The following is a 226,239-nucleotide window of genomic DNA, read 5'->3' as shown; positions in this document are numbered from 1 at the left end:
CTTTGGGAGTCTGTGTGGACAGTGCCGTATTGGCCCCAAGGGTGCCACCACTGTATGTGGTTGTTGAGCGCTGCCAGCTTCGCGCTTCAGCCACCCCCCCTGCACAGACTGATATGCCCTAGGCCCTGCAAACCCCTAGGGTTGGCTCTGTTTCTAGGTATGGAGTGTAGCAGTGGAATTTGGCAGGCAGGGTATATTCAGCAGCCACACAAGTAACATGAAGTCCCTGGGTTGTGGAGCTAGGCCAAAACAGCAGGGTTAAACTTCACCTTGGCAGTGGTCAGGTATTCATGGCAATGAGCCCCAGGGACTGAGTCTGGCCTATAGAGATTGGTGGTCAATTTAGCAAAAAGCCTGGCAGCTGGATAACTGAATTCCACTATGGGTCACTATGAATTCCACTAGGGTCACTATGGAATTTAGATACACGCCAACTTTATGGAAAAGGGGGACTCCTCCCTAGATTGCTCCTGCAGCTGTTGTCTGGGGGGGGGCATCTGAACCCCAAGCCTCTGTGCTTGGGCCTGCATGTAGGATGCCTGCTCATGGATTTGGAAGTATCTGAAGCCCCATGCTGAAAAGTCTGGGGTGGAGGATACTCGCCAGTTGCAGTGTCACATATGGTGTTTGAATAATTGAGTTTTGGTCAATCAAAAGGATTCGGAGTTCATCTGGCTAGTTTGGCTTGGAACACGAAAAATTTTCAAAAACAAAACAATACAAAACCAAACCCAAACGTTAGTTAAGGCTCTCTGAGAGTGAAACTCATCATAGGTTTTGAGCAGACAAGGTTCTTTTTGAGCAGACAAGGTTCTTTGGGTAAATCCATTAATTTGTATTAGACCAACTAAAATGGTTGGAAAACATTTTCTTTGCAAGCTTTCGGGTACAAACACCCTTTGTCAACTGAAAACTTGCAAAGAAGCATTTTCCCAACTATTTGAGTTGGTCTAATACAGGGGTCAGCAACCCCTGGCACGCATGCCGAGCATGGCACGCAAAGCCATTTTGCTCGGCACTCGACCTCCAGCCTGGGCTCTAGGAAGCTGCTGCCAGCCAGGTGGCTGGGAGGCTGCAAGCCCTGCAGCAAGCAGCCCAGGCACCATGGCTGGCAGCAGCTACCTCAGGGCTGGCTGTGGTTGGGAGGCTGCAAACAGCTGTTGTCTCCCTGCCCTGGCCAATGGGCGCAGTGCCAGCACCTACTGCCTTCCTGGAGCCGAGGGCGAGAGACAGCCGGGGCCAGGGTAGGGAGGCAGAAGCTGTTTGTAGCCTCCTGGCTGCAGCCTGCCCAGGTTCTAGATAGCTGCTGATAGCCATGGGGCCTGGGTTGTTCCCAACAGGCAGCTGGGAGGATACAAGCCCTGCTGCAAGCAGCCCAGGATACATGGCTGGCAGCAGCTACCCGGAACCTGGGCCAGCTGCAGTCGGGAGGCTGCAAACAGCTGCTGTCTCCCCGGCCCTGGCCCCTGCCCAGGGCAGGCAGCAGGTGCTGGCGATGCTCCCCACCATACCTCTGCAGAGCAGTGTGTGGAACCTGGCGTGACAGGACACTGGGGAGGCACATGAAAGCTGCCTGTTGCTCTGGCTACACTTCCCCTGCAGGTGTGGGCAGCAGCAAGGGGCACAACCTGCATGCTGCCCATGCTGCCTCCGTGCACACGGGAAGTGTGACCAGGGCAGTGTGGAGCATGCAATGGCAGGCAGCTTCCCTGTACAGCCCTTCTGTGTGCTGCTGCTCCAGGTCACACATGCTGTGCTCCAGAGGGCCCAGGGGAGGGCAGCAGAGCCAGGAGTGCAGCCTGTGTGACCTGGAGTGGCAGCACACTGAAGTTTTATTTACTGTCACCAGGTTTACAATTTTTTGAAAATCTGGTATTTACCAAGAAAAGGCAACATTTATGATTATTAATTATACTAATATGTTGTGCATCCTGCCATGTACCCCCTGCCCTCATTTTGTTTTTCTGGCATGCCAGCATTCCAGCACCTTCCAAGGTAGACATTGTGGTTTTTTCAGCACTCCGGCCAAAAAACGTTGCTTACCCCATGTCTAATAAAAGATAGGCAGATGAGGTTTTTTGGGTAAATCCGCTATGTCCTTAGATCAACACGGCTACAACCAGCACCCTTCAATCCTGGCTTTTGAGCTCTTTTACTCTCATGGGAAGAGTCCTGCACCATGCAACAGGGCATCCATCCCTTGCCATGAGCTTCTACATCATCAAAGTTCTTCACTAGATTCAGCAAAGGGCTGCAGTGTTGCCACATGTACAATAATTATTGCATTTATACGATTTCAACCCTTGTATTTTAATTATCTTATTTATATGATTTCAGCCCTTGTACAATAATTATTGCAGTTATACAATCATTTCAACCCTTGTACGATAATTATTTTCCATCACCCCTGAATCCTGGCTTTTGAGCCCTTTTCCTCTCTTGTACGATAATTATCGTACACCGGGCAACACCGCAGCCCTTGCTGGAGCTGGTGAAGGCCACCGACGACGTCGGACCTGACGTCAGGGGGGCCCTGACCTTGCCGCAGCCGGTTCGCGGGCCGTGGGGAGGGCGGAACCTTTCTCTCGCTTCCAGTGTCCGCAACGGAAGGGCGGGGCCTTTTCACTGAAGTGCAGCGCGGGTTCTACGTGCGGGCGCCTAGTCCCGGCGATTGCCGCAGCAGTGTGGGTCCGCCTAGGTCTCGGTACCGCCATGTGCAGCTGGGTGGCGGCGGCGGGATGGCGACGGGCTAGCTGCAGCGCGCTGCGGTCCGGCGGGGGGCGGCCGCCGCCGGGCAGCCTGAGCGACTTGCTGCAGAGCTCGGTGACGGGCGAAGACACGGGCACGGAGGCGGCGGCGCGGCGGGGGCGGCGCCTGGACGCCTCCTCGGTGCTGCTGTTCCCGGGCCAGGGCAGCCAGCGGGCGGGGATGGGCCGGGGCCTGCTGAGCTTCCCCGGTGCGAGGGACCTGTTCGTCGCGGCCCGCGACGTGTTAGGCTACGACCTGCTATCGCTCTGCCTGCACGGGCCGCAGACGGAGCTGGATCGCACAGTGCACTGCCAGCCCGCTGTCTTCGTGTCCTCCCTGGCCGCCGTGGAGAAGCTCAGCCACCAGCGGCCTGATGTGCGTGGGGGCGGGGGGGGGGGCTGGGCGTTGGGGGCATCTTCTGCCCCCTGGTCCAGAGTTGAGGGAAGGGGGCTGATTTAGTCTGGAGACCAAAAGACTGGAAGGATTTAATAGCAGCCTTCAACTACCTAAAGGGGGGGTTGGAAAGAGGATAGAGCTGGACTGATTTCCGTGGTGGCAGATGACAGATTGAGAAGCAATGGCTTCAAGTCGCAGCAAGGGAGGTTTAGGTTAGATATTAGGAAGGATTTTCTCACTAGGAGGGTAGTAAAACACTGGAACAGGTTATCCAGAGAGGTTGTGGACTCTACATTTTGAGGTTTTTTTACGACCCAGCTAGACAGCCTTGGCTGGGATGATCTAGTTGGGGATGGCCCTGCTTTGAGCAGGGGGTTGGACTAAATGTGACCTGGGTTCCCACATTTTCTATGATCTCGTGTCCCCAGTCATTCCTTCCCTCTGGCTCTGGGTGAAGTCACCCACCTCAGAAATCAGGCCTGAAACGTTTCAGTGGCACCCTCCAAGATAAAGGGGCTTCCAGAAATTCAGGCTGTAGATCCTACCCCCACCCATCTGTGTGTGCACCTCAGTGTTGCTCTAACAGGCTGCTTTGTGCTTGCTTTGTTTCCACAGGTGATAGAGAACTGTGTTGCAGCCGCCGGGTTCAGCGTGGGCGAGTTTGCTGCCCTGGTGTTTGCTGGAGCCTTAGACTTTGAAGCAGGTGCGAGGAGTATTTTTCTCACCTCATGGGAATGGGATTTAGAGCGGTTTCCTTTATTTCCACATGTGAGTGCACACACTGTAGTTTGCAAGCCATTCCTTTGGTGACAGCATTTTTCCCTGCTGCTTTTTGTCCTTGCCTTTGAAATATATTTTGCTAAATCTGTTTTCTGTACAATTTGCTTAATGCAGAAAGTATTGTCTAGTATTTAAACAGATGGTTAAATTTGAATAAATTGCAGGGTAACTATTTTGTAAGGAACTCTTGAAAATAATTACTAGCGAAAATTAAGTTTTTGTGCTTATAATGTTTGATCTGTTTGTTATTTTTTCCTCACATTTATTTTTGGCACTTTAAGGATTCCAGACTACCAGATTTTAGGAGAATATATGACCACTGAATCAAATATAAAAGATCTAAAGTGTTTTAACTTAAATAGCATCAAGCATTCAGCATTGGATTTCTATAAAAGGAAGATGAGGATATATATTATGGTATAATAATTTATGTTTCCTTAATATCCTTCCTTCCTTAATATCCTTAAGGATTTCCTTAATATCCTTTCAAGTATATTTGAAAGGTTTTCTACAATTTTCCTTATTTAAGGTTGTTTTGTGTAAAAGGTGCTAATAACTTGGGTAATAAATATAGTTCCCTGTGTCTGAACATACTTCTTTGAGACTTAAGCTACAGTAAGAATTTATGTTCTCTCTCTAGCCTTGTATGCAGTGAAAGTGCGTGCTGAAGCAATGCAACAGGCATCGGAAGCAGTCCCAAGTGGGATGTTATCAATTATTGGGCAACCCAAGTCAGATTTCAAGGTTGCCTGCATAGAAGCTCGTGAACACTGTAGATCATTGGGTGTAGAAGATCCTGTTTGTGAAGTTGCAAATTACCTGTTTCCAGATAGCAGAGTTGTTGCAGGTCATTTACAGGTATTTTTTTTAAGTAAATGTCTAAATGTACATTTAATAATGAGTAACTACTCAGTAGTTCTGTGGAGGGGGAAAAACAACATTTTCCCCAGTAGGGCCAGACGGAATATTGTATTTGGTTTTTTGTGGTTCATGGCTAATTGTGAAATACTGTGAGGTAAGTGCTCTCTTCTAAGTATCTTAAGTCAAACCTCATGGGAAGGATGAGCGGGGGTTTAGTGCATCTGTCAGATCTAAGCATAAACTTTCTTTTCTCTCTAAATGGTGAGAGCCAAATGAACACAGCTATTTTTCTTACAGGCCTTGAAGTTTTTAGAGGAGAACTCCCGAAAATATTATTTTGCACGTACAAAAATGCTGCCAGTCAGTGGAGCTTTTCACACAAGACTTATGGAATCAGCCATAGAGCCCTTGGCAAAAGTACTCAAATCAGTTGAGATTCGGAAACCACTCATAAATGTCTATTCAAACGTCGATGGCAAAAAATACATGCATTCAAAACATATTCAACATTTGTTAGTAAAGCAGCTTGTTTCACCTGTAAAATGGGAACAGACTATGCATGAAGTATATGAAAGAACAAAGAGAACGAAGTTTCCTTTTACATATGAAGTGGGACCTGGGAAACAACTAGGAGCAATGCTCAGAAACTGCAATTTAAAGGCTTGGAGAGTCTATAAACATATTGAAGTATCAGAAGATGAGGAAGTAGAGGAGGCATGACAATATTTTGAAAAATCCATATAATTGTTGCTTTTTCAGCTTAATTTTAAACGATTTGGTTGCCCCTGAAAGAGAGCTCCTGGAGATTAGAGGCATCTCTGTTTTATCCCCAGAAGAGTACAGCTCTGAGTTTAATACAAAATGATTTTCCCTGATATTGCTTCTTTAATGCACCTCACACTTTACAGAGAAGAACTGCTGCAAAGGTGCAGCTGTTCAGCCTGTTGTCAGTGTGAGGATGCTATCAAAGATGCTGTTTGCTCTTAGATTTTTGTCCATTCCTGCTAGCAGCCCCTTTTGCCCGTGTGGAGTTGTTAAAGTCTGTTCCCTTCTGTGTATGCACAAAGGTCTTTTTACACGGAAGACCTTGCAGGGTGAAAGCCTTTGACTGTTTCTTTCATGTGGACCTCTGTTTACCATGATCAGGAATTCTTTTAGATAAGTCACTCAATTGTAATGACTTTTAGTCACTACTCTCTCCTGTCTTAAAAAGATGACTAATCCGTGGAATAGGTATCCGCAGACTTTTTCTTAATGTTGCTTTTGTACTCAAAACTTACTACTGGGGTTGCATAAAGTAGAAAATGTTATTACAAATACACTTTTAAGGTTGCATTATAAATATAAATAAATGATTTATAAAGCTCTATTCCTGAATAATTTTAATGCTACAGGTACAGTAATTTGTCTGGGATGGGGGGTGGGGGTGGGGTGCTAAAAACAGCCCTTGGCCCCTGGGGATGGAGAGAACCCCTTTTCATTCCCCCAAGCCCTCCTATGGACCCCATGAGCCTCTCCTGATCCTGCCAAACCCTCCTCAGTTGGTCATTTTTAACTCAATCTAAGCCCCCCACCAACCTCCCTGAATATCTGTACATACCTCTAAATTATTCTGTGTATTTTAATGGAAGTGTTACCAGCTTGCTTTATGTTGGTTAGTCTATAAGGTGCAAATCTACCCTGCCTTCAGTTAGACTCTGAAAGCCATATACAAAATGTACAGAGAATGAATTCTTGACTTATTTATGCAACAGGTACAAGATGAACGTTAAAGTTGTAGGAAATTGTATAAGGCATTTTATTTATTGGGGAAGTAGCATATCATGTAATAAGGGGCATATAATATGCATATTCAAGAGATGGAGCTGAAGATTTTGTGTGCAGTCCTTACTTTTGATTCCTTGATACACTTCTATTTGCAGTATATGCAAATATGGATATATTTCAAATGCTTAGAACATATTTATCAAAAAAATAAAATGCTGATACAAATCTATCAAAGAAGCTAAATGAAGACTAAATTCCAATGGTACGTGCTTACAGTTACCACTTATGAAAAGTAATATGAATAAGAGGTGGTTGACCCACAGTGATTAATTATTGGAATAAATTGCTATTAACAGTTTTTTATATTGCTTGAAACTGCTGAATCTGCCAGAACCTCTCAGTTCAAATTCCACTTTTGGCATATGTAAACATTCACTATAATAAAGCACAAAGCAAGGCTCCATCTGTTTTATCTTTGGCTATTGTAGACTTGTCAGTTTAATGTTTAAATTACTGTTCAGATACTTGTGGTTTCATTAAGGAGGGTGTATTAAAAATAGGATGCGTAGTTATCCAGGAACATGCAAAGGTTGGACTTGAATGAGATGCTAGGTAAGTTTCTGAGATTTTAAATGTAATGTTACAGTCTTACAATTTAGCAAAAGAGGAGTCTTAACTGGTTCTTTCCAACCAGCGGCTCAGATTCCTAGAAGTATGGTAATGTGCATACATGAGAGAGAGAGAGAGAGAAGAATAGTGCTGCGGTCTCGGTTTAGAAGTACAAGAATCCTTTTTTGCATCCTGTTATTTAGAACTTTTTTCATAGTCAGTAGTTACATATATTTTTGCATTTGTTGAGTCATATTTTGTTACCGTTTAACATAAGGAGCATGTATGCAGTGTATTTTTTTTTAACTTACTGGAGGCTTAAGCTTGAACATAACTCTGCTTTGGGAGGAAGCATGTTGGAAGTCTTCATTGGTAAATATAGAATTAAGTGGCAAATAGAGAATACAGGTAACTTTGCAACCTGTTCCAAGGCACAGTAGTGAAACACTCCTCATTTTGAAGGCACTGCACTCTTACCGTTCCTGCTTATTCAAGGAGGGGTAAGAATTAGAGCAAATGTGCAGAGTTTTAGCTAATATTTTGCTTCTCTGAAGTGTTTGGTTTAAGCATATGTTGCAGTTACCTCAAGACAAATGTATCAATTCTTTGAGCAGTGTGTTTTTCACAAATGCAACGTAAGCATCAGTGCACTGAATTTCTACCTCCTATGCTGACATAAATTATTTTTAAAAATGTATTTTGCATTTGGCAGGCTGTAAGATGTGCACTAGCAGTCACTGATTTCACATCACACTTGTGGAATTCTAAGCATGAGGACAAGTATCTTTTCTGTGTGTTAGTATTAGCATGTGGCAAACAAGAAGGCAGCAATAATGGATTCATTAGGATTCTTAGATCTTTGCCTAATTCACACTTCCAGATGTATGTAGGTACTTAGAGCTAAATTCTTCCAAATTCACAAACACCAAAAGACCAAATGGCATTGACACCAGCATACATTTCTTTGCATGGGATTGAGGGGAAGCAGGATGTGAAAAAGTACCCTCCAGGAAATTGGGTTACACAAGGAAATGTGCAGCAGAGCAGAGAACTGAATGCTGGTTCCATGAGCCACTTGCTTGTGACTTGGCTTCCAAGGTTATCACTCTTCCCTCTAACTCAGGTGGGCAAAATATGGCCTGTGGGCCAGATCTGGCTCACGAACTGACTGGATCCAGCCTCTGGCTGCCCCCCAACACTGGCCAGGGAGGTCTGTTCTGCTCCCCTTGTCTCCAGCAGCTACAACTACTGCCATGTGGCTCCAAGTAGGGGGGAGCTTCAGCTGGGTGACTCCTGCCCCAGTGTGCAGGGCTCTGGCTCCAGCTCCCAGCTGCCTTTCATCTGCTCTGCTTGCCCAGCATGATGAGCAACCACCTGTGGGCTGGAGAGGGAGCAGGTGGAAGGAAGCCTGGAGCTGCAGCTCCATGGGCTGGATGGAGGAGCCACTCAGCTGAAGTTCCCCCTAGCCCAGAGTGGCTCTGCAGGGGTATGAGAAGGAACGGCCACTGGAAGTGAGAGGAGCAGAACAGTTCTGTCGGCCTGGGCCCTGGCCACTGAGCAGCTCCCAGCAGGGCTGTTTCCAATGCAGCTGCAGCCAGCTGGGTGCTGCTCTGCTCCCCTCACCTCCAGCCCCTGCTCCAAGGCTCTCTCTGCTCCTATCCCTCTCCAAGGCTCCTGGCAGATAAAACATGGTGGGGTGGGGGGTGGGAAGCTTCAGCCCAGTGGCTTCTGCAGGAGGCGAGGGCAACGCAGCAGCATCCAGCCAGCTGCAGCCACACTGGGGACAGCCCTGCCAGAAACTGCATGCTGGCAAGGGCTAGGCTGGCAGGCATGAAGCAGCATAGTGTAGACTGCCCCAAGTGGGGTTGGGTCCCATGTACAACACTGTGGGGGCAGCCACAGACTGGGTGGGCTCTGTTGCATGTGCCCCCTGCCTCCCCCTTCCTCCCCTCACCCCTGGCTAGCTCCTGGGAAAAAGTGCCCAGGCAGCCCACCCCTCCATATGTATACTACCTCCCCTACCACAGGGCTGAGTGTGCAGGAGCAAATTGTGCCCATCCCACTCTTGAACACTACTCCCCGCCTGCCCAAAACCCCATAAGGAGTTTTAGGGAGTTGTTGGGGAGGTGGGAGGTTCTGACTTGCCCCACTACAGTACATCAAAACTCCATACGTGGCCCTCGGGCCCAAATGACCATCCCTGGATTGTTTAAGTGTACATTTGTGTTTTATCTCCAGGTTACACTGTAGTGAAAGGAATCTAGATTGTGCTACACTGTGTTGGGTGAGCATGGATGTGTCTTGATTAAGGTTTACAGTGGCATTGGGTGTATTCATTCACAAGTAAGAGGTCAAATTATTTGAGCATATAATCCAATGAAGAGCGTGATGATAATTTTGGTTTTTTAAAACTTCCATTTTCTTATTTGGGTGGGTTGTTTTGTTTTTTGGATCTCATTTAGATCACATGCTTGTGACCTTAATTCATATCTATTCTTGTTTTTGTGAATTTCTGTTGTTAAATAAATTCTATTCATATTGCATCACTAGCTCTTTTAATAAGATTTTGTTTCTACATGCTTCCTTCTACTATATGTTTTTAGTTTTTCTAGATGTAGTCATTCTAAATGTGGTTTTCAGGCAGGATGGGCACCATGATGTTTTCCTCTCTAAACATCCTTTTCTGTTTGTAAGGGCTAGTCATGTGAGCTTCGCTAACTTAATGGGAAGTAATGAATTTTCTTTTTTGATTGAAATTTATCCAACAAAGCAGTGTCAGATCCTAAACTGAGATTATTTAAGTGCTTATAAAAGTGAGCTAACAGCATAAAGATATTGTCTTCAGAATTTTGCAATATGGATTTTCAGCCTCCACCAACTGGTAAGGCAGTATCTTCACTTGATTTATAGCATACTCTACTTACTGTAGATATGAATATAGTAAATGGTTCCTTGATACATTTCTTTCATTTATAGGGCAAGGGTTTGAGAATGAGAAATAAGAACTTTTGTCTCAGACAGTTCATGGCGTTAGAAAGAGTTGGCTTCCTTAGAACCTGAGACAGAGTTGAATTTAATTATTAATTTGGTCTGCAGACCAAATTAAAAAAAACAAATATAGATGTTTTTATTATTATTTGATACAAAACCTTTTTAAAAAAATAGTTTAAAAGCTGGTGCTGCTGTCCCTGTTCTCTTCCCATGGATTATATCACGTATTTGGATTGTGGGAGACCTGTGTTTAAAACACCCTTTTGGCCCGATTGGATCAAGAGCTTGCCCCTGATGCTCCCGTCTTGCAGTAGAGTATTTGAACCAGCAAACCCCTGAATCTTGTCTCCTCTTTTAGAACTGTTCCACTTCATCTAAGTGATAAAACATTCATTGGAGCAGGACTAGACACCAGCTGTTTCTTAAGAGAATGTTCAGATCACTTAGCTATAGGGGCTAATGAATATATAATTATTACTACAAAATGGAACAGCTTTTCCAGGAAAGACTGGAAGAGGCTAAGCCCAAAACACTGAGTTGTCTGGTAGGGCACTTTCCGGTGAGAGGAGAAACTAGAGTGTCCTAACCACTGAGTTAGAAAATGCAAGAGAGCGGTGCCCAAACTTCCTTGCAAATCTAATTAAAAAAATAAAAAACATGGCCCAAACTATTTCCAATATTGTTTTAATTAAAGTTGTTCCCCAAATTCACAGATTTGTTTGCCCCCTGAAACTGTGGGTCTAAGTGGCTTGCTGTAAAAAATAAATAGCCCACTTCTGCTGCTCTGTTAGTATTTACATTTAGGCCTACTGGAAATGAAATAGGCTAGACTTGACAAGGTAGAGGTGGAGTTCAGGCCACCCTCATTACTGTCATTAAGGTGCTATAGCTCTTGAAGCTGGGCTGCCCAACTTCTGGGCACACCAGATTTCCCCCACCACATGCAGCACGCTTCCATCCCTGGAGGAGGGAGGGGAAGTCTGATGGCTCCAGTCACCTAAACTGACAAGAGTGGTGGGGGCAGTGGCAGCTTGAAAAGAGGCTGGGGGCTGTGTAGGGGTTAGATAGCCCTGTCCAAAGGGTTTATTTTCCCATGAATTGTCATTCTACTTGCTAATTTTAACTAAGACCTCATTTCACATTTCTGTTATTAAGCAATACAAGAAAGGCCTTGTACTACTTAAAATGTAGGGAACTTTGGATACTAAGTTTTACAAAAGAGGAGACCAGAGAAATATTTTAGCAACAATTTTTAATTTTGAAAAATATTAAGATTTTAATACTTGCTATAAGTTTTACAATGCAGAAGTTAAAGGATGACCAGCATCCCTTCTGTCCTCCCAAAATCACTATTTGTTTTAAACTTGTTTTTATGAAGTAGTCATTTTCTGTTGCATTAAAAAACAAACAATACATTCTTATCACCTGGACTTTTGTATTTCAAAGCTAGCAGTTTAGGCAGTTATCCAGCAACAACCCCATTAAACATTTTTCTTTTTTTAAAAAAAGTATGAAACAGCAGTGACCCAGCACTAGCTTAGGCTTTAAATATACAAGACTTCATTAACAGCAATTAAAAAAAACCCAACCTAACCAAATACCACCACCTGGGTGTTAAGTATCTTGGTCAGAGTCCAGCAATGACCACCTATGACAATTCTTTGTATTAGTTTTGTAATGCATGGTTTATGGTCCACCAAAACAAAACAACAACCAGAGCTCCTAGCATCAACTTCTGGCACAGGCATTTAAAAGGAAGTGTAGAAATCTGTTCATGGAGAGAAAAAAGAAGTTAGTTTAAAAAAAAAAGGCAAAGCAGCAGATCATAAAAGATAATGTGTTTATACACAAATAAATGTTTTAAGGTGAAGGTATTGCCCAACCTTTAAAGCAAAGAAGCCGAAAATCTTGAGTCCTGGGTTCTAGTTCTAACTAAGTGTATTGCTGAGGTACCAGTGATAGTTGGATTTCAATGGCAAATGGACTTAATCTTTGTAAAGTACTTGATACTTATTTTGAATATAAAGTACAAGAGAAAATAGCAGCCTCACTTATTTTATCTAGAATAGACTCATGCTTCATTTTATACTGACATTTCCCTTGTTTCATATAAAACAATTCTGGACAGACAGTTTTGTATGCATGTAAAAACACTCCTATTCAACTCCTGGCAGGTTTTGTGTGGATGAATCCAGTAGGATTTAGCTGATGTCCTCAAGATATTGCAAATATTTTTTTTACCAGATGAAAGGGAATTCCACATAAACAGCTGAGTAGAAAACACAGACTAAAGGAATAAAGTCCAAACTTGGAGTCAGATTACATGCTTAACTTATGGAATTACATACAGCTAAGTATGTAAGGGAAGCAAGAAAGTACAAACTTCAGTTGCTGCTTTTGCTACTACAAATTTTTCCCAAAGTTGTGGGGGCAGGGACAAGGAGAGGAGGGAATTCTTACCCAGCTTCCACAGCCAATGATCCTCTTAGTCAAGCGATAGTTCAAAAGATTTCCAAAAAACATTTTAATACCTTTAAAAATACTGATAGCTGTCCTGTTTAATCAAAAGAGAAAGGTTGGGGGGGGAGAGGAAGAATAGGAAAGGAGAGTTAATTCATAAATTGAGAATTAATTTACAAATATCAGGGGACTGGAGAAGCAAAGGACCCTCAAAGGAATCCTTTCTTAATATCACCCAGAAGTTTTAAAAGACTAAAACTGTTAAAACAGAATATAATATTTAAAGCTAATCTTCCATTAAACTGACCAGATTTACGTAAAATTATCTCCAAATGTAAATTTAAAACCCAGTTAAACTCTTTCAAGAGCTGTAGTAATTAATTTCCCCACTAAGGAGTGAGAAGAGGGAAGTAGGTATCAGAGGCATAATGCCTTCCAAAATTGGGGAAGTTTATAGACTTCTTGCCTAGCCTAGTTCTGGAAACAAACTTGAATTAAACAGTTTATAATAAATTTAAAAATAAAGAAAGCAAAAAAAGCTGAACAATCTAGGACAACTTGGATGCATCTACACAAGCCTTTTACTGTGCATTTGACTAATTAGCTGTGCAGTAAATGTCATGATGTCTACATATGTGCTCCTATTAGGCTGGAGTAAACTAATTTACTCCACAACAGGACAGTACTTGTAAATACAAGTACTATCCTGCTGCAGAGTGAAAATACAGCAACGCATATGCAGATACTGCCCCGGCTGGCTGGAGCACAAGGGTGCTTCAGTGAGGGAGCTGCCTGCTGGGCAGCCCCACAATGAAGCACCCTCATGCCCCAGCCAACACCACCACAGCACGTTGTGCCAGGGGCGGCAGCCCCGGGCTGGCAGGCTGACCCTCGGGGCCCCCTGCCAGCTCCAGCCTGGATCAACTGCTGCAATCCCAGGTGCACATGAAGATGTGCCACCTGGAAGCAATAATTTATTCATGTGCCTGAACTGTACGTGTAGATGCACCCACTGATTTTGTTTTTCTTTTCTAATCCTACTATGCAAGACAAATCTATTTAATGAAGTAAAAAAAACCCCTGATGATTATCAAATATATCTGAACACTGAAAATATTCAATAATGTGTTTTACCCCTTTGCAAGATTAAACAGTGTGTCTTCCAGCTTCCTATTGTAAGCTTGGTTGAATTCATCTCCAATGACTGCCAGCTGATGGCCAATTTGGGTAGCAGAACTGTAAGAGATCAGTACAATGCAAGCAGATTTGTCAAAAGACAACAAATTACCATAAAAAAAATTATTGTTACTAAAGCAGTTCAGCAACGTTAAGCCCTACCTAAAAATCCTGTTTATAAAGTCGTGGTGTTAATTCCACTATTTGTTTAAGCTTAGATGCTTAAAAATTTAACATCAAGTTTTTTTTTTTTAAAAAAAAAATTAGCTCTTAAAGCTGTATTTAGGTACCCAGTTATGTCTTCACTCTAACCTGCTAGGTATTTTGCACTTTTGAAAATTAGGATGTTTATTTAGGTGCCTGAATATTGAAGGCAAGTGAAAATTAGAATTTCTGTTTGTGGAAGAAGTGATATATTTCAACGTTTCCTGAATAAGGACAAAGTCAAAATATTGAAATATTGGCAAAAAAAATTAAACTTGACATGTCATAATGTTTCAGATAAAGAAAATACTGATTTCTGCATCAGAGTTGCTGATGTGACTTGCATAAGTTACCTGCTGATGTGACTTGAGAGCTACTCTTTGGCCAGGGTAGAGGACCCAGAGGAGAACTGGTCCATAAACCTTGAACTTTGAGGCACTGTGCCTGTTTAGTTTTTAAAAAACAGTTTTTAGATTATTCCTAATACAAAATTTCAAATCCCTTCCCACCAAAACCTACATTCTGGGAGCATCTACACGATACTACGTCACCGACAGGTAAAAACCGTGACGCCACAGCTACGCCACTGTAGCACCATGGTTCCTCATTATAGCACATTGCTACGGTGACGTAGCAGCTAAAAATAACCGTGTACAGCCAACACAGCACAGTACAGTCTATTAAAAGGAAGTACTAAATGACGGCACAGTAACAACGGTGCTGTACAGTCACGTGTTTTTGGGTATTTTACTATTTTTACTGAATAAGGATCTTACTTAAGGCACTTAAGAAGAAGCTGGTATAAGTGCTTTTACATATTTTTTTAACCAAATAAACCATTCTATCCATGTACACCTACTCAGTCTTGAATGTGTATCTTGTCAATAAGTAAAGCATCTTCAGAGCCTTTTTATGAAAGGTGTAATCTAAGTGCAAAGCATTATGTCCTATGACCAGTCTGGTAAACGAAGATGATTGATGGGTTTGTTATAAACTCCTGGAGGGGGTAATCTTGTAGGCTGTAGTATGGTTCTCTGTTGGAGGTTGAATGATACTCTTATGCTGCAAAAGCATGTGGGAAAATATTGAGTTATATAAAGGACAGTATGCGACTTGGGCAGTGTGGAGTCAGAGGAGACTTGGCTAAAGATTTTATATGCAATTAATTGGTCTGCTTAAACATCTGTAAACATTTTAAACCAGCTATGAAAGTTATTTCATTGGAAAAATTATGAGAAGTATCCTAAGAAAAATGCTTCAGGAAAAAATACTTTCTAGCTTCTTGGAATCTCAGTCCAACAAGGAAGAATCATGCAATGACAGGAAATCAAGTGGACTAGATGGAGGCTGGAGAACTGCATTAGTAGCAAACAATTTGCTTTTTAGAAGAGGTGTTGTTTTGTATGTTGCTGGTTCTAATAAAGCACAGGGAGATAGTCTAACAGCCTGTTATGGGTGGTGTCTAGAGAATTCTGTAAAAATGGCTTCCTCAGCTGCTTGTTTTAACAGCTGGGCTTCTGATGAATAGTCATGTCTCCAACCTCATGCAGCATAGAAAGTCAGTCTTTTAATGTAGAATAACCCTGTGTGAGATCAGTGTTAGATGCTACAGGTAGGCTACAATTATAGTTATTCTGTGCTTGTGAGTTTTCACTGCAATTACTTGGCTAAGTAAATATCCTTTGTTAAGCAAGGGGGAGGGGATGGGGTACGTGGGTGCTGGAGGGCAAGGCAGGAGGAGAATGAGTCCAGTGTGATACCTGATATTAAACTCCATTTGCTCTGTGGTGTCTGGAATTGTTAAGAGGCTATTGTAACTTTCCTCATTCGGGACTCCTGCTCCATTCTGGTAGCTGGAGAAAACAAACTGCCTGGGGATTCGTCTTGCTTGAGACATCTTGCTCTGCAGAAGAAAATCCTTAATGATCTCTTCACACTTACTATAGTTATTTACAACATTTTCATTTTAGCTAGAAATTGTTTTAAATACCCAGCCCTCCTTACTTTTGCAGTCGGAACATGATTACTCCCACATACCTATGCCAGAAGAAAAAGGACTTTTAAACCTTCTTCAGAAAATTTCCACTGTAAATTCAGTAGCTTATATTTCAAAATAATGCTTTTAACTATGATGCTCATTGCTGTCAACTCACAGAGCCAAAATATTCCAGAAATGGGAAACTAGCATTATGATATAAATAGAACTTCTCAGCATTTCACCTATCTCAAGATACCTTTTGCAGTGTTTACAGTGCTACTGCTGGGACTTGGCTGAATGTACAAATTGCTCTAACTGACTATGGTCCCAATTTTAGGAAGGTCCCTAGGACTTCCTTTAATGGGGCTACTTATGCTTAAAGTTAGAAATGTACTTAATTACTTTTCTCAGCTGAGGTCTTTGGGCTCCAATTCTGCAAGCCACAAGGAGCATATTGTGAAGTCAGAATTTAGGTTCAATCCTGCAAAGATGTAAATAAATGTAAATGTGAGTGATTTCTTTGACTTCTCAAGTGCTCAAAGTTAGTTGCATGCTGAAGTTTTTTGCAAGCTCTGGGTCTGCTCTCATTGAAGTAAATGACAACTTCACAGGTTCCAGTGCAAATGGCAATTAATTCCTTGGTATTTTCAACAGCTTTCCATACATCGGGGCTGTTCAACCAGCAGCCCGTGGGCCATATGTGCCCTGCAAGGAGTTACCATGCAGCCCATGGGCTCTTATGTGGCCACCATGCAGCTATGGCAGTTGGGGACTCTGGTCTCCCCTCTTTTCTGGCTTCTGCTTCCTGCACTGCCCCAGGGGCAGAGCAGCATGGTGGAAGGCAGGGGTCAAGGAGGGGTCTGTGCTGTCCATGTTCTGTGTGCAGCTGGGGTAGCAATACCAGGTGTGGTGCCCCCCCGCCCCCTCCCCCCCATCCAGAAGTTGGACAGCCCTGCCCTAGATTACCCAAAGCGCTAAAGAGTTTGGCTATTAACCAACAGCCAGTGCACAGATAGTACAGGATATAATGTTTCTATGGTATTCTTTGTGTTTTGCTAGACTTTAATTACCAAGAAAAGTGATATCAAAGCTGTGCAATGATGCTGTGTAAGAAAGAGTATTCCTTGTGTTGCTGCTGTTCAGTTGTAGTATGCTAGAGGTACTGATCTTTGTTCCTCAGGGCCCATGTCTGCTGAACTCACAGGGTCTCGTTTGAGCAGGCGTGTCTGTCTGTCTTGCATATTTTTGGCTTACTTTTGGCTTTTAAATCAGTTTGCATCACTTTATATTAGTTTGAGAACTAATCCCTTTTGTTAGTAGACAAATTGGTCTTGAAAGAGAGGGAATACTCCCCAATGAATACACAGGAATAAGGCTGGGTTCCTGTGTTCTGTGCACCAAGTAAGTGTAACTAAGAAAGCATTCTCAGTAAGAGAGTGAAACTAAGCGAAAATAATATATTACAATACTGCTCATGGGGAAACTTGCTTTTAACTTTCACCTACTGTTAATACAAAGCAGTGGGAAATGTGACTTTCACCACTTGTATGAGATTGCATTTATATTTACAACAGTCTAATTACTTATGCATGAAATCATGCATAAGTACTTAATTTTATGTTTGTGATTAATGATGTAGTTGTGGGTATGGAGGAAATGCAGGCTCTTTCACAGGATGCATGGAAGAATATACAGACCTTGTTCTAGAACAAAGTGACAGATAATGCTATATTTGGCTCTACAAAACTAAATAACCTCCTCCTCATAAATACCAGCAGGAAATGTTGTAGAAAATCAATCATCTTAAATGCTTAGTAAGGAACCTTGTCTGCCTAGTAACTATTAGTACATTAGCAATTGTTTTCATGTGCTAAAGTAGGGCAACCTATAGCTCACAGGCTGGATCTGCCCATGGATACAGAGCTTTAGCAAGAGGGGGCACTTGCAGGTACTCCCTTGCTACACAGATGAACACCTGCCTGCCCACCTCGGATCTAGGGTGGATCATTCCAACCCACAGCCAGAAAAGATTGAGAATCACTACTTGAAAGACTTGAGTGCTGTAATACAAAATGCTGAAACACCTTAATTTATAAGCATCCAGCCCTGACAGCCATGAATTAGGTTAGATTCATGACTAGAGAGGCTCATTAAATAATGCATAGGGAGAGTCCAGTACCTCAGGATGGGATTCATAGAAGCCAGCAAATTTACAAATTAGCATATCTGCCTGCTAAGAATTGCTGAGGACTGAGATGTGACCTATGCACCACCCCTTAAAGTTATGCTAGTGATGTTGCAGCTGTTGTGCATTTGAAAGCTTATCTATCCCAATGAAAGATATCACCCTAAGAAATCCTTGCCACGCCTTAAAGACAGTTAAGCACCTAATCCCGCAGTGGAAGAAGTTGCCTGTGTCCATTTAGGATTCTCATTCACAAAGTCTCTCCTGGAGTTATATGCCTAAATTGGATCAGCTGGGGATGGGGGCAGGAGAGAGACAGACTGAGCACGTCTACACGTGCACTTTAATGTACAGTAGCCTATTTTACTGTGCATTAAAGCATCACATAAAAAATCATGCAGTAACACTAATGCACAGTAAAATAGTCTACTGCGTATTAAGTGTCACTTTAAAAACATGCATTTTTGGTAGCGTGCATTCAGGCAGCCTAATGCACATTTAAATTTAATACCTCCAATGTGTGAGGTACTAAATGTGCATTAGGAAAAGTGCATTAATGCACATATAGACGCATCCACTGATCCCCGTTGTAGAAAGTTACTCAAGGCAAGTGATTTGAAAACAAAGTAGGAGATATTTTCCAAATCCCCCTTCTTTTCCACCCCCACCTCTGTCTTAGATCAGGGATGTGAACCTGGGCACCCACATCCCAGGAAAAAAAGTTTCTACTGGGTATTATGTGCATCTCCCTCTCTCTTAGTAAAGCTGTTCCACTTCATGTACATAAAAATTCATTAAAGTTGGGTCTGAACCTAACTGCCATTTTACAGGTGAGTGCTGCCATCACTCAATAAAATGGAGAACAGGCTGACAGGCACATGCACATGCCCCAGCTGTCTTTTGTACAAAACCTGATCTAATCAGCATGCTCTGAAATACCTTTCAAATTAGGCCTTACAAGTGGAGTTAGGCTGGGCAGTGCCTGTTTGAAAACCTGACTAGGGTTTATTCATGAACTAGGAGTTGTCAGATCAGGACTATGGCAATTTGCTATGTGCCCACTGGTAGAAATATAGGCTCCTACAGGGTTAGGCAGCAGCTGAGCAGGTTGATGAGGATATCTAGTAGCAATGTGTTGGACTTTAGGCATCTGAAGTGGCAGTTAGGCACTTACGGTTCTTTTGCAACTTTAGTTCAAACTGCCTGTCTTGGGAAAAGAGTGAAATCAAGAAATTCTGTGTAAAAATGCTATCAAGTAAAGTAACTTTTTTTTTTGCTCTTGACAGTGGTGCTAGCTTTTTTTTCAGTTTGAAGTGTGTTTCCCTTTTAAATTGATAGTGACATTTTATTTTTAAAACACTCGAAGATTTTGTTAAAGATGCTGAGATGTGAAAGAGTATTGCTTGGGGTGCAATATAAATATGCAAAACACTTATAGGTTTAAACTGTATACCATTGTTTTTTATAGTAGCCATCCCTGGACTCTGAAATAGTGCACTGAGGAAACTTCTCTAAAAATGATTTCAGGGTGTTTTTTTTTTTCTATATCTAGAATAGAGAAGGCATTAGTTTCAGATTCATTGAGCAAGGGAGTGGAAATGTCTATATCTATAGCTGGGTTCTGAATATGACCTATAATAAGACCATGCACCACAGCAATCAGACATGTAAACAAACCATACAATACCATGACAAAAGACTAAAGCACAACATATGCTACCTCACACCTGTTATGATAATACCTTCCTCCCACAGGCTAAAAAAGAAACTGTCACAGCTATTAGGTCATGCTGCTCAGAATCAGCTGCAGCATGGTATGCTGTTTTTCCCCAATCCATTTGTTTTTGCTCTAACATTCATACAATTTAGCAAAGAGGGTATTATTCTATTCTATTGAGTTGGGAGAGTAGTATCAAAAGCAGCTTTACAATCAATCCTAGAATCATAGAAAAATAGGGCTGGAAGAGACCTTTAGAAGTCATGTACAGACAGTCCTCGGACTTGTGACACAATTGGTTCCTGAAAACTGTGTCTTAAGTCGAAATGTTGTAAGTCAGAAACTATTTTCCCATACGAAATGATGTTATAAATGGGGGATTGGTTCTTGAACCAAGGCCTGATACCCTATTTTCACCAAAAATAACCCAGAATTTTGTACTCAATTATAGATGAGTAATATAGCTACATTAATGTATTTATATTGTAAATAGTAATCATATTGATTTGGGTAAGATTTCTTTGAGGTCACTTTGCTTGACTTTTTGTGAAGGGCTCTTGGTTGGATTTTTTGAAGGGTTCTTGGCTGAAATCTTCTCGGGTGTCTTGGCTGCAGGTTTTTCTGGCGTCTCGTCTGCTTTCTTAAAGTGTCCAAGGAAGTTTGGACAGGTGTTCTTTAGGGAGATGGGCAACGCAGTGACTTGTTCACTGGTGCTGTGTCATGTCAGATCAAGTGTTGTAAAGTTGAAACTGATGTCAGAAAGTTGAAACAGGGTGTCAATTTGTAAATGTTGTAAGTGAGAAACATTGTAACTCAAAATATAAGCTGAGGACTGCCTGTAGTCCAGCTTCCCTGCCAGAGGCAGAATCATCCCCATCCAAATCATCCTATACAAATCCATTGTTTAACCTATTAATAAAATTACACCATCAACCTTGACACAACCACAGGGTATGACATCCTAACCTGCCACAGGTAAAGCAGGGACACAATGCTGGCCAATGTGCTGTTGCTGTGAGGGTTGTTAAAATACACTGGGAAGAGCCAAGGCAGAGGGCTATGCCCCCTACTATAAATGCAGACAGCCTTCCCCCCTACCTCCCAGTCTGTACCAGTTTGACCATGGTGTTAAATTCCTTGCTGTTCCCAAATATTGAAGACACACAAAACAAATGTCTCATTTTAATTTCAAAGTCAAAGCTTAATTCACAGGTGTCAAAGATATGGCCTGTAGGCTGGATGTAGCTTGCAGAGATAGCTAATGGTGAGCTACTAGAAACTAGGGGCAGAGCCAGCTGCATAATTCAGGATCTCCAGGGCTCCATGGATATGGTGACTGGGGAAAAGCAGGAGCTGGGGAGATACAGCCCTCACTTGCCCTGTGCCCATTGGGTCCCTTGCCACTGAACTCAGACCCCACTCCCATCATACCCCTTACCACTGCCCTCAGGCCTACCATAGCTGCTGCTGACCCCATGAATCTGGCCCATGGTAAGACTGATACCCCTGGCTTAGCATGTGATTGTGTCTCTGCAAATGTACAGTCAAATACTGGCACTATATTTGTTTTTTGGGGGAGGAGGGGTTAACTGTGGAAATAAATGTATATTAATGTCACAAAAGTGGCATTAACATGGACCCATTTCCTGTCCCTGCTACACTCTTACTCAGCGAGGCAAAGGAATATCTACACTGTCTGGAAAACCTGCATCTTAACTTGAGCTATTGGAAGCCCAAAGTAAGGTACATCTATAATATTTCACTTGTCTCTTCTCTCCAACCTTCCCTCATATGCATTTTGAAGAAGCACAGTGAATTTGGGTTGTAAGATTCAGCAGGCTGTAACTGAATGCAAGTAGCTTATCATTTATAGAGCATTTAAATATTGTTTGACTCTTGTGACACTGCCAGGAGGGAGGGAGGATAGAATCCCTAAAAAGTCAATAATTCTAAAACTAGCATTTATGCAAAAGGGTCATTATTTTGAGCAAGGCCTTGATGTTCAGCAAAGCACGTGCTTCATTTTAATGGGAGAATTTATCTTCAGTGAGCCTAATCATGTGTTTGTTAAGTCCATACTTAGGGTTGAACTGGAGCCTAAATCTAAAACTAAAAAATCCTAAATACCTAATTTATACAGTAATGACTCTGAATGGTTAGATAATAAAGCACATTTAGCGAGACAGCATGTTAATTCTCCTGAACATTACCAGGACCTGAGTTTTTAGCTTTGTGGTTGTTTTTTTGGGGGGCGGGGGGGTTTGAGAGAGAGAAAAGCTCTGTATACCATCGTCACAGGTAACACCTAAGAAATTACAAGGTAAGATGGACAATACTCTTTCCTTTGTAGATCTGTTTTTGATTAATTTTATCTTTGCAGGTTTTTTTCTACAAAAGGAAACATAAGTTTTAAAAAGAAAATGTGACTAAAATCATATACTGACAAAGGGACTCGGGTATCAGACATAAGATTTGAAATCAGTTTTCTCAGTTGCTGCATTTGACCAAATTTTATGTTGGTAATATTGTTGAAGAAGGTAGTCAGAATGATCTGTCAAGCCAAGTAGCTTAAACATTGTATTTAAACTAGCTCTTTCATGTAAAGCAAAGTAAAGCTATTCAGAATTACAGTATCAGCTATACAATATCAACATGTATTTCTTTTAGAGAGCTGAACAGAGAAGGCATGCACAGGCACAGAAAATAATAAACGACTGCTAACAGATTCAATTCCAGTCTGGGGGCTCAAACCTGAAGTTCTGAACAGTCCCGGTCATTCTCAGGCCCCTACTAATATAAAGATTGTAGGACAGGACACTTACGCCTTTATACCTTAAGGTATAAAGGCATATCTCAAACTCTCTTAGATTCTACCAGCTGCCTATGCAAACTGAAATTTAACTAGAAAACAAATAGAGGCTTGGTTGTTTGCATACAGGTCTCCAATACATGTCCTACTACTTCAAAACATGACATCAGCCTCAACTTTGCAAATACAAATCCTAGTTCATTCCACAAGGACTGTCCTATAGGATGGTAGATGAATAAGTAATTGCACGAGTGAAATACTTTTCTCTTTAAATGTTCTGTGTAAGAAAGTACTCTTAAATTTTAAGTTATTGCACTATTGAATGTTTTGGGTTTCCAGATAGTATTGGTGCTTAAAATTCAAGAGGTAAATAAGCAAGCATTCATTTATTTCTGTTTGGACTTCCAGTTTAACACTCAAACCCCTAACAACTTGAAAGCAATCGTCTGTTCATCCTTCGTCTCCTACCATTTTCTCTAACAACTTCAGTGACCTTGGATACTGTTTACATTTAAACAGTTCTCAGCATGGCCTTACACATTTTTTAAGGTGTGCTGCTTTCCTGGATCTAATACATACGGTGCATTTTTCTCCATTTTATTTAAATTACATTTTGCTACTAAATTAGCTGTTGGAGGATTTTTACATCTAAATTTAATGTTAAATCCTTTATCTTTTAACTTAATTATGAATCGCTACATTGCACAGTTTAATACAAATGGGGTTACAGCACCAAGTGGTTTTGAAGCACTACTAAGTAGAATCATGAGGATCACCAAAATATTAGAAGAGCTGAGGCGGCACAGAAAGTGGACTTGTGAACCACCCAGAATTGGGGTCACTGACCTCAAAACACTGGAACATCCAGCATACTGGAAAAAAAATTCCACAGTGCAGACTTTAACTAGAAGAGGCCTTTTTAAGAAGTGGGGATTGAATACATCAATTGTATCCACTGAATTCTGTGTAAGAAGCAAAAAGTGAAAAGCTGGTCCATTGAGAAGCAGTGGCAAAACTTGAAATTAAGCTGGGATTCAACTGTTGTATTCTTTTGCACTTTATTATTGTACTGTGTAAGGACCCTAGCAATGGACCAACACCTCATTGGGCTGAGTCTCATACAAACACATGGCTAAGAAATAATCCCTGCCCAAATGTTAGATGTTACAGTCAAGTAGTCAAGAAATCTTAACCAAAATCTTGCAGGTCATTTGTCTACTTCGGTGGTTTTCAATCTTTTTATGTTTGCAGACACCTAAAATATTTTGATTGAGGATGTGGACCCCTTTGGAAACTTAGAATGGAGGTGCAGAACCCTTTGAATTATACCTGTGGGTATTCACATACTTTTGATTGATCATAATCATCTTTTGCAGACCCCTCAGACATAGCCTGCATTTCACAGACTACAGATTTGAAAATCACTGATCTAATGGTTCTGCCATTTCTGTATTTCAATTATTTCTAAACAGTTTTGCAAAACAGCTTTTTTCCTGGTCTTTTTACAAAAAAGAAATAATCTCTTAACTACTTCTGGTGATGAACTAAGCACCCTGTAGAATGCTAGAAATGAACCATCTACATAATCAACAAGCTGCATGAAAAATGATCAGTATCCTGCTGACTCAAATTTTCATTTGCTTTGTAACAACTCCATACATTGCAAAAATTCAGATTTTGTCGTATTTATTTTGCTCTTGCTGTTCTGAAATAATTGAGATATACATGAAACGGGAGATTTGCTTTAGCATGTATTTTTTTACATTTCAAATGGTCATTTTTCCTTTTGCTTTCCCCCACAAAAGGTGGGGGGAAATGGTCATTTTTCCTTTTGCTTTCCCCCACAAAAGGTGAATGTTCTTTTAAACCCAAGATTCTGTGAAAATGCCTACTTAAATAGATTGACCAAAATGTTGGAAGGTAGTTCTGAAAACATCTATATTTCTGTAATACATGGGTAAACCACAAAGCAGTGGAAAATATCTCCTTGCAGTTTACCAATTCCTTCTAAAATAGAGTGTTATTTTTATTGTTGTAGTGTGGGTTTGGGTTTTTTTTAGTTTGGGGCTACTAAAAATACAAAGATGACATTAATGAAAAAACAAATTTGGCTGGCAACAAGACACCAATGGATATTATTTTCCATTTTCATTAAGGTAATAAAGCCAGGGTGCTAAAATATAACATCTTTTTTATTATTCCAAGTTACTAAAGGATCTGATACTGTTGTTCATTTAGGTAACTGGCTTCAATTAGTTCCTTTGCTGGCACTAGCACAAAAGTTCACTCTTACTGACTGGGTCACAGAATTCAAGCTTTACTGGTATTAGATTTGACAGGATGGTGAGCACAGTGGTCACAATTGAACAAAGCTCTTAAACAAGTGCATGAGCTGCAAGTAACTTAAGACATCTCAATGATTTAAATGGGTCTAGTTACTTAAAATTAGTGATAAATCTGCTAGATTGAAGCTAGTGTGCTACTGTCTCATGGGATTGAACCCCTTGGTAGTTTCTCCTATAAGACTCACTGGGATCCCACTTACTGCTGTCAGACTCTAAAAGTTGACAAAATTGTTATAAATATCAGATAAATTTAAATTAAATTCTTATGCTGTTCATTTAGTCTGGGCAGAACAGTTTTTAAACCATAAAAATTGGGAAATGTTCTTAATTTTACTTGGGCCTTGCATACTATACAATTCTTGAGTATTGCTATTACAAACTTTATGCTGTCACATTGTATAAAAACATTCCTATTTTTTTTTTTTTAATTTCTGTACTTGTTAAGCTATAGTTTGAATGCGCCTTTTCATGTTAAATGATTTCTTTAAAAAATTTACCAGGAAAAAATATAAGTGCAACAAAAATCTTGTAATTTCCAGCAGATTTTGGGGGGGCTATATGCTTCTATTATTCAAAACATTTTAAAGTGTACCTTTAATAAGGCATTACAGATAGATAATATCTGGAGATATTGTTCTTAAATAAAAAATTGACAATTACTAATCGAGATCGCTTAGCTGAAGTAACTATGTAGGTTGAGTGTCCAAAAAGGAGGATAAATTGGGAAATTTATTACAATGTTCCCTCACTTTTAATATATTTTAATATACCATTCAGTTTCTTACCAGATACTAGTATTAATCATCAGATGCATTGTATTGGTTGCTTTGTCCATTTATATACTTCAGCAAACTTGTCATTTTACTCCTCTGAAGGCACCTCAGGTAAGCACATGCTAAACTTCCATCCTGAACAGAAATGTTTTCTTTTGAATCAGGACTTAATTCTTTGTAATGTTGGTAATGTTGAGCCCCCCCCCCTTATGCATTAAAGACTGAAAGTACAAAAGTCAACTTATAACCCAACTCGGAGATGTCAAACTGATCTGGCCCTGCTGGCCAAATAACTAGAATGAGACTGGTCCACAGGCCAGATGAACAGAATGGACTGGGCCCACAGTCCCCCCTGCACACTGGATCCAGCACCCATGGCACTTGTTCTGGCTGATCCGGAACTGTGAATACATGCAACATGGGGCCTTGACCAGCCAGCACAGACACCACATCCAGCAGCCAGATCCAGTGCCCTTTCTGGATAATCCAGGACAGTGCTGCATGCAATCCCCTTTCCAAGACTCATGCTGCACCCAACTTGCATCCCAGACTGGCCAGAGCAGGCACCATGTGTAGCTCACATCCTGAACTGGCCCCATGTAGGGTCAGTACTAGGGGCTGGATGGCATGACTCTGGGCTGAATCTGACCTGTGAGCTGTGTCTTTGATACCCCTGGCATAACTGAATAAGTCTTAAGGTTTATCTCTATCCTTCCCTCTGCCTGACTTCAGTCTAATACACTAACTGCTTAAGTCAGCTTAAGTAGCAGTAAACATGGACAGAGGGGGGAAAAAGTATTATATTTGTTTTGCAACCCAGTTCTCTAAGACAGATCATATTAGAGGCTCGCATATTTATTATCTCTACACCCAACTGACTAAACACTGATCATATAACCATGTGAAATCATTACTCCTCAATTGTTGCATATAGTACAACTGAGGCAACAGTAATATGATGTTTTAATTCAATGGACCAAATGCATTAGAAATGTAATTTGAAGGGCAAGTACCTCGTCTGACAATTGAGTTCAGGAACGATTTTTGTGCAACTTTAAAACTTTGGTGTGTTACTTTAATTACTTTGGTATGTTTGTCAAAATGAATGTGACATTTCTGGTCTATCAAACAGATTTCTGTAGTTTGTTTCCCCATTTAAAAAATAGAAACAATGTAGTTGAGCTGCACATTATTGTAATTGTGTGTTCATACCCACTGGGTCAATCCACATAGCTTGTTACTGCAGTCCTTAGTCATTAGAGTTAACCCTTGTGGCTGTAGATCTGTGTTTCCTACCCTTCCTGTTATTGGGTCCATTTATGCGCCACCAAACAGTGGGATTTTTATCACAGACTTGAAAGAGAGCAGCCCTTGTTAGTGTCTTTGTCCCACAAATCACATAGGCTTAGCAGGACTGAAGCCAGGATCAGCCCTTATTATGGCTTTGAAGTCAAAGTGTAAAAAGCATTAAAGGGTGGCCCTGGGGGAAACATACTGAGTGGGTGCAGTGGGCTGCTGTCTTAAATGGTTGCTTTCTGTTGACCACATTTAGGTGGCTTTTAATATCAACAGCAGTGAACAGCCTGATGCTCTTTCTAATCATCTGGTTAAAAAGGTGCGGTCACACAAGGGCCCTGGAGGGCTGACAGCAGCTCCACTCCTGCTGCTCTCAGTCTTCCCACAAAGTCTCTCCAAAGGAGAAAAGCCCCCTAAACTAAAGGCAGTCTGGCATCAAAGTTGATAAGTATAAGGGTGGGGGGGGAGTGTGTGTTCATATGCGTGTGGGTGTAGAATGTATTTTTTTAATATTTCTAATAATTCTTTTCTTGAAATATTTTTTCATTAAAATGGGTATTAGAAAGGTGGGGGTGTCTGTCTGTCTTCCTTTCTTTCTTCCTTTCTTTCTTCCTCTCTTTTTTTTTCTAATACCTATCAACTTTGATGCCAGATTCCCCAAAGTGCCTCTGCAGAGAGCTATCAGTGGGGAAGGTCAACCAGGCTCCTTTTGGTTTGGGGTCGTTTTTTTCCTTTGGAAAGAGCGGTTGTGCGAGAAAAGCGAGAGCCGCAGGAGGGAGCCGCCGCCCGCGCCCCAGTACTCCCGCTCCGTCCCAGAGGATGGAGACGGGCGGTCCCCAGCAGCACCCCCTGTGCCCGGCGCGGCGGGAAGGCGGGGACGGGCTTTGCTGCTGGGCAGGAACAGGGGCGAATCCTCCCGCAGCCCAGGCCTGGCTGCCGCTCCTACCTGTCCCTCAACGTGGCTGCAGGGGCTCAAGGGGCTGCTGGCTTGAGTGCCTGCGGCCGCTTCGCCCACCGCTGGCAGCTGGTGTCCTGCCCGGCCCTGCCCCGAGCCCACGCGCGGGTTCCCCGGCCAGCGCCTGCCTCAGAGGCTGCTCCCGCGGCCAAGACAGCAGCAGGAGCCCAGGCGGGTGTAGGGATCGGGGCAGCTCCCGCCTGCACTTGCCGGGGGTTCCCGCTGCGCCGCGCCGCGCTTCACCTCCGCTCTCGCGGGGCTGCCAGTGCCGCGCTGCAGCGCCCGGACACAGTACTCATCGCCGCCACCCGCCCGGCAGCGCCCGCTACTCACCGCAGCGTCGCTCGGATCTGACCTCAGGGCCCGCCCCGCCGGCTGGAAGCTCCCTGCTTCCTCCCCGCGGAGCAACGGAGGCGGAGGCAGCGAGCTAAGCTGGAAGCGCCCGGGGCAGCAGGCACGGAAGCGGAGACTGAGGCGACTGGCTCGTCTGTGGGGGCTGCCACCGCCCCTCCCCCAAACCACCTCAGAGCCCAGCTGGCAAGGGACTGGGCTGAGGACACAGGCAGGCAAGGCTCTTTGTGTTCATGTGATCGCTTTTGTCAGAACAACTCAATAGTTGGGGAAAAATGTTCTTTGCAGGCTTTCCGGCACCCACACCTTTCATCAGGCATAGGGAGAGTCTACTGGTGTTACGTGTGCTCCAAGGTAAAAAAGAAGCTTCTTCTTTCCTATGACAAAAACGGGGTCCATATCTTTATCTGTGCACTTTGGCATTTTTGTGACTGGGGAGGGATCAGTATGTGGAAAGTGGCTCTCGTGAATCCCAGATAAAAGAAGCTAAAGCTTGCAAAGAATTTTTTTCCAACTATTGAGTTAATCTAATAAAAGAGATCACATCTACCCAAAGAACCTTGCTTGTCTATGTGTGTAGACCCACACTGCTACAAGAACAACCTGAGGACCCAGCACCTGCCTTGTCCAGGCTCTGTCCCAGCACAACCTGGTGCCCTGCCAAGGGGGCTGGTCATCTCTGCAGGCCCCTGCCCAGGGCTCCACAGTGATGCTTTCTCCCTGAGGCTGTCGGGGAGCCTGCCTCTTGTGGGGTCTGGCCCTGCTGCAGCCTCCTTTGCTTTGCCTAAGGGATGAGCCTCAAGCCCCCCCTCCCGTGCAAAACTTTTGAAGCCAGGCTTGATTTTTACTATGTGGCAGATTCTTGCTGATTTCAGAGAGACATTGAGGAGAAGGGCTGGGAGGGACTGGCAGGGGTCTAGTCCGGTGGTTCTCAACCTTTTTTGTACCAAGACCTGTTTGTAAACATTGATGGCCAGTCCTGACCCAGTCAATAGTTTAAATAGAAAGCAGCTCCCTGGCCCTGCCAGTGCCCCTCACTCCCAACTCACTTCCCCCCAGGCTCCAGCCCCCCAGTGCGTGGGGTGGGGAGAGGCATGGGGGGCGGGCACCAAACAGCCTCTTGCGGGCTGGAACTCTGCCAGCCTGCAAGGGAAAAGCCACAGTGTCCTGTGTTCTTTTCCTTTAAAGGACAATCCATTTTTAAAGTTTGTATATTTTTTCATATATACCTTTCATATATACCCTTTCATATATTTTCATATAACGCTTTCATATATTTCCCACAAGTTGAGAAACACTGATCTAGTCCAGCCCCCCTGCCTGAGGCAGGATCATGCCTATCCAAACCATCCTGTAGAAAGCCATTGTCTAACCTCTTGGTAAAAGCTGTCAACATAGCCCTGAGGCGTATTGCCCTTCTGTGACACTGTGCACATCTACACATGTGCTTTAATGTGCATCCACCTATTTTAATGCACATTAAAGCATCACAAAAAGGTTATGCTCTTTTGCTAATTCGTATTAAAATAAGCTAATGAGTATTTTTCTAGTACCTCACAGTGGAGGTACTAGATTGAATGTGCATTACCTAAAGTGCATTAATTGAATGTATAGATGAACCTGTGTTTATAACCGAATGTATATTCCCAATTTCAGAACTCTCTACTTCTAGGTAGAGGGTTTCTATTTCTACTCTACTTCTATTTAAGTTCAGTGGTACTTGAGGAAGTTTGCCACAGTTCTCCTTCTAACCTTATTGGGAGTCCTACTGCCCAATTCTTTTACAAACTGGCTCTGTAAGCTTTAGGGATGCCATTGTAATGTATATTGAAAATTACATGTAGTGACTGCTTTTGTTCTATGGATCTTTTGGCAGTTGTTTAGAGTGTTGGTTCTCAACCAGGGTTCCAGGGCACTCTGGGGTACAGCCATATCCTTTGAAGGGTTCAGGAAGTTGTGAAGAAATAAACAGATAAACTAATCAGATAAGTAAAGGCTCAGGCTTATCCCTGCCTGGATGATTCCCTACCTGCACTGCCCAGCCCCTTTTCAAGGAACTAAGCACTGTAATAGACAAATTAGTTTTTGAATTTGGGTGCTACTCAACCCACAGAAGTTATGCAGGGGTGCTTCGACTCTAAAAAGATTGAAAGCCACTAGTTTAGAGAAATAATTTGAGGCACATTTTGGTCTCTGATTCCCTAAAGGAGGGGATAAATGGAGTCATAAATACAGGCAAACACAATCACTTTCATCAGTTCTTCTGAACAGCTTAGCATATGGAGAAGTGAGACTCAAAGGGCACGTCCACACATGCAAACATATGCGCTTGCAGCAGCTCAAATAGAAGTGGTGCAAATTTGAGCTGGGGCTTTTTGCCTCAGCGCATGTGCCCAGACATGCACTTTGGTGTGGGGCAAATTGTGCCACTTAGGGCAAAATAACCCTGCCTGCCTCCTTCCAGATATGCAGCCAGGGGAGATAGAGCCTGGGGCTAGCACCTGTGCTGGCCCCAGCAATATAAAAAGCTGCCCTGGCAAGTAGCTCAGGGCTACTTGCTCTCAGCAGCTTCTGCGGTGAGCTTCACAGACACCCGTCTCCTGCCCCTTCTGCGGGTAGAGGAAGACCCTGGTACACATGACCCTTGAGTGCACCAGGCTGCAGCCCCTCCATCACTACCTCCAGAACCTTCTCCTGAGGTTCGGGTTGAATTTCACCCTTCACCTTTTTGTTTTTGGTCACCCCATCCATGGCCCCACCAAATCCCAGGACCTCCTTGTCAACCTCCTCCTGGCCCTGGCCAAGTGGGCCCTGGACTTGACCAAGAAGAAGGCTCTGGCCAGAAAGGTGCCCGGAGACTGCAGGGCTGCTTTTCTCTCACTTGTCTGTGCATGTTTCCAGGCAGAGCTCCAGGGGGCGGTGTCCACCGGCTCCTTGGATACCTTTGAGGTTTGGTGGGTGCGGCCCAGGGGACTCTGCTCGGTGTCCGCCTCAGGTGCACTCATTTTTATGTTTTGACCCTTTGACCCTCTCATCACTCCTGTCCTGTTTTTTGCCTTTGTTGTCCTGAGTATTTTGTTATAGCATTCACCCATTAACCCCCATACAATACGGGCAACTAGTTAGCCAGGTGGGCCATAGGGCCCACAGTATTTGAATGTTACAAATAGACAGGAGCTTCTGGGACTGGCCAATTGGTATCTGGGGACACTAGTCCTTGTGCCAGCTGGACTGCTGAAGCAGCCCTGAGATTTCCCTGTCTAGCAGAAAGCCCCTTTTCCTCTTGCTTGCAGTTGCTCTCCCCTCCTTGAATATGTTTTTCCTCTTCTACCTTTTCTTCCTTCCTCTTTCTTTCACTTTAAGATGAGGAATTGTGTTTTGAAATTTGTGTGTGGGCATTTTGTATCTCCCCTTGTATTTTGGTATTTTTATCTATTTGTGTGCCATGGCATTACTTTTGTAGCTTATATTTTATACTCCTCACCTTTCAACTTTCAACTAAATGTGTTTAATTTCATAAGTAAGTTATACATTGTAACAATGTTAACAAGGGCAGGAATCAAACTGCCCTTCCCTGTATCAGACTGGCCCCTGAAAGAGCGAGTGAATAAGTGATTGAATGTGTAACATGGTAGCAGGCAGCTATTAACACCTAAGGAAACTGCAGATCAACCAACAGAAGAACTCGATAGAAGACAATGTAACAACCGGGAAATCTCTAAACGTCACTGATCAGGGGCTAGAAGCCCTGGCCTGAGTTAATCAAGGCCGGGGACCAACTTTTGGGCTGAATATCTCCAGATCAATGGCTCCCAGAGCCCTATTCAAAATTCATGAACGGACTCCCAAAGCTGCACGTACATGCGGATGACCCCTGGGGCTGACAGATGCCATCCAGTAGCCACCGAGGGTGGAAGTCCCACAAGGGTCAATGACCCCTGGATTAGGCAAACCTGAAAACTGGGGAGTCACCAAAGTCTGCCAAGGACAGATAAAAAGCAGTGAAAAGTGACCCTCAGTGGCACCCTCTTGATCTCCAAATTGACCAGCACCCGACCTGTCCAGCCAGAAGGACCAGCTGGCGACCCACTTCTGGAAGATAACACCACACTGAAAGAAGCCTCGACGACAGACTCCAGCACCTGTGGGATAGGTATACCTGACTCTTGTAGCTTGCTACTGTGTGTGTGCATGTGTGTGTGGGGGGGGGACCAGCCCCAAGGTTTATGATTTAACTTCATTACAGTGCTTCAATCTGCCTAATAAACCAGAATTTTTAAGGATCCCGAGTTGGACATTTGTAACCAACACCTGCACCCTGTACCCACTGTAGCAGTCTGGCAGTGGGGGCTGCTGCCTGGCTGTGACCTGAGGCCATCTGCAACAGCATGTGGCCCCAGGGCTGCATACCTGCCAGACCCAGATGGCGACTGCACAGCTAGTAGGGGTACCTGCCCCTCTGGGCCAGCTGCCAGTGAGCTGTGGCTGCACAGTTGCTTTTGTGTGGCACTAGTGCCATGTGTGCCCCTGCCTGGCTGTCTGGACAGCTATCACCTGGAAGACGTTCCGGGTGTGGTGGCCTGCTTTGAACCATCAAAGAATGTGGCCAGGAGGTCAGCCACCTCCAGCTGGGTCCCAGGTGCCAGCCCTGAGCAGGCTCTTCTGCTTGGGTCCTGCCACTTGCTTCACTAGCAGGAATTATGGTGTTCCCTATTTAAAACCTGCAAAATCTCTGGAAAAAAATCCCAAAATCACTCTTTAAAATACCCCAAAATCCATGTTCCTCCACAGTTAAAACACAAGACCAAGAGAGACAGAGATCAATTGAGCAATGTTTTATTGATATATTTACAATTGTAAAGCAACTTGGAAGCCTACTAGTGCCTCCTTCATCATCATCATCATCATCATGCCCCCTGCTTATCTCTCTGCTCAGCTCCAGCCCCCCTGCCCGGCTCCAGCTCCCTCCATGTGCCCCTTGCCTGGCTGCAGCCCTCCCCCCCACCCCCCCTGCCTAGTTGCAGCATCCTTGCTTGCCCCCCCGCCTGGCTCCAACTCCCTCCCTACCTGCCCCCACAGCTTACCAGCAACAGCAGTCGCGCTCTTGGCCTCATGGCACAGCCCCCCTGCATGGTAGAGGGCAGCACGGCTTGGCACCAGCCGCCAGGTATCCGCGTGGCTTCTGCCACACACAGTGTGCTGCTGCGGCTTGCCTTGGTGCGGTGTGGAATGGGGCCATGTACTTTTGGGCAGCTCTGGGCTGCAGCTGGCCCCTGCTCTGGGTAGCTGCAAGCCCTGCTGGAAGCTCCGTTGCCAGCAGCAGCTACCCAGAGCCAGGGCTGGCCATGGTGTGCTGAGCAAAATGGCCTCGTGTAAGCAAAAGAAAATCAGGACTCGTGGCAGAGGTCATATCTTTTATTAGACCACCTAGATTTTTGCAATGAAAAATTTTGCAAAAATATAGTTGGTCTAATAGAAGATATCACCTCTACCATGAGTCCTGATTTCCCTAAGTAAGAAAGGGATATTAGAGTAACATGAGAAAATATATGCTTTAATCTTTGGCTAAAATTGTCATACAGATTAAAATCTTTGAAATTTGCTGTGGTAATAAAGATAATGAAGAAAGTTACCTAACACTTATGCTGACCACTAATTGTTGTCAGGGTAGAGAACAACAACTCAGGGTTGTTCATCAGATCAGGACTGGCTTTAGGATTCCAGATAAACATTTCCTATATTGTCAGAATGGGAGTATGGAGATGGATGCAATTACATTGCCAGAAAGTACAGCCTAGTTGTGACTTCTAGCTTTTCTGGGCTCTACTGGTCAATTTCTTGCCCTTCCAGGTTTAGCAGGGAAATGACAACCTCATAAATTCGAGGCTCCAAAGACACAGGGCATTTCTTCTTTTTTATATATTACACATTCTAAAAATGTGAAAGTGTTTCATTTATTTGAAGACGGGTATAAGAAAAATAGGACCTGCTTGCTATGCCCCACATAACCACTCTGCTCACCATTTCTCACTGCAGTTAGTAATAGGGGCAGAGTTCATATAAGGATGATATTAAAAAAGCAAAACAGAAGTATGGCTCCATACTTTATTGTCCTGTCATATAGAGAGACTGGACTGGATGCTTGTAAAAGGACTTTGCTATTTATTTATAGTCTGATGTCATCTCTGTGGCAAAGTAAACACCATGAAAAAGCAAAACAGTGGAAGATATACAGAAACCTGAACACAACTGTAGTGTTCACAGAGACAGGCAGTTAATTTGTAAATGTAAAAGAAAAGAGAAAATAGTGTGTTATATTAGTGTGTTAACATTAAATAGTGTGTTAATATTATAGACTTGTTTTCACACCACATAAGAGTGGCCCCCACAAAGACCCCTGTCAGATGGAAGTCTTTCTGTTGCTTTTCAGGGTCTCTAACATCTTTGTGTCCAACTTTATATATCTCTACTGTTAGTATAGCATTTACCTTCAGTCTCACTTTGATGTGTCATGATGCTTAACTATGTTATGCTGATAAAGTACAATAAGATAGATTACAAGTGCTATAAAAGTGAAAATTGCTTGTAAGTGTTATAAAAGTGGATCTAATCACAATATTATAACTTCTTTAAGGTTCTGCTGCAGGCAAATATTTTTTGTGTTAGTAAGGGCCTATTCTCATTTATGCTTATCTTTAAGTATGTAAATAGTCCCATTTAAGACAATGGGACAATGCACTTAAAATATGCATAAGGGATTGCAAGATTGCTCTCTAAGATGCTAAGAAAATGTGCTGATACTGCTACTGAGTTTTCTGACAATGTAACAAAAGAATATTTGTTGACATACAGTACTTGTAACAAAAAAAGTATGTTCTTAATTACACAGTAGTCTCAGGATTTAAAAATCTTACAATATAAAATAAATACTGTTTTTTTCCATAAAAATAAAATTATTTTTCCTTATTTAATTCCCTCATGCTCCCAAAATTTGTTTGATGCCACTAGCAAAACACACTGATGTTAACACACCAGGTCCTGTTTAACTTTTTTCTCACCTTTGTCTATAGATAATTTTTTTCCTTAAAGGAGTTTCTGGGCAGTCCTCATTACTTACCTGTGCTGTAATATAAATTCCAATGAATGTGAACTAGGCAAGATAACCGGGTGTTCCAAGGCTTATGTTTTGTGGATTCAAACAATCTACAGTAAAAGCTGTGTTATCTGGCAACCATGGGGAATGGGGCGTTCCAGTTGATCAAATAAGCTGTTTATCTGAGAGGCGTCATTGCCTGTTCAGGCCGCTGCTCCTCCTGCCGTGTCTGGTGCACCAGGGCTTTCACTCCCTGGCGTCAGTGTGCTGGGGGACAGGGAGGGGGGCTGCTTTATCCCAGGCCGTGGTCCAAAGTTGGAGAAGTGGGACTTGGTGAAACCAGAAGTGCCGTGGACTTTCAGTTTTGTTTTTATCACGTTGATCAGCATGCCAGTTAATAGAGCATACCGGTTAATAAAGTGCCAGATAACTCAGCTTTTACTGTATTTTCTTCCAGCAATTCATGTTACTGAAATTCAACTATTTCTGCTTAACTAGACCTCGGAACTGACCTTATCGCATGCACACAATGCATTCATATTATATTCTGATTAATTTTAAGGATATAGGATCTATTATCTATCTAGTAATGTCATTATTTCATTCCTTTTTCTGTACCAGGAAGCTGCAAACATTTACCTTATTTCAATGGTAGTCAGGTTATTCTATTTTTAAACATGATCAGCTGTCTGAATATATTACTATCAATCATTTTTTTTTCTTTTTACCTTATTTCCACTTTGCTGTCAAACAGCTGCATTCTGTAATTAAACATTCTTGGTGTTTTCTATTGAAGTTATCAACACAGGTCATACCCTTTATTATTCCTATGACATTCTGCAGCCTTTAAACACATGGTCTCTAATCTTGAGGTAACTGTTTCTTTCCATGCATCTGTCTTCTCTTTGTTGACACCAACACCACTAATTGATTAGCTGTATTATGCACCCCCACAATCCACTGACATTTCTATCCAGGTCCTCACAATGTGTGACAGAAGGCCACCTCTGTTTCTCTCCAAAAACTCTGCTCTATGACAATTTGGTTAAGATGGGCCCTGCAGAGGGTACATGCCTTACCCTATCTCTTTAGGTAACCTGAGCTGGATACATTCCTGAGGGAGGGGGGAAACCTGCTCCCTCTACCTACGTGACTGCCATCACATGCCTGGGTGAGGGGCTTGGACTCCCTGGGGAGCTAGGAACTGCCAGTCTGCCCAGCAACTAGTGATGCATTTCAAATTGGTTGGCTGACAGCCAACAGGTGCTGGCCTCCACTGGACCAGGTAAATGAGGTCACAAGGGCTATATAAGTTAAGGACTGCCCAGGAGGAGGAGGCAGCAGCCATGAGGAAGACTCAGAGAGATAGAAGAGCTGGACCATCTGAAACTTGCTCTCTCTCTCTCTCTCTCTCAAAACTCAAGGAACTGTCTGCCTCCAGAGGGAATCTCCACCTCCCTCTGGATGATACTTGTGAGTAAGCTACCTGAGATCTAACTAGATATATAGCTTGCAGTAACTCAGATGCATGATCAAAGGCTACCCAGCCATGCCAGTTTGCTTTATGGGATTTCTCTGATATTGCTCTACCCTGTACCCTATTGCAACCCTACCCCTTGTAACCAATAAAGTTCTCCTTTGTACCTTACGTGGGAGACTCATTGGGTGTGGGTCTAGATTGTGCCTTGGGGTCCCCATGGTATGGCTGACTAAGGGAGACCACTACTTGTGCTTCCGACTGAGAGAAGCACCCTGAAGTGCTTGAAGTGAGTCAAGTACCCTCAAGGGCTACTAGGCCTGTGTTTCCCAGGGTGCACAGAGCCAGGATAAAGCCCAGCCCTGGATGATGGCAGTTTTTACCCCAGGCTAGTGGGTGTGCTCCAGGAAGGGGGTCAGCCAGACATGAGGTGCCCCCAGGGAGGCACTCAGAGCCTGGAAGGTGGTCGGGCGCAGTGAAGTGGGTGGCTCAACGCAGGAGCACCCCCTATTGGCCTGCCACACAACATACCTAACTATTCATACCAGTATATGAGTGCACTGTTCTTGAAATTATACTTGAGGGTGCCTTTTGCTAGCACTGGGCCAAGTATTGCTTCCACTGAAATCAACAAGAGTTTGTACAGAGGATTATTTTGGAGTAGATCTGGGAAGTTTTGGAACCTCTTGCTTTCTAAACATCAATGCTATTATTTCCAGAATTAACAAAAAAGAGAGAGAACGGTGCTTGTAAATGGAAAATATGTGAAAGGGTGTTCACAGAGAAGGGCAGTGGGGCAAAATTCTATGCCAAATAACCCAGTGATACAAATTAATCAATGTGCATAAGACAAAACAAATGTCAAAAGCAAAATATTCCAGAGTGGATAAGAGTGTAATATCTTGTGCATTATATAGCATAGATGCTACAGTTAGGCCCTAATTAAAACTGCCCAGGACTTTCCAGTATAAGACCATGTGTTCATCTGCACATGATTTTGCCAAACTTTCACTGTTCGGACTGACCTTTTTTCCACTCCCATGTATCTACCTGTGGCAGGGCACTGCTGGTGCATGCCACAGGGCTCAGATCCCTGAGAGTGTGGGAGGGGTTGGAGCCCCAAGAGTGTGGGCATGGGACCTGGTGTATGTTCCTTTGTGTGTACTGAGTAAACCCAGTGTCAGGGTGCTGGGACCAGGAGCTCTGGTGGGGAGTGAGAGTCCCGGTAAGGCTCTGGAGCAAGGGTTCCAGTGCTAGCTAGCTGGAGGGAACACCTGCAAGGCTTGGGCTGCAGCGTAGGGGAAGAACGGAGCTGCAGATAGTGCCCTCTGGCATCGGGGTAGGAAAATGGGCAACCTCCTGCCTAATTAACACCATATAATTATGTATCAACAAGGCATGACAGGTGAGAGAGGTGGGCAGTTAGCCCAGAAACAGGTGGGCGGGCCAATGTCTGACTGGTCCTGGGAAGGCCCACTTGTTACACTACCTAATGCTTTTTTCCCTCCTATTTCAGTAAAAATAGTTCAGCACTTTATCTGAACTAGGTTGGGGGTGGGGAAAAGATACATTGTTAAAAATGTTCTTACAGCTGTTTTGGTACAAACAAGGATGTGCTTTTACCTAATCCCCATTAAAGACAGATTCACATTTGGTCAAGGACTGAGTTTCTGAAAATCCTTTGCTCACAATCAGTTGAGACTTGTTAGAATTTGGCCACAAAATTATTCAAAGGCACTGTCTGTACTGAGTGGGTTGCAATGTAAGACTGCAGGAAACTCTTGTGCTTACAGTGTCACACTTGCTGGCACCAAAGGAGTGATGGGGAGTTCAGATGTACAGGTTATGGAGCTGGTGCAGGGAAGGGATGGTGAGAGGGGACACTGACTGGCTTAGTGAGACTGGGAGTTGAATGAAGTTGGGATGAAGGTAGAATAGATGCGTGGTTAGAGCAGAAAGGTCTGTTGGTACAAGAATCCCCTCAAAACCCGAAATCCATCTCTCACCATTCCTTTGGTGTCATTTGTGAAGCCTACTTGCATCATCTGTCTTGTCCTTCTCTTGCTCTAGCCTGTCTAGAACAGTGTTTCTTAACCTGTGGGTCGCAACCCAAATGTGTGTTGCAAGAATAAATGAAAGGGTCGTGAACCAACTTTAAAAATGGATTCTCTTTTAAAGGAGAAAAATATGGGAAACTGAGGGTTTCCCCTGCAGGCTGGCAGACTTCCAGCTTGAAAGGGGCTGCTTGGGGGGGGCCCCCCACCTTGCCTGCACACTGGCAGGCTGGGGCCTGGGGGCAGCGGGTTGGGAGTGAGGGGCACTGGCAGGGCCAGGGGGGATGTTTTCTACTTAAACTATTTACTGAGTCCAGATTGGCTGACATCCGTGTTTACAAATGGGTCCTGGTACAAAAAAAGCTTGAGAACCACTGATCTAGAAGATGCCCACCTATTATTGCTGTCAGTTACTCTGACGGTTTATATGGCAAAGGTCAGTGCTGTGGATCTGAAGGTTTCAGTCCTGCTGCTGAGCTGGGTGAGTGATGTTACAGTTTCACATAATGGAATGTTTTACTGGTTATGTCAACTCCCACCCCCAAGAATTACAGTATATTAAAAGAGAGGCAAAAATTATTGTGGATGATAGCTTTTATAGGACCAACTGTACAGTTGATAGAGACCTAGGCAAGCTTTTGGGTACCATTACAGGTTGGTCCTATAAAAGATATCATCCACAAGAATTCTTGCCTTTAGTGTTTTCTGTAATTAAACATTGTTTATGTTATCGATACAGGTTGTATCCATTACTTATTCCTATAATGTTCTGCAGCCTTTGCGCACGTGATCTGCAATCCTGAGAACTATTCTTCTTTCCTGAAGAAGCCTGGACCATCATGGCACAAACATCACTTAAACACTGGCAGTCAATTTCTGAGGCTGCTTGAATCAAGCTTTGAAAAGTTAAGAAATGCCAGAACCTGCAGTTAAGAAATGCCAGAATCTGCGTGTGTTGGAGTGTGCATGAACGCATGGATCTCCAGTGGTCAGGGTGCCTGGGAGGGGTGGGGAATGCAGGCAGCAGGCTTGTCATAGTTTCAAACAGGCATTCTTAGGCTGTCTTAGAGAAGGAGTTTCCATTTTTTCCTTTGAAACTCCCCCCTTAGAAATACCCTTTGCCTTGATGCCTGTGAAAACACAGCTATCATTAAATAGCCAGTTGTCCCTTACTTGTGCTGTGCTCCCTAGTGCTGCTTCATCCCTTCCTTGGGTTTGTTTTCCTGTTTCTGAGCACCTGTTGTTTCTTATTTTTAGACTAAGGCAGGCCCTCTTGTGCTTCATGCTCCCTCGTGGTGGCCTGGGGGGTTCATTTGGGCTGCTGCAGTGAGGGGAATGAGGCTGTTGTGGCAGCTAAACGACTCCTGGCACGTCTACGTGAGGCACTTACTCTGCAGTAGCCTAATAACACTGTGCAGCAGCGTGCCGGTCAACAACTGCTAATACGCTATTGCACAGTGTTATTAGGCTACTGCGCAGTAAACATTCCCCAAAATAATTGCACGGCACTACTTACTGTGCAGTAACTAAGGTTCATTAATGAAGGTGGGGACGCGGCCCCAGTAGGTTCTGTGGCCATGCCCAGGCCTCTGCGCACTCCGCAGGCAGAACGTGCCCCAAAGGGAGCTGGGAGACTGGCGCACTGGGCACCTGTCTAGTGACGTAACTAGAACACGGGGGCGGGGCTTCTCCCGCCGCCGGCCTTCAGCTCTTACCGGAAGTCCCCCGCGCTGCCGGGGTCGCGGCGTCTGCGATCCGGAAGCACTGGCAGCAGAGTATGGGGCGGGGCGCATGAGACGGGGCCGGGGCTGCCAGCGGGCAGGTGAGCGCGGTGGGCGGGCTCCGCTGTCACCTGGCCCCGTCCTGCTTAGCCCAGCATGCTCTGTCCGTGGGGTTCTGAGCCGTCTCCAAGACCCCGCCCGGGGCCCCCGGCGGTGGCGGTGGGACAGGCGGGCCGGGGCCAGCAGCAGCCCGGGGCTGGATAGGATCGACTGCCCCCGCGGCGCGCCCCCCGAGCCAGGTCATCCCGCACCCTCCGCTCCCCAGGCCGCAACAGCTCGCCCGGACTCCCTCACTGCCCCTTCAGCCCAAATAATTGCCCACCCTTGGTGAAAAGGTTCCGGTCCTCGCTGTACTAAATGTAGTGTGTGCACACATGAAAGCCTGGGCTGTAGACTCCTACATGTGCTTAAGTTAAAAATGGGCAAGTTGACCCTTTGAGGGCAAGGCCCATGATGATAGTGAGGTGAAGATCCATGACAATAGTACCATATTTACTTAATTTTAAGACAAGGTTTATTTCCCCATTTAACAAAGGGAGAAAAGCTCTTCATCTTTCAATCAAGTCTGAGAACTTCCCTCTGTTGGGTCATAGCTGCAGCTGCTGCCTGCCCCCTGCCTCTGCACCTTGCCATCTCCCTTCTGCAGCCTCTGTTCCCCCACCTGCCTCTCTCCTTCCCTCCCTTTGCTTTGCATTGGCAGTCTCCTGATTAGGGCCCCAGTATGGCCCCATAGCAGCAACAGGCAGCCCCCAGCTACAGGGGCTGGGCTGGGCTGGGGCTGTGGTCCCTGTGTCAGGCTGGACTAACCATTGGTAGAACTGTGGTAGTGACCTGTCAGTGCAGAGTGAGTTTATGAGGCAGAGAGAGGGGAGCAGAGTCTGGGAAGGAGGGGGAAATCAAGGCTGGGGGAGGGGTCAAGCTGCTTGACCACCCCATACCACCTGACTCCCTATTGCCTGCCCTCCTGTGGCAGTGGGGTGGGGGGATGAATTAAAGATAGCCCTCCAGTAATTAGATTCTGGACATGGACAGTTGTAACACATTTATACATTTTCCATGTATAGAATCCAATTATTAGGGGGGAGTGTTAAATTCAGAATTGTATTAGATTCAAGTAAATATGGTAAACTGCTGCACTAAAGAATTGCCAGTCTAAATAAACAACAGGCTAACTTGGAGATGGGAGAGAGACCTAGGGCTGTCTGTGAGGAGTTACACCTCAGAAACATTACAAGTTGCTTTTGGTTACATAAGAAATCTGTAGCAGACTGGAACTGAAGACTTGTTTTGAACTAGAAGTCAGTGTCTTACTCATGAGGACCTTCCCTCCCGCTTTCTCTTTTTTGCAACCTGCCTTTTAATAACTCAGGGTTTTGTATATCAGTAAAGCAGGAAGATGTAATTTAGGGTCTATTGGGAAATGTAATATATTTTAATTTCAAACATCTGGAAATTAGAGTATAATCATTCTATTAAGTTATTCTTTTTTGGCACGAGTGTTTTTTACATCAAAATTGATATAGCACAGGCACAGCAGTAGATGGTGTAAGACATCCATGTAACTTACTACTTTTGCTCTTTCCCCTCTTCACCTTGGTGTCTGCCATAGATTGTCCCTTGTTGTTCCAGGAAGGAGTGTATGTTAGAAAACTCTTGTCTCCTTCAATCAGAGTATATAGTAGTGTTTGCTCAGAATGACATACAAAAAACTAGAGCTCTTGGTTCCAAAATGATACCTTTTATTAGACAAACTGGAAAACGGCAAGAAAATTGTCCTTTTCTGCAAGCTTTTGGCATCAAAGTCCCTTTGTCAGGCTCTGGGAAAAGTATAGATGGTAAAAAGTCCCCATAGGTAGGAAATAAACTTCATTTTTGCACAGAAAGAGCTGAAGATGGAAGGCTGTCCCTCTGGGTCCATGAGAGCGTCTTTGTGAGCTGTGTTGAGTAGCTTTTTGATGTGCTGATCAGATAGAATTCCTTCCTTTTGCTCAGAATAACATTTATGGGTGGGTTAACCCACTGAGTCAGCAGTTTTCCATTTTCTTCATTGACTTTTTTTGCTCAAAGATGAAAAAACGAACTTGGCTGGAACATCCAGAAAACACTTTTAAACCACAAGTTATTTTTTAAAGTAGAAAAAGACTGCATAACTATATGGAGGCTTTGTATGGCATAACTTTGCCTGCCCTTGTGTTTAACTGTTATCTCTGGCTGTGTTAATGAATTGCACAGTGTTTTTTTATTAGCTTCCTTATTGGTTCTATTGAGACTATCAGGACTTGGTCCTTCAATTGGATTTATTTTGGCAGGTTTCAGGTTCTATGCAGTCACCAAGATTCTGAATCGGGACTGGCTCAGTGCTGGTGTCCACCCTTGTAGGCTTAATTGCAGGACTGTAGCAGTCATATCTGTATAGGTATATACAGACTGTTTAAAGGATGATAGCATGTTTCTGTTAACTTTTTTCTCTGACTATATGGAAGAGTGTTCATATATGAGAGATGTGATGTAGGAAGTGAGCACTTTAGCGGTATGAGGGCTGTTGTAAAACAGTAGCCTTGAGAATCTTCCCTGTTACATCACTCTGGCAAAAGCAGCTGGCCAAATGGCAGTTGTATGAATAGGGACCTGCTCAAATCAGGATTTTTGTGAAATCAAACAATTGCTGCAAAACCCATTGGGGCAGGAGGGAGCTTACTGAAAAATAAAATACTGGCTCCCCAGTAGGAACCAGCAGTTGTCCTGGTCACCCAGCACAGCACGAAGAGGGCTGCTGCCCCCACCCCTTGCTGTTGATTGGTCGAGAGGGCTGCCTGTTGTGCAGCCCCATCCTTCAACAATCAGTCATAAGAGGAGCGGGGCTGCATGACAGCTCTCTCCACCAATTGGCAGTGTGTGTGGAGTTGGGGGACAGGGACTGGGGCCTTTCCACCAATCAGAGGCATGGTGGGGGAGTGCGCCCCCACAATAAACCTGCAAAAATGGTGACTGACCCACTGATATGACCAGGAAATCAGCTGGCCACCTCTTTGAGTTAAGTAGATCCCTATGCATGAAGCAGCAGAATAACAAGAAGGAGGATGTGGAAAAGTTAGAGAGGGCCCAGAGGTGGGTGACAAAAATGATAAAGGGCAAGTCAGACAAGGAGAGGCTGAAGGAAATAGTTCAGCTTGTGGAAAAGGTGCTAAAGAGGGTATATGGTAGTTGCTTTCACATACCTGAAGGTCTGCCATAAAGAAAAGGGAAAACACCTTTTTTCTCTTGCTGCAGATATTGGACATGGACCAGTGGTGGAATGACCTATGCTGCTGAAGTCGCAGCAAATAGGCTTAGGTTGGATATCAGGAAAAATGTCTTTGCTGACAGAACAGTGAGGCTGCAGAATAGACTGCCTAGGGAAGTTGTGGACTCTCCATCACCGGAGGTGTTCAGGAGGAGGTTGGACAGGCATTGGTCAAGGATGATCTAGGGATAACTGTGCCTATATTCTGCTTTGGGTATTTCCCATGTTTTTAGGCTTTGCTTGCTACTGAGTTTTACCCCATGGTCAGATTCATATGGCCTGTAGGAGATTTTGACTTCCTCTGTAGCGGGGATGTGGCCCTCTTCCTGGGATCTCTTCAGTGTATTTTTAACAACCTTTGCAGCAGCAGAATGTTGTTTTCTGTGGTCCCCTGCTTTACCTGTGGCAAGTTAGGATGTTGCGTCTTGTGTTGCATCAGGGTTGACTGTGTAATTTGGCTAAGAGGTTAGGCAGTGGATTTGTACCAGATGGTTTGGATAGGGATGATCCGGCCTCAAGCAGGGGGTTGGACTCGATGACCTCTCAAGGTTCCTTCTGGCCCTACTTTTCTATGTTTCTATGATTGATCGGTAGAATTTTGTGTTTTTATATAGAAAATCATCGCTGTGTAGTAGAACATTCCAAACAAGTAGCTTTCAAAGTCTTCTGTTGTTCCCAGGCTCACTGAGTGAGGTGACCCATGGGATCTGCTGTGAACACATTTGCTCTTTACTTATTGTTATAAATGATAATATTTCCAATGTCCTAGGCTTTATTTTGTAAAAGTTATCTAAGGGCAAATGTCAAATCTGACTTCAGTGGACAAATATTTTACCAGCACTAGAGATGGTAAACAGCTTGTTAGCAATGTTAGAAACAGACAGAGACTTGAACTGCCTTCTTTGTCCTCAGATTTCTCATATGTGTAGTTTGCAGAACATAAATGGAAGTGGGGGAAAGAGTTTTGCAGCAAATGGTGCCTATATTCTATTTGGTTTATAGATATTGATTTGTGTTCTTAGTCTCCCCTCTTCCTAAATTAAAGGCAAAGCACTTGACACATGCCAGATAAGTTCTGTGGAGGGAATTAAAAAGTATCTGCCAAGAAAGGGGAAAAAAAGGGAGGATGTCTTAAAACCATGACACGCTCACAAGTTGTTTTCCATTTAGGATAATGGCAGGAAAAGTGAAATGGGTAACCGACATAGAGAAGTCTGTGCTGATAAATAACTTTGAAAAGAGAGGATGGATTCAGGCAGCAGAAAATGAAGATTGGAATTTTTATTGGTAAGTACATAATACCCAATTACCGGTGGGGGCACATTTCTCACAGGAGGGCCACACTCTCTCCAATCTCTCAGTCCTGATCCTCAAGGGAAATTTACACAACACTTCCCAGAGATGAGTCTATGAGCTCCATTTCATCAACCTCCTGGATACTAGAGACCATGGACTAAATATAGACATTGGATTTTTGTTACATTATAATCTGCCTGGTAACTGACTCCTCAGCCCAGCCCCTGGCTTGTTTACTTTTCATTCCATCCGGGAGGAGGACACACAAACTGCTGAAACTGAAGGGTTTTTGAACCCGAAAGCTTGCTTAATAACTCTTCTCCATCTATTTGGGTTGGTCTAATAAAAGATAATCAAATTCACCCAAGGAACCTTGTCTGCCTATGTCCTTAGACCAAAACGGCTACAACCTAAACCCCTAATAACACCTGGGTATTTTTCAGCTTGTGACACACATTGCAAAGGTACTTTTCAATAAGTCAAGCAAGTGTAAAAATATATTAACATTATCAAAAGAACTAAGGTGCTGTGCAACTTAAATCTAGAATTAATTTGATGTAATACTTGTAAGGAAGTATGCCACTTAAATTGCCAGTGTTACACTTTGCAGGATTCCAGGGCCTTGATCCTTTGTTCAGACAGGTAGGAAAGTCTATTCAGTGTAGAGTCTGTGAAGACCCCATTGAAATCATTAAGACTTCCTAGGGCACAGAGCTACAGCTGTATGATTCTAGTTGTACAACATCAATCTTGGAGGTGGGCTTTTTGGATTATGGGTCTTTTGGGAAACCTGCCACCTCAGCATTTAGGTAATTTTTCTCCACTAGCAGTAAAACTGCCTTACAGTGGTATGGCTTTACTGTATAGTTTTTTGGGAAGGCAGTACATGAGTCTACTCAAATTACATTATATGCCACAGACTTACAAAAAAAATTAGATTCACTTTTTACTTCCTTTGGAGAAAGTATCAGTGTGAGGTCAATTTTGGCCTTTTTTTTTGTCCTGTTCAGAGACTTTGACCATTGATGTTGCGGTAAAACTAGACATAATCTGGTAACACGAAATAATTTAGTCTCAAATGTTCTTCCTTGCACTTCTCTTCTTACTGTATGGTATGGGATTATACAGAAGTAGAAAGAAGCCACATTCCAAGGACGAGAATGAATGGTGGACCAAAACTGGTTAATAAAGTGGAAGGAAGATATTCTTTGACTTTGCATGTGGCATTGGTTTACTGAGAGAGAGTGAAATGCTGTCTTAAATCCACTTGTGAAATAGTTACAAAATCTGGCTTAAGCAACAGTTCTGGATCACGTCTTTTTTGATATGTAAATGAAGCACCATCCATTTGAATAAATTCTGGAACTTTATTACACTTACACTGCTTTCCTATTGCTTTTTATGCTGTCAGAATTGTTAATCTTTTTATTTAAATCAGTTACTAAAATTGGTTTGACTTGACTTGGCTTGGTAATGGACACCTTGGCAATGCTTTTTGAGTATGATTTGAGTTTTACATGAGCTGCTCATGAAAACAGCTGTGGGATTTGTATTTACAGTATGTCATTCTCCTAAAATTAAAATTGAACAACTGTAATGTAAATAATGGTAAATTCCAAATGCCACTGATCTGTGCCACCAAAATGAGATGCATCAGACCCTCCCTCTGGTTTTACAGGAGAAATCAAATAGTTAGAAATGATGATGTTTAATTTTCATTTCTGAACCTCTGAGTTAACAACTTGCTTGATATTCTCTTGTATATGTCTGCTTCAGTTCTGCTCAGTTCAAATTTTGGAAGTTTTCTTTAAAAAACGTTACAGTTACAGACTTTTATTTTTATAATAGAAATGCTGAGGTTCTGAAGAGTAAGTTAGATTCAGAGAGAGATGGTTACAACATTTGATCATGTATTGGTCATTTCCAAGTCCTGCTGAAGACTGACTTGACTTCTGACAGCATCAGGCTCATAAGGGAACAAGTTCTCTCTACTCTAGCCTTCATTAGGCTTCAGAAACAGTGGGGGAATCCATTAGGCCTTAAATCTCGTTTAGTTGCATTTCACCTGTACCCACTGACAGAGATTCAGGTATGTTGGACTTGTTGTAACAACCTAAACTAAAAATACTTCCTAAAGACAAAAATAAATATAGAGGGAGTAACGATTCCCTTCAGATACTTAATTTAAAACATAAAACATTTTAGTCAAAACTAAGTAAAGAAGATGGAAACTTGGTCGCCTTCTTCCTGAATTCTGTTTCTTTGGGGGAAATCACATAGTATTTTTTTTTGGCTTTCAGGATGAGCATACAAACCATCCGAAATGTTTTTAGCGTGGAAACTGGTTATCGTCTTTCCGATGACCAAATTGTCAACCATTTCCCAAATCACTATGAGCTGACCAGGAAGGACTTAATGGTGAAGAATATCAAAAGATATAGGAAAGAACTAGAAAAAGAAGGGAGCCCTCTTGCAGAGAAGGATGAAAATGGAAAATACATTTATTTGGGTATGTATTTTTGACTGTTGGCACAAGTCTTGTTATTGATCACACATGGATTATGCATGAAAATATTATTTTGTGTCCTACGCTAGGATAGAACCACAGATTAATGCACGTTAAACACAAGCAGAGTAGATGTTGAATTTGCTTTGGGACACTTGTGTAAGCTAGCTACGTTTTCAGGTTACATCTCTATTGTGGTAAGTTCTGTAAGAAAATATTAGTTTTGTGAAAGATATCAGAAGGGTTTGAAGAATGGAATCTGTTGGGTTTGTTTTTGTGTGTGTTTGTTTTTGTTTTTTTTTCTACAGGATTGGTATGGTATGAATACTGGAAATTCGGGCATCACCCAATCTTCTGCCAACACGCTCAACACTCTTTGAACAAACAGCATCCATAAAAATAGCCTTTATTTTTTTTTTTTTATATTCTGCCCTTGGCATCTTTGCCCAGGATCCTAACAAATATAGCATGAACTGTAGTAGTTCAGTATTAGTTTTTAGGACTAAAGCTAATACTGAAGTCACACATCATAAAATGTGCTACTATCTGATGTGAAAAGCAAGAATGACTGTCTTGCTTGATGGATATTAAACCTAGTCTAGTGTCTTGGTCAAGGATTCCATCACCCATATCATTACTTTATCCTTTTAATCCTCTCCTTTCCCATGTCATTTCTTTGCTGGTATTTCATTTTAGTATCTGTGTTTGTATTTTATAGTTGACAGTTTGAGTTTGGGGTGCATCTCTAGTGCTTATAGGAATCTGTATGAAGCTTAATTTTCGGTGAATCGCCAGATAGAGGTGACTGAGTTCGAGCACTGCATTTGTGTAGGATCAGGAATGGGTTCAAACTGGCTGATTATTCTGGGGTGAGAAGGGAAGTAGTGGGACACTAAATATTTTTAATATTTGTAAAATGGAAAAGAAAACATGTAAACTGTCTTCACATACCTTTTGCTGTTTTTGTAAGTCCATTAAACCCACTAAAATATTTCATGAACCTCTAAAACAAGGCAATCCAAAAAAGGAAATATGTGATCAAGGAGTGCAAAATAAAATTGGCACGTGAGACTTCCATGGTAGCATGTGGTGATAGTGCTGCTATCTTCTGTGTGAGCCAGAGTGTAAATAAATGTTCAGGGTCTTAGGTAACACACTATATACTATTATTTGTATTCCTTTTGCTGGTACTTTCTCAAAGCCCTTCACAAACAATACCCCAAGAAGCAAGTGAATAAATATTTTACCAATATAGAAGCAAAGAGGCTGCCATTATTTCAAGTCCACACTTGGAATGAGTTAGTAACAGAGCTAGAGTCAAAGCTTTATGTGTTCCCAGTCTAATGATGAGAACTTGAAACCATGCTGAAAATCACATAAGGGAAGAGGACAGTCCAGTTTGCAGGCATGAAAACCCATGTGGATCAATGCTGTTTTAAACTAGGATTTGGTGAGACATAAGCATCTTATAGAAGAGCTGGTTACAAAAAATAAGCTTGGCTGAAATTGTCCTGAGTTGATTCAATCTAAATGGAAGAATAAGCAAAAAATAGATCTCTAAATATAGCTTTATGTTTTCAAAGGGCAAACTTTGAGAAAGTAAGGGAATTGGGTAGAGAAATCAATAGAACTGATGAGCTCGGGGCCTCACTGTAGAATAATCTTAGTCTTTCCACATTTGACTTAAAGCAGCAGTGGTCAACCCTCTGGCCTCATGGGCCAGATGTTGGCCTGCAGGCTGGATTCAGTTCGGGGTCAGTGCATGGGGCTGGTCCGTGACTGCAGTCCCTCATGCCAGATACAGCCACTAAGCAACCCATCAACCTGGCTCCATGTACTGGTCCAACCCTGTGTGTTGGATCCAGCCATGGAGTGGCTGGCCCACAGGGCTGTGTCACCCAGCCCACAGGGCTTCCCAAATGTCTGGAAATTTGGCAGCAATAGCAGAATTAACTGCCATGACTTCCAGAGCCATAGCAATTAATGCTGCCACCACCATTCCACTTCTGTCAAATTTCCAGACCTGTAGGGAGCCCCACGCTCTGGCGGTTGATCACTGACTTAGAACAGTTTGATCTGAAATTTGCTCTGACCCTTGTTTGGGATGCAGTTGTAGAGAGGGTCTCCAGGTCTAACAGAATGAATAAATATCATGTCAAGGAAGTGGAGAGATTTCAGAGAATGGGAAAAGGAACTAATAAGCAAAGAAAGGTTGTGACTAGCACATTACAAAATGGAGAGAAAGTGAGAATTGCAAAGGAAACTGAAATGAGTGGGAAAAGGTTCTTTAGCTATGTATATAAAATGGAGAATAAGGAAAGTATAAATGAGGTACTGTGCTGTGAGAATGGGATTGAGGCCAAAGACCATCAAAATATGGTCCAAAATCCAGTTGAACTGTGTGCCTCGGTTTTCAACAGAGGTGAAGATTCATAGAAGTAGGGTCAGAGGGGACCTGAGCAGATCATCTTGTCCGACCCCCTGCCTTGGGCAGGAATGAGTACAGGGTTCATATGACCCCCTACTAAGCTTAAGCTCAAATGACCCCAACTAGGTAGTTATCAAGCCTCCTTTTAAAGACCCCTAATGTAGGAGCCAGCACCACTTCCCTTGGAAGCTGGTTCCAGATCCTGGCCGCTCTAACTGCGAAGTAGTGCCTCCTGATGTCTACCCTGAACCTACTCTCAATCAACTTGTGGCTGTTTGTTCCTTGTTACTCCAGGGGGTGCTCGGGAGAACAGGGTCTCAACCAATCCCCTCTGGTCCCCCTGGTAAGTTTATAGACAGCCACTAGATCCCCCTCAGCCTTCTCTTGTGAAGGCTGAACAGGTTCAAGTCCCTTAACCTCTCCTTGTAGGCCCTGCCCTGCTGCCCCCGATCATGTGAGTGGCCCTCCTCTGGACCCTCTCGATGCTGGCCTAATCCCTCCTGAAGCGCGGCGCCCAGAACTGGACCAACTGTGGCCTGACCAGTGTTGCAAAGACGGGAGAATCGCCTCCTTGGACCTGCTCATGACGCATCTGTGGATACATGACAAGGTGCAGTTAGCCTTGCTGACCGCGTCCTCACATTGGCAGCCCATATTCATTTTGGGATCGATCATGACTCCAAGATCTCTTTCTGCCACTGTGCTTTCAAGAAGGGAGTCCCCCAGCCTATAGGTATGCTGCTGGTGCAGTACCCTGCACTTGTCAGTATTGAATCCCATCCTATTCTCATTTGCCCACCCCTGTAACCTGTCCAGGTCCAGTTGTATCCTGTCCCTCCCTTCTAGCATACCTACCTCGCCCCAAATCTTGGTGTTGTCAGCAAATTTAAACAGGGTGCTTTTTACCCCCTCGTCCAAGTTGCTGATAAAGAAATTGAACAATACGGGCCTGAGGACCGAGCCCTGGGGGACTCCACTGCCCACCTCCCTCCAGGTTGAACATGACCCATCCACCACCACTCTCTGGGTGTGGCCCCCTAGCCAATTTGCGACCCATCTGACTGTGTAGGCATCAATACCACAGTCACCTAGCTTTTTAATGAGAATGGGGTGGGAAACGGTGTCGAAGGCCTTCCTGAATGCCAGAAAGACTACATCCACTCCATCCAATGATTTTGTGACCTGATCGTAGACGGCTATCAGGTTGGTCTGACAGGACCTACCCTTAATGAACCCATGCTGGTTGCCCTTGAGCAACCTCCCCCTTGCTGGTCCCTCCCAGATGTGCTCCAGGATAATTTTTCAAAGAGCTTCCCCAGGACCAAAGTAAGACTAATGGGCCTATAGTTGCCTGGGTCCTCCCTCTTCCCTTTTTTGAAGATGGGGACCACATTGGCCTTCTTTCAGTCTTCTGGCATGTGGCCATAGCACCACGAGTCCTCATAAAGCCGTGCCAGGGGCCTCGTGATGACCCCTGCCAATTCCCTCAGCACCCTGGGGTGGAGCACGTCTGGACCTGCTGATTTGAACATGTCCAGCCCTTCCAAAAGTTCCCTAACTTGGTCCTCCCTGACCCTAGGCCTGGCAGAGTCTCTTTTGAGTCCGTCCTGTACCCTGGTGGGGGAGAAGTCACGGCCCCTGCTCAGAAAAATGGAGGCAAAGAATTTGTTAACCACCAGATTGCCAAGTGTATCCTGCAGGGGCCCCATGTTGCCTGGTGTCTTTTTTTTGCGCCCTATGTATTTAAAAAAAGGACTTTTTGTTGTCCTTGATCCTTGTTGCTAGCCCTAGTTCCGTCTCTGCCTTAGCCTTCCTAACAGCCTCCCTACATACTCTTGTTATGGAGGTATAATCCTCTTTGATGATAGCCCCCCCTTCCACTGGATGTACGCCTCCTTTTTGGCTTTCAGATGTTTCTGAATGCCCTTAGTGAGCCAAGGGGGCTTTTGAGCACTCTTGCCCCCTTTGACTTGCGTTAGAACTGTCACCCCTTGGGCTTGGAAGATCGTCTCCTTAAGGAACAACCACTCGTCTTGGACACCTAGTTCCCCTACTTTCCAGAACTGCAGTGCCTCTCCTACTAATCTCACCTCATTGAAGTTGGCCCTCCTGAAGTCAAGGTCTACTGCCTTGCTGCAGGCCCTTGACACCCTGTGCTGGATGGTGAATTCCAGTAGGCGATGATCGCTATTGCCCAAGTGGTCGAGGACCTAGAGTCCCCTCACCAGCTCGTGGCCAGGACCAGGTCCAGCAGGGCATTCTCCCTGGTGGGACTGTGCACCTCCTGGGTTAGGTGGAGGTCTTGTATCCCAGCAAGGAACCTACGCGAGTGGTCAGACCTGGCTGACTGTTCCTCCCAGCAAATGTCCGGGTAGTTTAGACCACCCATGACGACCGCATCCCTTGATTTAACTGCCTCCACGAGTTGACCTGAGAATTCGTAGTCCAACTCTTCCCCCTGGTTGGGTGGTCTGTAGTAGACACCCACTGTTAAGTCCCTTTCCCTGCGACCCCCTTGTATTCTGACCCAGAGCACTTCAGCCTGCCCCTCCTCTGACCCCATCCTGTTAAATGAGGACGTGTATGTTCTTTGATGTAGAGCGCCACTTCCCTCCCCCTCCCCCCCCTGGTTCTGTCCCACCTGTATAGTCTGTAGCCCCTAATGTTTTACCACCCAGTCGTGGGTTGAATCCCACCAGGTTTCAGTGAGCCCTACTATGTCTGGGTTTGTACTAGCTATCTGGAGGGCAAGTTCCTTCTGCTTATTTCCCATACTTTGAGCATTAGCGTAAAGGCATTTAAGGCCTCCTGTTGGTGCATGCACCCCGCCCAGATTCCTAGGACTATCTGGACCCTTGTCGCTTACCTAGGTACCTCTTGTGCTCATCGCCCGTCTCGGTTGGGAGGTGTCCTCATGTCTTGCTGTGGCCCCATCCCCCAGCGAAACTAGTTCAAATGATGCTGTATGCGATCAGCCAACCTGGAAGAGAAGACACGCTTGCCTTTAGGGGAGAGGTGAAACCCATCCCACCCGAGCATGCCCTCTGAGCAAAAATGCGGGTCGTTTTCCAGGAACCCAAGGCCTGCCTGGTGGTAGCAACCCCGAAGCCTCCAATTGACCTCATTGATGCAGGCCTCGTGACGCTGTCCACGTCTACTTACTGGGAGAATAGAGGAGAATACCACCTGTGCCCCCGTCTCCTTGAGCTTGGCCCCCAAGGCCTCGTAGTCCTTCATGATGCGGTCTGGGTTGCCCCTGGCCTTGTCATTTGTTCCCACATGGATTAGGACCATGCGATACTGGTCCAAGGGTCGAATGAAGGCCAGGATCCTCTCTGACATTCTGAATCCAAGCCCCAGGCAGGTAGCAACCTCCCGTCCCATGGGGTCGGGTCAGCAGATGGGACCCTCCAATCCCCTCAGGATGGAATCTCCGATGATGAGATAGAGGCTAGCTTGCTAATGGAAGCAGGATATGGAGCTGTGGACTGGAAACAACACATGTCTGAGGGTGGAAGGAAATGTCAGTTTAACATGCACAGCCTGGGGATGATCAGAAGGAACTGGCTTATGATATTGAGATCCAAATCTTTCAAATGGAAAGTGGTGTCATGTGACTGGAGAATAGCAAAAGGCAGTGCAGGGTGACACCTTAGAGCAGGGGTGGGCAAAATGGCAGTCGGGTAGCCAGACTCCATTTCCCAGCAGCCCTTCCATGGAGACCCCACGTGTGGCATGGGTGGGGCATGCAGCTAGATGAAGAGCTGCACTGGGGCTGGGGCCTTGCATTGGTGATAGCACATGGCCAGAGCTGGGGCAGAGCCATGATCCTCTGCTTGCATGCCCCTGTCTGTGCAACCTGCACTCATCGTAGGGGTGTGCAGGCAACAGATCACAGCTGTGCCATGGCTCACCCTCTCCCACAAGATCCCAGCGTCTCCCCAGCCCTACTTACCCATCTTGCTTCCAGCTGTGGCCCCATCCCAGCCACCCACCCGCATCTCCTGCCTGCGTGGGTCCTGCCCCTGGTGGTGGGTGCCCAGGAAGCCAGAAGAAGCTGTTGCCATAGGGGCTGCTGGCAAAGAAAGTCCACTATGGGCCCAATCTGACCCATGGGCCAGACTTTGCCCACCCCTGCCTTAGAGACTGAGTGCTTCAGAAGGACATAAGTTTTTGCGGGCAACGTGGCATCTGATGAAGTAGGTTCCACCTACAGAAGCTCCTGGTCTCTAAGGTGCCACTCAGCTCTGACTTCAAACTGACATGGTTAACTACCTCTTTCTATTCACGGATAATAATAAAGGCAGTAACTATATGTAAGAAAAGGAGGGGAAATGATTCAGGCAGCCACACACCCATTTGGTTGATCTCAGTACCATGTAGGATTGCAAAACAAATTGACTAACATGGAGGTAAAGAGAAAATGGAATAAAATGCAACACAGGTTTATCACAGGTGGGTTATACTGAACTAACTTAATACTTTACTTGGATAAGGTAACTGGTTTTTCAGACAGGAAATGTTTTTTAGATTGAACCTGGACTTCAGAAAAGTATTTGATATGGACAAATTTTCAAACTGGAGAAGATGGGATATTAATGCAAGGTTGGTGAGGAATTATCTGAAGGGTAGATGGTAATGGGCGATGGTAGAAAGAAAGTTTCAGGATAAAGCACAGGTGGGCCAAGTATGGCGCACAGGCCAGATCTGGCTTGCCAGCTGACTGGATCTGGCCTACAGTACTTCACATGGGGCCAGTCCCACCCTCTCCCACTAGGACAGCCCACACTGTGCTCCCACCAGCTCAGGCCCTGGCTAGCATGCACACTTTCCAGCAGAGCTGTTCTTGGCACTGCTCTGCTCTTGGCTTCAGCAGGAGCTGCCTGGCTGAAGCTTCCTGCTGCCTGCTTGCTTGCCCGGAGCTGCACAGCAAGGGCAGGAGCGGGAGGAGGCGGCATTGTTGGAGGCAAGGAGAGCAGAGCAGCACCCAGCTGGTTGCAATTGCACCAGGAACAGCCCCACCAGAAGCTGCATGTGCTGGCCAGGGCCCAGGCCAGTGGGGCTGTTCTGCTCCCCTCACCTCCAGCAATGTCAACTCCTCCTGCTATTGTTCATGCTGCACCACTCTGGGCTGGTGTGGGGAAGCTTCAGCCAGGCAGCTCCTGCCCCAGCCTGCAGGACTGTGGCATTAGTTCCCAACTGCCTTCTACCTGGTCCTGCGGGCAGGCAGGTGGAGCAGGTGGAAGGCAGCTTGGAGCTGGAGCCTCACGTGCTGGGGCAAGAGCCACCTAGCTGAAGCTCTCCTCCTGCCCATCCACCTGCCCAGAGCAGCACAGCAGGGGCAGGAACAGGAGTCGCAGCTGGAGGTAAGGGGAGCAGAACAGCCCAGGCCCCAGCCAGTGTATGCAGCTTCTGGTGGGGTTGTTCCCAGTGTGGTTGCTGTCAGCCAAGTGCTACTCTGCCCCCTTTACCTCCAGCGGTGGCTCCTCCCACTCCTCTCCCTACTGCATTGCTTCAGCTGAGTGGCTCCAACTGGAGGCAAGGGGAGCAGCACCTGGCTATCTGCATTTGCACCAGGAACAGCCCTGCCAGAAGCTGCGCGCTGACTGTAGCTGGCAGGTGCAGATGGGACTGCGGCTCAGGCTATCTTGGGTAGGGATTGGCCCCATGCAAGCGCTGTGGGGGCAGCTGTGAACTGGGTGAGCTCTGCTGCGTACGCCTCATCCTCCCTCCCCTCACCACCGGTTCTCTCCCAGGCAGTTCCCCCACCTCCCTCCATGCACATTCCCCATACACATCCCAACCCCCTCCAGGCAGGGCATGCAGAGAGCAGATCACACCCATCCCTCTCCCAAACACTGCTCCCTGCCCACCCAAAGCCCCATACGATTTGTGGTGACTTGTTGCGTGTGGTGGGGGAATGCTGACCCAGTTCACAACAGCTCAGCAAAACTCACTATGTAGCCCTCGGGCCCAAATAATTGTCCACCTTTGGGCTAGAGGGTGTTCCTGAACAATTAGTATTGTGACCAGCCTTATTTGTATGTTAATGTTAGGTTCCATTTTATCTTAGTTCAGAAGTGTGTAATAGAAAAAAATGGAAAGCTAGTGAAGATGTATTCACTGGTGCATCACTGTCATTGTCAGATGTAGTATTCCAAGTCTTTTTTTTTTTTTTTAACTACTTTAGATTTTGTGCCTGTCACCTTTATGCTTCCTGCTGATTACAATCTCTTTGTTGAAGAATTCAGAAAAAATCCTTCCAGCACCTGGATTATGAAACCTTGTGGAAAAGCTCAAGGAAAGGGGATATTTCTTATTAATAAACTCTCTCAAATTAAGAAATGGTCTAGAGACAGCAAAACATCTTCGTAAGTTTAAAACAGGTTTACAGTCTTTTGTCATAACCTACTAGCCAATTGCCTGTCAAGAATGACAGGTGGGGGGGGTAGAGGAGGGGCATCACGGATGGAGTGCTACCACCTAAAGCCCTATGCTGCCACTGTTCTGCCACTTACAGGGTGGGGGAGTCGAGGCCAGCCCTGCTGGCCTGGGCTCCCCAACCCTCTGTCTCGTCATTGGCATGGCTTCGGAATCATGGTGGCACTCCCCCATGCTTGGAGCACTCTGATTGGCTGTTTCCACCAGAGTGTGAATGAAGCATTATGGACAGACGGACGGACTTACTTAGCCTTTTATATTATTAGAATTACTGTTAGGCATGTTTTATAAAATAGAGATCTTTCTCTGTGCAAAAAGCCATTAAGCATTAATTTGGTTGAGCTATCATTTTTCTCTCTCTCTTTAATGTCACTTAAAACCTGTTGACCTTCTGATTCTGTTTAGTGCAAATTATTCCATTTGGTGCTGCGTGACAAGCAGTCATTTAGCAAACTGTGGAAATATGCTTTCAGTGTAGATCTGGGGTTTGTATGTCTAGATAGGCAAGGGAGGAAAATGTCATGGGCAGGCTGGAATAACTATTTTGCTGCTTGATTTTGAAGACCTGGGAGTTAAAGGAGAATCTTTCATTAAGTGATTTAATTTTCAGCTTTGGAAAGGTCATGTGACCACTGCATACCTCCCTAGTCAAATGAATCATGAAAACCAGGCACTGTTCTGAGAAGAAAAGACTGGCCTGTCTGAACTCTCTCCCCATGAGGCCTGGAGAGAGGAGCTATCAGCTGTGGCTCATTACTGCAGTTCAGTGCAGAGAAAACAGCTGGGCCCTGTGAATAGGAAGCACAGACAAACTAGGGCATTCATTGGGAAGAAGGAAGAGAGAAAAAGAAAGAACATGGGGGGGGGGGAAGGGTCTCTTGTTGGTATTGTAACCCATCTAATATGGCTCTTCTACTAAAAGGGAAATCTTTATTGCTTAGTTTTTGACAATCCCCTTCTAATAAAGACTAACTACAGGCAATTGTTTTCACAATGGGGGAAGAAAAAAAAACCACCTGAAGAATAATTTTATGGTTTCTCCTTAAGTTGCTTTTTCTACCCTGGCTTGAAAGGGTTGGTGATTGCCCTCCAGATTAATAGCAAGGCAACACTAGCCTAACTGTGTTAGAATACATATGAATAAGGGTTGTTGAAGTGGAAACTCAATATTGACATTAAATTGGTTTGATAGTTTTTAAACCATAAGTGTAACTTCTTGATGAAATGTAGTCTCCAAGGCCTCAGTGCCTTTGTTTATGGGTCTTTTGGATAAAAGTAGCTTGCTGAATCTGAGTCTAATATGCATGCTACCCTACAATGCTTAAGGCTTATCTTGTTCATTTGTTTTAACTGCTTTGCATACATGATGCAAACTTGTCCTGCACACATTAACTAGGGTAATGTTAAATGTTAATGGTACTATAGGATTTCTGTCAGAATGCTTCTGAGGAAGGAAAAATATTTTTGTATAATAATCACATTCGAAATGTAGAAGATTAGGTTTTGTTTTGGTTTTGTTTTATAGGTTTGTTTCTCAATCTTCTAAAGAAGCCTATGTGATTTCTCTCTATATCAACAATCCTTTACTGATTGGAGGGAAGAAATTTGATCTCCGCTTGTATGTTTTAGTGTCTACGTATCGTCCACTCCGATGTTACATGTAAGATTATATAGATTTGTCCCTTAAAAAAGAAATACGTTTGTTCTCGTTGGCTAGAGAAGTTTTTAATATTTGTTTTCCTCAACTTCAGTTGCATTTAATATATATTTTAATACATTTTTTTTCTAGGTATAAACTTGGATTTTGCCGGTTTTGCACTGTAAAATATACTCCAAGTACAAGTGAGCTAGATAATATGTTTGTACATCTTACAAACGTTGCCATTCAGAAACATGGGGTAAGTGTTATGAGTTTTTTTTAAATGTTCATTTGCAGTCTAATATTAGGCATGGCCAAGCAAACTGTTGAAATGACTATTAAGAACAAAGGGGAAGGCTGGTTCTTCAGGAATATGCTTACATTTTCTAATGTGTATTTGTGGGAGTGTGTAAAACACAAACATGACAGCAAGCTGTGCTGTTTTCAGTTTTTGTTTGGCAATTTCCTGAGGGCCTTGAGGCAGATATGAGTGATACAACATGCTCCAGTTGTGGTCGAGGTCTTTGTTAACTACTCCTGATTGTGTAGTCATCTGTCCAGTCTCATCCATTCAGCCTGTCAGGACAAGTGCTTTGTCATCAGAGTAGATTCGAAGAGGATGAAGCTTTTAGTCTGTATCTGCTAGCTGAACTCTGGGATCCTAAGGCATTTTTCATGGAGGAAGTATTGAGAACAGCATGTTTCAGATGCTGGCTTTTGTACACATTTTCAGACACGTCCGTCCGTTCCCCCCCCTCCCCCCCCCCCCCCCCCCCCAAAAAAAAAGCTGTAAATACATGCAGAAGCTTCTTGGGCCTTGTACTCATGAGTGAACTGTCTTCCTCTATAGGTTGTCTTCATTTTTGCTTCTAGGTATGTTGTAGCTATGATATAACAACCTTTCATAACAAGTAGTTTTGACAGCTCTCAAAGAAGAGCCTTTTAGTATTCTAAAAATTATGTTTTGGCATACTGAGGAGCTTCATTAGTGTGCATGTACTTTTAGCTAGCTCAAAACTACCCTGTTTTTTTTTTTTCTCTGCCATTCTAACCCAATATATTTCAAGGCTCCTCAAGTAAGCCTCCTGGTCACAGCTGCAGTATAGACTGTAATGTAGTAGTGCAGCCAAATGGGGTTTTTTTAAATATTAAAATTATTAATTATATTTCCAATAAGATGCTGCAAAAATGTATAATTTCAGTATCTTCATGACGTATTGGTATTTGGTGTCTCTCTCTGCATGCTGGTTTAAATATTAATTTATTTTCTGGCTTGGAAAATGTCTAATAAACCACACTTGTAATGAATAGACCATTAAACATAAATGAAAGATATTTAAATATAAGTGCTAAATTAGCAGTATATTAACAGCAGTACAGTTACTGTTAAATATATCAGTCTTCCTCAAATAAAACCCAAGCTGTTTCCTTTCTGTTTGGGAAATCAGATTGCCTAGTAGTCACCTCCGCTTCCTCTGTCCTCTGCTTGGTCATTAAATAGACAAAACGTGGTTTTTGTCAGTTTGTTTTTGGTACTTCTGTACTTGAAATTCCCACAAAGCAAGTTTTAATACCCATTTCTGCATTTTAAAAAATGTAACTTGATATAGAAGTGATAAGAATGTATTCCATGTTTATATAATAACAGTAGAAGTTGAGCTTGACCTTTATAAACCATCTTGTAGCAAAACAAACTGAAAAACCCAGCAACTTTCTGCTTAAAAACAAATTTTAAGTTTTCTGTGCATGAGAACAAAACTTCTAAATAATAGCAAATTCCTTGAGACTGAATTAATGTCTTAATTCTCTAGGATGACTATAATCACATTCATGGAGGCAAATGGACAGTGAGTAACTTGCATCTGTATCTAGAGAGCACTCGTGGAAAGGAGGTCACTAATAAGCTGTTCAATGAAATCCATTGGATAATTGTACAGTCACTGAAGGCCGTTTCAGTAAGTAATGTTAATGAAATAGTGGCAGTGATAGCTTTGTGGCTGCAACCTCTGAGTTCCCCTGAAAATAACCGTGAAGAAATTTACCTCCTGCTAATACAGGGGTGGGCAAGATGTGCCCCACCAAGCCATTCTATGTGGCCCACAGGGCCCCTAAAAAATTTAGAAAATTAATATTAATCTGCCTTGGACTGCCTGTCATGCAGCACTCGATGACTTGCCAAAACTCAGTAAGCGGCCCTCTGCCCAAAATAATTGCCCGACCCTGTGCTAATATGAATGGTGTGAATGTTGAGGATACTTTTCTTTTTTGCATCCTAAAACTGCTGTCTCTTGGCTCCCCTATTGACTGGGGAGGGGAGGAAGCTTAATTGGCTGGGCAGTATATTCAGTGAGTGAATTGACATGACTCCCAAACCTCTTATTCTCTTTTAAAACACTAAAATTGTGGATACTTCTGAGCTCTGCCTGTGCCCAAGATACTGTTTTGGTCATACCAAGTTTCATAGTTGTTAGGGGTTGGAAGGGACCTTACAGATCATCGTGTGCTGTCCGCCTGCACTTGGGCAGGAAAGACTACTGGGATCAGACAACCCCAGCAAGATGGGCATCAAGACACCTCTTGAAGATTGCCAGAGTGGGTGACTGTACCATCTCTGGGGGGGAGCCTGTTCCAAACCCTCAGCACTTGCCTTGTAAAGAACTTTATCAAAGAGAAACTAAATCTGAAAGACATTGTCACAGAAGGTTGGGAATGTTACAGATTAGTAAGCTTGTGTGATTTTTTTGCAGTTCTGTTAAACTTGAGAAATGGTGTTATCCAAAACCCATGTAAAAATAACTCATTAATGGCTTGACAGGGCTTTAAAATGCGTGAGTACCTTCACTGAGTAACTTTATGCATTTGCAGAAGACAGGCTTCCCGAAGTGCTGAATCAGAGACAAGAAGAAAAGGTAGCCTGTCTCAGTATTAACAGAGCTGTTAAAGAGAGTAAAACTGTTGGGGAGGGAAGGAAAACAAATACAGGGAGGGAATGTGTTGATACTTTTGTCTCCTTTGTGCTTTTGGAGCATGAAAAAAATACTTCTCCAATAAAGTTTCCTTCCTTCGAAAACCACTCTAAATAAAGCACCACAGCATCTCGTGTCTTCAGTGTCCAGCACTTCAAAATGGCAGTGGGGGTGCTTTAATTAAAGCTCATTCAACAAGCTTCCGTTAAAGTGCCCTCACTGCCATTCTGATGTGCATGGATGCTGAATGTGTGAGATGCGGAGGCTGCTGGAGCATGCTAATTAGCTCGCACTAGCAGACTCAGTTGAGTCTGCTCCCTGCTGTAATTACAGCCTTTATAAAGTGTAGCTACAGTGTGTCAGAGCGGCATCCTCACACGCATACAGGCACCCATTGCTGCTTGTGCCATCCCTTAAGGGCCACAGAAAATGGCCTATTTCTATCTTCATTATAATAGCCCTTAAGATATTTGAAGACTGATCAAATCCCCCTTAGTCTTCTCTTCCCCAGACTAAATAAACCTGACTTTCTATTGCAAAAAGATATTTAATGCTTTTGTTTTCATGTGATGTATTTAAAATGGTATTTAATATTATCCATTAATATAATTACTATCATAATAGTCAGAGCTGGAGAAGATGACATTTACCTTGAAAAAATAAAGGTAATCCTAAATACATTAGTAAAATGTTATCTTTAAGAGTAGAAAATGTTTTATGAGAACTGGCATGTAAAACTAGTGCCCTGTATATGTACCACATGGCAAAATAAGTCCATAATCTTTGAAGCTGCTTAGCAAGTTTTTATCCTTTAATGCACATATGCTTCTTTTCAATTTGTTTCAGCCTGTAATGAATAACGATAAACACTGCTTTGAGTGCTATGGATATGATATTATCATTGATGACAAGCTTAAACCATGGCTTATTGAGGTAAAGTGTTGGAGGACGTATAAACAAACATCCTCATTGTTTCCTTTCACACAACAGCTGAGAAGAGTTCATCTGCTGTTTTGAAGCCTGAGACTTCCCTTTTTTCAGATCAGTGTAGATTGGGAAGGCTGTTGCAAAGTAGGGCAACAGAATAGCTTTTGGGACTTGCAGCATGTCCAAATTCAAGAGTAAACTTGTGGCCTTCTGCTCAACAGACTGGTAAAATCCAGGTGCATTCACAATATACTTGGACTCCTGCGGTTTTATGAATGCCAACATCTTTAATGCACCAGTAGCTGTAAAATTGGTATGCACTCAGTCACATGTAAATCTAAACCAGCTAAAGCTCAGCTGTTGTCCACAGCACAGCTCAAACGTAGCAAAGCTAGAAGAAAGGATACACGTAACAGGAAGGCAAATTTAAGATGACACATGGTTATATAATTTTCTCTGGTTCACTAATTTCTACTTTACTTTACCCAAATCTTATTAGTAAGCTTACATTTTAAAAGCTAGCAGTTCTTTGTTTGGTTGCCAGCTTACATTTATAATTATCTAGCAAATTTGTTTGTATTTATTAATTGGGCATAAACTAAATAGAGAGTCCCAATAGCAAAAGGCTTCTTACACATTTTACTAGCCAAGAAGACTGTGACAATGAGGAGTTCAGAGAAGGCTTACAAATCAGAGCAGTTTGTTCAGAATAAATAGGTCTGTGAGGCCCATATGTAACAACTGCCCAGCTGAGGTAAATGAGAAATGTTAACTTTTTGTTGTTGTTGATGTTATCTCAACTTATAAACCCAAAAGTGCTGCTGAATTTAGTTTGACCAGAAAAACCCTTCAGTCAGATCCTGAACGGAATTTACTGATAGTGACAGAAAATATGAAATGGACAGCTCAGTTTCTTTTTTTTTTATGGTTTTCTGTTGAGATGTGGACTAATTTCCAGGCTAAAACATGGTAGTGTTGTTAAGTTCTGTATAAGAAACTATGTGTAAATGTAAATACTGAATAGGAAATATTTGTTTCTTTTGTAGGTCAATGCATCCCCTTCTCTTACCTCCAGCACAGCCAACGATCGCATCCTCAAATACAATCTTATTAATGACACACTTAACATTGCGGTGCCTAATGGGGAAATTCCAGATTGTAAATGGAATAAATCTCCACCAAAAGAAGCTCTTGGAAGTTATGAAGTCTTGTAAGTTTTACCAGTGTCCTATGTTAATGTGAATAGCTTTGTCCCTTGAATGAGGAAGAACTTTTATGACAGGCCAAATAGATTAAATGAATTTCTTTGTGGTGTGAAAGACGGACAGAAAGGGCTCTGTGCACATCAGCAGTATGTTTGGAGCTGGAATAATACTGGCATTGATATTGAGCAACCTATGCTTTCATGTAAAAAGTTGAGTTGTGGGCTGTCCATTGTTGAAGCAGTTATCACTCTTTAAAATGCATAGTAATCTACATTGCATTGAGTATAATATATAAGTAACAGTTATACATGAATGTGTATCAAGAAAATAAATACGTTGTTAATTCATGTAAATGTTGTCACTCAGCTCTTGCAATTCATAGAAGTGATGTTAAAACAATGGAATTCCAAGATTTTTCTAGTTGACTGTAATGTGTGAATTAAACTCATGATATACCTTCAGCTCTAATATTTCCCTTTAATTTGGGATGTATTTAGAGGGATGCTGAAGAAAATACCCCAATGCAGTTGGAACTACCTAAATATTTTGAACCTATTTAAGATCTAATACTACTGTAGTAGTGTTAACTGCCCAACTTCTGGACAGCGTGGGGGAGGGGGCTGTGTGCTGTAGTGGTTGCAGATGGGTCTTCCTTGCTGTGCCAGCACAGCTACCTCCTGTTTACTGTGCAGCAGAACCTGTGTAGCTTCTTTCCCAGCTGCATGCTCAAAGTGGCAACTCAGCCTCTCTTGCCATGTGGGCAGCCCAGCTTTCCTACTAGTGCCCACACAGCAGCTTCCCTCTGCACTACTTCCAGGATCAGGGGCAGGAGCAGGAGCCAGAAGCAGGAGGAGGGAATGGGAACCTGGAGACCCCTACTGTCACAGCAGACAGAACTATGGAGGAAGTGAGCCTGGGCCAGAGCCCAGGGGCTGCACCTTAACCCTTCATAGGGCACTTGCAACCTTCAGTCTGCCAGTTGGACAGCCTTGTACTAGTTTATGCCATCTTTTTAACACCCTGGTCCTTCAAACACTTACAAACATGAATAAATGTACTGTTATAGGATCATAGGAAAATAGGCCTGGAAGAGACCTCATGAACTCATCTATCTAAACCCCTGCTCAAGGCCGAATCATTCCTGACTACAGCTACCCTAGCCCCAAGTGTCTGTTTAACCTGCTCTTTCAAATTTACAGGAATGGAGATGCCACAACTAGGTAGCCTGCTCCTATTGCTTAACCACCCTCATAGTCAGAAAGTTTTTTTCCTAGACTCCAATCTAAATTCCCTCTGCTACAGTTTGAGGGAATTGCTACTAGGCTTAGACTTTTCTCTGTGGGTGCAAGGGACATCTTCACCCTTTTCTCTAATTACCCTTCAGGTACTGGAAGACTGTGGGGGGATTTGATAAGTTTTCTCTTCCCCAGACTGTTCTTTCATCCTGTCCTCATAAGTCATGCTTCTCAAGCCTATAATCATTTTTATCACTCTCTGCTGTACTTTCCAATCTCTCCACATCTTTCTAGAAGTGTGGGGCCCAAAATGTTACACGTTCATAAATGTTTGCAACATTTGGAGCTAATTGTTTTATCTGGTAGCTATATTTCATATTGGTTAATGGGCCAGAGATGAACATTATTTCTTCAGAAAGTGTTATACTAATATCACTTTTATTTGTTGCTTGCTATGGTATTTCTTAATTTTGAGCCAAATTATGCCCTTGGATACACCCAGTAACTGAAATTAATGGAAAGCAGGAATATCTGATGCCATTGTGGGTTTATACATTTAAAGAGACACTTGCTGCATTACATCGATTGTCAAGAAACTACATTCTGTTTAAATACCATCTACTTTCTAATTTGCCAATTCTTATGTGAATGATTTACTGGTGTCACAATTCAGTCAGTCATTCTGGAATTCCAGTGGCTCCTATATGTGTGCTGGATGGTGATGTTACTAAATAAGTAGTCTTATCTTCTTACTTACCTGTGAATCTACAGGAACAGTGGGAAGAAATACATGAATGATAATTAGCTTCACAGATTTCTGTAGCTAATTTTCTATGTTACTGATCAAAAAACCCTTATCATAAGTTTGCCAATTTAAATATTTATTGAAGTATAACGGCAAGTGCTCGCTTTTCTAGCCATATAAACTTTTAGCCGCATAACTCAGTTTGAACAGTGACATATTAGACTACCATGTAAGTCAGGGGCAGGCAATTATTTCAGGTGGAGGGCTGCTTACCCAGTTTTGGCAGGCCGTCGAGGGCCCCTTGACAGGCGCCCCGCCCCCTAGTCACCATCTTGGGACCAGTGTCCCAATGTGTTGGGACCAATGTCCCAGGGCCAGCACTGATGGGGCCCAGAGCGGGGCACAGGCTGGCAGGGGTCTTTGGAGCCGGGCTGGGCTGCACCAGCCGGGAGAGAGGGAGTTGGTCCGGCTCCATAGAGGCCCTGCCGGCCGGGACCCCACGCTCCTGCCACCCTACTCTGGGCCCTGCCAGCACTGGCCCTGGGGCATCAGTATAGGCCCTGTGCTCCTGCTGGCTCCTGTGCCTGCTTACTCCCAGTGCCTCCCAACCCCACGGTATAGGCAGGGGGCAGCACACAGCCCCGATCCCTTGCTTGCTGGCAGGGTAGAAGCTGGTGTTGAGCATGGGGAAAAGCGGCCCCTTGCCTGCCCCATGGCTGGCGCTTCCTGCTGCAGGCCCTCGAGGTCCATGTGGGGCTGTCTGGAGCAGGCACAGACAGCCCCACGTGGGCTGCAAGCCGCTACAGCGTGGGTTGTCGGCCACGGGGAGAGTGAGGCGCCGCTTTTCCACGCTTTCAGCACCAGCTTGTAACCCGGCCCCCCTGCCAGCCTGGGCTCCAAGCTGGCTCTGGGCTCATCCGTCAGCAGCAGCAGCTGCTGCTCCCTCGCTTGCTGTATCAGGCAGTGTTGGCTGCTGCTGGCTGCCCAGAGCTCGCACGCAGTGGCAAATACTGCCCGGAGCAGAAAGTGGGGGGGGCCACAGCTGCTGTCACCACACACAGCCCCGACAGGCGTGGCTGGAGCTGGTGCAGGGCCCAGGTTGGCAGTGGGGGCCGGATTACAAGGTGGTGCTGAGTGCAGCAGGGGGAAAGCAGCCCCTCTCCTGCCCCGTGCTTGGCACCCCATGCTGCAGGCGCTCGCAGTCTGCGTGGGGCTGTCTGGAGCAGGCGCAGGCAGCCCCACATAGGTTGCGAGTGCCTGCAGCATGGGGCGCCGGGCACGGAGTGCAGGAGGGGCCACTTTTCCCTGCTCTGAGAAGGAGCCTGAGGAAAAGCTGAGTGCAGGGTTGGGAGGGGGGACCAGCCGCAGCGTGAGGCATCGGCCATGGGGTGGGAGAGGGACCACTTTCCTCTGTGCCGGAAAAGAGCCCAGGGAAAAGCTGAGTGCGGGGGGTGGGGAAAGTGGTTGGCGCTCCCTGCCGTAGGTGCTTGCAGCCCATGTGGGGCTGTCTGGAGCAGGAACAGGCAGTCCCACGTGGGCTTCGAGTGACTGCAATGCGGGGCGCTGACCACGGAGCAGGGGAGGGGCCGCTTCCCCCCTCCCCCGCATTCAGCTTTTCCCTGGGCCACTTTTCCCCGGGCTCCTTCCCTGCCCGGGGTCCTCCCCTGCCCTCCACCCCCCTTTCTTCTTTACCTGAGATTTCGGACAGGGCAGCCATGTGGTCCCGGGACAAAAGCCCCTACTGGGGCTTCCTGCTGGGGGGGGGGGGCGGGTGTGCCCTGCTGTTGTGGGAGCTGACCGGACTTCCCCTGTGTCCTACAGCCCTTGCTTCCTGTCATTTTTTACAGGAACCAAGGGCAGGTAAATATTAATTTTCTAAATTTTTATGGGCCCCGTGGGCCAGATAGAATGGCCGCATCCGGCCTGCGGGCTGTATTTTGCCCACCCCTGATGTAAGTTAGTAATTAAGCAGTAACAAAGAAAGGAAGGGTTATTGTTATGCCTTTTGCTGTCTTTTGAACGGAAGCATTAAGATGCACTGAAGAAGTTATTTCATTTTAGGTATGATGAAGAGATGGCACAAAGTGGTGGGCCAGACCGTGATTTGAGAAGCCGGTCGGGGCAGTCCATTGGAATAAAAGGAAATCGAGCAAGAGATTCAGGAAAGCCTGTGCTCACTACATGGAAGTAATGACAAAAATCAATACTGAAGGCTGACTTTTAATTAAGTTTGGAGCTGTGCTCTACTCTCGATAGGATATTATTTTGAACTGAGCACTATGTTTTTGGACAAATTCTTTCTGTTTGCATAATGGTTGCATATGGGATATAGCAGTGCTCAAAGGGAACAAATGCATTTCTTCGTACAACTCGGAGAGATCTGTACAGAACAGGCTTTGTACAAATGGTGTGTGTAATCAGCTATTTTAAGAGTAAACTCAGTTTACTATAACTATTATGCTGCATGTGGTTATGTCTAAATTAATTACAGCAATTTTGCTACACACACACTCAAAGAATTAATATGTGAATGGCATTAAACTCTTAAAAGCATAACCACACAGACTTCTGAGAAGCATTAATATTTTTTTTTCCAAAATATGGCTGCTTTGGCTTAGTCTTCTTTTAAAGAGCCACCTTTTGAGGAATGAAAACTCAAAACAGGCATTCTTAAACTATTTATTCCTGTGTAAGATGTGATTTTTGTTTTCTATAAAAGAATATCTGTTGTAAGTAATCTGTCTCTACACTTTTTTAATTTTAATGCATTTTTTTTCTCCTTTCCAATGAGTTAAGTATGCACAATAAACTTTGGATTTTATGTGGTCAAGATTTTACTGCAGGTTCTTAAAAAAATAAAATAAAAAAAGAAGAGTAGTGGTCACTTGTGTCTAGATCTTGTTTCACTGTCTTCAAAGGTTGCTCTTGAAAATGGAACCCTGTAAAGGGGTGGAGGTGATAGGCATTATAACTAGTATACAGTGGCATGATGACAGTAAACTTCTTGAGGCTACAAAAAAGCAGTTTCCTGGCAAAATTTACGGTGCAAGGAGTTGCAAATGTCCATCAGAATTTTCTTAATCATTTGTAATTGGTGTGAAGTTTAAAAAAAAATCCAGATCTATTAAGTTCTTTGAAACATCTAACTCCTTAAGAATTAAAACCGCATTAACTGAGGAAATTTCTCAAACATCAAGTTAGTATGTTTTCACAATTGGCATTTATTTTTACTCATCAGGTGATACTGGATGGATCTTCATATTCTTCTTCCTACCTGTTTTTCTACTTGGATATACTATAATAAATACCAGCCTTGCTGTCACTGATTTCTGTAAATCTTCCTTGCATTTGTAACACCTGTTATATATCTGTGTGTGTATAGATATATTAGTTCTATATGGTTTGTGGCAAAGTGTTGCATCCAATAAGCCATTTCTATAGCTGTGATATCAAAGTTTACAATTTCATGGGTGATTCTAGCTTTTTTAACCTATAGAACAGTGTAAACTTGAATTTGTCATTTTTGTGATTGGTTGTAACTTTTGATGTCTCAATTCCACCACTCATCAGGAAATTATTCATCGCTTATTTTAACATAAGAGGTTCTGTCTGTGTTTGGGTGGAGGGAATAATCAGATTAACAACTCCGCAGAATTACTGATGGACATTCGATATGCAGATCTCCTATTTGATGTGGTAAATTCATTAAAATATAGGCTCTTTCCATCAAATCTCTGGCCTTCAGTATTATTGGAATTCAGCCCTTTCCCTAGGAAGGCCAACATGGGCCATCAAGAAAGAAGTTGTCTATTGAGCTGAGGTTAAGAAATTATTTTTACAAATAGTTAACAAATTAAGTCTGCATACTCTCCAGTTTGATCGTGCATTGTCCCACCTTGCTGAGTCTGATTTGTCCATTAGAGCTTTGGTGGGGTGAGAGCCATTGCTTAGTATATTTGTGATTAGATACTGAATGCTATTATAACGTCATGTTAAATGGCAGATGCTTCCTCCTCCACCTCCAAACTGCCAGTTGCTAGGAAATGTGTAATAGTATAGGCATTAGGAAATATGCTGTTGTAAACAAGAGAGTTTTATAGCACAGCGGATTGCTTAACTAATGCAAGAATTAGAGATGACAGTTTGGGTGCTCTAAAATTAAAAGAATCCAGACTCAGTCAGTTTGGATAGTTACTCAATAATATTTGGCTCTGGTCTATCTCATGGTATCAGTAGCGTGACCTCTAATGTTGTTGTGCATGTATAATGACCACTACCTTTTCTATATGTGGAGCATGTGGTGGTGAGACTCTGGGAAGATGGTATATGGAAGAATTCAGGTTCTAATTAAAAAGACAGATATGCAATGGAGGGCAAATTATTTTCCTTTATATAAAATGAAGCTGCATAAAGCCTGCATTCTAAGGCATAGCCAATGTTGGAGAAGTAGAAATAGGCTAAAGATAGAGTGGCCAATTGCTCTTATGAGCCAGAGATTTTCTGCAGAACACACCTATGATATTCAGTGGTAACATCCAAACAATATTTTAAGAGTATATTTTCTTCAACAGGGACTTTTTTATTTTACTGCATGTATGTACCATGACTTAAAATGGGACCCAAATTTGATTGGGACTCTAGATATACCTGCAATATAAATGGTAGAAGATTATATTCAATGCATTCATATATAGACCCTTCTCCATGCTGTTAGTTCTGGCATCATAGGTATTCCGTGATTAGTTACTTCCTTAATGTTTTTTATATGTAAGAAATGTATGCTATCAACTTGTCTGTGTACCTCCTTTACATTTATAATGTGTCCTTCTTAAAGAGATCATTAATAGAAACACTGCAGGAGATAATCAAGTACTATGATAAATGTTAAAGGGGTAAAAGATATACATTAGGATAAATGTCCTTGAACTCCCATGTAGACATAATTTGGCTGGGATACCATAATCTTCCATGTAATATCTCTGGTCTCCATCAAGGAGTAACAAGTAATTAGCATGAGTAAGGAGGCTCAACTTTAGGAAGGGACTATTCAGTTCCACAGTGTGTTGTCTCTGTAGATGTTTGAGGGATATTTGTTGTAACCGTGTTGGTCTAGTGGCATAGGCAGATACACTTTTTTTGCAACCTCTAGACCAACACGACTACAACACATATCCCTGAAACGGAGCATATCATAATTAGCCTTTTTGAAGTAAACTCACAGAGCAGTTTTTTACAAATGAACTTTACCACCCAGGAGAACCATACCACCTTTTTTAGTTCTCATGTGCAACATGAACAACTTAAGGAAGCAAAATTCAGCAACTTGCATGCCAGTGGAGAACCTGAGGTTAACAAACTACTACAGCCTTTGTTTGAGCCTAATTTGCTTACTTGCAGAAGTCTCGTTACAAATGAACTTCCTTACCCAGGAGAACTTTATCAGCTTTTAGTTCTTCTGTGCAATATGAAGTTTTGTTTCTACCAGGGAGAAATTTTACAATCTTTGAATTCTTCTTTGCCTAATGAAGGGTGTTTGGCCCCGAAAGCTTGCAAATAAAAAAAAAAAAAATTTTTTTTTTTTTTTTTTTTTTGCAAAAAAAAATTCTATCTAGTTGATTTAATAAAAGATATCGCCTCTACCACAAGAGTTTCTGTCTTGACTATTGTCTCTGTAGAATAATTTACACAGACAACACACTGTAAACCAGTTCTGTTTGGTTTTACATCTTTACTGACTGGCTTTCTTGCATGCATACCAGCCTCTGGCTTCCTTACTATTCATTCCATCCAGGAAGAGCCCACACCAACTGCAGATGCTTCCTCAAGCCTGATGAAGGGTATTTATACTGAAAAGCTTGCAAAGAAGAATTTTTCCAACTATTTGCGTTGGTCTAATAAAAGATATCAGATTTACCCAAAGAACCTTATCTGTCTATGTCCTTAGACCAGCACAGCTACAACCTATACCTTCTGTTTGGTTTAGCTTTCATCAAATTAGTTTTAACGCGTTTTATACTTGACAAATAGAAATATGCAAAGGGTGGTAGTAGTTCTTTAACCACACACAAGTTGAGTATTGTTTTGTATTTAAGGGTATGGACAAATGATCATATTTAAAGATCGTTAGCGGGGGGCAATGACTAGCGCAGGACAACCAATGTGGTTTAACTGTGTGTTCACACATACCCTGCAGTAAGTGAAAGCTAAAGTGCATCATGTTACTTTTGGAAAAACTCTCAAAGGTGTGGAGCTGGGTTAATAAGATATTTTAGTAACCTAGTTATCTAAGGCAGGTTCTCTTTGGGGCACTTTTTTGTTTTGCAAAACGCCTAATATATTTTTAACCCAATTATGTTAATTATGTTAATTTTAACCCAATTATGTCCATCTTTACAAGAGGATATGATTTCAGGTCAGAACCACTCAAAATTAATATAAATATTCATGCACCAAAACCTGCATGTGGTAAAAGGAAATCCTGATTGAGATCAGGAACCTGAAGTTAAGGCCACGACTTAGGCCTCTTTTGCCTATTAAGCAATGTGTGCAGTTGTGCATACTGTTGAATTTTGCCTTGCAGATGCATAAGTGTATGTTAAGCAAGGAATGTGTTGCTTCTTTTTAGAGGAAAACTTATGTAGTTTTACTGCTATTAGAATGACCTCTGTCTTCCTGTTGTGCAAACAATAGGTCACTGCTTCGACAGGTTAAGCTACTACTTCCTTTTAAATTGTTTTTGAGTACAGATTTCCCTTGATTTATGCAGGTTCAATTTATGCAAATTTGCTCTTGTGCGCTGACCCTTTTGTACCAGAAATTCGTTATTTGCAAGGTAAATTTGCATATATGCGATCGGCATAGGCATGCTCTGCCCTTCCCCAAGCAGGTAAGTCTGAGTTTGGGAGGGGAGGGGAAAGGGCTATGAGTGGAGGACCGGTGAGGAGAGGGGAAGAGGGCCTGTCCCCCAGCCACTGAAGAGCCTGGTGCTGCTGCCGGTCCAAGTCTGCAGTGGCTGCTGGCCCAGCCTGCTCTTGTCTGGCTGTAAGTGGCTGCCCACCCCTGCTGCAGCTGTGCTGGGCCATGCCCCAAACCCCCTGGGGCTCTGCTTCTCCTGGGGAATTGTGCCCCAAACCTCCTGGCATGGTTCAGCCCAGCAGCTTCAAGCAGGTGGCATCCACCCCTCCCAGGATTCCAGTAGGGGTGGGCAGCCACCTGCAGCTGGACAAGAGCAGGCTGGGGCCAGTGGCCACTGCAGACCCGGGCCAGCGGCAGCACCAAGCTCTTCCTGGTGCTCAGGGTGGGCCACAGCGATGGGAGGGGGGCTGCTGCCACCCCAAAATTCACCGTAGTGCCCTGCAACCTGTCCTTCCAGCACCACTGCAGAGTGCTGGGAAGAGCCTGATGTCGCCACCGGCCTGAGCCTGCAGTGGCCACCGGCCCCAGCCTGCTCTTGTCCGGCTGCAGGAGTCTGCCTGCCCCTGCTGCAGCCCTGGGAGTGGCAGACGCTGCCTGCTTGCAGCTGCTGAGCTATGGGGTTCAGGGCAAGGAGCCCTGGGGGCTTTGGGCTACAGTGCAGCCTAGCAGCTGCAAGCAGGCAACATCTGTTACTCCCAGGGCTGCAGCAGGGGTGGGTAGCCACCTGCAGTGGGACGAGAGCAGGCTGGGGCTGCTGGCGGCACCAGGCTGTTCCCGGTGCTTGGCAGTGGTGTTGGGAGGGCAGGTTGCGGGGGCATACAGCAAAATTTGGGGTAGCAGCACCCCCCCCCTCCTCCAATCACTGCAGCCCACCCCGAGTGCTGGGAAGAGCCTGGTGCTGCCACCAGCCAGAGCCTGCAGCGGATGCACTGCGCTGGTGGACTGCACCGCGCTGGGGGGTTCAGGGCATGGTTCAGCCCAGTGGCTGCAGGCAACTGGCATCGGCTGCTCCCAGGGCTGTTGCAGCAGGGCCTGCAGTGAGTGGGGAGAAGTGGGGTGAGTAGGGCTGCTGCCCACCCCGAGCGCCACAAAGAGCCTCGTGCTGCTCCTGCTGCAGCCCCAGGAATGGCAGACACTGCCTGCTTTCAGCCACTGGGGTGTGCTGCACCCCTTTCCCCTCCTCAGCCTTTCCTCATAAGGCCTTCCCTGAAGACATCCAACCATAAGAGTGTCCCTCTTCTGGACCGTCAAGGTTGCCCACATCCTTCTTGAATTGTGGCGCCCAGAATTGGGCACAGTACTCTAGCTGCAGCCTGACCAGTGCAGCATAGAGGGGCAGCATCACCTCCCTGGACCTGTTCATGATGCACCTACTAATGCATGGCAAAGTGCGGTTAGCTCTGCTAATTGTTTCGTCACATTGACGACTCGTATTCATTGTGGAGTCGACAATGGCTCCCAGATCTCTTTCTGCTGCTGTGCTGCTGAGAAGGTCATCCCCCAACCTATAGTTGTGCTGATGATTCCCTCTCCCTAGGTGCAGCATCTTGCACTCATCCTTGTTGAAGGACTTGGTTCTAATATAGATTAAAAAAATTAACTGTGCCAACTGGGGATTATGAAACAAGAATGAAGTTTTATAAGAGATGATTAACCATTGTCCTTGTTTTTAATACTGTATAAAACAAACAGGAAGACTTTTCCTCCCTTGAAGAATATGGAGTCGGAGGGAGACCAGATAAAATTCAATGAGCAGGAAGGAACCAATATTGTTAAAATGGCTAAAAGAAGGGGCTTGTAAGAGGGAAGAGATAAAGGTGTGGCTACGTGAGAGATTGTTCTGTACTCTAGACAATGTGGTCCAATGCTCATAAACACGGGACAAAGAAGGAAACAAAGGGGATATTGATTCTAACAGTATTGTCAGGGGGAAGGGAGATGCAATAATTGACATAGAGTTGGGGTGGGAGGAGGGACAGTGCGGAGATTATTGTCTATGGCAGGGATGGGCAAAATACGGCCAGCAGTACTGTCCAGCCTGTGGTGCATCCTGCTGCCCCCTAGGTACACAGAAGGGCAGGGGAAGTTCCATAGCCGGGCTGCCTTTCTAGGCAGCCCAGTTGGTGGCAGCTCCTCTCGGTTGCTGCCACCACTGGTCCCAGCCCCATGGTATGGGCATGGACCCATGTGCACGGCTCTGACCTGGCCTGCCGCACACCTGCTCCGGACCTGGCCTGGTGGAATGGACCAGCTGGAACCCACGTGCACAGCCCCGCCTGCCCCATGCCTGTTCAGGACTCACCTGTCCATTCTGAGCAGCAACAGTGACAGTGGCTGGGAGAAGCTGCTGCTTGGCATGGGGGAAAGCAGCCCCTCCCCCTCACTGCTTCCAAGCCCATCTTGCAAGCCTATGCCTGAGATGCCCTGTGGCTCGGCAGCAGCGAGGGGGAGAGGCAGGGCGCTTTCTCCTTGTACCAAGCAGCAGCTTCTGCTGGGTTGCTGCTCAGTATGGGCGGGTGGTCTGGAGCAGGTGTGGGTCAGGCTCAGGGCGGTACACATGCGTGCCAGCCAGTCCGCTCCACCGAGGGCAAATCTGGAGCGGCTGTGGGGCAGGCTGGGGCTGTGCACTGTTGACAGTGGCAGGGAGGAGTCACAGGGCACATGGGCTCTGGCCTTTGCAGGGAATCTGGGGGGGTGCTGACTGGCCTGCAGCAGCTCCCCAGAATTGCTAATGTGACCCATGGGCCCAAATAATTGCACACCTCTGGACTATGGTCTTGAAAAGTTAAATTTAGAAATTGGGAGGGATGGAAAACCTCCTTTATACATAGGACTAAAAACCATTTAAAAAAAATTCATTCATATTAGATTTTAGTCAAGAAATAGTATGAAGACAAAATAACGCTGCTGATTCTTCACTCAGGAAGTCTCTTTCTGAATTAAAAGAAGCTCAAGGCTTACTCTGTTATCAGTTAAAGTAAGATGCTGTGGGAGAATAATGGATATGTAAGCCCCATAGGGAGTTAAAAGGAATTAACTGGAGGTGTGGAGTTGATATAAGTAAATCAAAGTGCATTAAGTCTCTGTATGGATGCTCTTATTCAGAAGTAAGGTTGACTTAATTTGTTGCAGTTCAGTTCTCTGGAGGATGAAAGGCCTCTGTAGTTCTGAATGTGAGAGCACCTACAGGAGGGAATATTGCACTTTGATTTATATGCATTAGTTTATATACCTCTTTAGTCAGTTTGGCTTGATTTTCCAGCAAAGCAGAATGTGCCCAAGCTTGAGGCTACTGTATAGTGGCAGAACCTCTTATTTTGCCTGGTGGGTGTGGCCTCCACCTTTCCAAGTGAAAGAAAGCTTCTACTGCTAGCCAGCAGTAACCATGTACAACACTCCCATGTCTTCTGCGAGCTGTCCTAGTCTCTCTAGCTACTTGTACCTTCCCAATGTATACTTTGCCCATAGGCAGTGGAAGGCTGGGGCTAACAGGGCTTGGCCCCCCAAATGCATGGCAGTGCAGAGCATTGTAGGGGAGCCCGGACGTGGGCTCCTGGCAGCTGCAGCAGGGGTGGAGGGGCACGCACAGGCATGTAGCCACATCCTGCAGGCAGCCAGGAATGCAGCCTGGCTATGTGCAGAGCAGCACCCAGCAGGTATGCGTGTGGGGGGAGAAGGGGTGTGGGGGGGAGGGATGGGGGGACAGATTGAGGCCCCCATCGTGAGGGAAGGAGTAGGGCAGGAGCAGGGGCTGAGGTGAATGGGACCCCGGGGCAGGCCATGGGACAGTCACAGCTGTGAACAGCTCATCCAGGGGCGTAGGGGGACTCCTGCCACTATGCACACCCCAGGGAAGGAATGGGGGGCACATGCTCCCCCAGATTTGTGCATGGGGTGTCACAGAGGCGAGCTGGGCTCTTTGCCCTGCTGCCATTGCCCTGGGAGCTGTGCGCAACGCCATGTGCCTTGTGTGCGCTGGCTGCCCAGCAGTGGGGGGAGGCACATGGTTGTGTGCATGGCTCCCGAGGCTCCAGCAGTAGTATGCAGAGCCCAACTCGCAGCCCTCCCTTGCCCCGTGCACAAATCCAGGGGACATGTTTCCCACATGCCTCTCTTGGGGTTTATGCAGTGGCGGGAGCCCCCCCTCCCCCCCGCACCCCTGGAAAGGCTCAGGCCACCCTGGGAAGGGCCTGGGTGGTGGGAGAGGCCATGTCCTTCTGTTGGGGAGGATGGGAAAGGCCAGCTCAAGTGGAGAGAACCTCCAGGGAGCAGCAGGGTTAGAGGGGCTGTGGGGGGCCATGTGCTTGGCCCTGCCAGGTTGCTGGTCTGGCGAGGTCAGGGCTGAGCCTGGGTCCCAGCTCCCGGCTCCTGGGTGCAGCAGCACTGCCAAGGGGCTACCAAGAGCTCTCATGGTGGATGTTGGTCAATTGTCCCATAACCCACCCCAGGGTCCCATTCAACCCAGCCCCTGCCTCAGTCCCTCCACCACCATGGAGGCCTTGATCTGCCCCACTGCCCTTTGCCTCCTCCACACTCCTTCCCGCCCAACACACTTACCCACTGGACTGTGTCTGTGTAGCACCACAGTAGCAGTGTCTTCTAAGTTTTACTTGGTGTTTCCCGCCCCCCACAATAATATTTTCTCCCTCTGCCTATGACTTTGCCTTGGCCAGCAGAACTTCTCTAGTGGAATCACACAGATGTCACCATGCTCTGGTGCTTCCCTGTTGTGGCTGCTCTTGCTGCCAGAGGTTATGGCAGCCAAAGCAGTCTAGTGTAGTAGAGGCCAACCTCTCAACATTGTGGAGTGTCTATTTGTAGACCAGCCCTCAATCGCTTGTTAACTAATCTGAGCCCTGAACCACAAAGTCTTAAACTGAGGACTGTTGTGAAAGGGAATTGGGAGAGTTTTTATAAAAGTGGTATGAGAGCAAAAGACATTGCAAAGAGCATTCTGCAAGATACTCTGATTTCAGTTAATATAACACCTTGTCAGGTACAGCTAAAATGGCCAAGAACCTTATTCCAACAATTCTGCTTTTTATGTTTAAAATGATTATTGACTTAGCAGGTAATCAATCAATCAATCAATCAATTGGCATTGTCACTCTTTACATAGCATGGTGTATGCGCTTGCGCTGGTGAGTTCTTTGGCTGCTGAGTCCAATGTGTGAGTGACAGTCCTGCTCACAGGTAGGGCACATGTGCATACTAGCAATGCTCTGAATCAGAGCAGTAGATTCTTTCCTCCTCTGATGCTGGTCATCACAAAACTTGATCCAGTCTGGCTTGCTCCATCTGCAAGCTGACTCCACCAACCAGAGCAAGATTCTGCTCTCCTGTCCCAGTCATCCACAGGGGATGCTAAATCAGACAACAGAATGTGAATATTTACTGTATTTACCTGATTCCAAGATGAGATTCTCGTCCCCCAAAATTCAGCATGCGGGGGAAGCAACAAAGCAGTGCAGGATCTGGTGGGGTATGGCATGCAGCAATGGGGTGGGGCAGCAAGGGACAGGCAGGGCAGGCACTGGTGTGGGCTAAATGGGGGGGACGGAGGGGTGAGTCCCCCTGCCTCATCCCTACTTTCCCCACCTTGCTACTGCTTTCCCTACTACAGCAATTGGTGGGGGGGGGGGGGGAGGGAAACAAATTTAAGATGGTCCTCCAATAATTAAATTCTATATGTGGAAAAATTATAACAAATTTATACATTTCTATGTATAGAATCTAATTATTGGAGGTGGTCTTAAATGTGGTGTCATGCCATCTGCTGATTAGAGATATAGTTGGTGTTTGCAGTTAATTGTACGGTAGAATTGGCTTTCTCCAAAAAGCAAAATCACTGCACTTTTGCCAAACCAAAATGTATACAATCAAAACAAACTGACATTAGCATTGGGTTTTTTTCCCCCAGAAAAGGTTGAATATTAATGGAAAACAACTGAAAACATAGATAATTATTTACTTGTAAAATTTAAAGAGTTTTCTATTCACTGCTTTGGGCACTTTGATATTTTTGTGACTATACAACAAAAAAATGCACTAAATCCGTTAAGAAAATGACCATCCAACAAAATTCCATCCCCAAAGTTACTTATTTAGATAAGACTTTCCCAGGTGTTACAATGATATAACGCACAGCTTTGTAATTGATCCAAGATTCACTGCTGCCTCCATTTATTCTGAAATGTTTTTACTATTTTCTGTCTCTATTAAAGATTATAAATTGCTGTCTGACACCCTTCCATCAAATTCCCCATTAGAAAAGTAGGCACAGTACATGATAACTGAAAATTTGATCTTTTAAATTATGGAATTAAATTGAGTCCCCTTCCCAGTTTGCTGTGTGGATATATGTGCACACTAAGGGAACTAAATCAACCTTGAAGAAAAAAACAGCACAAGTTTGCAAATGAGAAGAAATCTTACACCATTATAAACACTCTGAAGAGAATATGCTCAAGTTCTATTTCTCTTTGTAGTGGTGTGAATGCAAGAACAAGATTCAGAAAACAGCTATAAAGCATGCAACAACTGAAGGATTTAGTCAGAATTTTTTCATGGAGAAAAATGAGTACATAGGTGAGCATGCTGAAGCACAGAAGCATTGGTAGGCAAAAGGAGTATATTTAAGGATTTCTTCATGCAGTGCTATGGGCTACTCATGAAGGAACTGAGGGAAGACAGGTGTAATATTTTGGCAAATCTTGTTCCTGCCACCAAATACAAACAAAAAATGTCCACCAGGGGGCCTATTTAAACTGTTAGTGTTTGCATGTACTATTTAAAAACTGAAATATGTACCAGGCTGAATTTGCGACCATTTAGTATTAAATAAATCCATTTAATGTTAATTATTCAAGGTCTACTACTAACATGCATGTAATACAATATTTATTATTGTGGATGTTATTTTTACCATGAATATTTCTAAATCCTAGTATGTATCAGAGAATAATTGTATGTGAACATTTATAAGAATTTTTTAATTGCTGAGTTTAAAGTGATTAATACAACTTCAGCATCTTTTGGCAAATCATCCATGGCATTCTGGTGGTGACATTGTGCTTGAAGGGTGTGACAGGATGCACTTAACCTGGTAGTAACAAGAATTAAAATGGCCTAACTCTCAAGTTTTACTTCATTAAGTAAAAGCAGACATTTTATTTATGTACGCAGTGTGCTAAAAGTCTTAATTGATCTCAGATTTAACATTATGCTTATGACCATGCTTATTTTTATGCTCATGAGTAAGCCTGTTGAAATCAGGTAAAGTACCAGCATAAGTGTTTGCAGGTATTGGGGCTTTCATTATATAAATACTGTACATACAGTACAATACTGTAAATCACAGGTAAGCCAATTAAGTTTGTCCAATTTATCTCCTGGATTGTTCTAACAGTGTTAGCTTGTCATTATTTCCAACCACCCCCAAGGGAAACCTTATGTAATTACATTTATATTACAGTATTGTCTCCCAAGTTGTCTGAGGCACTTGCTGTTACCTTACAGTCTAAGGCAGAGGAGGCAGAAAAAGGTGTTAGTTTCATGAAAAGTTTTAGTAGTAATTCTTAGCCTGGTGCTTAAGGGAATCATTCAATATGAAATTAATACAATTATGTGAATCATCTTTAGGTTATTCCTTCAATTTCACTTTATTTTCCTTTATTATTTTTACCTTATTAATTTTGTGAAGCTTACAAAGGCGCAGCATTAGGAAATGAGAAAATGCTGACAGTGTAACTTTTTATCAATCATTATATACATCATTCAAATCTTCCTCCAGTTGTTAGGAGAAAATCTATGTAAAAATATTCACCTCAGCTCATCCTTCTCTTCCATTAAGCATATTCAGTTAGAGTTCTTGACCCTTACAAGGCACCTTCAGGGTAATATGGGCTTTGAACTGTTACATATTCAACCAGCTTCTGGCTTCACTGGAGAAGATCCATAGAAGTCCTTCACATACATAAAACTTACTATGAATTCTGTTAGTTCCATGTGTAGAGGGCTTGTTGCCTCCATCTGCTGCCTTTGTATCAAGACACAGGGGGTGTGTCCACACGAGCGTACATGTGCCTCTTGCCCCACTTCAAACTCCTTTGAGGCGGGGCGACAGGCATGTGCGTGAATGAAAAAAGGATATGCAGGGGCCTAAAAAAATCGAAGCTTAAAAAAGCAGCTCAGGCAACATGAGGCAACCGGAGACTGGGTCCTCCATGGAGATGCTCTGGCTGCCAGAACATCTCTATGGTTGGCCCCTCACCCTGGTGCTGAAACATGCAGCGAGCCAGGCTGCATGTTTCAGCACCAGGGCTCCAGTGCTGGTGAGTAAGGGGATGGGGGGAGGGGACTATGGGGGGACCCCCACCCCCCTGACCCCTCCCCCCACCAGCCCCCCTGACCCTTGCCCTGGCCGGGCCCATCCCTCCACCCCATACGTTAAAAAACAAACAAACAAACAACCCCCCCCACCCGGAACTTACCGGCAGTTGGAGCTGCCGTGTGGCTGACTGCCCCCCCCCCGCACAGTGCAGGGCAGGGTGATGGCCCCAGCCCCCTCTGCTGTCCTGTGCTGCCCGGGAGGGGGGGAGGCTCTGCCAGGAGACCCTGGAGCCCAGCCCCCCCCCCCCCCCCCATCTTCTAAGGTAAGCAGAGGCTTTTTTTCCCTATTTTTTTTCTGTACTTTTTCCTGGGTTTTTTGTTTTTTTAAGTGATGGTGCCTGGGGTTGTGGGGGTAGCCTTGGGGGCCTGGGAGTGCAAGTTGGGGGGTGAGGCTGGGTGGGGCACCCATGGGGGAGGATCTGGGGGAGTGGGGGGTGGGGCTGGGTGGGGCAGCCATTGGGGGGGCTGCAGCAGCTGGTGGGGGATGGGGCCAGGTGGGGCAGCAATCAGGGGGGCTGGGGTGGGGCATATGGGCATTGCAAGGGGGGTGGTAGCCCCTACGGGGGCCATTTGGCTCCCTTGGGGGGGCTGAACCCTTTGTGTGGGGGACGAACCCTCTGTTGGGGGTCTGAACCCCTTGTGTGGGGGCTGAACTCCCTTTTGGGGGGCCAAAACCTTTGTGTGGGGGACAAAACCCCTTGTGTGGGGGCCATTGCCCTGTGGGAGGGCAGCAAAATATGTATTCTTGAATTCATGAAACCTGTATTTAGAGTTCACTTTATTATTATGACTTACTTTAACACTATAGATATATCAATAAAACATTGTCCAACTGATTGCTGTCTCTGTCTCTCTCTTTATAGTGGTCTTTTGTTTTACTTGTGGAGGAGCATGGATTTGGGAGTATTTTAGAGTGTGACTTTGGGATTTTTTTTATCAGGGATTTTTCAGTTTTCCAATAGGGAACACTAGAATTCCTGCTAGGGAGGCCATTAGTAGGACCTTGCTTGCTCAGAGCTGGCACCTTGGACCCATCTGGCTGTGGCTGACCTCCTGGCCAAATGGGGTCAGGAGGATATGCTTTGCCAGTTCAAAGCAAGCCACCACACCTGAAACATCTTCTGGGTAATAGCTGCCCAGATGGCCGGGCAGGGGGCATAAACGGCAGTAGTGCCGCACAAAGGCCAACCCTGCAACCGCAGTCCACTGGCAGCTGGCCCAGAGGGGCAGATGCCTCTACTGGCTGTGGAGTCCCCATCCAAGTCTGGCAGGTGCACAGCAGGTCACAGCCAGTCAGCAGCCCCCACTGCCAAACTGTTGCAGAGGGTAAAGGGTGCAGGCAACTCTCAGGGCTGCTTCAGCAGTCCAGCTGGCACAAGGGGTAGTGTCCTCACGTACCAATTGGCTGGGCCCCAGAAGTTCCTGAGAGCTAGTAGCCGTGAGCTACTTTCCAGGGCGGCTTTTTATACTGCTGGGGCCAGGACAGGGCAGCACAGGTGCTGGCCCCAGGCTCTAGTGCCCCCTGGCTGCAGATCTGGGAGGAGCCAGGCAGGGTTATTTTGCCCCAAGTGGCACAATTTGCTCCACAACAAAGTGCATGTCCGAGTACGTGTGCTGAAGCAAAAAGCCCTGGCTCAAATTTGCACCGCTTCTATTTGAGCTGCTGCAAGCGCACGTGCTTGCATATGTGGATGCTCCCAGGAGTGCCAAATTTAAGGTATTCAGTGAAAGCATATGAAAGAAGAGATGCATGATAAAGTAAGTATGTGCACAATGATATAGATTTAGATGTTTTCTTTACTTGTAAAAATACCACTGTTTTTGCATGGGATCCCAGGGCCTGAATTTACACAGACTTGCACTGCCATATGCAATATTGTAGGAGGTATAAAATGAAAATGTCACAGACTTGCACAAGTGGTGGCATTTTGCACCCTACAGATATATAAAGGACAAAGTACCAGGCAGTGATTAATCATTTCTAAGGAAAAAGATTTCCTCCTGAATTTGCCACTTCAACCCATAGTCCTACTTAAGTAGAACTCTTGGTTCAGTGGGATTCAGTTTTGCCTGGGTAAGAACTTCTACAGTGGATCTGTGAGTACAGTTGTTTCTAATTGACTCTGTTTCCTAAATCAAGCAAATTTCAGCACATTTTGGGTGCTGTTTCCAGCTGTAGGAACGGGCAAATGTATACTAGAGGTTGAGGATGAGGATTTGGTAGAGGCCTTGTAACATGCCTCTTGCTAAACTGCTGTTTATAGGGTGCTTCTGCTACATTAGGATAGTTTCCCTTGGAGTTAATTTTATATTAATAAATGAATAAAAGAGTACAATAATACATAGTCCTGTATCAAAAATATCTAATAAGAACAAGAGGCTGCTGGTGGACTTCTATCTTCAAACCAAACTATATTGTGGCAATGTTGTGGGCAGATTGACAACGAGAGGAGGGAGTGTGTGGGGGGAGAATTTTTTTAAATGATGACAGGCAGAGAATGAGGGAGAAAGAAATAGGTTAGTAGTGGTAGGAACATGATAGAAGAACGTTACCTTTGAGAAATATGATTGCATTACTGAATAACTTGGCTTTAGAGGATTAGCTAAACCAGCAATGTTATTTTAAACATGACTTGTCGAAGGACAGCTGTAGCTAACAGACAAGAACATTAAATCCCATGCACTTCTTTTGTACTGCAGTATAGGCTTAACTTGGCAGACAGGAGCCAAAGGAAAAATGTAATAAATGCAGCACTAGCATCGCTGCATTGTGGTGTTGGAGATGTTGGGCTGCTGAAAGAGGCTTCCTTAGAATCAGAAATCCAGATCTTGACCGCTTTTAGAGGGTCACAACTGTTGGTCAGATTCCAGTTCTGGGAATTATAGTAAAACAGTTAAGTATTTCCCATGAAATTTAAACCAGCCATAAGATTTTTCTTGGTTTGTTTTGTGTTTTATTTCATAACCTAACCTGTTGTGTGACATTAGTTGCTTTCAGATTCAGAGAGCTGGTGGGTTGTATTTTGATGATAAGCAAGTGATTTTTTTCCCTTCCTACCTCATGTATTTCTTAGGATGCTTAACACACAGGTAGGCAACCTGCAGCCCGAGTGCTGCAAGTGGTGCCGGTTACCTCTGTGTGCAATAGGGCAGCACAATGGCAGGCAGAGCAGGAATCAGAGGAGGGGGTTGGGTGGGGAAAAGGAACTGGATTGGCACTTGGTGTGCGTCCAACTTGTGGCACACCTGCCAAAACAGTTGGCCCCTGCTACTTTAAGAGATATACCCTGCTATTATTAAAAGATCATGGTTATAGAAGAAGTTTCCCTGTGCATTCTAATAGAAAGCTCAGAGGGCTACCAGTAAAGGACACGCCCACGCCCCTTTACTATCTGTGGCAGTCAGTGCGCCTAATTGCGGAGCTATGTGATGGCCTCCTCAGTGTCCATGTACAGTTCCTGTAGAAAAAACTATCTGTGACATTAGGAATGGACTCAGCTGCCCCTGGGCACGGACGCTGCTAGATAACCCCGTTGCTCCTCCCCTAGAGATCCTTGAACTCAACATTTTAACTATGGGCAGTTGATCCTTGCAGCGAAGGAGCACTGTTTGTGTAAGTGTTTATTTAGTGAATGCAAAACAAAGCAGTAGCCTCACACACACTGTGCAGTGGGGGTACAATGGATCAGTTTTTGCTACCTAGGTCCTCCTGCGGTAACAAATGGTCTTACTAGCAGACTGCTCATGTAATGAGGGTGTGTGTGTCCACGTGTTCTTGCAGTGGAGGAGCACTGTTTATGTATTTGGGGGAGAGGGAAGAGAGAGGAAGAGTGTGTAAGGTGTTTACTCTCAGTGGTCTCTGGGTGTCTAACTAGTGAAACCCAAAAACAGCACAGAGCCCTGGGTGGTAGCCAGGGGCACCCTGTTACGCCATAAGAGCCTTTCAGGGGTTTTGCAACTGGAAACAAGAGTCACCAGCTAACCGCAGAGTTTACAGCCAGGGCTCCGCGATGTCCAGTGCGGGGCAGCCAGTTCTGCTGTTTTTTGCTCCGCAGGTTTCCTCACACTGGCTGGGACACGAACGACTAGTGCTCTGTGACCGCTGCACGGGGCCGCGCAGACGTGGCGTCAGGAACGCAAATGCGCGTCCCTGTTGCATTGTGACAGCTCACGTGGGGTCGGCTCCTGTGTACGTTGGATTCAACATGTAAAATGCATTTAAAGGAGCACCCTAGTATCTCTCTCGGTGCTTTAGCAGCCTCCTGGAGCTGTATGCATCTCTCCAGGCAGGGCCATGTCGGAGAGGCGCACCCCTGTGTCCCAGCCCCCTGCCCTGCCTGGGCTTAGCCGAAGCGGGAGTGCAAGCCCGGAGCTGGCGTTGCTGAGGGGCGACGAGCCCAGCGGGCACCCTGGAGCCAGCGGGAGGGAGGACCCAGGACCCAGGGCGGGGATTCGAACCCGTTGTCCGTGAGCCGCCCCGCCTCAACTAGCCCACTAGGAAGCCGTTTTGACTGACAGCGCAACGGGGCCAATGGGAGCCTCAGCTCCTCGGAGGCGGGCTCCTTCTCTGTCACTCCTGCCCAATGGGTGCGGCTCGGGGCGGCAGCCAATCGGCGCGGACTCTAGGGCGGCGGCGGTGGCTGGCTTTTGCAGTCGGAACTCGTAGACGAGCGCGAGTGGGCGCGGGCTGAGTCCAGGTGAGTGCGGGGCGGTGGGGGGTGGCTCTGAGCTCCTGACTTCGGGCTCTGTCCTGGGACTGCGGCCCCGGCCAGGCTGGTCGTCCCCGCCCCGCCCCGCGCGGCTGGATACATACAAGGGACGTCCCCATCCGGGACGGATCCGCTGGGAGGGACACGCGCACACACATAGGGGGTGAACACATACTGGGGACACATGCACATAATGGGGGGCACGCACACACTGGACGCGTGCACGCATACACTGGGAGGACACACTAGGGACACACTGAGCGTGCACTGAGAGGACACTGGACAGATGAACACACACACACTGGGGCGCACACACACACACACACTGAGGCAGGGGTAGTGCGTGGCTGCTTCTGCTTTGTTGAGACAGATCTGCTGCTGCTGAAGGCCCCATGTAAGAGCCTGAGCTGTGCAGGCCCATGGTCCCTCTGGGCCTCATTTCACTGGTTTCCTGAAAGCTCAGAGGTGGTGGAATATCCATCCTAGGAGGTTTTTAAGCCTAGGCCAGACAAAGCCCAGCTGGGTTGATCTTGTTGGAGCTGGTCCTGCTTTGAGCAGTGGGTTGGGCTAGATATGGCCTCCTGAGGTCCCTTCCAGCCCTTGTTTCCTATGATTCTTTGATTCTGTGTGGATCTCAGTTCATTAGTCTGTGAGGTGCACAGCTACCCTGTCTTTTGCCTGGCTTGGGACTAGCGTGGCCAACTCCCTCTCTTCCGCAGTGTAGTCTAGGAAGAGTTGTGTACAAGCACTTAGGCTTCTTCCATGCATAGCTGTAAAATGAAGCCTCGTATGGTTTGAAGTCATAAAGCTGTCAGGTGTTTTGTCTGTTCAACAGGCAGAGTCTGAATTATGACTTTGAAATATTTAAGTTTGATACTTGGATTTAAACCTCTAACCAGTGTTTCAGTGCACCCTTAGAATTGGACTTCACTCAGTCTGGTGACAGTTGATTATTTTCTGAGGCATGCACTACCATTGGATGGACGTGCACACACTGGGGACACACTACTGGACACGCATTTGCTCACATATGTGCATGCATATTCTCAGAGGCAAAAACATATGCTCTGTCACTCATGCTTGATCAGATGAGATGGTAATATGTAGTGGCACACAAGTAACAGAAAGATTGCTTTGTGGTGAAACTCCACCCCACGGGTCAAACAGCAATCCTTTGTATCCCTCCTGTGTAGTTGGTAATGAAATAGCTCCGGGGTTGTCAACATGTACCCCTGGGGGTGCTTGGGAAGACCCTAGGGGGTACATGCAGGTGGGCGGGGATGGAGCACTGCCACCCACCACGCTGCGCCACTGTTTCCCAGGAGCAGGGCTGGGGGGAGGGGAAAGGGGCAAGGGCAGTGGGACCCCTCTGAAGGCTGCATAGGCACTACCCAGCTGGCTGGACATGGGGGGAGGGAGGAAAACTTGTACACAGTGGTTGCCACTGTCACCCACCACCCTGCACTGCTGCTGGTCCGTATCCGGCTGCACCACCCGGGCCGTGTGTGGGGGTACACTTATTAAAAAAGGTTGAAAACCGCTGAAATAGCTTATTAAGGAATGATAGGCACATAGGTCAGTTCTGAGATAGTTTTTGGTAGATGTTTTCTTTGCCCCTGCATCAGGTACATATGGTCCAAATAGGCACATCATACTGCTAGCTAGCAAATGAGATTGTATGGGGTTGGGCAAGTGTCTGCAAGGGCTCAAAAGGATTTTGTTTAATGACCAGAAATGTTTGGGAGGACCTGTATAAGTAATGAGTTGCTTCTTATTTGGGGAGACAACAAAAACTTCATAGTTATCCATAGCATTGTACAACTCATTTTATTATTTTTTCTTTTCTTTGTTTTTCTTCATATTTTTGAAGAACAATTATATTAATAATGACTTTCAGTTTATATGAAGAAAGTATGATGTTATAATCATCAAGGCTAAGGCACAAACTGCTTTTCAGTTAGCACAGGACACAGAAGGCACCAAAATGGTTTTATAAATATGTTGAAAATAAGAGAAAAACCAGGGGAAGAGAGTATTCATTAATAAATGGGAAAGGAGAGCAAGACTTGGAGAAGGCTGAAGTATTCAGTGTCTTTGCTTTGGTCTTTGCATAAACAGTAAATTATGAGCAGTAAACCTAATTTCTACCTTTCAAAAGGTTTGGAACAATTGGTTTGCAAATACCTAAAATACAATAAGGTGATAAAAATGAGGAACACTGGGTCACTGTGATCTCTTTTTGACAAACCTATCTGATTTCTTCCTTTGGCAGAATAACCAGCCTAATAGGGATATAACTTCAGTAAGACTTTTGAAACTGTATCATGTGGCCATAGTTCCTCAGATCACTTGTATGAAAATGTCTGTATACGTGTGAGTGGGTAGAAAATGGGAAAGTTACGGAACTAGGTATCAGGGTTTTAAATCATGATTTAAATTGGTGGTCAGGAAGCCTCAATTTAATCATTGTTTTCTACAAAAAGTGTGTTTTTGTTGTTTAATATCCTTTATTCATTTAATTTCTTGAAGCTTTGCACTGTTAGAGAAAGGTAAGGGCTTGACCTAATGTACACAAACTTTCAGAGAGACAACAATGCTGGTGGGTGGGTAATTAAGTTGGTTCTCTCTCATCTCCATATACAGTAAAATCTCCACTATCTGGCATTTAAATAGCCGGAATACTTTACTAACTGGAATTTCTGGCCAGCTGGCTGGATGCGAGGAGGGGGTGGGGGAAAGCTCGTACATGGCAACCACTGCCACCACCGACCACCGTGTGTGGCCACCGCTACCCCCCACTCCATCGGCTGGGAGGGCGGGGGAAGCTTGAACACGGCAGCTTGTGCTGTCGCTTCTCCATGTATGCTGCCCTGCACCAATCCATGCTGCACCCTGCAGCTGTCGTCACTGTATGCGGCTGCTACCACTGCATGTGTGTCGTGTTGTGTCTGTCCGTCGTGTCCCCCCCCCAGCTCTGCATTATCTGAAAACCCTGCTGGTTATAGGGATAACCCTGCTGGATAACAGTGATTTTACTGTACTGCTGTTAACAAGGATGCTATCTATGGAGACAACAAACTCTTCCTATGCCTGAAGAAGGGTGTTAATGCTTGCAAAGAACAATTTTTTCAATTATTTAGTTGGCCTAATAAAAGATATCACATCTACCCAAATAACCTTGTCTTCTTATGCTCTCTGGAGACACAAATCTGCAGTTTGAGAACTGAAAGTGAGCATCACAGAGATGCTTAAGGGGATATTCTGTACTGGGCACTGAGTCCCATTGGGTGGCGTGGTTTTCTTTAATTTTTATTAATCTATAGAGGAGTCTCTGGGAACCCCATAAGATTGGGACCCTTATATAGTCCATGGCTTGTTTTGACCTATTTATATAACTTTTCTAAAAAGTTTACATGAATATATTGTCTCAACTAGTATATAATTAGAAGTTATAATCCCTATTCCATGATAATATATTTGAGCTTTGACATATCTTAAATTAAAACTATCTTTATATGTTTATTTTATTTAACAAATCTTAATAAAATATAAAAATATGATTTAAATTTATAAAAATCTTTTTTTGTTGTTTTTTTAAAATCGTTAATTTTTATCCACCCTGCTGGGCATCATCTATGGCAAAGGCTGGCAACATATGTCCTGTGAAGTTGGAGGGTTCTGCCTGTGCTGCAGCTGCTTCTTCCCACTCCTTTCCCTTGCTGTATGCTGGTTCAACTTCTAGCTGGTAGGGGGCTGCACCGGGGTTGGGGAGCTATAAATTGTGTTCATGCTCTCTCTCTTCCCCCCCCACCCCTGCTTCCCAGCTACAGGGTGGGCACAACTTGAAGCTAGAAGAGCCAGATACAACTCCCTGTGGACTGAAAGCTGCAGCCAGTGAAGGTGGGGGGATGGCAGGGAGAAGGGGCAGTGGTGTGGGCACAGTTGGAAGCAGCATGGCTCTGCCACAGCTCCCATTCTCATCTCCTTGCTGACAGTAAAACAAAGGTACCTGGTTCCTGTTTGACTGGAGTCATCCTGCAGGTAGCCTGTGGTTCCCTGTCTAACAGGGAAGGCATCTCAGATGGGTCTCCTAGTGGTCTGACCTGGGCCCAGTCCTCATCAATATTTTATTTAGTTACTTAAGTGATGGCATTTGAGAGTGTGCTTTATAAACTTTAAATATAAGCATGACACCAAGTTGGGAGGGAGGAGGAAATTGAAAGCTTGGTGGAGGACTGGATCAGAAGTCAAAATGATCCTCCAGATGAAAGAGTCTGAAATCAGTAAGATAAAATTCTGAAGGAACGAGTACAAACTACTACTGTACTTTGGAAAGAGAAGCCAACTGCACAACTAGAAAATGGGAAGCAATTGTCTAAGCAGTAGTGCTGTAGAAAAGGTACCGAAGGTCAGAGTGTCTCACAAACTAATTGTGGTTCACTAAATGTGATGCAATTGAAGAAAGGCAAATCTCATTCTGGGATATGTTAATAAGAGCATTATTTGTAAGACATAATTGATCTACCCTGTGGTGTTGGTGAGGCTTTAACTGGAATACCATGTCAAGTTTTGATCATAAGGTTTTAAGAAAGATGCAGGCAAACTGGAGAGAATCTAGGGAAGAGCATCAAAGCTAAGAGGTTTGGGTGCTCTTTGGGATTTCTGGTGTCTCTTTTTATAATTCTTTTAAATTGAATAATGTGTTCATGGGGGGCAGGGAGGGAGAGGATGAGTGGATCTTGGGGACAGTTGTGGCAGGGAGGTGTGGGATTGGGAGGGTCATATGTGAGGAGTGGGAGGGGAAATATGGGAAGCAAATATGTGTCTTTAATGGAGGAAGTGAAAAAAGGGTTAGAAAGCAAGGCTGCACTGAGGGAGGGAGGGGAGCAGGAGTGGCTGAGTGGAATTTTTAAATGTTGGGTATTGTTTGGATAGTTCGTTTAGTTACATATTACCCTATTTAATATTTTATTCATTTTTAAGTTAACTTTATTTTATTGTAAGCTGTCCTGAGCCTTTTTTGGGGAGGGCAGTGGGGTGGGTTGTTACAAGTCATGCCATACATAAAAGGTTGTTATGAAGTGGCTGGTGGTCAGCTGCTCCTTCCCCCAGTTACTGGGGGAAGGAACAGAAGAAACCAGTTTCATTTGCTGCAGAGAAGATTCAGGTTGCGTATTAGTAAAGGCTTTCTAACAGCTGGGGTGGAGAAACACTGAAGCAGGCTCTCTTGAGGAGGTTACAGAACCACTGAGTCTTGAAGGTCTGTAAGAACACATTTAGGTACAACTCTGTTGTGGTGGCTTGGGTGTACTTGATCTTTGTCAATGCAGGAAGTTAGACCAAATCATCTCTTGAGGTCCTTATCAAACCTATGTTTCTATTATATGGGATGGTAAGAATTTATGCAGTGGTTTTCCTGACTCTGTCCCTCCCCCCAAAAGTCCTGAGAATGTCTTTAAGTAAATCCTTCACAGAATACCTGAATTCCTTTCTGAAGATAAATATGTTTTCCTTTATATCAGTGGTGTTAGCAATAAAAACCTAGGATTCCGGACTAGCCCAGGGATTGACACGATACCTCGTTCGATGAGTGACAGAAAGAAAAGCTTTATTTACTACAGGTATTTAAAATCAAGTCAAGTGAGCCCAAACCAATCAAAGTCCAGTAATTAGCTATAAGGTGATGATTTCTCACCAAACAGGCAACAAAGAGGTGGTTTGTTTCTCTTCAACTTTTCAAGTAAGTCGGGTGCATCAGCAACTGGTGTCGGAAAGATTTCTCACTCTTGAAGCGCGCGCGCTGTTTGCTGTTTTACTGCCTTTTTATACCCTTAGTTTAGCATTTTCAAAGCATTCTTTTAGTTGTGTAAATCAAGAGAGCGTTCCAAGCAGTAATTGACAGGAAAAACCTGCTGGTTATCAGAAATTTTTTATTTGAATGAGTTACCTTCTTTGGTAACAAGAGGTTATCCAGTTCGAAACATATTAAGAAACTGATTAACAGCCAGGAAAAACATACTAAATCAGGAGCAGAGACATCTATTACATATGGAGAATGTCTCTTCCTGCACATAAACACGAGTTAGTCGCAAAAGAAATTTTACCATACTAATAAATCAAGGATAGACATTTCATATGGTTACACACCAGACAACTAAGAGTCTGCTTGAAATTGTTCTGAATATAGCAAGATAAGCTGGAAGAGATACTTCATTATTCCTTCTTAGATGGCCTAGCCATAAACTTGCAACCTCTTACAATATGCAGGTAGCATTATTATTCTGTATTTGAACTTTTGTGAGTAGGCCCAAGTTTCAGGCATGAGTTTCAGAGTCACCAGTGGTTCTCAGCTTTTGTTCTGTCTTGGTGACTCTCCTTTTACAGAAAGAAACATTTTTTGATAATCAAATGTTTGACATTGGGGAAACCGGTTGGTTCCTGAAAAAGACGCTTTCATGCTTAATTTTACAGAATGAAAATGGAAAATACGGAATATAGATTCATAGATGTTAGGGACAGAAGGGACCTCAATAGATTCATATATTCATAGATTCATAGATGTTAGGGTCGGAAGGGACCTCAATAGATCATCGAGTCCGACCCCCTGCACAAGCAGGAAAGAGCGCTGGGTCTAGATGACCCCAGCTAGATGCTCATCCAACCTCCTCTTGAAGACCCTCAGGGTAGGGGAGAGCACCACCTCCCTTGGGAGCCCGTTCCAGACCCTGGCCACTCGAACTGTGAAGAAGTTCTTCCTAATGTCCAATCTAAATCTGCTCTCTGCTAGCTTGTGGCCATTATTTCTTGTAACCCCCGGGGGCGCCTTGGTGAATAAAACCTTACCAACTCCCTTCTGTGCCCCCGTGATGAACTTATAGGCAGCCACAAGGTCGCCTCTCAACCTTCTCTTGCGGAGGCTGAAAAGGTCCAGTTTCTCTAGTCTCTCCTTGTAGGGCTTGGTCTGCAGGCCTTTAACCATATGAGTGGCCCTTCTCTGGACCCTCTCCAGGTTATCCGCATCCCTCTTGAAGTGCGGCGCCCAGAATTGCACGCAGTACTCCAACTGCGGTCTGACCAGCGCCCGATAGAGGGGAAGTGTCACATCTTTGGATCTATTCGTCATGCATCTGCTGATGCATGATAAAGTGCTATTGGCTTTTCTGATGGCTTCGTCACACTGCCGACTCATGTTCATCTTGGAGTCAACTAGGACTCCAAGATCCCTTTCTACTTCCGTGCCACCCAGCAGGTCATTCCCTAGGCTGTAGGTGTGCTGGACATTTTTCCTCCCTAGGTGTAGCACTTTGCATTTCTCCTTGTTGAACTGCATTCTGTTTTCTGCCCGCTTGCTCAACCTGTCCAGGTCTGCTTGCAGCTGTTCCCTGCCCTCCGGCGTGTCCACTTCTCCCCATAGCTTTGTGTCATCTGCAAACTTGGACAGAGTACATTTGACTCCCTCGTCTAAGTCACTGATGAAGACATTAAAGAGTATCGGTCCAAGGACCGAGCCCTGCGGGACCCCACTGCTCACACCCTTCGAGGTCGAAACCGACCCATCCACGACGACTCTCTGGGTGCGACCCTCCAGCCAATTCTCCACCCACCGGACTGTGTAGTCATCCAAGTCGCAGCCTCTTAATTTGTTCACCAGTATGGGGTGGGATACCGTATCGAAGGCCTTCCTGAAGTCTAAGTATACGACATCCACCCCTCCTCCTGTGTCCAGGTGTTTTGTAACCTGGTCATAAAAAGAGACCAGATTAGTCAGGCACGATCTGCCTGCTACGAACTCGTGCTGGTTTCCCCTCAGCATAATTTGTCCTGCTGGGCTCTCGCAAATGTGAACCTTGATAATTTTTTCAAAGATTTTTGCCAAGGATGGAGGTGAGACTGACTGGCCTATAGTTGCCTGGGTCCTCCTTCCTCCCCTTCTTGAAGATGGGGACCACATTGGCCCTTTTCCAGTCCTCCGGGACTTTGCCCGTGTGCCACGAGCGTTCAAATATTCCTGCCAGTGGCTCTGCAATGATGTCGGCCAGTGCCTTCAGCACCCTCGGATGGAGCTCATCTGGGCCTGCCGACTTAAACGCATCCAGTTCTTCCAAGTGACTCTGCACCATCTCAGGGTCTACGCATGGTAGTCTGGTGCCTTGCTGCTGCCTCTCTACAACCCCAGTGAGAGACTTGTCATGTCCCTCGCTTAGGAACACTGAGGCAAAGAACTCTTTGAGGAGTTCAGCCTTGTCCCCCCTGTCCGTCACCAATTGTTTCTGCCCATTTAGCAGGGGTCCTATTCCTCCCTGGTCCTTCCTTTTACTCCCTATATATCTAAAAAACAATTTCTTGTTGTCCTTTACTTGGGATGCCATCCTCAGCTCCATGGTAGCTTTGGCCCGTCTAACTGCCTCCCTACAAGCGCGAGTAGAGGAGGTATATTCATCTTTGGTGATCTCTCCCTGTTTCCACTTTTTATGTGCTCCCCTTTTGGCCCTTAGGCTGCCCTGGATTTCTCTGGTCAGCCAAGGAAGCCTCCTGGCCCCTTTCCCTCTTTTTCCTCGCATCGGGATCATCTCGCTTTGTGCCCGAAGGATCGTTTCCTTAAGGCACAGCCACCCATATTGGGCTCCCATTACTTCAAAACTCCTACTCTGCAGTGCGTCCTTGACTAATCGCCTGAGTTCATTGAAATCAGCTTTCCTAAAGTCTAGCACTTTCACCTTACTAGTTACCTTACCCACTCGACATCTTATGGTGAATTCTATTATTAGGTGATCACTGTCCCCCAGATAGCCACCGATCTGTAGGTCTTCTTCCTAATGTCCAGTCTAAATCTGCTCTCTGCTAGCTTGTGGCCATTATTTCTTGTAACCCCCGGGGGCGCCTTGGTGAATAAAACCTCACCAATTCCCTTCTGTGCCCCTGCGATGAACTTATAGGCAGCCACAAGGTCACCTCTCAACCTTCTCTTGCGGAGGCTGAAAAGGTCCAGTTTCTCTAGTCTCTCCTCATAGGGCTTGGTCTGCAAGCCCTTAACCATACGAGTGGCCCTTCTCTGGACCCTCTCCAGGTTATCCGCATCCCTCTTGAAGTGTGAGACCAGAATTGCACGCAGTACTCCAACTGCGGTCTGACCAGCGCCCGATAGAGGGGAAGTATCGCCTCTTTGGATCTATTCGCCATGCATCTGGTGATGCACAATAAAGTGCCATTAGGTTTTCTGATGGCTTCGTCACACTGCCGACTCATGTTCATCTTGGAGTCCACTAGGACTCCAAGATCCCTTTCCACTTCCGTGCCACCCAGCAGGTCATTTCCTAGGCAGTAGGTGTGCTGGACATTTTTCCTCCCTAGGTGCAGCACTTTGCATTTCTCTTTGTTGAACTGCATTCTGTTGTTTTCTGCCCACTTGTCCAACCTATCCAGGTCTGCTTGCAGCTGTTCCCTGCCCTCCGGCGTGTCCATTTCTCCCCATAGCTTTGTGTCATCTGCAAACTTGGACAGAGTACACTTCACTCCCTCGTCCAAGTCGCTGATGAAGACATTAAAGAGTATCGGTCCAAGGACCGAGCCCTGCGGGACCCCGCTGCCCGCACCCTTCCAGGTCGAAACCGACCCATCCACGACGACTCTCTGGGTGCGACCCTCTAGCCAATTTGCCACCCACAGGAATAGTCCTGTACTGTACAAAACGCCGTCTTTGTTAATGTAGAAGGAGGGCAGCTAAAGGTTAGTGTTCTGGTTTTGGTGAGCAGTCAAATCTTTCTTTAATGTAAGAGATGGGCCAGGTCATGAACTAAGCTGTTTTATCCCTTCAAGCTATCAGTCCTTATAATGGAGAACACGTGTTTAAAACCAAACTTTTTCTGCAAATAAAGTTATTAACCTAGTTTGTTACTACAGTCTGAAGGATACTGAAGATTCTGGGGATATGTAATTCATTTAGCTTATTTTTTTGAGATTTGTAAAAAAAATATGATTCTGACTGCATAAACTGCATGTACATAAAGGACAGTTTTAGAGTAGATGAACTGAAAGATATTTCACAACTTCAGAATTGCAGATGCAGTAAGAAATGAGCTCATCTTTCCTGTTACACAGAAGTTAAGTTTAGCTCAAGAAGTATTACAACTAACAGTTACTGCTTTGGCTTATTTAATAAACTTGAACTGAAACAATGACAGTTGTAAGTTGGAACTTGATTTAAAGACTTGAGGAATTTGATCTAGGTACACGGAAGGGAATAAAAACAGGATGTAACGATAGTAATGTAACTGAGTACTAACATACACAATTACATGAATGATGAATCTGCGGTTGGGTGGCATGGTATGTTTTGTAGTGGTGTTCAAGTTGCTTGGATAATTAGGTCATTAGGACTGGAGAGAAAATGCTGACTAAAATTGATTTTGGGAAGGTGAACAGACTGATATGCACCCTAAACAAAACAAAACTAAACCAGTTAATTTGGGATCTATATTTTTATTTATGCAAATGTTATTGTTATTTGCATCTCATTGTTACTTCATGTGATATCCCCCAGAGTACCATTGTTGTTCAAACAAAGCTTGGTATTGCAGCATTTCTTTGATCTTGTAAGCTCAGAACCTTTGTTAGTGTGAGCTTAGAGCAGTGATTCTCAGCAGACACCCTCTGGGGTGTCTTGAGATCCTTTCAAGTGTGCTATGAGGTGCCACACAGTATTAGCACTGTTCGATTTATGAGCATGATTCACAAAATAGACCCAGGGATTTCAAATAGAAGTCCATATTTGTGGCCATTCTGAGTTCTTTGTAATGGAAAAAACTGCTGCATTCTTTTTCTGTAGGCAAAAAAGAGTGAAAACTTGAATCTCTAGAAAGGTTGAGAACAACTGGCTTAGAGGAATTTAAAGGTCTTTGTTCGAGCTGCTGTCAGCTGTTGCATGTTGGCATAGTATGAATTTGAGTGGCTAGGATGTGTCAATATTTAAGCAAGTACCCAGCCTAATTAGTAAATAGGTTTAGGACTAAGTATGAATAATACTGTACAGTACTGAGAAAAACGTGAAACACCTCACTGATTTTGAGTGATACAGTTGGTTCAGCTGCTTAAATCATGGAAATGTTTAAGAAAATAGTCCTGACTCTCGTACCTCATTTATGATCATGGTATAAATATTTTGACTTGTTTGTATTCTGTATTTTGTAGTTTTAGTTTCACCTGAGTGCAGAATAATAACCCTTTGGGGCAATTACAGGGGAATAGAAAATTCAAAGCCTTTAAAGCCAAAAAATCCTAATTAGGTCCTTTTTTTTTTCTACCCAACAGTAAAGGGGAAAGAATAGCATTATAATCTAATTTATTTATTTTTTTAGGACTAGAGCAGAACAGAGCAAGATGGAAAGCTGTTTTAAAATCCCATTTTTTCACTTAGCATATCTGTATAGTAACAATTTTTTCTTCAAGCACACTTTTTGGAACAGTTGTACAGATTTCCTAGGAGTATTTGCAGAGTTTGTAAGTAATGAGTGATGTTGTAAGTTCCTCCGGGGAAAACAAATTCTAAAAATCCTTTGACAGCTGCTGCAATCTAGACATCTGTAAACTGTTTTTTCTTCTAATTGCAAAGTAATAAGGTATCTTCTAATCTTGAAGTTAGATGAATGTGTTACAGTAATCATTTCTAGAAAATAAGTTGTCATTGTGTTCTGTATTATCATACCTTTTTACAGAAGTGATACAAACCTGACATAAGAATTTAATTACCCCCTTTTTTTTTTTTGAGGTATTAAGTTAAATGTAGCAATCCTGCATAGCAATCTGCTGCATCATTGCCAACTACAAATATGTATTTGCTAAGATCCCAAAGGATTGACAACATTAATTAGTAACTGATGTTATAGCATCTGCTTTCTAAGGTTCCATGGTGGGAGTATACTTTTGTGTAGGAGTTGGAAATCCATTTAAAAAGGTATAGGAAAAGTTGTTATAATTTATGTGGTTTAAGATCACTGTTAATGGGAATCATCTACGTAAAACAAACTGTACCAGCATTCTACCTTTCTCAATCCTTGGACCATCTTTGATAGTGTCTGTCCTTTGAAGTATTATGGCATAAAAATAGGATTTGGGTGGCTTAAACAAATTTTAAAAGGCTCTTTATTTTTTTTGCTGTGTTTAAATGAACCAATCCTATTCTAAATTATATAACATTTTATTTAACCTGAGGCAGCCCTGGAATGGCAAGTGAAATATCTTAAGTAATTTCTAAGGTAAACTTCAAACTTCAGCTTTCCAAGGTGAATTGGATAGAATTCTCCTTCATTACACAAGGTGAATAACTGAGTTTATATACCTTTTGCTTTACACAAATCTAATTTGCATACTTTTTTGCTATTAGGAAGAACTTGGAAAACAACTTGAACTTTTTAGCATTCAGGCCTGGGTACCCTTACAAATGGGTAAAAGTAGCAAAACCTCCATTGCCAACAGTTGAAGATATTTCGGCCCCTTTGGCCCAAGCAGTTAGCTTTATTTGGAACCTCCTGACTTATTTCCATTAGGGTATGAGTTGAGTATATCTTTGCAAGACACATGTGTATTAATTGTTTAAAAGCAAAAATTAGGTTTCCTTCAATATAAAGAAATGGATGTTTCTTGCTTAACATTTCCATATCACCCACTCCAGCTATTTCTGCGCTCTGAGGAGCATGGTTATTCTGTTCCCTCGTAAGGTATTTATAACTGCTGTTCCTGCTCTCTCTCTCTACCACTTCCCCATAGCCACTGCATGTGCAATTAGGGAATCCCCTCAGCCAGCTCAGTTTAGCTCTGATCATGCCTTGTCATGTGGATGTACAACTTGGCAGTGCCTTCTGCAGGTTTCCTGCATAACATTTGGCTTAACTGCTCCTTTCAAGTCCATCATTTTTAACCTGGTCTGTATTTGTGTACAGATCAAAGAACTTCTTGATGACAATTATTAACACCTTCCCATGTAGCAGTATATTAAAGAGGTGTGTTTTTATCAGTTGTATAAGTATGGACATCTCTTGCAGAAGCTGTGGCATCCATCTTGTCATCTAGAAATTAATTTGACCTAGATCTGGATTTAAAATTTATACCTCAAAGGGAAAAGAAAAACAAAAAACAGTTTTCAAACTGATAACAGCAGTAGGTATATTATGATTTGTAGAGCTGTTCAGTCTAAAAATACTCGCTCTTGCCAAGCCTAAAAAGATTGCATTCTGGGAGTATGTTATTATCAGAGAAATATTAGTAAGGTTCTACTTTCCTTAGGAATTCCATTTCTCCAGTAGTAACAGTCATAGCTTTCATTTGGAAATGTCCCAGAGGATGGAACTACTACTGAAGATGGATAGAGATGCCTTTCTTTAGCTGAGCAATACTATAATCACTGTTGTGGGTTAAGTTGCAAAGTCCAAAATTCTAAAGAATTCTCCTGGCAACCCACCCTTTCAGAACCACCAAAAACAAAAACTGAAATAAAATCTTGGAGTTGGTTGGTTTTCTGTCAACCTGACTGTGGTTGAATGAGGTTTTCCCTTTTCTTTATAACAGAATTAACCCAGGAAATCCTCTTTCCTTCTGTCATATGATTACTAGAAGTATAGTAGTGTGGAAGAAACAAGCTTCACTCTGTTGTTTAGTCACGAAGTTGTCAGAGACCCTTTATTTACGAGCAGCTGGGGGGTGGACGGGGGGACCCGAGCCTCTCCACCACAGACAGTCAAAGCAAACCTTTTATATGTTTCAATTTAGGTCACATGACTAGCTATAACAAGTTAAACAGAGAACTAGTTGGAACCAGAAAGCTGCAAGGGCGGGAAACTGCAAAGGTGGGAAAACTATGGTTTGACCTATTGACCTTATAGGTCTGTTCAGTGTTTATGGAAAATTTCACCATTAACTTCTTAAACAGAAATTAAGGCCTGGGGTTTTCTTCTTCTACAGTAGGTGATGGTTACATAGGCTAATCGTGCATTGGGCACTTCCAAAGGATTTTCCTGTTTCCTGTTTATATTGTTTCCAACATAACATGAAATATCCTCAAGGATATGACTGTTGCCTAATATCTCCTTTTATAACATTGTAGACAATGCATTGATAGATTCTGCAGACATATCAATCAGCACATGACTTAGTCTTTGTCTCTCTTTACTTTTATATAAATTTAAAAGCATCAGCTTGAGTAATCTAATTTTACAATTTACAGAAAAAAACTATACTTTTGGCATTTATTCTGTGTGGAGGTAGTAATTGGAAGGTACCCTTGTGATCATCTACACTGCCAATAAAAGACTAAGACTTCCCTGATTTAAATTATTGCTAGAACTAGAGCTATCTATTGGAAAAGATTCATTTTTGCTTTAAAAAATTTGCAGTGACATGAGAAATTCCTGTGGAAAGTTGTAATGATGAATTATATGCACTACCTAAAGCAGTGATGCCCATCTAGCCAGGGGGCCAGGTAAGTGGTTTGGGGCCATTCTCTGGGCTGGATAGGGGGTCTGTTTGTGGGGTGGCATACAGAGTTGGGTGTGGAACCCAGTGCGGTGTCAGGTGCGGCCCTATGCTCTGTGTCATGTCATCCTCCCTGTGGGGCTCCCCCTGGGTCTGGAAATTTGTCTGTTGGGGAAAGGTGGCAGCCAGAGCTGTGGCAGTTAATGCTGCGACACTCCCCCACCACAAAATTTCCAGACCTATGTGGAGAATCATGGACCAAATGATTTCATAGATTTCAAAGACATTAGGGCTGGAAGGGACCTCGGAAGATCATAGAGTCCAGCCCCCTGCCCAAAGGGCAGGAAGTCAGCCGGGGTCATAGGATCCCAGCAAGATAAGCATCCAGTTTGCTCTTGAAGGTGTTCAATGTAGGCACTTGAACCACCTCCGGTGGCAGGCTGTTTCAGACCTTGGGGGCTCGGACAGTAAAGAAATTCTTCCTTATGTCCAGCCTGTAGCTCCATGGGCTGGGTCTGGCCCATAGGTTATAGTTAGGTCTAAAACAAGAAAATGCATACTTTTTTAAACTGATTTCTCTAGCTTCAGCCTTTAGCTATTGGTTCTTGGAATATTTTTGTTTACTAGACGGAAAAGTCATTAACAACATTTTTGTTGCCTGTATTGTTACTAAGACTTATCCAGTCACGCTTGATGATTTTCTTGTTGATAAGATGAACAGAACTCCAGAGGTCTTTTCAGGATAAGGCTTGTTTCTGGTGGTTCTCAACCTCATTAAACTTAAGGGACCCCCTTGGAAAATGGCAGGTTTTACCTTTCACTCATTTTTTGAGTATGGAAAACTAATTAAGCAGTTCGTCTGTTATAAAGAACTCAAAAACAGGTCAGTACGTTTTTGACACACTGGCTTCCTATTTGAAATCACGGTTTATCTTGTGAATCATGTGTTGGGGTTTGCATAGCTAACAGTTTTGATATTCAGCTGTAAAAGGATCTTGTAGTACCCTTGTTGAGAATTGCTAGTGCAATAATTTTCATGGTTCTTCCTCTAATTTCTCTCTGAATTTTCAACATCCTTTTTGAACTACGTATACCAGAATTGGACAGTTGCCAACAAGAGTTGTATCAGTGTTAGATACTGAAGTAATTTAACCTCCCTGTACCTACCCAGTGTCCTTTTGTTTATACAGCCAAAGATCATTTTAGTCCTAATGGCCGTGGTAATATACTGGGAGCTCTTTACGTAGAAAAGATTACTTGACTGACTTCAGATTAGTTAAGGAGAGGTAGTTTGTTATATTAAATTGTTATTTTGAAATGATTCCTCTAGCATGGATTGTTTGAGGACTATGTATCCCTCAGAGTCCTGACCACACTAAGGTGGGAAACAGGTTTAATCCAAGTGTACAGTAGAGATGCTGCTCAGTACTGAGAGAGATTATCTCAACTAGTTGAGAATTTAAAGTAAAAGATCCCCTTAGGGCATTTTGGTGAAAGTCAAAACAATTTGGTTGGCACGCAGAGCTCTTCTGGGGCTAACAAATGCGTATGGACAATATGGCAGCAATGCATTACATCAGCAGACCAGATGAAGTTGAGTCCTCTCAGGAATTCATCTGATTGTGGGACTGTCTTTTATTGTCCTACTGATGGGCCTTAACTCTCCCAGCATGAGTAATAATCTAGTGGACAGGCTCATCAGAGGTTTATCTGATAGTAATGAGTCATCTGAACTTCAATTTTCCACAGCTTTTGCTAATAAGGTTCACATGAGTAGACCCTGCAACACACTTTAGGTGACAGATACCAGAAGGTGATTCTCCAGAGGAGCTCACAAGCTCTTGCTTCCCCTCTCTCTGAGGGTTCCAGATCTGGCATATCCGTTCTCTTTTATATCTGTGATACATAGGGTATTATGCAAGACATCATTTGCATCATTGTGTCCAAGAGCACTAATGTTCTTATGAACAGATCAGTAGTTTAGGAGACCAGTCACTTTGCCTCTCTTGCCTGAACTAATCTTGTAGAACCACAGTACCTGGATCTGATGACATTGCACCCAATGGTGTGGATGCTGCCTGAATAATGAGACACAGAGAGAAACTATCTGCCACAGTTCAGGATATCTTGTAACAGAAAGAGAAACCTTAAACCAGACTGACATCTAAGGCCAGATGGTAGAGATTTCCTATTATGGTTGTTCAAAAAACAAATCTTGATCACTAACGACCTTGATGTCTAAGATACTGGACTACCTGCTTTCCCTGAAAGACCTGGAAATGTCCTTCAGTTTCAAAACAGTGGGCTGGGTGCCAATCTCTGATAGCTACCTTGCAGTTCAAGGCTATGTGGTCACCTTGCATTAAGCAGTTCTGATATTTTTAAAGATATTCATTCATGTTTTGTCAGTTATGTTTTCTTAGATCCTTTCTTCTTAGGATCGTAGCTTAGTTTTCATTGGACTGATGGGTTCAGTCCTATATTTTTTACCTATCCTCTTTACCCCCGCCTATGATAAATCACACCCACCATTCTTTCCACACACCAATTCCCCTTCACCCCCATCAACCACAGAGCCTATTACGTTTTATCATAGAAGGAAATCAAGTTGGTCAGGCACAACTTGCACTTTAATTGCATTGTACTCTGGATAAATTGAAACTCTAGTTGCTGGATGTTGAGAGCTTTTGTTTTTTATTTAGTTAGAACCAAGCCATTTAGGTACAGTCTAAACCAGGGGTCGGCAAGTTTTTGAGCAGAGTGCCAAAAAGACCTGTAACGTTGATTTGTAAGATGTTGGCATGCCGGGGCAGACGATGGGGGCCTGGGTGCAGGCAGCTGTACAGGGGTGTATGAAACCCCAGACCAGCTTTTGTTGCCAATGGTGGGTGCATGCATGCCTCAAGGTGGACGGCAGGAAAGAGGCCGGGGCTGCACTTCCACAACAAAGATTGGGCCCTCACAGCTCCCCTGCTGTCCACGCCGTGGTGTGTGCGCCATGCAAAATGCATTTGTGTGCAGTGGTCTGGTACACATGCCAGGGGTTGCCTACCCCTGATCTAAACACTTCACGGTATTTAAGAGGGCTGAGGGATATTCCATCCACTTCCACAGTCTGTCTAAGCAGATCCTGGTCTGTGTTAAGACTAGTTATGTCAGTGATTAAACTAAGAGGTTCCCTTGGACAAACGGTGCTTCAAGCAGCTTTACTCTAATTTGCCTGGGTAGTGATCCCATATTGGAAAAATGCAGGTCATTAATATCGGTCTCTAGCTACTCATGTGTTTCTATGATTAAGCATCCAGGTCAGACACTGTTTTGAGGAGGATTATCCTGCAACCTCTGTACATGCCCTATAAATAGGGACCTACCTAAATCATGATGAGACAAAAGGTTTTTTTGTGGCTCGCTCACGGTGCACAGAGCTGATTTCTGCCAGCACTTTGTGATGTCTTTGCCTCTTGGCGTTGATTGGCAGAGAGGCCTGAGGGGAAGGGAGGGAGCCACCATCTTCATTGATGAGTGTCCTCTGTGCTGTCCCAACCCTTGATATTGATTGGCAGAGAGGCCTCAGCAGAAGGACGAAGGGGCAGCCGTCATCTTGTCTGCCATGCTTCATGCTGCCCCGCCAGCTGGCACCTTCCTCTTCTGGCAGTGAGGACCACTGGCTCCCACTGGGGACTCAGCATTTTATTTTTATTAAGTTTTGGTTGTTGTTGATTTTGCAGACAATCCCAGATTTCACACTTAATAACCTACACAAATGAAGTAGGTTACTCCCTATAAATGTTCAACTGCCTGCTGATTGTCAAAAGTAGAATCTGTGTGAGCAGTCCTTTAAAACAGTGATGCTCAACCTTTTGGCCTTGCGGGCCAAAAGAGTGGTCTGGGGCAGTCTGCAGTCCAGATCCCACCACATTGCTTGGATCTCACTTATACTGCCCAGGCCTGGCAAACAGAGCCGTGCCCCCAGGGTTCCCCACAGGTTTGGAAATTTGGCAGCAGGGGAGCAGCAATTAACAGCTCTCCTGCTGCCAAATTTTCAGACTTTTGGTGTGTTCTGCAGGTCAGATGACATGGCTCTGTGGGCTGGATCTGGCCTGTGGGTTGGGGGTTGAGCACCCCTGTTTTAAAAGAATGGACACATGTCAGTTATGATGGTTCTGGGAGGTACTTGTGGCATATGGAGATACTTGGGGCACATGGACTTCTTGATATTTCTGTGGAAGTATTTTTGGCTAAGGAGCTAATTGGAAAATCTGGCTATCCTACTCGTGGGCTCAGCAGCCAGAAACGGGTTCATGGCCAGGACTTGGATGTGGTCCCAACAACCCTTGCTGTTAGAAAGAATCCAGTCTCGCATGTGAATTGCAAGAGCACCAGAAGCAGAGTATGTGTGGATACCATATCTCTAAGAATTACAATTGCTGTAAGGTAGATAACAATTATTTTGTTTGCCTAAATCCATTTCAATATCATGGTACTATTAACACTAGATTTATTTTAGGATTGAATTAGAAATTTAGCAAGTATAGCTGATATCTAGTTTTGAGAAAAACCACAACATATAATGCAATAATCTTGATTTCTTTAAGGAATCACTTACCAGCTTTATTCTTTTTTCATTGGGATTGAAAATGCAGCGATTGTATACTGAAGCATGGATTTTTAAATAATTAAATACATTTCTTTTAGAGACTCAAGTCCTCAGGCCTCTTTGTTTCTATCAACGTTAAGTATGTTCATGTACTACCCCTACCTACTCTTGCTTATATGAGGAAAATGTGACTAAACTTAACATGTTTAAGTTTCTTAAGACACTTTTAGGCTCCTAACTCAGGAGAGGAGGGGCATTATTATTTCTGCCATGATAATTTTACTGGATTTTTCTATATCTCTTTTCCAGGTAAAAAGAGTCAAAGGCTTCACTGTGTGCCAAAGTGGCACTAAAGCCATCAAGAAGCTATTTATACTTTTGGCTGGGATACACTGCATTTATTTTATACACCTTAATAAGGAATGATCTATTAAGTTTCTTGATTAACCTTTAAAGGCTTGCATGTTGCTAAAGCTTTATTAAAACATTTGCCCCATTGAACAGTTCATCTGCATAGAGGTATTTTACTGAATTTTAGAGTACCTTTTAAATACCTTGTTTTGCTGGATGACATTTTAGAAGAAAGTGCAGCTCCTAAAAAAAGTAGTGTGAAAAGATGATCTATGACTCAACTGATTGAAGCAGAAATTCTTTTGAGCAATTTCCTCCATAAATGTATTTTGAATGTGTCAGGAGAGACAGATCATAAAAATCTGGCATATTCACCAGAAGATCCAGAATTGGTGCAAACAGAGTTCAGTTTTGTTGATTCAGAAATTACTTGGATTTCCAGAATATTCTTCATATTCTCAGTACATTAGATATTGATGTGAATGTTCTCTCCTATGCCTGCCAAATGGTAAGTCAGGCAAGCCTATAGGGTGACTCTTGACTATTGTAATGTCTTTCCCAAGTTTCTCCTGCAGTTATAGGAGTGGTGCTTCTAAGGGGTTTTCAAAGAAATGTGAATGGGATGTTTGTTGGTTGGCTTGTTCATGGTCAGTCAGTAATAATGTTAGGATCTTTTACCTACTGTCAGTCTGGAAATGCTGATTAAAAATTGCTTGTTTCTCACCTCTTCAAAACTAGGGAAATTTCATAAGACAGCATCATCAATACATAGTCAAAGTTCATGAGCAGTTTTTTTTTAATTCTTTAAGGCAAATAATATTCACTTCTTCCCTGCTATCCACCTGAAGTGTAAAAGAGTTTGAAACCCAATATTTCACTTAGTTTTCATGAACACTTTCATCTATTTTTTCTTGGTTTAGTTCCTGGATCAAGAGGCAGTTCTTAATGCATCATTGATCTTCCATTCGATATTGGTGTTCAGAGAGAGAAATGTAGCATAGGGTCATAGATCAGGTTGGCCAAGACTACCTGATTAACAGTCCACTTAATTCTGTTTAGCAAGGAGACCATCATGGGCACTTTTACATGTGCTTGGGGGGCAGGGTGGGCAGTGCTTTAATTTATTAGAGTGGCTCTTGGAGCCATGCTAAAGCTCTGCCCTGTCTCGTGCATCAGTGCACACTTAAAAATGGCAGTGGGGGCGCTTGAACTAAAGCTCATTTGACAAGCTTTAGTTCAAGCACCTCTGCTGCCATTTTTAAGTGTGGGGACACTGATGCACGAGACTCAGAAGGCTGCTGGAGCACAGTAATTGCCACGCTCCAGCAGACTCAATTAATCAGGTTTTGGAATTCCAGCATGTCAGAACAGCCTCCACATTCATGTATAGGTATCTCATGTTTTTTTTTTCCCCAAATGCATCTGGCTTTCCCTTAAGAACCTGAGAGAGGTGTCCTTCCCCAACCCCCATGACTAGCTCATATGCCCTTTCCATCCAAATTTTCTTTAATATACAAACTTATCCTCTTTGTTACTGCTACTACTATACTGTGGGAAATTTGCCTCCACTCAGGGTTTAGATTGGCACCTGCCATCTGTCAGTTCAGTGGAAAGAGAACACTTACCAGTTGTGAAGCAGGGAAAATATTGCCAATACTTGGAATCTGCATCTTGGTAGAATAGTTTGTCATAACTCTTTCATTAGATTCTAATGCCAAAACATTTAAAGTCTTTTCTATCTGAATTTAATGTGACTGTATCTTGAATAGAAGACTAATTGGCATGACATTGCATCCTTTTAATAGCTGAACTCCTTACCATTAAAGTTTTTGTTCCTTCTTTGCAGAATGTGCAGTCAGAACAATTTTGAGTTAATATCCTTTCTTTAGGAATTTGTGGAGTTAAAATCTTTAGTTCCATCAGTCCAGTTCTTTATTGTGCTTCCCAGCCAGCAGCTGCTGCACACCTCTTGATTCCATCCGTAAAACAAGAAAACCTGCATCTCTCTGAATTCTCTTTAGATTAAAAAAGTGCTGTTTGAAAGAGTAGGGAGATCGATTGGCTGTCTCCACCTAAGTAGGCACTTGATTTGGAATTAAGTGCTGTCCTGTGCTAACACAACTGTGAGTATTGGCTTCTACAGGCAGTACCAATAGGATTCATAGATTCATAGACGTTAGGGTCGGAAGGGACCTCAATAGATCATCGAGTCCGACCCCCTGCATAAGCAGGAAAGAGTGCTGGGTCTAGATGACCCCAGCTAGATGCCTATCTAACCTCCTCTTGAAGACCCCCAGGGTAGGGGAGAGCACCACCTCCCTTGGGAGCCCATTCCAGACCTTGGCCACTCGAACTGTGAAGAAGTTCTTCCTAATGTCCAGTCTAAATCTGCTCTCTGCTAGCTTGTGGCCATTATTTCTTGTAACCCCCGGGGGCGCCTTGGTGAGTAAAGCCTCACCAATTCCCTTCTGTGCCCCCGTGATGAACTTATAGGCAGCCACAAGGATATGCCATTAAATTTACGTTTTCATTTAGGTTTTCTAAAGAGGTCATCAGGTTTGAAAGATTGCCTTGGAAAGCTCAACCAGGTTACCATATCTGTTATAAAAGAGAAAAGGATGTGGGGTATGGTTTTATGTATTTCAATGTCATCCAAAATGAAGGACTCCTACTCAGCCAAAATAAATAGAAGTACTGAAAAGGAACACTAAATTTAGTCATGTCAGTTTAAAAAAGGTATATCTTTTTAGATCTGGTATTCAGGTTGTACCTGTATTAGTCTAGAGGAAAAAGCAATCAGGACTTGTGGTAGAGATGTGATATCTTTTAGTAGACCAATAAATAAAGGTAGTCTAATAAAATTATAAAAAGATGGTCTAATAAGTAATACAAGGTGGTCTAAAAGATATCACCTCTACCATGAGTCTTTTTAGATTCTTTTAAGCATTATTTCTGCTACTTATTTATCTTTTTTTTGTTTCTTTTTTGGAAAAAAGTATTTTTCCTTTTGTTGGGCAGAAACCTTGCACAGAGTTGGGGTTTGACATGCTAATATCAAATGCAGAAAATATAACTGGAAAAAATATATTTTCCTCTGATGTTAACTACCATGAACTTATCTGTGTTACCTTCAGTAAATATGGTATAATGACTTGAACTTTTTAATTCTGTAGTTTTTATTTTTTCTCAGTGGCAGGAAATACTTATTTGGATGTTTTCTGTTATTGAAATCTACTAGCTGAGGCCTATATAAAGATACATTTGTAAGTTTGGTGGTTTCAGGAGTTAATATTTAGTCCATGCTGTGCCATCATCTATCTGGGTGCAAGAGGAATGTTAGAGAGAGTATCCTGTTAAATCCTTAGCTGATATACTGGTGATAGTTGGTTTTAGATGGATCCTTTCTTATCTGTTGAAAGAGGAGGTATCTCTTTGTGCTTTGTACTTCAGACTATCTTATGTACATGGTAGCAGGGAATTCTGCTCCTTTACCTTTCCCGTATCATACTTAAGAGAACCAGCTCATGCTAAATGTGGCTTTTCCAAATAGTGATGGTGACGTGTGTGTGTGTGTGTGTGTGTGTGATGCATTGGTTTGGTTTGGCTTGTCATAGATCCTATTTCAAACTTTTGATGGAGTGAAAGGTTAGTGAAGCTGGTGGTTTACCAGTTTCATTACGTTAGGACTTGAGTAAATTGAGCAGCAGATAAGTTGCCAAAAGTGTGTTTTTGAGCCTTTGGGGAGAGAATTGGTTTACATTAAAAGGATGTCTTTTGTATTTAAGAGGTACAGAAAAAGCAAGCTTATGCTTAAATTCAAAAGTTTAAGAGGTACAGAAATGATAATTCACCCTTCCTCAATTCATCACCAGTAAAAGGAAGAGGGAGGCGCTCTGCATCCAGTGTGCTGTGTTGCTTTTTTATTTAGGTAAGTGTGCCATGGGGTGAAAAAGGTTGGGAAATGCTGTTCTATATGTACAGCAATTCTTAGTCCCTTTAAGCTGAACTGCATGACAGCAGCCCTTTGCAGGTGGAATTTCACGTGATACTACACTTTCTTATTTAAGTCTATATAAATCAAAACGTTTTCATATCTGTCTCTAGTGGGTTATGGAATAGAGAAAATCCCACACAATTTACTGATTCATTTTGATGCACTGGCTGGGGGAGTAGTTAACTGATTGCACGATTTCACAATGATTACACACTTAATTTATACAACACAATTTTATTTTAAAACTCTTTGCTACGTATATAACACTGCTTAGCTTTAAGAAACAGCACAAACATTAAAAACACAATAATTACATATATCAGAAACAATGCTCCGAATGCACTTCCTTCCCAAACAATACTATAAGAATTAGTGTTACAAAAACAACTACAATTACAACTAAAAGTTAAATTTGAATCAATACTATTATTTTTCATAATATACTTACAATCCTAGAATTCCAAGAAGCCAAATACCAAAATATGGTTTCATTCCTCAGTAGTACGATTCAATGGGTTGGCCTCAGTAGTACGGTTCAATGAAATGGGCTCATCAGTACAATTCAATAGGCTGGCCTCAGCACTGATAGGACTAAGTCCCCTTCCTTCAGTCCTTTTCAGGTGCTCCGCGGCTTCAGCGTGAACTAAGAGATTCGTGTTCACGGAGAGGGTGGTTTCAGGTGATCAGTCTGAACCGGGCTATACTTGCGATTTTTCCTTCGTTGTTCTACAAATATAGTTACCTCCAAATTGGGACAGCAAGTTACCGTTTTTATTGAGCAAGTTGCCGTCAGCGGGCTCCTCCTACTCAATATATGGTTGCTCCCAAATTTGGGCTCGGATCTTACTCATCAGATTCTTTTACCTTTGCTGAGGATTTTAAATTACCTTTGGAACTTCCATATCACTGCAAATGCCCTTTTCTTACCAACCTGGTCAAAAGGCCTCAGGGTTTGATCTCTTGGAATTCAGGATATTTGCTCTCTTTGTAAAAGATTTCTAAAAGATGAAATTTAAATTAAGACTTTAAGCGAAGTCAGGATCTTTTGCACGTAGTCCCAAAACAATGAACTAGATAAGGAGATAAATCTTATCTTCTTCCTGAAACTGGCTAATGGGCAACCTTTACAAACATTCAAACTATTTCATTCAATATGACAATATCAATTCCCAGTAGAATGCTTTTCTCACAGGTAGTAGTGGACGAATCCAGGCCTGGGAAATGGACTCATTAATGCATCAATATTTATGGCAGAAATACATCTGGGCAGCACAGTTGCTCAATGTCAACAATTACTCACAGCTAGGGAAAGACCAATAAGCTGTCTGTGGAGAGTGGTAATGCTGGTCTACCTTGCTTTTTTTTTTTACAAAGTAAGTCAAACATACAAGCATTTAAGCATTTTCTAGCAGAAAGGCACCACAGCACTACTATTCAAGTAATCTTCCTTTTGATGCTTTGGCAGAGAGAAATCAGATTTAAGCATGTCAGTAAACTACATACTATAAAGTAGTTCTCTGTGCCAGTATCTAATAGATTCAGGATAGACATGTATGTACTCACAAAACCCATGCATCTTTCCTTGAAAACTTAGCCATTTAAAATTGTTGTGTGTTTTAAGTAAGGAAGCTAATTTCTGTGCTGGAATGGAGGCATAGTGATGATGACAAAATTGGCTGCCTTGGGTTGGCTACCTCCTCCCTTCCCCGCAGGAGAAGGGCATTTAAGAGAGGGCAAATTCTGCTGCTCAGTCAAAAGCCAGAAGTTTAATAGTGTCCCAACTGCTGCCTAATTGGCTGAGCAGCCAAAAACCGCTGCCAGTTCAACAGTAGCTGACAGGGTTAAACCTCTAGCTTTTGGCTGAGCAAGAAGAGGAGAGCAAGTGACACAGACTTTGCCTGTTTCTGCCCCTGCTCCATGTAGCTTGAAATCAGCCATGACTGGAAAAAAACCTTTTTTGCTGTATTTGACCTTCCTAAAACAAGGTGCATATCATATTTGGGGGTGGTGAGCAAGTATAATTTGAATGGGTTTGTATTGAATGAGTCCTGCGCAAACTTGCTGTCCAACTTTGTCAAAAGGGAACATATTGTTAGAATGTATACTGTATTTACTCAAATCCAAGACAACTTCAAATTTAAGACAACCCTCCCTATAATTAGATTCTATAAATTATACATTTGTTACAGTTTTCCATGTGTAGACTCTAATTATTGGAAGATTATCTTAAATTATCTCTCCACAGCTGCAGCAGGGAGCAAGGGGACAGACCCCCCCGCCCCTTGCTGCCTTTCCCTTTTGCCTCTTGTGCCTGTGTCTGCTACCTGTTTTCCCATTGCCCCCACCATGTGCCCCCCTGTGCCTGTCCCTCTCCTGCCTATACTCCATGCCACCTGCACCTTCTTGTCCCTTATGTTCTGGGTAGTGCTGGCTCTGTTTCTGGGGCAGTCAGTGTCCTGGCTCCAGCTAGACCTGGCCAAGCAGAAGCAGTGGTAGCAGTTCCCAGACTGGCCAGATTGGGGCTGGGGGTAAGTGACCAGGGGAGAGGAGAAGGGAAGAGGTGCATTCCCTCTTTTCCTTCCCCCAAAGTGTATACCACTGGTCCCATTGCCTCCATGTATTCCCCACCTCTACCCTGTATTTCCTCTACCATTGGCCCCCTGTTCTGCTGCATGAGCTGCCTTGGACCAGGTCAGGCACTGAAGCTGCCACTAGCCCCAGACTGGTACTTGAATCTGAGATGAACCTTGGCCTCCCCCCACCCATGTTGATTGTGGGGGAAAGGTGGGGAATCCTGTCTTGAATTTGAATAAACAGGGTGAATCCTCTCTGTGCATTAGCAGTTTAACTTATGACAGTAGAATGTTTTATCATGAAATCTCAAGCCATACTGTGTCTGTAGAGACTACACATATACTCTGCATGCAGAAAACTTAGGATCAAGCTCTTCTTGTTAAAACATGAAGGGATTAAAATGCTTACATACAAAATTAAAGTAGTACCAATGATAAAGAAATATATTGTACTGCCTAAATACTAAACTTGAATTGACTTTTAAACTTGTGTAAACAGGAGAACAAATCAACAACTGCTCTCTCTGAGGGAAGTCTTTGGTCTTGTCATTTCCATTGCAAGATTAGCAGTAGAAGTGTTCTTATTTCAGATTCCACTGGGCTTTCATAGAATTGCGAAACTATTCCTCTTTTGCCAACTTTAGTGGACATTACATTGATTCAGAATCAGTTTAACATAGAATATTGTATAGGATATTGAGAGAGAGAGAGAGAGAGAGAGGGGATTTTTCTATTGCAATATGGAGGACTTTCCCCTGAGTCACAGTTAGTTTTAGGGTTAGCTTACCACTTCTGTTCCTTGGTTAAGCAGAGTAATGACAAAAAAGTAATGCAGCAGTGGCATGGATACTGTTTTATCTTTCAGAAATTAAAATATTTTTTTAAACAGATGCATGCAGAACAAGGCATGCATTTTTTGTGCCCTTAGAACTGTTTTAAAAATGCAGTGCGCTTTATTGTAATGACAGGCACAAACTTCTCAAATAGTGTGGTGAGCTGCTGTAGAATGTGTAACCTCTGGGATAATTTTCATGTTTTCTAGCCAGCTATGCAGATACTTGGGTAATAAATCCAGACTGATTAACAACTGCTGTTTAGAAAGAGGTAGCTAACTGAAGTTAGGCAAAAGGCAGGGCAGGGTGGCACCTTACGCCTCTCTCTAAAAAAGTTAGTCTATGAGCCTTTGTAATTGGCAGATGCTATGAATGTTTAACTAGTCATATTTCTGCTATTATGACTTGTAGAGGACAGCTCTTTAAGTAGAAGAAAAACGCTGCCACAGGAGAAATGTGAAATGGTCCCAATACTACTACTTTGGTATCTAAACTCACTCCTTTTACTGTATATTCCCCCTTCGTTTTTAAGTGTACCTTTTAAAAAGTATCTGTTTAAAATAGACATTTTAACCCTTGCACTTGTCTTGGAATGTCAGCAAGATATCTGAATATGAACAATATATATTTGAGAAAGCAGGGTAGATTTGCATTTTATGGACTAATTTGGAGATGGATAAGCTTTTGTGAGCCCAAGCTCTTCTTACTTTAACGGTGACAGCATCTGATGAAGTGATTTCAAAGAAAAGTTGACCAGTGCACAATATACCATTTAAATTCTGAACAGTTGATTCTGAATTATGATTACTCAGGTTACCCAGAGAGGTGGTAGAAGACCCATTCTTGGAGGTTTTCAGAACCTGGGTAGACAAAGCTTTGGCTGGGATGATCTACTTGGGGATGAGCTTTGAGTAGGTGTTTGAACCTCCTGAGGTTCTTTCCAACCCCAACTTTCTGTGATTCTGGGCTTACGAATCTCTGATTTAGTTAGTCTGTACCCTGCCTTCTGTCTGACTTCAGACTAATACAGATGACTACCTCTCTATAATCCAGAAAGTATTATTGGATGTCTCAGTGAATATTTAAAGAGATATAGACTGAAGTTTAGGCATCCCAGCATAAATTTAAAAACTACATAGAACCCAAAAGTGGTTGGTATTACTTTTTATTGGCAGTTATTTTATTCATCAAATGAATAACTGTGCTATTTATTCTAAGATTATTTCTTTTTTTATCAATTTATTAATCATCCTTAAAAATACCACCATTAAACCAGATCAGTGGGTCCCATGCTTGAGTCAGATGATTTCAGGCCTTCAGCACGAAAGACATCCAATATCTTGGATCAAGTGAAATCTTTCATTTTTCATGTTTCAACACATCTAGTTGATTATATAGTGGAATGCTCTCACATGTCTGCTTACAATCTTTGTTGTGAACCCTTTCTGAAATGGAATGGAATACCAGGTGCAGAACTCCCCGGGTTGCTGTGTCTAGGTTTTATTATCTTTCATAGATTTCATAGACATTAGGGCTGGAAGGGACCTCGGAAGATCATAGAGTCCAGCCCCCTGCCCAAAGGGCAGGAAGTCAGCTGGGGTCATAGGATCCCAGCAAGATAAGCATCCAGTTTGCTCTTGAAGGTGTTCAATGTAGGCGCTTGAACCACCTCTGGTGGCAGGCTGTTCCAGACCTTGGGGACTCAGACAGTAAAGAAATTCTTTCTTATGTCCAGCCTGAAACAGTCTTGAAGTAGTTTATGACCATTCGACCTAGTCGTCATCCCTTGGGGCGCTCTGGTGAACAAACATTCCCCCAGATACTGGTGGTCACCCCTGATCAACTTATAGGTGGCCATCAGATCACCCCTGAGCCTGCGCTTTTCCAGGCTAAAGAGCCCCAGGGCTCTCAGCCTGTCATCGTAGGGTCTGCTTCCCTGACCTTTGATCATGCGTGTGGCTCTTCTCTGGACTCTCTCAAGCTTTTCCACATCCTTTTTGAATTGCGGAGCCCAAAACTGGACGCAGTACTCCAGCTGTGGCCTCACTAAGGCCGAGTACAAGGGGAGAATGACGTCCCGGGATTTGCTTGAGAAGCATCTATGGATGCAAGCCAGCATTTTGGTCGCTTTACTAGCCGCAGCATCGCACTGCAGGCTCATGTTCATCTTGTGGTCAATGATGACCCCCAAGTCTCTTTCTTGCATAGTGCTAGCCAACATAGCACTGCTGAGCCTATAAGGATCCCGGGGGGTTTTCTTCCCAAGGTGGAGAACCTTGCATTTATCGGCGTTGAACACCATCAGATTCTTGTCCGCCCACTTGCTGAGCCTGTCCAGGTCAGCCTGGATCACCCGCCTGTCTTCTGGTGTGGATGCTTTGCCCCAAAGTTTGGTGTCATCAGCGAACTTGGCCAGTCCGCTTCTGACTCCAGTGTCCACATCGTTAATGAAGATGTTGAACAGTATGGATCCAAGGACAGAGGCTTGGGGGACCCCACTGATCACAGGACACCACGATGAGTGACTTCCATCAATTACTACCCTCTGGGTCCAACCCCGGAGCCAATTTTCCAGCCAGTGGATCGTGGAGGACCCAAGATGACAATTGGCCAGTTTCTCCAAGAGGCGATCATGGGAAACCAGATGGAAGGCTTTTTTGAAGTCAAGATATATGACATCAATCTCTTCTCCCTTGTCCAGGTGATAGGTCACCTGGTCGTAGAAGGAAATGAGATTGGTCAAGCAAGACCTACCCGCAACAAACCCGTGCTGGCTATCCCTTAAGATGTTGGCGTCGGCCAGTCCATTAAGGATGGCCTCCTTAATAAACTTTTCTAAGATCTTCCCCGGGATAGAAGTCAGGCTAATGGGCTTATAGTTAGCGGATCCACTTTCTTCCCTTTCTTGAAGATAGGCACCACATTGTCCTTCTTCCAGTCTTCGGGCACTACACCAGAGCGCCAAGAGTTTTCAAAGATCCGTGCTAGAGGCTGGGCTATGATGCTCGCCAGCTCCTTGCGTACCCTGGGGTGAAGATTGTCAGGGCCAGCTGACTTGAAGGTATCCAGCTTCTCAAGATGTTCCTTCACGAAGTCAGCATCAATGGAGGGCAGGGGATCACCCTCACTCGGACTTCCCTGTCCTGTAGCGGGCATGGGCGTCCCATGGGACTGATGAAAGACCGACGCAAAGTACCTATTTAATAGGTTGGCTTTTTCCTGGGCGTCAGTTGTCAGTTGCCCCATCTGGTTCAGCAGGGGTCCAAGATTGCCCCTGCTTTTCCTCCGGCTCCCCACATATCTGAAAAAGGACTTTTTATTGTCTTTGATGCTAAAAGCTAGTTGGAGTTCAGTTGCAGCCTTGGCTTTCCTGGTCTGCTCCCTACAGGACTGGACCAGTGCAGAATAATCCTCCTTGGAGGTGACTCCCATCCTCCATCCTTTGTAGGCCTTTCTTTTTAGCCTCAGAGGTCTGCTAGGTCCCTGGAGAGCCAGGGGGGCTGCTGTGCCCTCTTGCTGCCTTTCCTCCGAGATGGAATAGACTTAGTTTGTGCTTTGAGGATCGCTCCCTTGAGGAGCAACCACTCTTCTTGAACTCCCCTCTCCCCGTGGTCATGGTCTCTTAGGGCCTCACTGACAAGCCTCCTGAGCTTGTCAAAGTCGGCTTTCCTGAAGTCAAGGGCTTCCGTGTTGCTGACTGACTTGCCAGCTTTTCGGCGGATGGTGAAGGTGATGAGCTCGTGGTCGCTGTCACCCAGCTTCCCATCGATCACTAGGTTGCCGACTAGGTCATCCCCAGTAGCCAGTACCAGGTCGAGCAGCGCTTTGCCTCTCGTTGGCCCATAGACTTCTTGAGTCAGGTAGGGGTCATCCATGCACGAGAGGAAGCTTTGCGACCGCTCAGATTTTGCTGAGCGATCCTCCGACGAGATGTCCGGGTAATTGAAGTCACCCATGACAACCATGGTCCTGGAGCATGCGGCCTCAGCCAGCTCCCGGGCAAACTCCTGGTCAAGCTCAGGACTTTGGGTGGGAGGTCTGTAGTAGACTCCCACCATTGTGTCCCCTGTGCCGTGTTCCCCACAGATTTTAACCCAGAGGGTCTCCAGCCGTCCACCCTGGTTGCCAATATCGGCTTGCAGAGACGCGTAGCTTTCCTTAACATAGAGAGCTACACCCCCGCCCCTTTTCTCTACACGATCCCTCCTGTACAGGGTATAGCCATCTATATCCGTGGTCCAGTCATGGGTGGAGTCCCACCAGGTCTCCGTTATCCCTATGACATCATAATTATTTGCACTGAGCAGGAGGATGAGTTCCTCCTGCTTATTCCCCAAGCTCCTGGCATTTGTGTACAGGCAAGCAAGTGTCCCCTGGGGGGCTCCTTCCTTGCCCACAGATTTTACTAGGGCTGGGGCAGGGGTGGGCTCCCTTAAGTGCCTTGAACTGCTGGCTTTGCAAGGATTGCTCAGTGGGCCAGCAGTGGCGGTAGTCCCCCTGTCCCCCAGCGGGCTTAGTTTAAACTTAGTTTATATCTTTAATATAGTACAAGACAGTGTACAAGAAGATTGTGCTTTTCTTTTAAGTGCTGTGGTTGGAAAGCGTCAGGATTAAGATTTCACAAATAACCTTGACTCTCCTTTCTGCATGTATTATGATAATGTTATATTAATGTAATACTGTCAACAACAATATACTGTTGTTATATTTTTTTCCCTTTCAACAAAAGATTAGCTCCTTGTATCACCCACAAAAATCCTTGCCTTGTATTTTTTTTTCATTCTTTCATACTTCATTTTCAAATCAGTGGTGCATTGTTTTTATTCATTAAGCTCTTTTTGTAATCCATTCTCTCATTAGTATACCGTCATACTTCCTTTTACCCCATACCTACAGTAGATTTATGTGCAGCAGTAAGTTATTCATTAGATGAGCTCTTGATACACTTAAGTAAAATTTTTTCTGCATATTCTTAGTACACATTTTTCATCAAATGCTCATTATTGATCAAGTAGAGACAGTGTTCAACCCGCACCTACTTTGGCTGTAAAAACTGGTTAGAAAAACAGATTTTTTTTCTTCTGATTTCTTCTTTGACTAATGCAGAGCAACCTGAAGTAATTATGCAGACAGGGCTTTGCAGTGATAGTCCGTTGTATTGCCTAGAATAGGAGTGTTCAACCTCTGGTCCATGGGGCGGGAAATTTGGCAGCGAGGAAGCAGTAGCAGTTAATACAGACACTTTCTAAGCACAAACCCTAAGCACAGTGGCGGTCAGAGCCAACTCATGTCCCCTTCCCTTTGTACAGCTGGGCCATGCCCCCCACCCCACCACAGGGCTGGGTTGGGGCCCCTTCCCCTACTGTAGGACTCAGCTGGAGCCAAGTCAAGCCCCCTTCATCCTTCCCATCTCCCTGCAGGACTGGGTCAAGTCCCCTTCCTGTCATGGAGCCAGGCTGCCCCCCACCCCTCTCCACATAGCCAGATGCGAAAGTGCCATGCCTGCCCCAGGAGCCAGATTGAGACCAGCAGACACATCTGGCCCATAGACAGATTGGGCGCTGCTCATCTCTCCCACCAAGCCAAAAAGACATTGAGCACCACTGGTGTAGACAGGTCACTCGTTCCAGTAACATTGGAACACCATAACAAGTAGATGAATATGACTACGGTGGCTAAGATTTTGCCCTGTGATCAGTGTTCCCTCTAAGGTGTAGTGATCCATGAGTGCGCCACTTCAGTCCATTTCCGAATTGGTCCCACCTGCCCCTTTTCGCAGTCTGAACAAATTATTCTCACTACATTATTTGGGAGAAAAGAGTCTTGAAATACTAAACTATATATCTATATATATATATTATATACTAAACTATGTATAAAAAAACCCATTTTATTTATGCCTCTGATCTAAGCAGCTCTCTTCCATCTGTGTAGTTTTAAGAATTTTTTTTTTGTGCATGCCTCTTGTTTGCAATAGTTGTTCTCCGATGACTACAAAGTGTACAGTAAAAAAAAAAAAAAATATGAAACCCTAACAAAACAGAAAAGTTTATGTATAATCCTCCACCTGAGGAGAGCATGCAAAAGAGAATGGATTGTGTCATGACCCAAAGGTCTACTTTTTTGTGTGTGCTTCGGCACTAGAATTATCCCCGTGGGTTTACAGCTTCATTGCATGGTGGAGTTCTGCTGCACAGAGAACCCGCGTGCAAGGAAGAGAGTTCCCGCCACTTTGCAGCTGTCTTTGCAGGGTGCATTTTCTTTGCAACACAGAAATGCACGGTGCAAAGAGTTCCCGCTCTTCGAATGCAAATTCGTTCCCCGCTATTGGCTAGTTCTAAATTATTCCCACGTGGCGGCTAGCGATTGGCCTGCTAGCCGTATAAGAGGCTTGAGCAGTTTCCGCCCAAGCTGAAGAGAACTCCACATCCATCTCGTGGGGACTCTGGGTGCGCGGCAGGGTCATCGAAGCCCTGTGTGTTACTCAGAGGAGTTTGGCGGCCTGATCCACCGCCCACCTCTTCCCGTCTTCGAGCGGTAACTTTCTATAAGACGTATCGACGAGTTTTCTATTTTGAGGCGCGCTTGTCCTGGACATCCAGAGTTCTGTCTGCGTGGAGCCTAGCAAACTCCACGTGATTGTTCGTGTTTTCTGTTTGTAACCGCAACTCAAGCAAGTTTTTCAGCCTGCACCGCGACCATCTCGGTGTAAGTAAACAATCTTAAAATCAACCGTTACGTGTCTGTGCCTAATTCTAGCTCGGTGCCCGCCCTCTCCGACCCGGCGTGCCCGGGCTGCCGGCCACAGCCCGCGTGCAGCGCGACAAAGGGCCCGGGTCCGACCCGCCCCGCACAGATTACATGTGACAGACATAGATCATATCCATTAATATACTCTGTAAAGCTCTCAGGTACTGTAAAACACTGAAGGTATATAAGAACAATAGAATAAATGGAATAGTACATCGCTATATACAGTCCAGTTATCTGGGACATTTATAACATTGCCTCCGTGCCTTCACAGCCTTTGAAAGTGGCGTGGAGCCATGTGTGTCCTGCTGCTGGGCGGACCAGTCAGCAAGGAGGCACGTGGTGTCGGGCTCGGGTCGAAGCTTGCCCAAAGGGGATGGGGAACAGAGCAGTTCCCTGGAGTCAGCGGAGCCCACATGGTGCCCGGCTCTGCCCCAGCCCCTGTCCCCACCCCCGCCTCACCTCGGGGAGGGAGCCACTGCCTGCCCCGTGCCGCTCTCCTTCGCCGCAGGGATGCCAGCATGGTGAGGGGTGGAGCACAGCCAAGTGGTAACTTATTGCCAGTAAGTGTCCCACCAGGAAGCTGCAGCTCAGCTCCTCTCAGGGCAGGTGCGCAGCATTAAAAAGTTCATGTGCAGCAGGATTTTTTTTTGTGCGTGGCTGCGCACATGCGTAGCTTAGAGGGAACCTTGCCTGTGATGCCACCTACAGATCTTTCTCAGTTGTTTCTATCACAGCTTATTCTTGGGGAAAACTTCAAGGCATTTTGCACAAATAAATAAGCCAATGCAGCAGTGTGGGTTAGTAGCCTACATGAAAACTAACTCAGTGCATCACTAGTAGAATGGGGTGTGTAACCCAGTTAAATGTACGTACAAATTCAAATGTAAGAAGAACCAGTACTTAAAGTAATCCAAATAAGTGATTAGAAGGACTTTCTAGTTGCTGATTGCTTTCTGTTTATATTAATTATAGCTGTGGATTACTTGTGTGATGAACTTCAACATCAAGCAGAGTTAATTTGTTCTGTTGGTTGAGATACAGCCTTGTGTAGATCTGCATGAAATGAATTTTGGAAAATCAGCTCTAAAATGTTGTTTTGATTTTCAGTTTGCAAAGAAGACTTTGCTCTGGACAGGCCATAAAACAACTTCTGTGTTTCCTGATTCTGCATTATTCACTGTGTGCTCCAGATTAAAAGGTAAACATGCTATACATGTCATCTTGGATTGGCTTTTGCATCTGAATGCAAGTAAACCATTCTTGATGCTAGTGCTGTATAATTTGTTTAATCTTGACTAAAGTTAGTGAAGTACAAGGATGGATTATGGTAAAAGAAATTTTAATTTCTGAAAAATGATCACTTTATCCTTTATTAATGGTAATTCCGCTCTTCTATTCCCCTCAAATTTTAAAACTCTTAAGTCTTTAAGGACTTTCAGTGTAAAGATTACTACAGAGTACATTAATGCATTTGATTGAATTAAACGATCATGTTGTGTGTACATATAGGGGTAGCTTCAAATAGGAATTTATTTAAGTTTTTAGGACCTAGTTGTCTAATTAGCAAGAGGGCTGAAATATTTCAGCATGCTTATATTAAGGGCAATAGAAACATTTATTAATCAAAACACTTATTAGATTTAATTTATGGCTAAATTTTGTTTTGATTCGGCATGACTTTTTGAATAATTCAGAATGCAAGGGGCAAAGATGACAAGAGGTTTCAAATAGTCAACAATAGATAACAATAGTTTCAAATTCACTAATGCACTTAAATTACTGAGATATAAAGGCTATTCTAAAAATATTTAACTTAATCTGTGAGCCTTAGATAAGTCTTTCAGGATTTGATTGAGTTTTGTTGAATTATTAGCCTCAGTCTCCTTTCTTTTGCTCATCTGCTGAAAAATTTAATTAAAAAACTTCTGGATAACCCTCCAAAATCAATGGTGATGCTTCTTTGGAAAATATCTTTTTTTAATTAAAAATATCTTCTTTAATTACCATGGCCTGTAATGATGAGTACAAGAACAAGTAGCCTGCAGGGCTATGTATTCTGATTTCCATGAACCTTTTGCAGAGTTTGACTGTAGGCTCAGGTTACTGTCCTCAATCAATCATTACTTGAGAACTAGGTAAAAAAACTTTACCTGCTTCAAAACCAGATTATTGAAGGAGAGTTCCCTCAGGATTAATAAATGATTAGTCAAGCATTTATGTCTGATTTACCTTCCTTGTTAGGGATTTTGAATTTTAGTGATTACTGACTTTCTTTACTGCTTCAAAAACAGCATGCATCTGGTGGCCAAATATTGCAAAGACTAAAAGCTATTACCTGCTTTCTTAAAAATCCCTTATCAAAAGTAGAGAAGCCTTTAGAAAAGGGCAAAGGGAAATTGCCTGCATCTTATTTGCATAACCTTCAGATTATGTGCTTGTTTTCAGAACTAGGTGTTGCCTTAAATTTTTAGTTTGCTTTTTTGTTTTTTTTAGTTTGAAGGTGCTTGGCTTAAAAGAACTTGCAGTTTAAGACAAAAAAGCAATTCCTGAGCTTCTAGTTATTCTACTAAAAATACTTGTAGGAATTTTGAAGCAAGTTTAATGACCCCAGTGTTTAAATGTGACAAATTATAATTTAATGGATGGTAACTCTTATTTATAAACATTTACACGAAGAGTTCAGTTTAATTCAGTATAAATGATACAATGCCATATGGATGTCTGTAGAAAGAAATATCACCTCCAGTGATGCCAGCCATGTTGCAGTAGTAAGGTAGTACAGGAGAACTGGTAAATAAAATTGTCTTTAAATTACTAGGGAGAACCTACATGTTTTGTACAGGTAAGTGGAAACCATTTTGAAAGAATCCAGATCTCTGCAGGGAATGTTTTGTCTTTTTTTTTATCATCCAAAATGAATGAAATGCATAAAAATAATAATCTAAAGCAGAGGTTGTCAACTGGGGGTACCCCTGGGAGTACTTGAGATGGCCTCAGGGGGTATGCATGGTCGCGCGGGGAAGCGGTGCATGGCAGCGGCGCAGAGTGTTGAATGGTGGTGGTGGCTGTCATGTGTGAGCGCCCTGCCCCCCCCATTCACCACTCTGTGCTGCTGCTGCACACTGCTTCCCCATGCTGTTGCATGCTGCCAGCTTAGCGTATAAACTGTGGTTTTAAAATCCACTTCTGCACTAGTATAAACTATCTCTACTTCAGGAGGCTCTGCTTGTTTACCAGTGAGCTATTTATTTGTAGTCTCAACTTTAGAAAATACAAGAAAGACCTACTGTATAGTTGGTCCAGTAAAAGAGTCGGTGCACAAAAAACAAAACAAAACAAAATAATCCTTGCCTCTTGCTAGTCTTTCTTTCTTTCTTTCTTTCTTTCTTTCTTTCTTTCTTTCTTTCTTTCTTTCTTTCTTTCTTTCTTTCTTTCTTTCTTTCTTTCTTTCTTTCTTTCTTTCTTTCTTTCTTTCTTTCCCCCTCCCTTCCCTCCTCATTTTCCCCAAAATTCTGCTAAGGCATGACATGGATGGATGGAGTCCTTATCCTTCTGATTTGCTCTGTTGCAAGGAGGGACAAATTTCTTATTCTCTACCTGATCCATGACCTGTCCAATGACAGATTTGGATCATGAGAGGTAGTGGCAGAGGTGGCTCCATGAATTAAGTGCTAAAGATTAGCACGGCATTTGGAAAAAATGGAGATAGCCCTGAATTAGTCTCCAGTACACTTCCCAACTGTAGGTTGTTAAATGCTTCCCAACATCATTCCCATTCTTTTCTGCCTAGTTAGCCCTCTTATAAATAGGGGTGGAGCAAGCTTATATATTTTTAATTAAAGCTGATGTGCATATATGCTGCTTTTTTTTCCTCATCTTATTTTCCTGTTTCAAGTAAAGCCCTCTATACCTAGATAACATACTCTGCTACTCTAATAGTGTGAGGAAACAAGTCTCTGCTGGGTTAAACCTAAATTGCAGTTCTCTTACTTGAGTGGCTACTTTTTAAGTTTAAGCTCTAGCTGCAATTCAGAATGGACCAATTTTGTTTTTCTTAACATTGAAAGTTGGTTTTGATCTACAGGCTTGGGTTTGCATCTGTTCCTCAGCAGCCAGCTTTTTAAAAATCAGTGAATACTGGTATATCTACCCAGTGATTCCCTGAGACCAAATAATCCATTTTGAAATCTGTAAAATAAGTATCACAACTGCCTCTTAATGGGGGCAGATATGTCTGTTCAAAACGTGTAGAACAGTTCTGCCTTCATTGATACTGTACGAGTTTTCTTTTGAACTTTCTCTTTTTTTTTTGCTAAACTTTTGTTAGATCAGTTGTGTATTTTCACTGAATTGATGCTTATAATTGAAAGATGCAAGTTTAGAATATTCTAAGTTTATTATAGCTTGAAGAAAGGCACCCCAGCATGTCTCTGCAGCATAGAAACATAAGAAGCCTTGGGGAGGGGAGGAGAGGGGGTGGAGATGAAAGCCAAAACCCTAAGATCTGTTTGAATACGGCAGCATGAAGGAATGAACTTAGCTTGAGCTGCAAGGATTTAACAGCCAACAGGAAATGATGAAATGTGCTCTGAGAGAATATTGCTTGTGAAAGTGGAGGTCATAACACAGCTATGTAGAGGAAAAGGAAGGTACCGAGCTGATCGGAGAAGTTGTACAACTGAGCCTGGCATTTGGAAGAAATGCAGGAGTGAGTTAAGGTGTATATTTGATTAAGGTAGATGTTTTCCAAACAGCATGTTGAACGAATTGTTAAACAGTTCTAAGAATTTTTTCCCCATACACTTAACAGTTTTAGACTGCTTAATAGTTAACTTGAAACTGTTTTAGTCGAACTGAATGGGGCATTTATTTAGCAACTTAAAACTAATACTGAACGAGAAGGTAAGGTAAAATCATGCCTTTTGGTATTAAGGTAAGAAGCAGCTGAATTTTAGTTAATTCCCTTTCAGTTTTTGGCAACAGGGAGATCTTATGATTTATCATGGGAGCCATAGATTTATATCATTGTTTGTTATGTACCATTGTTTTTATTTTTTATAAATTACAAAAAAGTTTTTATATTTTTGTGATCTATATATTAGGTACTTTACCTGACACCATTCCTTGGGAGTTTTCATCTCTGGGACCTTTCACTTCTTTTTTTGTGGATGTCCGTCTCCCTGCTATTAGAAAAATAGGCAATTACTTTGCCAAGGTTGCTGTAAATGCTGGTTCATTGCTTTCTGCTAAGGAACAGACAAAATAAATGTCCCTTTGTATTCTGCATCATTTGTGTCTCTTCTCTCCCCATCGCAGTGTTCCTTCCTCCCCTCCCCCCCCCCCCAACCTGATGTTGTAGGTGTTTTCATTTGCCATTGGCGGTTCTGAGTCCTAAGTCTGCTTTTAAATATGCATTTCTTACCTGACAAAATAGATAAAGCAGCAAGCAAACAATTTAATAGCCTGCGCAGATACAATATTTTTACTACTAAATTATCTTATATTAAAATTTTGCCATAGAAAGGTTTGGTATGTGGGTGCTTGTCATGGATTATGATTCCATTGTAATATTTCTTTTTAATGTGCCCATATTAATAATGTCTCTTGTCTCCGTTTTCCCCAAGTAGTTTGTACACAGGAACAGGATGGCTAATAGAGTGCCTGCTGGGTCCCAGAACTGTTTGTGTGGCACAGACAAGATCGGCCTCCAGCAACAAAAGGCATTGAATAGCCTTATTCATACTCCAACAAGTGGAATTGGAGGTGACACTGGAGGCATGAAGGGAAGCAAACTGGAATAAGCATAGGATTGTAGGAAAGTAGGCTGAAGGGGATGTCATGAGATCATCTAGTGCAGCCCCATGCTCAAAGCAGGATCATCCCTGACTAAACCATCCCAGCTTAGTGTCTGTCTAACCTGCTCTTGAAAATTTCCAGGGACAGAGCTTTTGCAACTTTTCTAGGTAGCCTCTTCCAATGCTTAATCGCTCTCATAGTTAGAAAGTTCTTCCTAATCTCCAACCTTCAGTTTGAAGCCATCGCTGCTAGTCTTGTCTCCTACAGTCACAGAGAAGAGGCTGTCTCCATCCTCTTTTTAGCTGTTCTTCAGATATTTGAAGACTTTTATCAAATCCCCTCCCCCCCCAGTTGTCTTTTCTTGTGACTAAATCACTCTAGTTCTTTCAGCCTTTCTTCATAAGTCTTCCAAACCTCAAACCATTTTTTTTTGCTCTCTGCTGAACTTTTTCCAATCTGTCCAAATCTTTCTTGCAATGCGGGGCCCAACACAGGACACAGTACTCCAGGTAAGACCTCACCAGTGTTGAACAGAGGGGAAATATCACTTCCCTTGATCTGCAGGTGACATTCCTGTTAATACAACCCAGTATGTTATTGGCTTTTTTCCCAAGAGCATGTTGTCAGCTAATGGTCTACTTGAACCCCCAGGATTTCTCTGCAGTACTGCAGCCTAGCCAATTGTTCACCCATCTGCATTTGTGCATACAGTTACGCTGTCCTGGGTGCAGGACTTAGTACTTGGCTTTGTTGAATTTCATCTGATTGATTGTGGAACATTTTTCCTGTCTACGGTCATTCTGGATCCTATCCCTAGTCTCCGGAGCGTCCGCAACTTCATTCAATGTGTTGTCATCCATACATTTGCCTTGTGTACGCTCAGTCCCATTGTCCAAATCTGTGGTGAAGATGTTAATCTCAGTACTGGATCTGAGACAGACACTTGGGGAACCCCTCTTGATGCATCCTCCCAATTAGACATGGAGCCATTAATGACTAGTCTGAGCATGATGATCCAGCCAATTATGTATTTTGCAGTACTTTCATCTGTCTGTATTTCCTTAGCTTGTTAATGAGCATGTCATGGGAGATTGGTGTCTAAAGCCTTACTGAAATCAAGGTATATGACATCCACTGTTCTCTCCTTCCCCACGCTCCTCCTACCCACAGAGCCTGTCACCTTCAAAGAAAGAAACTGTGTTGCTTAGGTATGACTTGCGCTCAGTGAATCCATGCCAACTATTCTTGATCACCTTCTCCTCTAGGTTCTTCAGAATAGATTCTTTGAGGACCTGTTCCATTATTTTTTCTAGCTGCTGGAAATTGTGGTATGCATAATAGGACAGAAATATGATAAGAGCAATTTCTACCTTTCTGGGCAAAAGCAAAAGTAAAACCTTCACAGAGAGCAGAATATTTAGCAGTCTCAGATCTAGCTGCTGCTATTCAGTTACTTACTAGAAGGAAACATTTTTCTTCTTCTTCTTTCTTCCTTTAAAAAACAAGGTTCATGTGTGTGTCTTTAATTTCAGGGTCTGTCATATGCAAGAAAATATTGTAATCCCCTAGATACTCCTCCTTCCCTTTCTTAAAGATGGGCTTTATATTTATCTTTTTCCAGGTATTTGGGACCTCATCTGAACTCCACAAGTTCTCAATGAGAATAGTCTCCGGCTCTGAAATTACCTCAGCCAGTTGCTTAGTACCCTACGATATATCCCATCTGACCCTTCTGACTTGAAAGCATCTAGCTTCTCTAAGTAATTCCCAGCCTGTTCTTCCACTAGTCTAGGTTGTTTGCCTCCTACCCTATCTTTGCTGCCGGGTGCACTCGCCGCTAGTATTTGACCTTATTTGTGAAGACTAAAGTAAAAAAGGCAGTACATGCTTAAGCCTGCTTTGCATTATCCAGAACTACTTTACCTTCCACATTTGGTCAGGGATCTCTGGTTTCTTTGGTCTTCCTCTTATTTTGACATACTTGTAGAATACCTTTTTATAGTCTTTTATGTCTTTTGCTAGTTGCATCTCAAATGATTCATCACACTGAACAGAACAATCTGAAAAAAGCAGGATATCTGTGAGCTACAGAGTGTGAAGCAAGGGAACAGCTGGGCTACTTTGGGATATTCAGGCTTTGTGGACTGAAAAGAGAACAGCCAAGCTAACTTCGGCTGCCCAAGGCTGTGCAGGCTGGGCTCAAGACAGAGGGACTACTTAATCTTTGGAGGGGAGCCAGGGTTTTCTTGCTGGGTGGACTTGCCCCATTATCTGCCCATTATCGAAGAGAAGCTGCTTGGAACTTTGGGTGTACTCTTTTCCCCTTTGGAATGATAAACTTGCTCTCACTGGAGCTGAACTGAAAGGTAGATCTCAGAGGAATAGCTCAGAGTTGAAAGAAGTCAGTACTCCCTCTCCACTCAAGAAGCCATGCCTGGACTTCAGGAAGTACTTGGAGAGACCAGAAAAGGCTAGAGGTCCTGAGCAAGAGCTCCCCTTGGGGAAATCTGTGATGTCATATATAACTGACCACCATTTTCCTACCTCTTTTAACAGCTCTCATCTTTTTCAGTATTATGCTTTAGTTACATAAAATTAATGTTGAGATAAAGATTGCTGGAGGTACACCGATATATTGGTCCATATCGGATTGGCCTGATTAAAAGGAAAATTGACATTATTGGCAATTCGCTTTTTTGGCCGGTATACTCAATAATGTCACCGATAAATGCTGCATGCATGTGCGCAGCCACAGCATGCATGTGGCCAGGGTAGTCCCCCCTCCCCCCCAGGTGAGGGAGGGAATGGAGCTGGGACAGGCACTGCCCAGCTGGGGCAATGCCGTGGGCAGCTTGATTGGGGGAGTGGGAAAGGGGGGGCTCCCTGCTGCTATGTACACCCCTGGGGGGAGACATGGGGGGCATGTGTCCCCCCAGACTTGGGCACAGGGTGAAGGTGGGCTGCCTGCTGTGGGCTTGGGAGTAGGCTGCGCTGGCCTCTTCCTTGTGGTGGGGCTGCACTTGGGGTGGGTGGGGATGGGGCAGGCAGCAGAAGCATTTGGGAGGGGGAGCTATGGGGTGGGCTACTGCCACTAGGCCTGTGTGAATAGGGAAGTATTCAATTTGGATTTGGCTGATTTGGAGGACAGTGATTCAGTTCGGATCACTGTCCCTAATTGATTCGTCTGAATCGACTTTGGAAGATTTGGAGAGATTCAGCTGTAGACTATAATGGGGAATCACTGAAATACCTATAACTTTGTCATTGTGTAGCTGATTCAGATAAAAATTGCAGGGATGATAGCCTCTTCTGAGGGTATGAAGCCTGCCAAGTTTCAAGGAGATAGGTTTACGGGTTTCTGGGAAACTGCACCTCAAACTGCTGAAAGCAAAACTCATGACATCTGTGACTGTGTGTCTGTTAAGATACAGCAGGATGAAAGCTGCAGAGATGGTAGCTTCTGTTCTCACCCTCACAACGCCACTGCAGCCAGTAAGCCTCAGGCCTGTCAAAGATCTTACAGGTCTGGGCTTTCCCCAGCCAGGACTGTGATGGCTGGAGGTTATGGTGCCTCCTGCTCTTACCTGCCTTTCATCAGGGAGGTTTGTGTGGTCCTGGCATTTCCTTGGGCTGTTGCGCCACCGGCTGTCCCGCGTAGGCCTCCCTACCCTGGCAGGGTGCAGTTTTAGGTCATGCCCAGGATAATGTGGGGCCTTCTCCCCATATAGCCCCAGCCCTTATACCACCAAGTTCTTCTTGGCATGGGAGCTCAGCAGAGAGATGTTCTTCCCCTGCTGGCTGGTGAAAAACTAAACTACTGCCTCCAGCTCTGAGATCCAGCAGCATTGCCATGGTGTTGAAGTGTTTCACCTCCTTGCCCCAGCTGTTCTGCCTTCGGTATTGCTGGCAGATAGCATACTTGGAATCATCTGCCACCTCAAAATGATCCTATACTACACTACAACCCCCGCTTCTGGGCTGAGCGTGGGGATCCTGCCTTATCTCCCTCCTCAGCAGGCTGAGGCACAACAACAGGAGGAGCTGACTCGGCTGAGCCACTTGCCTCCACAACCTCAATCTCCTCCAAAGCGGTTTCCAGAGGAGACCTGGCACTAGGGGAACTTTGAGAGGTGTAGAGCACAAACTCAGCTTCCCCCTTGGGCCCCAGAATTTCTTTTGCTAGTGCACTCAGGTCCCCTGGTTCCAGATCCAGCTCCTCCTCTGGCACTGGGAGGCTCACACTGGGAGATGAAATTGGGGTGGGGGAGACAGTGATTCTGCTGGTGGTGGCTATTTCTGGTGTTAGGGGAGGTGGTGCAGGTGCAGGGACAGGTACTGCTCACACCGCATTGCTCCCACTGGCAGCACAAGACTCATGACTGCCAAGAATGAGGATGCATCTGTGGTGGGGAGGGGGAACGGGACGGGGGCTTGCAGCTTTAGCTCTCCCTCTAGCCCCTTTCCCTCCCCTGCCAGAAGACCTGGCATCTGCCATTCCAGCATACTTCATAATATTTTTTCCTGTGCTGGAAAACGTATGTGTGTGCAGCTGTAAATTCTTTTCTTCTTCTCTGATGTATGTCTGACTTCTTCTATGTTGTGTTTACTGTTGTGTGTGTAACTCTGTAATATCTCTTACACACATACACAGAGAAGAAGTGTGTGTAATGCATGTGCTTTCCTGCACAGTGATAGCTCACACTGCCAGGGAAAACACAGCTCTTTTTAAAAAGTGTGGGGGGAAGAAAAAACCAAGAACAAATAAGAGGTTTTGGGGGGAAGAATAAATTGAAAGAAATGGATTGGATAGGGAGAAATAGAGGGATTTTAGTTAGTAAGCTGTATCCAATCCTTTTCAAGAACATAAACTAGCAGGAGACTGACTAGGTAGATATAGCCAAGCTAGTCCCAGTACCTTTTAGCTGCTGTTGCTCAGGCAGAAACAGCTCACAAAAGGGACAGAAAGGCTGCAAGCAGAAGTTTATATGCTGTTTCATTTATTTCAGTTTTGCGCTGCTTGGAGTTCGTGATTATGACGTGCTTGTTAGAAGTAACCTGCTAAGTGTGCTTGTGTGTGGGGGAGGGGAGGGAAGTTTCATTCCTGTTTGTTAGTGTGGCTCAATTGGCACAAAAGTGCCTATCTCAAAAATGTATTTGTTAGAAAATAAGGTCAGATTAACCTTGGAATTCTTTGATAAGAGATGTTAGTAAATGGTAATATCCCAAGAACCAAGCAAGTAAAGGTTGTACAATTGAAAAGGAAATGGATTTTTAGCTGAACTTTTTTAAAATCTTTTTTTTTTTTGGTTTGATTGACTCTGTGAGCTGGATATTGCCAGTCCCTGCTGTAAATAGTTTCGTGTCGTAGAATTTTTAAAACAGTTCTAACAATCTAAGTATCAATAAAAGCTGGAACCATGGATTTTCTGGTGAATGTTCAGAGTTTTTTGAGGGCAGAGATCAGGAAACTAATTGACCATAAATAACAACATATGTATTTAGAGCATTTTAAATGGGCAAAAGTATCTGCAGTCATTCATAGATACATTGCTGACTGAACATTAAAAATGTAAAAGCTGAAATAGCTCTACCTTTAAAAAAAGGTTGAAAGCAACTTTTGAGCTTCCTGTTACCAATATTTCAGATTATTAAAAATGAAAAATTGTATCAATTGCAAGTTATTGTTCATTATATAGACTGTTTTACTTTTTGCTTTTTACTTGGTCTGGTAAAAGAATACTTTCACACTTAGACTCTGCTAATGCAAAAGAATTCATCAGGCCTGCAATGTGTTTTAAGTTTTAAAAGTATGTGTAGGAGTTCTGTAACAATTTCTAGTTAAAACGTTTACCCAAATACAAAGCAGAGGTTCATATTTTGGACCAAGTACCTATCCAGTTATTTGGCTGCATATTTTATAGTTCCCCTTACACCATCAGGAGGTAACCATTATTAGGGTGGGAAACTGATCATCTTCTAGTCCCTCCTGTCTTCTACATATGACACCTATCAAATTCGCTTGGAGGGAGGGATACCCCTGCCTTTAATGCATTCTCTTAGGTGTGCTGAACTTCTTTAATTCAAAACTAGTTATCACACCCACCATAGGGGCCGTGGCTAGTTATCACACTGTAGCCATAGGTGTACATTATCTCCTGCCCTCTTACTTCTCTGGCTTAAGAAAGTGTCTTCCTACACAGAAGCATGTGAGGCTTTGGAAGTCTAGGCTGGGCTGGCAACTGCAGTATATCTCTTGAGTCTGGCTCCTTTCTCGGTGTGTTGCAATAACAGTTTGATGGAAATTTACTTTTTGTGCAGTAACTTTACATTTTTCCCTAGTTCTGCATTCTATGTTTTTTGTTCCTTTTCCTAACTTAATAAACATTATTGGTGTCTGCAGTTAGAAATAATTACTTATATAGCTGATTATGTAGGACATACAGGTGACTAGGCTACATGTGTGTTTGTATATGAAACTTCAAGCTACTGTGTTATAGCTTTCAGGTTTAGGGAGGGTTCTGGGGGTTGCTGTATGCTTCTTATTGGAGGCAATATGTTAAATATTCTTGTTGGAAAACAGACTCTAGTACTGTTTTTTATATATCATTTAAGTACTTCTGAAGCCTAAATTACTTTCAAAATACTTCTGAAACAAAGTTAAAACAATCTTTTTAAAGGCAAAATTTCCAAGTCTTGAGTACTGTGAATCAGATTAAGTATAAAATGCTCTTGTGTTAGGCTGCAGTTTGCTAGAAATTGTGTCGGTCAGTGTCTGGAAAATTAAGGACAATGGCACTGATTGTCTTCAAACAGCTTGTCAGAAGTACAAGTTTCATCAAGTGAGATGGCAACACTTGTCTGTTGTGCTATTTTACTATCAGATACTTGTCACAACCCAAAGTTGTGATTTGTTGTTTGTGTGTGCTTCGGCAACGCTAAATTATGTTTCCACTAAAATTACAGCTTCCTTCCACGATCGAGTTCTCTGCCGCAGGAGAGAACTCCGGTGCAACGGGGAATTTCCCGCCAATTTGCAGCTTCTTTGCATGGTGCATTTCTTTTGCATCTCAGAGATGCACGGTGCAAAGGAGTTCCCGCCATTTGTATTTAGATTCGCGCCACATTATTGGCCAGTTCTGAATAAAGGCATACATGGCAGCTAGCTATTGGCTTGCTAGCCGTACAAAAGGCTTGGGTAGTTTCCGCCCAAGTCGGAGAGAGAGGAAAACTGGAGAGAAACAGAACTCGCCAGGAGGAGGAGACTTCGCGCTGTGTGAAGATCTCTAAGCGATGTGGACCCTTGCGGACCCAATGCGCCTCTCTTAAGCAGGCAACAGAGGTCTAAACAGCCTCTGGCCTCTCCCCGTTGCCGAGCGCAATCCTAGATGTATCCCTATCCTATATACCCAATTTTCGAACCCATGGAGTCTTAACAGTTCCGGGGGTCTGGGAACTGAACAGAACCCACGGAGCTTCGACAACTCCGTGAGGAAAGAATTGCCGAACCCGCGGAGCCTAAACAACTCCGGGGCCAAAGAACCGAATTTGTCGGAGTCCTCCAACGAGGATTTAAGCGGAGCTGCACCTGGAAAACTGTCCAGCCTACACCGCGACCATCTTAGGTGTAAGTAAATAATCTTTTCAATCAACCATTACGCCTCCGTGACTAATTCTAGCCTGCGCGTGCCTTGCCGCCGCGCGGTTTTCTCTGGCCCCGCGTGCCCGGGCTGCTGGCCACAGCCCGCGTGTGCAAAGACTCGCCCCCGGCCCGCACAATACTGACACTAGGCTTCCTTTTAACCTGAAGTAAACAACTTGTTTTCCTGCCCTTTTTCCTATTCTTTTAGATATCAATGAGCAGTCTTCATCAAAGCATCATGGTCCACAGCTTGGCTTCAATACTGAATATTGATCAAAGCAGGCAATGATCAATATAGTCTAAAAAGCCTGTAGACCAGCCTTTACATTTTAATTATCATGAAGTAGTCATGTGATAGAAAAACAGGCTTTGCAATTTGGACTTCAGGATAATTTAGGAGGAAAGCTGTTACAGTTGACTTGACAATAACTAGGAATTCAAGTTTCTGGGAAAAAAATTGGACTTCAGAATGTGTATATTGCTATAATGACAGTGACTCTTTTAAAAAGAACAATATTCATTTAGTGACTGGAAAGTCTTGCAAGGTTCACTGCTGAGCAGTGATAACTGACTTGGCATCACGGCTTGTTCTGCAGTGGGATCCTGCAGGGAATGGCTGTAAAAGTGCTTCTACTGAGACTTGCTGACTTGTCAAGGAGCATTATTGATTCAGGAAGCAAGCTGCAACATGACATTGCATATCAAAAATACTCCAGGGAGCTAATATATTCATATTTAAGACGTAATAAATGCAGCTGTACATAATATCATAAAACAAATTTGGGACTCCAGTCTTTTAATGCCTATGTCAAATTCAAGTGTTTATCTGGTGGCTGTCTCCTAAAATGAAGAATCAGAGTTCCGCTTGCTAATTTTAATTGTAATGGGGTACCTACAGTATCTCAGTAGCCTGAAAATCAGTTTGGCTGTGGTTTAGCCAATTTACTTCTGACCTGTGCAGACAACACTGCATTCATTTGAATGCAGAGGGTGATGATTTCAGTCCGGCCTGGAAATAGCTATTTCACAGAAAACCTGTCTCTTAATAAACTTAAACTTATTTCACCTCAGTTACATAATGTATTAATTAGAACAGTTCTAAGTCCTATACAGTAAACACACATCTTTGTGTTTCTTACAAATTTTAAAAATAGCACCCTTCTGACATTGTAGTTGAGGACCTGTGGGAGCCTTGCAGGTCAACCTACTGACTGTCCAGTGGGTGGGAGTCTCACAAAACTTTGTTTGCTGTGTTTATAATACTGTAATCCTTGCTGATGTATTTACTCCAAAAGCAGTAAGGGCCAAGATTTTGTGTAGGTGTGCCAGAAATTAGACCTGTACTCTCCCTGAGTGCTGCTCTGATCCCTTTCTCTTACCCAATCTGCTGCTTCCTGCCTGATATGATGCTCTGCTTTCTGCTCCTTGCCCTGTCTGCCACTAGCTCCTTCCTGAATCTGCCCTGAGCCACAGGTTGGCCACCCTTGCTCTCGACAGTTCTATCTACTTTGGGATTTAATTTAAAATGAATGTTTTGTCATGAAATTTGACATCAATTTTGTTCACGTTTAAGTTGGCCATTGCAGCAGAAATACTGAAACTTACATTTTCATGCTATCTGTATGACAAATTTAGAATGCAGGTAGAAGGATTAATACAAATAACATAGACCTGTCTTTAGTAAAGAGTCTGATTTCTTCCCCTTCCCCCATGATTTCTGTGGTATTTTTCTTGGGATGTTAATGTTAGGATTTTTAGACAGAAAATTCTTTGAAATTTGGGTTAAATTAGGTAGAAAGAGAATGTAAGTGTGTAGTTCAGAAAAATTCAGAGCAAGGCATCCAAAATACCCCAGCAATAGAAATTCAGAGTCTATGTAGCCCAAACAATTCTAATGCTACTTTCTTTATCCTGTCCATACTTCACCAGCATTTGAGAATCTTACAGGTATATTCAGTCCTGACTTGACTTTTATTATTAAATATGCCATTTTAGGGCTTGTACATGTAAAAACTACAGTAGGAACCAGTTCTTTGCATTTCTCCCACCATCCTCTCCACCCCAGTCTCTCTCCTGAAAAGGTTGGAGATAATTAAAATTTACAGTTGACCTGGAAGGTGAACAGTTGGGACTGGAGAGCCCTACGTTAGACCCTCCTTGTCTTAACTAAACTAGGTGGCTCTTTGTTCAAGAGATGCAGCTCTTATCTGCCACACACATAGAGGAGATCTGAGATGAGTAGGGTTTGATGCTTTGACTGTAGTCTCTTATGCTCAGCATCTCATAGAATCATATTCTATGATTGAATGAATCTGTGATTCATCATTCTGTGATGATATCAATCATATTATATGATAATCATAGAACATCATAATACATAAAGTTCATAATGTCACTAATTCTCCCATACTTCTGTTAACACAGATGCAGAAATTCAGAAGCATAAAGGACTTTTGGAGAAGCATATGAGAGTATGGGTACAATTAACTTTGTTGTAATTAAGCTGTAACAAAACAAAACTATATTTAAACTTAATGCTTAACTACAGCATAGTTGAAATCAGGGGTGTTGAACACTCAGCCTGTAGGCTAGAGCCGGCCTATGGAGGTGGGTCATCTGGCCCATAAGGCTTCTTGTAGGCTGGATTGTCCAACTCAATGGGCCTCACAGCCACGGCTCCTGGAGCTTCCACGGTAGCAGCATTAATCCCAGGGGCTGCCAGAGCTGCTGTTTCAGCATGGCTTTGGACCCCAAGGAGTTAACAATATTCACCTCCATTTCTCCCCTTCCTTACTTGCTGTTGGAATTGGGATTTTTAGTTACCTGTGGAAACTTCAGATTGGTAGCAGGGGGAAAAAGAGAGATGGCGGCAGTGGTATGAACTCCCCAAGTTCTGGACCTGTGCTGAAACAGCAACTCTGGATTAACACTCCTGCTGCCTCACATAAGACTAAACAAGTTAGCCACCTTTGGTTTAAATCCGGGGGAGGGCCCTGTGTGTGTCATTGAACCCATCAGGGAAGGGACAAACACAGTGGCAGATGGGGCAGGGAGTGCAGGAAAAGAAACAGAAAGCAGAGCAGCAATTTAGGCAGGGGAAGGGGATCAGAATGGAATTTAGCGTGTGGCACACCTGCCAAAAAGGTTGGCTTGCATTGTTTTTAAATGATTCTTCTTTCTTGTTGCTTTTTCCACTACAGCAACAATTAAGATCCTCTTTTTCTATATGCTGAAGGCACTGCTTCAGTCAAAGGTCTTAAAAGTTACTGCTGAAAACTAGTTCATATTGAAAGTAAGTTGAAACTCACACTGCTTTACCAAGGCCATATATGGTGCTAAATTTGTATTAAAAATACAAAACAAAAGGAAAAATAAGACTTGCTCAATACCAGACTGCTGATAGTGATAAGTATGCTTTTCTGGGAAAAACAAAGCCGTGTTAGCACTGAAATTGTAAATTTCAGGTATTTCTAAATCTTGGAAGTATGAATATATTCTGACAGTTAATGATTACTGTTTTGCTGGATTTCTCCCAGTTTTAGTTACAGACTGGTTTGACTTTCTGTAATTAGTTTCAGGTTTTCCATTTGCTGGCATGGACTGCACAACCTGGACATTTCAAACCAAACACTATTTCATTCTGATCACAAAAACTGCTAAGTACTTGCTGCTGTTTAATTTTTTTCATCCATGTTTAGAATTACTTCCAATTTATGTGTGATCAGAGATTGAAGTGGGTGTGTCATTCTTGGACAACCAATGATATTTAGCACCTAGGAGTTTTCTAGTGATAGACCAGAATGGTAGCATGATTTTTATCTCTCTGTCGTTGTCTTATTTTATTTTATTTTATTGCTGTCTTATTTTAATAATCTAAAGCCTGGATTCTCAGCTTTGGCATAGATTGAGCTATATTTTTAGCCATGTCTGTGCTAAGAGGCACTCTTCTGATATAGCTTTACTGTTAAGCTATACTGGCAAAGTGTTCCTAGTGAGGACACAGTTTATGCTGGCAAAACTAATTTTTGCTAGTATAGCTCAATCCAATTGATGCACTTCCCTGATGTTGCATTCCTTCCTTTTTTCCCCCCAAGCAAAATAAAAGTTTATAGAAATTGGCTCATTGTCACTGCTTCTTTCCTTCCCCCATTCTGATATTATAAAAGCAGTAGTACGTCCATCTGTCCGTCACGCTCTAGTTGCACTCTGATTGGTTGTCTCATATGTCCCAGGAAGTGGTGGCAATGGAACGGACAGAGTGCTGCTGGCCTCGTGACCTGTCCCTGGGTGCGGCTGTGCTACAGGGTGCTGGGTGGTGGTGCTCTGTCCATTCCTCTCCCCCCTTACCCCCCGCCCCAATCAGTCATGGGAAAGGGAGGCAGGTGGACACAGCTTGGGTAGACAGGGGGAGGGGGGAAAGTGGGTCTGGGCCTAAAACGGCAGCAGGGAGCGGGGGGAGCAGGCAGGGTGGAGTGGGGGGGGTTGCACTGGGCCTGACCTGGCCCCAAAACAGCGGTGGTGGGGTCGGGCCTGGCCCCAAAAGGGCAGCAGGCGGGGGGGGGCAGGGTGCCTGGCCCAGCAACAGCGGCGGGGAGGGTGGGCCTGGCCCTGTGGCAGAGGGGAGCAAAGGGGGAACAGGCCTGGCTCTGAAGGTGGGGGGGCGGATGCGCCCCCCACCCCACCGTCATTTTTGACAGGCAGTTGATTTTATAAGAGCCCTGTGGCAGCCACATAATTGCTTACTAGGAGCGTTAGTGTAAATAAGAGTTTAAGAGCAAGGTTTTCAAAGTCATCTGGATCACTCAGGAGCTCAAGTTCCACTAAACGTGTATTCATTTAAAAATACTGTTTAAAAGCACCTTTACAGGAAAAAGCATTTGTGCATGGAGAGAGTGTGCGCTTGGGTAGTTGTTGTGTTTTTCTTTAGTTTGGTTTTTGTTGTTTATTCATTTATTTTGGCCAGCACTGAAGGTAGGCAGAGTCTCATCTGTTCCTTGAGCAGAGGCTCCACAGTGTCAAGGAGAAATGAACACGCAAAAAACTAGAACTCTTGGTTCCAAAATGATAGCTTTTGTTAGACTAACTGGAAAATGGCAAGAAAATTGTCCTGTTCTGTAAGCTTTTGGGATCAAAGTCCCTTCGTCAGGCTCTGGGAAAAGTGTAGATGGTACAAGATGGTAAAAAGTCCCTGTAGGCAGGAAATAAACTTCATTTTTGCACAGAGGGAGCTCAAGGTAGAAGGCTGTCCCTCTGGGCCCATGAGAATGTCTTTGTGAGCTGTGTTGAGCAGGTAGAATTCCTTTCCTGGAGGGGTCAGATGGCAGGCAGGGAGATAAAGAAACTTTCTTGTTGTTCTGCAATGAAGTTTAAAATCCAAAATTAAGGCGAAATGAAGGCTTTCTATTTGATCTATCACTCTATTGGTTAAAAAAAAAATCATTAAGTGTTTAAAATGCCACATCTGCAATAGAGTTTTTTGGAAAAATCATACAGGAAAATAGGCAGGAACTACTCCCACTGCCATCAGAGTTGGATCCTATCTGTACGTTGAAAAATGAAGAGGCAAATTCAAGCAGGGGGATGTACAAAGGTTTGTGGGAGTTCATAAGTATATAATAATTCAGCTGATCACAAAATAAGGAAAGCCATTGACTGCTATCAGGATGAGACCTCAATGCCAAAACTCAAATCTGCAGTGAAGGGTACCTGACTGCTAGAGAGAATGCCATGTGAGGACGGAAGGAAGTGGTTACTATTCAGGTTTAATTATGTTACCTTTTCTTTTAGCAGTCTTTATATTCAGATACTCAAAGTTCAGATAGAATGCCTGATTTTCAGGGTGTTTTGCACTGGAATATATTAGTGCATCCCAAAATGTTAAAGCAAAGAGTCTGGTGTGTATTGAGATTGAGATCACAAACCTGAAGTAATTCAGTAAAATAAAAATAATACTGCTGGGCTGCATTTGCTGAGTTTTCAAAAGGGCAGAGAACCAGAATTAATGCACAACAATTTTCATCATGTCCTATCCTTTATAATGATTTTTATTAGTATTTAATAAGGCATAAGAGTTAAAGCATCTATTTGCATGGTGTGTACTGGATAACACATGCAAATTAGTATTACATTACCATTGTGGATTAGACCTTTGACAGCTTAAAACATCAGTCATGCAATGTAAATATGGCTGGATCATTTAGTCTGAACAACTGTGTAGTTCCAGTATTTAGGGGCTTTATATGCATGGTAAATAGCAAGTAAAATATAATTAATGGTAGGGCTGCGCGAAGCTTCGGGTCCTGATTTGATTTGGAGGAGATTTGACGGCCGAATCTGAATTAAATTGGGCCCAATTAAAAGGTTTGAATCTAGTTGAAGTTCTCCGAATTGATTTGGAAAAGATTCAGAGAGCTTCAGACATTTGGGCAGTCCCTGCTTGATGCTGCAGGGAGCTGAACCCGGACTCTATGCTAGTAAGTAGGGGATGGGGGGGCTGGAGGAGGAGGGAGGGGACCATGGGGAGACCCTTGCCAGGCCCCATCACTTGCCTGCCCCCCCCCGGGCTGCCCTGCCAGGACCTAGCTCCTGGTTGTTTAAAAAAAAAAAAAAAAAAAAAAGCCCCCACTCACTGGGTGCTGCCAGGCAGGGGGGATGATCCCCATGCCACATGGGGGCTCTGCCGTGAGCTCTCCGCCCACTTTTCCAGCCCCACCCCCCATGGCTGCCCCACCCACACCAGCACTGGGCCCCTTTTTTTTTTTTTTTTTTTTTTAAAGCCCTGAGTCACCAGCTGCTGCAGTGGCCTTCGGGCTTCTGGGGGATTCTGATAGAGCCCCCCATGCAGCGCAGGGTAGCAGGGGGCAGTGGTAATTGCCCCCCCTCCCTCCCCCCACTGGCCAGGAGCTGATGAGTCCAGGGTTTTTTGGTTGGGTTTTTTTTTTTTATAAGGGCTGGGAGCTGGGGCAAGCGCAGCAGCCATGGCGGGGGCTGGGAGAGTGGACAGGGGTCAGGGGGCTTGGCTGAGCCCCCCACATGGTGGGTGGCAGCAGGGATTTCCTCCCCGCCAGGCAGGAGCCAGAGAGTGGTGGCTTTGGGGAAAAAAAAAAAAAAGAGCCGGTAGCTGAGGCAGGCACACCCAAGCAGGTGGGGGATGGGGCCTGTGTGATTTGGCCGAATCGATTTGGGACAGTGATTCAAATCGCTGAATCACATCGCTGTCCCCCTGAATGGGCCGGATCCAAATCTGAAGTGAATACTAGTCACTTTGCACAGGCCTAATTAACAGTATTGAAACTATCAATTTATGTACATTGTGAATGAAAGAATCATTCTCAGTCTTTTCAGATGTGCTGATAACTGTCTGACTGTAAATCAAATGCAGCATCCTTTTCTAGTCTTCTTCTGTAATGCTAATATTTTGAATGAATTATTAATGTTTAATTGCAGTATATACAACGCTACAGTAAGAGAATGCTAAGGTTGAAAAAAAATCAAACATTTATAATAGAAAATACCAGAAATAAGATACACCAAGTAAGACTAGCAAAATATTGGAAGGACAGACCAGGTTTTGGAAGATGACTCAATAGGAGAGGAAAATCATCACCACCTCACAGGATTTTTACTTCTCCCTGTCTTGAGCAAGTGAGCATCTTTTCAGGAAGATCAGTATATTCTTGGGATATTACCATTAATCTTTGAATGTTATTGGGTCTATTTGTGTTACGTAGACACACTGCAGCTGCGCGAAGTGCATGGGAGATTTCCGTTGTTTTTTGTGTCCTTGGTTTCTCACGCCTTAGTTGGTTTTACCAGGAGGGGCCAACTTAACTCTCTAAATGATGATTTAGCATTCTTTGTTTTAAGAAGGGACTTCCTGCAGCTAAACTGGACATGGTAGTGCTTTCATCTAATCTAAGGCTGGACTTAAGGCATGGGGGGATTCAGATGAATTGAATTTACTACACACAAATCTTAAGCAGTATAGGAGAGGAAACAAACTCTGCATTGCCCTGTGCAGCTTTCTAACAAGTATGCCAAGGACTCTGTTATCTTTCTGTGGGTAAACAACTGTATGATTAAAACAGTAGCAATTCGGTGCCCTTCCCCAGTGGAATGGGGATGAGAAGACGTCATAGTGGAAGGCAGTACCAGAGTATTGTAGTCTGATGAAAACCTCCGTTCATCTAAGAAAAGAGGCATCATAACCTATTGGCTAAGTCAGGGGATGGGCAATTATTCGGGTCAGAGGGCCATTTAGGGAGCTTAAGTGAATTGTCACAGGCTGGGTCAGCACCCTTTCTCCCCCCACAGCAGCTCACCAGAACTCCCTAGGTGGTCCTCTAGCCCAAATAATAGTCCACCTTTGAGCAGAGAACGAAGGTTAGGGAGAACAAAGATTAAGGTCCCCTTCTCTCTGCCCCCTGCCCCAAGTCCCTGGCCCAGTGCCACGCTATATTCCTGTGCACCAGCCTTGGCTCCTGCCCAACTCAACGGTGTGCTGGGGACTTGGAGGGAGAGGGGGCAGTGCAGGAGGAAGGGGAACAAAGGTTCGGGTCCCTTGATCTTTGTTGTCTCTGCCTAGGGGTGGGTAATTATTTATATGTTTCTTTGGTCAAATTACTGTTGTGCTCAAGAGAAATACTGAATTACTGCGCTTTATATTAATAGAATTGTTTAGGTCTGCTTGCACTGCATGAAGACTTTTTGCAGGTCCACTGCTCTATTCATTGCATCATATGAACTTAAAGATGCCTGAGATACTACAGCAGGGGTGGGCAGTTATTTTAGGCAGAGGGCCACTTACTGAGTTTTGGCAAGCCATTGAGGGCCACGTGACAGGCAGCCAGAGGCAGATGCATATTAATTTTCTAAGGGTTTTTTTTTTTAGGGGTGTCACAGGCCAGATGGAATGGCCTGGAGGGCTGCATCCAGCCTGCGGGCCACATTTTACCCACCATGTGCTTATAGCCACATAACTTATAAGTTGCTCTTCAGGAAACAATAGCAAAGTTCACTTGCTGAGAACAGTAGCACCAGCCTCCTCTCAAGGTTTGTTTTTGAGGTGGTTGGGGGGGGGGTGTTGGGTTCTGTTGTGTTTTTTTGCTCACCACATGATTATATTGACTGAGAGGCTACCTGGTCATACATTTGTACCTTCCCGAAGCTTTACAACCCTTTGACTATCAATAGATACCCCTGTAACAGGGGGGCTTCCCGGCTGATTAGGAGTTGGCCTGCCCACCTGTTTCTAGGCTAACCATCTGCCTCACTTGTCTGCCACACCTTGATGGAAAATGATTAAGATATTATCCAGGCAGGAGGCTACCCATTTCATGCCCTGATGCCAGATGGTATTATCTGCGCTCCAAAACCTCTCCTACACTGCCGCCCATGCCTCGCAGATGGCATCTAAGTTCTTAACATCTCCAGCCCCACACTGGGCCCTATAACACTCTAGTCTGGACCCCAACTAGATCCCTCCTAATCAAGTGGCCTACTCCACCCTCATTCTGGGCTGCCAAGCTCCCTGCACTCGTGTTCTCCCCCCAGGACCTTTGACCACATGGGCCCTGGCCTCACCAAAAGGCCAGTAAGAACCCCAAGTCCCCAGCTCTGGGCGCCCCTGGCCCTTTTGACCCTTTTGGTCCTGGCCCCAGCTTTGACCAGTCAAGCAACTAGCCCACACTCTTACATGGGTCCACTTTCTTGGGCCCTACTATGGGGTTACCCACCCGGTTGTGGGAGCTGGGGTTATTAAGGCAGTGGGCCTGGCATTTCTGGGGGACTGTTCTGCCATGAACAGCCCCATTAGGCACCCCATCCCTGGCAGGGTGCAGTTTTAGGTTATGCCCAGGACCAAGAGCCTTCTAGCCATCCTCATAAGCTCTTGCCCTTACCTCCTAGTGTTTCTGCTGCAGCTCAGCCAGGCGATTGTTTCTGCTTGGGCTGGCAGCAGCAAACTTCAGCCTTTATATACCTGGTTCTCAAAATGGCTGCTGCCATCAGGCACCTGCTGGCTGCCTGACTACCCTTAAAGTGGCAGGCACCCAAAGGTGCACTACTACAATGTTTTTTTTTCATGTGCCAGTGCCTCATGCTGTAGTCTTGCAATATTATTAAAAACATTAAAAACTAGAGATGCACCTATATATTGGCCCATACCGGATCGGCACCGTTAAAAGGAAAATTGACATTGTTGACCATCGGCCTTTTTTTGGCTGGTGAAGCTGATAATGTCACCGATTAAATGCCTTTTGCTTGCAGAAGAGCATCCAGCCAGTAAGTCCGGGGTGGGGTGGGGTGGGGGGGGAGAACAAATTGAGGCCCCCACAGTGAGGGAGGGAGTGGGGCAGGGGCAGGTGCTACCCAGGCAGGGTGCAGGTGGCTCATCCAAGGGGGGCAGGGAGGGGGAGGTGGCTTCCTGCCAGTGCATGCATCTGCATGGGAGGCATGTACCCCCAGATTTATGCATGGGGTGAGGGTGGCTGCCTGTTGCAGGCTCGAGGCCAGGGGCTGCACCAGCTTCTTCCTGGCGGTGGGGCTGGGCTGGGGCTGCATTTGGGGTGGGGGGTGGTAGCATGAGGAGAGGGGCTATGGAGTGGGCTATAGCCCCCAAAATTCACCATAGCCCCCCCCCCCCCAGTGCCACTGCCACCTGCCTTACCCCCACCCACCTCAAGCACAGCCTCAGCTTAGCCCCTCTACCAGGACGAGGCCAGCGCAACCCCTGTCCCTGAGCCCGCAGCAGGCAGCCCATCCTTGCCTCACACACAAATTCAGGGGGCACATGCCCCACTAGGGGTGTGCACGGTGGCAGAAGCTGCCCCCCAAGTGACCTGCCTGCGGCCTCCCTCACTGTGGGGACCTTGATCTCCCCTGCTCCCTCCCCCCCTTGCTCCTTCCCCCATACAGACTTACTGGCTGGACCCTGTTCTTCAAGCCTCCAGGCTGCATATTGGCAATCAGGTAGGTATCAGCCAATATATTTGGTTAATAATCAGCCATTGGTATAGCCCCAAAAAATCTTTATTGGTGCACCCCTATTAAAAACTACATCTTGAAATTTCCCTGAAAGCCCATTGTTATTTTTTAAAAACCAAAAGACACTAAATTATGGATCTGTTAATCTGGTAGATGGAGACTAAATTTATTTTCATTGTTAAAACTTTGAGTCGCTACATAAACAGATCCTGAACCTCTTCCTTCAGAATATTTGCTTTGCTAATATGATAGATAATAATATGTTTTGTTTCTTAAATTATTTTTGCTGTAGGAAACAGCAGATTATAAACTGCCTATATAAATTCATTAACAAGTTTCCAGTCCATAGGAGATGCCTTTTTTTTTTTTTTTTACAGGAGTTCTTTTACCTGGCAAGGTCTTCAGCAGGGGTGGGCAATTATTTTGGGTAGAGGGCCATTTACCCAGTTTTGGCAAGCTGTCGAGGGCCGGATGGGTAGCTCCACCTCTTGACAGGTGCCCCGCTCCCTGGTCACCATCTTGGGACCAATGTCTCAAGTCCAGCGCCGGTGGGGCCCAGAGCGGGGTGCAGGCTGGCAGGGGTCTGCGGAGCCGGGTTGGGCTGCAACAGCAGGGAGAAGGGGGAGCTGGCTCGGCTCCGTAGAGCCCCTGCTGGCCGGGACCCTGTACTCCTGCTGCTCTGCTCTGGGCCCTGCTGGTTCTGGCCCCGGGACACTGGTGTGGGCCCCATGCACCTGCTCACTCCCAGTGCCCCTCTCCCCCCCCCCCCCCCCCCCCCCCCCCCCCAGCCCTGCGGTACAGGCGGGGGGCAGCTCACAGTCCTGACCCCCTGCTCTGCAGCAGGGAACAAGCTGGTGCTTAGTGCGGGGAGAAGTGGCCCTTCCCCCGCCCCGTGGCTGGTGCTCCCTGCTGCAGCTGCTTGCAGCCTGCATGGGGCTGTCCTGAGCAGGCACAGGTGGGGGCTGGAGCAGAAAGGCAGCAGATGTTTGCAGCTGGCCCAGGTTCTAGGTAGCTGCTGACAGCTACAGAGCAGGGCTAGGGGGCAGGGGCTTTGAGTGGGGGGCACAGGGCTGGGGGGACAAGGGGCACAAGCAGGGAATTCTGCCATGTACCCCCTGGCTTCATTTTGTTTTGAACAGGCACAAGCAGCCCCATGCAGGCTGCAAGTGGCTGCAGCACAGGGCGCCAGCCACAGGGCGGGTGAGGGGCCGCTTTTCCCCCCCATTTCCAGCACTACCTTGTAACCTGCCCCCGCTGCCAGCCTAGGCTCCTCACCAGCTCTGGCCTCGCCCGTCGGTGCTGCACGTGGCAGCAGCAGGTGCAGCCCCCCACTGCTGCCCCTGGGCTGTCCAGCATGCAAGCTCCGGGTGGACAGCAGCAGCCAATACTGCCCAGCGCGGCAAGTGGGGGCTGTGCGCAGCCCCGACGGGCAAGCCAGGAGCCGGCGCGGGGCCCAGGCTGACAGCGTGGGCGGGTTACAAGGTTGTGCAGAGTGTGGGGGGGGAAAGTGGCCCCTTGCCCACCCCATGGCCGGCGCCCCGTGCGACAGCCGCTCGCAGCCCACATGGGGCTGCCTGTGCCTGCTCAAGACAGCCCTGCGTGGGCTGCGAGGGGCTGCAGCAGGGAGAGCCAGCCACAGGGCAGGGGTGGGGCCGCTTTCTTCCCTGCTCTGCACCAGTTCCTTCCCTGCTGGGGCTTCCAGCTGGTGGGAGCCCGCCGGGCTTCCCGTGGGTCCTACTGCCCCTGGTTCCTGTCATTTTTGACAGGAACCAAAGACAGATAAATATTAATTTTCAAAAATTTTTAGGGGCCCCGTGGGCCGGATAGAATGGCCCTGCGGGCTGTATTTTGCCCACCCCTGCTCTTTAGTGTATCTGGCTAAGAAAATATTCTTGCTACTCTGGTTCTGCCTGTGTAGCTGTGCAGAGGCTGAGAGTCATCTCTACCTTTTTTAAATTAAGAATTTATTTGAGTCATAATTTTCTTATTTTCTCACATCTCATGAAGCTTGGGAATGGTTGGTAACCTGAGGATTTAGAATTTTTGTTTCTGCTTGTTGGAGATGTGCTAGAAAAACTGGTGTCTTAAGGCTGGGCTCAGAAGTCACAACCATTCGATTAGTAGTGAAGTTTTATTTCAGACTTTGAAAACAGAAAATCACAACTTCTTTTTCTAGCTGTCTGATTCCTTGGATGTGGCATTTGAGTACAGTTGATAAAATGAATGAAAATGTATGTAAAAGCGATTGTTTTCCTTTTATTAATCTAGATCAGTGGCACCTTGGGGGGCTTTGAGTTCCTTTCAAAGGGTATTATGGACTGTTGCACAGTGTTAGGTATGCAAACATGACTCAAGATAAACCCAAAGTTTTCACTTTGGTTTTAATACTATAGATTCCTTTCTAACCTGCTGTGTTCTTTGCAACAGAAGAATCACTCTATTTTTGGTAGTCAAAAAACAAATGAAAACTAAGAACTAGCATTTATTTGAGAATTGCCTCAAGTCCATCAAGGGGTGCCTTGATTCTAAAAAGGTTGAGAACCGATGATCTAGATGGATGATTCATGACTAATTTATATTCCATCAACATTTCTCTTAATTTTGTACTTTAACAGCATGAAAGGCAAATCTCAGACCTCTCCTGTGGAAACTCTTCAAAATCATTTAGGGGGCTGGGTGGGAAAACCAAACCTTGAAGATAAATGTGCTAAGGGACTGACTGTTCTAATAATTGTATTTCATGAGGACAGTGTGACTCACTAGCTTAACACTGGTATTTTAGTGTCCAGTTTATTTTTAAATAGTTCTCTACAACTGGTATTTTTTCTGTGTTAGTTGTTGCTATGACTTCATAATGTTTCCCTGAATACACTTGTTTATACTTTCTCACAGCATAGTATCTGGCATGGAAAAATCTTAAGTCATCAGAATTTCCTGAATGATTATCATTATTTTCATGCTTTTTTGGAAAAAGGATAGTTCTCTGTACCCTGTAGTTTTCCATCTACTCAGAAAATATTTTCATTGCAGCCTTTTCCAGTTTTCCACATGTTTTGTCAATTTACACTTTCCTATAGTAACATCATAATGTTTGATCTTTCTTATTGAAGGTAAATTGTCTCTCCATCATTAGTACAGGGTTTTTGTTTGGTTGTTTTTTAATTTTGACAGTAGAGGGAAATACAGTAAAATAGTATTTTTTTTTAAAAAGCCCTCTCTTTGCATGATCAGATCTAGAAAGCTCTGATGCTTATGATAAACGGGTTTGTTTATCAGGACATTAGACTCTAGGATTGTTTTGACAGTGTCTTGGAAATGAGAGTAAACACTTCAATTATAAAAAATGGTTATATAATTATGGTTCAGAAGCAGTTTTATCACCTTGTCTGAACACATTTTAGAACAACACTGGACCATTCTACCCTATCCTGTTACATTAGGATGGCACATTTGCTTTAATTACTAAGATGACTTCACAGTGATGCAGTCACCGGTATTTTTCCACTTGGTATTGTTTTGCTGTTCCTTTATTTTTGTCCTTTGATTCTACCTAATAATCTGAAAATTTGACAAATTGAAGTTGACTGAAAATGGTGACTTTTATTTTAGGGGGTAAAATGATCTTAAAAAATACAGCTAGCTAATCAAGCATTTACATTTGTTTTGGAAACATTTTAAAAACCTCTTTTTGAGAGAGCTGTTTTTGGTTGAAAGTAAATATTTTTCAATGGGTTGGCATGCCAAGTAGTCCGAAGTACTTAGCTGTTTGTAAGCAGCACAGAAATAATAACAATTATCTGAAAAAAGGGCTAACAAATAATAAGATGAGATTTTCCTTGATGTGCTTGGATGATGTCACAAAACATTTCTATCTATGCTTATATGGAAATTAAGAAGGATGATAAATAGTGGCTTTAAGGTTGAGGTAGCATTGATTTGGTATTAGCTTGCATTATAGTTTAATGTGTTCTCTTAGATTTTTTAATTTACATTTTACAAACTGTAGGAAAATCTTTACCTTCATTGTAGATCTTGCATCTTTCTTCCATGTGGGTCAGATTGCGCGGATATCTAAATTGCCACAGCAGAAGAAGCCTTCTTGGTCTGTGTGCTAACTTTTATCATGGGTAGCTCAGCAATTACAAGTTAACATCTTTTTGGAAAATAAATTTTGCCCCCAGTTCCTTGTGCTTGGACCTAGGTATATATGGGAGGGATGGTAGCTGAATTGTTGCACTTGTACTTGCCACTGACAAATTTTAAAGTGAGTATCTATGAGGGAAAGAGTTTTATCCAAGGATGTTGTTGTCAGGCCAGCTTTTCTCAACCTGTGGGTTTCAGTCCAAAAGTGGGTCACAAGAATATATGAAAGGGTTGCAGACAAACTTTAAAAATGGATTTTCCTTTAAAGGAGAAAAACATGGGAAATGATAGCTTTTCCCTTGCAGGCTGGCAGAGTTCCAGCCTGAAAGGGGCTGCTTGGGGCCCCTCATGCCCCCACACACCACCCCCTGCCCCACACACTGTGGGGCTGGGGGAAGGGAGCACTGGGTCAGGAGTGAGGGGCGCTGGGTCGGGACTAGCCATTGATGTTCACAAATGGGTCCTGGTACATGATACTATAGCAACAAAGTTTGATGCTTGGGGCAATGCCCGCAGCAGCAGCCCGCCCTCACCCCATGCATGGATCCGGGGGGGCACATATGCTCCCCCATGCTTGCCTGGAAGTGCACGCAGCAGCGGAAGCCACTCTCCTCCCATCCCTATTTCCCCCCCCAATGAACCGCTTACAGCTCTATCCCATGCCCTGCCCTGGCTGGGCAGCACCTGTTGGCACCCCTTCACTTTGGCACCTGGGGAGGTTGCCCCACTTACCCCCCCCCCCCCCTTGCTACAGCACTGCTGGTAAAAAAAAAAAAAAGAAAAAAAAAGGCTGAGAACCACTGATTTAAGGTGACTCTTAATCACATTTTTAGGGAAATTCTAATTAAATGAAAACTAGTCCTTTTTTAAAGCTAATAATACCACCTATATCTTTAGTGTCATCAAACATTCATGGACTAATCTTTTATTGTATCACCAGCATAGCTGGGAGAGAGATTAGACAAACTTTTGGGCATAGAGTGCCCATCCTCAGGTCTAAGAAAGAGGCAGACATTGTCTAAGTTAATAACGGATATATATAAAAAAAAAAGGCCTGTGTTTAACGCCATGTAAATGAAAACAGTCTGCTTGACGGAATGGAAGAGAACTCCAAACTAGGAGGGAAGAGATGTTATCAGGAGCCATTAGAAGACAAAGGTGGGGTTTTTTTTCCCCCTTCAACAACACTTAAAATATGTGGGTGGCTCTGTGAAATCTTTCTTGTATCTGGAAAAAATAACATTTAACAATGTTACATTTAGTTGTACAGTAATAGTAAAACAGTCCCTGTTGTCCCCATAGTTTTACAAAAGATGTCTGTTTTTTTTAACTTTAGTGGTCATAGCCAACCCAGAAAAAAAAGGCCTGTGGGTTTTATGAGGAGGGTAGAGAAAGAAAAGAGAGTGCACAAAATGTCCATAAAATATAGTATGTTAAAATATTTGAAGGCTTCTGCTGCTCAACATATGAGGTAGAATACTTAAAATACACTGAGACTTGAAGTTCCTCTATTTCTTGGCATATTTTTCCCTACAATTGTTATACATAAATGTCAACAAATAAAGAGCAGTGCTCTCAGGCATAAAGTTAAGGCTTAGCCCCCTGCTCCCCAGACTGTTTTTAAATGATAGCTGCTTCCAGGCAACTCCCCTGCCCTAGACTCCAGCTCAACCAGACATGCTACCTAACCCCCATCCACAACAAGGTGCAGAAAACCTCTCCCCCTCACCTGCTTATGCTTTAAGCTGCTTCCAGTCTTCTTCAATGACAGAGGGAGTCATGCTTGAGGGACAGGTATTATGCATTCCCTTCTTTCAGCTTTACTCCAGAGGGAGTGGGAGTTACAAATAGGCATGAATTGTTTTTGAAATTGTTTTATACAATACCAAACATCATATTTCTGTTAAGTAGCAGAAGATTACCTGTAGTGATGTCATAAAACCTATCAAAATGCCTTTGTCATGAGCTGTGTCCCTGAGTTTCATTTGTTGTTTCTTATCACGGACTACACTCTGCCTTGGTACCATCAAACTTTGGTTTTGAGGCATTTGGGAATAGTTGGTGTGTACATATTCTATATTACTCTATATTTCATCACACTGTTACACCTGCCTACATTTTTACATCTTGCAGACAGAGGCTGTTTTCATGTCTGTGTAGGCAGCACCTAGGTAAAATCAGCTCCAGTTAAGATATTAGAACTTTTGAAAGGAAAAAAAATCAAACTGTTTTATAGTACATAAGTGCTTTTACCCCACTTTTCCAAATAATCTGTTTCGGGAAAATAGGTAAAAACTCCGCACCTTTTAAATGTGTCAGATCAAGTATGTCTTTCCATGCAACTGTACTTTTTGTTCTACCATTTGACATGGAGGGTTTTTTTTCCCATAAAAACCTTTGTAAATGTATACATTTGTAAATTTATGCTCCTTGGTCTAGATTCTTCAAGTTTTAAATTTTCAGTGTTGAGGGTGGTATGTTTTTTCTCAAGATCTTTCTGTTGCAAAATGTTTAGTGGCCTTAAACATTGTTGAGAGGGTTTGTTATGTGTTGCTTTCCACCATGTGGCAGTACTGCTATACATTTTCTTTGAATATAGTTACCTGGCATTTGCAATCAGTAAAATATCTGAAGAGAGAAGAAAACTTATAGGTTCAATAGCTTATAACAGGGACAGGCAATTATTTCAGGCAGAGGGCCGCTCACCCAGTTTTGGCAGGCTGTCAAGGGATGCATGGGTAGTCCCGCCCCTTCACAGGTGCCCGTCCCTTGACAGGTGCCCCTGGTCACCATCTTGGGACCAGTGTCCCAATGTCTTGGGACCAATATCCCAGGGCCAGCACCGGTGGGGCCCAAAGCGGAGCACAGGCTGGCAGGGGTCTGTGGAGCTGGGCTAGGCTGCACCAGCAGGGAGAGGGGGAAGCTGGCCCGGCTCCATAGAGCCCCTGCTGGCCGGGCCCCCATGTTCCTGCCGTCCTGCTCTGGGCCCTGCCAGCATGGACCCCATGCTTCCGCTGGCTCCCGCACCTGCTTGCTCCCAGTGCCCCCGAGCTCCGCGGTACAGGCAGGGGGCAGCACACAGCCCCAACCCCCTGTTCACCGGAAGGAAAGAAGCTGGTGCTGAACATGGGGAAAAGTGGCCCCTCTCCTGCCCCATGGACGGCACTCCCTGCTGCAGGCGTGGGCAGCCCATGCGGGGCTGTCTGGAGCAGGCACAGGTAGCCCCACACAGGCTGCAAGCAGCTACAGTGCGGGGTGCTGGGCACGGAGTGAGCAAGGAGCTGCTTTTCCCCGCGCTCAGCACCTGCTTGTAACCCGGTCCCGCTGCCAACCTGGGCTCCAAGCTGGCTCCGTGCTTGCCCATCGGCGGCAGCAGCTGCGGCTCCCCCTGCTTACCGTGCCGGGCAGCGTTGGCTGCTGCTGGCCACCCGGAGCTTGCACGCTGGGCAGCACAGAAGCGGCAGTGGCAAACACTGCCCGGTGTGGCAAGCGGGGGGGCCGCAGCTGCTGTACCACGTGCAGCCCTGACAGGCGAGTCCAGAGCCGGTGCGGGGGCCCAGGTTGGCAGTGGGGCTGGGTTACAAGGTAGTGCTAGGGGGGAGGAGGGGGAAGCGGCCCCTTGCCTGCCCTGTGCCCAGTGCCCTGCGCCGCAGCCACTCGCAGCCTGCGTGGGGCTGTCTGGAGCAGGCACAGGCAGCCCCACATGGGTTGTGAGTGCCTGCAGCGTGAAGTGCTGGGCACGGGGCTGGGGAGGGGTCGCTTTCCACACACTGGGAAGGAGCCCGGAGAAAAGCTGAGCGCGGGGGAGAGTGGCCGGCACCATGCTATGCATTTTTGACAGGAACCAAGGGCAAATAAATATTAATTTTCTAAATTTTTTAGGGGGCCCACAGGCTGGATAGAATGTCCTTGGGGGCCAGATCTGGCCCATGGGCTGTATTTTGTCCACCCCAGCTTATAACCACTAGATTGATCAGTGTTACCTTCATTGTCACTTTTAAAGGTTAATATTTGATACCGGTTTTGTATATCAGGAGATGATATGGCATAACAGATTAAACTGGTATTGAAATATGACACATAATAAGATTGCTTAACAGCTTTCTAGACTGTATAAGTGGTAGGGTCTATTCAAGTGTTGTTGTTTTATGAACTTACGGTAAATGGTGCTTATTTTAGCAAGGAAACCTTACTGTTATAATTGTGCAGTTGTGTACTTTGTTTGGCACTCTTGCATATAGGAATAGCAGCTCATTTTTAAAGAAAATCAGTATCTCTCAGCCTTGCTTTGGTGTTGGATTCTGATGAACAACATTTTCATTTTTTTTTTTGTCTTTCTGCAGATTTTGAAGATCTAGTGTTGACAACAAAACACTGATTGCTCTTCCTATACAGAAATGTCTGGATCATATGATGACTCTGTTGGAGTAGAGGTTTCCAGTGATAGCTTTTGGGAGGTAACTGGAGTGTTTTATTACTAAATACTGTGTTTGTTTGCACTGCTAACTTTTTCTTTGTATTAGTCTTATTTCATGCAGAATTACTGGCAAGTAAAGGGAGTAACCTAACTGTCTAAATAAAATGTGTGATTATCTGGAGCTGCAAACAGCCTTCAGGATAGAAATTACCTCTTTAGATTTTGGCCCAGTATTGTCAAGTTGAGCTAAAAATGCTGAGGCAAATTGGCAAACCCCATTCCATTTTGGTGGTATATGGGATTCAGAGATTGAATTTTTTTAATCTTACCCTGTTAGCAAACCAAACTGTTTTCCTTTTTATAGGTAAAAAAACTGATAAAAGTTTTGGGGTAGTTTGTGCACTTGGATAGTAGAGAGGATCATGACTTAGACAACTATCACTGTTGTCTAAAAAGAGAGATCTTATTGAATTTTCATAAAGTAGAAATTAGCATGTTGCAAAGATTTAAAATTCTGTGCACAAGAAAGAAGCAGATGTTAGAGCGAGCTTAATGAACACTAATCGTAACATTTTTAGAGATACTTGAAAGTAAGCTTGCTGTTCGGGGTGGACTGCGTGAAGTGATGCAAAGAGTTGTCATGTGATTGATGCTCGTGTCTTCAAGCTTTGCCAAAGCAGAGAGAGAAATTGGAGGATGAAAACGTTTTAAAATCTCTATAACCAGTAGGGTCCTTCACTTTCTGATGGCTTGTTTTTGATGTCTGTATGAAATACACTCTCATATCGGGCAGCTGATACTTCCAGACCTACTGACTGATGATGACTTAAAATTTTGCTCCGCAGACTGAGAGATTGGATGTAAATGGTGTGTTCTTACTAATTTGGAGTAAAATATCAAAGGAGCACATAGCTAGACCAGTTAATAGTTTTCTCCTAGAAGACTATCAAAACAGATGCACTATAATTCTGTGCTGACTGCTTTTGCTTACACAGCTCCATCAAAATAATATCTAATCATGTGCATTTGCATTTGGTCCCCAGAGAAAGCGTCCTATTTAAACAGTCCTTCTTGACTGGCTTTTGTATTTAAACTATGTTTTTGGGTAGCAGCTGTTAATTGTTTCTGTTTTCTAATTCCCAGAGGGAGCTTAATACTCTTCCATTTTCAATCAGAGGCTGTTGGTATGCCTCCTGACTTCAACAGGATTTCATTCACCCATGGCATAACTTTAATATAGTGTTTTGTTTGGGTGGAAAAGGGTTTGCATATTCATTCTAACATTATTAGAACATTATGGTAAAAAAAAAAAAGCCTACAAAGCAGTGTCACAACTCTTAGGCTGTAATTTAGCACAACACAAATTGGTCAACATCATGATTAGTTAAATCATGCTTTACAGTGTGGTATTTCCAGTGTGTCCTTATGGTTACCAGATTTGCCAAAACATTTATTTTAAAGGATAGAACCCAAGCTCATGGCCAGTAGCCACAACATCATGTTTTGTCGGGTCATACCTGGGCTCTGTCTTGAATAGCACAGGTCTGACCACCAAGATACTTTGTGTTTCAATCCATGAAGCTTATCTAGTACCTATCATTCCTTGACCTGCTGTCACATGGTGTTTGAAAGGCCACAGTATGTTGAAATCAGAGAGGATTAGTGGGAAAGACCTATCACAGCTCTAAGAACAGGGAACTATATTCATGGAATAATTTCATCTTTTGTTAATGAAAGAGCAGACTTGCCCTTAAGGATCAGTTGACTCTGTCTCAGAAACTAGTAAGCTTTAAGAACTGTAATACAAGTGTATTTGCGATGTATCACAAAATTTAAATGGCTTTTATCAACGAGGAAAGAGGTACTAGACCTTTAGCTTGGTTCGTGTGTGTAATTTTTGCTGTCCTGTGAGAGAGACAAATTTCTTTATTTTCCTCAGAAAAAGAGAATGAATGCCAAAGCAGCTAGTTTAAAAAGCAAATGATAAATGGGGACAAGTGGAGCGCGAAATTTTTGAGTGGAGGCAGGTGGGCCTTGGGTTTCCTGTCTGTGAACCAGCTTTAAGAACCTAGGAAAGAAACTGAAGGTATTTTCCACTGTCCAGGATCAATAGGCTGTATCCACTATCATGCACTCTAATGGTCAAAAGCATGACTGGCATTCTTAATGCAAAATGTTCTTTAAGGCATTAAAAAAATAAAAAGCCAGAAGAACAACAAGACTCCGACCACCACAAATATGAGTTTGGTCTTCATGGAGATTCTGATTCTCTGTCACAAAGCTATGCCTCCCGTATGGAAAACCCAGAAATATTAAAGTGAGATATCAGGATGTTCAAACCCTTTTTTAACCTTGGGGAATGTATTCTATCAACAAGCCATCTTCAAGGGGCCCATTCTCTGTGTATGGCAGAATGTTTAAGTATGCCTGGATCCAGTCAGAGCAAAAGGGAAACAGTTTTTGTGAAATCCTCAGACCGTCTTGTTTTAAATGTATCCTTTTCAAGCTAACTTGAGATGACAAGCAGGCACAGAATTGTTCTTCTGTCTATGTGCCAGTCAGTTTCTTAGAGCTGCTGTGTTTTTCAAATCTACCTTCCAGGAGCAAAATCTTTAAACTTTGCCTGAGGTAGTTTGGCAAGAGATGTTTTTGAAGATTAAGGCCTTATCGAGGAATAGCAGTACTTCATTTCTGCTGAGGCACGTTTGTGTTGTGCATTAACATAGCCTTTATTCCCAGATGTACCTGATGTGAAATATTGCTTTATCCACCTCTTTTTGTGCATATCCTATAATGCCTCTTAAAAATGCATGTCTGCATGCTCACTACTATACTCTTCACATCAAGTATGATCAAATTCAGCATTGAATGATTGTGTTATTCAGGTCAGAAAAGGTTTGGTTCCAACCTACAGACCAACCAGAAATATTAATTATTTTCTCTCTTGGACTGCTTCTCCAAGCTGAATGTTTACTTTATCAGTATATCTTCTTACATATTACTACATGCTGATAAATCAATATTAGAAATTAAAATGGATTGAATGCAGGTTCCAGTCTTAAATTGTTACTGGTCTTCTGAGATTTTTCCATCACTACAATTTATGCCAGTGCCTTGTACAAAGAAAATAATCAAATTTGGAGACTGATAGTCTCGAATAACCGTTTGTTCATGTTTTTGCTGTTGATGACTGCTTTTCATGTCATTGTAAACTTCAGAATTTCTTTTAAAATTAAAAAAAAAAAAAAAGGACTTTCTCTGTTCCTGTCTCTAAAAGGACACAGTTGTGATCAGCACATCATTCAATTCTACGATATGATCTGCCCCGTTTTAAGGTCAATAACTGCACAAAAATTGAAGATAGACTACTGCCCTGATAAAATGATTTGGTTTTACTAAAGGACTTAGAGACTACCTTCACATTTTCTGACTTGAGTGTGATTGATTGAATCAAATTAGGTAATTTTAGCTTACATTTAAGTATTATGATCACCCTGCCCTAATAATAAACAGGTTTATAATTTCATGAAGTAACAACTGAGGAAGTTTTGTTTAGGTGTTTATTCAGCACCTAAATGAAATTTCCTCTGCACCAGAGTTCATCAGCTAAATTGATAACTATCCATTGATCTTTAAACTAAATGCTAAGATGGGGGCTGTTTAGCCAAAATATACATGAATTAATCATTGCATCATGTTTGTTTTTTCAGCTTCCAAGTGTTTAGATGGTCAAATGGTGTATTATGGTATTGTACTTTTTCCTGTTTGTCTTGAATATCCAACAGTGAAATGTATAGTTTACCAGAAAAGTACTTCATGTTTATAACAAATGCTGATTCTTTAAAAATGTGAATAAAGATGGTAGGTTTTTTAGGATCAGAAGGCATTCACAATAGTTCACAATAGAAAATCATTTGGCTTATTCCAATACCTAGCATTTTTTAAGGAATATTAGAAAGGAATGATATGCCTATTCTGTGTATTTCAGAGTTCAGACAATTTGGGCACATTTACACAAGCCGTTACTGCACATTTATTTAGTACTTGTTTATACAAGTACTAAATAAATGCATAGTAACTGGAATTACTGCACAATAGCTCTGGCTAACTTCTTGTAAGTGATGCTACTTTGCAGCACCGTATTAGCACTGTCCGTGCTGTGATGTGCTGCTTCTCGGTATTATTCAGTTACTGTGCAGTCAGCGTCTCATGTAGACACGCCCTTTGAGTACCTCTTTGCCATTCACAGCAGGCCCTTAGCAAGTTTAAGCATTTTTATAAAATATAAGATACTACTGCAGAATACTGAACCTTTCATTTTGTATTGATAAGCCTAAACTTATGGTTGCATTCCTTGCCCCTTCCACCCCCCAGATGAGTTGCCCATGGCTCTGTCCTACACCTTGCCCTGTCTAGCCCTGGCTGGGCAGCGCTTGTCCTGCCCCAGTCCTACTCCCTCCCTCACCGTGGGGGCCTTGATCTGCTCCCCCACAGACTTACCGGTCGGATGCTGCACTCCAAGCTGCCAGGCTGCATATGGACAGTCGATTGGCATTGGCTGATATTCATAGATTCATAGATGTTAGGGTCGGAAGGGACCTCAATAGATCATGGAGTCCGACCCCCTGCATAGGCAGGAAAGAGTGCTGGGTTTAGATGACCCCAGCTAGATGCCTATCTAACCTCCTCTCGAAGACACCCAGGGTAGGGGAGAGCACCACCTCCCTTGGGAACCCATTCCAGACCTTGGCCACTCTAACTGTGAAGAAGGTCTTCCTAATGTCCAGTCTAAATCTGCTCTCTGCTAGCTTATGGCCATTATTTCTTGTAACCCCCAGGGGCGCCTTGGTAAGTAAAGCCTCACCAATTCCCTTCTGTGCCCCCATGATGAACTTATAGGCAGCCACAAGGTCGCCTCTCAACCTTCTTTTGCGGAGGCTGAAGAGGTCCAGGTGCCCTAGTCTCTCCTCCTAGGGCTTGGCCTGCAAGCCCTTAACCATACGAGTGGCCCTTCTCTGGACCCTCTCCAGGTTATCCACATCCCTCTTGAAGTGCGGTGCCCAAAATTGCATGCAGTATTCCAGCTGCTGTCACCTCCTTGGTTCTGTTCGTCATGCATCTGCTGATGCATGATAAAGTGCCATTAGCTTTTCTGATGACTTCGTCACGCTGCCGACTCATGTTCTGTGCGGGCCGGGAGCGATCCGGGCCCTTTTGTGCACGCGGGCCGTGGCCAGCAGCCCGGGCACGCGGGGTCGGAGAATACCGGAGGCGAGCTAGAATTAGTCACGGTCGCGTAGTGGTTGATTTAAAGATTGTTTACTTACACCAAAGATGGTTGTAGTGTAGGCTGGACAGTTTTCCAGGTACAGCTCCGCTTAAATTCTCGTTAGAGGACTACGACAAATTTGTTCTTTCCCACGGAGTTGTTGAAGCTCCGTGGGTTCGGTAGTTTCTTGTACAGGAAGGGATACGTCTAGGAATCTATCGGCGACGGGGAGAGGCCAGAGGCTGTTCAGGTCTCTGTTGCCTTTTAAGAAATGCGTTGGGTCCGTGAGGATCCGATCCGATCCGATCCGATCCGATCCGATCTCTCTCTCTCTCTCTCTCTCACTCCAATTTCTCTCCAACTTGGGCGGAAACCACCCAAGCTCTTTATACGGCTAGCAAGCCAATCGCTAGCCGCCACGTGTGCATATTTTAGAACTGGCCAATAATGTGGCTCGAATTTGAATACAAATGGTGGGAACTCTTTGCAGCGAGCATTTCTTAGATGCAAAAAGAAATGCACCATGCAAAGAAAGCTACAAATTGGCGGGAAATTCTCCCTTGCACCGGGGTTCTCTTCTGCTGCAGAAAACTCCACCGTGCAAAGAAGCTGCAATTTAGCGGGAAAATAATTTAGCAGTGCTGAAGCACACACAAACAAAAAATCACAACTTTGGGTTGTGACAGTTCATCTTGGAGTCCACTAGGACTCCAAGATCCCTTTCCGCTTCCGTGCCTCCAAGCAGGTCATTTCCTAGGCAGTAGGTGGTATGCTGGACATTTTTCCTCCCTAGGTGCAGCACTTTGCATTTCTCCTTGTTGAATTGCATTCTGTTGTTTTCTGCCCATATGTCCAACCTGTCCAGGTCTGCTTGTAGTTGTTCCCTGCCCTCTGGTGTGTCCACTTCTCCCTACAGTTTTGTGTCATCCGCAGACTTGGACCTAGTATACTTCACTCCCTCGTCCAAGTCGCTGATGAAGACATTGAAGAGTATCGGTCCAAGGACCGCTTGGACCCTTCCAGGTCCATACCGACCCATCCACTACGACTCTCTGGGTACGACCCTCTAGCCAATTTGCCACCCACCAGACGGTGTAGTCATCCAAGTCACAGCCTCTTAACTTGTTCAGTAGTATGGGGTGAGATACCGAATCAAAGGCCTTCCTGAAGTCTAAGTAAACGATGTCTACCCCTACTCCTGCGTCCAGGTGTTTTGTAACCTGGTTATAAAAAGAGACTAGATTAGTCAGGCATGATCTACCTGCTACGAACCCATGCTGGTTTCCCCTCAGCATAATTTGTCCTGCCGGGCTCTCGCAAATGTGAACCTTGATAATTTTTTCAAAGACTTTGCCAAGGATGGAGGTGAGACTGACTGGCCTATAGTTGCCTGGGTCCTCCTTCCTCGCCTTCTTGAAAATGGGGACCACACTGGCCCTTTTCCAGTCCTCTGTGACCTGGCCCGTGCTCCATGAGTGTTCAAATATTCCCACCAGTGGCTGTGCAATGACGTCAGCCAGTGCCTTCAGTACCCTCGGATGGAGCTCACCCGGGCCTGCCGACTTAAATGCATCCAGTTCCTCCAAGTGCCTCTGCACCATCTCAGGGTCTACGCTTGGTAGTCTGGCGTCCTGCTGCTGCCTCTCTACAATCCCAGTGAGAGCCTTGTCTTGCCCCTCGCTTAGGAACACTGAGGCAAAGAACTCATTGAGGAGTTCAGCCTTGTCCCCCCTGTCCATCACCAATTGCTTATGCCCATTTAGTAGAGGTCCTATTCCCCCCTGGGCCTTCCTTTTACTCCCTATATATCTAAAGAACAATTTTTTGTTATCCTTAACTTGGGATGCCATCCTCAGCTCCATGGTAGCTTTGGCCTGTCTGTCTGCCTCCCTACAAGCGCGAGCAGAGGAGGTATACTCCTCTTTAGCAATCTCCCCCCGTTTCCACTTTTTATATGCCCCCCTTTTAGCCTGTATACTGCTCTGGATTTCTCTGGTCAGCCAAGGAAGCCTTTTGGCCCCTTTCCCCCTTTTTCCCCGCATCAGGATCGTCTCCCTCTGTGCCCGAAGGATCATTTCCTTAAGGCACAGCCACCCTTCCTGGGCTCCCAACTCTTTAAAACTCTTACTCTGCAGTGCGTCCTTGACTAAACGCCCGAGTTCATTGAAATCAGCCATCCTAAAGTCTAGCACTTTCACCCAACTAGTTACCTTACCCACTCAACGTCTTATGGTGAATTCTGTTATTTGGTTATCACTGTCCCCCAGGTGACCACCAATCTGTAGGTCTCATACCATGTCATCTCCCGTTGCCAATACCAGGTCCAGTAAGGCATTCCCCCTAGTGGGATCATGTGCCTCCTGCGTCAGATGAAGGTCCTGTACACAGGATAGGAACCTGCGTGAACGGTGGGACTTTGCCATCTGCGTCTCCCAGCAGATGTCTGGGTAGTTTAGGTCCCCCATGACTACCGCCTCCCTAGTTTTTATGGTCTCTGAGAACTCCGAGCAGGAGCCCCAAATCTAGTTCTTCCCCTTGGTGTGGGGGTCTGTAGCAGACCCCTACCACCAAATCCCTTTCTCCTTGACCTCCATGTTACCTAACCCTCAATCCTTCTACTTTCTCCTCCTCCGATTCCGTTTTGATAAGGGTCGATGTATATCGCTCATTGACATAGAGCGCCACCCCTTCCCCTCTCTTTCCCACTCTATCCTTTCTGTACAGCTTATAACCCTCAATTTGTACTGCCCAGTCGTGGGAAGAATCCCACCAGGTTTCTGTTAGCCCTACTAAGTCGTAGGTGTTTTCTGCAAGCAGGAGTGCTAGTTCATCCTGCTTGCTCCCCATGCTCCTACCGTTAGTGTATAGGCACTTGAGCCCTGTGACTGGCGCCTTTGTTGCCTCCTGGCTCTGCTGCCCAAAGGGCCCCTTATTGCTTACCTGCTTATTGCTTACCTGTGGTGTACTGCTGGCTGCCCCATGGATTGCAGGATATAGCTGGTTAATAATCGGCCATTGGTATCAGCCAAAAAAATATTTATCAGTGCATTCCTAGTTTGAGACAAAGCAACATTTCCTTACCCTCACGAGATACCTTCATGCTGTTGCTGTTCAGGGAAATTAGACTGCTTCTGTCTTGCAGATAAAGAAGACTGACTTTGTCACTTACTTATAGAATTGACCTCAGAGGACTCAACATTTTGTTCTTGTTTGGCTAAGGGAAAACATTACTATGAAAATTGCTGGCCAAGAATATACATAAAGTCTTGGTTTTGCTTCAGCTAGAAATTTCTTCCTTCTGTTACATAAATATACTGATCTGATCTAGGCATTAAAATGGGCAGTTCTGGTTTTGTGAAATGTGTATATACATGTACATAATAGATATGTGTCTGTCTTACCTGTGCATCTTGTTCTGCCTAATTGCATGGAGACTGAAGGTTTTATATATGAGGATCAGTGCTCTGAATAATATGTTTATTAGGAGTAAAACGGTTTTTCTTAGAAACTTTAAAAATGTACTGTTTCACAAAAGTTTACACTTTTAGATAGCTTTGCTTAGTCCACTGAGAACCAAAAAAATGGTTTGTTGGAACTAGGAACGTAAGTTTTTGAAAGGGAAATGACATTCGATGATTATTTAAAATCAAAGTCTGTATAGTTTTGAAAGCTGTAGTTCTGTACAGTCCCATAAAACAATTTTATAGAGCATAAATGTTTTGTTAGTTCTCAAAGTAAGGTGGTTCAAATCTCATTTTTCATTGACAGTTTCACTTCCAAACTTCTGGTTTTCTTAATTCTTAAATGTCTTGGGAGAATGGCCATCAAGGCAGTCTTCTTTGCTAGTGTAGCAGTAAGAAAAATTGTGATCCACAGATGCAAAGAAACCAGTTTCCATCTTGCTTCCTCAAATTAGTAGCCTTGCTGGATGCAGTATTCAAAGCATCCCAGGATTTATTTTTATGAATTGTGGGGGAAGCATCCAAAGAAGAATTCGTTCTTTTAGGCAAAATAGCAGTATTGACTCCCAAGCAAAAAATAAACAGAGGTCATAGCTGGTTTGTCTGAAGAGAAGTACAAACATGGAGAGAGAGACAGCTGCTGGGATTCCTGTAGTTGGGGTGCACTGCATAAAACAGAAATGAAGATGACAAAAAAACAAGGGCTTCTGTCTGTGGAAAATGAATAGTATGAGAAGTAGGATAAGTACTTTAAATCAGTTGAGTTCTAGAAACTGGTATGTATCCTCTCTTTAACTAAGTTTTGTTTATCATTAAAAATTTGATAGAATAATTACAGTAAATGTTCAGAAAAATTGATACAAATGATTTTCCTGCTTTTTCTAGTATTTATTTGGTTATTTTTCTCTACTGAAAGAAATGTAAATATTTTGGCCAGGAAACTTGCCTGGAGCCAATGGACTGCTGCATATTTTTATTGTGCCTTTATTTTTTTCCTTTAACTTCCCTTTTTAATGCTTTAAACTCTTCAAAAGTGAGTTTGCTTCTTTGCCTTTCTAGAACTTCTGCAAGGCTGCCAAATGTTCAACATCTTCATCAGTGACTTGGACGAGGGGGTAAAAAGCACCCTATTCAGATTTGCTGATGACACTGAGATGTGGGGGGATGTGGGCACGCTAGAAGGGAGGAATAGGCTGCAATTGGACCTAGATAGGTTACAGGGGTGGGCAGATGAGAACAGGATGGGTTTCAACACTGACAGGTGCAAGGTGCTGCACCTGGGGAGGAAGAACCAGCAGCATACCTACAGGCTGGGGAACTCCCTTCTTGTCAGTGCAGAGGCAGAACAGGATATTGGAGTCATTATTGATGCCAAAATGAACATGGCCCGACAGCGTGGGGATGTGGTCAGGAAGGCCAACCACACCTTGTCATGCATCCTTGAGATGCATCTTGAGATGCATCTCAACCAGGTCCAAGGAGGTGATCCTCTGCCTCTGTGTGGCACTGGTCAGGCCACAGTTGGAGTACTGTGTCCAGTTCTGGGCGCTGCACTTCAGGAGGGATGTGGACAGCATTGAGAGGGTTCAGAGGAGGGCCACCCACATGATCAGGGGTCAGCAGGGCAGGCCCTACGAGGAGAGGCTAAGGGACCTGAACCTATTCAGCCTCCACAAGAGAAGGTTGAGGGGGGATCTAGTGGCCTGTTACAAACTAGTCAGAGGAGACCAGCAGGCATTGGGGGAGTCCCTGTTCCCCCGAGCACTACCAGGAGTGACTAGAAATAATGGTCACAAGCTGGCAGAGGGTAGATTTAGACTAGACATCAGGAGGCGCTACTTCACAGTCAGGGTGGCTAGGACCTGGAACCAACTTCCAAGCGAAGTGGTGCTGGCTATTACCTGGGGGTCTTTAAGAGGAGGTTAGACAAACACCTTGCTGGAGTCGTTTGACCCCAGTACTTTTTCCTCCCATGTCAGGGGGTCGGACTTGATGATCTGCTTAGGTGCCTTCTGACCCTACCAACTATGAAACTATGTTATGTTGACTTTTTTGTCAGGGAATATCCTTAGGACCCAGACTGTAAAACTTGTATATTTGAAGTCAATGACCCAGATGTGTGAGGATTTGTCTTCCATAACAGTCTGTCACCTAGACCCTCTGGTTATTGATTTGCTAGAGAATAAGACAGATGCAAATACCCTTGCTTTCGCTGTTACCCAAGGTAGTGCTTCTGTCAGTTATTGTAGGAGTAATAAAGGCCAAATTCTGTGTACTGAGTTGAGAATATTTGACTTAAGCTCCCAAATAAGATTTAAGCCATTCCCAGGGTTTTTGGAACTAAAAAATAAACTCTTCTTGTCATCTCTACTGGTGTTTTCTTCCTTACTGGTAAGATTTGTTAATACCTTGAGAAATATGAAACCATAAACACTTATTTAGGAAACATACAGTGATCCACATAAAATAAGCAAAACCCAAACAGTGTGTTGGGGGATTCTTGACTCCTGTAGTCTTGTTTAATAATTACTTGTACTGGGATTTGCATTTGCTGTTATATATTCTCACCCATCTAAATTCTTTTGAACAAATCTTATTAGATTTTGTGACCAAATAAATGCCTGCTTTAGTCCAGCAAAGCCCCTATTTCTCTTTTAGTCTGGCAAAACAAGTCTGATGCTGTCTAGTGGAGACACGTCTGCTCATATTGTTCACAATCCGAGAGGTAAATGTGGAATAAGGCATGACATCTGAAAAGATATGCTTTGAATTGCTCTTCCTCCTTTTAACTTGCATTCCTTGCCTACCAAAGCCCAGCTACCTATCCACTCAGCCTGGCCCGTAATATGTGCTTTGCTCAGTTTGTAAGCTTTACCATCAGTTTAATAAAAAGTAGTAAGTATACAGTGAAGAATAAAGGACCACCTTTGTATACAAATAGCTTTCTGCAACATTCTGCAGTAGAGCCTGATTTTTTTTTATATCACGCGTGTTTGCAGCCTGCTTAATTCTCATCCTGTTGTTTATTTAAGATACAATCACTCAACTGTTTGCTGCAGCTTTTGCTTCAAAGGGCACTGCTTCTCAGATTAGCTAGAGCTCATCAGTTGTTCCATGTAGCTGAATAGAGAAGAAGAGCTCTAGTGGCTATGGGCAGAAGTTGCACATAAAATGGTTTAAGTGATCAGAAACTGATTTAAACTTGAACATAAGCTCAGTGTACATAAAACAGTTTCAAAATGGCCAAAACTGTGTTAAGATTAACCTGGTTGAATGTAGTATCAGACTTAACTGAATTGGGTCAGTCCAGTTTATGGAACTTCTGTCCCATACCCTTTCCTGGCTTAAGTTTTAAATCAGAGTCCCCCAGTATCCCAGCATTCTTTTTAGCCTTGGGGTGGGCTGTCTGCTCCAGAGAGCAGGGCTGGCCCTGCCCCTCTCCTCTCTAGCTGGAGCTCTGGCTGGCTGAGAATAAGGTGGAGACTGCAGGTGCAGCAGCGTCTTCCGGGCTTCCCCTCCCTTGCCACTCGCTGCTCAAGCAGAGATCTGCCCCTCTCTCCCTCCCTCCCCCTCTCCTACAGCATGTACCCCAGCCGGCATCTGGTCACGGTCACGCCACCCCCATGCTAGCTAATGCTAAGAGATGTCTCTATGTATGTCTCTCTAATTTCACTGGAACAAAGTCAGACAGAACAGGGCTTTTTGGAGCTAATCAACAGGTCAGCTGGTAATGTCCATCTGTTTTTCTTTAAAAATGCTTTGCAAAAAGGTGTTTAAGAACAGCTTGAACTCAACTGGGGACTGTGCAGGCCGGGGTGGGGGTTTAAAACCCTCCCTAATCAGAGTGTCCTGCTCAGGCCTGGCCATGCCCCACACCCCCCAGCTCAGCGTTGTGGAAGGGAAGGGAAGGCTCACTCTAGTGCCCCTGGCTTCTAGCCTGAGCCACTGCAGTCATATGCCTGCTTTTCTTAAATCAAAAGTGAATGTCTGTCCACTTGCAAATCAGTTCAATCTCTGCAGGTTAGACTAACCTGCAAAGACTGGATCACTTCAGGCTCTGGCTTTTTGAATGTCTGTCCCCAGCCTTGAAGTAAGAGCTATGGCAAACAGCTAGTATACTTCAGCAATCCTGCACAGTTGCTAACCGCAGTTATATATATCCCTGGCTAATTCACAAGCCCTCATCTTCAGGCATCTTAAGAATTGACTCAAAGAAGAATCTGTGTTCTGTTGTACAATTGTTCATATTTATAGTACAACATTGCAGTATAATATTTCATAGAATCATAGAAGTAGGGTCGGAAGGGACCTTGTAGATCTTCAAGTCCGATCCCCTGCCTGGGCAGGAGGGAAACTGGGCTCAAGTGACCCCAGCCAGGTAGGCATCGAGCCGCTTCTTAAAGACCCCCAGGGTAGGAGCCAGCACCACTTCCCTTGGAAGTTGGTTCCAGATCCTAGCCGCCCTAACTGTGAAGTAGTTCCTACGGATGTCTAATCTGAACCTACTCTCCAACAACTTGTGGGCATTATTCCTTATTATCCTGGGGGGCGCTAGGGAAAACAAGGCCCTCCCCCAAACCCTTCTGGTCCCCCCTAGTGAGTTTATAGATAGTCACAAGGTCCCCCCTCAGCCTTCTCTTGTGAAGGTTGAACAGGTTCAGGTCCCATAGCCTCTCATTGTAGGGTCTGCCCTGCTGTCCCCGGATCATGCGGGTGGCCCTCCTCTGGACCCTCTCAATGTTGTCCACATGCCTCTTGAAGTGGGGTGCCCAGAACTGGACACAGTACTCCAGCTGTGGCCTGACCAGTGTCGCGTAGAGGGGGAGGATCACCTCCTTGGCCCTACTTGAGATGCACCTGTGGATGCACGATAGGGTCTGGTTAGCCCTGCCAACCGTGACCTCGCATTGTTGGCCCATGTTCATCTTGCAGTCAGTGATAACTCCAAGATCCCTTTCTGCCTCTGTGCTCTCAAGAAGGGAGTTTCCTATCTTATACGTGTGTTGCCAGTTACTACTGCCCAAGTGCAGCACCCTGCACTTGTCCGTATTGAAACACATCCTTTTTTTGTTAGCCCACCCTTGCAACCTATCCAGGTCTTTCTGCAGTTTTTCCCTCCCTACTAGCGTGCCCACCTCACCCCAAATTTTAGTATCATCAGCAAATTTGAACAGGTTGTTTTTCACACCGTCGTCCAAATCGCTGATAAAGAAATTGAACAGTGCGGGCCCAAGGACCGAGCCCTGGGGGACTCCACTGCCCACTTCCCTCCAGGTCGAATATGACCCATCCACCACCACCTTCTGAGTACGACCCTTCAGCCAATTAGCAATCCATCTGACCGTGTAGGCATCGATGCCACAGTCGCCTAGTTTTTTAATGAGGATGGGGTGGGAGACGGTGTCAAAGGCCTTGCTGAAGTCCAGAAAGACTACATCCACGGCGACACCTGCATCCAGTGCTTTTGTGACCTGATCGTAAAAGGCAATCAGGTTGGTCTGACATGACCTGCCCCTAATGAAACCATGCTTGTTGCCCCTGAGCATCATCCCTGATGCCGGCCCATCACAGATGTGCTCCTTGATGATTTTCTCAAAGAGTTTCCCCAGGATTGAGGTAAGACTGACGGGCCTATAGTTGCCCGGATCCTCCCTCCTCCCTTTCTTAAAGATGGGGACCACGTTGGCTATCCTCCAATCATCTGGCACCTGGCCCGAGCACCACGAGCCCTCGAAAAACCATGCCAAGGCCCCAGCAATAACCCCTGCTAGCTCCCTCAACACCCTGGGGTGGAGAGCATCTGGACCTGCTGACTTGAACATGTCCAGCCCCTCCAGAAGCACTCTAACTTGGTCCTCCTCAACCTTAGGTCTTGAGGCGTTCCCCTCGAGTCCGTCTTGAAACACGGTGGGGGAGTCCCAGTCCCTGCACAAGAAAACGGAGGTGAAGAATTTGTTAAAGATGTCTGCCTTCTCCTCTGACGCAACCACCAGATTGCCCAGCGCATCTTGCAGGGGCCCCACATTTCCCGGTGCCTTCTTCATCCTCCCTATATATTTGAAAAAGGACTTTTTATTATCTTTGATCTTGGACGCTAGTCCTAGCTCTATGTCCGCCTTAGCTTTCCTAACAGCCCCCTTACAGGCCTGAGCAGTGGAGGTATACTCTTCTTTGGAGAGAGCCCCCCTCCTTCCACCGGATGTACGCCGCCTTTTTGGCAACCAGGCATTCCCGGACTTCCTTGGTGAGCCAGGGAGGCTTTCGGGCACTCTTGCCCCACTTGCTTCTTGTTGGGATTATCACCCCTTGGGCCCCGAGTATCGTCTCCTTAAGGAACGACCACTCATCTTTGGCACTGAGTTCCCCTGCCCTTGAGAACAGAATTTAACAGAATAGAATTTATATCTTAGTATGTATCAAACCTAGTACCTGATTGACAACCAGAATTAAAAATAGGATAGAACTATTAATATAATAAATTTTATAAATACTCATAGGTACTAGACTAAAGTTTTTGGTAGTCCTGCATGGATGGATAATAAAATATAAGGTGTTTTAGCTTTGAAATTTGGATTTTCTCTAATTATGAGAATGATTCTCTAATTATTAAAATGCAGCACATCACCACTTTCAATACTACAAAAAGTACAGAGACAGTTTTTGAATTTTGAAATACACAGATGCAATTTAAAAAGTGGTTTGTAAATTCAAACAAGCATTAAATCTTGCTAACTTCATCACCAGAAGCCAACTTCTTACAGCTACAGCCCAAAACACACCAAATGGATCCAGACATGCAAAACCTGCCAACAATATCTCCAGTATGGCGATATCTTCACAATAAGTATCTTCATCAGGGCACCAAATGCCCTGATGGAAAATACGTAGGAGACACCAAGCAACAACCGCACACCAGAATGAGTGCACACCGAAAACCTGTCAAAGACAAGAACACCCAGCTACCTGTCTCCAGTCTCTTAGGCCTGATCCTCAAAGGGAATTTACAAACCACTTTTCACAGACCAGCCTATGAACTTCAGTTCATTAACCTCCTGGATACAGAAACTCATGGACTCAGTATAGACATGGGAATTTTGATACACCACAACCTGCCAGACAGCTGACTCCCCAAGTACCTCTCCACTTTTACCTGCTACATCCCCTTTCACCCCCCCCCCCAAGCTTGTCCCTCACCCCCTGATGCCTCTATTTCCATTTTCAACTGACTAGCTTTCTTGCCTCCATTGCATGCCAGCCTCTGGCTTCTTTACTATTCCTTCCATCCAGGAAGAGTGCACATACCAACTGCAGATGCTTCCTCAGCCTGATGAAGGGTTTTCAACCCAAAAGCTTGCTAAGCTATATTTCTCCAACTACTCAGTTGGTCTATTAAAAGATATCAGACTGACCCAAAGAACCTTGTCTGCCTGGTGTGTGATTCTGCAGCTCTGTATCTTCCCTGCACTGTGGTCCATGCCTCACAGATGGCATCCCAGGCAGCTAAGCTGAGCTCACCTGGAGCCTCACAACTCCACTGCAGCCAGCAAGCCACGGGCCTCTCAAATATCTTAGGGGCCTGGGCTTTCCCCAGCCAGGACTGTGCATGTGTGTGGTGGCTGGAGGTTATACGGTGCCTCCTACCTGCCTTTCACCCGGGAAGTCCTTGGTCCTGGTATTTCCTGAGGGCTGCGGGGCCACTGGCAGTTCTACCAGGCCTCCCAACCCTGGCAGAGTGCAGTTTTAGGTCATGCCCAGAACCTGGAGCCTCCTCCTTCCCAGAGCCCTGTTCCATACCTCCAAGTTTCTCCTGGCACAGGAGCTCAGCAGGTACATGTTCTTCCCCTGCTGGTGATGCAGTGGGTGCTGCCTCCAGCTCTGAGAGTGGGGCATTAAATGGTTTGGAAACCAGAAACGGAAAGGAAATAGGTGTGAACGGAGTGAGGAGGATGCCATTCACTCCGTCTGTACCTGGAGCTTGGGGAATCTCAGCAGCAGGAGGTTCACCTTGAGGAACACTAACTGCTCCACCAAACTAGCATCCAGAGAGGTTCAGTGGAGTGTCATAACATCCCCAGCAATGATGAACACCCACTTGCTCAGAACACTGGTTGGTGGACAGGACAGGTGTTCATGGGCAACTGTGGTCAGTCCTGCCACATCTGGCTGTGGCTTGCACAGTAGGCCGAGGGGTCACACAGTGCTGGCTCTGCATCCTCGGCGAGATAGGCAGCCACCAAGGCCTGAGTGCTACCGGCCTGATGGTGGGGTCTGGTGCCTCTGGACCCAACCATGGAAGCCATGCCCTTGGCCCACACTGGCAGCGCCTGTGGTGGAGGAGGAGACTGGCTGGTGGATGGTATGCTGGCATGAGACAGTGGATCCCCTTCTTCCACACCCCCCCACCTCTGTCCTTCTGCCTCCCGGACTCTGTTCACCAGGACTTCCATTCAGCGATCCAAGGTTTTGCTGCTGCATACACTCCCTTTCACGCTTGGGTCGCACATAGCCACCAGCACGTGGACTGTACTGTACCACAAGGGATCAAGCCATTTCTTGATGCCCTCCTTCAGCCGCTTCACTAGTGCCTGCACCTCTGGTGATAGTGAGTTGCCTCATCCAGGAACATTGATCCCCTGGGACTTGTGCATTTCGTTTCCCTCACTACAGGGATCACCTGGCTCAGGAAAGCATCACCACTGCTGAGGCTCTCAGTGGCCTTGAGGAAGGGCTTGAGGACCACCAAGATCTGGGAGATGGTATCCCACTCAGCTTTGTTAAGTGGGCCACTGATCCCAATATCCCCATGCAAGGCTAGCTCATGGATGGCCTTCTGTTGCTCCACCAGTCTTTTGAGCATCAGGTATATGGAGTTCCACCAAGTTTCCACATCCTGCATGATTTTGTGCTGTGGGATGCTCAGCTCTGCCTGTTTGTCCCGCAGCATCTTGCCCCCCCTTGATGCTGTGGTGGAAGTAGCCCACCACCTTCCTGCATTTGAAATCGGGCGGCTGGTTGTGATGGGGGGGGGGGGGACTGCTTCGGGGGGACGGGGCTTTCGAGTGAGAGGGGGACTTCTTTTTGGGCATGCTTCCACTGGTGCCAGGCTGAGGAGGAGCAAGGGCAAGGGGGTGGTGCCTGCAGAGATGCATCAGCATCCCCGTGATGCTTGTGCATTTTGCTCCCTTGCCCTGGCTGGTTTTGGCTTGGCAGTGCAGGCAGGTAGCATATGTGGGATCATCTGCCAGCTCAAAATGATCCCAGACCACACTACCCCCTTGCTTCTGGGGTGCAGGTGCATGTGCAGATGCTGCCTTTTCCCCCTTCTCAGCAGGCAGAGGTACAGCAACAGGAGGAACGGACTCAGCTGAGCCACTTGCCTCCACAACCTCTACCTCAACCTTCTCCGAAGTGCCTACTGGGGAAGGAGACCTGACTCTAGGAGAAACTTGAGAGGTGTGGAGTACAAACTCAGATGATTCCCTCTTCTTCCCTAGAATTTCCCTTGCTATGGCACTCTGATCCACCTCCAGCTCTTGCTCTTCCCCTAGCATTGGAAGGCTCAGGCTGGGAATTGAAATTGGGGTGGGAGGAGACTGTAATGCTGGCGCTGCTTGTTGTTGTCATGGTGGGTGGTGATCAGGGGTGTTGTTATTGTGGCAGGTGTTATTGGAAGGGACGCAGACACTGCTCCCATTTCCTTGATGCCACTAGCAGCAGAAGCAACATGGCTGCTAGCAGGGTGGATTGATTTAAATCAGCAAGAGAAAACCCCTGTTTAAATAACTGATGCAAATCAAGTTTCTCACTGATTTCTTTTTCACACATTTCTTAAACAACAGCGCAAATCTGATCACTAAAACATGTTAATTTACAACTTAATAGAGCATTTTACAACATCTGTCCTTAAACTCTTCTTTTTTTTAATTTTCAAATTTTATTAACCCTAACAGACAAGTCGTCACAACACTGAACATATGCTGTCCTTAAAACTTCTACAACTAGATCTCATCTTCCCCACTCCTGCTGTCATTTTAATTCATAGACTGAAACAGAAATATGGGTTTTCCTGCTTTTTTAACTCCCAGTCGATTTCTTAGCTTTGAGTGAATAATACCAAATGATGAAAATATTCTCTCTGTGCCTGCAGAGGAAGCTACTGGTGTGAAAAGTTGGCTTGGCAACTGAGGGAACTCTGTTTCAAGGTGCCTGGCTAATGATTGCCACCAATTCAGGAGAGTGACTTCGTTCAAAACATCATCAGTAAATATGTACTGTTTAAATGGTTCCCCTCCAGCCCTGAAATTTATTATGACTGGCATAAGTGAGGAGTGATTTGGAGATGCCCATGCTATGCTGGCATCATCTTCAGAAGTTAGGTATCTACCTTTATATCTGGGGTTGAGAATATTTGCAAGAAAATGAGGTGGAGTTAGTGCTTGATCCATTCACTTCTTTATTGCCTACAGTTTAACTTTCTGGTTAAGTACTTCTTTCTTCAATATCTCTTGAAATGCCTTCCAAATTTCGACAGCATCAGCAATGCAGCAACAATCTCTCTGAAGTTTGTTTATGGCTATGGATATAGGCTTCGGTATATTGAGCCATATCCTCTACATTCCTCTTTAATTCAATGTTAGATACTTTGGATGAGAGACTTCCATCTATTTTATCACGGTTTTCTTCACAGTCCACTCCACTGTTCCTTTCTACTCTGCCTCCGTCTTTTGTCTCTGTCTTTAAGACAGTGTCTTAACTAACTCCTCTGCCTTGCTTGGCTTAACTCTACCACCACATAAGCACAGAACAACAACAATCCTATCCAGCCTGTGTCTTTGCACACGGGACTTTAGTCTGCTGAGCAACAGAAACTAAAATCACAGAACTTTCAAGAAGCAAGAGGTGGTAGTTAAGCTGGGCAGAAAGACTAGAGTCATTTTCATGAGATGAAAAACTGAAATAAACGCCCATGTTTGATTGGTAGGTAACTCAATGTGTGTGTGTGTGTGTGTGTGTGTGTGTGACAGAGCCATTAATTCATTTTTATGAGATTGTAAGTGTAGGTTTAGAATGTTTGTGATGAGATTTAATTGTAACTGGTATTTTTTAAACGAGAGAAATTTAGTATTTTATAGATGATTTAAAAAAAACCCCCATCTAATTAAAAAAATCTGATTTTTTTTTAATTAAAAAAAAAAAAAAAGATTTTTATCCACCCTGGCTGCTAGTTGTTGGAAAGAGGCTACGTCTAAGTTTGCTTTGTTTTGTTGGATTTTTTTGGGGGGGCGGAACTTAGAGCTCTCCCTCTTCCCCCTCTTCTGCCCCAGCCAGAGCAGCAGCCACCTGTCTTTTCCAGCATGCTTCATGTGTGGTGTGCTGGAAAATCTGTGTTTCTGTAATCCGTGTGTTTCTGTAATTTATGTAATATATAAATATATGTTGTGCTTTCCTGCACAGTCGATGCAGACTGTCAGGGAAAACACAGATTTCTTTTATGTGGAGAAAGAATTACAGAGAAAAACAAAAAGCAGATTTTGGGGGAGGAATAAATTGAAAGAAATGGATTAGGAAAGGGAATTAGGGTATTTCAGAAAGGATTGGATTCCACTTGTTAGAAACAGACTAGCAAGTAGGAAGTGAGAGCCTTCCTGATGCTCCCAGTGCTGCTGGAGGACACAGCTCAATAAGCTGACAAAGACACAGCTGACAAAGCTCATTTCAAACAATGCTTTTATGCTCCTTCTCTGTCCCTCCCCCACAGCAGTGGGATTGGAAGGGACCTCAGGGAAGGATCACAATCAATGGCTAGCTACACATATCAGTATCAGAGCAGTCCTTCCCCTCTCTTCCCCCTCCCTCTCCTTAGTTTGTATTTCCCTTCAAGCCCAGCTTTGAAACTCTTCAGCATTTTCAAAATGTTTCGAGTGCCCTCATTTAGTTTTGAAACTGTTTCAAAGCCTTGTGTTTCATTTCGGTTTCGCTGTTTCAAGCTTGAAACATGTCGAAACGCCTTTGAAACGAAATGTCTGTCGAAATTTTGCTATAGCTATAGTTTTTTTTTTTCTCCTGGTTCCTTATACTTTGCAGATGGAACAGCATTTGTTTGTTTGTATTTCCAGGTATTTGACCATCACTTTTTCAGTGCATTATCAGGAATTTTTCTTTTATCCATTTATGGAACAAAAAAACCAGATTAAAGAAGTTAGGAATGTACAAATTTACCTAAGTGCCATAATTTCCCATGTTCAGTCAGCTCTTGGATGGCGTAGATGTATAGCTGACCATGCATGCATGCTCATAATAGTTATTCATGCGCACAAGTTAAATGCACATGCAGGTGTTTGTGGAGTTTTGAATATCTGGCACAGTGTTTCAAAATATGCCCTAAATAAAGCATTATTTGAGTAGAATTATTCAAAAGCTATGAAGTTTTTACCAGGGAGAGAATGAAGTATTGTTACTTAGTGCCCTTTAAAAATGAAGACTGTGGGTGCCGAGTATAGCCGGAATGGGGCCGCAATGGAGTGGAATTAGGCACAAACGCATACTGGTTGAATTGAGAAGAACTTTACTTACAAACTGATGTACAGGGACTTGCATCGATGCACACAGTGTAGGCACAAACAAAATCACACCGATGTTTTCCGAGCGTGCAGGGTGCGGGGTACGTTGGGACGGTCCAGTTTTGCTCCAAGGTACATGAGGAACTCGTTCCCAACGTACACACGGAGTTCTCCGACTTGGGCGGAAACTACCCAAGCTTTTATACGGCTAGTGAGCCAATTGCTAGCCGCCAGGTATGAATAATTTACAATGAGCCAATCTGTAGCATGCATCCAAACGGTGCAACTGCTAGTTTTGGCGGGAGCTGATCACTGCACCAAGGCTTTTCCCGCCGTAGCGAGGCATCCCTTGCACTGAGCACTCGCATCGTGCTAAGAATTCTGCTGTGTCGAGGCACTTTTAATTACTAAGTACTGACAAAGACCAGCTGAAATGTTTAAAAGGCTTCAGCAGTGATGGAAGCCCATCAGGTATCCCTGAGGCAGGACTTCAAGCTACCTGTCAAGACCCATGGGTTTTTTTTTTTTCTTCCTGGTCTGTAAATGTCTGCCAATAGAGTGCATCAGTTATAGCAGTAGCTTTTGAGATAATAAACCTTTTCACTGTGAACTAGACCCATTTCACAAAGATCACCTTGTATGAATAAGACTGCCAAACCAAATTAGGAATACCAGAAGAAAGTGTTTCTTCATGTCAGATCTCACTTTATAAACAGTTCATGGTTTGCATTTCTGTTTGGCAATTTCTGCAGGGTTGTTGATGTTGGCAGTTCATGAAGTACAGCTGGATCTGTTGCCTGGGGCTAGTGATAGGTAAAACTCTGTCCCTGTCTCAAATGCTAACAAGTTAAATGCAAGAATTTTGTGATGGCAGTATTTGCCTTTCCACTCATCTCACAAAAATAACTCAGCAGTTTTTCCCTTTTTCCTATTCTGCTAATACTAGATAAAAATAATATTTCATTGCATTTGTGGTATAAGATGCTGTACAAGCACATAAGAAAAAGATTGTGAGATATTTGGGATTGAGAGTAAGTATAATATACGTGGCAGTGGTTGAACAAAACAGATGGGGAAACATGAGGAAACAGTGATTTTCCTGGTCACAGGAAAATAGGTAATCACAGCATAGTTCTTCAACTTGTGAGGAATTTTTGTGGGAATTGCCACTGTGGGAGAGGTTTAAAGGAAGCTCAGTAGCTTTGCGGGGAGCTCCCACCATGAATGAGAGGCAGCAGATAAGTCTGGAAGCAGTGTTTTTTGAATACTGTAATAAATAGGCAGTTGAAGGCTGTTCTTGGCAAGGCAGGAGTAGAGGTCTGAGGGTTGACATCTGCAGAGCATATACGGTCATTGTAGTAGCTGGGATAGAGTGAAAATTCTTAAAAGCAAAGATGAACATTGTTTGGAAAGGAGGAGCTGATGATGGAGTGCAAGAAGGGGTAGTGTGGGCAAAGCAAGTAGCCAGGACGGTGATCTTTTCAGGAGTGTTTTGTATGGACATCCTGCTAGAACATCCTGTAGTTCACCAGTAGCCATTCCTCTGGTACAAATGGAGCTATAGTATTCGTTGCATTATATCAGCCACTAGCCACAGATACTTTTACATAAGGTAACATTGAAATGTATTTGATAGTAAAGCAAAGGCTGCTTAAACCTATTGGTAAAACATAAAGCTCAAATATAAAGCAAGATACAAAAGCTATTCATTTACTTAACTGCTGTACTTAACACACACAGGATAAGTTGGCAGTGCATTCTCTCTTAATGCTATTTTAGATTAATTTCTGAAATGGTGAAGAGCTTCTCTAGCTTTTAATTTATGAGATCTCCAGTGGAGATGACTAGTTATATAGCTTAGTTGACTTCTCATCGCTCGGGTGAAAACAACTGACCCTGCAGAGTTGGGAGTCAGAAAAAATGGGTGCGACTATTAAAATGTTTATTTCCATATACATACAGAGAATGCTTATTCAGAAAGCAAAAAAAATTGTAAACAATTTTGGGCCTTCGTGACTGTGTGGGTATAACTCTGACTGTTGAAAACACATACCTACTGAGTCAATTTATTTTGGCCAGCTGCTACAGATAGTGGAATTTGTCAGTTGTTCTCAGCTCGAAAACAACCTTGCTGTGAATGCTTACAGCAACAAAATCTCTCATCTCTCCAATTGCAATTGAAGGAATTCTTAAAAAATGAAACCAGGTATCAAGGATAGGATTTCTAGAAATAAGGACTTAATAATAATATGCACCCAAAAAACCCTATAACCTATTTTTTAGTAAACAGACAAACATTTTAAACTTAGTTAAGATTTCTAATGTTAGCAGTTCCTTTTCTGTGGTTCTTGGCAGTCCTTGGGGAATCTCTTAAGGATTCCTGACTTAGATTAAATACCTTGTGCTGTTAAGTGTCAGGTTCCACATACACGCTTCATTTGGTGTCTTCAGAGAATACTGCTGACGTCAGCATGTATGGTGGAGGAAAGCATCATAATGGTTAATGATGAGTTTGTTTGTTTTTAAGATTTTAATAAACTAGCCTGTGCGTGTGATCTGCATAGAATTATCTGTTAAATATAGGGTTTTAAAATGACATACTTCCTGAAATTCATCCTTGGAGTTCTGAAAAATGGTAATGACAAAAACACCTTCAGAACCAAAGTGGTTTTTAGTTCCACTGAGAATCTCAAATTTCAAACATAAAATGTTTGTCAGAAAATATTTTAGACGTGTAGAACCATAGTGGAAGTCTGCTTATAACTTTAGCTAATGGAGCTATTATTGGACTGTGGTTCCATGATATAAATACAGTCATTTATTTCAAACTTCAAGTGTGTATCCAGAGGATTGTAAATGTGCAAACTATTGTATTATGTTATTGTATCCTTCCTTTATCAGTGAAAATTATTTTAACTTGCAATTTATTGTATAGGACATTATTGAATGGTATCTTTTCCTTCAACTAGTCTGCAGTCTATTAGATCTTGTTAAGAAAATGTCTTAGTAGTACAGTATCATTTTTTTTTCTTTTTAAATTCATTCTTTGTTGGAAATTAGTGAGACTGGTTAACCAATCAAGTTTATCTTCTGTCTTTAAATACAAAAACAAGCCAAGCAAAGAAATTAATAGACAAAACATTTAAAACTAACCAAAGCAAATACTTTACATGTTGGATAATTAACCTGAGGAACTAACTGCAATGAGGTCATTTGAGGCTGAAAGCTTAGTAGGAGTCCAAGACGGATTAGGCATCTACTTGCATAAGAATGGCTGGCAACCTTTTCAGTCAACAAAACAAAAAATTTTTGCAAGCTTTCTCAGGAAAGACAAGGAAACATCTGCTTAATATGAGTTTTCTGACAGCTTATTCTCGGGTAACTATTAATGGTCAGTATCTGATTCAGATTGACAGTTTCCTTCATGACCAGTTTATATTGCACAGGATCTGGATAAATGGTTAAACTTAATTTTGTTTGCTAGAGTCCAGGTTTTCAACACCAAATGTAAGATGCTATACCTAGGAAAGAAAAACCATAAAGATATAGAATGGGAGATAATTGGCTAGGCCAGTGGTTCTCAGCTGGGATGCTGTAAGACCACAGTGGAAGCAGCCAGATGAAACTGCTGTGTCCAGGGCTGCCATATGCATGCATTCCTCCTGCAGTAGGGCTTCCCAACAACCACAAAGCAGGCAAAAGAACTGGCTTGTGCTATAGTCCTTCATGGTCTGGCCTCTGTCCCCTTCCATCCTACTCCCAGAAGCAGTGGCCGTGCATTGTCGAACTAAGAAGTGTGGCAGGAGAGTGTGCATATGCTGCAACCCTTCCCAGTTTGGCTGTGCATCTGCTGTTCAGGTCAGTTTTTACTGCCAGCAGCGGCACTCAGTTGAGAACCACTGAGGTAAGTTGAGAACAATAGTGGTTCTAAACCAGGGCTGTTGCCACATTTAAAAATAAATAAATAAATAAAGTGGTGGAGGGGTACCCTGATTCTGAAAAGGTTGAGAGCACTGAGCTAGGCTGCAGGATTGCCAAAGGATCTGGGGTTATGTTGAATCTCAAACTTAACATGAGTCAGCAGCGTGATACATTCACAAAAAAACCCCAGATGTAGCTTTAATCACATTAACACAAGAATTTTCTACACGATACTGGAAACGATAGTACTATTCTGTTAGGTATTGGTTAGGACTTATCTTAGTATGGTTAGGACTTAACTTAGAACACTCTGAGCTCTGCACTTTATGTAGGATGTAGAAAAAACTGGAGATAGTCCAGAGGTGAGTGACAGATAATAAAGGGGTTAAAATGCAAACTGCATGAGGAAAGGTTGAGAGGACTAGGCATGTTAAAAAGAGTATTGAGCAGAGGACATGATAGTGGTTTTCAAATGCTGGAAAGGCTGATGCAAGGAAGAGGGAGAACAACTGCACTTGTCACAGAGAGCAGGTCATGAGGCAATGGGTTTAAACTGTAGTAGAGAAGATTTGGTTTAAATATCAGGAACCCTGCCAGCACTGTCACTGTGTACAGTGTTGTACTGTAGTATTGTCACTGTAGTATTGTCTCTGTTCATTTGTCACAGAATCACTTTTCTGACCACTATTTTTGAAGAATAAAAATGATTCATAGTTTCATAGTTGGTAGGGTCGGAAGGGACCTGAGCAGATCATCAAGTCTGACCCCCTGCCATGGCAGGAAAAAGTACTGGGGTCAAACGACCCCAGGAAGGTGTTCATCTAACCTCCTCTTAAAGACCCCCACGGTAGGAGCCAGCACCACTTCTCTTGGAAGTTGGTTCCAGGTCCTAGCCGCCCTGACAGTGAAGTAGCGCCTCCTGATATCTAGTTTAAACCTACCCTCTGCCAGCTTGTGGCCGTTATTTCTAGTCACTCCTGGTAGCACTCGGGGGAACAGGGACTCCCCCAATGCCTGCTGGTCCCCTCTGACTAGTTTGTAAATGGCCACCAGATCCCCCCTCAGCCTTCTCTTGTGGAGGCTGAACAGGTTCAGGTCCCTTAGCCTTTCCTCCTAGCCCTGCTGCCCCCGATCATGTGGGTGGCCCTCCTCTGAACCCTCTCCATATTGTCCACATCCCTCCTGAAGTGCGGCACCCAGAACTGGATGCAGTACTCCATCTGCAGCCTGACCAGCGTCGCATAGAGGGGGAGGATCACCTCCTTGGACCTGCTTGAGATGCACCTGTGGATGCATGACAAGGTGTGGTTGGCCTGATTCCATTGTGCTGGGAACCAGTGTTCCCTTTAAGGTGGCCACGCACAAGTAAAAATCTTGCTGCACACAAACTTTTTAAGGCCATGCACCTGATTGGAAAGGAGCTGGGTGCAGAGTGCAGCAGAGGCACTGGGGCTGGCGTGGGACACATACCAAAGGTAAGCTCCTCACTTCTCATTCAGGGCAGGCAGTGACTCCTCCCTGAGGCGGAGGCTGAGGCAGGGGGCTGGTGTGGGCTCCGCCGGCTCCAGGGAACTGCTGCGCTCCCGCGCATCACCTCATGGAGCGAGGAGGAACATGGCGTCAGGGCTGGAGAGTGGAGCAGTTCCCTGGAACCAGCAGAGCCCATGGAGCAGTTACCCAGAGCGGGCAGATCCTCACTCGGGGCAGCCAGCAGCTCCTCTCCGAGGTGAGGCAAAGTGGGGACGAGGGCTGGGGGCTGGTGCAGGCTCTGGGGAACTGCTCCGCAGGCTCCGCCAACTCTGGGGAACTGCTCCACTCCCCAGCCCTGACGCCATGTGCCTCCTCACTCCTTGAGGCAACGCGGGGGAGCGGAGCAGTTTCCTGGAGCCCATGGAACAGGTCCCCGTCCCCGTCCCTGCCTTGCCTTGCCTTGGGGAGAAGCCGCTGCCTGCCCTGCATGAGGAGTGAGGAGCTTACCTTTGTCTGGTGGCTGAACCCTGCCCACTCCCACCTGGACACTTACTTTGGGACACTTACCGGCAGACCGTGCCACACCAAAAGTGGGAGGTGGGACTGAAGCAGCGTGCTCACAGACCACTACTCCTTAGAGGGAACATTACTTTGAACTATACATTCATTTCAGCTAAATGAAAACAAAGAGCAGATTCCTACCAAACTTCTTAAACTCAACCCTGCTTAAGTTTCAGTGGTTTACTTCTTCAAGTAAAATTAAGCATCTTGAATGCTAACTTCAGTAAACTATTCTGCTGTTATTTCTATCTCAGCTACTCATTCCTAGCTGCCCTAAGCAAAATGGAGAGGTGTAGTGGGAATATCCCTGTGTCTGTTCAGATTTGAAGTGGGGATGTAAATATTGTTTCTAAAAATATCCGTTTAACCGCCTCTAATTATATTGATTAAATGGTTAACCAATAACATATGCCTAGTCCTGGTGGAGGGTAGGGGGAAGCCCCAGACTGGTACCTTCCCCTCCCTACAATGGTGAAGGGTCTGTAGCCACTTTTTTGTTTGTTTGTTTTGTTATGGAAAATTTTTCATGTCCCAGGTGAGATTAGTCAGATCAGGTCCAAATCCACTTAAATTAATAAAAAATCATATGTGGCCTTGCCACTGGCAAGTATTCTCCAACCTAGCCTGGTGCTTCACACGCTTCCAAATCCTTTGGGCAAGCATCCTATGTGAAAACCCAAGCTTGGAGGCTTGGGGTTAGGATGCCCCTGAGTTTCATTTGCCCTCAGCCATATGGCTGCAGGAGCAAGCTAAGGAGGAGTCTCCCATTTCCAGAAAGTCAGTGTGTAGCCGAGATCCTCCTACTGGAAGCTGGCCATTGGGAAGCTAATTATGAGGAGGATCTGCAGCTGCTTACCCAGAGCAGCGCAGGGAGTCAGAGGCCATGCACAGACCTGCTTGGACACAGCTGCTGCTGGCAGCCACTCCCCACAACACAGCAGCAAGCAAGGTGCTTTCACAGCCTGCTGCAGACACTGGTACACTGGGAGGGAGGGAGCAGGCAACTCTGGTTGGGCACAGGTTTAAACTAAGTATCCTGTTATCTCTGTCTAGCTGGCTGCTTCTCACCTGTGAATGAGCTTAATTGATAAAGTCATCATGCCGCCTGCTCTCTTGCTCTTTAACCTCATAAGCTATGGGTACTATTCCCCCCTTGGCTCCCCCTCACCCCTCCTCCTTGCTTCTGCTGTGTAAACATTTAACCTTTCACATCCCTAATTTGAAAACACACCAGTTGTGACATCTACAGAAAAATCACTCAAGGAAGAAAAGGGGGTGGGACTTGAAGTAATGCTAACTGTAATGAAACCATTGCAAGATTTTGGATTTCCAAGTCAAAATAACTTCAACTCATGATCTCTCAACTGAACCCTCAGCTCTCCAGATTTTCCCAGCTAGTAAGTCTGTGGAGGGGAAGGGGAGCTCGAGGGCTCTGTGGTGAGGGAGAGATTGGGACAGGAGCAAGGGCTGGGGTGAATGGGGCCCTGTGGGGCCAGGGCAGGTCGTCTAGAGGCAAGGGGTGGGGGCGGGGTGGGTGGTACGGCTCTCTACAGCAGCACACACCCGAGGGAGGCACGAGGGGTACGTACTACACACAGGGCAGAGGCGGGCTGTCCGCGATGGGCTCTGTGCCTTGCTGCCTTTGCCCCGGGAGCTCAGCCGTGCAACGCCATTGCCGCCCCCTTGAGCGGGCAGGGGACGTGGGGTGCACTGGCTGTGCAGTGCATCCCCTGCCCACTCAGCAGCTGGAGGCACACTGGCATCATGCTGCTGAGTTCCCAGAGCAAAGGCAGCAGGGTGCAGAGCCCTAAGCCTGCAGCGGGCAGCCCAGCTGCCCCACAGGAGGCGTGTGCCTGCCATGCCTCCCCTGGGGGTATGCACTATTGCTACAGGGAGCTGCCCCCTTCCCTTCCCTTCCCTGCCCCCCCCACCCCGCACCTCTTGACAACCCACCCTGGCCCCAGGGCCCCATTCACCCTAGCTCCTGCTCCTGCCCCACGTGGGGCCCTCAGTCTCCCTTCCCTCTACTCCCTGCCCCTTCCCCTCCACTTATCAGCTGGGTGCAGTGTCCGTCTCTGTCTGCTCCTCATTCCCAAGCTGCAGCCCACCCAGACTTGTTGCTGCGTCTCACTCCTGGCCCACAGTACCCCACATCAAGCCAGGATGTACAGGGACCCTCCCTCCTCTCACACATGCACACACACACACTTCAAAAATAACATCTAATGATTTACGTGCCAATCTTTTGATTTTTTTTATAAGCCTTTGTCTCATGATTTTTGGCATGGTGGGGTGGGCAATACTGAACTTGCTGCAGATCCACTGTGAAACTATAGCACCTAAGATTAACCTGAGAGACTTTTCAGGGCTTGTGGCAGGTTCAGAATTGCTCTTTGTGAACACATTTTACTATACATTTGTAAGTGTTATAGTAGAACTATCTTGTTATAGGTTCTTGATTTCAAAAGGTGCTTGGGGGTATTAACGATACAGTCACTGAGCCGTCTTAAACGTAGTTGCAGAAATCCTTGGAAAATGGTTTCACTGAAGATGGAATTTTATTTTTGGAGGGCAAAACTCTACATCAAAAAACAGCATTTTAAGGTCAACCCTTTCCTGAACAAGGTAACCTTCAGGGGAGAAACTAGAGAGGATAGTCTGTGTTTCATATACTTATTAAACAAGAATGCATTTAAAGTAGTATGTACACTGTCAGGCACATAAAATTCTATGCATAATGAAGATGGATATAAAGAAGTATTAGATATTTCTAAAATTCTAGCACTTAGTGTAGCATAAACAGGAATGTGGAGTCCATGTGATCTGTGAAATGGGACAGTTTGAAGCTTATAGATGTCAGCATTTTTTATTTTTTTTAATTATTAGTGTAGATCTGTTAACAAGTACCAAATTTACCACTCTGGAAAACTGCCTATTTAATACAAATCCAAGGCAAGCTTTCCATACTGTAGTGCCAATGTAATTCAGTATATCTGGGGAAAAGGAAGCAGTCTGTAGGAGTAAAATTAGTTCCAGTGTGTGTGCAGTTATAGGCCAATAAAAGTTCTGGTTGTGATATAGTTTTCTGAGCTCAGGTTTGTCTCTCTCCAGTAAGAATTGGACCTTAACAGGTAAGCTTGTTTCACAAGACTGAGCAGCTGTTTAAAATAAGTGATAGGGTTAGGGTTACCAGCATGGGTAGAATTTGAACAGGCAGCCTGTTCCTTGAAGAATCCAATTGCCAGAGGGTTTTAGCATTTTAAATGCTAATATATTAATGGAAATCTTAGAATATTTTCTTATATAACAAATTTAACTTGTATGACCCCCCCCCAAAAAACTCTGGACACGTAGAGAAAGAAACTGCTGTTTATATAAATAGGATCTTAGCAGTTGTGGAAGTTAGCATAACCTGTTTTAACAACCTAGTTACAGAATTAGAGCTGAGATTATTTTGAGAAAATATGCTGTCCTTTCTGTCACCCAGTTGGGAGAGTTTTCACTGAATAAGGGAAAACATTCTTATGCTGATAATTATTTTGTTTTCCTGGGTAAAAGGTGTTTGGGGTGGGTACTTTCAGCATTTTTTCTTAAGATTGTTACCTTTGTTGGTGTTACAAGTTACCAGCACCATTCGTTTACATAATGATTTGTGTATATAACTATTATTTGACAAAGTTGAGACAAGTCACCTTTGTAGACAGATCATGTTCTTGTGTTAGATGCCACCTGACTTTCTTTGATTTGCTGAAATGGGTATATTCCATTTACTAAAGAGTGTTGAGCTGAGTACTGTAAGGGCATTGTCTTAAAAATGTCACTGTTCAGCTTGACAGCTCTGACTTCAGGCAACTTCAGCAAGTTATCTCGTCACTTTGGGTCTTTTGCTATATTAATATAGGAACAAAACCATTGACAATATTTTTAGTTTAATATAAATGTACTGTTTAATTATTTACTTTAAAAATGGTATTCTGAAGCAGATGGGTTTGTGGATTGCTTTAAATTCTTATTTTTTTACTGATTATTATTGTATTTACAAAATTTTGAACAAATGCTCTCAAATTATTAATGAGCCTAAAAGGTTTGGTACTTTCTCTTATTAAGACCCCAGATCACTAACATACTGTTTATTGATGAAAAGATACAGATATTTTAAGTAAGTATGTAAATACAACTTCATTTTCCACCTGACTACAAAATTATGTTCCTTTGCAGTCATGTAGCTGTTGTAAATAGAATAACTGATTGTAATATTTTAGAATCAGTTCTAAAACTGACAAACTAATAATTACTTGAGAAGGTATTCCTAATGTTTGCAAATGTTTAGTTCACTTTCAGGATGCCTGTGAATATTTCTTCAGTTTTTCTTTACAGGTTGTATGCACATTTACAATGTAGAAAACTCTGATCATGGTTCTTTCTAAATGAAACTACACTGTACCTGCTTGGTTTAGTTGTTTATTGTTAATATGCTTCACTGGTGATAATCTGCTGCCAATCTTCCATCTATGTTGGCCTTTTAAACAATTGACTTCTCCATGCTACATTCTTCGATTTTTATTTCTTTGCCCTTTGAGGTTTCTTTTAACTGTCTTAACATAAATCTCTCAGTGCTTCTCCCTGCATTCCCTCTTAATTGTAGTAATCTTAATTTAGAAAGGGGCTATTTAGTTTTAACATGCATACCTGCAAAATAGGATGTTAACCCCACAGTGACAGGAAATGACGATGTGTAGGGGGTGCACGCGGGTGCTTGTGCACCCCCTGAGATTGGTGGTGCACCCCCTGAGATTGGCCACTGCTGACACTGCCAGCGGCACCTGTGGGCAGTCATCACAGACCCCCCTGCCACTGACACTGCCGGCGGCGTTTGCAGGTGGTCGCCGATTGCTGGTCAGTGGTCGCCACTCCCCCACCACCGACACTGCTGAGGCTGCCTGCAGAAGCTCCTTACTTGCTTCTGCCACCACTGCTGCCACCGCCTGCGGACGGTTGCCATGCCCCCCCCCCCCCCCCAGCCTCAGGAGGCACGCAACATTCATGGTGACAGGTGGCAGAGTGAAATCTTATGCTTCTATGTGTTAAATGGCAAAAAGAGAAAACTAGATCATATAATTATCTTCTAGGACACTGAACCAAAATACAGTAAAGCAATTGTTAAGAAAAATTTAACATGGTGATTAACTTAAACCACAACCAGAATTACATTATGTAGGACTATAATTTTGTAACAGTCCTTGAGAGCTATTTGCTCAGCAATGACTACAAGACAGTCAGTATAAATTATTTTAGATTATTGTAAATTTCAAAAGTGACCATACTGTTTTCAGAAGGAAAGCACGCAATTACACCTTTTGAGGTATTGCTGAAAATTATTTGATGTCACTTTCATACACATCATACTAGAAATTTTTTTCTCAAAATCAGTTTTCCTACTTTTACTAACTGTGTTTTCATATACCTATATTTACCCAAAGCCAGGACAACTTTGATAATTAGATAATAGTATCTTATACATTAAAAAAATATATAATTTGCCATATATAGAATCTAATTGTATTGGGGGGTCATCTTTTCATTTGTCCCCTGCCCCCCATTGCTGTGGCAGGGAAAGCAGTGTGTGGGCAGGGGCGGCGGAAGTGCCCAGGTCTGTACCCCTTGCCCTCTCACCCCTAGCATCTCCCCCACCTGCGCTTTCCCCCTTTTGCCTGTCCCCCTCCCCCACTTGCCCCTTCCCCCCACTTTATCTTTTGGGGCCACCAGCAGCAGGCCTGGCCCAGCAGGCCTGAGCCAGGGCTGGAGCTGGAGCCACGGTGGGGGGGATGGGGAATGACCCCAGTTACAAGATTTCCTCCACCCTTTTCCCTTCTCTATACACCCTTCCACTGAACCCCAACCGGTCTCTGCCATGCTTCCCTCCCACAGTGCAGTCTGCCTTGTGTCTCCCTCTACTATACGCCCTCTTCCCTGCAGCATAAGCCATCCCAGTCCAGGGCAGGTGGTGGCTTGGCTCTAACTGCACCCCAGGCACAGAGCTGGGATAGCATCAGCCGCTTGTTTCAGGTGATATTTGAATCCAAAATGAGGCTTTATTTCCCCCCTGCCCCCAATATTGATTTGGAGGAAAAAAACCCTCCCTCCTTTGGATTCAAGTAAATATGAAACTTTAAGTCAACCTAGTACTTTGAAGTTGCATTTACTTGTGAATCCTATTGCTGGTTTAAAATCTGTATGATTCCCATGTTAGCTTATTGTGTTAACTGATATAGTAAGCCTTTTATTTCTGGCCCAAAGTTTTCAAGTAAGAATTCCTAAATATATATTTCTTTCTCTAGGTTGGGAATTATAAACGGACAGTAAAGCGGATTGATGATGGTTACAGGCTTTGCAATGATCTCATGAATTGTATTCATGAACGTGCCAGAATAGAAAAGGGCTATGCTCAGCAGCTTACCGAATGGGCAAAAAGATGGAAACAGCTTGTGGAAAAAGGTAATAAATGTCATAACTTTAAGCTCGGAGAGGCTTTACTTTTTTAATGGAAAAATAGATATTTAAAAGAATGTTTCCACTTCGGCCACCCAAAACAAACGTGCATAGAGTTTCCTAGCACATTAGTGGAGTCTGTAGAAACCTTCCAACACTACAATGTATGCTGCAGTTCAGTTGCATGTTGTTGAGCTTGTTGCTGCAATTACTGGATGGAGGTTCTTGGCTCATTTTGCTGGAAATCAGACAAATTAAAAAGGTCCCTTCTATCATAATCTCCAAATTGAATTTTTAATTAAAGTACAAAAGATACTATTTGATTTAAGGTGTTAAATACAATGCTAGGATTATGGATTATCCACAAATACAAGTTTAATGGCTTCTTAAGAGTAAAAGTTTCATGTGATGGTATTAATTGAAACTGATGTTCTGTTCTGTGTAGGTCCACAATATGGAACAGTAGAAAAGGCTTGGTGTGCATTCGTGTCAGAAGCTGAAAAAGTAAGTGAACTACATCTAGACATAAAAGGTGCACTGATGAATGAGGACTTTGAAAAGATCAAGAACTGGCAGAAGGAGGCCTTTCATAAGCAAATGATCGGAGGATTTAAGGAAACCAAAGAAGCAGATGATGGATTTAGGAAGGCTCAGAAACCCTGGGCAAAAAAGCTAAAAGAGGTACAGCAATCTATTGCATATTTCCTGTCTTGAGTTTCAATGTAGTAATGCTTTATAGAAAGCTTTAAACGGGGGAATAATGCCCATTCTCAGGTGAATCCTTTTCTCATTGAGATCTCTGCTTTTTGTCCTCTTTTGAAAGAAGCTTTCTCTTGTTTTTCCTATCACCCCTCCCATTAACCACTCCCTCTCATTTAATGTCAACCAATTCAGCAGTGCTCTAGAGAATGTGAAATTGACCTATTTGTCACATTTTAGCAGCATCTATGAATGCATGTGAGATGTTAACTGTAGGAAAAGAGCTTAAAGGAAAAACATCTTTTTTACATTAATATTTTCGTTAATTAAAAGACCATGCAAGAGAGAGTTGGAAGGGGCAAAATATTTCATTCAGGAATTTGAGGCATTTTTTAATTGGTTTCCTTCAGAAGGAAAATTGAAACTAAATTGAATGACAGTTACTTGTTTAATGGAGAAGGATAATGTCATCTTACAAATGCAGTATTTAGTAGAGGTGCATCGATACATGGGTCCATATTGTATTGGCACTCATAAAAGGAAACTTGATGTGATCAACAATCAGCTTTTTTTGGCCAACATGGCCAATAATGCCACAGATAAATGTATTCAGCCGCACCATGCATGTGACCAGGAATGCAGCCCGGCAGCTTGGAGACCAGCGTCCAGCCGGTAAGTCTGTGTGGGGGGAAGGCGTGGCGGGGGGCAGATTGAAGCCCCTACAGTGAGGGGACAGGCACTGCCCAGCTGGGGTGGGGTGGGGCACAGGACGGAGCTGCGGGTGGCTTGATTGGGTGGGGGGTAGGGTGGGACACAGCTCCTGCTGTAGTGCACACCCCTGGGGGAGGCATGGAGTGTATGTGCCCCCCAGATTTGTGTGTGGGGTGAGGGCAGGTTGCCTGCTGTGGGTTCAGAGCCGGGGCCTGCATCGGGCTCTTCTTGGCAGTGGGGACTGGGCCGGGGGTGAGGGAGGGTGGGGCAGGCAGTGGTGACGCTGGGAGGAAAGCTGTGGGATGGCTATGGCAAATTTGAGTGGCTGTAACCCACCCAGTAGTGTCCCCCCCTCCTCCCAGTGCCACTGCTGCCTGCCCACCCTGAGCGCAGCCCCAGCCCAACCGTCCTGCTGGGAAGAGGCCACAGTGGGTAGCCCACCCACAAACCAGAGGGGCATATGCCTCCCGTGCCTCCCCCCCAGGGTGCAGGGAGCCATGCCTCCCAGGCAACTGCCCATGAATTCATCCTGTGCCCTGCGTTGGATGGGCAGAGCCTGCTCCTGCCTCAGCCCTATTTCCTCCCTCACCATGGGGGGCTTCAATCTGCCACCCACACACCCCTTCCTTCCCCCATGCCCCTTCCCTCTCACAGACTTACTGGCTGGAGGCTGCTATCCAAGCTGCCGGGCTGCATATCGGCAGTTGGATCAGTGTTGGCTGATATGGCTGGTTAATAAATCTGCCATCCGTATCGACCAAAAAAAATCTTTCAGTGTACCCCTAGTATTTAGTTTCCTTAGGCTCAGTCTGCTGAATTGTTTTGTAACTAAATTTGTTTGAATATAGCATAGGATCTGATTTCAACATTTTTACAAAAGAAAAACTGACAATATTGGCTTTATTGCAATGTGATTACAAAACCTAGATACTCCTATAGCTGACTGTTTATAAAATGTATGAGATGCAAAGGTTCAAGAATGTGTTTTATAGGTGGAGGCTTCAAAGAAAGCATACCATGCAGCATGCAAAGAGGAGAAATTGGCTACATTCAGAGAAGCCAATAGCAAAGCAGATCCAGCACTGAATCCTGAACAACTTAAAAAGCTACAAGATAAAGTGGAAAAAAGCAAACAAGATGTGCAGAAGGTAAACAGGTACACATGCTTTACCTTCAGTAAATGGAAGCTAAATCATGGTGGCAAACCTCTTTTATTGAAGGTTAAGCTATTATGGTTCAGCTTCCATTTTACCATGGGGTAATATAATGCACACAGGTAGTACCACAGTAATTTCACTTCTTATTAATGACAGGCTATTAAATTTGAATTGAAAGATGGTTGGCCTTGGTTAGGAGCAGGAGGGCATGCAAAATGCAGGCACATCCCTAAGGGGTATTGCTAACCAGAAGAATCCAATTTCACATGCATATTGGACCCATATATATATATTTATATATATCAGAATTGGAATCCATGAGACTAGCATGTAAAGAATAACTTGTTTTTAAGTAACCATTCTCTCATTGCTCTGTTAACCTTTTTGATGCTACAACCTCCAATTAATGCTTCAAACTCTAAATAAAATTAAAGCTAGATAGCTCTAGGTCAGGGGTGCTCAACTCCCTGCCTGCAGAGCCATGGCATCTAGCCTGCAGGGCTCTCCATGAGTCAGGAAATTTGGTGGTGGTGGAGCAGTGGCAATTAATACTACCTTCCCTCCCCTGCTGCCAAATTCCCAAGCCATATGTGGCTGGATCGGGGCTGGGCCATGCCCCTTACCCCCATATGGCTGGATTGGAGCCACACTGGATGCAGCTGAATCAGGCCCTGCTGCGCCTGCCCCACGTGATGAATCAGACCTAACGGCCAGACTCAGCCCTCAGACAGACCAAGCACCATCCATCCAGCTTGTGGGGCAGAAAGGTTGAGCACCAGTCAGAGACAACATGAGCAGGGTGCAGGGCCCAGGGCAAATCAGCCTGTGTGGGGCCCCACCCCCGGTCGTCAAGAAGCCGGCAGTGGATTTGGTGGTGCGGGGCGGTATTTTTCGACATTTATCAGTATTTTTATGCCTATTGTGTAGTTAGTAATATAACACATGGAAAAAGTAGTTTTAATCTCTTTTTAGACCAAAGAAAAGTATGAAAAATCACTGAAAGAGCTGGATAATGCTACTCCTCAGTATATGGAAAACATGGAGCAGGTATTTGAACAGTGCCAACAGTTTGAAGAAAAACGTCTACGTTTCTTCCGGGAAGTGTTACTGGAAGTTGAGAAACACCTGGATTTATCTAATATTGCGAGGTAAACTTTAAAGCAGCTTGAACAAGAAAAGTTTTAATTTTGCCCTTAAATACGATACATCCAGTAAATTAGCATGTGGCATATGACTAAATTTATTAATGTGCTGCTTAATCAGGTAGTGTATCTAAAGTTTCTAATAAAATAATGTAAACCTTTTCCATCAGGTTTAGTCTTGTTCAGGATAAAACAGTATGGAGTGCTCATCTAGTTTAACATATAGTGACTAAGATTTTTTTTTTATTCCACTTAAGTTGTCAGAAATTGAACACTTGTCAATTACCTGGAAATCTTTAGAGTGTACAGTATAAAACTGACAAAAACAAGAAGGTCAAATAGGCTTGGGGGAGGGGAAGGTCTGTAAATAAGTTAACTAGCTAAACTAGAATTCAAACCTGTCTAACCATTTACTCATTGTTTAAAAGAGTAAGACTTTGGAGTAGGGCTATCAAAACAATTTTCCTAATTGAAACAGGTTATCATGCTAGGTAGCTGTGTGCAAGAGAGATCAGTCCACTGTTGTTTGGGATCTTGCCTTCTAAGGGCTATATTTTATTTCTTATTTTTCTTGTTACTGTTAGATTTTTTTTGTAGTTGGTGACAATGTTGCACTGTAAGCCCATGGCAAACGTTTCACTTATGGTGTAATTAACATTTTAATTGCACCATAGATGGTAACAATGCTACACATTCAGCCAATCTCTGGCACCATAAAATGGAAAATTAATCACAAAGACATCCCACAAAAAATTTATAGAACATTTTTGTGGCTGGTTTGCATGGCACAATTAATTGAATGTGTAGCATGCCCCCATGCAGATGCCGACAATTGTCAGGGTTGGCACTGGAACCAGGGCAGGCCTGGTCCTGATCTGGAAAATGGGCTGCCAGGGGAGCAGATTGCAAGGCTCCCTGCAATCCCTGCACCCAGCAGCCTTTCCTGCCTTGCCCCACAGCTGCTACAGGAACTGCAGGGCCAGGCACTTTAAAACTCTGGGTTGCACAGGAGGCCCCCCTGGTCTTTCAGACAGCCCAGCATGTTAACTACCTTGCCCTGTAACTGCCAAGGAGCTTTGAATTTGTTGGGTCAGCTTCCCTCCTCTATGCACCACTTTCAAAGCTGCACCTGCAGCCCTGCTGGGCTGCATGTGCGGGGGTTAAAGGTCACAGCATACTGGGAGCCTGTGATCAGGAAGCCTCTCCCAAATCTTGAGATGGTCTAAAATCTGTGCATAAAACTAGGCTACCCATGCTGGTTTTTAAAGATTGTGATGTGCCCAGCTGTAAGCACAGGTTTTAGACCTCCTAGTGCACAGGGACCCTGGGATCAGGGAAAGGTTCCCCACACATGCAAGGCAGGAGGTGTGATTGTTGGCATCAGGGATCAGATCCCATTGCACCATTAAATGAATGTCTTCTAGCGCCTGTGGAATATTTTTTTTTTTTTGCTTTGCCCCTGTCCACAATTGAGGAGGTCAAATCTGAGGGTTTCAGACTATCAAAGGTCATGAGGCTTTTACTTACCTCATCTTCTCCTATATATCACCCCATATGTCAAACTTCTTTATGTAAAGGTGCTCTTTTGCTGGTATGTCCACATCAGGTTGTGACTGTTTTACTTATAATGTAAAACCTTTTGACCACTTGGGTCTGTCCCTCTCAAGAAACAGATCTTGGTGGTAGGGAGGGATTGAGGGATCTCTGTTCAGTTAAATATGGTTTTAGTCTCTCTCTTTTTTCCCCTCCTTGTGCATCAGGAGTAGTATGTGACAGACACCAATAAAATTCTATGTCTTGCTTTTAAAACAGCCTATTTTTCTGTTTTCTAATATGTAGATGATGGCAAAGTTTTCTGCTATCCACTTGGAGGTTAAGTGGTTATTAGAGGAATGTAGAAAAGAAAATGAAAAAGTAACTTGCAAGAGGGGAAAAACAAGGGTTTTGTGGATGAGTTATAAATATATTGGGGCCCTGGCCTAATATATTAATTTAAAGGTGCCATAGGATCTGATCCACGATCCCAGCAATCACACCTCCTGCTATGCCACACACGCATGGTTAGAAAATATTCCTTATTGCGATGCTACATCTGACCACCAACAAGCTTCCAGTCGGAGTGGGGCTGAATGAATGGTAAACTGTTTAATCTCAGCCACCTCCGAGCCAAAACCTTGACCTCAGTCATCAAGCTGCAGTATGCTGATGATGCTGTAGTTTGTGCTCACTTGGAAGCAGACCTTCAGGCAATCATTGATGTTTTTACTGAGGCATACAAGAAAATGGGACTGATGCTTAACATTCAGAAGACTAAGGCCCTCCATCAACAAGCTGCGATAATTCAGATTTGCACCAAGACTCTGGAGAATGTTGAGTATTTCCTGAACCTCAAAAGCCATCTCTCGCAGAAGGCTCACATCAACGAAGAAATCCAACATCACCTAAAATGTGGGAGTGCAGCCTTCAGACACCTGGGGACTTGGGTGTTCAAAGATCATGACTTTGAATTTGAAACCCAGTTCATGGTTTATCAAGCAGTCATGAGCCCCACCTTACTGTATAGAGCCAAGACATGCACAATGTACAGGAGACACTTCAAGTAGCTGGAGAGGCACCGTCAATGCTGCCTATGGAAGATGCTTTCAGTCCAGTGGGAAGACAAATTCACCAATGTTAGCATCGTCTCAAGCGAACACCATGAGCATTGAGGCGATGATCATCCAACATCAACTTTGCTGAGCCAGCTATGTCATCTGGATGTCTGACCCCAGACTTCTGAAGCAATTTTTATTCTCCAAGCTCAGTCAAGGTGTACACTCAAGAGGAAGGTAGAGAAAGTGCTTCAAGGATGTCCTCAAGGCCATCTTGGAAAAAATGCAGAATTACATCAACTTGTGGGTGGCTATTGCCCAGGACCATCCCAAATGAAGGAAGAGTCTGTTGCAAGGATCTCGGTACTTTGAAACCTCACAATGACAACAGGAGATGGAAAAGTGGGAGCAGCAGCATGTAATGGACCAAATCAGGAATCCATAGCCATCCATCCCACATAGAAACATGTGCCCAAGTTGCAATAGAACCTATTGATTCTGGACTGGCCTTGTCAGCCATCTTCAGACCCACAGATAAGAAAATAATGGAAGTCAGACATCTTCGACTGCAAGGGATTGCTGCTGATGATGCATGGTAGGAAGTGTGATTTTTTTTTTTTTTTTGGGGGGGGGATCAGGGATCAGATCCCCAGTTGCACCCTTTCTAGTTACCAGTGTGGTGAGGGGGGCGGGGGGCAGGATTATGATCCCAGGTTCCCCCTTCACTGGCAAGTCGTAAGTTGGATGTCTACAGCTTGGCATGACCCAGTGTAGTCTGAAGTCCAGAGTCCTTAATTGCAGCGAAAATGTAGATGGGCCCTAAGTGGATCTCTTAATAGTCTGCCTGTTTCATAGCCAGCATCTGTTTGAAGACTGCAGAAGAGGAAAGAAATATTTGGATGAAACTAGGAGTAATGGCAACAATTACTAAAGGGAATATGTCAGATTGATCTTTTTCATCTCTCTCCCCATGGAATTTGTTGTTTTAAATAAAAAGTATTTTAAAAGTAAATCTGTTGCACTTCAAAATAGCTTCCCATGGTAAGAAATGAAAATACAGTATTTGAAGGTATTTATATCAGACCTGTGCATGTGATAACATAGGATATGTTGGAAAACCTTGCATTGGCTACTGATTTGATTTTATTATGGTTTGGTCTATGAATATAAGAATTCATTAGTTTTCCATTCCAATGCTGTAACCTTCTAGGGCGGGGGTGGGCAAAACAGCAGATATGGTTGATGGCTGAACCATTTCCCAGCAGCCCCTGCCCATGTCACTGCAGCCAGTTTCTATGGAGACCCCAGAAGCAGCAGCACTGTGACAGTGCAGATCCATGGACACCAGCCCCAGCAGCACTGACCAGCAGGACGCACAGCTCGGCAGGGAACTACTCTGCAGCCGGGGCGTAGGATCTTGCAGTGGTGATAGCATGGTCCAGAGCTGGGGAAGAGCTGCGATCTGCTGCCTGCACGCCCCTGCCTGAGGCACACAGGCAGTGGATCACAGCTGTGCCCCAGCTCCAAACCATGCTGTCACCACTGCAAGATCCTAGCCCTAGAGCAACTCCCCACCCAGCTGCACACCCTGCCAGCGCTGCTGGGGTTGGTCTCCATGGAAACCCTGGCCCTGTGCTGTCTTGGAGCCACCATTTGTGGGGTCTCCTTGGAAATGCAGGCAGGGGCTGCTGGGAAATGAAGTCTGCCACAGGCCTGATCTAGCCCATGGGCCAAACTTTGCCTGTCCTTGTTCTAGGGAAAACATTGTCTTTTAGGCCAGAGTGCATAAAATCTTGGAATGTTTTTAGGCAATATTAAAAATAAGGATTTACATATGGAGTTAAATGTGTAGTATCATTTATATGTCACTGAGTGGACTTTTACATATGCTCTGACATGTTCTGATCAGTTTGCTGGAGCGTTCTAATCAGAACACTCCAGCGTGCTGCAGCATCTTCTGTATTCAGTGTCCCACGTTTCAAAATGGCAGCAGGGGTGCTTTAACTGAAGCTCGTTGAATAGAATGCTTGCCAAACAAGTTTTAGTTAAAGTTCCCCCACTGCTGAATACATGCGATACTGCAGGCATTTTAATTAAAGTGGCTAGGTGCCCTGTATGTCACATTTCTAACACCGTGTTTACATACAGAGTGATATTGTATAATGACTTCAGAAACGCCCCAAAATCTCTTGAGTTATTAAAAGCTAAATATTTTATCCAAATAGCTTTTTGCATTTATTTTATTTTATTTTTTTAAACTGTTACTAGAGAGAGGAAGTTGGCCTGAAGTAAGGCAGAACAGGGTGGTACCTTAACTTGTTCAGAGAGGCATAAGCTTTCATAGACTATAGCTTATTTTGTCAGACACTATGAATAACATTTCATTCATAGCCTCTGATGAAGTGGTCTCTAGCCTATGAAAGTTCATGCTTCTCTGGACAAGCTGGTGTATAAAGTGCCACCCTGCCCCATCTTCTGCTTTTTATTCCTTTAACTGCTACTGTTAAGTTCTGCACATTATTCAGCAGCTGTGTCCTATTCCATATAGTAGTTGGTCATGTGTTATGCGTCAGAAAACATGATAAAACATACATTTTCCTATTTGATTAGTACATTTATCAGATTTCTAATTTATACCTTAATATGTCTTGTAGTTACAAAAATATCTACCGTGAATTGGAGCAGAACATCAAAGCAGCAGATGCTGTTGAAGACCTTAGGTGGTTTAGAGCTAATCAAGGTCCTGGGATGTCTATGAATTGGCCTCAGTTTGAGGTAAAAACTTAATGGTTTTTTTTAAAAGCTGTTTTTTGTTGCATACTGTTCTCTAATTTCTTAACCTTAGGAAACTGGGTTTGTAACGTTTTAAAAAGTCTGTCTCCCTTTTAGATTTTTTTCAGTAGCATAAGTGGGGGGGTGCAGAGGGGTAACAAAGATCAGGGCACTAGTAGTTCCAGATGTTGCCTTTTTGGGAGGGGACACAAAAATAGCTGCCACTACTATTGGCACCGCAGCAGTTAACACTACCCTGTGCATTGCCACTGTCCAGGACACAGAGTTACCGTGCTATTTCTCTGACTTGGTCACTGTATCAGCCTTGTAAACAGCTTTCCGCAGAGTTAAAATGAGTCAGTTTTATAGGTTATGTTGTAAACCAGGATTTACCTGTTTATCTGTTCTCACCTCCGTTTAAAAATCTTGTGTATGTTAACTTTAATTAGGACTCCTTTTCAGCCAGCATTCAGGCAAGTACTTTGCCGCTGAAAGAAAAACGCTGAATTTACTCAAATCTAAGTTGACTCTGAATTTAAGACAACCTCCACAATAATTAGATACTATACATGGAAAATGTATCAATTTGTTTTCATTTTCCATGTATAGAATCCAATTTTTGGAGGGTTGATTTCCCCCCCCCCCACCCCACAGGGGAGCAGGTAGTGTGGGGAGGTCAAACAGTTTGCCTCCTGTTTCTTTCTGCCCCCTGCTTGTTCCCTCCTTCCCCGTCCCCGTCTTCCCCTCCTGGTCCTCCCCCACAGCCTCTTTTCCTGTTCCCTCCCTCCCTTACCTTTGCTCGAGACCAGCAGTTTCCATCCATACTGCAACCTAGGGCACTGAGCAGTCCCAGCCAAGCTGTGTGCGCTGCATGCCAGTGCTACAGGGCTGGGCTGGGGCTGTGCTTAGTGTCCCAGGTTTTAGGGTAGATGGAGCCTGCCAGCATGGAGCAGGTGTAAGGATGGGGAGGAAGAGGAGCAGATGGGGGAACAGAGGCTGCGTGGTGGTGGTGGGGTGGAGAGGCTGCAGTGGGGAGATAGCAGAGTACAGAGGCAGCAGGGGTAGGGGCTGGAACCTGAGCCTCAGCAGCTGCTTGCGCACCCCTTTCCCCAAGTCTAAGAAAAGGGCCTTCCTCCCCTCCATGTTAAATGGGGGGAAGCCTCATCTTAGCATCAAGTAAATACGGTAGGTCTAGTACCTAGAATGCTATTAAATCAGTAATGAGAATATTTCTAAATGAGTTTTCTGGAAGACTTGTTTGTACTTTCATGTTTAAAAATTAAAGTAAAAGTTACGAGAATCAAAAACCCAACTTCATACTTACATATAAAGAAGTTGTCTATGTACCATGAAGTATTTTTTAACAATGAGAAATTATACAAGTTCCCATGCAATTTAAACAGTCTTTCAGTTTTAGATATTTCATAGACATTTGGGCTGGAAGGGACCCCAGAGGATCATCGAGTCCAGCCCCCTGCCGCAGGGGCAGGAAGTCAGCTAGGGTCATAAGATCCCAGCAAGATAAGCATCCAAATGTGTCTTGAAGGCGTTCAAAGTGGGTGCTTGAACCGCCTCCGACGGCAGTCTATTCCAGTACTTGGGGGCTCGGACAGTGAAGAAGTTCTCTCTTATGTCCATCCTGAATCGGTCGCAGCGGAGTTTGTGACAGTTCGATCTTTTCATCCCTTGGGGCGCTCTGGTGAACAGATGCCAGATTCTGATGAGCACCCCTGATAAACTTATAGGTGGCCACCAGATCACCCCTGAGTCTGCGCTTTTCCAGGCTGAAGAGCCCCATAGCTCTCAGCCTCTCATCATAAGGTCTGTTTTCCTGACATTTGATTATGTGTGTGGCTCTCCTCTGCACCCTCTCAAGTTCTTCCACATCCTTTTTGAATTGTGGAGCCCAAAACTGACCTCAGTACTCCAGCTGCGGCCTCACCAAGGCTGAGTACAACAGGAGAATGACATCCCGGGATTTGCTTGAGAAGCATCTATGGATGCAAGCCAGTGTTTTGCTCGCTTTACTAGCCACAGCATCACACTGAAGGCTCATGTTCATCTTGTGGTCAACCATGACCCCCAAGTCGCTTTCATCTGTAGTGGTAACCAGTGTAGCACTACTGAGCCTATAAGCATGCTGCAGGTTTTTCCTCCCAAGGTGGAGAACCTTGTATTTTTCGACGTTGAACACCATCAGTTTCTCGTCTGCCCAGTTCATGAGCCTGTCAAGATCTGACTGGATCACCCTTCTGTCCTCAGGTGTGGATGCTTTACCCCAGAGTTTGGTGTCGTTGGCATACTTGACCAGTCTGCTTCTGTCACCAATGTCCACATCGTTGATGAAGATGTTAAATAGTATAGTCCCTAGGACAGAGCCTTGAGGGACCCCACTGGTCACAGTGCACCAAGACGATTGACTCCTGTCGACCACCACCCTCTCTGGTGGTGCCAATTGCACAGCCAGCGGATCATGGTGAAGTCGAGGCCGCAGTTAGCCAGTTTAGCCAAGAGGTGATCGTGGAATACCAAATAGAAAGCTTTTTTAAAGTCAAGATATACAACGTTGATCTCTTCCCCCTTTGTCCAGGTGATAAGTCACCTTGTCATAAAAGGATTGGATTGGTCAAGCAAAGATTGGTCAAGCAAAACCTACCTGCAACAAACCCATGCTGGGTATCCCTCAGGATATTGCCTTCAGCTAGTCTGTTAAGGATGGCCTCCTTGATAATCTTTTCCAAGACCTTCCCCAGGATAGAGGTCAGGCTGATGGCCCTGTAGTTTGCCGGATCTACTTTCCTCCCTTTCTTGAAGATAGGCACAACATTGGCCCTCTTCCAATCGTCGGGCATTTCACCAGAGTGCCAAGAGCTCTCAAAGATCTGTACCAGGGGCTGAGCTATGATGCTTGCCAGCTTCCCGAGTACCCTTGGGTGTAACCCATCAGGGCCGGCTGACTTAAAGGTATCCAGCCTGTCAAGGTGTTCCTTCACCAGCTTTGATGGAGGGCAAGGAATCTCCCTCCCCTGGGCCTCCCTGACCCATAGTGGGCAGGGCCGTCCCATGGGACTGGTGAAAAACTGACACAAAGTACCCATTTAGCAAGTTCTCTTTTTCCTGGGCGTCAGTTGTCCCATCTGGTTTAGCAGGGGTCCAATGTTGCCCTTGCTTTTCCTCTGGCTCCCCACATATCTAAAGGACTTTTTATTTTCCTTGATATTTGTAGCTAGCTGGAGTTCCATCACAGACTTGGCTTTCCTGATTTGCTCTCTGCAGGTCCGGACCAGAGCAGAGTATTCCTCCTTGGTGGCAGTTCCAGTCCTCCATCCTTTGTAGGTCTTCCTTTTAAGACGCAGGAGGTCTGCCAGTTCCCTGGAGAGCCAAGGGGGCTGCTGTGCCTTTTTGCTGCCTTTCCTCCGAGACGGGATGGACTTTGCTTGTGCATCCAGGATTGCTCCCTTGAGGAGCAACCACTCATCCTGAACTCCCCTCTCCATTGGGTTGTGGCCTTTTAGGGCCTCTCTGACAAGCCTCCTTAGCTCGTCAAAGTCAGCTTTCCTGAAGTCGAGAACTTATGTATTACTGACTGACTTGCCAGCTTTATGGCAGATGGTGAAGGTGATCAGCTCATGGTCACTGTCACCCAGCTTCCCTTCTATCCTTAGGTCGCTGATTAGGTCATCCCCGGTTGCCAGTATGAGGTCAAGCAGCGCTTTACCTCTTGTCGGCCCATAGACTTCCTGCGTCAGATGGAGGTCATCCACATGAGAGAAAGCTTTGTGACTGTTTGGATTTGGGCAAGCGCTCCTCCAACGAGATGTCTGGGTAGTTAGTCTCCCATGACAACCATACACTGGGATCGTGCAGTCTCAGCCAATTCCCTGGTGAACTCTTGGTCAAGGTCTTGACTCTGGGTAGGGGTCTGTAGTAGACCCCCACCATAGTATCCCTTGTGCCGTGTTCCCTACGGATTTTAACCCAGAGGGTCTCAAGTCATCCAGCATGGGTGCCAATGTTGGCTTGCAGGGACACGTAGCTTTCCTTGACAGAGAGAGCTATGCCCTTGCCCCTTTTGTCCACTCGATCCCTCCTGTACAGGGTATAGCCATCTATACCTGTGGTCCAGTCATGGGTGGAGTCCCACCAGGTCTCCGTTATCCCAATGACATCATAGTTATTTGCATTTACCAGGAGAACAAGTTCCTCCCAGGCTCCTGGCATTTGTGTATAGACATGCAAGTGTCCCCCTGGGGGCCCTTGCCCTGCCTACATTTTGTTCCAGGGCTGAGGCTGGGGTGGGATCCCTTATGTGCCTTGGCCTGCTGGCTTTGCAAAGGCCACTCAGTGGGCCAACAGTGGCCGTAGTCCCCCATCCCTTGGCAGATTTAGTTTAAAGCCCAGTGGAGCAGGTCAGCCAGTCTGGCTGAGAAGAGCCTCCTCCCCAAAGGAGAGAGGTGGAGGCCATCCCTTCCCAGCAGCTCACTGCCTCTCTCCAAAGGGTGGACTGTGGTCATGGAAGCCAAAGCTTTCCTGATGACACCAGCGCTGTAGTCTTTGGTTGACTACCTGGATCCTCCTCTCCCTCCTCAGCCCATAGCCTGAGACTGGGAGGATCAAAGAAAACACCACCTGTGCCCCCAGACCCTTTAGCCCCGCACCCAAATCCCTGTAGTGCCTCATGACCCGGCTAGGAGCACTCTGAGCCATGTCATTGGTGCCCACATGGATGAGGAGCATGGGATAGTGGTCAGTGGGCTGGAGGAGCTTAGGGATCTTCTCTGCAATGTCTCGGATGCAGGCTCCCGGGAAGCAGCAAACTTCCCGGGCTAAGGGGTCGGGGTGGCAGATTACCCCCTCATTCCCCCTCAGGATGGAGTCTCCCACGACAAAGACTTTGCATTTGGTCTTAGGGAGAGCGGGGGCGGTAGCTACAGTGTCATCTGTGTTGCCTGTGGGAGCTGGCAACTCAGCAGGCTCTGCTGGGGCTGCAAGAGGTTCGTACCTGTTGCAAAGCTCCAGCGGGACAGGGGCCTTGGCACGGCGAGCCCTGGGGCCCTTGACCACCTTGGTCCAACCCCATGGTTGGACAGAAAGGGAGGTCCCCGGGTCCTCCCTTGTCCTGGAGGGAGACCGTGGTCTACCCTCCGCCTCCTGGGGAAGAAGGGCCTGGCAGTAGGAGTCTATCTCCTGCTCACAGTCCCTGATGGCGTGCAGTCTCTGGACTGCGGCCTGGAGCTCCTCCAGCTGGCGTGCCAGAGACCCCAGTAGGGAGCAGACCCCACAAGGGGAGGCGGCCTTGCTCCTGGGCCCCAGAGCCTGAAAAAGTGACAGGCAGCCCCTCAGCCGAGAGCCAGGGGCTCTGTCTGCGTGGCGGTCTCTGAGGTGCCAGAGGGGAAAGCTGCAGACCTCAAGGGTTGATGACTTATTCAAGCAGTATAAGAAAGGAACCTGAGCTTGTTTGTCTGACCAGCATCTTTATGATGGCTATTAATATAACCTTTTCTCATAAAAGTTAATTCTGTTAATTATCTAATAAAAGTTAAAGCATAGTTAATGGAAGGAGAGAGTTTAAAGATGTTTCAACAGTTATGGTCACCAAATTGGTGGAATGGAAATAGTACTATTCAAATTATGTTGTTGATTGTTCAGGAAATATGCAAGAGGCAAGAGTTCTCGTGGGTGATATCTTTTATTAGATCAACTTCATGCCTGGGATGGGCACAGACCAGCTTTTGGTATCACAGTAGCCTTCCTCAGGTTTCACTTGAGGAGACCTGAGGAAGGGTATTGTGATGCCTGAAAGCTTGTCTGTCTGCATCCCAGGTATGCACTTGGTGTAATAGAAGATAGCTCCCACAAGAATTTCTGCCTCTGGTATGGAAATGTCATTTATCATTAAGGGAGAATTTGAAATATGTTGCTTAAACACGTTTTTAGCAGCATTTTTAATTGAGTTTTTCAGGGCTGGAAAAGCTCAAATATAAGCTCAATGATGCACTGTTTTTGTCAGTGTGAAGTCTTGAACTACAGTTGGTTTTTTGTGTGTGGGCTGTTGGGCTTCAACTAATTGTATCTCTCTATATTAAGTTACTTCTGTTTTCTAACTGAATAATTTTTCTTTACATGCTACAAGGATGAAGTAAGTAAATATTTTATGATCAACCACATTTAGAAATATTAAATCGTAAACTGCAAAAGTACGAAGTTGAAAGAGCCTAAATATCTGAAAGCCAATTGAATTCTGATTTTTAAGACTGATGATCCTAACTGAGTAAGCTAACAATACCAGCTTATCAAGTTTTTAGCATTTTTTATTTTCTCTGTATTCTGCTTCACCTGTTACTTTTCTACAACAAGACCAATCCTTATTTTTGAACAGGGTCATTCAAAGTTGGGGATAGTAGTTCCTATGGTAATACAAGTTTTTTCTGCTTTTGTTTTCTTTGTCCCTTTTTGTATTGCTATTGTGCTGCCACTCAATTTCTACTTTACATTAGTATGCATAGTTTCATAGTTGATAGGTTCGGAAGGGACCTCAGCAGATCATCAAGTCCGACCCCCTGCCATGGCAGGAAAGAGTAGTTGGGGTCAAACAACCCCGGCAAGGTGTTCATCCAGCCTCCTTTTAAAGACCCCCAGGGTGGGAGCCAGCACCATGTTCATTTTGGCATCAATAATGACTCCAATATTCTTTTCTGCCTCTGCACTGACGAGAAGGGAGTTCCCGAGTCTGTAGGTATGCTGCTGGTTCTTCCTTCCCAGGTGCAGTACCCTGCATTTGTCAGTGTTGAAACCCATCCTGTTCTCATCCTCCCATCCCTGTGACCTGTCCAGGTCCGATTGCAGCCTATTCCTCCCTTCTAGCGTGCCCACTTCTCCCCACATCTTAGTGTCATCTGTGAATTTGAACAGGGTGCTTTTTTCCCCCATATCCAAGTCACTGATGAAGATGTTGAACAGTGTGGGCCTGAGGACCAAGCCCTGTGGAACCCCACTGCCCACATCCCTCTAGGTCGAATACAACCTGTTCACCACCACTCTCTGGGTGCAGCCCTCCAGCCAGTTAGTAACCCATCTGATTGTGTAGGTATTGACGCCACAGTCCCCTAGTTTTTTAATGAGAATGGGGTGAGAGACAGTGTCAAAGGCCTTCCTAAAGTCCAGAAAGACTATGTCCACCACGACACCTGCGTCCAAGGATTTTGTGACCTTGTCACAAAAGGCCACCAGGTTGGTCTGACAGGACCTGCCTCTAATGGACGGCTGGAGACCCTCTGGGTTAAAATCCGTGGGGAACACAGCACAGGGGACACAATGGTGGGAGTCTATTACAGACCTCCCACCCAAAGTCCTGAGCTAGACCAGGAGTTTGCCCAGGAACTGGCTGCGGCAGCTTGCTCCAGGACCATGGTTGTCATGGGTGACTTCAATTACCCAGACATCTCATGGGAGGATCGCTCAGTAAAATCTGAGCGGTCGCAGAGCTTCCTCTCGTGCATGGATGACCTCTACCTGACTCAAGAAGTCTATGGGCCAACGAGAGGCAAAGCACTGCTTGACCTGGTGCTGGCTACTGGGGAGGACCTAGTCGGCGACCTAGTGATCGATGGGAAGTTGGGTGACAGCGACCACGAGCTGATCACCTTCACCATCCGCCGAAAAGCTGGCAAGTCAGTCAGCAACACGCAAGTCCTTGACTTCAGGAAAGCCAATTTTGACAAGCTCAGGAGGCTTGTCAATGAGGCCCTAAGGGACTGTGACCACAGGGAGAGGGGAGTTCAAGAAGAGTGGTTGCTCCTCAAGGGAGCGATCCTCAATGCACAAACTAAGTCTATTCCATCTCAGAGGAAAGGCAGCAAGAGGGGACAGCAGCCCCCCTGGCTCTCCAGGGACCTAGCAGACCTCCTGAGGCTAAAAAGAAAGGCCTACAAAGGATGGACGATGGGAGTCACCTCCAAGGAGGATTATTCTGCACTGGTCCGGTCCTGTAGGGAGCAGACCAGGAAAGCCAAGGCTGCAACTGAACTCCAGCTAGCTTTGAGCATCAAGGACAATAAAAAGTCCTTTTTCAGATATGTGGGGAGCCAGAGGAAAAGCAGGGGCAACATTGGACCCCTGCTGAACCAGATGGGGCAACTGACAACTGACGCCCAGGAAAAAGCCAACCTATTAAATAGGTACTTTGCATCAGTCTTTCATCAGCCCCATGGGACGCCCATGCCCACTACAGGGCCGGGAATTCCAGGTGAGGGTGATCCCCTGCCCTCCATTAATGCTGACTTTGTGAAGGGACATCTTGAGAAGCTGGATACCTTCAAGTCAGCCGGCCCTGACAATCTTCACCCCAGGGTACTCAAGGAGCTGGCGAGCATCATAGCCCAGCCTCTAGCGCGGATCTTTGAAAACTCTTGGCGCTCTGGTATAGTGCCCGAAGACTGGAAGAAGGCCAACGTGGTGCCTATCTTCAAGAAAGGGAGGAAAGTGGATCCGGCTAACTATAGGCCCATCAGCCTGACTTCTATCCCGGGGAAGATCTTAGAAAAGTTTATTAAGGAGGCCATCCTTAGTGGACTGGCCGACGCCAACATCTTAAGGGATAGCCAGCACGGGTTTGTTGCGGGTAGGTCTTGCTTGACCAATCTCATTTCCTTCTACGACCAGGTGACCTATCACCTGGACAAGGGAGAAGAGATTGATGTCATATATCTTGACTTCAAAAAAGCCTTCAATCTGGTGTCCCATGATTGTCTCTTGGAGAAACTGGCCAATTGTCGCCTTGGGTCCCCCACGATCCACTGGCTGGAAAATTGGCTCCGGGGTCGGACCCAGAGGGTAGTAATTGATGGAAGTCACTCATCGTGGTGTCCTGTGACCAGTGGGGTCCCCCAGGGCTCTGTCCTTGGACCCATACTGTTCAACATCTTCATTAACGATGTGGACACTGGAGTCAGAAGCGGACTGGCCAAGTTCGCCGATGACACCAAACTTTGGGGCAAAGCATCCACGCCAGAAGACAGGCGGGTGATCTAGGCTGACCTGGACAGGCTCAGCAAGTGGGCGGATGAGAATCTGATGGTGTTCAACGCTGATAAATGCAAGGTTCTCCACCTTGGGAAGAAAAACCCGCAGCATCCTTATAGGCTCGGCAGTGCTATGTTGGTTAGCACTATGGAAGAAAGAGACTTGGGGGTCATCATTGACCACAAGATGAACATGAGCCTGCAATGCGATGCTGCGGCTAGTAAAGCGACCAAAACGCTGGCTTGCATCCATAGATGCTTCTCAAGCAAATCCCGGGACGTCATTCTCCCCCTGTACTCGGCCTTAGTGAGGCCGCAGCTGGAGTACTGCATCCAGTTTTGGGCTCCACAATTCAAAAAGGATGTGGAGAAGCTTGAGAGAGTCCAGAGAAGAGCCACGCGCATGATCAGGGGTCAGGGAAGCAGACCCTACGATGACAGGCTGAGAGCCCTGGGGCTCTTTAGCCTGGAAAAGCGCAGGCTCAGGGGTGATCTGATGGCCACCTACAAGTTTATCAGGGGTGACCACCAGTATCTAGGGGAACGTTTGTTCACCAGAGCGCCCCAAGGGATGACGAGGACGAATGGTCACAAACTACTACAAGATCGTTTCAGGCTGGACATAAGGAAGAATTTCTTTACTGTCCGAGCCCCCAAGGTCTGGAACAGCCTGCCACCGGAGGTTGTTCAAGCGCCTTCATTGAACACCTTCAAGATGAAACTGGATGCTTATCTTGCTGGGATCCTATGACCCCAGCTGACGTCCTGCCCTTTGGGCGGGGGGCTGGACTCGATGATCTTCCGAGGTCCCTTCCAGCCCTAATGTCTATGAAATCTATGAAACCCATGTTGGTTGCCCCTAAGCATAATCTCCCTTGCTGGCCCCTCATGGACATGCACCAGGATAATTCTCTTAAAAAGCTTACCCAGGACTGAGGTAAGACTTAACAGGCCTGTAGTTTCCTGGGTCCTCCTTCCTCCTGTTTTTGAAAATGGGAACCACTTTGGCCCTTTTCCAGTACTCTAGCACATCATCAGAGCACCATGAGTTCTCGTAAATCCATGCCAGGGGTCCCGTAATGACTTCTGCTAATTTCCTTAGCACTCTGGGGTGGAGATCATCAGGACCTGCTGATTTAAATACGTCCAGTCCCTCCAGAAGTTCCCTGACTAGGTCCTCTCTGACTGTAGGCCTGGGTGCACCTCTCCTGGGGCCTACGGGAGTCCCAGTGCGGGGGGATGACCCAGTCCCTGCTCAGAAAAATGGAGGCAAAGAAATTGTTAAATAGGTTAGCTTTGCTGTCTGGTGCGATGACCAGTTTTCCTAGTGTGTCCTGCAGAGGCCCCATGTTACCCGGTACCTTCTTTTTACCCACTATGTATTTAAAAAAGGATTTCTTGTTGTCCTTGATCTGGGTAGCTATTCCCAGTTCCATCTCCGCCTTGGCCTTCCTGACCGCCACCCTGCAGTCCCGAGCAACCGAGGTATAGTCCTCCTTGGTGATGGCCCCTCCCTTCCATTGGGTGTACGCTTCCTTTTTAGCTAGGAGATGTTCCCGGATGCTTTTGGTGAGCCATGGGGGCTTTTGTGCCCTCTTGCCCGCTTTGATCCGTGTTGGGATTACCTCCCTTTGGGCTTGGAGGATAGTCTCCTTAATGCAGTTTAGGACTGACTTTGCACCTGTCAGCTGTGTGCAGCCCTGTGCTGTCAGACCTGCTTATCTACTCATTAGTTTCAAATTATAAGTTCAAAACTTCCAATATCATGATGCTTTATATATGACTCCATGTTTTTTATAACAACTCTAACCATGTTTATATTTTCCTGGATAGAAAATAATGGATTTTAGCAACAGTGACTAAATTGTGTATTTTAAAAAACCCACAGTGCTGGACCTTAGGATTCAAATTATATGAAAAGTTGAAGCCATCATGTTGCTTAGTGCTAGTATAAAATTGCCAGAGGCCATGCAATAGCTCTGTGTAACAAAAGTGTAATAAGTGAATTCTTTTGCAGATGATTATAGGAGAATCTGTTGAATATGTATTGCTTGAATATTTTTTTAAGAATAAAGTTTGGCCTTAAAGGCTGTCATAATTTCAAATACAAATAGCTTAATTTCAAACTATTGAAATTATAATAATTTTAATTAGTTAATTTCAAATTTGAAATAGTTTAATTTTAAAGATGAATATACATAATATACATTTGTATCACTGAAAAGTAATTCCGCAGTCTAACTTTTAGACAACTACATGGACCGACTCCAATGTATTCTTCCTCCAGTTCACAGAAACCTGGTAGCTACAACATTAGGCTGTCCCATGTGCTAGTAGTATTAGGTGGGGAAGAATGGGTGTTCTTGTGACTTGAACAGGGATGTAGAGATCCCTCAGAATGCCTAGTAAGGCAAATAAGAGAACAGACCTAAAGATAACGTGAAGCATTTAAATCTTTTTTAACTTATTAGCTCATTGGTTTTGTTGTGTGTTCTAAAATTCAGTTTTAAAATTTGTAGTATTGACTAGCTTAAACTCTTACTTTGTTGTCATTTGTAGGAGTATTCTGGAGATCTGAACCGTACTCTTAGTAGAAGGGAAAAGAAGAAACCTGCAGATGGAGTGACTTTAACTGGTATTAGCCAGACAGGAGATCAGGCTTCACAGCCTAACAAACATAGCAGGTATACAGTTTTTTTTCATGTCAGTGTCTAAAACTCGAAGAATAGGAAAGAAATGTTATCTTGGAATTCATTAGGGAAGTACAGATGAGAAATTTCATTAGCCACCCAGATAAAAAGAGCATGGCTCACTTGTCTCAGAAAGACATAGTGCTTTGCAGTACTTCTATAGCTAGGGAACATATACAGAAAATGACTTCCGGAGTTTGGAAAGGAGATGATTCTGAAGTTTACTGAGTATTTTCGTGGTTCTCATCCATCTTATTTTTGGTTACTCAGCACATCTTTGTTTCTCTTTCATCCTACAATTGAAGAAACCAGTCCATCAGAAATTGAACTTCCCCATTCCTGGCTTATTTAACTGCCGTATGTGTGGGTTTGCCCCATCTGTAGTATGGGAACAACGGCCTTTTGTAAAATACTCTAGAATTCTAGCTTGCCAAGAATTTTATGCCATTTCTGGATGCAGTTTACTCACTGGCAGAACATTCAGATTTTTCTTTGTGAAAGGAATCCAATATAGCTAGAAAATAGGTGTTACTTTCTCTAGCAAGCAACAGATTAACTAAAACACTGAACTGCAAATATGATAGGAAATACTTAGTGTTGCAGACACAGAGTTTTAGATTTAGATGAGGGTGGGGGTGGGTTTGGGCTGTCCTGAAAAATTGAAGCAATATCCTTGATTTAGTAGTTCTTGACCAGGGAAGGGTAACTGCTATTAGCTTGCTCTTAGTGTAATGTTAATTATATTGACATCTGATTCTTTGAGCTGATAGGGTCACCTTAATGCTCTCTCTCTCCCAAATAGCAATCTTAGTGTCCCGAGTAACACAGTGCAGTCAGTACAATCAAGTTACAATCCCTTTGAAGATGAAGAAGATACTGGGAGTACTGTCAGTGAAAAGGAGGACAATAAAATCAAAAAGTTGGTGAAAGAATGCTTTTTTTTTTTTTTTTAAACTGTTTTCACACTTGTACTTTCTCTATCCAGGCTTTCCAATTTTGGGTTTCTGCAAAGATGATAGGTTGTACAATGCTGGAAACCTTTATGAAAATTTATGTAAAAAGAATTGTAACCTAACTTATCTTTTCTAACAGATACTATATATGTTGTCTTCTCTTTTGGTTTGAATTTACACTGGACATTGGTGGCTGCTAACACAGTTTCTTATTGCCTTTTTGTTCTTACATTATCTCTCTATAAAAAAAAAAAAAAGTGAGGTATAACAGCCTGCTGTGAAACTACTGCTGGAGCCTTGCTGCTGAGTGTCCTCACTGGAAAAGTCCCCTTTCAAGACTGTTTTCTTCCCACTTAAACGTTGTCAGTTACTTGTTGTATTGTGACAGTTTGTCTAGGAGTGCGTTGAATTGCATGTGTAGACTCAATAGTTACCATTTCTTTAACTGAGTTACTGGTTCTAAAAGTGTTCCTTTAAAGTGTTTCACAACTGATGGCTTGCAATGTCCAGGGGGAGGTAAGAAAAGCAAGGGAGCAGGGTGCTCAAAGTATTGAAAACTATTAATCTGAAGCAAAGAGAATCTCACTCCCTACTATCTGTGCATTTTTTTCCTTTAGAGCATTCTGTCAGCCTCTCATAGGTTTGTTATTGCTGATGCATTTTTCACAAACGTGATAAAAAAAAAACATGTAACCCCCATTATTTTAATTATAGGGGATTGCCAGCTTCAAATATTGAGAAACACTGCTTCAGAAATACAAAATACTAAAATATAGGCATTAATGGATACACTTAAGTAGTTAAAATTGATATTATATAAACAGGGTTAATGAGTTGAGAGGAAATTAAAGCCATTTAAAATTGATTTTTTAGTGTTAGCAGCTATGAGAAAAACCAAAGCTACCCTACAGAGTGGTCAGATGAAGAGCCCAACAATCCATTTTCTTCCACTGATGCCAATGGAGAAACTAATCCATTTGATGAAGATACCTCCCTGGCAGTGGAGGTGAGAGTACGTGCACTCTATGACTATGAGGGTCAAGAGCAAGATGAACTCAGCTTTAAGGCTGGTAAGTTTGCTTTTTTTCTTTTCACTGCTTTTGCTTTTTAATATGATTGTCAAAAGAAGAAATGAGGAAGTACCTGACAAATGTCTTTCCCACCTCTTCATTGTAGTGTGAGCTATTATTTTTACCAAAACCACTTACTAAACATAATTTAATATTACAGAGAAGGTCATATCTTGCAATAGATCCTCCAGCCCCAATACCTGGCTTTGTTCTGGGAGTGTTGGTAGTTCCTCTCTTCATCCCTTGCAGTTACCTAGAGCAACCCCCGCTAGTCCCTGTCTTACCTGTAGTAGGTGGAGAGTAAGATATTAAATAGTGCCTGCCCACTTACCCATTCACTGGTGATAATAAGAGGCACCAATGGTGCTTTCACCTCCCTAGGATTGTCAGCACTGAGAATTCAGAAATCATGACTTTAAAAACTAGTATCAGGAGTTGAGTTTTTGCCCTTTGCTCTTGCTGAACATGTTCAGAGGCTGAAAACTTTAGATATTCAAGCCAGTGAGAACAGCCCTCTCCCTTGACTGTATGTCACACCTTGACCATCATCCTCTCGTGTCATCCCTTGGAGACTTTTTGTAGTCGTCTCTCTTGTCTGAGGCAGTGTCTGCTTTTTGAGCCATGAGCATGGGCTTTATGCACATCCCAGCAGTACCCCAGAAGCAGGGAAAATATAGCTGAGCTGGCAGGTAACTGCTTGCCAGAAAGCTAGCAGAGGCCTCGTGGTACTCTATTTCCATCCTAATAAGTATGCCTGGGAGATTGTTCACTCACTCTAGCAGTGCACACTGCCAGCTTGGGGGTTCAGCAATAAATGCTGCTGACTGACTGTTGCCTGCAAGCATCCTAGCCTGGCAGGTGACTGCTCATTTGTTCAGCCCAACTGTACAAAACTTTTAAGTTTTACAGAAGCTGGTCAGCTTGCGAACAGCAGCATCCGGTGGTGGCAACTTGAAATTGCATCTGAGCCAGGAGTTCAGCCTGTAGAAACCAGCCTCTGGTGCTGATCCTAGAATTTAACTTCTACAGTTAGCTCAGTCATAATTCCTGTGTTGACAGCTGCTGTTCACAGGATTGCACAAGCACCTTCTAAAAAGAATACAGAATTTTAGCATGAAAAGGGGTAATGTCCCCTTTTTAAATCTCCCATGTCCTTTGTGTTGTTTTCCCTTCCCTCTGCTTGTGACCTCTTTCTCCTTCCCAAGTGGCTCACTTGGAGCCTTATGGGATGCATAATAGGATAAATTTTAAAAAGTTCGGGGAGTTCATGAGGCATTATTTTAGCTTAAAGTAATCAAAAGGAACAATACTCAACTATGCTAAACAAAGCAAGTACATTAGCTGGATGCCCCTGTATTCTAATAAGGATATCAGGGTATACTTAAAACAAACATTCTCTGTAATTAAATTCTGAGTTTTTTAAAATAATGATTATCTCTATCGAATAAAGGAGTGGTGTTCTGGCTTGCTTGAAATCCTGCCCTGATAGGAGAAAAGCAGTAACAAGATAAGCAGTTCTCCCCTTTGTTCCCCACAGGAATCAACAGGAGCCAAAGGTTATTCTTATTGCTGCATTTTCCCAGCAGGAGATGGAGATATGCTTATTTCAAACAGATTAGCACGCCTTGTGCCTGTCAAGTGACAGGTGCTATATTCCAAGGGATTAGTGGACTGGTGGTAGTGGAGCCTTTCTAGTATAATGAAGCAAGGTTTATAGACTAGGATGTTGTGGCTAGCCAGGGGTTTGGGCGTTCTGGATTCTATTACTGGCTGTGTGACTGTTTAAATTATTTAATTTTCATGTCACCACTACACAGTAATATTAAAAACATAGGAAAGTATTTTTCACAAGAGGCATAACATAGGCTTAACTTCTTGGTGAACAGTTGAATACCTTTGAATAAGAGGAGCCACAGTAAGTACTTAGTTTGCACATGATGTTTTATTGTACAATTTATATGAATAAGTTAGTAGTTGCATGCAAACTGATACTTACATTTTGAATCTGCTCACAAGGTGTGAGGTATAAAATGGCTGCAGTCAAATACATAGGTTTTGTACAGCAGCATTAGAGGGATTAGGCGTTTGTTGAGCATTTGCAAAAGAGAAGCCTCTTAAGGGGAAAAACAGCTTTCCTGAGACATGCAGGAGCCAAATGGGGCAGTTGCCACCCAGCATTGGATAAAGCTAGATTCCAAAGAGCCTGTCATCAAGGGATTAATCTGTTTGAGGGCTTAGTTTGCAAAATGCACACAGATATTATCAGAGAGGGTTTCCTTGTGTATGCAAAGTATGTCTTATATTTATAAAGTTTCTGTGGCTTGTTAAAAACAGGCCAGAGGGTGTGAAGTATTCCTACACACTCCGCATGAAATACATTTTCTTACTATTCATAGATGTTGGGGTCGGAAGGGACCTCAATAGATCATCGAGTCCGACCCCCTGCATAGGCAGGAAAGAGTGCTGGGTCTAGATGACCCCAGCTAGATGACTATCCAACCTCCTCTTGAAGACCCCCAGAGTAGGGGAGAGCACCACCTCCCTTGGGAGCCCATTCCAGACCTTGGCCACTAACTGTGAAGAAGTTCTTCCTGATGTCTAGTCTAAATCTGCTGTCTGCTAGCTTATGGCCATTATTTCTTGTAACCCCCAGGGGTGCCTTGGTGAGTAAAGCCTCACCAATTCCCTTCTGTGCCCCCATGATGAACTTATAGGCAGCCACAAGGTCGCCTCTCAACCTTCTCTTGCGGAGGCTGAAGAGGTCCAGGTGCCCCAGTCTCTCCTCATAGGGCTTGGCCTGCAAGCCCTTAACCATACGAGTGGCCCTTCTCTGGACCCTCTCCAGGTTATCCACATCCCTCTTGAAGCGTGGCACCCAGAATTGCACGCAGTATTCCAACTGCAGTCTGACCAGCACCCGATAGAGGGGAATTATCATGCCATTAGCTTTTCTGATGACTTCATCACACTGCCGACTCATGTTCATCTTGGAGTCCACTAGGACTCCAAGATCCCTTTCCACTTCCGTGCCTCCAAGCAGGTCATTTCCTAGGCAGTAGGTATGCTGGACATTTTTCCTCCCTAGGTGCAGCACTTTGCATTTCTCCTTGTTGAATTGCATTCTGTTGTTTTGTGCCCATATGTTCAACCTGTCCAGGTCTGCTTGTAGTTGTTCCCTGCCCTCTGGTGTGTCCACTTCTCCCCACAGTTTTGTGTCATCCGCAAACTTGGACAGAGTGCACGTCACTCCCTCATCCAAGTCGCTGATGAAGACATTGAAGAGTATCGGTCCAAGGACCGAGCCCTGCGGGACCCCACTGCCCACACCCTTCCAGGTCAATACCGACCCATCCACTACGACTCTCTGGGTGCCAATTTGGCCCTCTAGCCAATTTGCCACCCACCGGATGGTGTAGTCATCCAAGTCACAGCCTCGTAACTTGTTCACCAGTATGGTATGGGATACCATATCGGAGGCCTTCCTGAAGTCTAAGTAAACGACGTCTACCCCTACTCCTGCGTCCAGGTGTTTTGAAACCTGGTCATAAAAAGAGACTAGATTAGTCAGGCATGATCTACCTGCTACAAACCCATGCTGGTTTCCCCTCAGCATAATTTCTCCTGCCGGGCTCCTGCAAGTGTGAGCCTTGATAATTTTTTCAAAGACTTTGCCAAGAATGGAGGTGAGACTGACTGGCCTATAGTTGCCTGGGTCCTCCTTCCTCCCCTTCTTGAAAATGGGGACCACATTGGCCCTTTTCCAGTCCTCCGTGACCTGGCCCGTGCGCCATGAGTGTTCAAATATTCCCACCAGTGGCTGCGCAATGCCGTCAGTCAGTGCCTTCAGTACCCTCGGATGGAGCTCATCCAGGCCTGCCGACTTAAACGCATCCAGTTCCTCCAAGTGCCTCTGCACCATCTCAGGGTCTACGCTTGGTAGTCTGGTGTCCTGCTGCTGCCTCTCTACAATCCCAGTGAGAGCCTTGTCTTGCCCCTCGCTTAGGAACACTGAGGCAAAGAACTCATTGAGGAGTTCAGCCTTGTCCCCCCTGTCCGTCACCAATTGCTTATGCCCATTTAGTAGAGGTCCTATTCCCCCCTGGGCCTTCCTTTTACTCCCTATATATCTAAAGAACAATTTTTTGTTATCCTTAACTTGGGATGCCATCCTCAGCTCCAGGGTAGCTTTGGCCTGTCTAACTGCCTCCCTACAAGCGCAAGCAGAGGAGGTATAGTCCTCTTTAGTAATCTCTTCCCGTTTCCACTTTTTATATGCCCCCCCTTTTTGCCCGTAGGCTGCACTGGATTTCTCTGGTCAGCCAAGGAAGCCTCTCGGCCCCTTTCCCCCTTTTTCGCCGCATCGGGATAGTCTCCCTCTGTGCCCGAAGGATCATTTCCTTAAGGCACAACTTATTAACTGAAGCTGCCGAGAGGATTGTAGAGAAATCTTTTACTTGATCTCTTTCCTGGCAGACAGAAGCATTGGGGTAGAGTTTTTATTTACTAGAGATATTGGATATTAGATCAACTTCTCCCAGAAATAGAATACCTTCAGATATTCTAAAATGGTGGAATGACTTGATTCCTAATTGATACATATTTTATAAGATTTTGGGGGAGACGGGGACGGGACCATATAAATGTAAAGTCATATAAAATCAAGTTAAAGATGAGTGATGTGTGGTATGCTAGGAAGTTAATTGCTCCTGAATTTCAAGGTTTAATACTGGTGTAAAAGATGCTCTGGCATTGGCAGCCATCATCAGTGCTCTTGCTTTTAGATACGTTTAGAAAAAAAAGTTGCTTGATACATTGGTGGGAAAACTGCTAAGTATGGAGTTGTCTGCTCTACGGTTTGCAGGAGCCGCAACAGCGAGAATTTTTTGCAGAAAGTCTGTATTCCAGACAGAGGTCCAGTATTTCAGTAATTATTTCTTATGCCTCCTTCCTTAGTACCTTGTATGCCTCTAACTAGGGAGCTGGAATTTAATAGTTGGTGAACTATAAACCTTAAAGATAAAAATCTGAGTTAGTTTAACATGAAGTTCTTTTCATTTTTACTTGGAGTATGTAACTGCCAGGTGTATTTTCCTGCTAGGTAAAATCAGGGAGTTTGTTTAGAAGGATTAAGAAAATCCTGTTTCTGCAAGAATACTGTATGTATTTGCAGTAGTTCAAAAGAGGTTTTTTTGTTTCTAAATCATGGCTATGCTGTCTGAACAGTATCATCATACAGCAAGTAAGCACAAATACAGATTAATACTACCTGGAAAACAACTTCATGTCAAAGTTGGAAGGCAAAAAATATATTATTTAGTAGCTATGGCCTAGAACAGGGGTCGGCAACCCCTGGCACGTGTGCCAAGTGTGGCATGCAAGGCCATTTTGCTTGGCACACTATGGCCAGCCCCAGCTCTGCCAGCCCCTAGCTGCTGTCAGCGATGGAGCCCGAGCTGCTCCCAGCAGGGCTTGCAGCGTCCCAGCTGCCTGTTGGGAGCAGCCCGGGATCCCAGCTGGCAGCAGCTCTCCAGAGCCGGGGCCGGCTGCAGCCGGGGGACTCCAAACAGCTGTGCTGGGCCCCAGAGTCAGCTCCACACCATGTGTCGGAGCGGGCGGGGCCTGAGGCAGCACAGCCCTGGTCTCTCCCCAGCTCCTGGCACGGAGGTGATGAGCCCAGCGCAGCTGTTTGCAGCCTGCTTGCTGCAGCTGCCCAGAGCCCAGGCCTCCTTCCCCCGGCTGCCAGTGTCTCCCACCTGCAGCCTCTTTGCCCCCATCTTCCTCCCTCCCCTGCAACCTCTGCCCCCCACCTTGCCCTCCTCTTCCTCCCCCCCCCCCCCATTACCTTTGCTCAGTGCTAACAGGTTCCCTCCATATTTCAGCTTGGGACACTGAGCACAGCCCCACAGCAGCAGCATGCAGCCCACACGGCTTCTACAGCAGCTGGGCTGGGTTGGGGCTACGCTCAGTTCCCTAGGCTAGAACGGGGACAGAGCCTGCCAGCATGGAGCAGAGGCTGGGGTGGCAGGCAGGGGAGCAGGAACAAGCAGGGACCAAGCTGCTTGACTTCCCATACCACCTGCCTCCCCACTTCCGGCCCCCCCTGCAGTGGTGGGAAGGACGAATTAAAGACAGCCCTCCAATATTTAGATTTAATACATAGAACATTATCAAAAATGATAAAATTTCCTTATATAGTCTAATTATTGGGGGGGGTCATCTTAAATTCAGGGTCACCTTACATTCAAGTAAATACTGTAGTATAGATGTTTTCCCTATATGCTTTTCTAATTTATAAAATATTGTGTTCATATATAATGGGGTATTAAATGCTGCACTTGTTCATATACTACCTGTCCCTAAACAAGGCATGTACCTTGTTTTGGGAAGGCATAATAAAAGATAGGTCTCTTTTTTTTTTTTTTTTTTTTTAAACCACACATTAGGAATCTGTTTTGTAGTTTAGACATGCAGCCCAATTTTCAATTGCTAGCTTTTCAGGGAAAGCTGACTGTAATATGTGAATAAATAAGGTGTTTGCCCACCAAAATATAAAACTTATTTTACTTGAAATTGAAGATTCTGTTCATAGTTATAAATCTTAAGAGTGTGAAGTGAAAGCTTCTGTTGCCCTTTTTGGCCTGATGAAAGTGGTTATACTAGTCAGACCTGCCTTGTCTGTTTGCATTCTGATGAGATGCAGGTCATCCTCTCATTGGAAAGAGTGACACTAATCTTGATGTAGTCCTTAAAATTGTATTTGCATTTTGGTAAAGTGAAATGTTAGTTTTTCAAAATATCAGCATGATGCTATTTTAATCCTAGGCACCTCCCTCCCAACAAGTATCTTGAGATATATATTGGCTACTTTGATATTTTATGTGCATTTGTAAGTGTTGGCTTTTGTCAGTATCAAAGTGGTGAGAGTAGGGGTGCACCAATAGAGGGTTTTTTGGCTGATACCGATGGCCTATTTTTAAGGAGCCTGTACCCTGTCTTTGGCCCGTCCACCTGTTTCTGGGCTAACCTCCCGTCTTCTCATCCACCACACCTTGATGATATTTAATTAATAGTTGTTAATTAAGCGGGAGGCTGCCCATTTACTGCCCTGATGCCAGGGGGCACTAACTGCAGCCCAAGCCTTGCAGATGGCATCCAGCTGTTACTGTCACTGGCCCCACACTGGGCCCCAGAATCCTCCTATCAGGACCCCTCCAAGATCTCTTCATTCAGGCTATCTAGCTCTCTGAAACTATTTTCCCCTCTTGGGTGTGGTCCCCCCGGGACCTTTGGTCATACAGGCCCTGGCCTCACCTCCAAGGCCAGTCGGAAACCCCAGGCCCTCTTAGGTCTGGGTGTCCCTTGCGGTGGTCCCCTGGCCCTTATGACTGGTCTGGTCCTGGCCCCAGTGTTGACCAGTCAAGGGTACTCCCTCTATCAGTATCTGAGTCTCTAGCCCTACTCTATCTCCTGGGGTCTGCCCTCTGGGCCCTACTAGCAGCTAACCCACCCAGTTGTGGGAGCTGGGGTTAAAGGTGCCCCAACCCGCCTTTCATCGGGGTGGTAACTGGCCTGGCACTTCCTGGGGGCTCCTGCACCACTGAGAGCCCCACGAGGCCACCCACTCCTAGTAGGGTGCATTTTTAGGTCATGCCCAGGGCCAGGAGCCTCCTGACCATCCCCTGCAGCTTCTCCCTTACCTCCAGAGTATTCCATGAAGCCTCACAGCAAGGTGACCTGCTTATATAGGTAGCCCTGAATCTAAAATGGCTGCCTTAATCAAGCACCTGCTGGCTTCTTGGCTTCAGTCCTTAAAGTGGCAGGCACAAACAGTGCCCTGCCACAGAGCCGTGTTGGCCAGTACTGATCCGATTCCAATACGCAGCCGGGCAGCATGGAGACCAGCATTGGGCTGGTAAGTCTGTTGTAGGGGGAAGGAAGGGGCGTGGGAGGGGACAGACTGAGGCTCCTGTAGTGAGGAAGGGAGTGGGGCTGGCTCAGGTGCTGCTCAGCTGGGGCGGGGTGGAGCCGTGAGCAGCTTGTCTGGGGGTGCTGGGAGAGGGTGGTGACTCCCACTGCTGTGTGCACCCTGGGAGGGCATGGGGGCATGTGCCCCCAGATCGGCGTATGGGGTGGGGCAGGCTGCTGCGGGCTGGGGTTGGGGTGGCACTGGGTTCTTCCCAGCGGGAGCTGGGATGGGCTGTGCTTGGGGTGGGTGTCAGCAGCACTTGGAGGTTATGGGGGGGCTGCAGCCACCCCAAAATTTGCCGTAGCTCCCCCCTGTAGCCCCACTCCCAGTGCTGCCACAACCCACCCTGAGTGCAGTCCGGCCCAGCCTCCTCTGGGAAGAGCCCAATGCCGCCCTGGGAAGAGCCCTGGCCCCAGCCCACCCTACCCCACATAGATCTGGGGGCACATGTCCCCCATACCCTCCCAGGGTGTGCACAGCAGCGAGAGCCACCCCCCAGGTGAGCTGCTCATGGCTCTGTCCCACACCCCACACTGCCCTGGCTGAGCAGCGCCTGCTGCAGCCCCACTCCGTCCCTCACCACGTGGGCCTTGATTTCCCCCTTCCCTTCCTCCACAGCAGACTTACTGGCCAATGCTGCTCTCCTGGCTGTGTGCATGCTGTGGCTGTGTGCATGCATGGGGCATTTATTGGCCATATCAGGCAAAATAAGCTGATTGCTGATGCTCTTAATTTTTCTCAATATTGGTGCCAATCCGATATGGGACCGACATATCAGTGCACCTCTACATGACAGCAGACTTGGAAAGCAGTGATGGGGCCGGTTTGTGTGAGCAGAGGTGTGGACATCTAGAATCTAGTTGACTTGAGCGTTATCCTGTTATTACCCAGATGTATTTGTATGTCAACTATGACATTTATTTTACAGGGGATGAACTAACTAAAACAGAAGATGAAGATGAACAAGGTTGGTGCAAAGGACGTCTAGACAGCGGACAAGTTGGCTTATACCCTGCAAACTATGTAGAACTGATCCAGTGATGAAGGCTTAAATTATTCTGGAAATGTTGCTTTTATCATGTAGGACTGTACAGTACATATTTTCAATGAGGGGAACTGAATGATGTATAGATTGTATATATTTTAATGCAAAGGAATGATGGCTTGCAATTGACATCATAGTGATTCAAAGACAAAAGCTAGACCTGGTAACATGAAATTTCTTTCACAACTTGTACACAATGCAAAACAAAAGGGTTAGGTTGAAAAAGTATGTGAAACAGGAAATGACCCTTTAAAAAGCTTCTTTTCCATCTGATCTGTTACACCAGTTCTTATGTTTTGCATTTTATGCTTGTGCATCAACCTGTCCTGGGTGTGTGGCTTATGCTCACTTTTGCTTAATCAGTTATTTTAAGTGGCCTTCAGTAATTTGCAACTTGAATTTGTAAGACAATGACCATTAATTTTCTATTTGTTCTTACCAATGTCTGAAAGATGCAGTATTTTTTTATTTAAAGGCAATGTAGTTGAGCACCTTTGTATGGTTGGGTTTATCGATGAGTTCTTAAATTATGCCACAGATTTATTCACCAGTTATCTGAATGAAAACTGTTTCCATGTTGTAAAAATCTTTCCATGCTATCAGCATGGTTTAAAGTTGTAAAACAAGTATTGTATTTAATAAATGTATGTTACAGAAGATTGTTTGTAGCAGAAATATCTGCAGGTATTGTGGGTTGAGTTTCTATTCTGGATGCGATTTATGCATTTTGACATTTAATTGCCAGTTTCCAAAATAGATATTCAGGAGTACTCTAAAAGCAAAACAGTCACACACAAACCCCAGAATATTTCAAAGTATTTCCAGCATGGTCTTGCTGAGAAATTTGCCATTCTGTAAATTCACTGACTTATTGTATCAATGATTTAGAATGTTAAATGTGTATGAAAAATAACTTTTCAAGCAAAGACAACTATAAAATAGAGTAAATGCTTTTTATTAAGAGGCTCTTTATGTTGTGCGTATGTACATACAGTATCATTTGATTTTCAAAAAAACTTTAAACCTGATGTCTACTGTTGATTAGCAAGTCTTGTAACTGTGGATTAGATTTAGACTATGCTTGAAAAATCAAACTATAGATGTGTTTAAATCTGCTTTGTCATTCTATATTAGTTATTGTACCATAGACCAAATATTCTGTGGTTTAGATTCTCATAAATGTAGTAGTATACTCAAAATCTGTATTTGTTGCTAAATTGTGGATCCAGATGAAAACTACCATTAGTCCCTATGTGGATTACTGTAGCAGAACACTGTAAAAATTTAACATTTTGTTGCAATTAGAACTCAGTCGTATGTAATAGTATTAAAAATCATACATTTGTGATAACTTTTAAAATCTGAGCTATAGGTTACAGCAGGTTTGTTTTTAAAAAAAAATCTAAATCTTATCAGGTGGATTGATATGTTGCTTTGGGAAGCCACACTGTAATAAGATTAAATCTGTTTTGAGGCTATTTAAACAATGTAGGCACTCCTGACTATACTGGGTTTTTTTTGAGATCATGGAGCTATATGCAGTCAGCATTTCCAATGAGTTAAAATGTGCAAGCTTAGGCAGTGGGTGTATGTATGTGTCTGTTTTAAATTTGCCAGCATAATTAATTGTTCATCCACAAAATAGAGTTATTAAACTGTTATAATTTTTGGGCCTCGGTCTCTGTATTGTAAAATTTTAGAAAAATAATAAACTGTTTAATCTCCTAAATAAACAGAATGCACCCCTTACTTCCTAGAGATAAAAGAAAATATAATTGTAAGGAAGACGGAGAAATGTTATAGCCATGATAATCCAGGAAATATGCAAGAGACAAGGATTATTGGACCAACTGCGTTGTTGAGATAGACTTGGGCAATCTTTCAAATGCAGTGCACTGCATTAAAAAGATTAAGTCTCCTAACCATGCAATTGGTCCAACAAAAGATATCACCCACAAAAATCCTTGCCTGAACCATAAAGTCAATGGTCTATGCATTTCATTGATGCTTGACATGGATAATTGAAAATATGTCAATCTTACATGGTCCATAAATAAATCCATCTTAGAAAGAAGGAATCGCAGCATAACATGGGTTGTCTTAGCAAAAAAAATTCTGATGAAATAACAATTTTGGGAGAAGGAAGGAGAGATGTGGATGTGCCGCAGTATGATAACCCTTTGCCTGCAAGATAGACGATACCTGATGTCGTAATGTTTTTGTTTAAATTTATTTGAGCTCCTAAACACTCTATACTCTGATACTACACTTCACAAAACTGTTCTGCCTCTCAGAAAATGTTCTCTGTACCTCACTAAAAACTGTTTTAGATTAATGAATGCGCTAACAGATTATGTAGGTATAAAACTGTTCAAGGATGCCTGTGGCCTTACAAATCTTCCTGAAGCTTTCTGTTTGAAGGGCTTCTTCAGTTTATTGATACTAATTTCTGGTTTCTTTATTATGGTTTTGGCATAATATTTTTCTGAACAGTTTGATTTGGGCTGGGGGGGAAGGAGGGGCTTCTGCCTTATACACCTTCCCAACCACTTCAAATTGTTCTGCACCATTTGGCACTACCAGCTTGGCATTTTTATCATCATTGGCTGCATTCTATACCTTCTCTCTTCTTGAATAAAGAAATTAGGAGTCTCTTTATTAGGACAAGGACAAGGGAGGACTTGGGGATCTCCCATACTGTCCAGCCAGGGGGTTGGACCAAGGTGGTCATGGGCCCTAAGGCGCATCGCACCAAGGTCCCCTCCCCCCTGGAGTTTTGCAACAGGTACGAACCTCTTGCAGCCCCAGTAAAGCCTACAGAGATGCCAGCTCCTGCAGGCATGGGAGGATCATCCACTACTGCTGTCCCTAAGACGAAACGCAGAGTGGTTGTCGTGGGAGACTCCCTCCTGGGGGAGCCCTGACCCCCTAGCCCAGGAGGTCTGCTACTTCCTGGGGGCCCACATCAAGGACAATAGAGAGGATCCCAAAGATTATCCGGCCCTCCGACCATTACCCTATGCTTCTTATCCATGTGGGCATGGATGACATGGCTCGGAGCAATCCCAGCCAAGTCATGAGAGACTGCAGGGCTCTGGGAGTACAGCTTAGGGGGTTGGGGGTGCAGGTGCTCTTTTCCTCACTCCTCCCGGTTGTGGGTCATGAGCTGAGGAGGGAGAGATGGGTTGAGGTAGTCGACCAAAGACTGCGGCACTGGTGTCATCGTGAAGGCTTTGGTTTCCATGATCACAGTCCACTCTTTGGTGAGAGATACAGTGGTCTGCTGGGCAGAAACAGCCTCCACCTCACTCCGTTAGGGAGGAGGCTCTTCTCAGCTACACTGGCTGGCCTGCTCGACTGGGCTTTAAACTAAGCCCGCTGGGGTCTGGGGGGGATTATCGCCACTGTTAGCCCACTGAACAACCCTTGTAAATCCAGCAGACTAAGGCACTTTAGGGAACCCACCCCCTGCCCTAGCCCCAGAATGATATGTAGGGAAGGCAAGGGCCCCCAGTGGGACTGCCTTTCTGTATACCAATGCCTGTACACCAATGCCAGGAGCTTGGGGAATAACCAGGAGGAACTGGTCCTCCTGCTAAACAAGAATGACTACGACCTCATAGGGATAACGGAGACCTGGTGGGACTCCACCTATGACTGGGCCACAGGTATAGATGGCTATACCCTGTATAGGCATGATCATGCAGATAAAAGGAGTGGGGGTGTAGCTCTCTATGTCAAGGACAGCTATACGTCCCTCCAAATTGACATTGGCACCCAGGAATGATGATTGGAGTCTCTCTGGGTCAAAATATGTGGGGAATGTGGCTCAGGGGGCATCATGGTAGGAGTCTACTACAGACCTCCTAACCAGAAACAAGAGCTAGACCAGGAATTTGCCAGGGAACTGGCTGAGGCTGCATGCTCTCACTGCATGGTTGTCATGGGAGACTTCAACTACCTGGACATCTCATGGGAAGAGCACTTGGCCAAATCTGATTGGTCACAAAGCTTCCTCATGTGCATGGACGAACTCTACCTGACTCAAGAAGTCTACGGGCTGACAAGAGGTGAAGCATTGTTGGACCTGGTACTGGCCAAAGGGGATGACATAGTCAGTGACCTAAGAATTGATGGAAAGCTGGGTGACAGTGACCACGAGCTGATCACCTTTACTATCCATTGCAAAGCTGGCAAGTCGACTTCAGGAAAGCTGACTTTGACAAGCTCGGGAGGCTCGTTGTCGAGGCCCTAAAGGAGCACGACTTGACTGGAAGAGGAGTCCAAGAGGAGTGGTTGCTCCTCAAGGGAGCAATCCTGACAGCACAAGGGATGGCTATCCCATCTCAGAGGAAGGGTAGCAAAAGGGAGCAGCAACCCCCTTGGCTCAGCAGGGAACTTGAGGACCTCCTACGCCTCAAATGAGAGACTTATAAAGGATGGAAGGCTGGAGTTACCACCAAGGAGGAGTACTCAGCACCTGCAGGGAGCGGATCAGGATAGTCAAGGTTGCAACCAAGTTCCATCTGGTTTCACATATCAAGGATAACAAAAAGTCTTTTTTCAGATATGTAGGTAGTCAGAAAAAAAGCAAGGGTAACATTGAACCCCTGCTGAACCAAACGGAACAGCTGATAACCGACACCCAGGAAAAGGCCAACCTGCTTAATGGGTACTTTGCGTTGGTCTTTCATCAGTTCAATGGAACCGCCCTGCCTAGCAAGATGCGGGACGGTCAGGGTGAGGGTGTATTTATACCAAGCATCGGTGTTGATCTAATAAAGGATTACCTTGAAAGGCTGGACACCAAGTCAGCTGGTTTTAACAGATTACATTCTAGGGTACTCAAAGCTGGCAGGTGTCATAGCCCAACCACTGGCAAAAATATTCGAAAATTTGTGGCACTCAGGTGAAGTACCTGAAGACTGGAAGGCGGCCAATGTGATACCCATCTTCAACACAGGGTGGAAAGTAGTTCTTGGGAATTACAGGCCAATCAGCTTGACCTCAATCCCTGGTAAGGTTCTCAAGAAAATTATCAAGGAGACCCTTCTGGATAAGCTGGCTGAGGGCAACATCCTGAGGGATAGCCAGCACAGGTTTGTCATGGGTAGGTCTTGTCTGACCAATCTCATCTTCTATGACCAGGTGACGTATCCCCTGGACAAGGGAGAAGAGATGGATGTCATATACCTGGACTTTAAAAAAGCCTTTGATCTGGTGTCCCATGACCTCCTCATGGACAAGTTGGACAACTGTGGCCTCGGCTACACCACAGTCCGATGGCTGGGAAATTGGCTCCGAGGTCGGACCCAGACAGTAGTGGTTGGTGGCAGCGAGTCATTATGGCACTCTGTGACCAGTGGCATTCCCCAAGGCTCTGTCCTTGGACCGGTTCTCTTCAACATCTTTATCAACGGTGTGGATATTGGTGTCAAGTTCACTGGCTAAGTTCGCTGATGACACTAAACTTTGGGGCATAGTGTCCACACCTGAGGACAGGCTAGTGATCCAGGATGACTTGGATAAGCTTAGTAAGTGGGCAGACACAAACCTGATGACGTTCAATACCGATAACTGCAAGGTACTCTGCCCCGGGGGGGCGGGGGAGGCTCGGCAGTGCTACGATTGCTAGCATGGCTGCTGAAAGAGACTAGGGGGTCATGATTGACCACAAGATGAACGTGTGCCATTAATGCAATGTTGCAGCTGGTAAGGCAAACAAAACTCTGGCTTGCATCTATAGATGCTTCCTCAAGTAAATCTCAGGAAGTCATCCTCCCGCTGTACTTAGCCTTGGTGAGGCTGCATCTGGAGTACTGCATCCAATTCTGGACTCCACAATTCAAGAAGGATGTTGAGAAGCTTGAGAGTCCAGAGGAGAGCCATGAGCATGATCAGAGGGCGAGAGAATAGGCCTTATGAAGAGAAGCTGAGAGCCATGGGACTCTTCAGTCTCAAAAAGTACAGGCTCAGGAGGACCTGGTGGCTGCCTGTAAGTGCACAAGGGGTGTTCATCAGGATCTGAGAGAATGTTCATCAGAGCACCCCAAGGAAAAACAAGAACTGTTTTAGGCTGGACATAAGAAAAAATTTCTTTACTGTCCGAGCCTCCAGGACCTGGAATAGACTGCCTCCATATGCGATGCAGGCACCTACTCTGGACTCATTCAAGAAACGCTTGGATGCTTATCTTGCTGGGGTCTTTTGACCCTAAATGACTTCCTGCCCCTGGGGCAGGGGGCTGGACTTGATGATCTTCGAGGTCCCTTCCAGCCCTAACGTCTATGAAATCTATGAAATGATTATTTTTAAAGTAATATTTCTATTGCTTCTTCCTACTGTCCTGCATTTAAGCTGTGCCCACTTTGAAGTGATACTAGGTCTGCATTGGATGGGCATTCCATATGCTTGGTTTAAGAGAATCTCATATTCTTGGGAAATGCTCTGTAGTCTGGGGCATGCAATGACTATGAAGCCCTGTAGCATAACTGTGGGGGGAGCTGCATCTCCAGGCACTGCCTTTGTTGGGAGGGCATGAAAACAGCCACTGCTGCAATTAGCACAGCAGCAGCCCATGCTGCCCTGTGCTTTGGGGCTGCTCTGTTGTGCCTCTGGTGAAACCTAGTCACAGTTGCATCTCATGCAGAAGTCCATGCAATCTATTTTTGACATGGTTACTAGAGACTCACATGAGTACCATGCACACTCCCACACCAGCTTTTCAGTGTAGCTACTGATTTCTACCTGTGCCAACAAATAGGGTAGTTTCTGCACGTACAAGCATATTACCAATGTTGCAGAATCCCTTACAACAGAACAAAAACAAGCCCTATTCACTTTTATTGTAGAGGGCAATAGCAGTGCCTTCCCTACAAGTAGTTCTAAACACTGCTAAAACTACTTAGTGATCCATGGCTATGGCAATTGTTCTGAGATATTCTTCTTGGCTGCTAGGGTTGAGTTCCAAATTATATTGGACTAGTAGATTCTAGATGTTATATTGCAACTGCATAATACACCATACTCCATTTCACTTCCCACTCCAAATCTGCCTTTCATTTCAAGGAACTTTCTCACAAAATTTCACTACACACAGGAAGTACACTTTTGCCTATCTTTAGGGGCACTAGAAGTGTCCCTGCATCTTAGGGACAGAGTCTCTGCAATGGTTGTTTCATGGTTCCAAAAAGAAAGGGGAGGTGGTGTCCCATTTTGGGCCTAAAAAAGATAAATACCTTAATTTACAGGCTCACATTATGATGGTCATTCTGGCAGTCATTATGCTGTGGAAGGACTGGATCATATCTCTAAACTTAGAAGATGCTAATTTCCACATAGCTGTTGGTTCCTTGCACAAAAATTAATTCTGTTTAGCAGTGAATCAGGACAACTACCACGGCAGAGTGGTGAGTGCTCAAGAGTTTACCAGTAACCTCTCAGTCTTAACCCTAAACCTTAGTGGTAGGTAGTAGCCTCTTGCCCCTCCCTTGATGACTGGTTAGTGAGAGGGACCTCTTCCAATCAAACACCACCTTGTAAAGTATGATGTGGCTCTGTCACTCCAGGTCTGCCGATGAACATACCAGAGTTTAGTCTAATTACAGTGCAGGCTCAAGTTCATAGGAGCCACTTTAGACTTCATTACAGGAAGAACCTACCCTACTGTAGGACTATTTCTAATCCTTATGGGAACTAATTCTGCTGGTTAAGAAGTGTGCTATGATAATTATAAGAATCTGCCTCAATTCTAGATCACCCTTTTCTGATCCCACATGCCAGACTTCACCCTTGGGTGCATGAAGTCCTGGAACTGCATATTCCCCAAGAAAGCACTCCTCTTAAGTATGAGAGTGATGGGCCCATCTCCCAATACCAAGGGGAAAGATCCAGCCAGTGTGTAAGATAGGAGTTTGCCAAGCCTTCATACCCAGCAATCCAGGGCATCTTGTACAGAGCGTGACAGGCGACACTACCACGTTTCATATCAACAGTTAGGTTGGAGTGAGATCCACCCCTCTATGCAGGGATGGATTCTGCTGACGGCATCGGTGTGGCTCGGACAGAAGAATTATATCAGTTTGTTGAAGTGTCGGGGGGGTTTGGTTCAGGTACAATACTGCAGTTTTTGCAGTGAAAACCAAGATTTGGAAGGAAATATTTAAATCCTCGCCCATCTCCGACCCTTAAAAACAACAGAAAACTGTGTAAAATGTCACAAAAACAACCCTGTTGGCATAAATCATTTATTTGACAAATTATGTTATTTGCCAATATCTCTTAAGACTGGGGTGTCCAACTGGTGGGCCATGGGCTGCATGCAGACCGCACAGGATTAAATTGAGACCCTGGGCTCCTACTTGGTTGCTGCTCCCGCTATTGCTGCAGGTGCAACAGCAGTTGGGATCATTGGGCTCTCCCTTCTCTTCTGGCTGCCACTTCCTGCCACTGCCCAAGGGCATGAGTGGAGGGTGTGTCAAGCTCCACACATTCACACAGTGCATCAACGGCAGTAGAAGGAGCCTGCATGGGTGGCCAGTGCAGCAGCAGTGCGGGGAGGAAGGGTCTGCAGGCAAGTAGTGCAGTGGCAGGGGTACCTACATGGCTTGGGGCCCATGGCTCATGCTGGTGTGGCCCTTGCTTATGTGTGGCCTTTGG

At 44.5% G+C, this 226,239-nt stretch overlaps 3 protein-coding genes across 10 annotated transcripts; all 3 read left to right on the top strand.

Moving 5' to 3' along the window:
- Positions 1–2,690: 2,690 nt before the first annotated feature.
- Positions 2,691–6,154, top strand: MCAT (malonyl-CoA-acyl carrier protein transacylase). Of its 2 annotated transcripts, none has more exons than XM_019481712.2 (4): positions 2,691–3,123; positions 3,760–3,847; positions 4,565–4,782; positions 5,083–6,154. In XM_019481712.2, the coding sequence occupies exons 1-4, from the start codon at positions 2,713–2,715 to the stop codon at positions 5,503–5,505; spliced, it is 1,140 nt and encodes a 379-aa protein (XP_019337257.1). In that variant the 5' UTR covers positions 2,691–2,712; the 3' UTR covers positions 5,506–6,154. The 2 variants fall into 2 exon arrangements, with proteins under 2 accessions (XP_019337257.1, XP_059582613.1); XM_059726630.1 differs by having other exon boundaries at positions 4,565–4,771; positions 5,083–5,312.
- A 34,595-nt stretch (positions 6,155–40,749) lies between these two features.
- TTLL1 (TTL family tubulin polyglutamylase complex subunit L1) lies at positions 40,750–68,361 on the top strand. 2 transcript variants are annotated; one of them, XM_006261723.4, is made up of 10 exons: positions 40,750–40,847; positions 45,260–45,376; positions 47,686–47,894; positions 56,510–56,690; positions 58,286–58,420; positions 58,550–58,658; positions 60,211–60,354; positions 62,212–62,298; positions 63,339–63,502; positions 67,539–68,361. In XM_006261723.4, exons 2-10 carry the CDS (start codon positions 45,264–45,266, stop codon positions 67,666–67,668), a joined length of 1,272 nt encoding a protein of 423 aa, XP_006261785.1. In that variant the 5' UTR covers positions 40,750–40,847; positions 45,260–45,263; the 3' UTR covers positions 67,669–68,361. The 2 variants fall into 2 exon arrangements, with proteins under 2 accessions (XP_006261785.1, XP_059582612.1); XM_059726629.1 differs by lacking the exon at positions 60,211–60,354.
- A 17,019-nt stretch (positions 68,362–85,380) lies between these two features.
- On the top strand, positions 85,381–219,253 carry PACSIN2 (protein kinase C and casein kinase substrate in neurons 2). 6 transcript variants are annotated; one of them, XM_014610293.3, is made up of 12 exons: positions 85,381–85,480; positions 120,164–120,254; positions 151,961–152,074; positions 185,615–185,771; positions 186,211–186,446; positions 188,168–188,323; positions 189,305–189,480; positions 194,720–194,840; positions 206,417–206,541; positions 207,350–207,466; positions 208,374–208,570; positions 217,465–219,253. In XM_014610293.3, exons 3-12 carry the CDS (start codon positions 152,015–152,017, stop codon positions 217,575–217,577), a joined length of 1,458 nt encoding a protein of 485 aa, XP_014465779.1. In that variant the 5' UTR covers positions 85,381–85,480; positions 120,164–120,254; positions 151,961–152,014; the 3' UTR covers positions 217,578–219,253. The 6 variants fall into 6 exon arrangements, with proteins under 6 accessions (XP_014465779.1, XP_014465784.1, XP_059582609.1 ...); XM_014610298.3 differs by lacking the exon at positions 207,350–207,466; XM_059726626.1 differs by lacking the exon at positions 120,164–120,254 and having other exon boundaries at positions 85,405–85,480.
- Positions 219,254–226,239: the final 6,986 nt, after the last annotated feature.

The sequence above is a fragment of the Alligator mississippiensis genome, chromosome 4, assembly GCF_030867095.1.
Source record: "Alligator mississippiensis isolate rAllMis1 chromosome 4, rAllMis1, whole genome shotgun sequence".
Taxonomy (NCBI): Eukaryota; Metazoa; Chordata; order Crocodylia; family Alligatoridae; genus Alligator; species Alligator mississippiensis.
This window is presented reverse-complemented; position numbering and strand designations above follow the sequence as displayed.

Bases quoted from the DNA above. Each gene is read 5' to 3' on its own strand.
- MCAT (XM_019481712.2), top strand. From the start codon at position 2,713: ATGTGCAGCTGGGTGGCGGCGGCGGGATGGCGACGGGCTAGCTGCAGC. The intron at 3,124-3,759 runs GTGCGTGGGGGC...TTGTTTCCACAG, and splicing joins TCAGCCACCAGCGGCCTGAT to GTGATAGAGAACTGTGTTGC. The intron at 3,848-4,564 runs GTGCGAGGAGTA...TTCTCTCTCTAG, and splicing joins AGCCTTAGACTTTGAAGCAG to CCTTGTATGCAGTGAAAGTG.
- TTLL1 (XM_006261723.4), top strand. From the start codon at position 45,264: ATGGCAGGAAAAGTGAAATGGGTAACCGACATAGAGAAGTCTGTGCTG. The intron at 60,355-62,211 runs GTAAGTAATGTT...AATTTGTTTCAG, and splicing joins AGTCACTGAAGGCCGTTTCA to CCTGTAATGAATAACGATAA. The intron at 63,503-67,538 runs GTAAGTTTTACC...ATTTCATTTTAG, and splicing joins CTTGGAAGTTATGAAGTCTT to GTATGATGAAGAGATGGCAC.
- PACSIN2 (XM_014610293.3), top strand. From the start codon at position 152,015: ATGTCTGGATCATATGATGACTCTGTTGGAGTAGAGGTTTCCAGTGAT. The intron at 186,447-188,167 runs GTACAGCAATCT...TGTGTTTTATAG, and splicing joins GGGCAAAAAAGCTAAAAGAG to GTGGAGGCTTCAAAGAAAGC. The intron at 188,324-189,304 runs GTAAACAGGTAC...ATCTCTTTTTAG, and splicing joins GCAAACAAGATGTGCAGAAG to ACCAAAGAAAAGTATGAAAA.